Raw genomic sequence first — 226090 nt, 5'->3', positions numbered from 1 at the left:
GTCCATTCCTCGCAGGGTTTAGAAATATTTCAGCAGATTCCCAGACCTGTTATATCCGAGATTTGGTTTTATATGTATCATTTTGTACGTTAAAATAAAGCACAAGGATAAAATATAAATAATTACGGATTTTTGAAGAAGTTGTGTGGTTTCTTTTACAGATTGTCTTAACAACGCGCATTACATTGGCGAAAGTTAATGTGCAAATAAAGTTTACAATGCTATACGATGTTGATATGACAGCCGATCACAGAAGTGTACACATATGCCGATTAGTAAGGTTATCAAGAAAAGAGAAAACAGAAATGTAAATTTAGTAAATTTAATATATAAATAGAGGATATTCCGTGTTTCTTGATCAATACCAGTTATATTTCATCGAGTGAGGTGGAAACTTTTATCAATACCAGTTATATTTCGTCGAGTGAGGTGGAAACTTTGATCAATACCAGTTATATTTCATCGAGTGAGGTGGAAACTTTGATCGATACCAGTTATATTTCATCGAGTGAGGTGGAACTTTGATCAATACCAGTTATATTTCATCGAGTGAGGTGGATTTTTTTCTCTCCTCTATTTACAGAAGACCATCACTACTAGTTATTCATAGTTATTTGCCCTTACGATTATTACGTCATATTTTATGGACATCACGTCATATTTCTACACAGTAATATGACGTTGTTTTCGCGCATAAAATAATGGCGTAACAATCAAAATTATATTTTAACTGTCAATGCTGTATTTCAGTTGGTCAAATGCGATGGAAAATATCAAAATTGAGGAAGTATATCGCTTTTATGTTGATCGGAGAAACTATAAATTCAAACTCGTTCTTCTCAAACCTACAAAAAATGTTTGGGGTTAATAAAACTGTAGGAACTGGAGATATGTACTACGAGACTCATCACTATGGAATCGACATGTGAATAAAAACTTAAGCCAGGGAGATCTGTACTTCCATCTGAAGGAACTACGAGACTCGTTAGTGTGGAATCGACACGTGATTGGATAAAACTTAAGCCTGGGAGATATGTACCTCTATCTGAAGGTATTGTCCTATGAAATTCATGCCAAAATAAGTTTAGGTATGTACAGTAATGTAAACCAATTCAGCCTTTAAATTTTAACTGCTTAAAAACCACAAGAATTAAACAACATCAAAGATTGTTTCACAAACGAAAGGTTATCTTTTTGTGCTTCTCAATGACAAGCAAAATATTTTGCATGAGGTTACTAAGAGTCAGGTGCATAGTATATATTATATTCATAACATCCATTTTTTTGGCCTGTGGTAATTCCGGTTGTTAAAGGTCAATGGGTGTATACTGATACTTTCGTTTGTAGTAATTAAACATAAGAGTAGAAATGATTTTTGCCTGCAAATCATGGGTTTGTAAACTTCACCTTCTCCACCTCAAGGTTGCGAGTTCGAATCCTAAGGGGGCATTTGTAGGGCACTGACCGAATGGTCGATGGTTTTTTCCCCCACCATCAAACCTAGCACGTCCTTAAATGACATTGACTGTTGATAGGACGCAACTCCAAGTTAACCAAATCAAACAACACCTATAATGCAAACAGGATGGTTGAGTTGTACCTGCTACCCCACTGCATGATGGTATGAGACTACATTTGGGATCGTGACACGATAGATTATAGATAGATTCATTTTCAACCATTTCCTAAAATGAGATTGATGTATAGCACTTCATGAGGATATTGACGTGATATGCTTAACCAATAGCCTTCCCCACAAGGGCGATCGTACATCGTATAGCCAAAGGCGATGTCAATGAAGACATTAGGTTTAAGTAAGTCAGTAATGAAGAATAAAAACATATAAGAATTTGACATACCTTTACAATCTTGCCATGAGGACATCAGGCACAATTATAAAGTACTCCATACAGGACATGAAATCCATTGTGACGTCATGATTTAGGGAATGCGGGAAAATGGTTACATCTTCTGAATTCATGCTGCACAGTTTGGTTTCGAAATTCTTCAAAATGCCGATTGTAGCTATGTAAGAGGCATTTTTGATAAACATCTTTTCAGCGTTGTTGATTTTTCTCGCCTTGACTCATGGTATACGTATCAGACATATTTAGAAATAAGACTTTTATTTACAAGCTGTTATTACTTGGCAAAAATCAAACAAATGTAACAATGACAACAGGATTATACATTTAATAATTGGAGAACAGCTGAATGATTAATATCAACGAAGTACACTTTGTATTAAAAAAGCCCACAAAGACCAATACGTTATGGAGAGAAGCCGAAAACGTGTCTATTATAATAGACACTTTGGGGCTTCCCTCTAACTTAAAACATAAAAACAGTCTAACAAGCGTTTCATTTTCGGGTACTTGCCCATGCTTTTTATACCTTATATTTATTTGTGTTGCGATGGTCTTAACTGACATATGCCCCTATACTGTCTTTGACCCTGTTTTGAGCGCGTTTGTTTGGTATAGTTTTGGTCTTTATGTTTTGGTATATATTCGTGTTTTTCGATGTCCGACTGTCAACGTTTTGGGCGGTTGTGGTATATTCGTGTTGCGATGTCCGACTGTCTGTATGTTTTTGGGCGTTTGTGGTATATTTTCGTGTTGCAATGTCCGACTGTCTTTATGTTTTGGACGGTTGTTGTATATTCGTGTTGCTAATGTCCGACTGTCTATATGTTTTCGGGACGGTTGTGGTATACTCTCGTGTTGCAATGTCCGACTGTCTATGTGTTTTGGACGGTTGTTGTATATTCGTGTTGCTATGTCCGACGTCTATATGTTTCGGGCGGTTGTGGTATACTCGTGTTGCCAATGGTACCTAACAGTCTATATGTTTTGGGCGGTTTGTGGTTTATATTCGTGTTGCGATGTCCGAGCTTGTCTATATGTTTTGGGTGGTCGTGGTATATTCGTGTTACGATGTCCGACTGTCTATATGTTTTGGTGGTCGTGGTATATTCATGTGCGATGGTCCGACTGTTTATATGTTTTGGGCGGTTGTTGGTTTTTTCGTGTTTGTAATGTTACTTACCACAGCGGCCCTTCATTTTTGTTGTAACGTTACACATTTGTTTAAGGATTAAGGTTACAAAGCAAAAAAAGGTGGCACTCACAGCTCCTTTTTTTTTTGGTGTAACTTAACACCAATGGAGTCACTTCACAGTGGCTTATAACCTAAATATTTTGTTGTAACGTTGCACCTAACGGTGTTACTTTACACCAGTGGTGGTAACCTAAAAAATTGGTGTAACGTTGCACCAAGAAAGGAGGCAGCTTATCACCTCAAGTTTTTACTTTCGCTAATTTCGCGATCCTAATTAATAGTTAAATCCGCGTAAGTACATCTTCGCCTATTACACCATTCATATCGATAGGAAAATCCGCGAATTTTAATCTCTTGCGAACTTGTTTTAAAATATTCTTTAAATGTTTAATTTCGAAACAGTATACGGTTTGTTTTGACACATATGTTTTCTAGGCATCTTATTATTATGCTTCCAGAGGTGTCGGAATCATCGAAAAAAAGTTTTCACGCTTGTCAATGTTTGTAAGGATAATTCTTAAATGTATACGAAATCAAATTGTAACGCGCGCCATTGTGTATTTTGACTTGGGCCGCTGATCCATTAGAAAGATAAAGGAAGTACAGAATGATAAAGTATTCGGCTTAAATTAATGTTCTCAAATAACTATAATTTTTGAGCCTCCGCTCTTTTCATGATCTAAGTAATAGCGACACTGTTTATTGTTTTGATTGAATAAACTATCTTACTGTATCAACAAAATAAATATTTTCTCGGTAAAAAAGTAACGTTATTTTCAGAAACTAATGCTGGGTTTGCTATTCATCTCCACACATTACCTTCCCTGCGGTTGAATATTGATATTGGAATCATATGTTTACGAGCGTAACGTCATGTTTTCTTGGGAAATGACGAGAGTTTTTTCTCTCTTACCTTTTTGATCACCCAAAATTAATAATCATCGCATGCCCTCCTTGTCAAACTTCAACCAAATCTTGTGGGCATGCATACTGGTATATATTGTTTAACTATATTACCTCTGGAGTAAATCTTATTCAAAGAAGGTACGTTTTGAAATAAGTTGCCGGCCATTTCCTTTTATTGCCTAGACAATAGAATGGTTTTAACAAGTTAAGACGATAATGCCATATCAGTTCATTGTTTGGTTATTTATTTTTTATCTATATAAAAGTAAATCTTCCCCATCAAAAGCAAATAATTCCGTGCGTAGCTTCTAAATTTCAATTTTCGATTGATCATTATTCATTCTAAAGTTCTTCTGAATGATTCTCAGAGGAAAAGTGAAATGTAGAATGCAAAAAACAGGCTAAAAGTTTAGTTTTCTTCGTGATAACTAAGATATGAGCGAAGGGGCGTAATTCTAACTGATAATCAATGCTTATGCTAAGATGACATGCTAGATCTCCTATATCATTATGAATTTCCTGATCCAGATGAAATAATACCCTCGAAAAAAGTATATTTGTTTCTTCTTCTTACTTTCTCTCATTTCCTTATCTACTCTCCATCATCTATCCTTCTCTCTCTATTCCCCTCACCTTTCTGAAATACATTTTCATTTAATAATTATTGTATATAAAGTTGAAGAGTTTTTCATGGTTATGGAGCTATAACATAATTGTACTCTAAATAAAACCGCGAATATGAGCTGATAAAGTAAAATGTTTATAGCCAATGAAAATGCTCGTTACAAGCCAAAATTGAATTTAAATAGCTGTACATGCCACCTTGTCCGTGTAATTTTAATGTTTTATTTGTATACTAGAAAAATAATCGTTTATACTTAATGTATGAAGCCAATTTAGAGCCATTGTATGCGATTTAAGGTAAGATTGAGTGTATAAGGATGCATGTTTTATCCTAAATGTATCAACTCCACATATATAAAGTACTTTATATGTCATTAGAGATCATTGTGATCCCATAATAATACATTTTCACCATTTGTTATGTTAATATTAGTACTTGGGAAACCGAAATAAGTAATCAGAGAAGCGTGTATAAAAAATGACATATAGGAAGTAGATATTGGGAAATCAACTTCACGCATGTACACAGCTACTCCGCTAAACCAGTCTATATTAATAGGCATTTTAGGTCATATGGCCCGAAGGGTCAGGATGATCTACAGTCATCATGTTTCGTCCGTCGACGTCCGCCGTCCGCCGTGCGTAAGCTTTTCACATTTTTAAGTTATTCTCCAGTACTACTAACCGGTGCGATTCGGCTGAAATTGGATGAAATGATCGTGATATGGTCCCGAAAAAGTATTGTTATAATTTCGGGTCGATCCGAAATCCAAGATAGCCGCCACAGCAGACATCTTGAAAACACACATTTTGAATTTCTTCTTAAGTTCTACCGGTGCAATTTGGCTGAAACTTGCATGAAATTATCCTGACATGGTCCCGACAAAGTGTTGTTACATTGTCTTGGTGATCACAATTCGAAGATGGCTACCATGACACTATATTTAATTAATTTCCTATACGAGTATTGCTAAGGTAGTCAGATGACCGGTAAGGTCCTTGGGCTTCTTGTTTTAAAATATTAGGCAAAAATAAACAATGGAAAAGTCTAATGATATAGGTAAGTTTAGCGGAATAGTACACTGTGGCACTACACATGCTAATTTAGATGCAGCTGGAAAGCCTCTCCAACGGAATACATTTTGTGACTTATTTCATCATGACCCATCCCGTCAATTCGAAATGTTTTATCCGTCAATACGATTACGCGAATGTGTTTAACATCTAACGGAAATTTTCTATCTTGACCCCGAACTTAAACCCTGGTGAAGAGACGTCATTCAGTCAGGAACATTTTCAAGAATGGCGTCACTTTTACGAAATCGAAAATCTCGTATGGCAGTGTCGTCTTTTCCTTGATTGATGGCAAAAATATACATTATAAAGTAATTACTTGATAGGATATTGTTTTTGAGTATTTTCCATATTCTTTCAATGTTACTGCAAACTGAACAGAAATAGTGGTACTTTTTTGCGAAGGCGCTTATTATTTCTCAAGGTGGTAAAATAGAGGATTTTTTGTGCATCAAAGAAGCGCCTCGCTTCGAGTGTGGCTAAGGAAATAACTGGCAATTAGGTTTCGTTTTGAATGTCATCTAGTAGGATATGTTTGCAAGATAAACAAAATACCGTGCATTATCTCTCGTCCAGCCATGTCATACGGTCCATGTCATAAAGATCGTAACATGTGATAAATAGAATCTTACACTTGTCACTATGTGATAAGAAATTTATCAACCGCGTTAAATAATTTGATATATATACAATGATACATATTATATGATTGAACTCGATTATAAATCTCATATCACATAGCCACGCATGTAAGAAACCGTAAAAAACAATGTACAATAAAATCGTTTGACATAAAATTAGAGCATGTCCCTTTATACAAATTATGAATCATCACGCCCTACAAAATCGACCATTTTCGTACTCTGCATTAATTCTAACGGAAACAGATGATGTTCCCTGATAATTTATATAAGGAAGTATTTTGCTGTGTAGATTACCACGATTCTGTGAAAAACCAATGAAAACCATTGAGACATAATCATACATACACCTCTGAATATTTGATACAGCTCAACCACGTGTCTAACGGGTTTATACATTAAATGAACTGAAAAAAAATGTATAATTCTACTAAATACCGCTGTCTGACTCCGTAGGTCTCTCCGTTAATACTTTTAACGTTTCAAGTTGAATACGTATACAATACTTTTAACATCACTCAGCGCTCTAAGCCTCTATTTTGTTACTATTGGTACAAAATACTAATCAATCCCACAAAAGTACATTTGAAAATATATTTTAATATCTAAAGGTTTATTCTCGTTGAAGTCTTGTTTTGACCTAAGATTTCCAAATCAAATTGACCAATACCGATATATTTCACAAGTTATTTACAAACTTCGTAAAATAGACATCTATAACGTTCCAAAGGGAACATAATCTAAAATAAACATAAAATAAACTGTGAAGTTTTATTATCAAGATGGTGACATGATCTATAGACTGCGATTCATTTCCCAGACGAAGGCTACGTAGCCGAAAATTTTGAAGCGAGATAGTTTATATTATGTTTATTGACATCTATATCGTTTGTAGATTTTTTTATAAAGCTATTTTAATTAATGATCCTTTTAGCGGCCATTTTGAATTTTTTTTTTTTTTTTTTTTTCGTTTTTCGTCCAAAATTAATCTCAAAGTCCTATCAATAGTTAAAGTCATTTTAGGATGGTCTCCTCTACTTCTATTATTTGTTTGTTTGCATTTAGAAAATTTGAGGAATGTTTTTTTTCTGTAACAGGTTATCAGTCCAACTTATATCCATTACACACCCATGTATTTATAGTACATACTGCCAAATACACCAAACCGCGCATACTGACACCCCTGTATACTGAGATCTAAGCTGTGAGAGCTGGATCAGAAACTACTTTTTTGTAGACTATGATACACCAGAACCTTTATCAAAGGAGCGAATGCACACCTGAAGGAAGGGGAACGTTAGGAAAAGTAAAAAAATATCCTAAATGTCACGACAGAAGTTGTAATGTTACGATCTACGAAGAAGGTGTGCTGTCTAGTGTCTCTGGCGGTATACTTCAGTGATACAGCAGGAGCAAACGTTCCCTCTATTACATTGAGGACACATCACAGGTATACCACGGCCTCCCAAAAATATAGATATTCACACAAGCAACGCTTTGCATACAGGGGAGGTGATCTGTAAGGGTCATGACTGTCAGAGCGAAAAGTCCACAATACACCAACCAATATTTGACTTTTCTTCTTGTAGAGAGGATAATGAGTGTATGGTAACAGTTTTATGGTCAGTTAGGTGAAAATTTCGAAACTTAAAGCTCATACATTTATGAGCGTAAAACTAGCGTAAAAAGGCTTAAAGATGCTCCATCGCCGACATAGCATAAATGCTATTCATTATTTGAACAATAATTGGTGTCCAATCGTGTGTATGTATGTCTAATTAACACAAAAATAATATATATATATTTTCATTTTGCTTTTGGTGCATGCGCAATCAGTACTTCATTCCATATAGGATATAGTGCGTTGGAATTTTTTCGGATTGCAATTAATTATTTTTCATATTTTTAACTTGACGTTGAATTAGAAGCTCAAACTTTTCAATGGTGGTAATGGTGTAAAGAAAGTATTTTTTGTAACTGAAGAAAAATACTAAATCGTCTGCTCCTGTTTTTAATATTTAAAAAATACTATTTGTCGGTGGTGGAGCATCTTTAACATTAATAACGCATTGATACAATTGTATGATAAAAATTAGCAATTTTTTTTCGTCTTTTCTATCTCTTTAAATGATGGCATTTTAAAATACAGAAATCGGACAAAAGTATTGGTACAGATTATATGTTTACTATATATGTCATGTATTGTGACAAATTTTCTATCAATCATCACGGTTCGATGACACCACTCCACAGAGTCTTTTTATAGTAGCGACCGAGACAAACAATAAATTGAATGTGTGTGTGAACTGACAAAATCATATTTTTATCTCCGGTGATATCTGACCGAAATCTATCCTCGTCTGTATCTTGTACTGCCTGACTGAACTAACACTAACACAGTCCGTATCTATATGTGGTTATCTCTGACTGACCCTAATTATCATTAATACTTGAGTCAATTGATTTCTGACTGTACTAATTACGTATTTACACAATACAGAGTTATCTGCACTTGCGGGTAGGTATTGATTGTGATGTGATGCGTTTGTGAGCATAACGTCATCATTTTCAGGGACGACGACGAGAATTACGCTTAGAAAATAATGACGTCACAATGAATACCTACCAACAAGGGAGGTAACTCTGTAATATGCAAAGACGGAATAACATTGATCTCTGATCTAATTAACATCTTCATAATTGTTCATATCAGTATTGTCTCTGATTTCATGATAAACAACTCTCTGATCTTCAGTGTTCAGTTGACTATAATCGTCAACCCGGGACCGTCCTATATCTATCAAAGAATTGTATACATTTCCCACCGGCGGGGAATTTTCATCTTTGGAAACTCTCTGATCTTCAGTGTTTAGTTGACTATAATCGTCAACCTGAGACCGTCCTATATCCATCAGTGAGTTGTATATATTTCCCACCGGCGGGGAATTTTCATTTGAAACGTCCATGTCCATAACCCTCCGACACGATTTTGTTTTGCGTTTAACAAAAGCAAAAAATATAACAATTATCAGAGATACAATTGAACTAACTATTTTGATGATTGCTCCGGTGCTTATTCCGTTGTGGCCATCTTTTGGCGTGTTGTTCACTTCCGGTTTGTGGTCCACTTCCGGAATACCGTCATTGGGAGCAGATTTGGTACCGGGTATAAGTGCTGTAGTATGAGATACTGATGGAAATTCGTCATTGATCTCACATAGCTTTGGCAGCAAAACATTACATATTTGTATTGAAAATCTGACCATTCCTTCCATATCTTTATGTAACGCACCGCAGAATTCCGCTTCGTTTACCTGTTTCCTTACAAGCTTTTGTTTTCTGAAGATGCCTACCCAGTACAAAGTGTATTCTTTTAATATGACATTTGTCTGTAGATCAGTTTCATTTGCGAAAAAGTATTGAGCATTTTGGACGGTCAAGGCCGCTGTCCACCATGGTGCTTCGAGGTATTCAATATGCAGAGATCCTCGTACACCAAAATATCTCTCTTCGGATTTACAATTTACATGCAAGAGCCTTATATCCTGAATATAACTATGGAATACTGCTAAGCAGTTAGATATTCCACGTCTTATCGATAGTTCAATGGGACGATATTGACAGAAACAGCCAGAGTTAGGGTCACCAAAAGTCTCTCCACAGATTCCGTTATACATAGGGAAGCACTGTTTCGCTGTACACGTAGTCTTTGCTTTTATACTACATTCCTGACAATAACAACACTTATCAAACAAAGAAAACGTCGTTTTGTTGCAATGTTCATAGCATTCCAAGATAGGATCGCTTTGTCCTGACAGCCTGTGAGTACATGTACATGACCGTCGTACAGCTGAAGTGTACAGCCTTCATATCTCATCCAGTCTGTGGATTGTGTGTATACCCCGATCTGTACAGGACGTACGGATAGAATGGAGGAGAGAGGACCAATGTCATCTCTGTCTTTGTCTTTTAGATTACCAAATGTCGGAGGTGTCCATAATGTACAATTATCTTTAGGTCCTCTCAAAACCAGCTCACAGTGTACAAACTCACAAATCCCAGACAGCAAAACTAGAAGTAGTATGGCGATGGTATACTCCATCTTTTAAAATATAAGCAAGAAGTATTGGGTCAACACTATTACTCATGGGTTACCGCAATATGAGTTAATCCATTTAACATATTACATTTCATTCATAGTAAAGTATATCAGGAAGTTTTTATCTGTCGACGCCGAGGTACCCCAGGACGTGACAGTCAACGAAATGTGTGCCTCCTTCCCATTATTTGCTGTATCACTGAATTATGCCGTCGAGCAAGCACACCCGAGCCGGTTACATTATACTGACAGCCAGTCGTCCCACTCCCTTATTTTATTTTGAGCCCTAAACAGGAGCAAAACTACCACTTTTATAGACTATGGTGTGTTTCGGCCCGGGAACAGAATGCAACAGTATTTTCCTCACAAATGACTTAGTAAATACAAGATCACAGCACGCTTATGAATGTCGATGTTATTTGATCGATTATGACGTTCAGGTTTGATACAACCCTGGATTGTCTGTTTGTTTATTTTTATTAATTAACGTCCTATTAACAGCCAGGGCCATGTAAAGAAGGCCTTCAGTGTGTGCGGTGTAGCGTTTATGTAGTGCGAGGTGCGTGTTTTGTGAAACCGTGGTATATTCGTGATCAGTCTTCTTGTATAGTGGAACTGTTGCCCTTTTTATAGTGCTATATCACTGAAGTATGCTGCCGCAAGCAACACACCCCAGCCGGTCACATTATACTAACAACGGTCGAACCAGTCGCCCCACTCCCTGTATGCTGAGCGCTAAGCAGGAGCAGAAACTACCACTTATATATACTTTGGTGTGTCTCGGCCAGGGGACAGAAACCCAGAGTCTTCCTCACAGGGGCGTGCGCTCAATCGAAGACCGAAAGTGAGGCGATGTCAAGGAAGACGTTAGAAAGAATAGTCAGTTAGAACGAAGATAAAAGATAAGATCCTAAATTAAATCGCCGTTTACAACCATGCAATAGGGACAAGCAGGTACAATCCTAACACCCTAAATGCAGGGCTAGCCTTAATGTCATTGCCGATAATAAGATATACCATTTTATTATTTTCCTGCCGTTGAAACCGAAGGCGACTATAATGTTTGTCCGTGTCTGTTTGTCTGTCTGTCAGTCCATCCGTTCGTGCATATTTTTGTTTCTAATTGATAAATTTGATCAAATTTCACACAATGGTAGCATATGGAAAACATACAAGTGTCTAGTAAGTACGTATCAGGTTTGTTGATGGAGGAAAGCCGGAGTAACCGGAGAAAAACCACTATCAGTGGCCTGTACCTGACAACTGCCCCACATGGGATTCGATCTCGCAACCCAGAAGTGGGTGGTTTGTGGTAACATGTCGATACGCCTTAACCACTCGGCCACCGCGGCTCCGTTATACAGGATTGAATTAAATTTGGAGTCAAAAGTCAACTTCAAAAGTCACTGTTACAATGAATTCGTTTTCCGGAAATATACAATTATAGCATAACTAAGAAATAATAATTACCATATAATACAAAATGTAATTGACGGCATGGAACATTGACACTTACTGTAAGCTTGTTGGTATATGTACAGCTAATACTCAATTCAATCTTTACTTTTAAAATGAATTCGATTCCGATTCCCTTTTCATCATGTCTCCGCCATGATATTTGGCGAGCTAGTACCATCGCCCTATCCAATTATCTCACGTTCCGGTCCGACCCGGTTGATCGATGGGGCGGAATATTTTCCAATTAAGTTTATGTTAATTGAAACAAAACACGGATTACCTCTCGAGTAACATGTGAGTAAATATATGTGCATATTAATGATTTGGACAACTGCTCTAAAACTTGTAAAAGGTTTTGTATCAAACAAAAAATGACCAATCTATATCGATGATGTGAGCCGCTTGAAGGATCTACACCATCTTGAGGTTGTGTGTGCGTAAGCTTATCATTGGCGAAAATTGACTTTTGACATATTTTGAAATCTCATAAACTTCCCAGTTCCATTATGTTACCCCGCTCATTTACGATTGTCCATTCCTCGCAGGGTTTAGAAATATTTCAGCAGATTCCCAGACCTGTTATATCCGAGATTTGGTTTTATATGTATCATTTTGTACGTTAAAATAAAGCACAAGGATAAAATATAAATAATTACGGATTTTTGAAGAAGTTGTGTGGTTTCTTTTACAGATTGTCTTAACAACGCGCATTACATTGGCGAAAGTTAATGTGCAAATAAAGTTTACAATGCTATACGATGTTGATATGACAGCCGATCACAGAAGTGTACACATATGCCGATTAGTAAGGTTATCAAGAAAAGAGAAAACAGAAATGTAAATTTAGTAAATTTAATATATAAATAGAGGATATTCCGTGTTTCTTGATCAATACCAGTTATATTGCATCGAGTGAGGTGGAAACTTTTATCAATACCAGTGATATTTCGTCGAGTGAGGTGGAAACTTTGATCAATACCAGTTATATTTCATCGAGTGAGGTGGAAACTTTGATCGATACCAGTTATATTTCATCGAGTGAGGTGGAACTTTGATCAATACCAGTTATATTTCATCGAGTGAGGTGGATTTTTTTCTCTCCTCTATTTACAGAAGACCATCACTACTAGTTATTCATAGTTATTTGCCCTTACGATTATTACGTCATATTTTATGGACATCACGTCATATTTCTACACAGTAATATGACGTTGTTTTCGCGCATAAAATAATGGCGTAACAATCAAAATTATATTTTAACTGTCAATGCTGTATTTCAGTTGGTTAAATGCGATGGAAAATATCAAAATTGAGGAAGTATATCGCTTTTATGTTGATCGGAGAAACTATAAATTCAAACTCGTTCTTCTCAAACCTACAAAAAATGTTTGGGGTTAATAAAACTGTAGGAACTGGAGATATGTACTACGAGACTCATCACTATGGAATCGACATGTGATTGAATAAAAATTAAGCCAGGGAGATCTGTACTTCCATCTGAAGGAACTACGAGACTCGTTAGTGTGGAATCGACACGTGATTGAATAAAACTTAAGCCTGGGAGATCTGTACCTCTATCTGAAGGTATTATCCTATGCAATTCATGCCAAAATAAGTTTAGGTGTGTACAGTAATGTATACCAATTCAGCTTTTAAACTTTAACTGCTTAAAACCTACAAGAATTACACAACTTCAAAGATTGTTACACAAAGGAAAGGTTATCTTTTTGTGCTTCTCAATGACAAGCAAAATATCATGAGGGTACCTAGGAGTCAGGTGCATAGTATATATTATATTCATAACATCCATTTTTTTTGGCCTGTGGTAATTCCGGTTGTCAAAGGTAAATAGGTGTATACTGATACTTTCGTTGTAGTAATTAAACTAAGGGCGAATTAAACTAAGGGGGCATTTGTCAGGCACTGACCGAATGGTCGATGGTTTTCCCCCACCATCAAACCTAGCACGTCCTTACATGACATTGACTGTTGATAGGACGCAACTCCAAGTTAACCAAATCAAACAACACCTATAATACAAACAGGTTGGTTGAGTTGTACCTGCTACCCCACTGCATGATGGTATGGGACTACATTTGGGATCGTGACACGATAGATTAAAATACTTTCATTTTCAACCATTTCCTAGAATGAGATTGATGTATAGCACTTCATGAGGATATTGACGTGATATGCTTAACCAATAGCCTTTCCCACAAGGGCGATCGTACATCGTATAGCCAAAGGCGATGTCAATGAAGACAATAGGTTTAAGCAAGTCAGTAATGAAGAATAAAACATATAAGAATTTGACATACCTTTACAATCTTGCCATGGGGACATCAGGCACAATTATAAAGTACTCCATACAGGACATGAAATCATGTGACGTCATGATTTAGGGAATGCGGGAAAATGGTTACATCTTCTGAATTCATGCAGCACAGTTTGGCTTCGAAATTCTTCAAAATGCCGGTTGTAGCTATGTAAGAGGCATTTTTGATAAATATCTTTTCAGCGTTGTTGATTTTCCTCGCCTTGACTCATGGTATACATATCGGACATATATAGAAATTAGACTTTTATTTACATACTGTTATAACTTGGCAAAAATCAAATAAATGTGACAATGACAATATGATGATATGTTTAATAATTGGAGAACAGCTGAATGATTAATATCAACAGAAGCGTACTTTGTATAAAAAAGACCACAAAGATCAATACGTTATGGAGAGAAGCCGAAAAAGTGTCCATTACGTGGGAGAATTCTCCTACATAATAGACACTTTGGGGCTTCCCTCTAACTTAAAACATAAAACAGTCGGGTACCTGCCCATGCTTGTTTATACCTTTTGTGTGCAATCATATATAGCATGTATAGGCACCTTCAGCACTCTTTCATAACTTATTGGATAGTTTGTGAACTGTTCACTAATTATATAACTGCCCATACTGTCCATACTTTGTGTGTGCTCATGCATAGCATGGTCAGGTAAATCAATATCAGTTTCAAAAATGTCGTCAGACGGAGAGGATATGTTTTTGACCCAGTCAACATTTTCAAATAATATGGACTGTCTTTATTTAGAAGAAGAAACTTCTCTTGCCCAAAAGGAAAACACAATGCCCAATTTTAATGAAAGCTCGGATTTTTCCCCGATGTAAGTAAAAAGACGAAATGCGCAAAATTATGCAGGACATTGGAGAAAATACAAGATTCCAAAACCCATTAAAGGAATCAGATTTAGATTACTTGATTGAAGAGGGACTTTCAAAAACAAGAGGACAAATCAAGAAGGGTCCAGAACCTGTTCGCAACCTGGCAAACAGAAAGAGAAAAGGCAGCCTCTTTAAACAAAGTTGTGCAAACTTTCAAAGGAATATACTGGATATGTCCAATGTGACTCTATATAAGGCCTTGGAATTTCAAAATTATGTGAAATTCAAGGATATGTGCCCTGGTGCCTAACATTGAAAATTTGAAGGAATTCGGTGTATAAAAATATGGATTATACTGTGTTTGTAATATACAAATATATTAAGTTTTTTTTTCATATAAAATTGTTGAATTTCTTTTGTGTTGTGTATTTTGATTCCATCCGCTACTTTGTCTCTGGTCACTAACTGTCCATTAAGTGACCAAAAGTATCCATTTAGTTGTTACTTACTGGACAGTTCAATTCACTTAATGGACAGTTAATAATCACCAAAGTACTTTTATTCAGATTATTGACTAGCAACACAAAGGATGATATGACAACTTTGTTTAATATAATGTACAAAAATCGTGTGACATAAAATTAGAGCATGTCCTTTTATAGAAGTTATGAATCATCACGCCCTTCAAAATCGACCCTTTTCGTAGTCTGCATTAATTCTAACGGAAACGGATGATGTTCTGTGATAAGTGATAAAAGGAAGTATCTATGTGCTATACTTATTGTTTTGAGTGGCCTTAATGCACAGGTCAAAGTTCAGCTGTATTTGCTGTGAACTGTTTTTCTATCATTATCATATGTTTATCAGGTACAACGGTAATTAAACTAAACGTCAAAATAACGTAGCCAATGATATTTCATTGTAAAGAATCTACATCTTTCCAGGTACAACAAAGACAGCTCAACGTTTTATCATTTACAATAATATTAAAGAGTGTTTCTGGAGGCACATTATGAGCAACTAATTCAGAGAATTGTCCCCCCAACTGGATAGTTAACATATGAAGTCAGACACTATATTGTCATTTCTAAATATAATGTTAACATGTATATTGTAATACTGAAGACCATATTTAAACAGAATCTATGTTTACATCCTTAAAAACTATAAATATATTAACACGAAACAAGCTTTTAATTTTACATCAACTGTAATAAAGTGTACAAAAATATGTGAAAGTATACACAATCGTAATCATATATCTATACCTAGGTATCTTTGAAACAAAGTCTAAAAGATTATACGTTAAATATTATAAGGATGAAAAGGACTGTACCGAGTCCGAGACTTCTATTCCATAAGAGTATAGCGAATACAGTTTGTAAAATAAGTTATATCGCTTCACCGCTTAAAACTCCCCATTTTATCAATATTGCTCTAAAAACAATTGATTCTTATACTATCTGAAATTAAAGACAATTCTATATAATAATAATGTTGATAAAATGTATAAACAATTTTGATGCATACAAATAAAACATGACCCTTAATAGAAGTTATGAATCATCACGCCATACACAATCGTGTATTTTGATTTGATCATAACGGAAACGGATGACAACTCAAAACAATAATGTTAGCACATAAACACTTCCTTATATCACTTATCTCGGCACATCATCTGTTTCCGTTAGATTAAAAGCAGACTACGAAAGACACGATTGTGTAGGGCATGACGATTATTTGTAGATGAGAGATGGATTATTTGTAGATGAGAGATGTTTTATGATCAATTGGGTAGACAAGTTCGAAACTGAAAGCTGATATATTTATGGGTGCGATTCATTTTAAAACTTGCGTGAAATTGCTTTCCATTAATAACGCATTGATATGATAAAACTGGCAAATACATTCCGTCTGTTGTATCTCTAACAATTATGGTATCTCAAAATACACAGACAAAAGTATTGGTAGACGTTTTATTTTTACTATACATGTCATTCATTTTGACAAATTTTCTATCAATTATCACGATTTAATGACACCACTCCACAGGGCCATTTACTGGTAGCGACCAAGACGAACAATAAATTGAATGTTTATGTGAACTGACAAAATCACATTTTTCATCACCGGTGTTGTACTGCCTGACTGAACTAAAACTAACACAGTCCGTATTTACATGTAGTAATATTTGACTGACACTAGATTATCATAAATACTTGAGTCAAGTGATTTCTGAATGTTCTAATTCTGCATTTGCATAACACAGAGTTATCTGCACTTGTTGGTATTTTGATTGCGACGTGGTGCGTTTGCGAGCCAATCTGATTAAAATACAGATCCTTATTATCACTACGTTTGATAAGAGGATCAGAGAACATCCCATTAGGGGTCACGTCAAGATGACCTTTTGAAATGACCAATCAAAGTGCCACAGCCAGAATCTTGACTGGGGACAAAATAGTTTCAAAAAGCTGTCCAAATTATTTCCGCGTATGTAACCATCTCGCCTGAAGTGCACAACAAAGCTAATTGTATATATATACTGGGGCGAAAAGACGTTTTCAAATGATGTTGTTAGGTGTTGAGACTGCACTTGCTCTGATGTACACGTGGTATAAAGGTCATCTTGACGTGACCCCTTATGGGATATTGTCAGATCCTCTATTGAACGGAGTGGTTATAAGGATCTGTGTTTTAATCAGATTGGTTTGCGAGCATAATTTCAGGGAAAACGACGAGAAGGTCGTTCACAAAAAAAATGACATCATAATAGATATAAACCCACAAGGGAGGTAACTTTGTTATATACAAAGACGGAATAAGTTAATAGTGATTCCTGACCTAATTGACATCGTCATAATTGTTCTGATCAGTGTTGCCTTTAATCTCATGATAAACAACTCTCTGATCGTCAGTGTTCAGTTGACTATAATCGTCATCCTGAGACCGTCCTATATTTATCAAAGAATTGTATACATTTCCCACAGGCGGGGAATTTTCATTTGAAATTCTCTTATCTTCAGTATTTATTTGACTATAATCGTCATCCTTGGACCGTCCTATATTTATCAAAGAATTGTATACATTTCCCACAGGCGGGGTATTTTCATTTGAAACTCTCTGATCTTCAGTGTTCAGTTGACTATAATCGTCATCCTGGGACCGTCCTATATTTATCAAAGAATTGTATACATTTCCCACAGGCGGGGAATTTTCATTTGAAACTCTCTGATCTTCAGTATTTATTTGACTATAATCGTCATCCTGGGAGCGTTCTCTATTTATCAAAGAATTGTATACATTTCCCACAGGCGGGGTATTTTCATTGGAATCTCTCTGATCTCCAGTGTTCAGTTGACTATAATCGTCATCCTGGGACCGTCCTATATTTATCAAAGAACTGTATACATTTCCCACAGGCGGGGAATTTTCATTGGAAACTCTCTGATCTTCAGTGTGTAGTTGACTATAATCGTTATCCCGGGACCGTCCTATATCCATCAGTGAGTTGTATACATTTCCCACCGGCGGGGAATTTTCATTTGAAACGTTCGCGTCCATAACTCTTCCAGATAATTTTGCTCTGCGTTTAACAATAGCGAAAATCATAGCAAGAACAATAATCAGAGATACAAACAAACTAAATATTGTAATGATTGCTCCGGTACTAATTCCGTTGTTGGCATCTGTTGGCTTGTTATCCACTTCCGGGTTTTCGTCCACATCCGGTTCGTCGTCCACTTTCGTTGTATTACCCATTTTCGGTGTACTGTCAGTAGGAACCGTTTTTGTACCCGATACTGATACTACAGTCTGAGGTATTAGTGAAGGTTTGATATTTATCTCACATAACTTGGACAATGAACGATAGCATCTTTGTATTGTAAATCTGACTGTTCCTTTTCCGTCCTTTATTAGCACACCACAGAATTCCGCTTCGTTTGGCCGTTCGGATAGGAGCTTTTGTTTTGTGAAGATGCCTACCCAGTACCAAGTCTCGTTTTTTAATATGACATTTTTTACTAGAAAAGTTTCATTTGCGAAAAAGAACTCATCATTTTGGACTCTCTTGGCCGCTGTCCACCAAGAAGCCTCCCGATATTCCATAAACGTAGGTCCCCTTGCGCCGATATACCGCAGTTTGGTTTTACAGTTTGAGGACTGGAGCATTATTTCCTGATTTTTTGTATGATATATTGACATACAGTTAGGCGGTCCACCTCTTACCGATAGTTCAATGGGACGATATTGACAGAAACAGCCAGAGTTAGGGTCACCAAAAGTCTCTCCACAAGTTCCGTTATACGTAGGGAAGCACTGTTTCGCGAAACACGTAGTCTTTGCTTTTATACTAAATTCCTGACAATAACAACACTTATCAAACAAGGAAAATGTCGTTTTGTTGCAATGTTCATAGCATTCAATGATAGGGTCGGTTTGTCCTGACAGCCTGTGAGTACAAGGTCCGTCGTATAGCTGAAGTGTACAACCTTCATATCTCATCCAGTCTGTGTGTTGTGCGTATACCCCGACCTGTACAGGACGCACGGGTAGAAGGGAGGAGAGAGGACCAACGTCAACTCTGTCGTTGTCTTTTAGATTACCAAATGTCGGAGGTGTCCATAGTCTACAATTATCTTCAGGTCCTCTCAAAACCAGCTCACAGTGTACAAACTCTCAAATCCCAGACAGCAAAACTAGAAGTAGTATGTCGATGTTATACTCCATGTTTTAACATATAAACAAACGTTATAGGATCCACTCTGTTACTTGTGTGTGACTGTAGTAATAGTTCATCGATTTATCATATTGTATTATGTTATCTCCGGGTCTCTGACAATCAGCTCACATAATACTCATTCGCAAAACCAAGACAAGAAAACGAAACCCAGCAGTGCGTTAAACGTAGTGTCCAACTGTATATCCATCGCGTGTTTACAAGATAAGTACTTATATTGCATCTTATATCTTATAAAATGTATAAGAATATGAACAAAATGTTAGAGAAGGATACGTCACGATATTATGCTCGTTTCACTCAGGAAAAGACCTCTTGAAGCGGTCATCTAACTGCATTAAATCATCATGTCTGTAGTACGTAGCCTCGATAATAAATTCACTGGTTATTTGTAATCAGTTTTCGCCACGGCCCACGTCCGTCCAGTTGTATCATGTCTCGACCCAATCATCTTCGCCATGTGTATCTCAGCCTTACAAAAATTTGAATTTTCAAAATATTTTAATTGAAACATGCCAGATAATCATTACAAAATCTCCTACAATTTGGAATGTGTCCCATCATATAGCATAGAGAAGTAATCATTTATAGTTTCAAAATATTTCAATTAAAAAATATCAAAGATTGTTCGAATTTTAGCTTATCGCCATCAAAAGTTTAACAGCAAATATAGTTGATTTGTCATCTGTCCCTAGAGTCAAACTATATCGATGATTCGATAACTTCCATAGCTTTATATTATTTTCTATATCATCTCAAGTTTTAACTACTCTTTGTTCATCTTTCCTTTAGATCAAACTATATCGATAATTTGATCACTTCTATAGCTTTAGTGTTTGCGTCGCCTGAAGTGTTAACTGTTCTATCGATGATTTTTGATCACTTCTCCAACTTTAGTTTCAGTGCCGCCTGAAGTTTTAACTCTACTTTGTTCATTTTACTGTGGTTCAGTAACGGAAATGAATCAAATCTCAGGAAATACCTAGGCATATCTCCCATCCCGTCCGCAGCTTCCTCTTTAAGGTAGATGTTTTTACAGAATCCTTCAACATCCTCCGCGGTCAAGTCTACCCCTTCGTCAGAAATGAAGCAAACACAAATTTCCTCCAGTAGGCGATCATCAGGAACACCGACCACTACCACCTCCTTGATGCCAGACATTTTCCTCACTGTATCCTCTATGCCTCCCGGCAGGATTTTCCTAGTTCCACGTGAGATGATATCCTTTTTTCTCCCAGTGATAACCAGAACCCCTCCTTCCCGGAGGAAACCTATATCCCCAGTTCTAAACCACCCCGAGGCCGTGAACGCATTTTTCGTCAGCTGGTCATTTGCGAAATATTCCTTGAAAAGTGACTTTTGACGTATCTGTATTTCTCCCTGACTCTCCAACTCCATTACGTTGTCGAATTCATCCACGATCCTCAGTTCCACACCCTTGGCGACCTTTCCAACAAAACCTTTATAATACGGCTGACCTTCGTTCAAAGTCAGAGCGCTTATACTACTGAAGGACTCCGTGAACCCGTACCCAACATACAACGTCTTACAGTACTGCCACGTCTTTTGTATGAATGTTTCGTCAAGGACCTGGCCTCCTGAAAATAGCATGATTAGTTTGAAGTCGTCTTCCCCTGGTCCGACGTGAGTGTCAACCATATTTTGAAGCAAAAACGGCAGAAAACATCCACCCATACACTTTTCCTCCCTTATAATATTCCATATCTGCACTGCCTGCTCTTTCGACGGGTGTGTTACGGAGGGCATAAACAAAATTTGGTTCCCATACAAGAAGCTAACAAGAGGAGACCCTCCAAGCCAACTGAATGTCCGGTCGTTAAAAAGTTTGAACTTTGAAGGACCCCCAAAATGTTTGAACGTAGGATTGTTTTCGTCGTTGGGGATGCTGTACACGATTCCTGAATGTGTGTGAAGCACAAGCTTGGGATTTCCTGTGCTGCCGGAAGTGGTAAAAATTACGGCACCATCACCTACATCGACCTTTGGTAGTTCTACTTCATGTTCAGGCACATTAAGCTCCGATTCTAAGTCGTTGAAGTCCCATTTCTCATTTTTCCTGAGAAGTAATACATGATTACTGTCGTCTGTCAGTTTGAACTGTGGAATGAGCGCTTGTGCTCCGCTGTTCTCAGTCGGATCTATTAGTAAAAACCTACATTTACAGATTCCCAGGGTTTCTATTGCGTCACTAGCGTCTCTGTTTGTTATATTTATGTGGACTGAAACGGCCCCAGCGAAAAAGATAGCAAATTCGCCAATGATCCACTCCAATGAGTTCTTCCCGAAGATGGCAATCTTGTCGCCTTTCTTAACACCAAAGGATACCAGGTATTTAGCTATCTTAATCACTTTCTGTACGAACTCCTGGTTCGTCAGAGACCGTCGGGAGCCGGACAAAGACCTTTCGATAAAAGGTACAGCATCAGGGAAATTTTCCATTTTCTTCATCGTTCGGTCAACAATAGTGGTGTTATCATATTCATAAGCATCAGGTTCTATCCACTGACTTAATGTCGCCATAACGTCTTTGGGTAAAATCTGCATCAAACGTTTGAATTAGTTATATTTCGACTCTGAACATATTAACTCATTTGCTGTCATGTCAATTGTAGTTTCGCACTTCCCTTATCAGTTGTTATCGTGCTTTACAATATTTTGTTTTGTTTTGATTCCTTGTTACAATTTTCTGTATTCCGTATTTTCATATTACAGAGTTATCTACCCTTGCGGGTAGCTATTGATTGTGACGTCATGTGTTTGTGATCCTAACGTCATACTTTTCAGAGAAAACGACGTGAATTGCGCTCACAAAATAATGACGTAACAATCGATACCTACCGGCAAGGGAGCTAACTCTGTAATATGCAAAGACGTAATATATGCTAAAAGAATAAGTTCAATAATGGATATATAGATAAACAACATTATAATTCTTGAGCATAATGTGTGAAAGAGTATGCAAATGATATTAGAGCACTAGTAAGTTTAATGTGATGAGCAATAGTTGAAAGAGTAATTTCCTTTATCATGCTTTTCCATCTTTGCACATTGCAGATTTACCTCTCTTGCGGGTAGGTATCGACTGTTACGTCATTATTTAGTGACCGAAATTCACGTTGTTTTCTCTGATAACTTTACGCTCGCAAACACTTTACTTTACAATCGATACGTATCTGCAAGTGCAGATAACGCTGAAATATGCCAATACAGAATATGTTGAGAAGGGGATGGCCCCAGGGTTCATAACCCATGTAGCTCTCAGAAAACTATACTGAAGAAAGAAATTAGTGTTTGTGGTTGAAAAAAAAAGATTGTAATGACACCGAGTTGAGCATATAAATGGTACCCCACCATCTGTATCCACGTATATACCGTTATCACATAAACATGTCGGGTCAGATACCGGCCACAATGTATGTACTGCTTATCTAAGGTTAAAACATGGGACGCGTTTAAGGTAATATTGTGTAATATTGAAATTAATTTCACATCTCAATGTTTATTCTGTATCGTGTATAACTTGATGTGGTTTGGTTTATTATAGTTAGGTCCTATTAAGAGCCAGGGACATAAAATGTCGTCTAACGTGTGACGTTTTGAAGGCCAGTACGATTCCACCATCTTCGGCAGACAACTGACCACTGACCAGGCAGCAAAAGTACAGACATGTATACACAGTTGTGTTCGTACACACAGTACAGGTATACACGTTGTGTTCGTACACACAGGTATACACAGTTGTGTTTGTACACACAGGTATACACAGTTGTGTTCGTACACACAGTTATACACAGTTGTGTTCGTACACACAGTTATACACAGTTGTGTTCGTATACACAGTTATAGTACACAGTTGTGTTCAAATTTAAATTTTTCACTGGTCGTTTCATTTGTTCCCATTACAAAATATGTTCTCAAATCAAAAAGATTGAGTGACATAGCTCGGAGAGAAGACAAATCCTATACAAGTCCACCCCACATGTTTGCATGCATTTTTATCTAATATCTACAATATATTGTTGATACTCACATGTACTTCGATGTCTAAGTATGATGGTGTCAGCCCCTCCGAAAGTCATCTGATATATGATAGACATGTGTAGACGAGAACCAGTATCTACCTGAAGTTATCTTGCCATTATGAGATCGGACCTTATAAATCACATATACTACAAATGGTTTATCTATCAAGGCTGTAATGTGTAATATGTATGCGATATTTCAATTATAAGATCGGACCTTACATATCACATATGCTACAAATGGTTTATCTATCAAGGCAAAGTCCTTCTAACATGTGATATGTATGAGGTCAATGTCAGGTAGGGCGTTAGACTTTTTCCTGCTTAGCGCTCGGCATTAATGGAGTTGGACGTATATAATGTGACCGGGTCGAGTGTGTTGCTTAGCGTCGTCGGCTGGCTGTATGCTTCAGTGCAATAGCACTATAAACAAGAGGCCACTGGCCTCGTAGTACGATGGTCCAGTTAATTAATGCTCAATGATTGGATTTGACTAATGTTCTTGATTAACACTTATACGCACTGTTTGAAACTATTAATTAATTAGAAAAATTTCAGTACGACTGGTATTTTTATTTCAAACTTATTGGTATGTTAAATACATGATCTTACAGTCAGACAGATGTATTTTATCAAATATTATTTACATATATGAGATCTAACAGTTTTGCAAAAAAAAAACCGTGATTGATTTGTTAAGAAAACAATTATTTTACTGATGGTAGGATTTTAGAAGTGACGAGCGTATGAAGATGCAGCATCTTTCTTAGTGATGAAATCTTGTGTTGGAACCCGTTCAAATAGCCATCAAACTTAACTTTGAATATTAGGAAAATTTAATAACATTCAAACCATTTAAAAATTCCTGTTTAATTCAAATCTATCTGAGTATTTGTAAACACGATCTAAGAAGACTAATTGTGAAACGACTTTTCCTGACGTGTCTGCATTTTCGGGTAATCAACTTATGTAAATCTTACGTATTATTCAAAGTGTTTAGTTGACTAGACTGTTTTAAAAGGACTTACATGCGCGTGAGGATGACAAGGGCATTAATTTATAGATCATTTCGCATCTCCTGGTTTATAAAAGTGGTAAAAAACTAATATTAGCACTTGGATTACGCTGATAAATGTTATATCTTACCTTTTATCTCATTATCTTCCCAAACAATATAAAAATTTCACAATTAAGATAACAATGCTATAACAAGTTATATTGCCCCCTGGGTCTCGGCACATAATTTGTACAATTCTGCAGTGCATGCTTTATATAAGTGCCGTCCCAAATTGACCCCTCGAACGGGTCAACAAATTGACTACCATTAACCAGGTACATTGCATTATGAGCCTTTCCCATAAAGGCTTAGTGACATCGTGCACAATAACAAAATACATTCAAATTAACTCTTCTTAGGCAAATTACCTGCCCCTATAACAATAAAGGGTACATCATTTGTACAATTTAACACATTTACTCATGTCAATTTCCCACACTAAGGCCTACTTATAAACTATTTTTTTTGTTTTTAAAGAAACACATGGCTAAATGTGACGCAACATTATTGCAGTATAGAAGTGCTATCATTCAGAGAATGCAAACGTATGAATGGGAAATAGCCATAGGACCCCTGACTCCCGCCCCTCAGGCCCCCTGAAAGATCAGTTTCAAATATAAGGAATTTCCATGTGTATTTTAAACACATGCACCCTGGTAATCCCAACGTGTTTTTATACCCAACAAGGTAATTATGATGTCATTGACACTTTGAGTAGCATACATTAAGAAAGTTTAAACTAGTAACATGCCAACCATTGTCACAGAGTTTAATGTGCGTGTCCAACATCTTTATGTTTTACGCTTATATTTCCAAATCGAATTTATTCTTTTTACGTATGAACTTTTTTTGTACCTGTCAGCCAATTAGACATCCCACTTTGACTGTTTCCCTATCAATGGATGCTTAAAATTACAAATAAAAAGTGTGTATTCTACTTGGGTATCAGCCAAATTTAATATGGGGGAAACCCATAGAATATATAAAAATGATATTCCCTTCCTCGGTCCGCCCCATGCTCTATGAGTCGTTTTGTTAATTTTCAGGCCCCATCCCATTTGGTTCAATTTTTAAGAGATGCTACTTGCAAGTAACTTATCCCAAACTCAGTTTCAAAGAAAACGTATATATGGAAATCGCGGCTACGTACCTGTACACATTTTTCCCATCCTATAAGGTTGTTCCATTAGGGCATTCAAAACAAGTTCGCGAATCATCCATGGATTCACGGATTTAAAAATTTTACTGGTAAATTAGGACCATCTTTCAATATATTCTAATACTGGGGACATATATATAAACTATAAAATATATTATTATATTTCTCTATAACATATATATGGTGTATGTATTGGTATATTTTCAGAGATACTTAACTCTTTGCAAATTTACTACTGGACCATCGCAATATAAACATTCGCGAAAGTAAAACTAGCACAATCCAAATTTAAAGAAGCACGTTGTTTACAGTAAATAAAGCCTAGTCCAGCGATTGCAACTTCGTAATATTGATTCTAAAAATATAAAACGCAATAATTTCAAGCTTTTTTAAGTTTTTTATTCTCCGATAATTTCCCTTGTTACCATGTCATGCATAGTATTCATTCCTAGAAAACTATTGTTCATCCCAAAACAGTTTTAACGTAAGAAAAACGTAACACATATGTAAGAAATGTTTAAAATATCATATCAACAAATAGAACCCTAATTTGTTCCAAGTGGTGTACTATAATTAAAAATTGGATCTACAAGGAATAATTTTAAAATATTGAATAATAAATATTGCACATTTAATATCGTAGTTGGCTTCACTTCAACAATGTGATCATTTTACTACATTTATAAAACGAAATGTCTCATCATAATTGAATATAAACGAATGCTAACATGCACGATTGAATTCACCCATCTATATAACTTGTAAAGTCAGGTTGGGTTTGAAGAGAAAGAGGAAGATTCAATCGGACTGAATATTAGCACATAGTACATTCACTACTACGTGACTAGATCTCACGTTGATGGGCAATCTAAGAATTCGTAGGCTACATATTTTATATATCTAATACTAGAAACCACTCTTCTCCAGTCCACTCTAGAATTAACTATTAAGAGCATATACCATCTGTAACGCAAACTTATCTAAATGGCTACACATCTGTAAAACTATATACAATCTACTGATGACCCAACAGTGTTTTTCATAGCCTACAAAACTCATTATTGCTGGTTAAGTTAAAAAGCATGAAATACGAAGTTGAAATATAAAAAATCATATAATAGTAATTGATTTCGAGATATGTGTACCCGAGGACAATCCCACCCCTGTTCATATCAAAGTCATTTTAGTCCCTTCCTCTACCCTGGATACGCACCACACTAGATCCTAATGTAAATCGATCCTATAGCATAAATCGCAAATGTTTCGCCACAGGGTGTCGTTCCCAACTTTCCCAGTTAATGCAATGGTTATAAATAAAGCATTCATTATATTTTCAATGCTTTAGTTTCTTTTGGGGCAAAAGTCAAACTTCAAAAGTCACTGTTACAATGAATTCGTTTTCCGGAAATATACAATTATAGCAATTAACTAAGAAATAATAATTACCATATATAATACAAAATGTAATTGACGGCATGAAACATTGACACTTACTGTAAGCTTGTTGGTATATGTACAGCTAATACTCAATTCACTCACGTTACGTTTAACTAATGAATTCGGATTCCCTTTTCATCATGTCCCCGCCATGACGATCGCCCAATCAATTAAAACCCGCTGATCGATCTATATCGATGATGTCTCGAGCCGCTATGAAGGATCTGATTGTATCCAGAAACTCTACGATGATGTGAGCCGCTTGAAGGATCTGATATCTCCAGGTCTACGCCATTTTGAGGTTGTGTGCGTAAGCTTATTATTGGCGAAAATTGACTTTTGACATATTTTGAAATCTCATTAAACTTCACAGTTCCATTATGTTACCAGGCTCATTCACGATTGTCCATTTCTCGCAGGGTTTAGAAATATTTCAGCAGATTCTCAGACCTGTTATATCCGAGAAATGGTTTTACATGTATCATTTTTTACTTTAAATAAAAACACTAGAATAAAAATATAAATAATTACGGATTTTTTAAGAAGTTGTGTGGTTTCTTTTACAGATTTTCTTAACAACGCGCATTACATTGGCGAAAGTTAATGTGCAAATAAAGTTCACAATGCTATAGGATTGATATAACAGCCGATCAATCTCTCTGCGCTTACGGAAGTGTACACATTTGCCGATTGATAAGGTTATCAAGAAAAGAGAAAACAGAAATGTAAATATAGAAAATTAAATATATAAATAAAGGATAGTCCTTGTTTCTTGATCGATACCAGTTATATTTCATCGAGTGTGGTGGAAACTTTGATATTTTTTCACGAGTGCAGAATATTCTATTTATTAGATTTTTTTCTCTCTTCCATTTACAGAAGACCACATCACAACTAGTTCCGCCAAATGCTATTTCGCCATATGTTATGAACATCACGTCATATTTCTACACAGTAATATGGCGTATTTCGCGCATAAAATAATGGCGTAACAATCAAAATTATATTTTAACTGTCAATGATGCATTTCAGTTGGTCAAATGCGATTGAAAATATCAAAATTAAGGAAGTATATCGCTTTTATGTTGACCGGAGAAACTATAAATTCAAACTTTCTTCTCAAACCTACTACAAAATTTAATGTTTGGGGTAAATAAAAACTGTAGGAACTGGAGATATGTACTACGAGACTCATCACTATGGAATCGACACGTGATTGAATAAAAACTTAAGCCAGGTTGATCTGTTACTTCCATCTGAAGGAACTACGAGACTCGTTACTATGGAATCGACACATGATTGAATAAAACTTAAGCAGGAGATCTGTACCTCTATCTTCGAAGGTACTACGAGACTCGTTACTATGGAATCGACACGTGATTGAACAAAACTTAAGCCAGGGAGATCTGTACTCTATCTTCGAAGGTATACGAGACTAGTTACTATGGAATCGACACGTGATTGAACAAAACTTAAGCCAGGGAGATATGTACCTCTATCGGAAGGTATTGTCAAATGAAATTCATGCCAAAATAAGTTTAGGTATGTACAGTAATGTATAACCAATTCAGCCTTTAAATTTTAACTGCTTAAAAAACCACAAGAATTACACAACATCAAAGATTGTTTCACAAACGAAAGGTTATCTTTTTGTGCTTCTCAATGACAAGCAAAATATCATGAGGGTACCTAGGAGTCAGGTGCATAGTATATATTATATTCATAACATCCATTTTTTTTGGCCTGTGGTAATTCCGGTTGTCAAAGGTAAATAGGTGTATACTGATACTTTGTTGTAGTAATTAAACTAAGGGGATTTGCATTTGTCAGGCACTGACCGAATGGGATCGATGGTTTTCCCCCACCATCAAACCTAGCACGTCCTTACATGACATTGACTGTTGATAGGACGCAACTCCAAGTTAACCAAATCAAACAACAAACCTATAATACAAACAGGTTGGTTGAGTTGTACCTGCTACCCCACTGCATGATGGTATGGGACTACATTTGGGATCGTGACACGATAGATTAAAATACTTTCATTTTCAACCATTTCCTAAAATGAGATTGATGTATAGCACTTCATGAGGATATTGACGTGATATGCTTAACCAATAGCCTTTCCCACAAGGGCGATCGTACATCGTATAGCCAAAGGCGATGTCAATGAAGACAATAGGTTTAAGCAAGTCAGTAATGAAGAATAAAACATATAAGAATTTGACATACCTTTACAATCTTGCCATGGGGACATCAGGCACAATTATAAAGTACTCCATACAGGACATGAAATCATGTGACGTCATGATTTAGGGAATGCGGGAAAATGGTTACATCTTCTGAATTCATGCAGCACAGTTTGGCTTCGAAATTCTTCAAAATGCCGGTTGTAGCTATGTAAGAGGCATTTTTGATAAATATCTTTTCAGCGTTGTTGATTTTCCTCGCCTTGACTCATGGTATACGTATCAGACATATTCAGAAATAAGACTTTTATTTACAAGCTGTTATTACTTGGCAAAAATCAAACAAATGTGACAATGACAATATGATGATATGTTTAATAATTGGAGAACAGCTGAATGATTAATATCAACAGAAGCGTACTTTGTATAAAAAAGACCACAAAGATCAATACGTTATGGAGAGAAGCCGAAAAAGTGTCCATTACGTGGGAGAATTCTCCTACATAATAGACACTTTGGGGCTTCCCTCTAACTTAAAACATAAAACAGTCGGGTACCTGCCCATGCTTGTTTATACCTTTTGTGTGCAATCATATATAGCATGTATAGGCACCTTCAGCACTCTTTCATAACTTATTGGATAGTTTGTGAACTGTTCACTAATTATATAACTGCCCATACTGTCCATACTTTGTGTGTGCTCATGCATAGCATGGTCAGGTAAATCAATATCAGTTTCAAAAATGTCGTCAGACGGAGAGGATATGTTTTTGACCCAGTCAACATTTTCAAATAATATGGACTGTCTTGATTTAGAAGAAGAAACTTCTCTTGCCCAAAAGGAAAACACAATGCCCAATTTTAATGAAAGCTCGGATTTTTCCCCGATGTAAGTAAAGACGTAATGCGCAAAATTATGCAGGACATTGGAGAAAATACAAGATTCCAAAACCCATTAAAGGAATTAGATTTAGATTACTTGATTGAAGAGGGACTTTCAAAAACAAGAGGACAAATCAAGAAGGATCCTGAACCAGTTCGCAACCTGGCAAACAGAAAGAGAAAAGGCAGCCTCTTTAAACAAAGTTGTGCACACTTTCAAAGGAATATACTGGATATGTCCAATGTGACTCTATATAAGGCCTTGGAATTTTAAAATTATGTGAAATTCAAGGATATGTGCCCTGGTGCCTAACATTGAAAATTTGAAGGAATTCGGTGTATAAAAAATATGGATTATACTGTGTTTGTAATATACAAATATATTAAGTTTTTTTTTCATATAAAATTGTTGAATTTCTTTTGTGTTGTGTATTTTGATTCCATCCGCTACTTTGTCTCTGGTCACTAACTGTCCATTAAGTGACCAAAAGTATCCATTTAGTTGTTACTTACTGGACAGTTCAATTCACTTAATTGACAGTTAATAATCACCAAAGTACTTTTATTCAGATTATTGACTAGCAACACAAAGGATGATATAACAACTTTGTTTAATATAATGTACAAAAATCGTGTGACATAAAATTAGAGCATGTCCTTTTATAGAAGTTATGAATCATCACGCCCTTCAAAATCGACCATTTTCGTAGTCTGCATTAATTCTAACGGAAACGGATGATGTTCTGTTATAAGTGATAAAAGGAAGTATTTATGTGCTATACTTATTGTTTTGAGTGGCCTTAAATGCACAGGTCAAAGTTCAGCTGTATTTGCTGTGAACTGTTTTTCTATCATTATCATATGTTTATCAGGTACAACGGTAATTAAACTAAACGTCAAAATAACGTAGCCAATGATATTTCATTGTAAAGAATCTACATCTTTCCAGGTACAACAAAGACAGCTCAACGTTTTATCATTTACAATAATATTAAAGAGTGTTTCTGGAGGCACATTATGAGCAACTAATTCAGAGAATTGTCCCCCCAACTGGATAGTTAACATATGAAGTCAGACACTATATTGTCATTTCTAAATATAATGTTAACATGTATATTGTAATACTGAAGACCATATTTAAACAGAATCTATGTTTACATCCTTAAAAACTATAAATATATTAACACGAAACAAGCTTTTAATTTTACATCAACTGTAATAAAGTGTACAAAAATATGTGAAAGTATACACAATCGTAATCATATATCTATACCTAGGTATCTTTGAAACAAAGTCTAAAAGATTATACGTTAAATATTATAAGGATGAAAAGGACTGTACCGAGTCCGAGACTTCTATTCCATAAGAGTATAGCGAATACAGTTTGTAAAATAAGTTATATCGCTTCACCGCTTAAAACTCTCCATTTTATCAATATTGCTCTAAAAACAATTGATTCTTATACTATCTGAAATTAAAGACAATTCTATATAATAATAATGTTGATAAAATGTATAAACAATTTTGATGCATACAAATAAATCATGACCCTTAATAGAAGTTATGAATCATCACGCCATACACAATCGTGTCTTTTGATTTAATCATAACGGAAACGGATGACAACTCAAAACAATAATGTTAGCACATAAACACTTCCTTATATCACTTATCTCGGGAACATCACCTGTTTCCGTTAGATTTAAAAGCAGACTACGAAAGGCACGATTGTGTAGGGCATGATGATTCATAACTTCTATTAAGGTATGTTTTATTTGTAGATGAGAGATGTTTTATGGTCAATTAGGTAGACAAGTTCGAAACTGAAAGCTGAATATTTATGGGTGCGATTCATTTTAAAACTTGCGTGAAATTGCTTACCATTAATAACGCATTGATATGATAAAACTGGCAAATATATTCCGTCTGTTGTATCTCTAACAATTATGGTATCTCAAAATACACAGACAAAAGTATTGGTAGACGTTTTATTTTTACTATACATGTCATTCATTTTGACAAATTTTCTATCAATTATCACGATTTAATGACACCACTCCACAGGGCCATTTACTGGTAGCGACCAAGACGAACAATAAATTGAATGTTTATGTGAACTGACAAAATCACATTTTTCATCACCGGTGTTGTACTGCCTGACTGAACTAAAACTAACACAGTCCGTATTTACATGTAGTAATATTTGACTGACACTAGATTATCATAAATACTTGAGTCAAGTGATTTCTGAATGTTCTAATTCTGCATTTGCATAACACAGAGTTATCTGCACTTGTTGGTATTTTGATTGCGACGTGGTGCGTTTGCGAGCCAATCTGATTAAAATACAGATCCTTATTATCACTACGTTTGATAAGAGGATCTGAGAACATCCCATTAGGGGTCACGTCAAGATGACCTTTTGAAATGACCAATCAAAGTGCCACTGCCAGAATCTTGACTGGGGACGAAATAGTTTCAAAAAGCTGTCCAAATTATTTTCGTGTATGTAACCATCTCGCCCGAAGTGCACCACGAAGCTAATTGTATATATATACCGGGGCGAAAAGACGTTTTCAAATGATGTTGTTAGGTGTTGAAACTGCATTTGCTCTGATGTACACGTGGTATAAAGGTCATCTGGACGTGACCCCTTATGGGATATTGTCAGATCCTCTATTGAACGGAGTGGTTATAAGGATCTGTGTTTTAATCAGATTGGTTTGCGAGCATAATTTCAGGGAAAACGACGAGAAGGTCGTTCACAAAAAAAATGACATCACAATAGATATAAACCCACAAGGGAGGTAACTTTGTTATATACAAAGACGGAATAAGTTAATAGTGATTCCTGACCTAATTGACATCGTCATAATTGTTCTGATCAGTGTTGCCTTTAATCTCATGATAAACAACTCTCTGATCGTCAGTGTTCAGTTGACTATAATCGTCATCCTGAGACCGTCCTATATTTATCAAAGAATTGTATACATTTCCCACAGGCGGGGAATTTTCATTTGAAATTCTCTTATCTTCAGTATTTATTTGACTATAATCGTCATCCTTGGACCGTCCTATATTTATCAAGGAATTGTATACATTTCCCACAGGCGGGGTACTTTCATTGGAATCTCTCTGATCTTCAGTGTTCAGTTGACTATAATCGTCATCCTGGGACCGTCCTATATTTATCAAAGAATTGTATACATTTCCCACAGGCGGGGTATTTTCATTGGAAACTCTCTGATCTTCAGTGTTCAGTTGACTATAATCGTCATCCTGGGACCGTCCTATATTTATCAAAGAACTGTATACATTTCCCACAGGCGGGGAATTTTCATTGGAAACTCTCTGATCTTCAGTGTGTAGTTGACTATAATCGTTATCCCGGGACCGTCCTATATCCATCAGTGAGTTGTATACATTTCCCACCGGCGGGGAATTTTCATTTGAAACGTTCGCGTCCATAACTCTTCCAGATAATTTTGCTCTGCGTTTAACAATAGCGAAAATCATAGCAAGAACAATAATCAGAGATACAAACAAACTAAATATTGTAATGATTGCTCCGGTACTAATTCCGTTGTTGGCATCTGTTGGCTTGTTATCCACTTCCGGGTTTTCGTCCACATCCGGTTCGTCGTCCACTTTCGTTGTATTACCCTTTTTCGGTGTACTGTCAGTAGGAACCGTTTTTGTACCCGATACTGATACTACAGTCTGAGGTATTAGTGAAGGTTTGATATTTATCTCACATAACTTGGACAATGAACGATAGCATCTTTGTATTGTAAATCTGACTGTTCCTTTTCCGTCTTTTATTAGCACACCACAGAATTCCGCTTCGTTTGGCCGTTCGGACAGGAACTTTTGTTTTCTGAAGATGCCTACCCAGTACCAAGTCTCGTTTTTTAATATGACATTTTTTTACTAGAAAAGTTTCATTTGCGAAAAAGAACTCATCATTTTGGACTCTCTTGGCCGCTGTCCACCAAGAAGCCTCCCGATATTCCATAAACGTAGGTCCCCTTGCGCCGATATACCGCAGTTTGGTTTTACAGTTTGAGGACTGGAGCATTATTTCCTGATTTTTTGTATGATATATTGACATACAGTTAGGCGGTCCACCTCTTACCGATAGTTCAATGGGACGATATTGACAGAAACAGCCAGAGTTAGGGTCACCAAAAGTCTCTCCACAAGTTCCGTTATACGCAGGGAAGAACTGTTTCGCTGAACTCGTAGTCTTTGCTTTTATACTAAATTCCTGACAATAACAACACTTACCAAACAAGGAAAATGTCGTTTTGTTGCAATGTTCATAGCATTCAATGATAGGGTCGGTTTGTCCTGACAGCCTGTGAGTACAAGGTCCGTCGTATAGCTGAAGTGTACAACCTTCATATCTCATCCAGTTTGTGTGTTGTGCGTATACCCCGACCTGTACAGGACGCACGGGTAGAAGGGAGGAGATGGGACCAACGTCAACTCTGTCGTTGTTTTTTAGATTACCAAATGTCGGAGGTGTCCATAGTCTACAATTATCTTCTGGTCCTCTCAAAACCAGCTCACAGTGTACAAACTCACAAATCCCAGAAACCAGTAGTGCGTTAAACGTATTGTCCAACTTTATACCCATCGCGTGTTTGTTTACATGATAAGTACTTATATTGCATTTTATATTTTATAAAATGTATAAGAATATGAACAAAATGTTAGAGAAGGATACGTCACGATATTATGCTCGTTTCACTCAGGAAAAGACCTCTTGAAGCGGTCATCTAACTGCATTAAATCATCATGTCTGTAGTACGTAGCCTCGATAATAAATTCACTGGTTATTTGTAATCAGTTTTCGCCACGGCCCACGTCCGTCCAGTTGTATCATGTCTCGACCCAATCATCTTCGCCATGTGTATCTCAGCCTTACAAAAATTTGAATTTTCAAAATATTTTAATTGAAACATGCCAGATAATCATTACAAAATCTCCTACAATTTGGAATGTGTCCCATCATCATATGTGTCCCATCATATAGCATAGAGAAGTAATCATTTATAGTTTCAAAATATTTCAATTAAAAAATATCAAAAATTGCTCGAATTTTAGCTTATCGCCATCAACAGTTTAACAGCAAATATAGTTGATTTGTCATCTGTCCCTAGAGTCAAACTATATCGATGATTCGATAACTTCCATAGCTTTATATTATTTTCTATATCATCTCAAGTTTTAACTACTCTTTGTTCATCTTTCCTTTAGATCAAACTATATCGATAATTTGATCACTTCTATAGCTTTAGTGTTTGCGTCGCCTGAAGTGTTAACTGTTCTATCGATGATTTTTGATCACTTCTCCAACTTTAGTTTCAGTGCCGCCTGAAGTTTTAACTCTACTTTGTTCATTTTACTGTGGTTCAGTAACGGAAATGAATCAAATCTCAGGAAATACCTAGGCATATCTCCCATCCCGTCCGCAGCTTCCTCTTTAAGGTAGATGTTTTTACAGAAACCTTCAACATCCTCCGCGGTCAAGTCTACCCCTTCGTCAGAAATGAAGCAAACACAAATTTCCTCCAGTAAACGATCATCAGGAACACCGACCACTACCACCTCCTTGATGCCAGACATTTTCCTCACTGTATCCTCTATGCCTCCTGGCATGATTTTCCTAGTTCCACGAGAAATGATATCCTTTTTCCTCCCAGTGATAACCAGAACCCCTCCTTCCCGGAGGAATCCTATATCCCCAGTTCTAAACCACCCCGAGGCCGTGAACGCATTTTTCGTCAGCTGGTCATTTGCGAAATATTCCTTGAAAAGTGACTTTTGACGTATCTGTATTTCTCCCTGACTCTCCAACTCCATTACGTTGTCGAATTCATCCACGATCCTCAGTTCCACACCCTTGGCGACCTTTCCAACAAAACCTTTATAATACGGCTGACCTTCGTTCAAAGTCAGAGCGCTTATACTACTGAAGGACTCCGTGAACCCGTACCCAACATACAACGTCTTACAGTACTGCCACGTCTTTTGTATGAATGTTTCGTCAAGGACCTGGCCTCCTGAAAATAGCATGATTAGTTTGAAGTCGTCTTCCCCTGGTCCGACGTGAGTGTCAACCATATTTTGAAGCAAAAACGGCAGAAAACATCCACCCATACACTTTTCCTCCCTTATAATATTCCATATCTGCACTGCCTGCTCTTTCGACGGGTGTGTTACGGAGGGCATAAACAAAATTTGGTTCCCATACAAGAAGCTAACAAGAGGAGACCCTCCAAGCCAACTGAATGTCCGGTCGTTAAAGAGTTTGAACTTTGAAGGACCCCCAAAATGTTTGAACGTAGGATTGTTTTCGTCGTTGGGGATGCTGTACACGATTCCTGAATGTGTGTGAAGCACAAGCTTGGGATTTCCTGTGCTGCCGGAAGTGGTAAAAATTACGGCACCATCACCTACATCGACCTTTGGTAGTTCTACTTCATGTTCAGGCACATTAAGCTCCGATTCTAAGTCGTTGAAGTCCCATTTCCCATTTTTCCTGAGAAGTAATACATGATTACTGTCGTCTGTCAGTTTGAACTGTGGAATGAGCGCTTGTGCTCCGCTGTTCTCAGTCGGATCTATTAGTAAAAACCTACATTTACAGATTCCCAGGGTTTCTATTGCGTCACTAGCGTCTCTGTTTGTTATATTTATGTGGACTGAAACGGCCCCAGCGAAAAAGATAGCAAATTCGCCAATAATCCACTCCAATGAGTTCTTCCCGAAGATGGCAATCTTGTCGCCTTTCTTAACACCAAAGGATACCAGGTATTTAGCTATCTTAATCACTTTCTGTACGAACTCCTGGTTCGTCAGAGACCGTCGGGAGCCGGACAAAGACCTTTCGATAAAAGGTACAGCATCAGGGAAATTTTCCATTTTCTTCATCGTTCGGTCAACAATAGTGGTGTTATCATATTCATAAGCATCAGGTTCTATCCACTGACTTAATGTCGCCATAACGTCTTTGGGTAAAATCTGCAACAAACGTTTGAATTAGTTATATTTCGACTCTGAACATATTAACTCATTTGCTGTCATGTCAATTGTAGTTTCGCACTTCCCTTATCAGTTGTTATCGTGCTTTACAATATTTTTTTTTGTTTTGATTCTTTGTTACAATTTTCTGTATTCCGTATTTTCATATTACAGAGTTATCTACCCTTGCGGGTAGCTATTGATTGTGACGTCCGTATTTTCATATTACAGAGTTTGCGCTCACAAAATAATGACGTAACAATCGATACCTACCGGCAAGGGAGCTAACTCTGTAATATGCAAAGACGGAATGTATGCTAAAAGCATAAGTTCAATAATTGATATATAGATAAACAACATTATAATTGTTGAGCATAATGTGTGAAAGAGTATGCAAATGATATTAGAGCACTAGTAAGCTTAATGTGATGAGCAATAGTTGAAAGAGTAATTTCCTTTATTATGCTATTCCATCTTTGCACATTGCAGATTTACCTCTCTTGCGGGTAGGTATCGACTGTTACGTCATTATTTAGTGACCGAAATTCACGTCGTTTTCTCTGATAACTTTACGCTCGCAAACACTTTACTTTACAATCGATACGTATCCGGAAGTGCAGATAACGCTGAAATATGCCAATACAGAATATGTTGAGAAGGGGATGGCCCCAGGGTTCATAACCCATGTAGCTCTCAGAAAACTATACTGAAGAAAGAAATTAGTGTTTGTGGTTGAAAAAAAAAGATTGTAATGACACCGAGTTGAGCATATAAATGGTACCCCACCATCTGTATCCACGTATATACCGTTATCACATAAACATGTCGGGTCAGATACCGGCCACAATGTATGTACTGCTTATCTAAGGTTAAAACATGGGACGCGTTTAAGGTAATATTGTGTAATATTGAAATTACCGTATTTCACATCTCAATGTTTATTCTGTATCGTGTATAACTTGATGTGGTTTGGTTTATTATAGTTAGGTCCTATTAAGAGCCAGGGACATAAAATGTCGTCTAACGTGTGACGTTTTGAAGGCCAGTACGATTCCACCATCTTCGGCAGACAACTGACCACTGACCAGGCAGCAAAAGTACAGACATGTATACACAGTTGTGTTCGTACACACAGGTATACAGGTGTTTGTACACAGTTGTGTTCGTACACACAGTTATACACAGTTGTGTTCGTACACATACACAGTTGTACACAGTAACACAGTTGTGTTCGTACACGTAACACAGTTTGTTCGAATTTAAATTTTTCACTGGTCGTTTCATTTGTTCCCATTACAAAATATGTTCTCAAATCAAAAAGATTGAGTGACATAGCTCGGAGAGAAGACAAATCCTATACAAGTCCACCCCACATGTTTGCATGCATTTTTATCTAATATCTACAATATATTGTTGATACTCACATGTACTTCGAAGTATGATGGTGTCAACCCCCTCCGAAAGTCATCTGATATATGATAGACATGTGTAGACGAGAACCAGTATCTACCTGAAGTTATCTTGCTATTATGAGATCGGACCTTATAAATCACATGTACTACAAATGGTTTATCTATCAAGGCTGTAACGTGTAATATGTATGCGATATTTCAATTATAAGATCGGACCTTACATATCACATATGCTACAAATGGTTTATCTATCAAGGCAAAGTCCTTCTAACATGTGATATGTATGAGGTCAATGTCAGGTAGGGCGTTAGAATTTTTCCTGCTTAGCGCTCGGCATTAATGGAGTTGGACGTATATAATGTGATGGAGTGTGTTGCTTAGCGTCGTCGGCTGGCTGTATGCTTCAGTGCAATAGCACTATAAACAAGAGGCCACTGGCCTCGTAGTACGATGGTCCAGTTAATTAATGCTCAATGATTGGATTTGACTAATGTTCTTGATTAACACTTATACGCACTGTTTGAACTAATAATTAATTAGGAAAATTCAGATGACGACTGGTATTTTTCAACAATATTGGTATTAAAACAATGATCATACAATTCAGACAGATGTCATTTATCAAATATTAATTCATATATAGATCAACAGTTTTGCAAAAAAACCGTGATTTGTACAGAACAAATTTTTCTGAGCAGGATTTTAGAGTGAGCGTATGAAGAAGCAGCATCTTCTTAGTGTGAATATTGTTGGAACCAGTTCAAATAGCATCAACTTAACTTTAATATTAGAAAATTTAATAAAATTCAAATATTTAACAATCCTGTTAATTCAAATCTATCTGAATATTGTAACATGATAAAAATAATTGTGAAAACTTTTCCTGAGTGACTGCTTATCGGTATCACACATGTATAACTAAGTATAATCAAAGTGTTAAGTTGACTAGACTTTTAAAAGAATACATGCTGGAGGAGGGCATAATTAAAGATATTTCGCTCTCCTGGTTAAAAGGGGTAAACTAAATTAGCTTTGATACGCTGAAATTAATAACTTATCTTTTATCTCATTTTCTTCAACACAATATAAATTTCACAATTAAGATAACAATGCACAAGTTGTATTGGCTGGGTCTCGGCACAACGGAGTGCGTACTACGGGTCAACAAATTGACATTAGCAGGTACATGCTAGCCTTTCCCAGTGACTTGATAACAAAATACATTAATTAACTCTCAACTGTCTATAACAATAAAGGGTACATGTAACACATTTACACATGCATATAGGCCTACAAGCAGCATCTAGATGAATCTAGCTATAGGGCACCTGACTAGTAACATTGTAAAGGGAATATAGATTATCCAACATAGGTAATTATGATGTCATGACACTTTGAGTAGCATATTTAAGAAAGAGAAACAGTGAATATTTTTTAATTGCGTTAATCTTTTCTTAAATTATATTTATTTAGTATGAAGTGGTACTGTCAGCCATATATGTTTCCCATAATGCATTATATGAGTATTCATGATAGCCAAATTGACCCCTCGATCCTCGGTCCGCCCCATCATTTGTACAATTTTCAATCCTCACCCTATAAGCAAGCTTACATTGCATTTTGAGTGCTCTCCCAAGCTTAGTTTTTTAAAAAAAAAAAGTCGTTTATATGGAAACAGCCAAATTGACACCTTTTGGCCCCGCCCCCAGGGGGTCAGCCCCATCTTTTGCACAATTTTGAATCCCCACCCTATATGGATGCTACCATTGCATTATGAGTGCTCTCCTATGCTTAGTTTCAGAGAAGTCGTTTATATGGAAATAACCAAATCGACCCCTTTTGACCCCGCTCCTCAGACCCCGGGGGGTCAGCCCCATCATTTGTACAATTCTGAATCACTAACCTATAAGGATGCAACCATTGCATTATGAGTGCTATCCCATGCTTAGTTTCAGAGAAGAAGTCGTTTATATGGAAATAGCAAAATTGACTCCCTTTGGCCCCGCCCCTCAGGCCCCTGGAGGGTCAGCTCCATCATTTGTTCAATTTTGAATCCCTATTCTATACGGATGCTACCATTGCAGTATGAGTGCTATCCCATGCTCAGTTTCAGAGAAAACGTATATATGGAAATAGCCAAATTGACCCCGTCCCTCAGGCCCCCGGAGGGAGGGGGGTCATCACCATCACCTGTGCAATTTTTAATCCCCATCCTATAAGGATGTTACCATTGCATTATAATATTACCGTAAATAAGACAGTTACCTAAAGTGGTTCATGGATACCACAGCCTTCCAAAATACACAAGCATTACGCTTTTTACGTCATTACCGTAAATTAGACAGTTACCTAAAGTGGTCTTAAAATGGATTCTGTAATCCCCAAAACACTGGGGACAATAAAACAACAATAAAATAAATTCCGTTATTGTATTATTTCTCTATGAGCAGTATTGAGCACCGTTATTTTTTAGAGAATCTGGTAACTTATACAAACTGTACATCAACTTTATTTCGCGGCAACTTAATTTCGCAATTTCCGTTTCAAAACAAGTTCGCGAATCATCATTCACGGATTTAAAATTTTTACTGGACCATCTTTCAATATATATATATATAAATATGGTGTATGTATTGGTAAATTTTCAGAGATAAACTCTTGCAAATTTACTCTGATCGCGACATTCGCGAAAGTATCTAGCACGTTAAAGAAAGTTTGTTTACAGTAAATAAAGCCTAGTCCAGCGATTGCACTTCGTAATATTGTTCTAAAAATAAAAACGCAATAATTTCAAGCTTTTAAGTATTTTATTCTCCGATATTTCCCTTGTTCCGTGTCATGCATAGTATTTATTCCTAGAAACTATTGTTCATAAACCAGTTTTACGGACCAGGTAAGAAGAACATATGTAAGAAATGTTAAATATCATATCAACAGAATAGAATTTGTTCAGTGGAACATTAATTGTATCTACAAAGAATAACTTTTAAAATATTGAATAAATATTGCACATTTAATATCGTAGTATGGCTTCACTTCATACAATGTATCATTCTACATTTATAAAAGAAATGTCATCATAATTAAATAGTACAATGCTAACATGACGATTGAATTCAACATCTATATACTTGTTAATAAAGGTTGTGTTTGTAGAGAAGAGAAGATCAATCGCTGATATTAACACATAGTACATACACTACGTACGTAACTGATCTCACGTTGATGGAAATCTAAGAATTGAGGACCTATGTTATTATCTATATTGAACACTCTTCTCATCACTCTAGAACATAATGCATATACCATCTGTAACGCAAACTTTCTAAATGGCTACACACGTAAAACTATATACAATCTACTGATGACAACATTGTTTTTCATTGCCTACAATACTCATTAATGCTGGCAAGTTAAAAAGCATGAAATCGAAGTTTAAAAAAAAATTCATATAATAGTAATTTATTTCGAGAATTGTACCCGAGACAATCCCCTGTCATATAAAAGTCATTTTAGTCCTGTCTCTACCTGGATACCACCAAACTAGATCCTATGTAAATCGATCCTATACAAATCGCATGAATCGCCACAGGTGCGTTCCAACTTTCCAGTTAATGCAAGGTTAATAATGCATCATTATATTTTCAATGTATAGTTTTTTCAAACTCAAGAACATGCTTTAAAATACTCAATTTTATTTTTAAGAGAAAGTCAATACTCGAGATGAAAGGAAACATGCAATAAAAAGTCCTTGTTGCATATACCTTAACTCATCACTAAAGCCCCCACCCCCTCTCCCCGATCCAATCCCCATCTAGACACACAACTCAACTCGACCCCGAATACTGAGGCTATCAAATTAAACCTTACAAAAAGCTCGGAACTCACTCTAATCCTCAGGTCATACTCCCAAATAGACAACTCATAGCACCTTTCGTGAAATACGAAATATAGACTGAGAGATTAAAACAACACATTGATGAGCATGATACATAATAAAATAATATCATATGTATTGTTTTTTGACACGTGTACAATTTGTGCCGGTTATAACCACAAATGCATTTCTTCTTTATTCTAGTTGAAAAATGTGAAAGCTGACATAACAAACTAAACTGGCATGAAAATAACACCAATTGCTCTACACAAATTATTAGTTATTATTTCTTCGTAATGGTGCATAATATCGTAATTATTAAATTAGATTTATATGCTTTTCACGAAAACAGAATATTTCTTGTTGTTTAGAAATGTACGTCTATAATTCAACGTCTTGTATGAGTAACTTTTCAATGTTGATGTAGTTTCGCTGAAATTCATAGTGTTAAGTACAAAGGATGGATATTGTGTATAACAGCTATCATTGTTTCACAATCATAAACAATTAATATTTCTTAGCGCACACTATATCTACCAGCGTCAGAAACCCACAGTTGGTAGTACGACGTTACGCTACACATGATAGGTGTATTCAACTCGGGGACTCGGACAGTATCAATCTGTTTAAAATACAGATTACAAAACAATGCATTATCATTACTCCATTTGATACAAACATGTCATTAGAGGTCACATTCTATTAAATAGAGTGATTATAAGGATCCGTAGTTTAACGTTGAGTATGTTTAAATCAACCTGATAACTATAATACATGGTTCTAAATAATACGGACAAGTTTCTAAATGTGATATTGAATCGCAAATATGTTCACTTTCATTACGTCAGAAATACACCTACACTTAAATTGCTTATTTATCATATACAATATAATATAATATAACAGTTACTTTAAACAAGAGCTGTTGGAGAACAGCAAAGCTCGCCTATTCAGAAGAAGTTGATGTTGAAGTATTTACTATTTAAACATGGAAATATGACAAATTAACAGACTCTAAAAAACCTAAAAGGGCCCCAAATTGGTTGTATTATCACGTTCAGCATCCATATACATTACGAAAATAAAATCATAAACATTAATGATGACTTAAGCTTAAACAATTGACGAAACAGAAACTTGCTCAAAAACTTTAACGTGAAATGGGACGCCAACGCTGACGCCGACGCCGGCGTGACAACATTAGCTCCCCCTATTCTTCGAATAGGCGAGCTAAAAAGGCAATACTCCACTATACAAGAATTAAGACACAACACGAATATACCTACCGCAGTCTCCTAAAACACGCACCTCGCACTACATACACATTACACACCGCATACACGGGAGGCCGTCCTTACATGACCCTAACTGTTAATAGCACATTTATTAATCAAACAAATACCATAGATTTAGAACTTCAGTTTTCAATCCTGGGTTCGGTTGTTCAGTAAGCGATTGGCTTAATTACTTGATTAGTGAACATTTCAATTATCACCTGATTCCATATCTGTGAATATGTCTTCTCTAAAATGAGCAAGTAGGTAAAGAATGGAATACTTATAACAAGAATTTTATAAGATTTTGTTAAAAGTTTGCAAAGACATTATTTTATCTTGATTTGAAAAGTATCATTAACTTATGATTAACATTTAGGCTAGCCTTCTTTTGAACAACTGGTTCCAGATATTTTATATCAGTGACAGTGTCCCCTAATTTGTAAGTTCTGATAATCGTTATATCCTAACACACACACTTACCATATACAGATACTGACTCTGTACAACAACTTTAAGCACAGAATTTAGAAGCTAATATAAACAATGACATAAAGTATGTACAGTAATACCGAAGATAAAACAGTATTCCTTTACACCAAACAAGCTTTTTTTACTAAGCCAATTATCACGATATGTTTCTGAAAAAAGAAGACTTTTTCTCTCTAAAAAAATCAATCGAGAAACAAAGACTCGATGTATAGCAGTGTGTTATAAGTTTAATGTACACTATACAAGAAGTTTCGTGTACATGTATATTACATTGTACTTCCGTCGCAAGTAATTTTGTTTTCATTGTAGAAGTCACTGCAAAAAAAAGAAATATCATGTTCCATTGATTCTTAATCCAGTAAATATCTTATTCATCAGAAATCAGTAAACATCAAAATGAACACATTAAATGATTCATAAAACTTTAACAGTCTAGTTTGAAAAAGATCAAAAGATTTATATTCGTAAAATGTACCATATATTGTTGAAGATCAGACTGTTAAGAAAGCATTGAATGTTAGACTATAGATTCGAAATCAATTATATCAAATATTTGCACTTTTCATAACCTGATAAAGTGACGAAATGGCATAAATCCTAATTATCATAAATTTAACAAATTGGAAAAAAATGTATTAGATTTTAGGTTTGATTAAGCGTTTTTGTTAGATCTTTGATATTAAGTTAGGTATATTATACACAAACATAATCACATTATTGAATTTAAAATCAGATTTTGATGTATTAATTAACACCTAGTATGATATTATGATGTTAAAGCACAGAATTAAACTAAACTAACAATTGCCTTGATGAATTTATTTTTATTTCATGACACTCTTCTAATACTTAAAACGTTCCAAAGAGAATTCTATCATAATAATTACTTCATCACTTAAAATCATGTGTCTCTTATACATGTATTTTATCTTCATCACTGTCAAAATTATGTGCTTCTTTTGCCATCTAAATCAAATAATTATATATAATAGAAGTGAACCAAGAAATCAATATTTAATTATATTAGTACAAGCTTAGAGATTACAAAAGCTGTGTATTAAACCAGGCTGATTCATTGCGAAAGCTAAAAGCTCAATTTTATAATTGCTCTATGCATATTAAGCTTTAATTGATATTTACTTATGAGTTCATTTGTGTGCTTATTCGTAGTTTTTTTACCCTACCACAATCCAGTACAAAATGTGATGAAATGTGATTTCACTTGTCATGGGTTGAGTATTCGTAATTTATTCGACAGGTCAATGTTAGAGTTTATTAACCTCACAAAACAGTCGTATTTTGTATTGATCATGTGTTAAGCCTATTATCATACAGTATATATTTCAGTGAACCTCACACCGTGATATTACATACGTTATCTATAGATAAATATTGTGTTAGCTGTTCTAAGCTTGATTCAAACAAATAACTAATGATAAGAATGATTGTAAACAGCAATATCGGCCTAATGATCTATTTTGAAAAAAAAATATATATAATATCATGCTACAGCACTGACGAATGATATTTTAACTACTAAAATAAGGAGCAGATGAATTAGTGTTTTTCTTCAGTAACAAAAGTTACTAACTTTATACTATTACCATCATTGAAAAGTTTGAACGTCTTAATTCACTTTGATCAATATAATTATAATTAATGCTCTGTTGGCAGCGGAGCATATTAAGTTTAAGTTACATAAATAGCCCAATCTCTCATGGCTTTCAAATCTTAGAACAGCTATGATTGTGTTATGAAGATGGACATTTATAAATTGTCCCATTAATTAATCACATGCATGTCCCAGGAGTCTATAACTAGTTACCTCGTTATACTCTAAGCTACAGATCAAACATTGTCTTCCTTTGAGGGAACCTAAAAGTTAAAGAGTAACCCATTGTTACACAATCACATAAAAAATGAAATGCATTACATAATAACTTACTTTAAGGGCTTTGTCCATCTATCACATTTTCTATTCCTTTGTACCTAAGTGACATATTAATCTAAGTTGCACGGCGTTATCATAAAACAAAATGAGTGGAAATTATAGTTTGTTTGTTTGTTGCTATTTCCCATCTCAGGCTTAAGTCCATATTTTTCTTATATGCTGCAAAAGAGAGATTTCAATTTGTGGTTTTTGGGATAATGTAGCAAATACGTGATATAAACTGTTTCCAACAAAAAATTTGTGAAAACTGAAAATGACCTGTATGATCCATGCCAATCTGTTGTGTAAACGACATGTCAATACACACATGATATTTGAAGTTAATGTAAAATAGGTCAAATACAGTATAGTTGCTGATATTTGTGGGAGATTTAAATTTTGCGGATTCATCCTAATTCATGAAATTGAAATACATATTACCGTATTCGACTAAATAAGCGCCCATGTCCCTATAAGCGCCCCTCCCCATTTTTTAGGCCATGATTTCAATTGCCCATGCATAAATAAAGATCACAAACTATATAGATTTGCAATGATTTCGTCTTAAAAGCACTTTTTGCAATTTTTTAAATGCCCTGGGCGCTTATTGGGTCGAATACGGTATTAGATAGCACACCCTGTCACAAAAATGACACTTTCAAAGGCTATGAAGGTGATTCATGTGAATAAGTTTACATAGCACACCCTGTCACAAAATGACACTTTCAAAGGCTATGAAGGTGATTCATGTGAATAAGTTTACATAGCACACCCTGTCACAAAATGACACTTTCAAAGGCTATGAAGGTGATTCATGTGAATAAGTTTACATAGCACACCCTGTCACAAAATGACACTTTCAAAGGCTATGAAGGTGATTCGTTTGAATAAGCTACTGAGGTGAATAAGTTAAAGTGAACAGCCGGGCAAGGATGGCTAAAGTCGGTAAAAATGGTGTGAATGTATCCAGTATAATTTCTTATGAAATCGAAAAATAAAATATCTCGTCAAAATCTGTCTGCGTACGAAGAAATTAATTTAAAGTATAGAAATCCTGAAATGTCCTCCCGGCTGACTATGTCTGTGGTTACATTTCCACGCAGCCTCGCTTTCAATGCTTTCAACTTTTCTTTATTTCAATGGTCAGAACTGGGAAACGTAAGCAGAACTTGACCGTCGTATTAATGTGTGAGAACTTTTGGAAGGCCAATGAACGCATTTAGACTGGTTTTCTTTGCCTGACTATTCACTTTAATGAAGTGACTAAGTTCCAAATATTATACTGCGCGATTTCAACACTCACAAGATTTAACAACTGTACAGTAGTTTAAACAACTAAAGAAACACATGTTGGTATCACATTTAAAATCATTGCTTTTCACTCCAGAACAACATACATGGAAAGGTTGACTGACTTAAAACATTTGCTTTTAAAAAACAAATGAGAAAAGATCTTCGCTAAAAAGACATACAGCACGGAGAGAGTGCTGGGGAAATCCTAGCGCATAATTTTGGCAAAGATGATATTTTTGTGATTTCACATAACATTGCCTTGATCTCAAAAATCTGATCAGCAAAATATCATAAAATTATTTTAGTTGGCTCATATATATATTTTTAACGTTAGCTCGTAAAAAAACAGCTAAAAATTATTTTCTCCTTTTTTTAAGTTAAAATCACAAAAATAACCAGCTATGTGATATGAAAAAATAAAGCATGCATGAAGCTGTTTATCAAAAACTGTTTACACAGCTTAACAAGAACAATACCTAAACATGCATATGAATGTGTTTTTTAAATGAAATCTACATATACATGAACTTATAACTATTCTGCATAAAATTGATCTTTTTGTCCCAGTTCAAGTGTCTAAATATGGACTGTGCATCAATGTTGACAACCTATAATTTGACATTAGTTCCTTATATGGTCATCTATAAATTAAATAGAACGAAGAAAATAAAATCGCCCATTTAAAATGAAAACGTGAGATAATTAATATATAGAACTATTACAAGTAGTTGTACAGTGTAGACTATCTCCCATTACAGGTTCTGAAAACTTTTGACAGGCATAAAATGGAGGACCAACTCGAGTGGCTATATAATATGAAATTTATGAAACGAGTTCAATAATTTGTTATACCACAAGCTTTAGGCGATAATTTGTTTGTTTGATAAATTAACGTCCAATTAACAGCTAGGGTCATGTAAGGACAGTTTCCCATGTACGCCGTATGAAGTGAGTATGCAGTGTGTGGTGCGTGTTTTGGGAGACTGCAATATATTTGAGAAGCCTATATAATTATTTAATAAACAGTTTAACAAATTTCATATAAGACTTATACATGACTACGATTGTAATCACATAAATTCTATATAAGAGTGGCAAAATGACACTCTGATTTGACGTTTATGTCTACAGAGACAATTGTTCAAGACTCTAATTTGACATTTCCGTTTACAGAGACAATTGTGATTCTGATACCATTACTACCAATGATATCACGGTAGTGTTATCACATGCGTGTCTTTCGATATTTATGAAATGGCTATTTTACATGACTAAGCAGGCCAGTGACATGATAAATTAATATAAAACAAACATCCTAATTCATATCAGTTATGTTAATCATACTTTTTTTAATTTTGTGTTAAAAACATATTTACAGGTATACAGTCAAAAATGTGTTGACTTTATGAATAACATGAGACATATCACATATAGTTTGATAAAAGCACTTTTTTAACTATGATCACATTTTTTTATCATTTAAAAAAAAATAGGTAAATGCATTTATTTACAGTGTATTTTAAATCACAGATTGAAATAGATGAAAAGACATCTTTATAACTACAAAAGAGATGAGTAAATTTTAAATTTTACTGATATATCTACACTGTGAATCAATTATATTAACTTTACAAAGACATTTTTAAATGAGAGATGTTCATGCCTAACTCTTTCACCCCTGAAATTTCACAATGGACTGTTCTAGTCTTTGACTTGGATGAGTCTAAATGTGTCTTCAGGGGTAAATGTGTCTTCAGGGGTAAATGAGATAAATATGTAAATGCAAAAACCAAAGAGTATTTCTATAGTGTGATGATTATCAATACTAAATAATGAAGGATGTACTTAATTAAAAAAAAAATTATGGACAAAGAAATTTAACCCATTCTTTGCCTTATCCAAACTAATCTGGATAATTAGTTTAAATACATTGCAATTTATAATTAATATATAGCAGTGAGTATAGAAAATTTAAATGATCAAATAATCTTTTTTTTTTAAATTTTCACATGATTCAGAAATAATAATCCTGCGACATATTTACAAAACTGATTTTTTGACGACATTTTGTGTGCCATTGCCAGGATTATCTACAAGATTGTGTTCATATCTTTAATAGCAAAGAAGAATGTCTATTAACAATGGCATGACCTTGAAAAATGATTCTTTACTATTTTACATAGACATAAGATTATGGCATCTTTTATAATTATGAATCAAGCTTAAGTAGCAAAATAGTTATAAATTGAAATGACCATTTAATATTTTGAATATCATTAAATCGGCTAAAAAGGACACCTCTACTTAAAGGAAACCTATCTATAATGGACACTCATCTACCCCATTCATTACAATTTTCTATGTTAGTGACCTCTGTATAAAGGGCACCTGTCTATAAAGGACAGACTCATCAACCACATGGTGCAATTTACTACCAATATCCAATGTCATGTAATTGACCATTGTGAAAAGCACACAACAGTCATATCTATAAAAGACATTTTGCTATGTTTGTTTGTGTTCCTTTATACTGTATATCATTCACCTCTATATAAAGGATGCCTGTCTATAAAGGATATTGTGCTACGTCTGTTTGGTCTTTATAGACAGGTTTCACTGTATATTATTCACCCCTATATAAAAGACACCTGCTATTATTCACCCCTATACACAGGACACCTGTCTATTATTCACCTCTATATAAAGGACACCTGTCTATGAAGGATATTATGCTATGTCTGTTTGGTCTTCTTCATTGACAGATTTCACTGTATTTCGTACAAAAATACACTTCATTCAATGATTTTATTCAAAATACAATATTATTACTGCAGCTCTAAGTTAGTAAAGACAATTACATTATGCAGTCATCATGAATAATTCTTATAACAAATTGCATAAGAGGCACGCATATTTGTTTTTTGTGTCCTCAATTTTAAATTGACATAAATTAAGTAATCCAATCAAAATTGCCAATTTAACCACATATAACATCTTAAGAACCAAATTGATTCCATTGACTATGTGATCCAATCAAAATTTATTATTTAACCACATGACCTCATAAGAACCAATCATATCTGACGATTTGATCATGTGATATTCCTGTAATCACCTGAGGTCAGACTTGTTCTTGACACCAATAATAATTAGTTTTCCGTCCCGTAGACCAACAAGGATATGACTGCCGTTGGTTGTGATGGCGATACAGTGGATCGGGACGTGAAGAGGGAGAGATGTCAGTGTCTTCAATCTGCCGACATACAAAACGACGCTCAGTGTAGAACTAAGTACGACTTAAATGTTTATCAAAACGTATTATCAACTTGATCAATCGAAGCTTTTATTTTACTAGGTACTACAGTACAGTGGCTTTTAACAGATGTTATAACTGTAAATTTATACTAATTAAAAATAAAATAGACATAATTGTATTTCACTTTAAAGTTAATGATATTTTCCTATTATAATTATTTAATAATTATCAATAGTACAAAATTTAGAAATGACTAATATTTGATCTCTTAATTTGTAATTGTTGCCACAGTCTATTGTCATAGAAACAAAGTCTATTGTCATAGAAACAAAGGCTATTGTCATAGAAACAAAGTCTATTGTCATAGAAACAAATGAAATGAGAAATGCTGTATTTCAATACAAAGGAGTTATAACGTAGTTACAGAAGTGTGAGATTTGAAAGATTTACTCACGCAAAAATCTCCAGCACACTAAGGTTACCCTGTGTATCACCGGTGATGAGATGTTCACCCGACACAATCATGTGACCAAGGCCATAGGTCAACTTCTCCGCGAATAAGTGCTTGCCGTTGATTGAGTAGAGATGAATGGAAAATCTCTCCTACAAATAGTTATTTAATTTCTGAAACATCTAGTAACAGTATAAAGAGTATATATATAATATATAGGTTAGCCTGAAATCCCCTATATTTAACATGCTAGTTACATAGATTGTTTGAATTCATGATCTGAATTTTTTATGTACTAATCAAGGATTAAAACAAATTAATTACTTGGAGCTTTTTTATTTATTTAGTTCCATAATTTATTTTCATAAAAAATGATGTTTCTACTACAGCAGAAAAAAACCCAGTTAGATGTCTTAATTAGAAAATATTGTTCACGAATGCTTGACAAAAGCATTCATGAAAGGTCAAATTTTGGGCCTTGAATGGCATTAACTTTGGACCTCGAGTGGCCTTACATTTGAGCCCCGCGTGGCCTTACCTTTAGGCCTCAAGTGGCCTTACCTTTGGGTCTATGGGGAATGTTTCGTGGCAGTACAAGGCTATATGGCCAGTCTCGTCCACCACTACCATAGGTATGTTGAGGGTGTAGCCGGTCAAGCATGGCGGCCGTAGTGTCCTCATGTAGTGACCATTCCTCACCGTGTGGACTATCACAGTACCATCCTAAACACAAGAATGATTTATTTGAAGCTGTCTGTATAATTGAAGCTCTGTTTCTAGAATTGGCCAAAAAAGTAATGTCTGTCATACATAATGCTTCAGTAAACAAACTCAGAATGAGAAAACAGGCCATGATGGACAGTGTAGTTGTCTAACATAGCCATATAATTGACGAGAAAACATAGAGTTACCTCCCTTCGGTATAAAAATCCTTAACAAAACATTTTAAAATATATATAGCAGCTTAACTTTATATTGATCAAAAGAAACCTATCAGGGAGTGGTATCTGAGCGATTTAAATATTCTGACATATTACCACACACCCTCATTCTATAGGTTGCCAGTTTGAATCCCATGTGCAGAAGTTACCAGGTACTGAATGCTGGTCAATGTTTTTTGTCCGAGTACTCAGACTTTCCTCAACCAACAAAACTGGCTCAACCTTAAATGGCCCTGATTGTTAATGAGGCTCTATGTAAAGTATCTACAGACTGAAGTATACAACTCCATGGTAACGTCACATTGATAATGTGACCTTCTCAAAGCTACGTAAAGTATCTACAGACTGAAGTATACAACTCCATGGTAACGTCACATTGATAATGTGACCTTCTCAAAGCTACGTAAAGTATCTACAGACTGAAGTATACAACTCCATGGTAACGTCACATTGATAATGTGACCTTCTCAAAGCTACGTAAAGTATCTACAGACTGATGCTACGTAAAGTATCTACAGACTGAAGTATACAACTCCATGGTAACGTCACCTTGATAATGTGACCTTCTCAAAGCTACGTAAAAGTATCTACAGACTGAAGTATACAAACTCCATGGTAACGTCACCTTGATAATGTGACCTTCTCAAAGCTACGTAAAGTATCTACAGACTGAAGTATACAACTCCATGGTAACGTCACATTGATAATGTGACCTTCTCAAAGCTACGTAAAGTATCTACAGACTGAAGTATACAACTCCATGGTAACGTCACCTTGATAATGTGACCTTCTCAAAGCTACGTAAAGTATCTACAGACTGAAGTATACAACTCCATGGTAACGTCACATTGATAATGTGACCTTCTCAAAGCTACGTAAAGTATCTACAGACTGAAGTATACAACTCCATGGTAACGTCACATTGATAATGTGACCTTCTCAAAGCTACGTAAAGTATCTACAGACTGAAGTATACAACTCCATGGTAACGTCACATTGATAATGTGACCTTCTCAAAGCTACGTAAAGTATCTACAGACTGAAGTATACAACTCCATGGTAACGTCACATTGATAATGTGACCTTCTCAAAGCTACGTAAAGTATCTACAGACTGAAGTATACACCTCCATGGTAACGTCACATTGATAATGTGACCTTCTCAAAGCTACGTAAAGTATCTACAGACTGAAGTATACAACTCCATGGTAACGTCACATTGATAATGTGACCTTCTCAAAGCTAATTAAAGTGTCTACAGACTGAAGTATACAACTCCATGGTAACATCACATTGATACTTTGTGGATTCTTACTTTTGCTGCGGATACCGCCATGTCTAACTCAGTTGATATGTGGACGGCAGTGACCTCTGCATCGTGGCCGTAAAGTGTCTGCAGCGGGTTAGGTTTTATACCTGTGCTAACTCCACCCTATAATGGAGAAAACACAAGCTTACTGTCAACAAGGAAATTTATGCTTATTTTGCTAAAGATGTTTTAGTGCAAAAATTCCCATACATGTAATATTTTTTGAACATAAATTATATTGATAAAAGAATGAAGGTATATCTGTCGTTGATATAAAAAGCTTGCAAATTACACTTGTGGAAAATATTCACTTTAATTTACAGTATTACAATAAACAAATGTTTATTCCCAAAGGTGTATGTGACAAATTTTTCAAAATATGCCTAGTTCCTTATGCAGAAAAAACTATCAAACTAAAATGTTGGTTAAAACATATTTTCCATAAAATTCCATTTAAAATTGCTTTCAGTCTTTTTAGACATGAAATGCACAAATACACCTGAATTATAATTATGGTTTTTTTTTCAGACAATAATATTTTGGTAAAACAAGTTTAGCATGTACAATATGTAGGTAACCAAGCAGGTAAGAGTTCTGATTACCTGTTGTTGTATCTGCCAGATCATACAGGTCGTGTCTCGGGACCCCGTCATCAGGTGACTGCCACAGTAGTCCAGGGCCAAACATGTCACTATGTCTGAACAAATAGTAGAAAGTGATCAATATAAAATAGTAGAAAGGTATCAATACAGAATGGTAGAAAGGTATAAATACACAGAATGGTAGAAAGGTATAAATACACAGAATGGTAGAAAGGTATAAATACACAGAATGGTAGAAAGGTATAAAAACACAGCATGGTAGAAAGTCACAATGTCTGACCAAATACAGACTGGTAGAAAGTCACAATGTCCGACCAAATACAGTCTGGTAGAAAGTTATAATGATTGAAAACAAAACGATGGAAAGTTATGACTGATCAAAGAAGAACAATAGAAAGTTATAATACAGTATGACATCAGATATATTAGGGGAGATAAAAACATGAAGACACAGCAACACTAACATAGCTCAGGTTCACACAAAATTAAAATGTAAATATGGCGAAATGGTTGACCTACCTATGTGCCTGACGATATGGTTGACCTTTTTGCCCTTGCCAAGGTTATACACCTGTAGACTGTTGTCCCAGTGACCTCCACTGAACAGCAGCTTGGCATCGTGGGATACTACAAACACTTTAGCTTCCACTTTTACTCCTGGGGCAAATGGTCCACCAACTCTCCGTTTCACCCTGAAATTAAATGATACCACATGTCTACAAATACCAAGTATTCTTTTTAATATAAGTTTTCAGTTTAAAGACCCATGAGGTGCAATTTCAATGTATACATTTTACCTTTGGGCAATCTACATTTTCCTAAATCCTTGAATGCAACTGCTAGAATGGAAGAAACAAAGCAAAGCAAACCAAAAACATTTTAGGAAAATTTATGATTTCTTTTTAAAAACTTCGTAAAATTGAAGAAAGTTTACGATAAATATTGGAAAAAAAAAAAATCTTTCATTTACTAACTTTGAGTTTGCAATAGCTGGATCTTTGTCGAAAGTGAAGTAGTTAGAGATGGATTTGTCATATGGTAGCCAGCCATGCAATCCCACAATTCCCTCCTCAGACACCGTCACCTGGAACCACAAATATATATTTCTAGATTGAATAATAACTCTACTAACTCTTTGCTGTGCTAAAAGAAATTAAAACTATTTGTTTAGTACTACTAACATTAATTCTGAAATTCTTCCTAATAGAACCCCCTAACCCAATAAGTAAAATCTTGAACTCTTAGTCTCATCTATTGAGTCACCAAATCTGATTAATCTTCTTTCTACCACAATAGGCGGTGTTATTAAACTCTCAGGGTATCAAATAAACGATGCAGCTGTTGATTAACAATTTGTTTATACCACACGTGGTATAAACTCTGTACGCATTCTGATTGGCTGACACGATGAACTTTGACCGAACTACGTCTTTCTCGGTGTCGTGTCTTCATTTGTCAACGTCATCAATAATCGAGTGACGTCATGCTATGCTGTGATCGCTGCTTGGCGCCAAAACTGCTGTTGGATAGCGTACTTATCCTCGTCGTATTTTTATCGGCCAAAAGCGGATAATTGTGGTAGAAACAGGTCACACGACTCGTGGTTGTTGCATATAGAATTTATTCCACACTCGTAAGTTATTTTTTAAAAGTTACAAAAGACACTCGCTAAAGCTCGTATCTTTTGTAACTTTTAAAAAATAACTCACTCGTGTGGAATAAATTCCATATCCAACAACCACTCGTTGTGTAACCTCTATGTCCTGATCAAGAGAATCTTCAACTCTCATCATTAGAATATCCAAATCTGGTCAGAGGAATCTACTCTGATCATAAGAATATCCAAATCTAGTCAATATAATTGAATTAATTCTGATCAGTAGAATCTTTAACATTGTTTTACAGATTGTAATGTTCTACTCTTATCAATACAATCTTCAGCTTTGCTAACAGAAATTCCCACTCAGTAGAATATAAAAGCTACTCAGTAAATTCTTCCCCTTAGTCCTATTGGCTGGTTCAACCCCTAATCCACCCACTCACCATGGTATCAGGCATGCCGTGTTGAATGATGGAGCGCGCCTGATTTCTGGGGACACTGATATATACAAGAGGATCAGTTTCCATGGAAACCTGATAAATAATAATTAAACAACACATTATTATACACAAATGTATTTGGTAATCTCCATCACAATGAAATCTTACTCGACATATATAGAAGTCTCAAATCTTAATTATACAAAAAATGTTTAACCCTCCTTTCTTTTTATGAATTAAAATCATTTATTGAAGGAATAGCATTCAATTTTTTTTTTTTTTATTTAATTGTTAAGGTTGTATTCTTCTGAGGTTTCAGTCCCGTTCAAGTCTCGTTTCGACAAAGATCAAAGAAGTTAAAATGAGATTTTCAAATACAATCTATCAATATATGTAGCAAGTTGCCAGTTGCAAATTTTGTCAAAATATTACCTTTCAATTTTCAGTAGAATTTTTTTTATGCAGGGGTTTTAAGAAATGGCCCATTTGGCAGCCATTTTGAAATTGTGTCTTTTTCGCTTTGAGTAAAGCCAAGTTTTACCATTTTTTACTGAAATTGTTTTTACTTAAATCATCACTGCGCCAGCATATCTAGCTGTATCAAACTAATTTTTGCTGTAAATCTTTAATTAGGTTCATGGTAATTAAAATATTGAGCGTTAATGTGTGAAATGATACACTTTTGTCACTTTATTTTCACATTTAATGGTAATTTGAGCACTTTTCTTTTTTACTCTAAAATATTGGATAATAATAAATATTCGATGGTGCTAAAAGTAAGTACACAGACCCCCCATTTTTCTGCCTGATTTAGAAAGACCAACTCTTTCTTTATTGATATGCAAAATATTAACAAAATTTTAATTCCAGAACTTTTTCTGTAAAGGGTTAAATTTGGCAAAAATGGTTGAAAATGGTGCATTTTGTAGCTCAAAATTAAAGGGTAGGGGTAGCATATGTTGTCTGAGAAAAATATAAGTCTTATTAATCAAAACTGGTATATTTTTGAAGAAGACCACTAGGAAGTAAATTCTACAAACATCCATACATATCAAACACCCCATTAAGAAATTATTGCTTTAATCTCTTGCGTAGATTTTCAAAATGGCAAAATTCCCATAAAATCAAATATTTTGTCAACTAGGTATCTTTGAGTGACAATGGCTCAAAAATGAGCACACGGACATGTTTTTTCTTCCATTTTTTTATGGTATGAACTCCAATTTCAAAAAATCTATATGAGAAAAAAGTTTAATACAAGAAAATTTTGACTTCTCAGAGGAGTACATCCTTAATTTAATCAGTTTATTATAAGTAACTGAAAAAGTATTATCAAACAATCACTCAATGTACATAAAATTATATTTACTTTAACTTTTTGAATATTTTTTTCATCAAACTGAATGCAAATTTGCTTTTTAAATATGCTTGACTTCCAACACACAAAATACTTATTATTTCAATATTTAAGTATCTGTTTTGGTATGGCTGGTCATTTTAATTTTTATAATTGTGATGAGCACATTAATTTACACCCACCTCCACAAAGAACACTTTGAGTTGATTGAGGAAGAGGAAAACATTTAGAGCTTTGTCTAATTTAATGGACTTGGCGACCATTTCATCAAAGCTCATCCTCCTAGGGTGAGGCTCCTGTTGATCAAAAACAAAAAAATTTACCTAACATTTCAACCAATCAAAATTTACCTGACATTTCAACCAATCAAATTCACATCTGACATTTCAACCAATCAATATGACATTTCAACCAATCAAATCCACCTCTGACATTTCAACCATTCAGATAAACCTAACATTTCATCCAATCAAATAAACCTAAAATTTCAGCCAATCAAATTCACCTGATAATAACTTGTCTCAAAGATAAAAGGTATATGCATGTTTCAAAAGATGACTGATATTTTTCTGCCACATCTTACATTACGGTTCACTGATAAGTGCCCTCACCCTTTGTTATAATTTTAAGCGCCCTTGGTACAGTGAATACGATATTACCTTTAGAAGTTGGCAGGGTGTCTGGCCAAAGTTGTTGATCATTCCTTCTAATGCCTTCCTCTCACGCTCATCTTTGATGGCATCAAGATCAACGGCGCCTGAATAACCAATACATTGCTCACATGTACACTCAAATCAGCATGCACAATGGCAACACATCTAACATCATATCTAACAATCTGTTGAAAAGGATAAAAGGATTGATGATGCAAAATTACAATCATAGTGACTCTTCTTACAGTTTTGATCTAATACAACTAACAATGTGTTAGTTAGTGTTTCTTATAATTCAGCTATCTTCGTAGGTACAGTAGTAAAAGACATTAAGATAGTCACTATAATTGAGTTACCTTCGTAGGTACAGTTGTAGAAGAATTAAGTCTATAATTGAGTTACCTTCGTAGGTACAGTAGTAGAAGATATTAAGACTATAATTGTGTTACCTTCGTAAGTACAGTAGTAGACGACATTAAGACTATAATTGAGTTACCTTCGTAGGTACAGTAGTAGAAGACATTAAGACTATAATTGTGTTACCTTCGTAAGTACAGTAGTAGAAGATATTAAGACTATAATTGTGTTACCTTCGTAAGTACAGTAGTAGAAGACATTAAGACTATAATTGAGTTACCTTCGTAGGTACAGTAGTAGAAGACATTAAGACTATAATTGAGTTACCTTCGCAGGTAAAGTTGTAGAAGACATTAAGACTATAATTGAGTTAACTTCGTAGGTACAGTAGTAGAAGACATTAAGACTATAATTGAGTTCCTTTCGTAGGTACAGTAGTAGAAGACATTAAGACTATAATTGAGTTCCTTTCGTAGGTACAGTAGTAGAAGACATTAAGACTATAATTGAGTTCCTTTCGTAGGTACAGTAGTAGAAGACATTAAGACTATAATTGAGTTCCTTTCGTAGGTACAGTAGTAGAAGACATTAAGACTATAATTGAGTTACCTTCGTAGGTACAGTAGTAGAAGACATTAAGACTATAATTGAGTTACCTTCGTAGGTACAGTAGTAGAAGACATTAAGACTATAATTGAGTTCCTTTCGTAGGTACAGTAGTAGAAGACATTAAGACTATAATTGAGTTACCTTCGTAGGTACAGTAGTAGAAGACATTAAGACTATAATTGAGTTACCTTCGTAGGTACAGTAGTAGAAGACATTAAGACTATAATTGAGTTCCTTTCGTAGGTACAGTAGTAGAAGACGTTAAGACTATAATTGAGTTCCTTTCGTAGGTACAGTAGTAGAAGACATTAAGACTATAATTGAGTTACCTTCGTAGGTACAATAGTAGAAGACATTAAGACTATAATTGAGTTCCTTTCGTAGGTACAGTAGTAGAAGACATTAAGACTATAATTGAGTTACCTTCGTAGGTACAGTAGTAGAAGACATTAAGACTATAATTGAGTTCCTTTCGTAGGTACAGTAGTAGAAGACATTAAGACTATAATTGAGTTCCTTTCGTAGGTACAATAGTAGAAGACATTAAGACTATAATTGAGTTCCTTTCGTAGGTACAGTAGTAGAAGACATTAAGACTATAATTGAGTTCCTTTCGTAGGTACAGTAGTAGAAGACATTAAGACTATAATTGAGTTACCTTCGTAGGTACAATAGTAAAAGACATTAAGACTATAATTGAGTTACCTTCGTAGGTACAGTAGTAGAAGACATTAAGACTATAATTGAGTTCCTTTCGTAGGTACAATAGTAGAAGACATTAAGACTATAATTGAGTTCCTTTCGTAGGTACAGTAGTAGAAGACATTAAGACTATAATTGAGTTCCTTTCGTAGGTACAGTAGTAGAAGACATTAAGACTATAATTGAGTTCCTTTCGTAGGTACAGTAGTAGAAGACATTAAGACTATAATTGAGTTCCTTTCGTAGGTACAATAGTAGAAGACATTAAGACTATAATTGAGTTCCTTTCGTAGGTACAGTAGTAGAAGACATTAAGACTATAATTGTGTTACCTTCGTAGGTACAGTAGTAGAAGACATTAAGACTATAATTGAGTTCCTTTCGTAGGTACAGTAGTAGAAGACATTAAGTAGAGTTAACTTCGTAGTACAGTAGTAGAAGACGTTAAGACTATAATTGAGTTCCTTTCGTAGGTACAGTAGTAGAAGATATTAAGACTATAATTGTGTTACCTTCGTAAGTACAGTAGTAGACGACATTAAGACTATAATTGAGTTCCTTTCGTAGGTACAATAGTAGAAGACATTAAGACTATAATTGAGTTACCTTCGTAGGTACAGTAGTAGAAGACATTAAGACTATAATTGAGTTCCTTTCGTAGGTACAGTAGTAGAAGACATTAAGACTATAATTGAGTTCCTTTCGTAGGTACAATAGTAGAAGACGTTAAGACTATAATTGAGTTCCTTTCGTAGGTACAGTAGTAGAAGACATTAAGACTATAATTGAGTTCCTTTCGTAGGTACAGTAGTAGAAGACATTAAGACTATAATTGAGTTCCTTTCGTAGGTACAGTAGTAGAAGACATTAAGACTATAATTGAGTTCCTTTCGTAGGTACAGTAGTAGAAGACATTAAGACTATAATTGAGTTAACTTCGTAGGTACAGTAGTAGAAGACATTAAGACTATAATTGAGTTCCTTTCGTAGGTACAGTAGTAGAAGACATTAAGACTATAATTGAGTTCCTTTCGTAGGTACAGTAGTAGAAGACATTAAGACTATAATTGAGTTCCTTTCGTAGGTACAGTAGTAGAAGACATTAAGACTATAATTGAGTTCCTTTCGTAGGTACAGTAGTAGAAGATATTAAGACTATAATTGAGTTAACTTCGTAGGTACAGTAGTAGAAGACATTAAGACTATAATTGAGTTCCTTTCGTAGGTACAGTAGTAGAAGACATTAAGACTATAATTGAGTTCCTTTCGTAGGTACAGTAGTAGAAGACATTAAGACTATAATTGAGTTACCTTCGTAGGTACAGTAGTAGAAGACATTAAGACTATAATTGAGTTACCTTCGTAGGTACAGTAGTAGAAGACATTAAGACTATAATTGAGTTACCTTCGTAGGTACAGTAGTAGAAGACATTAAGACTATAATTGTGTTACCTTCGTAAGTACAGTAGTAGACGACATTAAGACTATAATTGAGTTACCTTCGTAGGTACAGTTGTAGAAGACATTAAGACTATAATTGTGTTACCTTCGTAAGTACAGTAGTAGAAGACATTAAGACTATAATTGAGTTAACTTCGTAGGTACAGTAGTAGAAGACATTAAGACTATAATTGAGTTAACTTCGTAGGTACAGTAGTAGAAGACATTAAGACTATAATTGAGTTACCTTCGTAGGTACAGTAGTAGAAGACATTAAGACTATAATTGAGTTACCTTCGTAAGTACAGTAGTAGACGACATTAAGACTATAATTGAGTTAACTTCGTAGGTACAGTAGTAGAAGACGTTAAGACTATAATTGAGTTCCTTTCGTAGGTACAATAGTAGAAGACATTAAGACTATAATTGAGTTACCTTCGCAGGTAAAGTTGTAGAAGACATTAAGACTATAATTGAGTTAACTTCGTAGGTACAGTAGTAGAAGACATTAAGACTATAATTGAGTTACCTTCGTAGGTACAGTAGTAGAAGACATTAAGACTATAATTGAGTTCCTTTCGCAGGTAAAGTTGTAGAAGACATTAAGTCTATAATTGAGTTACCTTCGTAGGTACAGTTGTAGAAGACATTAAGACTATAATTGAGTTACCTTCGTAGGTACAGTAGTAGAAGACATTAAGACTATAATTGAGTTCCTTTCGTAGGTACAGTAGTAGAAGACATTAAGACTATAATTGAGTTACCTTCGCAGGTAAAGTTGTAGAAGACATTAAGACTATAATTGAGTTAACTTCGTAGGTACAGTAGTAGAAGACATTAAGACTATAATTGAGTTAACTTCGTAGGTACAGTAGTAGAAGACATTAAGACTATAATTGAGTTCCTTTCGTAGGTACAGTAGTAGAAGACATTAAGACTATAATTGAGTTCCTTTCGTAAGTACAGTAGTAAAAGACATTAAGACTATAATTGAGTTACCTTCGTAGGTACAGTAGTAGAAGACATTAAGAGCCTCGGCAGCTGCAGGACCTTTCTGTTTGTGTCCAAATATCAGATCAATCCACTGATGTAGGTTACTGGAAACATGCTCACACTCCTGATACAATAAAAGTAAATATTGTGACAGTCATAAATATCACGTCCTATATAAAAGTCTTATCATTAATACTGCTATCAAATTCCGCGCTTCCATTTCACAAGTTTACAAAGACTAACATTAATTTTGCTGTTTAAAAAATTGAAAGGAAATTCATATCAATGTAAGAAATGTAGATATTAATTGTCTGAGAAAAATTTTAAATTTGTGATTTTACATGCATTGTGAAATTCATGAAAGTAGTTGCTTTACAGTAACTTATTTCAGAAAGTCTGACACATAAATGTTTGTAGCCATTAAAGCCTAAATTAAAGGTTTGCCAACAGTCCTCACTTACCAAATCCATGACAACAGTCCCCCACTCACCAAATCCATGACAACAGTCCCCACTCACCAAATCCATGACAACAGTCCCCACTCACCAAATCCATGACAACACTCCCGACTCACCAAATCCATGGCAACAGTCCCCACTCACCAAATCCATGATAACAGTCCTCACTTACCAAATCCATGACAACAGTCCCCCACTCACCAAATCCATGACAACAGTCCCCACTCATCAAATCCATGCAACACTCCCCACTCACCAAATCCATGACAACACTCCCCACTCATCAAATCCATGACAACAGTCCTCACCAAATCCATGACAACAGTCCCCCACTCACCAAATCCATGACAACACTCCCCCACTCACCAAATCCATGACAACACTCCCCACTCACCAAATCCATGACAACAGTCCCCCACTCACCAAATCCATGACAACAGTCCCCACTCACCAAATCCATGACAACACTCCCCACTCACCAAATCCATGACAACACTCCCCACTCACCAAATCCATGACAACACTCCCCACTCACCAAATCCATGACAACAGTCCCCACTCACCAAATCCATGATAACAGTCCTCACTTACCAAATCCATGACAACAGTCCCCCACTCACCAAATCCATGACAACACTCCCCACTCATCATCAAATCCATGACAACAGTCCTCACCAAATCCATGACAACACTCCCCACTCACCAAATCCATGACAACAGTCCCCACTCACCAAATCCATGATAACAGTCCTCACTTACCAAATCCATGACAACAGTCCCCCACTCACCAAATCCATGACAACACTCCCCACTCACCAAATCCATGACAACACCCCCCCACCAAATCCATGACAACACTCCTCACCAAATCCATGACAACAGTCCCCCACTCACCAAATCCATGACAACAGTCCCCACTCACCAAATCCATGATAATCCACCCACCATCTCCCAAATCCATGACAACATCCCCACTCACCAAATCCATGACAACACTCCCCACTCACCAAATCCATGACAACACTCCCCACTCACCAAATCCATGACAACACTCCCCACTCACCAAATCCATGACAACAGTCCCCACTCACCAAATCCAGTCCACAATCCGACAAAATCCATGACAACAGTCCCCACTCACCAAATCCATGACAACAGTCCCCACTCACCAATCCATGACCACTCCCCACTCACCAAATCCATGACAACACTCCCCACTCACCAAATCCATGACAACACTCACCAAATCCATGGCAACAGTCCCCACTCACCAAATCCATGACAACAGTCCCCACTCACCAAATCCATGACAACAGTCCCCACTCACCAAATCCATGACATAGTCCCCACTCACCAAATCCATGACAACACTCCCCACTCACCAAATCCATGACAACACTCCCCACTCACCAAAATCCATGACAACACTCCCCACTCACCAAATCCATGACAACAGTCCCCACTCACCAAATCCATGACAACACTCCCCACTCACCAAATCCATGACAACACTCCCCACTCACCAAATCCATGACAACAGTCCCCACTCACCAAATCCATGACAACAGTCCCCACTCACCAAATCCATGACAACACTCCCCACTCACCAAATCCATGACAACACATCCCACTACCAAATCCATGACAACACTCCCCACTCACCAAATCCATGACAACACTCCCCACACTCACCAAATCCATGACAACACTCCCCACTCACCAAATCCATGACAACACTCCCCACTCACCAAATCCATGACAACACTCCCCCACTCACCAAATCCATGACAACACTCCCCACTCACCAAATCCATGACAACACTCCCCACTCACCAAATCCATGCACACCCACTCAACATCCATGACAACCCCCACTCACCAAATCCATGACAACACATCCCCACTCACCAAATCCATGACAACACTCCCCACTCACCAAATCCATGACAACACTCCCCACTCACCAAATCCATGACAACACTCCCCACTCACCAAATCCATGACAACACTCCCCACTCACCAAATCCATGACAACACTCCCCCACTCACCAAATCCATGACAACACTCCCACTCACCAAATCCATGACAACAGTCCCCACTCACCAAATCCATGACAACACTCCCCACTCACCAAATCCATGACAACACTCCCCACTCACCAAATCCATGACAACAGTCCCCACTCACCAAATCCATGACAACAGTCCCCACTCACCAAATCCATGACAACACTCCCCACTCACCAAATCCATGACAATACTCCCCACTCACCAAATCCATGACAACACTCCCCACTCACCAAATCCATGACAACACTCCCCACTCACCAAATCCATGACAACAATCCCACTCACCAAATCCATGACAACAGTCCCCCACTCACCAAATCCATGACAACACTCCCCACTCACCAAATCCATGACAACACTCCCCACTCACCAAATCCATGACAACAGTCCCCACTCACCAAATCCATGACAACAGTCCCCACTCACCAAATCCATGACAACAGTCCCCCACTCACCAAATCCATGACAACAGTCCTCACCAAATCCATGACAACAGTCCCCCACTCACCAAATCCATGACAACACTCCCCACTCACCAAATCCATGACAACAGTCCCCACTCACCAAATCCATGACAACAGTCCCCCACTCACCAAATCCATGACAACACTCCCCACTCACCAAATCCATGACAACACTCCCCACTCACCAAATCCATGACAACAGTCCCCCACTCACCAAATCCATGACAACAGTCCCCACTCACCAAATCCATGACAACAGTCCCCACTCACCAAATCCATGACAACACTCCCCACTCACCAAATCCATGACAACAGTCCCCCACTCACCAAATCCATGACAACAGTCCCCACTCACCAAATCCATGACAACACTCCCCACTCACCAAATCCATGACAACACTCCCCACTCACCAAATCCATGACAACAGTCCCCACTCACCAAATCCATGACAACACTCCCCACTCACCAAATCCATGACAACACTCCCCACTCACCAAATCCATGACAACACTCCTCACTCACCAAATCCATGACAACAGTCCCCACTCACCAAATCCATGACAACAGTCCCCACTCACCAAATCCATGACAACAGTCCCCACTCACCAAATCCATGACAACACTCCCCACTCACCAAATCCATGACAACAGTCCCCCACTCACCAAATCCATGACAACAGTCCCCCACTCACCAAATCCATGACAACACTCCCCACTCACCAAATCCATGACAACACTCCCCACTCACCAAATCCATGACAACACTCCCACTCACCAAATCCATGACAACAGTCCCCACTCACCAAATCCATGATAACAGTCCCCACTCACCAAATCCATGACAACAGTCCCCACTCACCAAATCCATGACAACAGTCCCCACTCACCAAATCCATGACAACACTCCCCACTCACCAAATCCATGACAACACTCACCCACTCACTCACCAAATCCATGACAACACTCCCCACTCACCAAATCCATGACAACACTCCCCACTCACCAAATCCATGACAACACTCCCCACTCACCAAATCCATGACAACACTCCCCACTCACCAAATCCATGACAACAGTCCCCCACTCACCAAATCCATGACAACACTCCCCACTCACCAAATCCATGACAACACTCCCCATCACTCACCAAATCCATGACAACACTCCCCACTCACCAAATCCATGACAACACTCCCCACTCACCAAATCCATGACAACACTCCCCACTCACCAAATCCATGACAACACTCCCCCACTCACCAAATCCATGACAACACTCCCCCCACTCACCAAATCCATGACAACACTCCCCACTCACCAAATCCATGACAACACTCCCCACTCACCAAATCCATGACAACACTCCCCCACTCACCAAATCCATGACAACACTCCCCACTCACCAAATCCATGACAACACTCCCCACTCACCAAATCCATGACAACACTCCCCACTCACCAAATCCATGACAACACTCCCCACTCACCAAATCCATGACAACACTCCCCACTCACCAAATCCATGACAACACACTCCCCCACTCACCAAATCCATGACAACACTCCCCACTCACCAAATCCATGACAACACTCCCCACTCACCAAATCCATGACAACACTCCCCACTCACCAAATCCATGACAACACTCCCCACTCACCAAATCCATGACAACACTCCCCACTCACCAAATCCATGACAACACTCCCCACTCACCAAATCCATGACAACACTCCCCACTCACCAAATCCATGACAACACTCCCCACTCACCAAATCCATGACAACACTCCCCACTCACCAAATCCATGACAACACTCCCCACTCACCAAATCCATGACAACACTCCCCACTCACCAAATCCATGACAACACTCCCCACTCACCAAATCCATGACAACACTCCCCACTCACCAAATCCATGACAACACTCCCCACTCACCAAATCCATGACAACACTCCCCACTCACCAAATCCATGACAACACTCCCCACTCACCAAATCCATGACAACACTCCCCACTCACCAAATCCATGACAACACTCCCCACTCACCAAATCCATGACAACACTCCCCTACTCACCAAATCCATGACAACACTCCCCACTCACCAAATCCATGACAACACTCCCCACTCACCAAATCCATGACAACACTCCCCACTCACCAAATCCATGACAACAGTCCCCCACTCACCAAATCCATGACAACACTCCCCACTCACCAAATCCATGACAACACTCCCCACTCACCAAATCCATGACAACATCCCACTCACCAAATCCATGACAACACTCCCACTCACCAAATCCATGACAACATCCATCTCCACCCCACTCACCAAATCCATGACAACACTCCCACTCACCAATCCATGACAACACTCCCACTCACCAAATCCATGACAACAGCCCCACTCACCAAATCCATGACAACAGTCCCCACTACCAAATCCATGACAACATCCCCACTCACCAAATCCATGAACACTCCATGACAACTCCCCACTCACCAAATCCATGACAACACTCCCCACTCACCAAATCCATGACAACACTCCCCACTCCACCAAATCCATGACAACACTCCCCACTCACCAAATCCATGACAACAGTCCCCACTCACCAAATCCATGACAACAGTCCCCACTCACCAAATCCATGACAACAGTCCCCCACTCACCAAATCCATGACAACAGTCCCCACTCACCAAATCCATGACAACAGTCCCCCACTCACCAAATCCATGACAACACTCCCCACTCACCAAATCCATGACAACACTCCCCACTCACCAAATCCATGACAACACTCCCCACTCACCAAATCCATGACAACACTCCCCACTCACCAAATCCATGACAACAGTCCCCCACTCACCAAATCCATGACAACAGTCCCCACTCACCAAATCCATGACAACAGTCCCCACTCACCAAATCCATGACAACACTCCCCACTCACCAAATCCATGACAACACTCCCCACTCACCAAATCCATGACAACAGTCCCCCACTCACCAAATCCATGACAACAGTCCCCACTCACCAAATCCATGACAACACTCCCCACTCACCAAATCCATGACAACACTCCCCACTCACCAAATCCATGACAACACTCCCCACTCACCAAATCCATGACAACAGTCCCCACTCACCAAATCCATGACAACAGTCCCCCACTCACCAAATCCATGACAACACTCCCCACTCACCAAATCCATGACAACACTCCCCACTCACCAAATCCATGACAACACTCCCCACTCACCAAATCCATGACAACACTCCCCACTCACCAAATCCATGACAACAGTCCCCACTCACCAAATCCATACAACATCCCCACTCACCAAATCCATGACAACATCCCCCACTCACCAAATCCATGACAACACTCCCCACTCACCAAATCCATGACAACACTCCCCACTCACCAAATCCATGACAACACTCCCCACTCACCAAATCCATGACAACACTCCCCACTCACCAAATCCATGACAACACTCCCCCACCACCAAAATCCATGACAACACTCCCCACTCACCAAATCCATGACAACACTCCCCACTCACCAAATCCATGACAACACTCCCCACTCACCAAATCCATGACAACACTCCCCACTCACCAAATCCATGACAACACTCCCCACTCACCAAATCCATGACAACACTCCCCACTCACCAAATCCATGACAACACTCCCCACTCACCAAATCCATGACAACACTCCCCACTCACCAAATCCATGACAACACTCCCCACTCACCAAATCCATGACAACACTCCCCACTCACCAAATCCATGACAACACTCCCCACTCACCAAATCCATGACAACACTCCCCACTCACCAAATCCATGACAACACTCCCCACTCACCAAATCCATGACAACACTCCCCACTCACCAAATCCATGACAACACTCCCCACTCACCAAATCCATGACAACACTCCCCACTCACCAAATCCATGACAACACTCCCCACTCACCAAATCCATGACAACACTCCCCACTCACCAAATCCATGACAACATCCCCACTCACCAAATCCATGACAAATCCCACTAAAATCCATGACAACAGTCCCCACTCCACCAAATCCATGACAACAGTCCCCACTCACCAAATCCATGACAACAGTCCCCACTCACCAAATCCATGACAACACTCCCCACTCACCAAATCCATGACAACACTCCCCACTCACCAAATCCATGACAACACTCCCCACTCACCAAATCCATGACAACACTCCCCACTCACCAAATCCATGACAACACTCCCCACTCACCAAATCCATGACAACACTCCCCACTCACCAAATCCATGACAACACTCCCCACTCACCAAATCCATGACAACACTCCCCACTCACCAAATCCATGACAACACTCCCCACTCACCAAATCCATGACAACAGTCCCCACTCACCACAAATCCATGACAACACTCCCCACTCACCAAATCCATGACAACACATCCCCCACTCACCAAATCCATGACAACATCCCCCACTCACCAAATCCATGACAACACTCCCCACTCACCAAATCCATGACAACACTCCCCACTCACCAAATCCATGACAACACTCCCCACTCACCAAATCCATGACAACACTCCCCACTCACCAAATCCATGACAACATCCCCCACTCACCAAATCCATGACAACACCCCCACTCACCAAATCCATGACAACACTCCCCACTCACCAAATCCATGACAACACTCCCCACTCACCAAATCCATGACAACACTCCCCACTCACCAAATCCATGACAACACTCCCCACTCACCAAATCCATGACAACAGTCCCCACTCACCAAATCCATGACAACACTCCCCACTCACCAAATCCATGACAACACTCCCCACTCACCAAATCCATGACAACACTCCCCACTCACCAAATCCATGACAACACTCCCCACTCACCAAATCCATGACAACACTCCCCACTCACCAAATCCATGACAACACTCCCCACTCACCAAGGCTTGCTTATGTTTCCAGATGAAGTCCTCCGGTGATTTGGCCCACTTCGGTAAAATAACATCCCCAACAGGCTCCCTAGAAATCTGTAGCAGGCCTAGGTCAAATCCTGTATCAAAAATTACACTTTTAAAAAGTCTCAATTCAAAAAACATTAGGTTGCATGATCTAGAACGTTTCCCCTGAGCATAATATTGTGTACATTTATGGACTCTGATGTTAAAAGTCTAATGTGTGTCTTAAACGCAAAAATTACAACACCATGGAAGTGTTATCCATGTAAATTGTGAAATTAAGCACTCGTGGAAATGGCCACTATCACAGTAACTGTTACTGAAGTCTTCAGCAGGACTTACCATTGTTGTTGACTAGAAAATCAGGAAGGTAGAAGAACTCAGGTATGAGCTCCTTGACATCATTAGGGTTGTCCATCAGACTGGACCAGGTACCAATCACAGAATGGAACTGTCGGTCAGCAACGTCGAATCTGGAGAATTAAAACAAGAATATTAGGTCCTCAAAAAATTTAAATCACAGAATGGAACTGTCGGTCAGTGATGTCAAATCTGGAGAATCAAAACAAGAATATTAGATCCTCAAATAATTAAAATAATAAAATGGAACTGTCAGTCAGCGACATCAAATCTGGTGAACTACAACTAACACCGACATATATATTAGGTCCTCAAACCCACTACCAGACATTACAAGGTGAGATAACCTGACTTTACAATGAAATTTAATCCTTGCTTTAAAAGAGAAAATAACCTGGATGGATAACCATGCAACACAAGGGGATAACTAAGCCTACCTTCCACTCTGTAGCTGTATATGTAATCCTGTGAAGGGTTCCATCCTAATCATGTAGTGCATTACACCAGCAGCGTTGGAATAGTGAGTACCGTAGTGGAACTTCTCAATCACGCCCGAAGGATCCTCGAATGTCTCGTATCTAATAGTAATCAATGTCATATTATACATCATAAATTTTAACAAGGACATAGTCATTCAGATCCCCCGTCAATGGAGATATCAAAGCTGAAGTAAGTTTGATTGTGGAGACTTATGTGTATGAAAAAAACCAGGAAAAAGTGCAAAAAATGAAAACCTAAAAATAGCAAAAGGCACTACTAGACTATAAGAACAATATGTCTATGAAGTTTCATGGAAATATCTCTGCTGGTTTTAGAGTTGTGCTCCTGAAACGATTCTTGCACAAAAATCTGCCATTTTCAGCAATGTTTCCATGGTTACAGAAAAAAAGTACAGAAAGTGAAAACCTTAAAATAGCAAAAGGCACTACTAGACCATAAGACCAATGTGTCTATGAAGTTTCGTGAAAATATCTCTTCTGGTTTTAGAGTTATGCTCCGGAAACGAACCTGGTACAAAAATATGATATTTTCAGCAATGTTTTCATGGTTACGGAAAAAATGCAAAAAATGAAAACCTAAAAATAGCAAAAGGCACTACTAGACCATAAGACCAATGTGTGTATGAAGTTTCGTGGAAATATCTCTACTGGTTTTAGAGTTATGCTCCGGAAACCATTCGTACGGACGGACGGACGGAACCCATTTGTATATCCCCCGCCACTTTCGTTGGGCGGGGTATAAAAAGATATGCACACAAGATTAACCTACTCAGACCAACAGTTCATGTATATCAAACAAACGTTAAAAAAATTTAAAAAGGTCATACATGTAACAGACAAACTATTTGACGTCACACATGTTAATCTGTGACAACATTTTAATGTCTCGGAAGGCAAACTTGTGTGAGACAACAAAGCCATTTTTCTTGACAAATCAGCAGTTTTGGTTAAGATATTCTTACCAATATGAGTACAGCCTACATGATTCCATCCGTTTGTCTCCCTAATACATTGTTATCTGTATTTAGTACCGTAACCCTTCATTACTTACTTTTCTCTCACACTTTCTATATTCTTAGGATTCACAGCACCAATAGGTTTGGATAAATCTCGGAATGTCTCCGGGTTGTTTAGGTCTAACGTCTCGGAGATATAGTCACTCAATATCCATGGAAACTGAAATGAAAGAAACCTTCCCTAATTCTTTACCCCTATAGGCCTTATTACTATGATCATCAGCGCCAGTCAGGAGATCATTATAGTGTACCTAAATGTAAAATAACAAAATTATTCCAAAGCAATAGAACCTTAACTATGACTTGGAATCTGTTGGTGTAAAGAAAGGTGATGTTCTAGATGTGATCCACCTGGTAATAAGTGAGTGAATACAGCCAAGGACTATCACCAATATCTACACTACACGGTGAAGGGTTAGTCACATAACAACCACTCAATCACAACCATAGCCAAATCATCAAATTGCACCAAATGTTATATAGTTTCAATATAAATATTAACAATACAAAAGCTGTTTGTGTTACATCTAGATCTCTATCCTCCATAGAGAGACAAGGCCAGTTCTATAAGGAGAAGACAAATTACATAGGGTTTGCTCGAGCTTACCACTGGGTACTGGCTGAGGTCGTTGTATGTCCTCCCTGCTATAGTGTTCAGTTGGATCAGGTAGTCAAAGTTGGAGATCTCCCTTTGTACCCATTTCTGTAACAGACAAAGAAATGTTTTAAAACCAGTTAATAATTTAACACATGATGACATAAAGGTTCTAGATTGAAATGTGCCTCATCAGTGAGTGTCAATATCATCCATCAGTCATTTTGAAGACAACTTGAATGTACACTTTTTTACAACTTTGTGTACATATGCTGCCTAGTCATCTGTCTGATGAAAGTGACAGGGTACACATCAAATGTCACATATGTAAACATTCACTGGTTGTGTAATTTTATCATATCACAAACTGTACTTTCCAACAGAAAGAAGATGTTAAGAACTGATGACAAATTTACTACGTAAAGAGAGTGCCGAGACACACATAAAAAATTATATAACTTTTGATCTGAAGAATAGACAAAAGAATTATTCAATGACTTACAACAGTTTCTGTTTCATGAATATGAGAAACAGACCAGTCTGAGCTGAACCTACTTGTGTAAGACCAGAGGACTTGAGCAACTCAGCCGGTGACCGTGATCCGAAGTAGATAAGGTTTGGTGGACGGAGACTTAGGATACGACTGTACACTTTGTTTCGGACCTGTAAAATACAAATATCAATATTTGAAAAAATAAGCCATTGAAAATGTCCAAATCCTATCTATAAAAAATGTGGAATGTAAAATACAAATGTCATGTCAAATATAGAGACATAACTATATAGTAAGAAAAATGGCCATCGTGTAAACTTTAGTTAGGACCACCAATTTACAATCCTCGATACTCCAGGGGTTACGATCTCTATTGATCTCTACACCCCTGGACCACCAATTTATGTGTTATTGTCCCTTAATGCAGAGATACACTACACTAACCTTTGGCTGAAAGTTTACAAAATAGTTTGTTTGATCGACGAGAAACATCTCTAAGGCACTGCGGCGTAAATTGTAGCGACGGAAATGGATTTCTCTTAATTTAGACACAGCCCATTTAAAGTCTTCACCTCCTGTAAAATCAAAAAAGTTTTCAAAAAATTTATCGACTTATTCACCCTGAAATTCTATAATGGACTATTCCAGTCATTGAACAAGAAGAACTTAAGTGTGTCTTCAGGGGTGAATGGGTTTTGTACATTTCACTTTGTGTAGAGACTTTTTATTCAAAAATATTATTCCTGTCTGAAATTCAAAATTGCATCTATTTTGTATTTTTCTTTTTTTCTTTTAGAAGATCATAATTTTCTTTTTTAACACTGAACAATAACATAAACATGGTTGCTATATTTTTAGTTAAAACTGTCAATTAAAAGTGTTTAGTAGAATATCTACCTCATACTAGGACTTTTGTGACAGAATTCCTTTACATCATTCAATAGAAGAATAACATCAAAACTGGAATCAACAGCGACTAAAATCTTTTCATTATTATTTTCATTACATTCTATTTTTATCAATTATCCTTCAACATCTATCATAATAATATAAGTAAAATTTTATCACAAGGGGAGATAACTCTTACCCTCCTCTTTGTTAGAGCTGCAGTCGAAGAAATAAACATGAGTTGTAGTGACCTCTAGACGACCTTTAATGACGTCCACCAAGGTCACAAGTTCACACTCCTCTGAGTGGACAAGTTTTTCCTTGTCGTTGTGTTCACTCGGTCTGAAAAAACAATTATTAAAAATCAAATATCTATCATCTTAATCAAATGTTATATTTAATGCATAGATGAAAAGAATAGATAGTAGCCACTGTGCCCAAGTTGGTAAGATTTCCAGACATCTAACCACCTCTGTTTGAATCCTGTGTAGAAAAGGTGCAACATACTTTGTTTGTTAGTGGTTTCTCAACAGATACTCCAGCTGTCCTCCACCGTCTCGCACATGGTACATCTTTAAATGACACTGGCTGTGAATAGTCTGATGCCAATGACAAGTAATTTTATGGCCAGACTAGTGCCAATTGTTATAAGCTAGTCCAATTGGACTAGTGGCTCCTCACTGATTAAAATAGGTAAATGCTATATTTACAAGAGTGGCCGTTAGTCAATGGCATTTTTCAACACATTTTGAGTGCATTCTGTATGCTACTACAGTGGAACCTCCCGAAACCGATCATGGTAGGTGCACATAATTTCGGCCGGTTTAGAGAGGGTTCGGTTTGGAGAAGTGAACCGAATACCGATCATTACGATCCGGATTTAATCGATCGGAAGTCGTTTTTTACACTAGTGTACCGCATGTAATGGCTAGTGTTCGTTAAAACCAACCGATATTGATTGTTAAAAAGAGAGAATCGTATGTTTAAAAAGGAATGGATTACAACAATCTTGACTTTGTTACCGCTTATAAATGTAGTTTAGTTAGTTAGTTGCGTGAATGTTCTTGGGGATGTTCTCGTCTGCACTAACCTACACTACGATCGCTACCGGTTACGTCAAGAATCAAATTATATGGTCTAATTACACGATGATCAGTCGATGCCGGTCATTATATGACATAGTCATTTTCTAAAACTCTACATGGCTTCGGCTTCTTCATACAGATAATTTACGTTATCCGACAACTACATATGTAAATAAAAAAAATTCCGTGTGATTTGAATACGAAACTTTCACTTTATTACTAGCTCTGCTTGTTTTCCTACAGTAAACAAACCGCCTGCACATGGTAGACCTTCGTTAAATATCTAAACAATAGACATGATTAAATAATTACACCACCATATCGGGTATAATTACCGTGTACCTATAGCCTTCACATCTGTATACATGCCCCAGGACATGGCATGCGACAACTATGGTACAGGTACGTGTGCATTTCACGGTCGGTTGATCAGACCTCAATGCAATCTATCGGTGTAGCTCATCAGGTAAGGCCGGTTTTCAGAAGTGTATTTTAGTTACATTTGTCTATTCCGATCTCAAAATCGGTCCGGTATTCGGAATTGGGAGGGATTGGTTTTGGGAAGTTTTATATACTATTAATAAAGAGGAATTCATTCCGTACATGACATCCATGTTGGGTTTCTAGAGGTGATCAGTTTTGAGAAGGTTCGATTTTGGGAAGTTCCACTGTATTTCTATCCAGGAGCGTCACTTTGTGAGAATTTGCAACACAAACGCATCCAACTGTAATTTGGGCCAAAAATTGTAAGTTCATCATGATTGAAGTCCTGAAGCAAAATGGCTGTATATTAATTTGGACTAGTGATTAAATAGTCGGACTAGTAAAATTTTAGGATTTACTAGTCCAAATGACTAGCCGCAAAAACATTAATGTCACAGATTGAATAGGATGTTTTAAACTAATCAGAAGTAAAGAATAATTACCCTTGAGAACTTATCACATTCCATTCCTCATCTGTAATCGTATCATCAGCAATATTTTCCTTAGATACCAGAGCTTCCTTAGCAACACTTAAACGCCGTAGCTGCTCAGATTCATCTGTCTCATTTATACCTGACAACAGCAAGGTACACATCTAAACAGAGATTTTACATCTTGAATGTGTTCAGCTTTAGCTGAAGAATTTAAAAATTTGAATTGGCCTCAGGTTTCTCTGAAAAGTATGACGAAACCGTCTGAAACACATGATGTCACAATCAATACTTATCCACAAGGGCAGATAACTCTGTAATATGCAAATGCAGAATAATACTTTTGGATATAGACACAATACTTTATAATGAGAGGCTGAAAGTTGGCGTTCTACAAGCTTTAACTGTTTTGCACTACCCTGAATCACTACTAATGAAGAGGCATTACAGATGTAAGATAAACGTCCTTACCAAGATTATCCCGCAGCATGGCAGCCTCCGTGTGAGGGTCAAAGTTGTGGTTCTGGACGAGTTTTACCTTCATACGCGAGAAATTCTCCTGGTTCGATAGTTTCCAATGTTGGGAAATGATGTTCCTAGACAATAATATATAAATATATTATAATGAAGTCATTAGAAATATCATAACTTTCAGGAAGTGGAATTGATATTTATGCTTATCTCCCTATAGAGAGGCTGGGTGAGTTTCCAATTGTTGAACTAACTGCTGGGTGAGCTTCCATTTGTTGAACTAACTAACAAAATTGAATTAAGATTAATGAATCATGTCCAAATATGACAATGTGTATCTCTACATACTGATGTTACTGACCTGTCGGCCCACGCTCCACGTTCACCAGTGAAGAAATGTTTTGTAGCTCTCCACTGTCGGAGGGTAGAAAGCTGTTGGTTACGTAGCTGTGTTGTGATGTTCTGAAACCTCCTTATCTCGTGGGACGTCTTGCTTTTTAATGGCTCCATAATCTGACGCTGTAGGCCACATAATAATATGAAGGATAAGTACAGTCAAACCTGTCTGTATAGACCACACAAGGTACAAAGGAAAAGTGGTCTCTATAGACAGTTGGTCTATATACAGAGGTTTAACTTTCATGATTGCTTAACAACCGTGGAAACAACAAAATTTCTACAGGACAATTTAACATGTTATGCGGTATATAACAATACCTGGAACTTGAGTTTGCTGTCTCCTCTCTCCCGATTCCGTTTGTGCATGTTGACCATCATGGCTTCCTGACATTCCGTCCAGAAATCTTTTGTGGCCGTCTCAATGTCACCAAAAGTGTTCTCCACGAAGTGGTTCATCTGAGGATTTACCTAAAAATATAACACACATCCTTAAAGTGAATAGTCGGGCAAAGAAAACCAGTCTAAATGCCTTGATAGGCCTTCCAAAAGTTCTCACATATTAATACGACGGTCAAGTTCTGCTTACGTTTCCCAGTTCTAACCATTGAAATAAAGAAAAGTTGAAAGCATTGAAAGCGAGGCTGCGTGGAAATGTAACCACGGACATAGTCAGCCGGGAGGACGTTTTAGGATACCTATTCTTTCTAATTTCTTTGTACGCAGACAGATTTTCACGAGAGATTTTATTTTTCTATTTCATAAGAAATTATACTGGATACGTTCACACCATTTTTACCGACTTTAGCCATCCTTGCCCGACTGTTCACTTTAATAAAGCTATTTTCCGATTTTCTACATAACTGCATACAAAACTATCTCTCTTCTTTTCTATATAGCCATGTACATGATGATTATTTCCTCTTTTCTCTATAACCATGTACATAATGATTATCTCCCCTTTTCTATAACCATGTACATAATGATTATCTCCCCTTTTCTATATAACTACGTACATACAGCCGATACTGTCTTATATAACTACGTAATACAGCCACTGTCTTATGTGACTTTCCAAAGGACCATCACAAAAAAGTCACATAAGACAGGGAGTCACTAAGGCAGTCCAACTTCATCTGCAACATCACTGTACAAAAATCTGTCTTTAATTGTCTTAAATTTATTCTTCATTATAAATGTATCAATAACCTGATTTAAAAAAAAAATGAAAATAATAATAATAAAAAAAAAAGAAAAATGAAAAATTATTTATATTTTTTTAATTAAAAATCATTTAGATCTAGTTATAAATTACAAGCAGACATACATTGATGTTTGGTTTTAAACTTTGTTCAAGAAAAAAATTCTATCTGGAGGGGGGTGTAATTTTGGGTTAAAAATTTTATTGCAATTAATTAAAAATAATATTTGTGTCATGGTTTTTCAGGCTTAAAAAAATATACAAAATCACATTTGTCTGAAAACAACCATTGCAAAACAATTGCAGATGTTATGTAAATTAAAAAACATTATTACTGTACAGTAGAGGTAACATTTTAAAACCTGGGCTTTATTTTGCTGAATTTTACAAATCTACTGTACACTGCTACCAAATGGCGGCCATTACAGAAGCCCAAGTTGTATGCATTTGTTTTTACAAGACTTTTTGGTGTTATGAGAAACGTTGAAGAAAATATAGGGTTTCTGACTTTGGGATGGCAGTTATAATGACTGTTTACTCATATCAAAGAACGAAATTATGTTTGGTCGTAAATGCCAGGTACAAACCAAGAAGAGAGTCACCCACGCCAAGCCATAGGATGATACGGTAGACAAAATAAAACATGCCGATTTATTTAACGTGTTCCGTTATTAATTGTCAATGTTTACCATTGTTTAGTATTGAGAAATATCTGAATGATATCTAGCCCCTTTAATAGTTTAAGGCAAAATTTTATGGAAAAAAACAATCTTTCATGATCTGCCAAAACTGGTTACACAGTGATGTACTCTTATCGTAGTCAACAGTCAATGTTTAGTTTGATGTTCACACCTCTTTATCTATCATAATTATGGCCTCAGGCGAATGAAAAGTTGCTCAAGACAGACTTTTTATGATGTTTGGGTTGTAAAAACATGGGCGCTTGTCACGTATGACAGGGAGTCGCTGAAAACACACCCATTATATAGCAAAATACGTTGGGGGGTCTCAAGTAAGGTCACATAAGACAAGGAGTCGCTACATACAGGGGGTCGCTTAGACAGTCTCGACTGAAATGATTATCTCCCTTTTCCTATATAACTATGCACATAATGATTATCTCCTCTTTTCTCTATAACCATGTATATAATGATTATCTCCCCTTTTCCCTATGACTATGTATATACTGATTATCTCCCTTGTCCTATATAACTATGTACATAATGATAATCTCCCTTTTCTATATAACTGTACGTAATGATTATCTCCCGTTTTCTATATAACTATGTACATAATGATTATCTCCCTTTTTCTATATAAGTACATACAAAACGATTATCTCCTCCTTTCTATGTAACTACATATACACTGATTATGTCCCCTGTTCTATATTATAAGACTCTTTCATATGTGGATATGAAGGATAGGGATATTCTACCCGAGGGTCACAAAATGTAGTAAAACCCGAGGCTTGCCGAGGGTTTTGCAACATTTTGTGATCCCGAGGGTAGAATATCCCTATCCTTCATATCCACTTATGAAAGAGTATTTTTCTTTCATACCACGACGTTTTACTGCAATTTTACAACTATAATATCCCGCCATTTTGAAATAAATTCGAAGAAATCCACGACTGGAAGTCAATTTCCATACATGAAAAATTACGTGATATTTTCAACACAAATTCCGTTGCTTGTATCTTTTATAGTAAAACCAGTCAATTTTGTGAAAAAATGTTAAAATTTTACCGAGGAAATAGAGATTTTGTTGACGCCGTGACGTCACAAGGCTTTATTGCATGGGTAGCCATGCAATACAGCCTCAGGCGACATGAGTGTATTGCCCTAGACCAGCCAGTATTACACGTGTAGGTATGAAAGAAAACTACTTACATAGCTCTCAACGAAGACAGTCCACTCCTCTGTCAAACAATAGGCTCTGAAATCATCAAAAAACGTGGGACTTCTGGCAGTTGGGGGTAAGTTTGGCAGGTGAAGGTCAAGGTTCAATAGGTCAAATGCCTTGTCGATAAGAGCCTTCAGTACAGGTATTAAGAAAGAGTAGTTGTCTGTGTTCTCTAGAAATGTAGAAAATGGTTAATAAACCATGGTTAAATGGTCTGCATTCAAAATTGGCAATGTAATAATGTAAATCACAAACATTAATTCAATTCAATCCTTACTTTAATTTTAGTGACGTTCCTGCTAGAAATGCTTTTAACAGTAAGACTGAGCTACTAACTGTAGCTCTCATTTTATCGTTTATATAACAATGATCAAAACGGTGTTTGCACAATTTCATCATCAATCGACCTGTTGAGTTCGCTTCTGTGCTTTCATGGCACCAAAATAAGATTGTTTATAGTATGCAAACAAACAGTATATGAAACATCTATAAAAGAAGTCAATATAATAAGTCAGTTTTATAAAGAAAAAATTGATCTTTCTAACTTAAAGAATCTGTTGAAATTTTAATGCCCCTGCAGCCATATAAAATGAATCTTGCGAGAGTTATCTGCCCACCTGTGACGGCCTTGACTATGATGGTGTGAAGGTTACCGATGATGTATGAGGCCTCTGCTGAGCTGGAAATGAGTTTGGTCTGGACCAGGTTATGGAGCTTTGCTGTAGCTACAGCACACAGCTGTAATGAAACGATTACATTACACTTTAGACATACATGTACTCTTTTGATGACCCTGGCTATCTGGGCTGTTAAATACGAACACAAGCAAATTACTCTGGGTACCTGCCGTAAACCAACAAATTTTTGTGTGTGAATTAATTTCGTGAATTTAGTGGGTAAGTAGAAATCGTGAAATTGGCATGAAAAAACAGTTAATTATGAAAATGTGAAATTATGTTGGTTTACAGTTATCAATTAAAGTACATGTACTAATTGTAATATCAAATAGAACATAATCAACATTAAATTGTTTTATAATCAATCATTAAATTTACGTAATTGTTACGAGAGACTTTTTATTCATCAGCTAAATTAAAATCATAGTTTCCATTAAAATCATAATCTAGCTTATTACCTCAAGATTAGGATGCTTTGCGAATAGGATTAGGAGATTAAGTCCAAGTCGTGCCATCTCTTTCCATCCTCCGTCCGATTCTACATCCCACACAGAAAGGATATCCAGCAAAGTCATGGTGTCCTCTATAAGCTGTTAAAATAGGTCATAGTGACATATATACAAGTATTAAAATAGGTCACAGTAACAAAGATAATGACAGTGGTTAAAATAGGTCACAGTGACAATATTACAGACAATTTTTAAAATAGGTCATAGTGAAATAGATTCAGCTTTTGAAATAGGTCACAGTTAGCAAGGTCGAATGTTGGAAAACTTGACCACAAGGTCACCAAGATAGGTCAGTATGACTTCAGTATAATTTAGAACTAGGTCAGATATAAATTAAAACTAGGTCACAGTGATACATGTATCAACTGAAATTTATTAAAATTAGCAAAGGTTAAATTGACTTTAATTTCAATTTATAATCATTTTGCTTTCCTAAACATTAAGGTAAACATATTTCCTGTTTATATTAAGTGATCTGCTGCAAAACAATACAATCAATTAATCGAAGGGAATTGTCCTTGCTTTCTGCATGTACTGCTATATAAATGATTGTCTTCTTATCAGACGAGTGAGTAAATGACCCTATCAAATGATATTTCTTGGCTCAGTCATTTGAACTTTGAACTATCATGGTTTTCTATAATTACAAACAGTTTGGATATTTTACATGTAAGTCTTGATATTTATTTTTGAATTGTTATCTGGCCTGGTACTGATTAAATTAGTAATTTAAGCTATTTCAGCGAAATGTTTTCTTGGCAACATAAAAATATATTGACTAATTAAACTACATGCTTGAAGACTACCTCAATAAATATGCTTGTTTGTTTATTTAATTCATGCATCAGGTTAATTAATCTTCAATTAATTTTGATAAATGGCTCCAAGTCTATTACTAAGTAAACAATAAATACACGATACAGTACACATTCATATCTCATTTAGTTTCCTTGAAATCCACAGGAAAACCATGCATTAAGGATAGAATTCCCTTGAGAAACATTCGAATATAGAAATAATAATACATAGCAGTTTGAAATTATTTCAAGATTTAAAGAGAGACATGATATACTATTAATAATGCTGCTTTAGAAACAGTCTCAGTGGAGAATTTGTTTCATAGTGTCAGAGGACTCATTAATTTGAATCTATCAATTAATTTTGAACATATTGAATTCATTGTTCATCAGATCAACAGCTAATTCAGAAATCAAACACCATGCAATGCATTAAGTTTTCATTTTTTGATATAATGGTATTACAAACTTAGTAAACTTTAAGTTTTTTTCATATCTAACATTTTCTTTATTTATCCCAATTTTAAGACATAGTATTAGGTAATTATATTGGAAGTAGCAGCCTTAGTTTGGATCAAGGTATCAAATGCATTCTGGGAATCTGGGATTGCAATTGCATTGTGGGTAAGATTATGCTTTATTTGCCGGAATGGATGGAATAGTAAATACATCTAGCAGGATTGATCATAATTTGTGATGCTTCTAACAGTGACTGAATGTTTCGTAGAGTTGGGATGTGTTGGGTGACACAGGTGTTGCATAGATTCAAGGATTTTTATGACAAATGGCAAGAAACAAATTCCTCTCAAATGTTTTGCAGCCTAGAGTGCACGTACATCCAACCAACTGAGGTAAATGCTTCATACACAGAGGTTTGAGTCTGTTGTCAAAGAGCTGGTAAAATGGAATATTAAAAACAAAAGTAAAAACCGCCTTAGTGTCAACATGTGTATGAAGACCACCAGGCTAAATCAAAAATACAAATACTACAATTTTTCATCTCTCTGTTGCATACTATTAGTCTTTATAGAAAGGCTTGACTGCATGTATATCAATTAATTATGAAATTTTACAAACAGAAATTTGTCAATTAAGGAAAAGTAAAATGATTGTCAGTACTCTGATCATGTATGGTATTTCAGTACAAAGTTTGTCGCTACTTTGTATGGCTACAGTGACCCTAGATTGTGAATTTGTACTAAAATAAGAATCAAATGTGCACAGAAGTATCCAGCCCAAAACAGCTCCTCATTTGCAAGATATCGCATAATCAAATTTTGGCTACAAAGCTTGCAAAGAAAACTAATGAAATGTAATAATTAAATTTAACTGCAAATCATAGTAATTTAATGAATAAGAACAAGCTTGGTTAATAGAATATCGAAAAGATGTATGTTAATTCTATATATTAACAGTAAAATTTATAAAAAAAAAAAAAAAAAAGTTGATTCCATAACACGTAATCTTCTGTTATACTAAATATATTTTTTGAAGATAATTGAAATGTCACATATCATTTGCAACAATTGAAAGAAACTCATGCCAAATATCAGAATCTGTTTCAGTAATTACAAATTGTAATGTTATATTAGTATCAACAATGCATTTCATTAAAAATATCAATGTTGTAAAAAGTGAAGACCTGCCATGATGCTCAAGATTATTTTACAAAATTAATAGTTCATGTTATATGACAGTAAAAAGACAATACAGAAATTATCATAGTCCATATAATCCAACAAGATTCCTCTAAAGACATTTCAGGAAATATAAAATTAAATGATTGATAGAAAGACAGGGACAGAGGATGCAATCTAGGTGTGGCGGCCATGTTTTAGTTTCCATGATAACCAAAAATGGCTGTAGATATCGGTGTCTATTTTACTTACGAAGGAGCCTTCTGAACTCTCCTACAAATTAAAGATAGCTTAGAAAACGTTTTCTGAGTCAATTTGAAAGTCTGGAGTAAAATAAGCAGAAAAATTATGACCATGAAAAGAGGTAACAAAATATTGCTTACATCTTAGGTTTTATCTTGTATATTAACTACTGAGAATATCTAAAATTGTTAATTAAAAATAAGAAAAGAAGTATTAGAAGAAGAAATGTGAGTAGTGATGATAAGCCTTACCCGTTCTGTAAATTTATCATCTGTATCAGAGAAAAGGTTGACATCCTCCTGCATAAAGTGTCGAACCAGTCGAACGAGTTCTATTGCATTTTCTGTTGGCCCGGCAACAGCTTGACCTAGACAAAAGATCAAACTCAATGATTTTATATTTTAAGGATAGCAGATTCTCACAAAAGTGTGCAAACAAAATCAATGCTTAGAATTAATTTTTCTGACTACTTGATGAAATAAAGTATGTTTTAATGCATGATTCAATTGATTTTTCAAAAGATTTTTTTTTCTAAATTGATACCAAATATCCATATCTCTGTACATGTATTATGATGTCACAGTACCATCAGGTTTTCAAGCAATATCATTCTCAGATTATTTTTCATAGAAGTATGATAGGTAGACAAATGGTAGACAAATATGAAAACCAAGAAAAATTAAATTATGTGGTTTTGAATGAAAACTGTCAGCATGTAATCTCTAATTTGTCATCATGTTATCGATCTCCAATTTGCATACTGGGTACCCAATCATGATCCACTCACCAGCCTCCCTAATGTCCGAGGTACACGAGTGAAGCATCAGCTCAAGCAGACGACGCTTTATCTCCGTCGGGGATCGTAGTAACTCATGTGTCTCAGCAATTCGGTCAATCCAGGAAAACACCTGGCCTCTTTCCTAAAGTTCAATCATTAGTTACAAAATGTCTAATGCACAAAGCCATAAAGACAACAGACAAGTTTTATTTCTATTTATTAAGTTAAAGTTTGATCATCCTTATCTGCTACTTAAAGTCCCATTAGGCCAAAAAAAAAGTTTGTTTAGGGTCACATGAGGCCAAAAAAATAGGGTAGGTAGGTCAGATTTTTTTTTTTTTTTTTTTAAACATTTTATATAACTTTCATGTCACAGATTTATTGCCTACAGTACCTGAACCGTTTAACGTTCCCAAATTTGCGTTTCGTTTGCATTTGCGTTATTTCCGTTAGCAATCGTTAGCGTTAGCAATCGTTTATCGTTAATCATTATCGTTTGTGTTAGCAATCGTTAATCGTTAGTTGCATTTATAATCGTTTGCATTATAAATCATTTGCGTTAATCGTTTGTGGGATCCACTTCCGCTAACGTTAACCACTAAAAATAGAACCAAATGCCGGTGAGACGCTTTGACGATCCGGATTTACTGTTCATTACTTTTCTCCTAAGATATTACGTTTACCGCTTCGTGTAGAAGCGATCATTATAACATTTCTGAAATAAAAAAAAATGAATAAAGTGTATTGTATTGCATTCCATATCTTTTATATTTTAATATCAATGTACGAAGAGCGCAACTTGGGAGATTTGTAAATAAATTCGTAAAGTTTAAAAATCATTAACATGACGAGTTTGAACACTGGAGGAGGTGAGGTTTTGCATCTACATGTAAATATTTTTTAAACGCAATTAATTAGTACTTGTATTTATATGAAAATGGAAAAGGGAATAAAAAGATGTAAATGTTAGCATTTCTTCACATACAAGAATGTCCGTAATGTACAAGAATACCTACATCTACATGTAGAACACGTGTACAGAATTCAAACTGAGCAGGTACGTTACATTGTAAGCCTTCACACGTACTGTACGCGTGTCAAATCAGACACGGATATACGTTTCTGCTCATATCAATAAAAACTGGACAATCAACTTCTCACACGTGTTCGTTGTTACTTGTACCTGGAATTTCTTCAATTCCCAGCGAGACGCGCACGGGTATTTTACCTGTACAGGTATATAGGTCACTACAGGTGATACTTTGTGTCGACCCCCTGTAGCTAGCCACGGGTGGAGTTCACCTGTAATTAACACCTTCTTGGGAGGGATATTAACTCTATACCCAACTTACCTGTGCCCCGTACAATGTGACAGTACATTTCACGTACTGTCGTATTTCAAAGTTTTGATGTTTACAATATGCTTTCACATAGATTACGTTGGAATGAATTAGCTTATTACTTCGTATCGAGTACAGTCATGTTTGACTTCATTGTGTTATTATCATTCAGTAAAGAGATGTTGTAATAATTTGTTATTCTTAAAATATCAGGTGAATGAGATACTTTAGAATAATACCATTCTTTCTTAATACATACAGTTGCACATGTAATTCATTTTGTAAACGTACATTTTGTACCTGTAAAGTGGAAACTTCGTATAGAGTATACTGTCGTCTTTGTCCTCATCGTGTCCATATAGTTTTCATAGGCAAATGTTTATATGATATGCAGAAATTTTAATCCTAAACATACTCCCATTTTTCTTATACTTTCGTTTGTATTTCAGAACGTCAAGATCCGTAATTTATTTACCGTCAAACCATTTCTGTGATTATAACGATGGTATTTCTGGTCTATGCTTGTCGATCGTTTTGCGTTTTGCGTTAATCGTTAGCCGGTAATGCGTTAATCGTTTATCGTTAATCGTTAATCGTTAGCGTTAGCAATCGTTAGCGTTAGCTAACGGACAGATTTTTTGCGTTGCGTTTGCGTTAGGCTGGGAACGTTAAACGGTTCAGGTACTGAATGTACTTGCATGATATTTTTAAATGTGCATTAAAAAGAAAGTCTATATTGTTCACCATACTTTAACATGCTGCTATAAATTGTCTCTTTCTCTTTTACAAATAATTGTCTTTTATTTTTTTCTTGTTTCAATTTTGCAATATATGTTAAATTCTATATCTTTAATAATGAAAACACTTTTTCATTTTCGCTTTATAGACTTGTACATATACAGAATAATCTACACGCACACTGCATATTGTCAAAGAAGTTTGAAATATAATAAATATGTACACAAATTTTGGACTGAAACAAAATACAGTAAAACCCCTATAACTCGAACAGCAGGGGACCATATCAATAATTCGAGGAATACAGGGTATTCGACTCATCCGAGGTTGGTCATGATCGACCATTGACAGTCAAAATGTCCGGTCTCCCTAAGACAAACAACACATTGCAATGACATTTTAATTACCGTAATTTCAGCATTTTGGATTTTTTATGAAAGTGTTTTTGATAGCAATATCAAGTTGAAAAAAATATGTATTACATAAAATGAGGGTTTGAAAATACTGACGACAAAGTAAATCAAATGTAAACGATCGTCAAACGTGGTACCATATTGGTTAAAACAGGCAATGTGTACAATTTCGATGATTTAATTAACAAAAATCATTTAACACATTTACAAAATAAATACACACTATAAAGTTATTAACCAGCATAGTTAAGAACAAACAACGATACCTATGTCTACCTTGTAACAGCGTTAGGTTACACGTGTTCACGAAGAAAGTTACAAAAATACAATATGCGGGGAAAGATACGGAACTCAATGATAAAATCGAACATGGGTCAACGTGATTTGTACTTAGCACTATCAAATTTTGGTATTGTTTATGTCTTTTGGAAAAAGAACACAGAAATTAAAAAAAAAAATTGAACTTATACAGGAAGTCGGACGTCAGCGATTTCTTCCAACTCTTTTGTCATTTCACAATGCGTACTTTCTATTTAACACGAATCAACATCTTCCGTATTTTCGTATTTAAGCGAAGATTATTACGAGAGAGATATCGATTATTTAATGCCTTTTCTGAAATATTCAAATAAAGTTTGCATCAAACAACGACTGGCGATCGTGAAGGTAGGTAATACTGACACTGTTAATCCATTAATTACCGAAAGACTTGATACGACACTTGTATAAACACAGGTCGTGAGCTATTATCCGTGACGGTCGGTGCAGTCAGGTGTGACACAGGTAAACAATTATCAAGGGCTGAACACCTGTTCGACGAATGCATGGGTACATACTATGTATTTGCTCAAACAGTGATATATTTCTGTTCGAGGAATAAGGGGTATTCGACGAATAGCTGTTCGAGCTATCCAGGGTTTTGTTACATAGATTATATAGGGACACGGTCGGGACCGTACGACCAGTTCGACGAATAGGGGGTATTCGAGGAATCCGGGTTCGAGTTAGAGGGGTTTTACTGTATTTAATTTACAAGCGATATTTAACCTAGACAAAACCTCAACACTTAGTGCTGTCACTCACCGGCACCGCAGTACTGACACAACACACTAGCCATACCATGCTGAAAGGGGCCACATGTCAAAAATACCCACTGACAGGACCTATAATTTTGTGCCTGAGGTGTTAATTAATTGGTGATTGCCATTCATAATCCAATTGTCATGTTTGGTGACGTTTTGTGTATGTACCTCGGTTAGTTTGCGTGCGTTTGGCCAGCTGGCTCACTTGTCATGGCCGCCATTTTTCGGGTGTGTTTGATTGCAAAGTCCCAAAAGTTGAGGGACTTTGCCATGCACGCAAACGAAAATGATGCATCACAAGATTTTCAATTTTTATCAATGAAAAGTTTACGGTCGGGGGGTAAAATCTAAGTAGGGTCGGAGGACCCTAAACAAACAGATTTTTTTTTTTGGCCTTATCCGTATCTGTCTTATTTTTTTCATGATTTAGAAGAATCTTGAAAAAAAAATCCTGTTGTAAATTATGCAGAGACAGGACTAAATCAAACGACGGGATGTTAGCTGGCATTGTAATGCCATTGCCAAGAACGTCATGTGGCTACCGTAACTATGTAACGACTGTTCGAACTCTTCCGAGAACGGGTCAAGAACTTTTCGACTTCTGATCGGCAACAATCGCAACTTCTATGACGACCAGTTTGAAATGAAGGCATGTTAACATGTATCGACTTTCAACAACTGCTGTACCAAAATTATTAAGAAGTCATAATAAAAATTATTTAATATCACTTATTTTCAACTACATCAACAAATACTATCAATATTGGTGACGAATCTAACTTGATTTTTTGTTGATAGTTACCTATAGTGTGACTTTAAGTATGAGATCTAGATAACAGAAAAGACTTTCAAATAATTATATGAGCTTAATAATCAATGAAAATAAATAACTAAATTGAATAATTGATATTTATCAAATAATAAATATCAATTGAATTATCAATATATTTATTAAATTAATTAATTAATGCAAATGCAAGCAAACCCCATGAATTTGAAGTTGGTGACCAGGCCACAGGAAAACATTGCCAAGTATTTATAAACATTAAATATTTGATCCAGACAAACAAAACAAGCCCTATTGAGGAAATAATGAGATTCACATCTTCAAAGTCCTGGCATCATTCTAGAATCTTTTTTTTTACAGGACATTAGTAAGTTCTAAATCTAGATTAAATCCTACCTTCCAAGCTGTTCTGTCTGATCCCTCAATTCCTTTCCACATGATGCTGAGTAATATAATCAACAGATTTTGACACAGTTCTTCTGTCCTTTCCATACTATTGCGAATGTAAACTTTTTGAATGCCGAGACTATCTAACACTTGCTGTATATTCTGTACTTCGTCCTGCGATTTCTGCTGCGAATCATCCATTCCTCCATCCGCATTGTCTGTTAAACTCATCACACTATCACTCGTAGAAATACTTAATGCTGATTGGCTGACTACGGATCCCGATCGATCCTGCAATCGTTGACCTAATGAGTTTAAGTCCTCAACACTAGCACTTGAACTTCGACTCATTGACCTTGGCCGTTCTTCCTCTGAGGTTAAAATGTCTTCAAACTGTCGTTGTGAAATGAACATGGGTGTGCGTGGAGTATTAGGTGTGAGTGCGAGAGAGAAGTCACTGTCACTGAGACTTAACGTCGTCGGGTGCTTAGGTGTTCCATTTACACTTAAATGTGAGTCGGCCTTCACTTCAATGCCTCCCTCAACCTTACTGGATGATAACATATTTTCACTGCCTGTTGCCATAGCAACAGGATTTTCGGAGGTATCCACACTGTCCTGAGTATTGTTGACGGGTTTATTGTCCGTGACACGGAAGATGAACAGTTTTGTTATGGCTTCCTGCCATCCTAACTGTTTAGATACATTTTTGGCAGCGTTTGTTTTATCAACTAGAAAATCCAATATCTACAAAAACAATTAAAAATCAGGTAAAATCAAAACTTAAGTCAGAGCAAACATATTCATCATCTTCAACTGATACCTGATGAGTATTTCTGGTATTGAATTACCAATTTGCGTTAATTAATGTCTGTGATAATAAATGATAATCTATAGTTTTCTGTATTTGCACTAATACTTGACTGTGCTAAAATAAGTACGTTTAAAGTGAAAGGATATAAAACTTAAGCATTGATAAACAAAAGAACTATGATTTGCCTCTATATTTACAGTGGAAGAACTTCCATACCTTACGACTGGCCTCCAACTTGATATCTGAACTGCTATAATATATCAACTGCAATAAGGCTAACAGGGAGATACAGCACTGGGGCGAGTCTGTAAGGAGAGAAATATATCTATTGTTACAGGGAGTTACAGCACTGGGGCGAGTCTGTAAGGAGAGAAATATATCTATTGTTACAGGGAGTTACAGCACTGGGGCGAGTCTGTAAGGACAGAAATATATCTATTGTTACAGGAGTTACAGCACTGGGGCGAGTCTGTAAGGAGAGAAATATATCTATTGTTACAGGGAGTTACAGCACTGGGGCGAGTCTGTAAGGACAGAAATATATCTATTGTTACAGGGAGTTACAGCACTGGGGCGAGTCTGTAAGGAGAGAAATATATCTATTGTTACAGGGAGTTACAGCACTGGGGCGAGTCTGTAAGGAGAGAAATATATCTATTGTTACAGGGAGTTACAGCACTGGGGCGAGTCTGTAAGGAGAGAAATATATCTATTGTTACAGGGAGTTACAGCACTGGGGCGAGTCTGTAAGGAGAGAAATATATCTATTGTTACAGGGAGTTACAACACTGGGGCGAGTCTGTAAGTAGAGAAATATATCTATTGTTAAAGGGAGTTACAGCACTGGGGCGAGTCTGTAAGTAGAGAAATATATCTATTGTTAAAGGGAGTTACAGCACTGGGGCGAGTCTGTAAGTAGAGAAATATATCTATTGTTACAGGGAGTAACAGCACTGGGGCGAGTCTGTAAGTAGAGAAATATATCTATTGTTAAAGGGAGTTACAGCACTGGGGCGAGTCTGTAAGTAGAGAAATATATCTATTGTTACAGGGAGTTACAACACTGGGGCGAGTCTGTAAGGACAGAAATATATCTATTGTTACAGGGAGTTACAACACTGGGGCGAGTCTGTAAGTAGAGAAATATATCTATTGTTACAGGGAGTTACAGCACTGGGGCGAGTCTGTAAGTAGAGAAATATATCTTTTGTTACAGGGAGTTACAACACTGGGGCGAGTCTGTAAGGACAGAAATATATCTATTGTTACAGGGAGTTACAACACTGGGGCGAGTCTGTAAGTAGAGAAATATATCTATTGTTACAGGGAGTTACAGCACTGGGGCGAGTCTGTAAGTAGAGAAATATATCTTTTGTTACAGGGAGTTACAACACTGGGGCGAGTCTGTAAGGACAGAAATATATCTATTGTTACAGGGAGTTACAGCACTGGGGCGAGTCTGTAAGGACAGAAATATATCTATTGTTACAGGGAGTTACAACACTGGGGCAAGTCTGTAAGTAGAGAAATATATCTATTGTTACAGGGAGTTACAGCACTGGGGCGAGTCTGTAAGTAGAGAAATATATCTTTTGTTACAGGGAGTTACAACACTGGGGCGAGTCTGTAAGGACAGAAATATATCTATTGTTACAGGGAGTTACAACACTGGGGCGAGTCTGTAAGTAGAGAAATGTATCTATTTATACAGGGAGTTACAGCACTGGGGCGAGTCTGTAAGTAGAGAAATATATCTATTGTTACAGGAAGTTACAGCACTGGGGCGAGTCTGTAAGTAGAGAAATATATCTATTGTTACAGGAAGTTACAGCACTGGGGCGAGTCTGTAAGTAGAGAAATGTATCTATTGTTACAGGGAGTAACAGCACTGGGGCGAGTCTGTAAGGACAGAAATATATCTATTGTTACAGGGAGTTACAGCACTGGGGCGAGTCTGTAAGGACAGATATATATATTGTGTTACAGGGAGTTACAGCACTGGGGCGAGTCTGTAATGAGAATAATATATCTATTGTTACAGGGAGTAACAGCACTGGGGCGAGTCTGTAAGGACAGAAATATATCTATTGTTACAGGGAGTTACAGCATTAGGGCGAGTCTGTAAGGACAGAAATATATCTATTGTTACAGGGAGTTACAGCACTGGGGCGAGTCTGTAAGGACAGAAATATATCTATTGTTACAGGGAGTTACAGCACTGGGGCGAGTCTGTAAGTAGAGAAATATATCTGTTGTTACAGGCAGTTACAACACTGGGGCAAGTCTGTAAGTAGAGAAATATATCTATTGTTACAGGCAGTTACAGCACTGGGGTGAGTTTGTAAGGAGAGAAATATATCTATTGTTACTGGGAGTTACAACACTGGGGCAAGTCTGTAAGTAGAGAAATATATCTATTGTTACAGGCAGTTACAGCACTGGGGCGAGTCTGTAAGGACAGAAATATATCTAGTGTTACAGTGAGTTACAGCACTGGGGCGAGTCTGTAAGGACAGAAATATATCTATTGTTACTGGGAGTTACAGCACTAGGGCAAATCTGTAAGGACAGTAATATCTCTATTGTTACAGGGAGTTACAACACTGGGGCAAATCTGTAAGGACAGTAATATATCTTATGTTATAGGGAGTTACAGCACAGGGGTGAGTCTGTAAGGAGAGAAATATATCTATTGTTACAGTGAGTTACAGCACTGGGGCGAGTCTGTAAGGACAGAAATATATCTATTGTTTCAGTGAGTTACAGCACTGGGGCAAGTCTGTAAGGAGAGAAATATATCTATTGTTACAGGGAGATACAGCACTGGGGCGAGTCTGTAAGGACACAAATATATCTAGTGTTACAGTGAGTTACAGCACTGGGGCGAGTCTGTAAGGAGTGAAATATATCTATTGTTACCAGGAGTTACAGCACTGGGGCGAGTCTGTAAGGAGTGAAATATATCTATTGTTACCAGGAGTTACAGCACTGGGGCGAGTCTGTAAGGAGAGAAATATATCTATTGTTACAGGGAGTTACAGCACTTTAGTGGTTCTGAGTTCGGATACAGAATGAAACAAAGACACAAAAACACTATTTATTGGCCTACCAGGCCCTTGATTTTATAACTGACTTTTCAATCTATGAAGAGTATCTGGTTCTATCAAATCTGTAAATTCAGAAGATTTTTTTCTTCTTATTCTAGTCATTTTGACCCCTTTTGGCCCCGCCCATCTACCCCTGGAGGTTGGCCAGGACCAATATGGATATGATGCTAAAATGCTATCACAGGGTAATAATTCTAACCAAGTTTGACCTATTGAAAATTAAGCAAATAATGCTCATAAATGTATTTTTCCAATATCAATTAAAATAGATTTGACCCCTAATCAGGGGAAAGTCTGAGATGCCAGGGCCATGAAATTCACAATTTTTGTAAAGGGCCTTAAAAAGACCTTCCAATCTATTAAGAGTATTTGGATCCATCAAATTTGTAAATTCAGAAGGAGACTTTTGAAATTTTAGCCATTTTGACCAATTTTGGCCCCGACCTCTGGCACCCGGGGGTCTGCCAGGAGCAATATGGATATGATGTTAAAATAATATCTCAGGCTAATAATTCTAATAAAGTTTGACTCATTTCCTATTACACATGACCAAATAATGCTCAAAAATATGTTTTCCCTATATAAACTATAGTAAACTTGACCCCCCTCCCCAGGGGGGGAACGTGAGACCCCAGGGTCTTATAATTCACAATTTTTGTAAAGAACCTCAAGACCTTTTAATCTATGAAGAGTATTTGATTCTACCATTTCTGGAATTTCAGAAGAAGATTTTTGAAGTTTTAGCCTATTTGACCCCTTTTGGCCCCAACCCTCAGGCCCCTGGGGGGCTGGGAGCATATAATTCACAATTTTAAGTGACCTTTGCCTATGGAAGGTTTCTGCAAAATTTCAACAAATTTGGTTCAGTAGTTTTGGAGAAGTCAAAAAGTAAATTGTTTATCGCCATATGACGCATGACGACGGACAAAAGGCAATTAGAATAGGTCACTTGAGCTTGAGACTTGGTCTCAGGTGACCTAAAAATATATCTATTGTTACTCATTATTATAGCACATCAATATGTTTTCAAAGACCGTAATAAAGAGGATTTTTTTTTAGGAGGAATCAATGGAAAGTGGAAAGCTAATAATTAACATGACAATAATGTTAATGTCTAAATATAAATCATATGTAATGTACAATTGTATTGTATACAATTGTCATTATTCCAAAACTGCTTATTTACACACAGAAAACTTCAGTACCTCGGTTGCCATTTAGCTAGAAAATGATAATCTCTGTATTGCTATCAAATTAGTAATTTCAACGCATTTAATTTTGTTTTCAAAAAGTTATGACATGGTAAATTGGCACATCTTAGCAGTATTTACATAACATTATTGACTGTAAAACAGAAAGTAAGAAATAGGTAAATACATTTGTTGCCATGACAACTTGTACCTGTGATGGCAACCTGTTCAATGAAGCGTTTCATCATCGGCCATGACACCTCACAGTCCTGCATCATCCCAATCATGCCCAGATGTCCACAGTCCTGGAGGCGGACACGAGCTTTACTTTTCTCATACACTTTGTCAGACTTCAATATCGTATACAGCACCTGAACAACAATGTACAAAAAAGTTTCATGATTATCTAGAAAAAAAAAGTTTACAAACTCTAATTTGTCCTTCCTTCCATCTTAATTCGATATTTGTAATGAAAAATTGCTTTTCTTTTAAAATATTATCTCTTCTCGACTTATAAGTTCAGTCATTTGTTAAATACTTTGCACAAAGACTGTTACTGGACAGAAGAGGAAAATTACAGTAAAGTTTGATATTTGGAAAAAAGATGACACTGCACATCACAAACCAAATTGTTGCCCTAGCGACACCTTCTATATAACAACCAAATTAATACCACCACTTTTCTATGATCCTAAATGACCCCTTCAATGCTTGTGTATAATGACCACAAGTTAATAAGGACAATTTTTTTTCTACATTGGATGGTCTTTCTTTATAGACAGGTTTGACTGTCCATTGGGTGGTCTTTCTTTATAGACAGGTTTGACTGTCCATTGGGTGGTCTTTATAGACAGGTTTGACTGTCCATTGGGTGTGTTTTTATAGACAGGTTTGACTGTCCATTGGGTGTGTTTTTATAGACAGGGTTGACTGTCCATTGGGTGGTCTTTCTTTATAGACAGGTTTGACTGTCCATTGGGTGGTCTTTATAGACAGGTTTGACTGTCCATTGGGTGGTCTTTATAGACAGATTTGACTGTCCATTGGGTGGTCTTTATAGACAGGTTTGACTGTCCATTGGGTGTGTTTTTACATACAGGTTTGGCTATCCATTGGGTGTGTTTTTATAGACAGGTTTGACTGTCCATTGGGGGTCTTTATAGACAGGTTTGACTGTCCATTGGGTGGTCTTTATAGACAGATTTGACTGTATCTCCAAACTGATCCTTTAATCTGTAACAGGACCGAAATAAAATTTCCTCCACCCTTGACCATAACCAGCTACATGGCATGCCATTATATAATACCTTTATGATTTTTTCATAGAACATGACGGAGTAACCTCCCTTGACTAGAAGTCCCAACAACATTTCTGCCATGTCGGGTTCAAACATGAGGAGATAGAGCTGATCTTGTTTTTTCTGAAGGTCCAGTAAGGAAAGTAACATATCCAGGCTCTCACAGATCTGTCAAACACAAAGTATTGTTGATTTAGAGGTGTGACAGTAAACAATTACTGCAATATAACCCCTCAGATCTGTCAAACACAAATTATTATTGATTTATAGGTGTGACAGTAAACAATTATATCATGTTTATATACAGTGGACAAGTGATAATACAGACGTTCATAGTCCAGAAAACTAACAATCCAGACGGAAATGTCATGGAACAGATCTGATTATTGACTATTAAGTAAATCCTGAGAGTTTGCACCCATTTTCTATATATGAAATCTTTATGCTGTTGTATAAGCCAATCAGAGGTGATGTTACAAACAAGTTAACAACATCATTTTTTACCTTATGAGACGATAAGATAAATTTTGAAGCCAATGAAAATACTTGTTATAAGCGAGATTGAATTCTTGTTTCTCACCAGATCCTCCTGTTTGACGGTGGCGATAAAACAGAGAATGGAGGACACCTCCTCAACCAAGACATCCTTCGTCATATAATACTTGACTAGACTGAGAAGGGAACCTCGGATTGTCTTAGCATCTGCAGCTGATAATCCACAGTCACAGGTACTGTAATGAGATATCATCAGTTATACTTCAATCTTAATGTACATTGTGTAGCTCACTTAACCAGAATTTTCAGTAACTTTTTTTCCAAAAGTCATGTAATTTAACACATATTCTTAGTTATGATTTTTTCAACAACTTGAAGATTAGATAACTTACAACCTGTTACCACTTACAGTATAACTTGTCAAAACCAGCATTTGTGGAATTTGGATCCCTGTATATTCCACTGTAATGATATGGCATTTTTCTTCTTCATTTATATTAGCTATTGAAACCTGTGTAATCTAGAACCCTAGCTATACCAACCAAATATGCTGGTCTCAGTGACATCTGGATTGGACATAATACACTGTTACAGTATTTCCTGACATTTTAAATGAAATCAAGTAGCACTATCATAATAATCAATACAATATAACTTATCTGAACCCGATGTCACTAGGACCAGCATATATATCCCTGGTATAGATTAACCATGTTTTAACGTATAAGGAAAATTCCATATGTCAGAATAAAAAGGGATACAGATTACACAATGGTCAGTTTTCAATGGTTATAATGTTAGTTAATAGTTTCGTCTTACACTTCTTATTAAAGGAATACAACCTGTGTGAACTGATTGATCACCATGTAGAATGTAGCCATGTCGTACACTCACATGTTTCCATTCAATGTCAGAGCAAACATTGTAGCATATACATTACAAATTGCAAAGCCATATAGTATACCTGGGGGATTTGACTGACAGCTGGCAGTATACCTTTTCCAAATGTTATATTCGTAGGCTGGATATGTATGAATTGTATATAAATGTGCTTTAAGGAGAGATTCTCTGCAACAATAGATTCATAAAAAGGTTCTAGGCCTGATTAACATACTGGCCAATACAGGTTTTGAGATTCCAAGATGATGTGGGTAAAGTGTAATTCACTGTCAATTAGACCCACCTTGATGACATTTTTTGTGAATCATAATCAATGGAAGGCGAGACTAATTAACAATATTTGATATATTACCCATGTCATTTTGGGATCTCGTATTAAGAAGAATGTACCTATAGTAAGTCCTAACTACATCCAGTATATACTGCACACCAAACTTCTTCCTAAAGTACTTCCGGTCGTCTTTTATTATCGTGGATAAGTATTGGATATGTCCTGAAATAAACAGATGAAAGATTTTAACAGGTTTGAACATTTGATTATTTTTCTATTTGCTAAGACAAACCGTGTGTTGCATTTGCAGATTTGTACCAGTTGTACTTGAGTGATACGGCACACCCAAATGGAACATTTTTGGATTTTTTCATGATGGCGGCACCCATATGAAAGATACGCATTGAATATAAAAGCCATGTTTTTTCAGTGTTAACAATAAAATGGATATAAAAGTCAATCACATTGTCATATAGTTTGGAATACATTGAATTAAATAATCCAAGCATGTAGTTATATTGGATATAAATTGTCTTGTTTCAACGACAAAGAAAACATTCCGATCACAAATGAAAATCATGGGTCTGCCTACTTGGATACAACTGGTATGAATCTGCAAATGAAATGCACAGAAACATATCCCCATTAGATGTGAAATTGCAGCACAGATCTTAACCCATAACCATATTGTGTTTCAAAATCTACATTACACAGAAAAAGTACTATGCACCTTTATTTACCTTCTATTTAAAAGAGTTCAGATCAGAAATCTCACATTTTACTCATTTACCCCTGAATATTCATAATGAACTATTCCAGCTCTTAAACAAAGAGGGTTCAAATGCGTCTTCAGGGGAGAAAAGCAAATTCTGTTTTCACATTCAAAATGATATTGTGTTATGTGTTCATATAGATTTTACTATAATCACTACCTGATGCAGATAGAGTAAAACCAGCTTTAGAGACCAACTTTGTATAAAGACCACTAGTTTAATAAGAGCACTTGCTTTGTGTTCAAAATGCTCAAATCCAACACAATTCAACCTGTGTATAAAGACCACCTGGCTATACAGACCATTTTTCTCCTGTAATTTTTTGGAGGGGTCTTTATAGACATGTTTGACTGCACGGGTAATTGATGATATAATCATCTTATTGAGAGATAATATACTGATTGGTCCAGAGTAATAGAATCTTGCATGGGTCTGTCAAGTGGACAGGGATATCTCAACCGGAGTGAAAGATTTCATGTGGGTTGAAATATCCCTGTCCACTTGACAGACCCATGTTTGATTCTTTTTCTCTCTTACTAAGTAGAAAAAAATGATGAAATTCAAGTTGGTTTTCAGCTTTTTCATTGCACCATTATCGCAGGAACAACGTTATGCGTCAATATTGATGACGTCATCTACAATGCACTCCGCAGTTACGCCGCATTTATTGATGATGTCGCATTATTGTCTAGCATGTGCGACCTGTCTTATACCCCCCTGTGTAAGACAGAGTTATCTTTTCCCTAGCAACCACGGGATATCCCTGTGAAATATGGGAGAAAAATCTAACCTTACCTATACGGACTGGGAAGTCACTCTTGCTCCAGATCCTGAAGTCAAAAAGTATGTGTTGGTAGAGATGATTGACCATGACCTTGTTGACTGTAATCGTTGTCTCGAGGAGAAGCTGGACGGCCATTAACACATTGACGTCAATCAACTTTGGCTCCACCTGTCAACATATTTAATCCTTAAGAAGTCAATTGGCTATCTTTCTACAGCTTGCCAAAACCTGAAGGCACGTGACATAATATAAGAACTGAAGTGGCTAAGTGGTTAAGATGTCCCGACATATTACTACAAGCACTCAACCTCTGGGCCTTAAGTTTGAATCCCATGTAAGGCAGTTGTCAGGCACTGTCCACCAGTTGGTGGTTTTTCTCCAGGTACTCTGTTTTTCCTCCAACATCAAACTTCTAACTCTACAGCTTATATGTGCCAGAGTACCCAAAGAAAAAGTAATGACTTATGGTCAGTGCCTGTTAATAATTTGAAATTTGGACTGAAAACCAATTGGTGGCAATATGCCAGAAAACTTTAAATTACCTATTCAGCCACCACGCCCCCTTATTGTAAATTAAGTTGTATATGAACATGTATTTTTTGAAAGAAGTGTTGTGACAGCTCTAGTTTGTGTAAATCAACTTAAAAGTTTATCATAGATTACAAATCAACCCTAGTAGAGCACTGAATGTGGCTGTAGCTCCAATCCTTACAAACATCACTCATATTTTGTAGTAGAGCACCGAATGTGGCTGTAGCTCCAATCCTTACAAACATCACTCACCTTTTGTAGTAGAGCACCGAGTGTGACTGTAGCTCCAATCCTTACAAACATCACTCACCTTTTGTAGTAGAGCACCGAGTGTGACTGTGGCTCCAATCCTTACAAACATCACTCACATTTTGTAGTAGAACCCCGAGTGTGGCTGTGGCTCCAGTCCTTACAAACATCACTCACCTTTTGTAGTAGAGCACCGAGTGTGGCTGTGGCTCCAGTCCTTACAAACATCACTCACCTTTCGTAGTAGAGCACCAAGTGTGGCTGTGGCTCCAGTCCTTACAAACGTCACTCACCTTTTGTAGTAGAGTGCCGAGTGTGGCTACAGGTCTAGTCCTTACAAACATCACTCACATTTTGTAGTAGAGCACCGAGTGTGGCTACAGGTCTAGTCCTTACAAACATCACTCACATTTTGTAGTAGAGCACCGAGTGTGGCTACAGGTCTAGTCCTTACAAACATCACTCACATTTTGTAGTAGAGCACCGAGTGTGACTGTAGCTCCAGTCCTTACAAACATCACTCACCTTTTGTAGTAGAGCCCCGAGTGTGACTGTAGCTCCAGTCCTTACAAACATCACTCACCTTTTATAGTAGAGCACCGAGTGTGGCTGTAGCTCCAGTCCTTACAAACATCACTCACCTTTTGTAGTAGAGCACCGAGTGTGGCTGAAGGTCCAGTCCTTACAAACATCACTCACCTTTTGTAGTAGAGCACCGAGTGTAGCTGTAGCTCCAGTCCTGACAAACATCACTCACCGTTTGTAGTAGAGCGCCGAGTTTGGTTGCAGCTCCAGTCCTTACAAACATCACTCACCTTTTGTAGTAGAGCACCGAGTGTGGCTACAGGTGTAGTCCTTACAAACGTCACTCACCTTTTGTAGTAGAGCCCCGAGTGTGGCTGTAGCTCCAGTCCTTACAAACATCACTCACCGTTTGTAGTAGAGCACCGAGTGTGGCTGTAGCTCCAGTCCTTACAAACATCACTCACCTTTTGTAGTAGAGCCCCGAGTGTGACTGTAGCTCCAGTCCTTACAAACATCACTCACCTTTTGTAGTAGAGCACCGAGTGTGGCTGTAGCTCCAGTCCTTACAAACATCACTCACCTTTTGTAGTAGAACCCCGAGTGTGACTGTAGCTCCAGTCCATACAAACATCACTCACCTTTTGAAGTAGAGCGCCGAGTGTGGCTGCAGCTCCAGTCCTTACAAACGTGTCCTGATTGATGCTCTTTGAGTGAATCATGTGACGAAGTAGGGTGAGGAACCCAGAAACTTGGTTCTGCTCTAGTTTAGCATCTACAACAGAAATCCAACTCATACAAATTGAAAATACAGATAAAAGAAGAATCCATATTTCTGAAAAACTTCAGCCATTTTGTTTGGTTATCATATACATTGATTTAAGTATCCATAAATTTTGTATTTGGATCTTACAGAGTTGTATGCCCTTGCAAGTCGGTACAGATTGTTACGTGATATTTTTGATAATTGTAACATCATATTTTTCAAAGAAAACAAGGTCATTTCTGCTGACAAAGTAGTGACATCAATACCTACTAACAAGGGAGCTAACTCTGTATTATTTATAGAAAAAATGGTTCTTTGTAAAGCAAATCTGATTCTGATGACTATATTACCACAATTACCTGCATAGGAACTACTTGGGACGACCACCCAGTCGTCTTGTTCCTGAGAGCTGGAGTGAGACATGACCCCCGGGCTAGGGGGTGGGGACAGGACAACTTCCCCAGGGAGGGGCCCTTTATTAACCTGCTCCAATAGGGGGATCAACACTTGTATACCACCGATACAATTGATCACGTCCTGTAAAAAAAGTATTGAAGTTTATAAATTTTAATTCTGAGCATGTATTCTGTCTTTTTTACAGAGTAAGCTTCCCTGCAGATAGGTATCGATTGTTACATTATTATTTTGTGAGTGCAATTTACAATTTTTCCAAAAAGTATGACATTACACTCGCAAGCACATGACATCACAATCACTAACTACCTGCAATGGTAGATAACTCATATGCAAAAACAGAATATAATACAAGAGTCTGGACATGCTGAATTACAAAATGTTTCACTAAGAAAATCAAGAAAACTGACACACCATATTTGACCAAATAAGTGCAAAGGGCGTTTAAAAAATTGAAAAAAATGAAAAGGTGCTAATAAGACAAAATTATTGCTAATCTATAGTTTTGTGTGGTTTGGTCTTCATTTATGCCTGGGCAATTAAAATCAAGGGCTCAAAAAGGGGGAATAGTGCTTATAGGGACATGGGCGCTTATTGGGTCGAATATGGTATGTCAGAAAGGGCCTTGCCTTCACTATATTGACCCTTCGAAACCCCAAACACCCTAAGTATCAATTTTCATTGAAAACATACATTTGATTTTTAATTTTAGTCAATTTAGAGCTCATTGCAACAATTGTGGATTTCTAGAACTCTTCACAATTATCTTCATGGTATTCAGTATCCCTATTTGTTTTTGAGGAAATCTCAGTAACCAAATTGTGGATTATTAAAAATCTTTATCAGGTTGTTATAAAAATTAAATGTTTATCTTAGTTCTGAATAAACTCTTTAACATGTTAATTTAAAATCATTTTTATCTGAGCTGTGAGGGTAATCTTTATCTGTGTAATCACAAATAAAATGTTGGTTGTCATGGTTACCTTTATATCCCAGGTGACACAGCGTTTCCCGATGAGTTGGCCATGATTTTGATTCTGAGATAAATCTAAACACAGTCCGTCCTTAGAGGCCTGAAATATTTGGATAAGGAGGAATCATCACCACTTATCCTTCGATTGAAAAAGTTGAAAACCCTTGGAAACATTGTTTTCTTGATTTTAGTTTAAATCACAAACATGTTGGCCCTAAACAATAACAGACTGTAGGATATACTGTAAACACACTTACCTTTAGTGAACGCAAATTTTAGCGCAAATGAAGAAAACATGTAAATTATCATTTATTAGCGTGGATATAAATAGCGTGATTGGGTGGTGCAATACCGAAAACACTCTTTCACAAATTGTATAGTGCTGTACATGACAGTGGCGTAGGAAGATGAATAGTAATGGGGGGGTGGGGGGGGTTCGGCAAAGGTGCTCAATATTTTGTAACTCCCCCCCCACCCCTAATTCAACGTACAACCATATACTTTTTTCATATATCATTACATATATTCCTTGTACACATCTAAAGACATTGGCGTTGTTGGCCAAATTTGAGTGCAAGCTTTGTCGCAAGATTTTGGTGTTTCCCGGGTCCGGGAGTCTAAGCTGGGTTTTACAATGCATTTTGATAAATTTGTGAGCCCAAAGGCATACAATTTCGGTGTTTGGGGGTCTGTGGGGTCTTCCCCTTGGAAAAAAAAATTACGATTCAAAATGGTCTGTGGGGTCTTCCCCTTGGAAAAAAAAATTACGATTCAAAATGGCTGAGATGAGTTTTACAATGCATTTTTATGAAATTGCGAGAAATTTTGGTGTTAAATGTATGCATCCCCCCTCTCCCCCGCTTCCTACGCCCCTGCATGAATTAGAGCTTCAAAGATAGTGGGAAAAGAACTAAAAAATACAAGAGACCCAGAGGGCCTGTATCACTCACCTGGTTTGTAATACCAAGTAATGTTCTGAATACAGGTTCATCGTTTCTTTTCTGAAGGAATTTGAATATTTACTTCTAATTCCCCTATTGAGCCACGCCCCTCCTACCCCCTGGGGGTCAGAGCCAAAATTTATACAAGTTCTGTTCCCCTTTCCCCAAGGATGTTTGTGGCCAAATTTGATTACAATACATGCAGAACTCTAGGACAAGTAGCGATTTATAGGATTTACCTCTAATTCCACTACTTGGCCCCGCCCCTCCTGCCCCCTGGGGGTCAAAGCTACAAATTATACAAGTTCTGTTCCCCTTCTCCCAAGGATGTTTGTGGCCAAATTTGGTTACAATCCATGCAGAAATCTAGGACAAGTAGCAATTTATAGGATTTACCTCTATTTCCCCTATTGGGCCCTGCCCCTCCTGTCCACAGGGGGGTCAGAGCCAAAATTTATACAAGTTCAATTCCCCTTCTCCAAAGGATGTTTGTGGCCAAATTTGGTTACAACCCATGCAGAAATCTATGACAAGTAGCAGTTTATAGGATTTACCACTATTTCCCCTATTGGGCCCCGCCCCTCCTGCCCCCATGGGGTCAGAGTCAAAATTTATACAAGTTCTGTTCCCCTTCACTCAAGGATGTTTGTGGCCAAATTTGGTTACTATCCATGCAGAACTCTAGGACAAGTAGCGATTTATAGGATTTACCTCTAATTCCCCTATTGGGCCCCGCCCCTCCTGCCCCCGCGAGGGCAGAGCCAAAATTTATACAAGTTCAATTCCCCTTCTCCAAAGGATGTTTGTGGCCAAATTCGGTCACAGTCCATGTAATACTCTATGACAAGTAGCGATTTAAAGGAAATGTTGATGGATTGACAGACAGACGGACGACAGATGACGGACGACGGATGCCGTGCCATGACATAAGCTCACCTGCCCTTTGGGCCAGGTGAGCTAAAAACTAACAGTAAAATCAGTATGTTACATTATATTATACACCAATTGTATCTTTATTTGACCTACCTTGGCATCATAATGGAGAACCATTTTGGGGACTAGATCATTCAATTCTGAAAATTCTTCATTTGCAAATAAAGTCTGATGATTCGGTCCTGTAAATATATATGCCCAACAATCTTGTGACTTTCTAGTGAGGGTAAAGGGGTCAAATCAATATAAAGATTGAGATGGATTGAACACAGAGAAAGCAAATAATCACACTATAAACATAATGCAGTCTTGTTATAGCCTTGCTACACTGCATAAACTATAAAAAATAAACTCGTTAATTTTAATTGAATTGAGAAACAATGATAGTGAGAATCACCTTTAATATTATTGGAATGATTAGAAATCTTTAGAGTAAAGCTTTACCTTGACTCAGATAAGCCTAAACTTAAATCCTCAAATTAGTCACAAACCTGCTGAGAATAAAGCTTTCACTTGACTTGGATGTAGAGCATCGTGGAAGAAACAGATAAGACCAAGCTGTCCATGAACTGAGATGGGAGAACCCCACGCATCGTCTTGTGTTCCTGTTAATAAGGAGTTCACGCCGGGTTCACAGGAACTCGGTTTGGACTGGCTCGAGAAGAGGAACTTTAGTGGAGACTTCTTCGTCTTTGTGTCAGTGACTGATTGGTCTGTCATCAAATTCATTGAGGAGCGAGGGCATGGCGATCCGACACGGCAGGAGGTAAATGACTGAAACATCAGATAATACTCACATAATATATAAATATATAAAACATACAGGATTCAATATTACACCAAAGGGAATAAATATCAGAAAATATACATCCTACATTCTCCATATACAGAACAAGCATGTAACACCTATATAACAACCAAACAAAGAATCCTGATACATAATGCTGGTTTTAATTTCAATTCTTACTCTTCAATGACGAAAATATGAAGTTGCTAAAATTTTGGGTACAAATCGCCAAATTTAGGAATGGTGAAAAAAAAAAAATTCATAATAATTCCATATATCCTACCTCTGTCATGTTGGGTGATTTGAGTTGAGAGTTGAGTTTAAGTTTGCCGTCTATATAAATATTCAGGTGACTGTTAGTGAACGGCCGGCGTGAACTGGTATGGACAATAGCTATACAGTGCTGAAACAAATCAGAGATTGAATTTGGTTAAATTTTACTAATTTTGGTCAATATTATGAGTTTGATATTCTCTTTTTTTCAAACAAAGATCATGAAACAAAAAGGACCTGAATAGTAAATGATGCTGGATTATAAACCACTACTTTTCCCCCTTTAAATCGGGAGTATGGCTTATACATAATCAAGTGTGATTTATGTGGTCAAACACTTAAACCAGACATAACAAAATTGTGATTCACATGTAGTAGGTATTCCTTTTTTTTCATCATTCTAGCAAGGTCTTACATTGAAATAAAGTGTGTAAAAAAATAATGTAATGTTGCTTTTATTCACAGGGTATCAAATTTTATCATGGTGATTTCCGTAAACAAATAAATTGGACAAAAATTAACCTGAATTTGTATAAATTATTAAATGTAAGAAATTAAAAGTATGCGGTCAATTGCAATAATGCTAATAAGCATCAAAGAGAAAACCATGAAATATTCTCCTCATAAACATTTTACAACTATACAGTAGAATAAAATTAATATGTACAAACTTTAGAATATGTAACACACTTTATAGGCTGTCATTTACATACCCAAAATTATCATAGCAGCCATACAATGATATACATACCCACAAATTATCATTGCTGCCACACGATAATATACAAACCCACAAATTATCATTGCGGCCACACGATAATAAACAAACCCACAAATTATCATTGCAACCATACGATATTATACAAACCCACAAATTATCACCGAGGCCGGTCTCCGTGACGATCACAGCCGAGTATTCTTTACGATTATATACAGCAATCACGATGTCAAAGTTGGGTGTCACAAACGCCTCAAATCCACAACCAGAACTGGACATAAAGCTGTAAAATACAACCATCGATATAACATTAAAAGTTTTATGATGTTAAGTAAAATTTACAGTTTGATTTTCTGTTTTGACAATTGTTTTTGAATTTGTTCTTATTTGATTACTCCACTTAAATTGATTTACTAACACATTCACAATCTTCTGAATAATCATCATGACTGGTGACTTCCTATCCTGAACTTTGACCTTTGATTCCTAAATCTATGATCACTAATTCCAACATCCTGGCTTATGACCTTTGACATCTAGATTCATTTGGTACTTTCATGCTAACCTTTGACATTTGTCCCTATGACCTTTAACATCTTGTGATACCTCCATGCTGACCTCTTTGACATTTGACCATATGACCTTAAGCATCTTGTGATACCTCCATGCTGACCTTTGACCCTATGACCTTACCTATACAGGATCCTCCTGTAGGATGTATTGTCCTGTAGGTTGAGTGGCTTCGTGTCTACAGTACTGTCCAGACACAGCCAGGTCAGAAATGAGAATCCAGGGCCGGGCCACTTACGGAACGACGGTAGGGTTATACACTACAACAAAAAATTAACCAAATAATTAGATTATTATCTCTGTAGGTCTGTGAGTGGTGTTATTTATCTCCTGAAACACTTTCAGTATCATTTTGACAAAGTCCCTGGGTGGATGTAAAGACAGTGAAAGAAACCAATGGAGTATCGGGGATGAGTTCCAATGCATTTAGATAATAAATATAGAATTCCTTAACTGACCTAAAGAGTGAATACTTACGTCCGCTGTGTCCTGGAGGTTGAAGAAATGTAAAGCGCCTTCCTTACCCTCCCTTCGTGCCATCGTAGATATAGCATGCATCAGTCGACTACAGTACGTGTTCTACAACAACAGTTAGTCAATTGTTGATATTAGATTCCAGGCGGTTATTTATGTTACAAAGAAAATACATTCTGTTTCATAAAGTTAAATTAACTTAAAATTTACACAATCATTTCAAAACATGATATGAAGTATTCTACTGTATGGAAATGTGTAAATTGACAAAAGTCATTAGCTAGTAGGCTAACCTTCTCACTCTGTCTATTGATAGAAATTATCTCCCCGACTTTAATGGGAGTTATATCAGAGTCCAGTAAAAGTCAGAGTGGTCTCCCTTACCAGACTCTGCTTGTCATTCAGTTTAAGCTCGTAAACCAGAGTGGTCTCCCTTACCAGCTTCTACCTGTCATTCAGTTTTAGCTAGTAAACCAGGGTGGTCTCTGCTACCAGCTTTTTGTTGTCATTCATATTTAGCTAGTAAACCAGAGTGGTCTCTCTTACCTGTTTTGACTCGTCATCCAGCCTTAGTAGACCTATCAGCTGTTTTAACTCCGTAGCAGTGATAGACTGAGTTCCGAGGGATTCCAGCAGGCTGATCAGGTGACCTACAAACAATGAATGGTTGGATTAGTTCAATGTCCCATGAACATCCATGATCCTTTAAGGATGTGCCAGGTTTAGGTGGCATAGGAAAGCCAATACCCAGAGAAAAACCACCGTCCACATGAGATTCTAACTCAAATTCAGAGATGGATGGCATCGGGTAATATGTTCCGCCACTGCTGCTCTCACAGTAAATGATAACATTGGAATCATCAGAAATAAAAACCTATATGATCCATATAAATCTGATGAAATGCAAAGGAATTATAAATCATCTAGTTTTAATTATAAATTGATAATTATTTTACAATAACTGTATTTCATCATTTACCAATACTTGTCTAATAATGGTAAAATGCTGTGAAAGGTCTCAGTAGATATTTAAATTGTATCATTAACGTGAGAGGTGATTTAACCAACACACAATTTTATCGAAGTACAGATATCTAAATATCTGTCAGACAGCCTTCTGGTTGATCTGCCGTTCTCTCCCCAGTACAGATCTAGAGAAATTATTTTTATATCTTACCGACAGCCTTCTGGTTGATCTGCCGTTCTCGCCCTAATACAGTTAAGATAGCGCTGATCATTCCGTCGTTACAGCAGTTCATCTTGTTGTTATGACCTCTCCCACAGAGCATGCTTAAGCTCTCCGACAGCCAAATCTGGAGGTCATGTGACTGGATATCCGGTAACCAACACAGTAACATTATGGCTGCCTGTGTGTTGTGTACGCTGAGGACTTTGTCATTGTCAAACTCATCCTCCACTACCTGATGAATACACAATAGAGAGTTTCTGTAAGGTGTAAGTAATTCTCTCTGTGCTATAAATTAAATAACTGTCATATCATTTTTTCCAACCTTGAAGTGAAGCACCTCTCCTCTCTAATCCACACAGAAATCTCTATTTACCTGTGATTGGTCAGTTGTTTTCTCCTGAACTGCCTTCATTTTTACTAACACATAGCTGAGGGGTGGATATAACGACAGTGATAGTAACTCTGAGAATAATGAGAATTGGGAAAATATCTGTTTTAAACTAAATTAAATGCTAAAAATTCAAACTGAAATATATATGTTTTAACGTTTTGAAACACTCAAACAAGATTAAATAAAGCGTTGTTAATTAATTCAGAAGTTCACAACTGGTTATAAATATAAATTAGAAATCCTATTTTTTTGTCTCTTTATTGAATTAACTGTGAGTTGGCACTATTTTATCTTTAAGTAAATATGACTTCTTGAATTTTCAAAACAAGAATGTCTGATTAATAAAGAGTTACCAGATTTAGCACGGCTTTCAGCAGCTCTATTGATGGCTGTCCAAGACTTTTCAGAGCTTCGACAAACTTGGTGTATCCAACTCTTAGATGGAACCTCTCCTAATAAAACAAACAAATCAATGTTAACAATTACAAAGTGAATTGTGACTGATGTGTCCATGTTTCACTGGTTAATTTACCCAGTTGTTCAAAAGGTGATAAGTAAAATTTTCATTTTTTATTTGCTGCAGGCTTATGGTTACATTGTCACTAAGATCAGTAAAAATGGAGTTAGCAATGCTTCAGAATCTAATGTGATTAGTCTTAATCACTCTTTGAACAACTAGGTCCAGGCCTCCAGGCCTCCATTCCTCGATACAAACATAAGTCAAAAGCAAAATTAAGTTACAAATTTTAACATATATTAAGTTACCTAAGAAGAAAAACTGTTTAGAAATAAGTCTGCAATGTTGTTTTGAGAAATCTGGCCTGATGATTTAATTATAAATCCTCAGTTATTCTGAAAATAGGACACTCTTTCTGCTATCCAATTTCAGTAAAATCAAAAAATATTCCGAATCTGTATTGATGTTACCTTTTAGTTTCTGTCCCATCGTAATTAAGTTACAAACCTAAATCTGAACAGAAACAGAAAAGTTAGTAGTACAAACCTTGGCGTTGACAGAGCCAGACAACACAGTGCTCATCACACGAAGTACAGACATCGCAAGTCTTTGGGCCTCACAACCAGTCAACTGTAAATACAGGCATTTTACAATAATTTATTTATTATTCTACCTTAACTATGTGAGAAATATTCTGGGTTTCAGTCTCTGATATTTTATACAATCACTTAATGTAAACTTAAAAGAATTAGTTTGATTAAAAAAAAACCAAGAAGAAAGTTTACAAGAAATATGATAGTCCACTCCAACTTTTACATTGAATTTGGTTGTAATCTCCTCTGGCATTCAGGAGGAGTAGCAATTTTGATAATGAAGTATAGGTCATCCAGCTGTTTCTGGTCAGATAGTGTTTTTCTTACACAATACAGACAAACCATTGATCTATTGCATGTATGTGAATTCTTATTGACAATTACACTTAATTCGACAAGTGGTAATTCTATAATTGTAGAGCTTACCGCCGTTTTCTGCAGAAGTGACACAAAGGCATCGAATGTCCCCCCGCTCACCATGATCACCTGTAGAGCACTTTTATCCTGGCACGCCAGCATCTCGTTAATGGCACCTACAACAATACAAGGGTCGTACATAATAGGTAGAGTCAGGTAAGTATGTAAAATACAATTAAAATGAACACACTTTCAAAGAATTCATTGTTATAACATAACTGATGGATCGCCCGGTGTCCTTCAGATCGCATGACAAAGCTCTGAGACTACTTCTATTGACAGAGTCATTAGGATATCAGATTCTATAACATTTTAATGACATTCTAATAAGATGTACAGCTGTCGTGCAAAATACATTCACTGTATAAGTCCCTACCTATCATAGCAATCTGCATGCGAGTTTCACTTTCATCCTCAGGCTCCATGTCGTTCTCTAGTAACACCTGCATGTAGCCTTCCATCACCTGGGATACTTCAACCTGACGCTGTGTAAACACAAGTCATATCTTGCAAACAAGTCATATCGTGTAAACACGAAGTCATATATGGTAAACAAGTCATATCGTGTAAACACAAGTCATATCGTGTAAACAGAAGTCATATCGTGTAAACACAAGGTATATCGTGTAAACATAAGTCATATCGTGTAAACACAAGTCATATCGTGTAAACACAAGTCATATCGTGTAAACACAAGTCATATAAACACAAGTCATATTGTATATACATAAGTCATATCGTGTAAACACAAGTCATATAAACACAAGTCATATCGTGTAAACACAAGTCATAGCGATGGTAAAGAACTTACAATCTATGGTTAAGTTTGTCACAGACTAATTTTTTAGATTTTTCATTTTCTATTATATAACTTACAATTTCTTGGTCAATGTTTTTTTCTCTTTCAACATCAATTTCAGCCGAAATCAACTTTGAACATCAATCTTTTATTTTCATTTCCAAAACAACTCCCACATTAGGTTGTAAAGTATATTTATTGTAATGATATCATTACACAACCAGTGAACGTTTTTAAACGTGTGATGTTTTGATGACTAGTTATCTTTTATACCTTTGTATACTTATGCTGCCTTGTCGTTTACCTGATAAAGGTTACAGGGTACACATCATACTTTTCTCCCATTCTTGACAGGGTTATCCCGCAGTTGCTAGGGAAAAGATATCTCTGTCTTTAACTGGGGCAGGGAAAAGACAACTCACACGCGCTAGACGGTGATGTCATCAATAAATGCCGCGATCATATTTACGTACATGGACGTTATATCAACTGAATTTTCACCTTTTCTCATTAAAGTATGGGAGAAAAAGAATCAAACATGGGCCTATCAGGTGGACAGGGATATCTAAAACCTCGTGAAAGATTTTGACCATCAACACTCAGCAAGCATTGGGTTGACCAGCCAAAATCTTTCACAAGGGCTGAGATATCCCTGTCCACTTGACAGGCCCATGTAAGATTCTATTAATCTTACATAATCATCAAAACATCACACAGAAAATTTCCACTGGTTGTAAAGCAATATCATTACATAAAGAAAATAACAATTTCAATTTAGGATCCATAAGTGTACATGCCTAATTGTATAGTAAATCACATAGGATGTCGTTCAACATGAAGCAATACAATATCTCATGTGACCAACATGGCTGATCTACTTGTGCTATTTCATAATAATAGTAATATATGTAAATATTATGATATATTATATCACAATATATATTATACTGTGACCTTATTGTGACGACCAACCCTACCTGATCGGGTATAGCCCCATGTATCATGTGAACCATACAGATGATTGATTTGAGGACGACTTCCTTCAGACTCAGTAGCTCCTGACGCTGTTCGTTAGTTGGACCTTGTGTCTTGTCGTATGCCAGCATCTTAAGTAGGACGTCAAGGGTAGCGGGAGTTATCACTTTTAACGCATTTGTCTGTAAAAATAAATTTTTGACTTGACATACCATATTATTATATGGCTGTGTGTTTTGCTCGCTCTTTATTGGCTGAAACTATACTTGGCACCACAATACAACATGATATCCATCAGCAAATTCTGTACTATGCATTGTGACGTCATCCCAGGTTGATATAAGATTCCAAATCCCCCCAGGTCATACCCAAATATAGAAATATTGCATTGTGACGTCATGTAAAATGACGTCACAATCACTTCACAGGTTGATATAAGATTCCAATGGGTCCATGTCGTACCCAGATATAGTGTTAAGAGAATTTCAGTGTCGTCAAATATCTATTGTGACATCATCATTCAGCGAGATGTCAGGGCGAGTAGCAGGTTAACTGGAATCAATATGACCCTGCCAATATTTGTGTCCAATTTTTCAAATAAAAAGTAAAATGTACTACATGGCGTTTTCGCTATTTCATTGATATTATCAGCCTTCATTTTTCTCTTTGAAATTATTCAACAGGACTATTGAGTATTGGGGAGAGGGGCTACACAATATCATGAAGAGGAAATACATGTACATATATACATGTAGTCAAATGATTTACATCATGTAAATGCCTTATAATAAAACAGATATCGACCTGTTTTCAGGTTGATACGGTGATTTATCAACCCTCAAAAATGAATCAATTCCTCGAGTGGATAAATCACCGTATCCATCTGAAAACAGGTCGATATTTGTATACTATCAGTGCAAATATTACATTCAAGAGAAAGAGGCCCAGAGGTCCTGTATCACAAACCTGGATTATTTATCATCTCATAAATTAAGGCTGCAGGTTGACATTAGGAATGTGATTGATCCTATAAGCAAAAGGAGAAATCTCTTGACTAATATGAGGAACCCTTTTCTTAGTGTTTAAAAAGTTCATTCCATGATGTTTCAGATCGGATCCGATACAATCTGATCTGAAGTATTTACTTATTTCTCGTAAGTATTATTCAACCAGAGAAAATTCTATGAGAAGAGGAAGAATCACATCCCTGTCAGGTTGTGTATTACATTAGATTGAGCATCTAAGGAACGTATTACTGTAGATCCAAGTTATTGGTTTGTCCATTGTCTAAGGAAGGTATATGATTTCAAAATAACAGCTGAGACTGGTCCTAGTAATAATAACAGAAACCTACCTGATCCCCACACATGATCGCCCCAAACATGTGCAGCTGTCGAAGTTTAAGGTCGGTCGTAAAATTTCCTCGTTCGCAACAATCTGCAACATTTTAGACAATCTAAATAAGTATATATCAAACCAGAATTTACCTCACAGTACCCAAAGTGGATCCAGGTGTAAAATACCTCTATTTTATTTATATAGCTGATACAGCTATAAAATGGATAGTCTTTCTAGATGATTGAGGATTGTTTGATGTTTATTGACATTGGAGAAGTTCTCCATAGATCACAACAGTACGACTGGAGTTTATCTTACCATAGAAGTAAGGGACCACCTTTACATGGACTGAAGTATATCTTACCATAGAAGTAAGGGACCACCTCCATATGGACTGAAGTATATTTTACCATAGCAGTAAGGGACCACATCCACATGGACAGAAGTATATCTTACCATAGAAGTAAGGGACCACCTCCACATGGACAGAAGTATATCTTACCATAGAAGTAAGGGACCACCTCCACATGGACAGAAGCATATCTTACCATAGAAGTAAGGGACCACCTCCACATGGAGAGAGGCAGGTCTACACTTGATTCTGCTCCTGTCCACCGTCCATCTACAGCAGAAAACACAAAGTAGAACTTAGTCTTCTGTATATTACAGAGTTATCTGCCCTTGTGTTATCTGCCCTTGTGGCTAGGTACAGATTGTTACCAGTTGTGTCATGTTCTTATGACTATAACATCATATTTCTTTGAGAAAATGTTGTAATTTCTGCTCACAAAGTCATATGACACCACAATCAATACCTGCCATCTAGGGAGATAACTGTGAAATATTGTGATATGCAAAGGTGGAAAAGAAACATGGATTTGTATGGGTTTTTTTAATTTTTGTTTTGTGACCTGTGTGTCCTTTTATAAGCCAGTGTCTCATTGGTTTTGGAGTAGAAGGAATTGTCAGTAACTGACAATTGCCTTACGTGGATTAAGAATTTATAACACAGAATATGTAGTTTCATGATAAAAATTATACTCTGTATATCTAAGGGGAAATATGAAACCTTATAATATATACTCAAGGACTTATCAATATTAGATTGTAATGAGAATAACAATGGAATAATAAATTAATACTTTGTCTTTCTTGTTTGATTTGATTGATCATTTAACATCCTATTAACAGCAAGGATAATTTAAGGATGTGCCAGGTTTATCGGTGGAGAAAATTAAGCCAGTCTGACAATACCTAGAGAAAAACCCAGACTGTAGCAACTACCCCCTCCAGGATATGAGCTTGCGACCCATGGGTGGAGGGCTTGTGGTAATTAAATTAAACCACTCGGTGACCACAACCTCCGTGTCATTTTGAAAGACTTTATGACAGCAGGTAATTAATAAGTAAGATGAAGTTTTACAAATAATAATTAGGTGTACAGGTGACCTACTCTCGTATCCGGCGACGCCATACAAAGTAGGGATCATAAAGGCACTCGAAGAAGTGTACAGTAAGTTTTACAAAGGTAGACAACTCCTCTTTTTCCTCTGTAGACAATTCTGACAACATCTGTAAGAAAACAACAAGTTTATTTGAAATTACCTTCAGGCAAGGACAGCAAATATGGGTGGTTTTTTTAAGATCAGCACATATATACAGCTATCTAAAGATGCTCTACCGCCAACAAAGCATAAATGATATTCTTCAGTTGAACAATAGTTGGTGTTTGATCGTGTATATATATGTCTAATTCACACAAAAAACAATATAAAATAATTTATTTCGCCTTTGGTGCATGCGCAATCAGTACTTCCTTCCATATAGGATATATAGTGACACAGAATTTTTTCGGGATGCAATTAATTATTTGTCATATTTTAACTTGAAGTAAAATTAAAAGCTCAAACTTTTCAATGGTGGTAATGGTGTAAAGTAAGTTACTTTTGTAACTGAAGAAAAATACTGAATCATCTGCTCCTGTTTTTGATGGTGAAAAAATACCATTTGTCAGCGGTGGAGCATCTTTAAATGATATAATGGAATTACACATGAAAGCACATGAAAAATTAATCAAAAATTCAAATCAGTACTAATTTTGCAATCTCTCCATCTCGCCCATGGCAATACTAGATGTCATCTCCACTAGTATTCATCTCACCCATAGCAATACTAAATGTTATCGCCACTAGTTTCATTTAACTACATATCTCACCTCTACTGAATCCTTCCAAAGCTAAGACAGATATCAAACAAGAAATTTTGTAAATCTTTCATTCCAAGAGCAACAAAGCTCTTTTTAAAACAATATTAGTTAATGTAGAAATTTTGCAAAATTGTAAAATCAAGAATTCACAAAAAACAAGAGGCCTAACGGTCACCAGAGTTCGGATATTGAATGAAACAAAGACACTATATATATGTATATAGGCCCTTAAAGTAGATCAGTGATTTTATAACTTTGACTTTTTAATCCTATGAAGTGTATCTGCTTCCATCAAACCTGTGATATCAGATCAAGATTTTTTGAAATTTTTGTCATTTTGACACTGTTTGGCCCCGTCCCTCTGGTCCCCAAGGGGGTCAGCGAGGACCGATATGAATGTTAAAATGTTATATGCTAAGAAAATTGAGCAGATAATGTTCATAAATGTGTTTTTCCTATATAAACTAAAGTAAACTTGACCCCCTCCCCAGGAGGTAAAGAGAGACTCTAGGGTCATATAATTCATAATATTTATAAAACAACTTAAGACCTTTCCATCCATAAAGAGTATTTTATTCTACCATTTCCAGAATTTTTGAAGATTTTTGAAGTTTTAGCCTATTTGACCCCTTTTGGCCCCGCTCTCCTGCCCCCAGGGGGTTGGCCGGGACCAATATGAATATGATGTTAAAATGTTATCTGGATCAGACTTATAATTCTAACCAAGTTTGACTCATTTCCAATGAAAATTGAGCAAAAAATTTTCATAAATATGTTTTCCCAATATAAACTATAGTAAACTTGACCCCCTCCCCAGGGGGAAACATGAGACCCCAGGGTCATATAATTCACAATTTTTGTAAAGGACTTTAAGACCTTTCTATCTGTGAAGAGTATTTGATTCTGCCACACTGTGAGTGGAGAAGAAGATTTTTGAAATTTTAGTCAATTTTACCCCTTTTGGCCCTTCCCACAGCCCCCTGGGAGGTGGGAACCATATAATTTACTTTTTGATTGGCCTTATGCCTTAGAAGGTTCGTGCAAATTTTCATTGAAATTGCTTCAGCAGTTTTGGAGAAGAAGTCAAAAATGTAAATTGTTTAAGGACATACAACGGACGACAACAGACAAAAGGCGATTAGAATAAGTCACCTGAGATTTAGTCTCTAAAAATTACCTTAATCTTTTTTAGAAAAGGAAATAGGAGGATTACATTTCAAACATACAGTTCAAAAATCATGAAAATTTTTTATAATGATAATATTCTGTACCTGTTCAATAATGGTCATGCCAATGTTGACGAGGTATTTCACAAAGCCACAAGAAGCTACCATAGGCACATTGTCACAGTTTCTGAAATAGACACACAACTCTTTATAATATTGTGGTTATAGACTCCTAACATACACTTAACCATACATGTGTATAAGATGAATTTCATTATCCGAAATCTGGAGGCCCATGGTAAATCTCAGAGATGTTTATTTGATTATTGGAGTTTTTTAACTTCTTCATTAACTATTTTGTGTATTTAATGTAAATTAACGGCCAAATTACTAATTCATTTAAATCAACTTTAAGCTATATGAGATGGGAAGGGTAACAGTTTACTGTAACAGTTCTCGACAAGACCTATTCTGTATTTGCATATTACAAAGTTATCTGCCCTTGCGAACATAATGTCATACTTTTAAGAGAAAACAGCGCAAGTTTCACTTACAAAATAATGATGTCACAACAGATACCTATCTGAAAGGGAGGTAACTCTGTAATGTGCAAAGACAGAATAATGTGTAAATTCTAAATCCAACCTAGTGGCCTGGAGTGAGTAGATATTCCTCAGTCCTAAACTAAAATCCTGTTGAGACTAGAATTACTACCAACATATAACTATAAGGCACTGTAGTATAGACTTGGCTAGTCCTATGTGTGACTTATTACCTGTGTTTAACTATAAGACACTGTAGTATAGACTTGGCTAGTCCTATGTGTGACTTATTACCTGTGTATAACTATCAGGCACTGTAGTATATATAGACTTGGCTAGTCCTATGTGTGACTTATTACCTGTATATAACTATCAGGCACTGTAGTATATATAGACTTGGCTAGTCCTATGTGTGACTTATTACCTGTATATAACTATCAGGCACTGTAGTATATATAGACTTGGCTAGTCCTGTGTGTGACTTATTACCTGTATAACTATAAGGCACTGTAGTATACACTTGGCTAGTCCTGTGTGTGACTTATTACCTGTATATAACTATCAGGCACTGTAGTATATAGACTTGGCTAGTCCTGTATGTGACTTATTACCTGTATATAACTATAAGGCACTGTACTATAGACTTGGCTAGTCCTGTGTGTGACTTATTACCTGTATATAACTATAAGGCACTGTACTATAGACTTGGCTAGTCCTGTGTGTGACTTATTACCTGTATATAACTATCAGGCACTGTAGTATATAGACTTGGCTAGTCCTGTGTGTGACTTATTACCTGTATATAACTATCAGGCACTGTAGTATATAGACTTGGCTAGTCCTGTGTGTGACTTATTACCTGTATATAACTATCAGGCACTGTAGTATATAGACTTGGCTAGTCCTATGTGTGACTTATTACCTGTATATAACTATAAGGCACTGTACTATAGACTTGGCTAGTCCTGTGTGTGACTTATTACCTGTATATAACTATCAGGCACTGTAGTATATAGACTTGGCTAGTCCTATGTGTGACTTATTACCTGTATATAACTATCAGGCACTGTAGTATATAGACTTGGCTAGTCCTATGTGTGACTTATTACCTGTGTATAACTATAAGGCACTGTAGTATATAGACTTGGCTAGTCCTATGTGTGACTTATTACCTGTGTATAACTATAAGGCACTGTAGTATATAGACTTGGCTAGTCCTATGTGTGACTTATTACCTGTATATAACTATCAGGCACTGTAGTATAGACTTGGCTAGTCCTATGTGTGACTTATTACCTGTGTATAACTATAAGGCACTGTAGTATAGACTTGACTAGTCCTATGTGTGACTTATTACCTGTGTATAACTATAAGGCACTGTAGTATAGACTTGACTAGTCCTGTGTGTGTGACTTATTACCTGTATATAACTATCAGGCACTGTAGTATATAGACTTGGCTAGTCCTATGTGTGACTTATTACCTGTGTATAACTATCAGGCACTGTAGTATATAGACTTGGCTAGTCCTATGTGTGACTTATTACCTGTGTATAACTATCAGGCACTGTATTATATAGACTTGGCTAGTCCTATGTGTGACTTATTACCTGTGTATAACTATAAGGCACTGTAGTATATAGACTTGGCTAGTCCTATGTGTGACTTATTACCTGTGTATAACTATCAGGCACTGTAGTATATAGACTTGGCTAGTCCTATGTGTGACTTATTACCTGTATATAACTATCAGGCACTGTAGTATATAGACTTGGCTAGTCCTATGTGTGACTTATTACCTGTGTATAACTATAAGGCACTGTAGTATATAGACTTGGCTAGTCCTATGTGTGACTTATTACCTGTATATAACTATCAGGCACTGTAGTATAGACTTGGCTAGTCCTATGTGTGACTTATTACCTGTGTATAACTATAAGGCACTGTAGTATAGACTTGACTAGTCCTATGTGTGACTTATTACCTGTGTATAACTATAAGGCACTGTAGTATAGACTTGACTAGTCCTGTGTGTGACTTATTACCTGTATATAACTATCAGGCACTGTAGTATATAGACTTGGCTAGTCCTATGTGTGACTTATTACCTGTGTATAACTATCAGGCACTGTAGTATATAGACTTGGCTAGTCCTATGTGTGACTTATTACCTGTGTATAACTATCAGGCACTGTAGTATATAGACTTGGCTAGTCCTATGTGTGACTTATTACCTGTGTATAACTATAAGGCACTGTAGTATAGACTTGGCTAGTCCTATGTGTGACTTATTACCTGTGTATAACTATCAGGCACTGTAGTATATAGACTTGGCTAGTCCTATGTGTGACTTATTACCTGTATATAACTATAAGCCACTGTAGTATAGACTTGGCTAGTCCTATGTGTGACTTATTACCTGTGTATAACTATAAGACACTGTAGTATAGACTTGGCTAGTCCTATGTGTGACTTATTACCTGTGTATAAATATAGCACTGTAGTATAGACGTATCTGTGACTTATTACCTGTGTATAACTATAAGCCACTGTAGTATAGACTTGGCTAGTTCTATGTGTGACTTATTACCTGTGTATAACTATAAGACACTGTAGTATAGACTTGGCTAGTCCTGTGTGTGACGTATTACCTGTATATAACTATAAGACACTGTAGTATAGACTTGGCTAGTCCTATGTGTGACTTATTACCTGTATATAACTATAAGGCACTGTAGTATATATAGACTTGGCTAGTCCTGTGTGTGACTTATTACCTGTATTTATCCTGCAACTGTCCCACATACTGACCGATAACTACTGCCGGATAAACTTGTGCTTTATCCGTCAATACGATATGCTTTATCCGTCAATACGATCACGTGAATTTGTTCCATATCTGACGGCACTTTTTCTAACTTGACCCAGAACTTGAACCTTCCGGTGAATGAAACGTCATTCAGTCCCGCTAAAACGTGACGTCACATTCACCAAAATGACGTCATTTTTACGATATCGAAAATCTCGTATGGCGGTGCCGTCTTTTTCTTGTCTCATGACAAAGGTATGTATTGTTAAGTAATTCTTTAATGGGTATTTATTGTTATTTGAGTATTTTCATTTCCTTTCAGTGATATATCACACTGAATAGAATTACGGTGACTGTTTGTGAATGCGCTTATTTATTTCTCACGGCAGTAAAAAGGAGTGCACGCTCATTCGGTTAAGTGAATGAATCTTTACCTCCGCATCAAAGAATCGTCTCGCTTCGAGCGAAACAAAGTATGGAACTGTCAATTTGATTTCGTTTTGAATGCCTTAATGGTTGCAGGATAAACAGAATACACGGTTAGTATCTTACAATACAAGGTTTATTTTGGTGCTCGACACGGAAAGCCGAGATGACTCGGCAAAGCCTCGTCATCTCGGCTTTCCTAAGTCTCGCACCAAAATAAACCTTGTATTGTAAGATACTAACCGTGTATTCTCTATATAACTATCAGGCACTGTAGTATATATAGACTTGGCTAGTCCTATGTGTGACTTATTACCTGTATATAACTATCAGGCACTGTAGTATATATAGACTTGGCTAGTCCTATGTGTGACTTATTACCTGTATATAACTATCAGGCACTGTAGTATATATAGACTTGGCTAGTCCTGTGTGTGACTTATTACCTGTATATAACTATCAGGCACTGTAGTATATAGACTTGGCTAGTCCTGTGTGTGACTTATTACCTGTATATAACTATAAGCCACTGTAGTATAGACTTGACTAGTCCAGTGTGTGACTTATTACCTGTATATAACTATAAGCCACTGTAGTATAGACTTGGCTAGTCCTATGTGTGACTTATTACCTGTATATAACTATAAGACACTGTAGTATAGACTTGGCTAGTCTTGTGTGTGACTTATTACCTGTGTATAACTATAAGACACTGTAGTATATATAGACTTGGCTAGTCCTGTGTGTGACTTATTACCTGTATATAACTATAAGACACTGTAGTATAGACTTGGCTAGTCCTGTGTGTGACTTATTACCTGTATATAACTATAAGACACTGTAGTATAAACTTGGCTAGTCCTGTGTGTGACTTATTACCTGTATATAATTATCAGGCACTGTAGTATATATAGACTTGGCTAGTCCTATGTGTGACTTATTACCTGTATATAACTATCAGGCACTGTAGTATATATAGACTTGGCTAGTCCTGTGTGTGACTTATTACCTGTATATAACTATAAGGCACTGTAGTATAGACTTGGCTAGTCCTATGTGTAACTTATTACCTGTATATAACTATCAGGCACTGTAGTATATATAGACTTGGCTAGTCCTATGTGTGACTTATTACCTGTATATAACTATCAGGCACTGTAGTATATATAGACTTGGCTAGTCCTATGTGTGACTTATTACCTGTATATAACTATCAGGCACTGTAGTATATATAGACTTGGCTAGTCCTGTGTGTGACTTATTACCTGTATATAACTATAAGGCACTGTAGTATAGACTTGGCTAGTCCTATGTGTAACTTATTACCTGTATATAACTATCAGGCACTGTAGTATAGACTTGGCTAGTTCTATGTGTGACTTATTACCTGTATATAACTATAAGCCACTGTAGTATAGACTTGGCTAGTCCTATGTGTGACTTATTACCTGTGTATAACTATCAGGCACTGTAGTATATATAGACTTGGCTAGTCTTGTGTGTGACTTATTACCTGCATATAACTATAAGGCACTGTACTATAGACTTGGCTAGTCTTGTTTGTGACTTATTACCTGCATATAACTATAAGGCACTGTAGTATAGACTTGGCTAGTTCTAAATGTGACGAATCTTTCTGTTGTACGTAGGCGTCACATGCCTGGGACAAGTGGTTCCTGAACACCTGTAGGATACCATCCGGTAATCTGGTCATGTGTGGCCCTTCATCAGAAAACCTGGTCAAAACAGACAACACAGTTACCTACAACTAAATACTGGAAAACCTGCCATCAATATTAGCTTTTTCCCTATTTCTCTTCAAAAGTTCTGTGCTCAAAATTATTGAAACAAGAGATCCCAGAGGGATCTTGGCGTCCACCAAAGAATGATCTAAGTCTGACAATAGAAAGAGGGATCTGTTCTCTGCTTTTCAAACTTTTACTACATATTACTACATATGAAATTTGAGAAAGATTCTTTCAGTACTTTTTGAGATATATAACACTAACAAACTTCAATAATCAAAATCAAAGATGGCTACCTGTCGGCCATCTTGTTGACCGATTGGTCCCAATATGCAACATGCAGGTCCTAGGAGAACCTACATATAACATTTGAGACAGATCGCTTCAGTACTTTCTGAGAAATATAGCGGTAACAAACTTCAATTATCAAAATTCAAAATGGTGGCCTGTCGGCCATCTTGTTGACCGATCGGACCCAAAATGTAATATGCATAACTAGGGACCTAAGGGAACCTGCACATGAAATTTGACACATATTTCTTCAGTACTTTCTGAGAAATAGCGGTAACAAACTTCAACTATCAAAATCCAAGATGGCGGCCATCTTGTTGACTGATCGGTCCCAAAATGAAATATGCACAACTAGGGCCCTAGGGGAACCTACATGTGAAATTTGAGAGAGATCCCTTCAGTGCTTTCTGAGAAATAGCGGTAACAAACTTTAACTATCAAAATCCAAGATGGCGGCCTGGCGGCCATCTTGTTAATGAATCGGTCCTAAAATGTAATATGCACAACTAGGGCCCTAGAGGAACCTACATGTGAAATTTGAGAGAGATCCCTTCAGTACTTTCTGAGAAATAGCGGTAACAACTTTAACTATCAAAATCCAAGATGGCGGCCTGGCGGCCATCTTGTTAACCGATCTGTCCTAAATTGCATTATGCACAACTACGGCCCTAGGGGAACCTACATATGAAATTTGAGAAAGATCTCTTCAACCCTTTCCGAGAAATAGCGGTAACAAGAAATGTTAACGGACGGAAGGACGGAAGGAAGGACGGACGGACGGAAGGACGGACCACGGACAAAAAGCGATTTGAATAGCCCACCATCTGATGATGAATCTTATCTAAAAAGTTAATTCTAGACACCAGTTTCTAAAACACATCAGTGTGGCCCCTCAAACATATCAGTGTGGCCCCTAAAACACATCAATCAGTGTGACCCCATAAAACACATCAGTGTGGCCCCTAAAACACATCAGTGTGGCCCCTGAAATGCTCAGTGTGGCCCCTAAAATACTCAGTGTGGCCCCTAAAACATATCAGTGTGACCCCATAAAACACATCAATGTGGCCCCTAAAACACATCAGTGTGGCCCCTAAAACACATCAGTGTGGCCCCTAAAACACATCAGTGTGGCCCCTAAAACACATCAGTGTGGCCCCTAAAACACATCAGCGTGGCCCCTAAAACATATCAGTGTGGCCCCTAAAATACTCAGTGTGGCCCCTAAAACACATCAGCGTGGCCCCTTAAACACATCAGTGTGGCCCCTTAAACACATCAGTGTGGCCCCTAAAACACATCAGTGTGGCCCCTAAAACACATCAGCGTGGCCCCTAAAACATATCAGTGTGGCCCCTAAAATACTCAGTGTGGCCCCTAAAACACATCAGCATGGCCCCTAAAACACATCAGTGTGGCCCCTTAATAACATCAGTGTGGCCCCTAAAACACATCAGTGTGGCCCCTAAAACAAATCAGTGTGGCCTCTAATATACATCAGTGTGGCCCCTATAACATATCACTGTGGCCCCTAAAACACATCAGTGTGGCCCCTATAACATATCAGTGTGCCCCAGAAAACACATCAGTGTGGCCCTCAAACACATCAGTGCGACCCCTAAAACACGTCAGTGTGGCCCCTAAAACACATCAGTGTGGCCCCTAAAACACATCAGTGTGGCCCCTAAAACACATCAGTGTGGCCCCTAAAACACATCAGTGTGGCCCCTAAAACACATCAGTGTGGCCCCTTAAACATATCAGTGTGGCCCCTAAAACACATCAGTGTGGCCCCTAAAACACACCAGTGTGGCCCCTAAAACACATCAGTGTGGCCCCTAAAACACACCAGTGTGGCCCCTTAAACACATCAGTGTGGCCCCTAAAACACACCAGTGTGGTCCCTTAAACACACCAGTGTGGCCCCTAAAACACACCAGTGTGGCCCCTAAAACACATCAGTGTGGCCCCTAAAACACATCAGTGTGGCCCCTAAAACACATCAGTGTGGCCCCTTAAATAACATCAGTGTGGCCCCTAAAACACATCAGTGTGGCCCCTAAAACACATCAGTGTGGCCCCTAAAACACATCAGTGTGGCCCCTAAAATAACATCAGTGTGGCCCCTAAAACACATCAGTGTGGCCCCTAAAACAAATCAGTGTGGCCTCTAATATATATCAGTGTGGCCCCTATAACATATCACTGTGGCCCCTAAAACACATCAGTATGATCCCTAAAACACATCAGTGTGGCCCCTAAAACACATCAGTGTGGCCCCTAAAACACATCAGTGTGCATGGCCCCATTTCTGTCTTTTCATATGAAAAGGTTATCTGCCCCTATAGAGAGGTATTGATAGAGACGTCATTTGTTTGTCAGAGAAAACAAAAAGAGTTTTGCTAACTATTGACTAAAACTAGTTCTAGTGATGTCTCAATTGATACCTTCCTGCACAAGAGATAACTCTGTAAAATACAAAAACAAAAAACTTTATACATTATACAACAGTACGATAGTAGGGCTATATATAAAGATAATAATACTTACACTTCGTTGAGGTGGTCAAAATCATAATCAATCAAGTTCTTATATGATTTGATGAAAATTGCCAGAAACTCTTTCAGCGTTTGGACGTCATTCTGAAAGAGACAATTTCTTAATCATTGGTTAATTACATGAAACAACTTAAAGGATCTGAAAATATCAATCAAAGTGATTGAAAGATTATTCATTAGACCCTGATAAAATTTGGTCACAGAACCCTGGTATAAAGGGGAGTTGAGTAAACTATATAGGGTTCTGCAATGTTAATGGGCCGGTATATTACTAATTAAAAAGTCTTATTAGCCTGAGCGAGGGGTATTAGTCGGCCACTCTGGCGACAGTTCTAGTTGAACTCCTGTTAGGGGAAATTTCATGAATTTATGCACTATACTTTTTAAGTAATATTTTGGAAAAGGAAAGTACTTGTTCTATAACAATAACACACAAACACACATACACCAAATTAAAACTAAAAAAAAATCAAAATCTTCTATTTTTTTTCATTTAATACATGTGTACATTAAAAAGCAACAACCAAAATATTTAAAATTTCAGTGGTTATTTAGTTAATTATATTTTATTTAGGTTTAAAGGGATGACAAAATGCATTTTTATTATTCTAATTGCATGGAATCATTTGATCATATCATGCTGCTATCATTCACATTTTTATGAATGTACAATACATCTATACCTTATATGAATTACCTTCCAAGAAAAAAATTACACAATATATTTACAATAACCAGCAAAGATTTATTATTTAAAATACTTATTGGATGCTGACGGGCAATGATTTTTTATTTGAATACATCAAAAATTTAAGTATTTTCCAATCAATTTTATCTGTTTTTCACCTGTTGCCTGATCAGAAAGAAAACCACCTGTTACAAATATCAATATACTGACTCATCTTCGTCTGGGTTTATTGACTTTATACACTACTGTAAACTTGTATCATTTTGATGACAGCTATATGATAGAGTACATAGTATGTGTGTCACTATAAAATCAGGGGCGATGAATTGGAATTGATAAAGACTATAAATAGCCATTACATGGTCTAGAAACAGATCTAGACAATTAATATATACCCAATTTTTACCTACAAAATTAAAACATTTTCTCTTTTATCTTTAGACCATTAAATAAAATTCCTTAAGTTTGTTTGGTTTTTTTTTAAAATTAGACAACAGAACTACAGTGTATGTTAATTACATGTAGCTCGCCCTCATCCTGACACCAGATTTTCACAAACAGATGCAGAAACAGTGAAAAATACACATGATTCCTGTCGTGTGCCCTGACCAGGAATCAAAAAGTCTCCAGTGTGAAAACAACAGTCATAAAATGACAGAGCCAAAGAAGCATCCTCCATCAGCTGAGTGACAAAAATCGTATTGTACTATTGAACACTACCTAAAACTTAAAACCACGCCGACCAGCTCCATTTACAGGTGTATACCTAGTGTAGTCATCTGTCATGCCTAAGACTGGTGTCAGGTTTATGATATTATAAAACCTAATTGTTCATCAAGGTTTCAATTAAAACTTTTTACTGAAATATTTTAATTTCCTTAACCAAGAAACATAGGACCACCCTATAAATACACAAGAGAAGATCATATATGTAATAATAAGGAAGAAATGAGTTTACTCATCATGCTAACATCTTTGTAAGTAAAATGATATTTTATGAGATTTTGTAACAGCATAATGTAATGTATTCCCGAAGATCATTCGAGACCGGAAATGCCAATAAAGATGCTAACATTCTTATCCTGAATGTTTTTGACGAACTTTACTAAGTTTTTAGATTCCATATTTATGCGAAGAAATTGAGCCACAAGTCTTTATCTACACTAAACCAAGCAGAGATAAATCAATTCTATATAAATAGTAGCTTATTCATCATCTTAATATTCAATGTGGTCCTTTAGGAGGTGTGGTTTTGATGCAGATGCTGAAAACAATTTGACCTGTCAATATTTTTATTAGTCCGGTCGCGCGGAAGATTTACATTTGACTTACCTTGGCAGAATAAATCATCCATAGCTGGAAGAGATTTTCCGACGTCGGTAACTCTTCCATCACTGCACCGAGATGTGCTGTAATTTAAAACAAATTTCAAGTGTCAAGTCATTTTCTTTCCAAATTTGTGCTCACAGGTAAAGATGACGGCCATGACGGTAGGTCTATTTCTATCCAACTGTTACAAATGATTTGATTGGTTGTCCGACTCCTCTCTCATAAGGCGCATATTCTGATTGGTTTCCCGATAACATTCTAAAAATAGTTCACGGCCACAGCTGGGGATTCCCTTCCGTCTTTATTTTCCCGCGAAATTTCAAACGTAGTCGAATCGGGAACCAAATCAGACTGGAGTTCGATAGTTATAGTTAATAAATTTATAATCATACAAGCCTTAAAATGGCCAATTGATTTGTAAAATAATGGAATTTAATTGATTATCAATTAAAAAAAAACATGCATTAAAAATGTTTCATAGATCTATCTCTATTTTTCATGTGTGCCCACTCCATGAAGATATGTTTCTGATCTTATCATAGTAGAAAATAGATTTCTGAATTGTTTAACATGTTTTATTTGGATAATCCGTTGAGATATTTGTAGAGCTCCTCACGGTATATTGGAAATCCCTGTAAACCAACAAAGATTTATACATCCTTGTACACGTAGTAGGTCTACCATGTAGTACGATTGATAAGTTCAAATTATATAATTCCATTAAAATGCTAGTTATCTTAACTTCAAATTAGTTTTAATTTTAGACCTTATATTCCAATGCAACCAAGTCTTCAAAATTGCATTATTTCTTTTTTAGAATAGTAATATTATGCTAGATAACTTTTACTGTGCTAGATTGCAAAATAAGCAGAGACATACATTGCAGTAGATAATCTAATTATTTTACTATCTAAATCTCTGTTATATGAAATCTTCCATTTGTTTGGTGTTGTAACCTCATTTTAGGTCATCGATATACATACTCACAGTGATACTAGATCTTCTTAATTAATACGTGGTTACTTTTATTAAGAAACCATCATTTTTTTAGGAAACGTAATAGGCTGTTACCGTAATACCACAAAATCTCTTATTTATTCAATAAGGACGAATACTGACAGGGTTGTGATGTTATCTGCGTATTGAAGACACCAGTTGATATTATTTAATTCGATCATGCTATTATTAAATGGAAATGGCATTACCATAACAAAGATCGATGTAATCATCTTGGAATAAATTAATAAAATAGTAAAAAAAGGGCAAAATAAGTGGTAAAGGTTTGGCGGCCATTCTAATTACCTTCTGCTGTATGTACTTTGCTGCCCTAGAATTATTTTAAGTCGCTGGTCGAAATTGTACCATTAGATACAGGCCCACAGGAATGTATCGAAGTATATATAGTTCTCTCAAAACTGATGTGTGTCCTTGCAACACGGTTCCATGCAAGCATGTTTTTTTCTCTGTACTTTATGAATGTATCTAAATAAACATGTTAAGTTAACTTATTGTTTTAACACACTTTTCTATTTTCTTTAAGTAACATTGTTAACTTAAAAAAATTCTTTGGGAATACGCATGTATTTGCCATCCTCGATACTCCAGGTGTAGAGATCGTAAGTGATCGGAACCCCTGGAGTATTGAGGATGCCATTTGCAGACTCAGCTATATCTTTAAGAAAGTGAAAAAGTTCACTAAATATAGCCAAGAAGACGAATGTCTTCATAAGAAGACAACAGAAGCACACCAACTTTTCCTTTTTCATAAAACTAACATATTTAGTTCTATTTTCAATACATATCATTGTCACAGTGCATACACAAAGAAACATCTCCAATGTAAAGTTCATGTGTGTCAGTTCAAGTGCATCTACTTAAAAGAACTTCTGGCTTCGAAGATAGTCTGACATTAAATAAAATTTCATCAGTTTAGAGATACAGGCCTTAATATCTGCAATTACAGTAATTCCATTGAATAATCTTTTCAGTTTTATTTAAGAGATTTTGTTATAATGACTAATGTCAAAATGTCAAAGGAATATAGTTATAAAGGGGACGGTTGTTATGAAGACATAACCAGTAAGGTCATAGGAGGACAGTTGTTATGGAGACATAACCAGTCAGGGCCATAGGAGGACAGTTGTTATGGAGACATAACCAGTCAGGGCCATAGGAGGACAGTTGTTATGGAGACATAACCAGCCAGGGTCATAGGAGGACAGTTGTTATGGAGACATAACCAGTCAGGGCCATAGGAGGACAGTTGTTATGGAGACATAACCAGCCAGGGTCAAAGGAGGACAGTTGTTATGGAGACATAACCAGTTAGGGTCATGGGGGACGATTGTTATGGAGACATAACCAGTCAGTGCCATAGGAGGACGGTTGTTATGGAGACGTGACCAGTCAGGGTCATAGGAGGACAGATGTTATGGAGACATAACCAGTCAGGGTCATAGAAGGACAGTTGTTATGGAGACATAACCAGTCAGGGTCATGGGGGACGATTGTTATGGAGACGTGACCAGTCAGGGTCAAAGGAGGACGGTTGTTATGGAGACATAACCAGTCAGGGTCATAGGAGGACAGATGTTATGGAGACATAACCAGTCAGGGTCATAGGAGGACAGATGTTATGGAGACGTGACCAGTCAGGGTCATAGGGGGATGGTTGTTATGGAGACATAACCAGTCAGAGTCAAAGGAGGACAGTTGTTATGGAGACATAACCAGTTAGGGTCATGGGGGACGATTGTTATGGAGACATAACCAGTCAGTGCCATAGGAGGACGGTTGTTATGGAGACGTGACCAGTCAGGGTCATAGGAGGACAGATGTTATGGAGACATAACCAGTCAGGGTCATAGAGGGACGGTTGTTATGGAGACATAACCAGTCAGGGTCATGGGGGACGATTGTTATGGAGACGTGACCAGTCAGGGTCAAAGGAGGACGGTTGTTATGGAGACATAACCAGTCAGGGTCATAGGAGGACAGATGTTATGGAGACATAACCAGTCAGGGTCATAGGAGGACAGATGTTATGGAGACGTGACCAGTCAGGGTCATAGGGGGATGGTTGTTATGGAGACATAACCAGTCAGAGTCATAGGAGGACAGTTCTTATGGGAATCTTTTCAGTTTTATTTAAGAGATTTTGTTATAATGACTAATGTCAAAATGTCAAAGGAATATAGTTATATAGGGGACGGTTGTTATGAAGACATAATCAGTAAGGTCATAGGAGGACAGTTGTTATGGAGACATAACTAGTCAGGGCCATAGGAGGACAGTTGTTATGGAGACATAACCAGTCAGGGCCATAGGAGGACAGTTGTTATGGAGACATAACCAGCCAGGGTCAAAGGAGGACAGTTGTTATAGAGACATAACCAGTTAGGGTCATGGGGGACGATTGTTATGAAGACATAACCAGTCAGTGCCATAGGAGGACGGTTGTTATGGAGACGTGACCAGTCAGGGTCATAGGAGGACAGTTGTTATGGAGACATAACCAGCCAGGGTCAAAGGAGGACAGTTGTTATGGAGACATAACCAGTTAGGGTCATGGGGGACGATTGTTATGGAGACATAACCAGTCAGTGCCATAGGAGGACGGTTGTTAGGAGACGTGACCAGTCAGGGTCATAGGAGGACAGATGTTATGGAGACATAACCAGTCAGGGTCATAGAGGGACGGTTGTTATGGAGACATAACCAGTCAGGGTCATGGGGGACGATTGTTATGGAGACGTGACCAGTCAGGGTCAAAGGAGGACGGTTGTTATGGAGACATAACCAGTCAGGGTCATGGGGGACGATTGTTATGGAGACGTGACCAGTCAGGGTCAAAGGAGGACGGTTGTTATGGAGACATAACCAGTCAGGGTCATAGGAGGACAGATGTTATGGAGGCATAACCAGTCAGGGTCATAGGAGGACAGATGTTATGGAGACGTGACCAGTCAGGGTCATAGGGGGATTGTTGTTATGGAGACATAACCAGTCAGAGTCATAGGAGGACAGTTCTTATGGGGAAAAAAAATTGTGTTTTCAAGATGGCGGCTGTGGTGGCCATCTTGGATTTTGGATCGACCTGAATAATAACAACGCTTGTTTTAGACCATGTCAAGTTCATTTCTTGTAAGTTTCAACTAAAAATCTCTGGTAGAACTTGAGATGAAGTTCATAATGCGTTTTCAAGATGGCGACTGTGGCCATCTTTGATTTAGGATCAGCCCGAAAAATAATAACACTAGGTTGGGACCATGTCGAGATCATTTCATGCAAGTTTCAGCTAAATCACACAGGTAGAACTTGAGAAAAAGTTCAAAATGCGAAAGGTTAATGTACAGCGCAAGGCGTGTATGGTTGATGACAACGGATGAAACATGATGACTATAGGTCGATCATCCAGACCCTTTGGGTCAGATGACCAAATGAAAGGCCATTTTGCGTTTCCGTTTATACCGTTTGACTGGTTGGATGTACATGTAGTTGTTAGTTTATAAATTAATCACAGATCTGGTGATTTTATATTTTTTTCAGATGAGCCCTTGCAATTTCCTACATGTAATAGGCCTGTGTCAAAATCAGGTCAGTCAGGATTTACAAATAATCAGGAGTGAAATAATTACTTTTAAAAATGGTGCAACTAGCCAAACCATATACACAAAAACAGTCATATATTGTTCTTTTGTAGGAATACAACCAAAACCAATTAAAGTAAAGTACTTTATTTTTATTTTTATAAGGTATGTATATTGACAACCGTTTAACAGTAAAATTAAATGTGAACACATACACAAAACAGTATACTAGTAACTTTTTTAAAACCAGATGTCACTGTGAGCAGTATATTTGGTCGCTACAGCCAGGTTTCTGGATTATACAGGTTTACTATACAGTTCTGACAGAATTGAACTGGGCTGATTATCAGCGACCAGATAGCTGAATTGGTAGTGTTCAGATTGTGTTTAAAACCTTATAAACACTTAAAGATATGTAATTGATAAATAAAAGTTGTGTCTAACAAATACTATATATCTGATTAAGCCCGCACTGGTAATATAGGTGCTAATTGTACTTATATAAATATGAATACATTCCTCCATTTATCCCTGCCAGGCACTTTTACATGGATTCCAAGTACAGGACCAGTCTGGCATCTCATTCTGAAGAGAACAAAATTAAAAAGTGAATGTTTCATATAAAATACTAAAAGACACCAGTAACTATGAATATTGAAAAACAGATATATCTTTTGTTGTAATTGGTGAGAAGTCCAGTAGCCAATAAAGGACATATATACAAAATGTTGCTAAACACTAGGACTTGTAGGATCATAACCCAGAGCCTGGCCAGGGTTTGTATGTGTGTAGTATGCACTTAAAAATATATGGAAAAAGTGCCTATTATTTAAGCAAAAAATTTGGTAGTCAGAAAAGCTAATTGTCGTAATATTCACCCCTGGAATATGCCATAGCAAAACTGAAGGCTCTAAGTGACAGGTAGTTAGGTCCTTTGTAGTAAGTCAAAAGAATCCACTAACATAAACGTTGTTCTCTGTAAATCTTCCCAGGTACACTGTAGGCCTAGCTGTGATAGGTCAGGGGGTTTTTCACCTGAAATGCTTCAGTTGTGCTATGACATAGTCCAGGGGTGGATATAATGAGAGTGGGATATCCAGGATGAAGTACGGTATAGTTTCTAATATTCGCAGGGATTTTTATTTCGTTAGATTCGCAGATTCCACCAAATTCAAGAAATTTGATACCTTGCAAAATTTTTCAAAAGTTATGGATTTACATGGCACACCTATCAAGTAAACGACCCAGGAGTTTCAATTTTGTTTGTTTGATTAATTAACGTCCTATTAACAGCTAAAACAGCATTTAAGGACGGCCTCCCATGTATGTGGTGTGTTGTGTGTATGTTGTGAGAGGTGCTTGTTTTGGGAGACTGCGGTATATTTATGTTGTGTCTTCTTGTATAATGGAACTGTTGCCCTTTTTATAGTGCTATATCACGGAAGCATGCTGCCGAAGACACCAAGCAACACACCCCACCTGGTCACATTATACTGACAACAGGAGAACCAGTCGTCCCACTCCCTGTGTGCTGAGCGCTAAGCAGGAGCAGAAACTATCACTTTTATAGACTTTGGTGTGTCTCGGCCAGGGGACAGAACCCAGAGCCTTTCTCACAGGGGCCAACGCTCAACTCAAGGCCAAAAGTGAGGCGGTGCTAAGGGAGGCATTAGGAAAGATAAAGTCAGTTAGGAAGAAGAGAAAAGATAAGATCCTAAATTTAGTCGCTTTTTACGATCATGCAATAGGGGCAGCAGGTACGATTCTTACGCCCTACCTGCAGGGCCAAGGAGTTTCAAACTCCTGTGTATAAGTTCCTAACAGTGAATCATGAAATCTTACACACTCGAAATGTATACAGTAAACGTGACACAAAAAACAAAACCTGCTGTGTATTTGTCCATCACTGTACGTACCAAAGTTTTGAGATCATCCTTGTCCAGACTCCAGGAAAACACTTCAGTGTTCTGTTCTATCCGACTCGGATCTGACGACTTAGGTATCGTTATAAAGCCTTGCTCCACTGACCATCGGATCAAAATCTGGGCCGGTGATTTGTTGTGTCTGTAATAATAAGTTTTCTTTTTTAAATTCTGATATGATCTCACCATGATATAGATCTCCTTATTTCAAAACATATCAAAATTTACATTTATTCTGAATAAAATATTAAGTAAATCTTACATGTGTAAAACAACCACTTATTTTAAAGTTTACATTCTTTACTATTATTTTTCCATATACATGTACATGTACATACATGTTACATACATGTGAATACATGTAATTAGGCCTACAATTACACATTACTGTTACATTTTGAACTTGTCTGGATGACTGGGACAAAAGCCTAAAAAATATCTATAAAGGCAGCCTGTCTATAGTGATGTTTTTCTCTCTCCCGTTTAGCGGTTATTATAGATTAGATAAGTTTGCTTGGATAATGTAAAATATCAACGTAAATTATCTTAAACAATACTATTAACAATATCAAAGAGTTTTTCTGACCAAGTGAAAGTTTTCTTTTTTTTTGTTCCGCTTGGTTACTACTTTTGAAGAGAAAAAAAAATACTATTCAAATTAAACAAATAAAAATGACAGAAGTAGCTGACCAGCAATCTGATTAAAATACAGATCCTTATTATCACTACGTTTGATAAGAGGATCTGAGAAAATCCCTTTGGGGGTCATGTCCAGGTGACCTTTGGAAAAGGCCAATCAAATTGCTACTTGCAAAATTTTGACAGAGAATTTCAGGGACGAAATAGTTTGAAAAAACTGTCAGAATTATTTTGGTTTACGTAGTTATCTCACCCAAAGAGCACAATAAAGCTAGTTGTTTATGTATACTGGGACGAAATATCGTTTTCAATGGATGTGACAAGGTGTTGAAAATGTATCTTATATGAAGACCACGTGGTATAAAGGTCATCTGAACGTGACCCCCTATGGGATATTGTCAGATCCTTTATATAACGGAGTGGTTATAAAGATCTGTATTTTAATCAGATTGAGCTGACCAGTGGATCGATATTGACTTTCGTGTTATGGGATAAACACAATAACACGAAAGCCCTGATGGTTTACAACATTAATATCATGCTCTCTATCCAGAATTAACTCAACCACCCCTGTAGACAGAGTCGAACTCTTCTGATTCAAAAGATGGAACAGTTCATCATGAATTTTTAGGGATGGATGAGTCAAAAGTATGAAATCTCCAATAAAGGATCATTTAACACTTTAACACCTTTTTGCAATTTCCACCAAAGTTTTGTCCTGGAGTTTCTTCCCCTTAGTTAAGGGTGAGTAACCCATGACTGTGATTCCGTTTTGTCTGCAGTAGTTGACGATCTCAGTCTTCTGTTGCCAGGGGTGAAGTTCAATTTGATTCACAGATGGGGTCGGAAGTCCCGCCTCCCTCAACCCTTCTAGATGGTGAACTCCGAAGTTAGACACGCCCACAGACCTGTATCACATCCAGACAATTAGGTCTACATTGTATAAGTATGATACACTGCCACTCATTACACATTTAATTTAGTGAAAGGTGACTACAGATACAATATTATTACTCTTTAAATCTATACCATATCTGCAAATTACAGGAATATGTGTTTTTGTGATTAGGTATAGATCATGACATGTGAAAAGAAAAGGAGTTGTATTAGTCACGAAATAATGACGTCACAATCAATACCTACCAGCAAGGGAAAATAACTCTGTAATCATCTTCGATATTCCGAAGTTAAACTACCACTGTTGGTATATCCACCCTGGCCTATGTCACAGAAACGTGAAGGCTCTATGTATAACAGATGAGATAGGTAGTTTGGTCCTTTGATATACATAAAAAATAATGGTATACTATATATTTATGGATTTCAAACAGGTCTTCACTATCCACAATTATTCAAAAGGATTTACTGTGATTGGTTGGTTTTTTTCTCATAAAATGCTTTCAGTATCACTATAAATTAGTCCAGTGGTGACTAAAACGACAGTGATAATAACCCATGGAATATCAAGGATGCTAAAACGACAGTGATAATAACCCATGGAATATCAAGGATGCTAAAAATACAGTGATAAATTGATAATAACCCATGGAATATCAAGGATGCTAAAACGACAGTGATAATAACGACAAATCTACATACCTGACAAGTCCTTCCTGTTTGAGTTCCAGCATGGCTTTGTAAGTCTCCACGCATTTACCACTGGATGGGGAATGTATCAGATATAGGTCAACATAGCCTATATCTAACCTACAACACACAGTGTATCAGATATAGGTCAACATAGCCTATATATAATCTACAACACACAGTGTATCGGATATAGGTCAACATAACCTATATCTAACCTACAACACACAGTGTATCAGATACAGGTCAACATAGCCTATATCTAACCTACAACACACAGTGTATCAGATATAGGTCAACATAACCTAAATCTAACCTACAACACACAGTGTATCAGATATAGGTCAACATAGCCTATATATAATCTACAACACACAGTGTATCGGATATAGGTCAACATAACCTATATCTAACCTACAACACACAGTGTATCAGATACAGGTCAACATAGCCTATATCTAACCTACAACACACAGTGTATCAGATATAGGTCAACATAGCCTATATATAATCTACAACACACAGTGTATCGGATATAGGTCAACATAACCTATATCTAACCTACAACACACAGTGTATCAGATACAGGTCAAAATAGCCTATATCTAACCTACAACACACAGTGTATCAGATATAGGTCAACATAACCTAAATCTAACCTACAACACACAGTGTATCATATATAGGTCAACATAGCCTATATCTAACCTACAACACACAGTGTATCATATATAGGTCAACATAGCCTATATCTAACCTACAATACACAGTGTATCAGATATAGGTCAACATAGCCTATATCTAACCTACAACACACAGTGTATCAGATACAGGTCAACATAGCCTATATCTAACTTACAACACACAGTGTATCATATATAGGTCAACATAACCTAAATCTAACCTACATAACACAGTGTATCATATATAGGTCAACATAGCCTATATCTAACCTACAACACACAGTGAATCAGATACAGGTCAACATAGCCTATATCTAACCTACAACACACAGTGTATCATATATAGGTCAACATAGCCTATATCTAACCTAAGACACACAGTGTATCAGATATTGGGCTACATAGCCTATATCTAAACTAAGACACACAGTGTATCAGATATTGGGCTACATAGCCTATATCGTACCTACAACACACAGGTACATGTATCAGATATAGGTCAATATAGCCTATATCTAACCTAAGACACACAGTGTATCAGATATTGGGCTACATAGCCTATATCTTACCTACAACACACAGGTACATGTATCAGATATAGGTCAATATAGCCTTTATTTAACCTACTGTAGAAGAACAGGGAAAATACACATTCCTATTGGGTGCCCAGACCAGGAATCGAATCCAGGTCTCCGACGTGGAAATCAATGGCTCTACCGACTGAGCCAAAGAGGCATGCACCGTCAGATGAGTGACAGAGACCGTATTTAACACTATGTACAAACCACACCGACCTGCTCCTTTTACACTACTCCCGTTTTTTTCTTGAGATTTCCTAAATCTTAACCAGAGACTCTTAAACCACCTTCCATGGGTTATTTAGTTGGGCGTCAAAGTAGAAGAACAGGGAAAATATACATTCCTGTCGAATACCCCGACAAGGAATCGAACCCAATCTCCGACATGGAAATCTACGGCTCTACCGACTGAGCCAAAGAATGTCTTCACGCACTTTCTCCCCCATGAGAATTTTGAAAAGTTGGCAAGTATGAAGAAGCATGCTCTGTCAGTTGAGTGACAGAGATCATATTTAACACTACGTAAAAACCACACCGACCTGCTCCTTTTCCACAACAACAACAAGAGGCACAAGGGACTAAACGGTCATCTGACTACCTTGGCAATAATCACATAGGAAATTTTTTAGATATAGTGACATTGTAGCATACATGTACTTCGATTTGGGATCAACCACAGATGTAACAACACTTTGACGGGACCATGTCAGGATCATTTCAAGCAAGTTTCAGCCAAATAGTACCGGTAAAACTTGAGAAGAAGTTCAAAATGTGTTTTCAAGATGGTAGCTATGACAGCCATCTTGAATTTTGGATCAACATGAAAAATAACAACACTTTGTCGGGACCATGTCAGGATCATTGCATGCAAGTTTCAGCTAATTCACACAAGTAGAACTTCAAAGTTCAAATGTGAAAAGTTAATGCACGACAGCCAGTGGACGGCGCACAGTGGACGACAACAGATGAAACATGATGACTAAAGGTCATCCTGACCCTTCGGGAGGAGAGTAACTCTGATACATCTGTCTGTATTGTATTTGAGTGAAATGAAGGGGAGTAAGTCTGCTGCTTATTATTTTTACTTACATGTTGATGCTTTTGTTGAAGATTTTCTTGCATCGATCGTAGCCATTTTCCCAGAGTTTTGTGACAACAAACACATCCTCTCTCTTAACAGCACCGCTCTTTATTCCTCTCCCTACGTCTGCCTCATTACTGAAAATTACATATACATAGATTATTCAGCAAGTGTTCATTTCATATGAGAATTAATGAAATGAGACTTCCAAGTTTTTTTTTTTGCAAGCCTTAGCGAGCAAAAATTAAAACTTTGAGACAAGTTTCATAAAATCTCAAATGAAAATAACACAAATTTAAGATAATTATCACATAACTACGGCATACATTTCGAAGAATCTCACTTGTGATGATCTAGCAGTGATGCCATTTAGTGATGCTGTCCTTGAAATTCTGACATTGCATAATCTTTCCTAATGTCATTTAATTGTTTCTGTCATGACATCACAATGAATTCCCAGCCAATGAAATTCGCTCCAGGTGATATTACACTAGTGACATATGTCAAAATATTACACAGGAGAAAATTACTAGACATCTTTTGTAGAAAAACAGTCGAGAATTTATATTATAACAAGAGGCCCAGAGGGCCAGTATCGCTCACCTGGTTTGTAATGGCAAGTAATGTTCTGAATACAGGTTCATTGTTTCTTTTCTGAAAGAATTTGAATATTTACCTCTAATTCCCCCATTGGGCCCATCCCTCCTACCCCCAGAGGGTCAGAGCCAAAATCTATACAAGTTCTGTTCCCCTTCCCCCAAGGATGTTTGTGGCCAAATTTGGTCACAATCCATGCAGAACTCTAGGACATTTAGCCATTTATAGAGCCCCGTCCCTCCTGCCCCCAGGGGGTCAGAGCCAAAATTTATACTAGTTCTGTTCCCCTTCCCCCAAGGGATGTTTATGGCGAAATTTGGTTAAAATCCATGCAGAACTCTAGGACAAGTAGTGATTTATAGGATTTGCCTCTATTTCCCCTATTGGGCCCTGCCCCTCCTGCCCCTGGGGGGGTCACAGAGCCAAAATTTATACAAGTTCTGTTCCTCTTCACCCAAGAATGTTTGTGGGCAAATTTGGTTACAATCCATGCAGAACTCTATGACTAGTAGCGATTTAAAGGAAATGTTGACGGACGGACGACAGATGTCGCGCCATGACTTAAGCTCACTGGCCCTTTGGATAAGGTGAGCTAAAAACTGGCAAGACGCTATTGTATCTTCTAAAAGACTACAGACATACAATTCAATTCACTACACTCATGGTCCTAACCCGCTGTGACTACTGAGTCTAGATTAACCGAAATATACATGGAAGCTTGCCGAACTGGTAAAATTATCATATCGTCATGAGAAAAACATGATGACATTTTAAATATGTAAGAAAGAAATTGCTAATATAACGGTTCATTTTCCAGTCCAGTGTCTGGCAATATTCAAAAGTCGCGATACATTATTAATTTATTAGAGTTTTTAGTAAACGTATTAGACGTATCGGATTACGTAAAATTCGACCATTTAACAGACGAAAGACAATGCAATTTTATACTTGGAAGTTCAAAAGACATATTCTTGGACCAAGAAAAGTGGGCTTTATAATGATGGTAAATATTGCTGATCTGGTGCCTGCAATGATTGCAGAGATGAACACTCTTCTATGATTGTGTATATACTTTGTTGTTTTGATTTGATGTAAACAAAAGATATGATTGATGTAAATCTCTAACCAGAGGAAATAAAGAAATCTATCTATCTAGCTAGCCAGCTATGTGGCATTTTAGTTCCCAAACCAGGCCCCAATTTCATGCAAAAATCCAGACATTTCTTCACTTAAAATTTTGAATAGGAAAGCAATACAAAAGTTTACTATAGGGAAAAAACTCAAGTTAAGAAAACTTCCTTAACTATGGGAAATTTTAAGATTAAAAATTAATCACTAAATATATATAAGCCAAGAGATTTAAGAATGTTTGTGAAACTTCATATATTTTATGCAGGCTCAGAGATAAAAAATTCATTGTTGAATGAAGGTATCAAAAAACCCTATACAATGTACTAGCAATTACTCTTACGCAGAGACAAGTAACATTACCCATAGAATTCCGCTGTGTCCAGTAGTTTGTATCCCTTCGACAAAGCATGAGTGACTGCCCCCGCTCGGCCTGTCCGCCTTGTCCAGACTCTGACAAGTACAGCCCAAGACCAAATAAGGGCATGGTGACTCCATCATTTAACTTGACCGTGCTGGTCAAACCTGTAGCTATACTAGCCATGGCTTTCTTCATATATAACCGTATAGTAAAAGTTCAGACTGAAAACAACGTAGAAGATAGCTAAAAGGTTAAAACATACATAAAAGTTTGTACTTTTATACATGTATAAATATTCAAATCATTTCACAGTTAGAGGCTGAGAGCATTACATTATGTAGACCAAAAAAAAAATTTGTTAGGGTTACCCGACTGACCCTAATTTTTTACCCCCGACCCTAATTTTTTTCTCCCACTTTTCTTCGAAAAAAATTTAAAAGTCAGGATTTCGATCTCAGACTAAGGTTTCAGCCATTGCTTCAGAGTGAGAGACACTATTCTGACCTACCAACCCTATCTTTTTTGCAAATGTAACCCTAAACAAACATTGTTTTTTTGGCCTTATGTGTGAGTATGCATATAATAATGTACAAGTGTATCATGACTGCCTGTCATTGAGTCATGAGGGGAAGCTATTTACTTGAGATGTTGTTATTCAATCAGAGCTAGAATTGCAACAGGCAAGAATTATTTAGAGCTTTGCCCAAGTCAATTTCAGAAATAAAATCATAAGATTTTGACAACATTAAAGAATGGATCTAAAATGTGTCAATGAGTATATGATGAACTCTGGCCAGCCTAGATCTTTCCTAAAATATCAATATTAGACTCTCAACCATCTTCTCTTGGTTAACTTAAAGGGACAATTCAGTCTAAGAGATCATTAAAATCTGTACATATATCGGAAAAAAACCCAGTTCTAATGGAAATTAGATCAGTCGGTTTTACTGTGATATGCCAGAAAAGCCCATGGTGATGGAACGCTTGTGAAATGTTCAAACTCGCTCGCTGTCCGCCATTACACATTGTGGTCAAACATATTGTATGCCGAACCCTGTCCCTTGCTCGTAGAGTAAAGCAGCTTATGTCTAGAACTGCTCAAATCGCTCTGACAGTAGTGTGTTTACCTTATTAGGTGAATGGTCTTGCCTAAAAAATCATTTTATCACCTCTTCAGTGGTTATGTAGTTCATTTGTTTAGCGTTCTTGACTTTGGCTCGGGTATGGGTACAGCGTACATATTGTACCTGCTTAATCATACTGATCAACGATTTGTTATTACAACGGTATCAATTAAAAACTAAACAATGACATGAAATTTGTCAATATTTTATGTTATATGTTTCATAAGAAATATAAAACTATGCATTTATGCCAATTTTACTTTGTGGTTATGTAAAAGAATTAGCCTGAGTAAATTGTCCCTTTAATGTAGATGGGTGCAAATGTTGAAAAGCAGAAAAAATACACTTGTCGAGTGCCTTGACCAAGATTATTATCCATTGTGCAAATATACGACTCTACTGACTCTCCATACCAAATACATTTAGTACATATGTACTGAACTGGTATATATAGATCCTAAATTATGTATGCACACACACAAATGTAATTTTTGTAACCAAATGCCTAAAAAAATGTATCAGTCATGTCTAGTAAAATCTTAAGATGCTCCACCGCTGACAATTGGTATTTTTTTACTATCAAAAACAGGAGCAGACGATTTAGTATTTTTCTTCAGTTACAAAAGTTGCTTAATTCACACCATTACCAGCATTGAAAAGTTTGAGCTTCAAGTTAAAAATATGAAATATACTGGTAATTAATTGCATCCTGAAAAAAAAATTGTGGCACTATATCCTATATGGAATGAAGTACTGACTCACGTGCATGCCCCAAAGACAAAATAAATTATCTTATACTATTTTTTGTGTTAATTAGACATATATATACATGATTAAACATCAATCATTGTTTTAATGATGAATGTCATTATTATGCTCTGTTGGCAGTGGAGCATCTTTAAATATGAACTTGATCCATATTGAGAACAATTGCACTTTATTAGAACAAAAAAAGGTCTGTTTAGGGTTACATTGGCAAAAAAATACCAGTAGGGTCGGTAGGCCAGTCACTTTTTCAGTTAGAACGAATAATCATACCCTGCCTCCACTCCATTCCCCGCACGAGGACCATCTGTCTGAAATCTTCAGCCCGTTGTTCAGAGCAACGTCATCACAGCTGTTTTTCAGTCTGTGACGTTAACATTTTTCGCTGCTAGTCATTTGGACTAGTAAAAAAAAAAAAAAAAATCACTAGTCCGACTATTTAATCACTAGTCTAAATGAAATATGCTGAGTTTGTTTTAGCACTTCAGTTATGATCAGTTTAAAATTTTTACCAAAATTAAACCCTAAACAGACATATTTTTTGGCCTTAAGTTTATGCAAAATATTGTCTAGATCTACATAAGGACGTAGGACCCCATTCGGGCTCAGTGCCATCTTCCAGATATCCCTGGACTCCGGCAAATTACCAACAGACTTTCTTAAGGCAAACATCACTAGCGTCTACAAGAAGGGAGATAAACACCTGGCTGAACCTGTATGAAAATTTCAGGCGGATGACGCCTGTCATTATGGCGTCAGTGGGGTGGAAACCGCTTGTAAATTGAAAATTCCAGGCGGTATTGAGCAGGAGGCGTCATGTAGCCAAAATTCCTGCTCAGTGCTACCTACTCATTGGAGCGTCATTTTTCATGTGATGGGCGTCATATTCAAGGAAAAAGCGTCATTTCCTGGAAGGAGGCGTCATTTTTAATGTGAAGCGGGCGTCATATTTCAGAAGAAGACGTCATATTCAAGATGAAGGCTGAATTTTCTTGTATGAGGCGTCATTTTTATGTGATGGGCGTCATATTCAAGGAATAGGCGGAATTTTCTAGGAGGAGACAGCATTTTTTTATAATGTAAGAAGGGACAGAGGCGTCATATTTCTTTGTAGTTTTTCTAAACTTGTTGAGAGGGCATTTAACTTCTCAGTGAGCTTCTAAAATATGAAGTATTTTTGAACTTGGACTTGGATGACTGATCTACTTTAAGTGACTGGTATCATTTTAGAAAGATTAATCATTTCAAACTCACCAAAACCTTTCTTCAACAAGTTTTTCATGCAACAGACACAATAATAAAATGTTAAAGGCGAAATTAGTAAACATATCACTTGAGAATTGCAAGGTATCAAGTGTAATGTAAAAGATCTTATTCTCAGAAATATTAAACCAAGCAACATAATGAAATTGCATAAACCTCAATTTTAATTGACACTATGGAATATCAAGATTTATATATGAATTTACATGTATTACTGGGGTTGACTAACAACATCTAATCTAAAGTTCAAGTTTGTTGGGAAACTTACAGATATATACATTATGTCTTTCCCTCTATTTGATCCAACCAGAGAAATAAACATAATATGCAATCAGAGATTTAGATAATCTAATTCTCTGTAAACTCTTAATTCCATAAAGTGTTATACATGAACAGTATATAGCTATGCCCAGCATGTAGAAATGTCTACAGCTAGGTCAAGACTAAGGAGTGCTATGCACAGTACATTTATCATGAGTCAGCACGAACAGTCCAGTCTCAGCAACCCAGGGGTCAACATGCCCTTAGCTAGGGGAACCAATGGGTTTTTAGGGATTAAATCTATGGTTTATTGGTTATAGGGCCGGATATGTTTTTCCCTAGTGTAACACTATCTAATGCACCACATTTAAATGATATTGATTGTCAAATATCAGCAAAGAATGATGCATAAAATAAAACTATTTCTAAAAGCATTGGCCTGGTTTCCCTGTCGGGCACCCCACGCCCACACTCCCTTCCCTGACCCATGCCACTGAACTGTTAGAAATCTCACAAAGAGTTGGTTTTACAAAACTGGTAACTGCTACACACCTTTACTTGGATTATATATCTGTATTATTTTTCTACCAAATCTGTGAAGTGCTGGATTTTTACAGGAATATATTACCCATATAATGACAAAAATGTTTGTCTGTATTTTCTTGGAAGAAGATGCTAGCTAATCTTTCTGTGGTGGGGGAAAGAAGCAAGAAGCTAAAGCTTGTTGGGAAATTTGAAAAGGGAGATCAAGCCAGTTGAAATCCCATGGAAAAAACAGGAAATAAGGGAAAATATACCATATGACATTATTGTGCTTGTTTTTGGTAAGTAAAATGTTAATTTTTATTTGTTTTCCAAAAATATTTTTAACAGTCCTAAAGAAAACGTTTAGAAAGAAAATTTAAACCAATTGGTCAAAGTTACGAAAATACAATGTATGTTCACATGTATAATCAGATACATCCCACTGTTGAACTACTCAAGGAATTTGTTCATTATACTGAAGAAACCCACTAAAAAAATACAGAAAATGGTGCCTTGAATCTTTCAGAATCTCTAAATAATGCCTGGATTTCTAAAATGATTGACACCTGGAATGACGTCAGCAGTCCCACAATGACGCCCGGAATAAAACAAAAAATGACGCCTGGAATGGAGGAAAATGACGCCTCAGTCACAAAATGACGCCTGGAATTTAACGAAAAATGACGCCTGGAATAGAGGAAAATGACGCCTCAGTTGCAAAATGACGCCCAGAATTTAACGAAAAAATTACGCCTGGAATTGACAAAATGACGCCTCAGCTGAAAATGACGCCCGGAATCTAATGAAAAATGACGTCTGGAATGGAGAAAAAAATGACGCCTCATTCTAACACTGACGCCTGGAATCTAACGAAAAATGACGCCTGGAATGACAAAATGACTTCTCAATGACGCCGGGTTTCCGTGTCATATCCGCCTCATAGTATAGAAATAGTATAAGGGAGGCGTAAAATTAGTCCACCTGGAATTCAGTAAAAACTGACGTCTCGTTGACGCCAGATTTTACAGGTGGAACTTTTCATACAGGAAAACTACAGACCCATATCCTTTACCTGCGTCTCATGCAAAATCTTGAACACATCATCTGCCGCCATCTCATGTACCACCTAGAGAACAATAACATACTTACCAACCTCAATCACGGCTCTTCAGGAGCGTGGTAATTCATGTTAATCACAACTCATCGTCACACCATCGAAGACCTACTGCACTCACATACGCTGATAATAATATGCAAACAGAACTGTGCCATCCTTGATTTTTTCCAAAGCGTTCGACACCGTTCCACACAAGAAACTGCTAAACAAACTGACATCTTATGGAATAGATGGGCCAATTCCACTTAATGGCTACCCCCACTTTCTAACTGCAAGATCTATGCAAGTAGTCCTTGAAGGAGTCCAAACCAATCAGTGTCTGTGGACCTCAGGGTCCCCCCTTAGGGTTACGCGTACTAGGACCAATATTGTTTCTATGTCATATCAACGACCTCCCTGATTGTGTCCTCAATTCACAACCCGCCTTGTTGCAGACAAACTGCGCCTACATTTATAGTGAAGATAAGAGATCGCAACACCGAACCATGGTACATCCTACAAGACCTTAAAAACACCTTAAAACTGGGCCAACACATGGTGTAAGAAGTTTTAAAACGCTAAGAAATTAGCTACAGTCCTAGAAGTATATAACAAAAGACCGACCCACATGCGTTACACAACTTGGAACAATACCATCCCTTCAATCCGGTGCGCATCAAATCCCGACTATAGGTTATACCATCTCTGTTGGAGGACAGGTCTATGAAAATGGCATCAACCAACATATAGACAACATATCCAAAAGATTCTAATACTCCACCCTCCGCTTCTTAAGAAGTAACCTACAGCCGCACTGTCCACAATCTATTAGGGATGTATGGCGCATATGTTGGATTAGTAAGACCAATATTAGAGTACGGATCAATAGTATGGGACCCATATGCATATTACCACAACGACATCAATACCCTAGAGCGTATACAGCACCGTGCAGCAAGATTCATCACAGGAGACTATAGATCCAACAACACAGGCTGTGTAACAACAATGCTGAACAATCTGGACCTACCACCATTAGAGGTCAGACGTCGACACAACAGACTCGTATATCTATACAGGGTCGTGGAGGGGTTAGTGCCAGCTATAACTCCATCAGATTACCTTCTACCAAAAAAACAGGGAAGACATAAATTACTGCTAAGAACCTATGTGACTTTAATTCCATCAACATCGTTCAAAGATCAATATGTAACAACGACAGAGGCTTCAGAGTTAAATCGCCAAAGACTGACCAATACAAGAACTTATTCTTCACTAGAACTATACTAGATTGGAACTAGTCCGCTAAACCTGCCTATATTATTTAGGCTTTTTTTTTAATTTTTTTTTTTTTTTTTTTTTGCCTAATATATAGTCAGCTCGCGGTACCTCTTAAAAATGTGAAATCGTAGGCCAGATTTGGCCTACGCTACGTCAGTGGTATATTTCTAATATATCGTCCATGCAATGCCGGGAAAACATACACATACCTATATATTGGGATCTTATGTACTCCACTGCCCCCATGTTACATCCCATTTATGAAATTAAACAACTCTGCACAATGAAATACTTCCGAGACCCTTCTATTTCACAGATTTGTAATGGCCGCCGTATACACATTTAGTAGAGCAAACGGCAGCCAATCAACTTCGCTTCCGGTTTTATTTTTAAAAAACCACGTGTAGTTGAAAGATAAACAAAATGCTAGCCAGTTAGAGTTTTTATAGTGAAATTATAGTCGACATACACGACATGTTGTCAAATATTCAAATTGAACACGACTATTGCTGGTACCGCATCACTTTCGCGATATTCACGTTGCATATACATGTAGCATATACACAGTTGAATTTTGTTTATCTTTCAACTACACGTGGTTTTTTAAAAATAAAACCGGAAGCGAAGTTGATTGGCTGCCGTTTGCTCTACTAAATGTGTATACGGCGGCCATTACAAATCTGTGAAATAGAAGGGTCTCGGAAGTATTTCATTGTGCAGAGTTGTTTAATTTCATAAATGGGATGTAACATGGGGGCAGTGGAGTACATAAGATCCCAATATATAGGTATGTGTATGTTTTCCCGGCATTGCATGGACGATATATTAGAAATATACCACTGACGTAGCGTAGGCCAAATCTGGCCTACGATTTCACATTTTTAAGAGGTACCGCGAGCTGACTATATATTAGGCAAAAAAAAAAAAAAAATTAAAAAAAAAAGCCTAATAATATAGGCAGGTTTAGCGGACTAGATTGGAACCACCTGGAAAATAGTGTAGTTCATTGCAGCGGGCCGGGAGGCTGAGTATCGAGGCATTCAGATCAGCACTCTAAACGCGCTACTAACCACCTCCTGCGCTCTCTCTCACCCGCCGCAAAATTACCAGTCTTGGGATATAGCGGCGTAACAGATACAGATACAGGATCACCAAAACAACATTTTTTCTTTCTATAGCAAATTTTGCCACTGATCTTTCACATATCGTGTTTTTATCAAGCATAATAAAGTCGATTACTATTTTAAAATTTTGTTTAAATATACCGGAAGTGTATGGTTATGACTTCATGCAAGTTCATTTTTCAGGTAAAATGTGCATGTGGTAAAAAGAGCATTATTTCTAATCCGTGATCCGAATGGGGTCCTGATCCAAGTTTTAACTTCTACTTTCACTTTCAATCTCGTCGTCACAACATGCGCTTATAAGCTATTAAGCTTACCTTTACTACTGCGCCTGCGTACCATAGTTCAAGGACAATTTGCACCTACTAGTTCACATTATGTTTACATATTACATAATCTTACCTTAATTAAATCATCCGGATAAACTGAACTTTGTGTTACTGTCGGCAGGCCGGAAACCGTCGATCTGGCCAGAGTTATCGTTCATAGTTCAGAAACGTAGTTACTTCCCTTGTTTCTAAATTTCGATGTTGTTGTTGTTGTTTTTTCTTTTCTTTTTCGTATTTGAGACTCAAAAAAGATAATCACACATGTGAATTGAAGGTAAAATCATGACCGACAAACTTTCGGTAAGTAAAATAAACCAAGGACGTTGGGCGACGCGTGACCATTACCACCATTGAAAAGTTTCAATTTTAGGCCTAGGTTACTTCAAGTTAAAAATATAAAATATGATTCGATAAGAATCTAAATCTCTGAATAAACTAAATAATAGGCCATGATGGCTGACTTTAACTACCCTAAAATAAACTGGGAAACGTGGAACAAGATGAGTGACAGCACAGAATCTCCGAAGTATAGATTTCTAATTGTTTAACAGTTACATGACAACTTCTTATGGCAAAAATCACTAGACCTATATCCCCTTTCAGGTAGATAGCAATGTGTGGTAATGTCAATATATCACCACCAATGATGAACTCATTAACCTTTCAGGTAGATAGCAATGTGTGGTAATGTCAATATATCACCACCAATGATGAACTCATTATCCTTTCAGGTAGATAGCAATGTGTGGTAATGTCAATATATCACCACCAATGATGAACTCATTAACCTTTCAGGTAGATAGCAATGTGTGGTAATGTCAATATATCACCACCAATGATGAACTCATTATCCTTTCAGGTAGATAGCAATGTGTGGTAATGTCAATGTATCACCACCAATGATGAACTCATGATCTTATCAGGTAGATAGCAATGTGTGGTAATGTCAATATATCACCACCAATGATGAACTCATTAACCTTTCAGGTAGATAGCAATGTGTGGTAATGTCAATATATCACCACCAATGATGAACTCATTATCCTTTCAGGTAGATAGCAATGTGTGGTAATGTCAATATATCACCACCAATGATGAACTCATGATCTTATCAGGTAGATAGCAAATCAATGTGTGGTAATGTCAATATATCACCACCAATGATGAACTCATTAACCTTTCAGGTAGATAGCAATGTGTGGTAATGTCAATATATCACCACCAATGATGAACTCATTATCCTTTCAGGTAGATAGCAATGTGTGGTAATGTCAATATATCACCACCAATGATGAACTCATTATCCTTTCAGGTTGATAGCAATGTGTGGTAATGTCAATATATCACCACTAATGATGAACTCATTATCCTTCCAGGTAGATAGTGATGTGTGGTAATGTCAATATATCACCACCAATAATGAACTCATTTACCCCGCAGGTTGATAGTGATGTGTGGTAATGTCAATATATCACCACCAATGATGAACTCATTATCCTTTCAGGTAGATAGCAATGTGTGGTAATGTCAATATATCACCACCAATGATGAACTCATTATCCTTTCAGGTAGATAGGAATGTGTGATAATGTCAATATATCACCACCAATGATGAACTCATTAACCTTTCAGGTAGATAGCAATGTGTGGTAATGTCAATATATCACCACCAATGATGAACTCATTATCCTTTCAGGTAGATAGTGATGTGTGGTAATGTCAATATATCACCACCAATGATGAACTCATTATCCTTTCAGGTAGATAGCAATGTGTGGTAATGTCAATATATCACCACCAATGATGAACTCATTAACCTTTCAGGTAGATAGCAATGTGTGGTAATGTCAATATATCACCACCAATGATGAACTCATTATCCTTTCAGGTAGATAGCAATGTGTGGTAATGTCAATATATCACCACCAATGATGAACTCATTATCCTTTCAGGTAGATAGCAATGTGTGGTAATGTCAATATATCACCACCAATGATGAACTCATTATCCTTTCAGGTAGATAGTGATGTGTGGTAATGTCAATATATCACCACCAATGATGAACTCATTATCCTTTCAGGTAGATAGCAATGTGTGGTAATGTCAATATATCACCACCAATGATGAACTCATTATCCTTTCAGGTAGATAGCAATGTGTGGTAATGTCAATATATCACCACCAATGATGAACTCATTATCCTTTCAGGTAGATAGCAATGTGTGGTAATGTCAATATATCACCACCAATGATGAACTCATTATCTTTTCAGGTAGATAGTGATGTGTGGTAATGTCAATATATCACCACCAATGATGAACTCATTTACCTCGCAGGTTGATAGTGATGTGTGGTAATGTCAATATATCACCACCAATGATGAACTCATTATCCTTTCAGGTAGATAGTGATGTGTGGTAATGTCAATATATCACCACCAATGATGAACTCATTATCCTTTCAGGTAGATAGTGATGTGTGGTAATGTCAATATATCACCACCAATGATGAACTCATTTACCCCGCAGGTTGATAGTGATGTGTGGTAATGTCAATATATCACCACCAATGATGAACTCATTATCCTTTCAGGTAGATAGCAATGTGTGGTAATGTCAATATATCACCACCAATGATGAACTCATTATCCTTTCAGGTAGATAGGAATGTGTGATAATGTCAATATATCACCACCAATGATGAACTCATTAACCTTTCAGGTAGATAGCAATGTGTGGTAATGTCAATATATCACCACCAATGATGAACTCATTATCCTTTCAGGTTGATAGTGATATGTGGTAATGTCAATATATCACCACCAATGGTAAACTCATTATCCTTTCAGGTTGATAGTGATGTGTGGTAATGTAAATATACCACCACCAATGGTAAACTCATTACCCTTTCAGATTGATAGCGTTTTAGCTAAATAAGTGATTATTATTGAAAAAAATACCTCAAAGAATAAACCAACAGCTAAATTTCATAAAATTTCTTTAATTCTATGTACATTTTTGAAAATAACTACAAAGATCATTTACAGTATTAAAAGCCTGTTGGAATAATAGTTCATTGTTGTCTATTAATCTTGAAAAATTAAGTCTGACTGGTAAAAGTTACATATAGCTATACATTAAGCAGATGTCGATTTTATGAGATATGAGCCCCCAATACGTTACACACATTTGTATTGATGCAATATTGTAACTCAAAATAATTCAGGACAGATAATGATGTGGTCCTCCGACCAAAAGTATAGTAGGCTGGGTACACAAATCCGTTCTAACATTTTAGATATTGTAGTGTTTTATCAAGAAAGAAACTCCGAACACACGTATAACATCTTCGGAGACAAAACGAGTGAATTTGTATATTTAGGCTTTATTTGTGAATTTCCTTTTTTTGTCACAGTTCTGGTAGTCCAATGAGTAAAAACATAAATTAACGATAGTGATAGTAAGTACACCCTGGAGGTCAAGGACGCTGTGACATAGCCCAGAGGTGAACATAACGACAGTGATAGTTAGTACACCCTGGAGGTCAAGGAAGCTGTGACATAGCCCAGAGGTGAACATAACGACAGTGATAGTAAGTACACCCTGGAGGTCAAGGAAGCTGTGACATAGCCCAGAGGTGAACATAAGAGTGAACATAACGACAGTGATAGTTAGTACACCCTGGAGGTCAAGGAAGCTGTGACATAGCCCAGAGGTGAACATAACGACAGTGATAGTAAGTACACCCTGGAGGTCAAGGAAGCTGTGACATAGCCCAGAGGTGAACATAACGACAGTGATAGTTAGTACACCCTGGAGGTCAAGGAAGCTGTGACATAGCCCAGAGGTGAACATAACGACAGTGATAGTAAGTACACCCTGGAGGTCAAGGACGCTGTGACATAGCCTAGAGGTGAACATAACGACAGTGATAGTAAGTACACCCTGGAGGGTCAAGGACGCTGTGACATAGCCCAGAGAAGAATATATCGATAGTGATAGTAAGTAAACCCTGGAGGTCAAGGACGCTGTGACATAGTACAGGGGTGGACATAAAGAGTGGTAGCAATTAGTCACCGGAGGTCAAGGACACGCATCTATCTTCATATATTTACATTTTCACTGCAGTCCAATAATGTAACCTAACCAAGCGCAGTTGGCAGTCACGTAGACTATGAACTAACGCGCTTCATGGAATTCGCATCTGTCCAGTTTGCATGAGTGGTGTAATATTTTTTATGATTGTACGGATTTCAAGCCCCACAAAAGTTCCAAAAAATCTTGGCTGTTTTCTTGAAAGCTGATGTTACATCGTTATCGTCCTCTTATCATCGGTTGACGATACGTCGTCAGATGACAATCTGGGATCAGCATATATAGATAATGATATCGTCGATACAGATGTCTGATCTCGGCCCTACGCCCCGGTACCCGTTGATGGTGACCCAGACCTCGGACTGCTGGGGTGGCACGGCTATGGTAAAATTATGCCAGTCAAAGCCTTGCTGCCCTGATGCTACCAAGGTAGAAGTGACGTCAGTAGAATTCTGAAAAAAGTAAACAAGACAAATTTTTATCGAAACCATAGTGATATGAGACTAAGTTACAGTTGCTATCAATGTGGGCCCACCAGATTCCACATAGGCCATTTTAGACATTTTAGGGGTCCAGATGGAAAAAAAATAAAATCATATGGTTATTATGTATACGAGTAAATATAGAATATGATTTTACCGGTTGATGGGCTATACAAATCGCCTTTTGTCCGTGGTAAGTCCTCCGTCCGTCCGTCCGTCCATTAACCTCTTTTTCAGAAAGTGCTAAAGGAATCTTTTTCAATCTTGATATGTAGGTTCCCCTTGGACCCTAGTTGTGCATATTGCATTTTGGGACCAATTGGTGAACAAGACTGTCAATAGGCCTCCGTCTTAGATTTTGATAGTTGAATTTTGTTATCACTGTTTCGTCGTAAGTACTGAAAGGATCTGTTTCAAACTTTTTATGCATGTTTCCCTTGGGCCCTAGTTGAGCATGTTGCATTTTCGGATTGATAATTGAAGTTTGTTACTGCTTTTTCTCAGAAAGTGCTAAAGCGACCTGTCTCAAATTTTATATGTAGATATGTTTTAACAAGTCTGAAAAGCATAGAAAAGACCCTTCTTTCCAATGTCAGACATAGATCATTCTTTAGTTGGCACCAAGATCCCTCTGGCATCTCTTGTTTTTATCTTGGTCCCTTAAACGTCCTAGAAAGGTCTATGGGTACCTTGATGGGTCCACATTCATATAGTAACCAATAATCAGATAGGGATCTAAACTCAGGTCGACGAAACCAAGACTGAACACGCCGAAATTTTATTGTATTTGTCGTCTCTTGTAACTCTTTATTTTTAAAATATTGTTTAAAAGATCAAAACTACCACTTTCATTTAACATTTTACCTTTATATCAACATACAGACACCCAGTCAAATAATTACCAATGTAAGTGTTACCCTGATAACAGTAAACCTTTATATCCACATACAGACCTTTAGTGTTACCCTGGTAACAGTTAACCTTTACATCTATATACAGACCTTTAGTGTTACCCTGGTAACAGTTAACCTTTACATCTATATACAGACCTTTAGTGTTACCCTGGTAACAGTTAACCTTTACATCTATATACAGACCTTTAGTGTTACCCTGGTAACAGTTAACCTTTACATCTATATACAGACCTTTAGTGTTACCCTGGTAATAGTTTAACTTTATATCTATATACAGACTTTTAGTGTTACCCAGGTAACAGTTTACCTTTATATCTATATACAGACCTTTAGTGTTACCCTGGTAATAGTTTATCTTTATATCTATTTAAAGACTTTTAGTGTTACCCTGGTAACAGTTTACCTCTATATCCACGTACAGACTTTTAGTGTTACCCTGGTAATAGTTTATCTTTATATCTATATACAGACCTTTAGTGTTACCCTGGTAATAGTTTAACTTTATATCTATATACAGACCTTTAGTGTTACCCTGGTAATAGTTTAACTTTATATCTATTTAAAGACTTTTAGTGTTACCCTGGTAATAGTTTATCTTTATATCTATATACAGACCTTTAGTGTTACCCTGGTAATAGTTTAACTTTATATCTATATACAGACCTTTAGTGTTACCCTGGTAATAGTTTAACTTTATATCTATTTAAAGACTTTTAGTGTTACCCTGGTAACAGTTTACCTCTATATCCACGTACAGACTTTTAGTGTTACCCTGGACAGTTCTTATAAACAGTTTATCTTTATATCTATATACAGACCTTTAGTGTTACCCTGGTAACAGTTTATCTTTATATCTATTTAAAGACTTTTAGTGTTACCCTGGTAACAGTTAACCTTTATATCTATATACAGACCTTTAGTGTTACCCTGGTAACAGTTTATCTTTATGTCTATTTAAAGACTTTTAGTGTTACCCTGGTAATAGTTTACCTTTATATCTATATACAGACCTTTAGTGTTACCCAGGTAACAGTTTATCTTTATATCTATTTACAGACTTTTAGTGTTACCCTGGTAATAGTTTACCTTTATATCTATATACAGACCTTTAGTGTTACCCTGGTAATAGTTTATCTTTATATCTATTTAAAGACTTTTAGTGTTACCCTGGTAACAGTTTACCTCTATATCCACGTACAGACTTTTAGTGTTACCCTGGTGATAGTTTATCTTTATATCTATATACAGACCTTTAGTGTTACCCTGGTAATAGTTTAACTTTATATCTATTTAAAGACTTTTAGTGTTACCCTGGTAACAGTTTACCTCTATATCCACGTACAGACTTTTAGTGTTACCCTGGTAACAGTTTATCTTTATATCTATATACAGACCTTTAGTGTTACCCTGGTAACAGTTAACCTTTATATCTATATACAGACCTTTAGTGTTACCCTGGTAACAGTTTATCTTTATGTCTATTTAAAGACTTTTAGTGTTACCCTGGTAATAGTTTACCTTTATATCTATATACAGACCTTTAGTGTTACCCAGGTAACAGTTTATCTTTATATCTATTTACAGACTTTTAGTGTTACCCTGGTAATAGTTTAACTTTATATCTATATACAGACTTTTAGTGTTACCCTGGTAACAGTTTATCTTTATATCTATTTAAAGACTTTTAGTGTTACCCTGTAGTTTACCTTTATATCCACGTACAGACTTTTAGTGTTACCCTGGTAACAGTTTACCTTTATATCCACATACAGACTTTTAGTGTTACCCTGGTAACAGTTTACCTTTATATCCACGTACAGACTTTTAGTGTTACCCTGGTAACAGTTTACCTTTATATCCACATACAGACTTTTAGTGTTACCCTGGTAACAGTTTACCTTTATATCCACGTACAGACTTTTAGTGTTACCCTGGTAACAGTTTACCTTTATATCCACATACAGACTTTTAGTGTTACCCTGGTAACAGTTTACCTTTATATCCACATACAGACTTTTAGTGTTACCCTGGTAACAGTTTACCTTTATATCCACATACAGACTTTTAGTGTTACCCTGGTAACAGTTTACCTTTATATCCACATACAGACTTTTAGTGTTACCCTGGTAACAGTTTACTTTATATCTATATATAGACTTTTAGTGTTACCCTGGTAACAATTTATCTTTATATCTATTTACAGACTTTTAGTTTTACCCTGGTAACAGTTTACCTTTATATCCACATACAGACTTTTAGTGTTACCCTGGTAACAGTTTACCTCTATATCCACGTACAGACTTTTAGTGTTACCCTGGTAACAGTTTACCTTTATATCCACGTACAGACTTTTAGTGTTACCCTGGTAACAGTTTACCTTTATATCCACATACAGACTTTTAGTGTTACCCTGGTAACAGTTTACCTTTATATCCACATACAGACTTTTAGTGTTACCCTGGTAACAGTTTACCTTTATATCCACATACAGACTTTTAGTGTTACCCTGGTAACAGTTTACCTTTATATCTATATATAGACTTTTAGTGTTACCCTGGTAACAGTTTATCTTTATATCTATTTACAGACTTTTAGTTTTACCCTGGTAACAGTTTACCTTTATATCCACATACAGACTTTTAGTGTTACCCTGGTAACAGTTTACCTCTATATCCACGTACTGACTTTTAGTGTTACCCTGGTAACAGTTTACCTTTATATCCACATACAGACTTCCCATTTCTGTGCCTTCCATGTTGTACCATAGCTCCACACATACGGGTACCTCAGCTGGGAAAGGTGTGGCCGTCTCTAGTACGTGTCTCGCCCCTTGAGCGACACCTGTAGCCTCTAGGTACATGTAGTAACCATCGTTGTCTAGCAATGATTAAAATCCGCAGTTATAAGCAAATATTTCGTATTCTATTAATAGTTGTCTAGTTGTCTAAACAAAGACGTATACATGGTAAAAAATCCTCGTGATCGGACACGGACATATGCATGTGACAGGGGGGGCCTGATGCATACACACTTTTTATCAACTTAGCTTTACATATGTCCGAGTACCTAAGAAAGGGCTGTTACCTAATCCCTACAAAACTCTACTACCCTATAATTACTTTAGTATTTGTACTAAGTTTACAGACAAGATGTGGATGTTTAGGACCATAGGACTGAGACCTGTTGCCATAATGTGGATGGTTAGGACCAGAAGACTGAAAAATATCGCCATAATGTGGCTGTTTAGGACCAGAAGACTAAAACATATCGCCATACTGTGGATATTAAGGACTGGAAAACTGAAAAATATCGCCAAACCGTGAATGGTTAGGACCAGAAGACTGAGACATTGCGCCAAACTGTGGATGTTTAGGACCATAAGACTGAGACCTGTCGCCATAATGTGGATGGTTAGGACCAGAAGACTGAAAAATATCGCCTTAATGTGGATGTTTAGGACCAGAAGACTAAAACATATCGCCATGCTGTGGATGTTTAGGTCCAGAGGACTGAAACATATCGCCATACTGTGGATTGTTAAGACCAGAAGACTGAAACATATCGCCATAATGTGGATGTTTAGGTCAAGAGGACTGAAACATATCGCCATACTGTGGATTGTTAGGACCAGAAGACTGAAACATATTGCCAAACTTTGGATGTTTAGGTCCAGAAAACTAAAACATATCGCCATACTGTGGATGTTAAGGACCTGAAGACTGAGACAAATCGCAATAATGTGGATGTTTAGGACCGGAAGACTGAAAAATATCGCCATAATGTGGATGTTTAGGACCGGAAGACTGAAAAATATCGCCATAATGTGGATGTTTTGGACCAGAAGACTGAGATATTGCGCCATACTGTGGATGTTTAGGACCAGAAGACTAAAACATATCGCCATAATGTGGATGTTTAGGACCTGAAGACTCAGACATATCGCCATACTTTCGATGGTTAGGACCAAAAGACTGAGACATATCGCCATAATGCGGATGTTTAGGACCAGAAGATTGAAAAATATTGCCATAATGTGGATGTTTTGGACCAGAAGACTGCGATATATCGCCAAACTGTGAATATTTAGGACCAGAAGATTGAGATATTGCGCCATACTGTGGATGAGTAGGACCAAAAGACTGAGACATATCGCAATGCTATGGATGTTTAGGACCAGAAGACTGAGAAGTATAGCCATACTGAGGTTTGTTAGGACCAGAAGACTGAAACATATCGCCAAAATGTGGATGTTTAGGACCAGAAGACTAAAACATATCGCAATAATGTGGATGTTTAGGACCAGAAGACTAAAACATATCGCCATGCTGTGGATGTTTAGGTCCAGAGGACTGAAATATATCGCCATGCTGTGAATGTTTAGGACCAGAAGACTGAAAAATGTCGTCATGCTGTGGATGTTTAGAACTAGAAAACTGAAACATATCGCCATACTGTGGATGTTTAGAACTAGAAAACTGAAACATATCGCCATACTGTGGATTGTTAGGACAGAAGACTGAAACATATTGCCATACTGTGGATGTTTAGGACCAGAAGACTAAAATATATCGCCATGCTATGGATGTTTAAAACTAGAAAACTGAAAGATATCGCCATGCTGTGGACCTAAAACGGTTAGGTAAATACTTACCACCAATGGTATGGTCCGCGCTACACCCAGTCTCCAGTGACAGGGTTTCGCCTTTCTCCCTAGTAAATGCCATGGCTCCAATAGCAGTTTTCATGTACGGACAAGGGTATTCCTCAAAGGTACATTTAATGTCTGAAATCGCGAAACCTTTTTATTATATCAGGATAGTAGATATAGTGCGATTTAATAAGATAGGTACACAATCATGTAAGGGCTATGTATGATTTGTGCCCTTGTTGGGCCGTAAATCCATGATTTTTTTAAGCCGAGAAATTAACTTGTTGAACTCGTAATAGTTTGTAAATAGAATTTTCTATTTCTGTAGCTTTAATTACCATGGTAGCAATTAGAAATATGCATAAATTAAGAATTAAAAATAGATTAAAATTTTCGGTGTTTGCAAAAAGGGCACAGACCATACATAGTCATTTAAGGTTGCAAATTAGAAAAAAGAATATTCTGATAATTGATGGTAGATATTTAATACAAGTTTCAATCATTTGCTATAGATGTGAGTACAGATTATCGAATAGGAACGACAAAATCCTTTTGTAAGAAATATTATTTCAATAACAGGAAATCGTTAAAGATGCTCGAACGCTTTATTACCTTCCATTGCATAAATGTGCTTATTTTAGCGGTAGTTTTATTTTAGCGCTTTTTCTGCTTTCTTTTCCCGCTGTCGTTTTCCACTGTCTTTGAAGCGTTAATTTATGTACAACACTAAATTTTGTACAATCGATATTGCCGGTGTAACGTTGAAAATGGACCTCCGTTGAAAATTGACCTCGGGTCAGTTTTCAACGTTGAAAATGGACCCCGAATGCCGTTGAAAATTGAACATGCCGTTGAAAATTGACAGTGTCTAGGGTCAATTCTCAACGGCAGGTCTGGTTAAAAATGACTGTTGAAAAATGACCTTGGCAAACTATCAACGGGTGGTCTTTTAAAAAATGACCCTAGTGCATTCACATATACATATAACTGTTGCACAAACATGATTCTCGAATACTGTTATCGCCATTCCTAATATATATTACGTAATCACCGCAGTTTGAATTGAAACTTGGTATTGTTATCATCGTAACAAATACCTCATTTAAATATTTTAAGTGCTTGTATGTTTATTATGGAGAATACGGCACTACAAAACTTTCATTTTTATATAGTCATTTTGTCCGTCCGTGTAGATAATGTTAATTTAATTGTTCTCAACTGAGAAAATGCTATATAACACCGAGGTAACGTAGTAAATAAAAAGGAATTGTTGTTTTCAACTGCATGCAAAGTTTGTACTATGTGGTGTTCACTTCCTAGTACCAGTGGATAGTGTTACAAAACTATAATAATGGGATATTATTAATTTGTTTCTTAATGATTTTTGGCGAGGTAATCACCTCGCCATTGTGATCGTGGTTGCAAAATTCTCTTTCAGTCAATTTCCTCAATATGATTGGCTTAAAACTTGCTCGCAGATACTAGCGCTCCTAACGGCAGTGTATTCAACAACTTTGATTTTACCGGGAATTTTAAATAGCAAATTTTGAATATGAAAGTTACTGAAATAAGCGTATCTGTAATGTTGAAATAAGATTAGTAGATTACTGCTTTCATATCCTTACCATATACATTATCCAAATGATCTTAGGTTGGAAGATTTTCACTTGAATTGTTTACAATGTATCTAGACTTTTCGTCCCGAAAATGTTGTTTACAACGCATGAAGACGTTTCGTCCCGAAAATGCTTCGTTTCGCCCCACGCGTTTAGTCCCTACTATTGACAATTATCCCGCAACGAAAAAATGAAAGCAATATTTCACCTCAAACATCAAAATTGTTACAATAATGATTTTTGTTCTTTGAATCATATTAGTGCGGGAGCAAATAAATTTCAGGACGAAATGGAGATTAGTTTATCACGGCTGCGTTATGCCACATGTACGTGTAAATCCACAATGGAAGAAAGACAACTCTAACAAAATTTAGGATAAACTTTGTCTACTGCTCAAATAGCGCGTGACAGACGATGCACATTTTCTAAATGTGGCGTAATCTTCCAACTTACGGCAGTTAATAAGGTATGAATATTTACCCCATCCATAATTATCGATAATTTTATAAGCACATGTATACATTATCAGATTATATATACATATTAAGCACATTTAGAGGTTGTCACTAAACCATACTTTAAATACATTTTAGCCTCTTTCATCAAATGTAGGCCTACAGGAGCTTGACGTTCTGATAATATATATACAATGTAGCATATTCAGTAAACTACGTAATTAACGAAGTAAATATTTGAACCGAATGACACAAATCATACATAAAATGTTCGTATAACTCGAAGTTAGTTTTTTTTTGGGCTACTACATTTGTAGATCGATGAAAATGCCGATTTCTTTTTCATAATTCTACCGTAGAACGTCATTAAAAAGCTGTTTCAATCTACAACAAACGTGGAGAAAACTGTTAAATGTTTAGCAATTATCCGGAGTTATATTTTATCAACAATCATCAGAGATTAGCAATTAAAACTTACATAAACATACTCCCGACTCTCTCTTGCATTGTGTGATCACTCGAGCGAAACTAATCTCTACCACATGACACAGTCTTACAAATGCACTCACACAAAAGCCTACATGATCACTGTTTTTAGTGCGATTACATCTTTGGGTATGAACAATATATGTTTATTGATTTTTTTACTCGGCAAAATAGACTTTACGCCTTTCATATTCAGCATCCGCCAGTTTTTAATAACTTATCAACGTGCCCATGCACACATGCGTATACTTATACTTCTTTGTGCACATTATCAGATACATTATATGACAACTGCTATAATACAATCAATTTATGAAGGACAAAACTCTAAAGAACAGGAGGACTAAAGAACAACGGGAAATAAATTTCAATAATATTTACTCTAAACTGGTATTGATATTTATATAAAAAAATGTTTAATTATATGATATTAGCCTTTTCAGTAATTACTCTGTTAATACAATTATTGTTTCCTTATGTTTTACAGAATGTCTACATGCAAGTGTCATTTCAATTGGAACCAGTCCAGGAGAAAAATTGTGTGAACAAAATGAAAGAAATAATGTTCAACTGTGGTAGCTTAATACTTAATTAATACTGTAATAGTTTTTGATCTGAAAATAATTACTAACATCATGTTCAAATTCCATGTATACATTTGTATAATACATTTAATGTTGTTTAAACATTTTTGATCCAAATAATTACCATCATCATGACATCTTCATTCCATATATACAATACACATAAGTGTTGTGATTTGTGAATTTTACTTTAATATGATTTAAGCATATACTTGGTATTTGTTTATTTTCTATGACATGTACATGCTTGAAATAAAAAGAATAAATAAAACATTCAATTTATAACACTATATGACATTATTTGTTAATATTTTTAGAAAACATATTTAGATTATCGTTAATAATACACTAATCGTCATCTTCGGCACAATTTATTCAAAATAAATTAAATGTTAATTCGCATAACACAGGTGGTTTTCCCTCCTTGACGAACAATCTGTTTTCCCTCCTTGACGATCAATCTTCTCTGATCACTCTGAAAGTGGTGATTTTACCTTTTCTGCAATTCTGCAAGATCAGCTTACATATTGTTTATTTACCTTGAACATATACATGCACGGTATGGTACCTTATTTATATCTCCTTTCCTATTTTCAATCTACCATGATGACTTGGAATCTTATCTGGTGAAAAAAGAATGTTAATTGTCTGACAACTATTGACAAATTATTTATAGATAATATTGAAATGTATCCCAGACTTTTTATCATTTTATATGCCAATGACACTGTTCTACAACAAATGTTACACGGATTTGAACAACATTGCATTACATAGAAATTATAACCCAATATCAGAAAGATAAAAGTTGTGATATTCTCAAAACGTAAATTGGTCCAACAACACCAGTTTACGTTATGGGATATATAATTATTTTTATAAGAAGGGTACCCGTATACATATCTAGGTATATTTTTAACATTAATGGTAGCGTTTTTAAAGAAAAGGAAAAAACTGCAGAACAAAAAATTAAATCCGTGTTTGCTATATTTAAGAAACTAAGGAAGGAATGTATCCCTTCCTGTTTATTTTTAACTGAAAATATTTTAGTCTCTTGTAATGCCAGTTTTATTATACTCATCAGAAGTACTGGGATTTGAAAATACAAATATTGTAGAAAAATTCATTTGTAATTTCCTCAAGTTAGGAAAGTGTATAAAACAATTCATGGTCTATGGCGAGCTAACAAGATACCCAATTGATATTGAAATAAAATGTAGAATGATTACTTTTTGGCATAACTACATAATATCAAATAAATTATCAAGTAATATTTATGAATTAATGTATACTTTACATGAAAATGGACCAGATGTTTTTTAAATGTCTGTAAGATGTGTAAGATATTTTATCCAGAGCTAGTTTAAATCATGTTTGGATATTATATCAATCAACTTGCTGTTTTACAAAAGAATAATTACAAAAACTTGTTAAAAGTAGACCAATTGACCAATTTATTCAGAAATGGTATGACTGTATTGATAAGTCTTCTAGAGGACTGACATATTCTACATTTAAGACATTTTGGTATAGAAAAATATGCCTCTTGTCTGTCTCTGCTGCAAAACAATACTTGTTAACTGATACTTTGGTGCCAGGAATTTGATGAGAATAGCAATTCAGAATGGATATTTTAATTGACATCAAATTAACAAGGAAAAGGTTAAAGATGCTATAAAATCATTTGGCATATAACATCATAGGAAATATTAGAATGGGCTCCCAAGAGTTTAGTATGTGTTTCTTATTTAACACCTTGGTGTCCAAGAAATCCTCAAAAGTCCAAACTGGAGGGAACACTAGCAAAATTTATTTCTTATTGTCAAAAAAAAAGTGTTGACTTTAGAAATATATTCCTCCAATCATCGAGACCGAGCCATTTAGTACTTTCAGTACTTTGATTTATGATTATATTTTCGACGATCTAATGTTTGTCAGGTATTCAGTAATTGTTAATATATATTTATTCCCTGCAAAACAAGAATATTGTATGTTGTGTTGTTATGTTGTGTGTTGTTGTGTGATGTTGTGTGATGTTGTGTTGTTATGTTGTGTGTTGTTGTGTTGTGTTGTTATGTGTGGCTGTGTAATGTAGTTGTGTTGTGTGTTGTATGCTGTGTGGCTGTGTTTGTGTTGTGTTGTGGTGTTGTTGTGTGGTTGTGTGTTGTTGTGTTGTGTGATGTGTTGTTGTGTGATATTTTGTTGTGTGATTTTGTGTTGTGTGATTTTGTGTTGTGTTATGTTGTGTGATGTTGTGTTGTGTAATGTTGTCGTGTGTTGTGTTGTTGTATTATTGTGTTGTGTTGTTTTTGGGTGGTGTTGTATTGTTGTTGGATGTTGTTGTATTGTTGTTGCGTGGTTGTGTTGTGTGATGTTGTGTTGTGTGTTGTGTTATGTGTTAAAGTGTGATGTTTTGATGTGTGTTGTGAGGCGTGTTGTGTTGTTGTTATGTTGTGTGTTGTTGTTGGATGTTGTTGTTGGATGTTGTTGTATTGTTGTTGCGTGGTTGTGTGTTGTGGTTGTGTTGTGTGTTGTGTTATGTGTTAAAGTGTGATGTTTTGATGTGTGTTGTGAGGCGTGTTGTGTTGTTGTTATGTTGTGTGTTGTTGTTGGGTGGTGTTGTGTTGTGTTGTTGTTGCGTGTTTGTGTGATGTGTTATGTTGTGTGATGTGCTGTTGTGTTATGTTGTGTTTTGTGATGTTGTGTTGTGTGATATTGTGTTGTGTGATGTTGTGTTGTGTGTTGTTGTTGGATGTTGTTGTATTGTTGTTGCGTGGTTGTGTGTTGTGGTGTGGTTGTGTTGTGTGTAAAAACGAGTTGTTAAAATGGGGTCACTTTTCAACGGGTTCTATTTTCAACGGGTCGGTGTAAAAAGTGCGTTAAAGTTCAGTTTTTAACGGTTTTCGGGGTCATTTTTCAACGTTGAAAAATGACCCGAGGTCAGTTTTCAACGGGGGTCCATTTTCAACGTTACACCGATATTGAACCACCGAATGGCGCTAATTTATATATTTCTGTTTTTCTTTTCATCTGCGCTAAAATGTAACTGTGCTAAGATGGATACGTTTACAGTACCTTGTAAGCACGCGGGTATAGTCCAGGATTGGTTCCACAGGCACGTGCCGCAGTCCACTTATTGCCTACTTTATAATACTCCTCAATCTGAGCTATCTTGTCGGTGATTGACGGCTGGCCACATTCTGTAAAAATACACCAAATATGCCATGAAAGTCCAATAAATGAAAATAAATGTGACAATTTTATTTGATTATTAGACCATTTTTGAATTGTTTGAAATGGAGCAGAGTTTTCGAACAAATGAATACATTATTATGGGTTAGTATTTGTAGAGAATCAATAACTGTGACGCGGAATGCTAGCTAAAGCTGGACTTCAAAATACACGTGAGACTATTACTGTAATTCATCACTTTGGTGTACTGACAGACAATTTTTAAATCAGCAAAGGTTCAAAACTTGTTCTGAAATGAAAATCGCAAAATTTAATAACCGCGACAGAAAGTTAGTTTGCAATACTTTTACATATAGTTGTTAATGCCACGACACATGAATATACTTGGTGGTTAGAACGTTTCGCGTTCTCTTCTTGATGTTAACTGTCGTGAAATGCTCACGCTGACCTTGGCTGTTAATGGAACGTTAAAAAATCGAGTGAGCATAAACGATATTCATCATGTGAACAATGATTGGTGTTTACTCATGTAAGTGAATGTCAAATTAACACTAAAAATAATGTAAAATAACTTGATTTGTTTTTTATGGATTAGCAATCAGTACTTCATTCCACAAAGGGCATAGTGCCATGGAGTTTTTTCGAGACACAATTACCTATTTTTAATATTTTTTTTTCTTTAATTGAAATAAGAAGCTGAATTCTTCCAATGGTGGTAATGGTGTTATAATGGTGTAAGTAAGTAACTTTTGTATCTGAATAAAAATACTTATTCGCCTGCTCCTGTTTTTGAAAAAGAAAATAATACCATTCGTGAGCGATGTTGCATATTTTACTAATTTAACTTCCTAACCAAAGTATCTAAGCTTACCAATAACACATGTTGTAAATCCAGACGTTAGAACGACACACATCTCGGAGGTATTACATGGATCCGGGAAACAGGGATCAGCCGACTGTCCGATAGAAAAGTCATTTAAAAAAAAAATCACATTAATTAAGTACCACATAGCCGGAAATTGTCGCGGGGGTGATATTTTCGCGGGATGTTATTTTTGCGGGGATGAAATTTTCGGGGGATTATATTTTCGTGGGGTTGACATTTTCGCCGGGATGATATTTTCGCGATTTCTCAGGACATTGATATGATCGCGAACATTTTATTCCGCGAAAATATTATGTGGTTGAATTATAAGTACGTTTAAAGACTGATCTCGAAAATATATTAAAATCATGAATAGCGATTGTCAGAGTGTGTTTGGCGTACCTGGTTTGAAGGGACCAAGCTGTATACAAAGCCATCATCTTCTGTAAGCGAGAGGTTTCCCTGAGTTTTGTTGTTTAATTCACAAAGTCCTGTAAATTTGTTGTAGTTGAACGATCCACAAATGTCCAGATGACGAAAACACTCGTTAAAACAATAGTGGTATCCCTTATTAGTGAATGTTTTAATGACATGATCGTCTAACTTTCCTGGTCTTACCTTACTGAAACATTCACTTAAGTCCGCACACGTGGAGCTGGACAAGGAGATGAAAGGAACGAGGAATAAAATCCAAGGTATGTAGAGGAGCGAGAACTCCATTTCTGCAAAATGATACTACATATGTAAGTCAATACGTAAATGAGATGCGTCCAAGTGTTCAACAGAAAAAAACAACATATATTCCGATATACCCAAGGGTCACCGATCCTTAGATGAGATATACTATATATATATGGAGAGATATCAATAGCATAGCGAGGCCAAAGTCAAGTTCTCTAAGATCGTTTTGAATAAATAAACAGTACACTTGACGGTATATATATATATAGAATACTATGATAAATTATTCATTTACAAGCATTTCTCTGACTTTGTTATTGACGCTGATGATTTTTCTAAATGTGTATTTCTAATAATTCTATCTTTTATTTATTTGTTCTATTCTTTCTACCTTTTTATTTTCCTTTTGGTATTTGCGGGTATCATACATGTGAGAAATAACTATTACGAATATCAAGCATTTAGTATTAGTATTTAAAACCAACTTTCTTTCGCGGCTACTAAATATCGCGATTTCCATTTCAAAACAAGTTCGTCAAGATTAACATTCGCGGATTTAAAAATTGTCCGGAAAGAAAAAAAAAGAAAAAAAGAAAAATTCCTATCAGAATCAACGATATAAAATTTAAATTCGCGGATATTATCTTTCGCGAATTTACTTAGATCGCGAAATAAACGCACGCCAAATAAACGCACGCCAAATAAAACTTGTCTACAGTAACGCGGATTGATATCTACCGCATGAATTTCCATTAAATTTTAAATTCGCGAAACTTCATCTCCGCGGAAATGATTTCAAACTGAAATTTTGGAATTGAGTATTGTTTTCTGTTTTCAATGTTGATTATGTTGCATGAACGCATATATGACACAAATTTCAAGTATTGATAAGAATAACAAATAATATTTAACTAAAGCTGTATTGTACCTATTTAATCCCTTCATTTTCTTTCAAACAAACAAACAAAAAACATCTATAGAAATTACTATTCCACTTCGCCTTTTTGATTCGAATTATTTTTAAGACTAAGTTTACCTTTCCGACATAATTCGTTATTCTAGGTATTCTCTCTCTTTTCAGAAATAGTAAAGTTTTGTTATGGAAAGTCACAGAGAGCCTATGATTACTTAAAGTGAACAGTCGGGCAAGGATGGCTAAAGTCGGTAAAAATGGTGTGAATGTATCCAGTATAATTTCTTATGAAATGGAAAAATAAAATCTCTCGTCAAAATCTGTCTGCGTACGAAGAAATTAATTTAAAGTATGGGAATTCTAAAACATCCTCCCGGCTCACTATGTCCGTGGTTACATTTCCACGCAGCCTCGCTTTCAATGCTTTCAACTTTTCTTTACTTTAATGGTCAGAACTGGGAAACTAAGCAGAACTTGACCGTCGTATTAATATGCGAGAACTTTTGGAAGGCCAATGAACGCATTTAGACTGGTTTTCTTTGCCCGACTATTCACTTTAAAGCCTTCAGGGTTCCAAAATTCCCTATGACTAATTTAAACAAAAAAATAATTTTCAGGAATAGGAGTTCATATCAAAATGAAAATGAAATGAAAATCATATGATAGTGTGCTTGATTTTGAATGTTTTGGCCATACACACTACTCGCTTCAATATGACAATTCCAGTATAAACACATTTGGGAGTTTGTTTTTAATGTCAATACGATTTTTTTTATTTAACTTAGCTTAAATATCAATCCATTATAAATCCATAGAATAGCAAACTTTGTAGCCCCCCCCCCCCACACACACACTCACTTTATTAATCGAAATATCCCAATTTTTACAAAACTTTCTGATGACTACCCTTTCAGTCCACCATCATCATGATATGATGTTCATGTGCTATTCATCAAATAGCATTTCGCCCGTGGTCAGGCGTCCGTCCGCCCGTTAACACTTCTTGTTACCACTATTTCTCAGAAACTACTAAAGGAATCTTTCTCAAATTTCATATGTAGGTACTCCTATGGCCTTAGATGTGCATAACGTATGTTGAAAGCAAGTGGTCAGCAAGATGGTCGACAGACAGTCATCTTGGATTTTGATAGTTGAAGTTTGAAAAGCAGAGAAAAGATCCCTCTTTCCATTATCAGATATATAGATCATCCTTTGGTGGTCGCAAAGATCCCTCAAGCATCTCTTGTTCGTTTTTTCACGTTTGTTTATATGACAACTTGTTACAAATAGAGAAAGTTTTTTCCCTTACAACTCAGTAGTTTAAATATAAAATTGTCTCTCTTTTTATTTTTCGGCCTCTCGGCCATCCTGAGGAATGCCTAATTGGTCTAAATTGCAAGGCGACTTCAGCGAGACTGAAACCTCGTCAGACAAGACCCTGAATAGCCAAACAAAGCAGTGGATTGTCCCAAACCTATTCAGTGGCTCGGGTTATTCGTTCTATGAGAATTTCAATGTTGAACCATGCTACGTAGATAATGTGTAATGTCAAAATTGTCATGTGGTGAAAAAAAATTCTGTGTCATCTGAATAATTCAAGCATTGGGAAACTTAGGCATAAGCCAGATCCCAAATGGACTATACTGGTAAACAGTTGTTAAATAAATCATTTTAACAAACACTATTACCATTAAAGGGACAATTTATTCTACGACAACATTAAATTTGTATATATATCGGAAAACCCCCAGTTCTAATGGGAATTAGATCAGTCGGTTTTACTGTGATATGTCAGAAAATCCCATGGTGGTGAAATGTTCAAACTCACTCGCTGTCCGCCATTACAAATTGTGGTCGAATATCTTGTATGCCGAACCCAGTCCCTTGCTCGTAGAGTAATGCTACTTTTGTTTAGAACAGCTCAAATCGCTCTGACAGAAATGTTTTTACCTTATTAGGTGAATTGTCTTGCCTAAAAAATCATTATATCACCTCCACAGTGGTTATGTATTTCATTTGTTTAACGTGCGTGACTTTGGCTCGGACATTGGTACAGCGTACATATTGTACCTGCTTAATCGTATTGATCAACGATTTGTAATTACAACGGTATCAATTAAAATACTAAACAATGACGTGGAATTTGTCAATATCTTATGTTATATGTTTCATAAGAAATGTAGAACAAGAGGCCCAGAGGGCCTGTATCGCTCACCTGGATTTTTGTTAGTAATTATCACAAGAATCTGACAATAAGAAAAATAAGCAAAATTGACTCCCAAAGTTTAATTTTGAATCACAACCATACAATGATGCTATTGATACCATACAAATATGCTATCCAATACATAGGTTCACAGACAAAGTAATTTATATGAAAATAGTAGCCTAATTGACCTTTTTGACCTCGCATCTATTGCCGTTTAAGGCCCCGGGGGTCAGCCCTATCATTTGTACAATTTCAAATCCCAACCCTATAAGGATGCTACCATTGCATTATAACTGCTCTTCCATTCTTAGTTGCAGAGAAGAAGTCGTTTATATGGAAATAGCTAAATTGACCCCTTTTTACCCCACCCTTCAGGCTCCCGGGGGGGGTCAGCCCCATCATTTGCAAAATTTTGAATCCAAACCCTATAAGGATGTAACCATTGCATTATGAGCGCAATCCCATGTTAAGTTGCAGAGAAAAAGTCATTTATATGGAAATTGACCACTTTTGACCCTGCCCCTCAGGCCCCCGGGGGTCAGCCCTATCATTTGCTCAATTTGGAATCCCCAGCCTACAAGGATGCTACCATTGCATTATGGGTGCTATACCATGCTTAGTTGCAGAGAAGAAGTCATTTATATGGAAATAGCCAAATTGACCCCTTTTGACCCCGCCCCTCAGGCCCCCCCGGGGGGTCAGCCCTATCATTTGCACAATTTTGAATCCCCACACTATAAGGATGCTACCATTGCATAATGGGTGCTATACCATGCTTAGTTGCAGGGAAGAAGTCATTTATATTGAAATAGGCAAATTGACCCCTTTTGACCTCGCCCCTCAGGCTCCCGGGGGGTCAGCCCTATCATTTACACAATTTTGAATCCCCACCTTATAAGGATGCTACCATTGCATTATGGGTGCTATACCAAACTTAGTTTCAGAGAGGAAGTCGTTTATATGGAAATAGCCTAATTGGTCCCTTTTGACCCCGCCCCTCAGGTCCCCGGGGGGGTCAGTCCCATTATTTGTACAATTTTGAATCCCCACCCTATAAGGATGATATCATTGCATTATGGGTGCTATCCCATGCTTGGTTTCAGAGAAGAAGTCGTTTATATGGAAATAGCCAAATTGACCCCTTTTGACCCCGCCCCTCAGCCCCACCGGGAGTCAGCCCCATCATTTGTACAATTTGGAATCCCCACCCTATAACGATACTACAATTGCATTATGAGTGCTATCTCATGCTTAGTTTCAGAGAAGTCGTTTATATGGAAATAGCCAAATTGACCCCATTTGACCCCTCCCCTCAGGCCCCCAGGGGGTCAGCCCCATCATTTGTACAATTTTGAATCCCAACCCTATAAGGATGCTACCATTGCATTATGGGTGCTATCCCATGCTTGGTTTCAGAGAAGAAGTCGTTTATTTGGAAATAGCCAAATTGACCCCTTTTGGCCCCGCCCCTCAGGCCCCCGGGGGGTCAGCCCCATCATTTGTACAATTTTCAGTTAGTAGCCCATAAGGATGCTACCAGTCAAATTTTATTGAAATCTGACCAGCGGTTATGGAGAAGAAGTCGATTGTTGACGGACGCCGGACGCCGGACGCCGGACGCCGGACGCCAGACGCCGGACGCTGCGGTTTCCCATAAGCTCACCTCGGTCCTTTGGACCAGGTGAGCTAACAATACATTTATGCCATATTTTGCTTCTTGGTTATGTAAAAGAATTAGCGTGAGTGAATTGTCCCTTTAATTGATAAGATCTGTATGTAGATTTTCGTCACAGTTTTAGCATACAATTGGGTGTAACTCAACTTCGCTAGCCAAGGGTATTAGTCCGATTCTCTTTCTATTATAGAAAGAGAATCGGACTAATACCCTTGGCTAGCGAAGTTGGGTGTAACTAAACATTTTAACTCATATATCCATACATCACGTTTAAGCTTATATGTGTAAGAGAAAAAACAAAGCATGTTTCAGTGTCAATCTGAATTTATTATAGACAACTTTTCACATGTACATATAAACATTATAGATCAGCAGCTGATACCTGTTATCACATTGGGGGAATATGTACACAGCAGTTTAGGGAGTGCTACAAAAAGGCACAGTGTTGTCTACAGCCCAGTATTGCTAGATAGAAAAAGGCACACTACATACAGTACGGTATCCCCCCCCCCACCCCTCGGGATATCTGCAGCAGTATAGAATCCTCCCCCTCTCCTGGTTTATGTTATCTACAGCAGTACAGTACCGATATCCCCCCTCCCCTGGGGCATTCTACATACACTGGTACAGTTTAATCCCTCCCCTCCCCCAGGACATATTTTCTACAATAGTATATTATCATCCCTCCCTCGGGCATACTACATACAGTGGTACAGTTTAATCCCTCCCCTCCCCCGGGACACGTTATCTACAACAGTACATTGTATATTATCCTCCCTCCCCCGTGCATACTACATATACAGCAGTACAGCGTCACTTCTCCCCACCCGTGGGGCACACTTCATATATAAGTACAATATCCTCCCTCCCCTGGGCCTGCACATGATATTCCAGTAGTACAGAAGCTACATACATCAATTTCATACTATAAACTTCTAATGAAAGTAAATATACACATTAAATATAAAAAACGTGATTGAAAACCAGTTTTGTTGTCATTAAATAAGTAACATAATTACTGGACATGATTAATTCTATCACAGTAGAACTCCACAAAAGTGGACATTGGCATAAAATACATCTTAGCACAAATCATATAAATAATATACTTAATGATAAATATAAACAAATATCTTACAGTTATCAAAGGTACTACCATTATCATATAGGTTATATACATTTGGACGGGTTTAACATCTTCTCTGGAGATTTTACTGACGGAACATGGCATTATACATTCTATTTTTGTTGTTAATTTTATAAAATTTGTTATTTGTTACCAAATTATCCTTGTTTTTTTATCAGTATTAGAAATTGTCAAAAAATATGGAAAAAAATCGCAGATTCTTGCATGTTTAGGAACAATTCCAAAACCTTTTATTTGCATTTACTTAAAATAGCACATTTTGATCAGGTGAGTCATAGCTTTATTGACATATCAATATCACGATTATATGGACGGAATAGTAACAAGCTGCTTTCACAGAAATATATGACATTCTCAGCAAACCCTGTGGTCATAATGTAACTATTAATACTTAAGTCTGAAGATAAAACAAAGAAGTCAACAAATAGATACATTTTAGTACATAAACATAAATATTTAGTAACTCGGGATTATTAACACATGCTAGGATAACTCTAGCTGATGAGAGTTTTAGGTTCAGATATCACAGTCTTCAGGACCTTTTTTTAAAGTTAATTTGTATTACATTACTTAAAAAAGTATTTTTTCGGAAAATCACATTTAGATATTCAAATCATCTCTTCGGCTTCATTATGATATCAAGCCAATGTAATGACTGACAGCTCATGTTGACAAGATATAACACATGCATATAAAAGTTTCGCCCCTTTGGGCTTTTCAATCATCAAGCTGACACAACATGGCCACGCCTCTTCCGATCCAGTGTTGCTGTGGCTTGTCGGACGGAACACTGATCGCGATGACAAAGTTGGTCGAATGACCTGTTGTGGATAGCACACCTCGACGTGCGCTTGTTTTGTAAATTGGAGACCTGTAGATTGGTTTGTCAGGGATGTCCGCTTTCTTTATGGGTTTCACCCAAACCTAAAAATAACATAAAAAACAACATATTTCATATTTATCTTCTTCAATTTTCAACTTTAACAGAAGACTAAAAGAATGTCCACCATGTTAGTTTCCTTGCTACTGTCTAGAACAGTCTATGAAGGCTATACATTATGTCAGACTAAATGATTAAGTCAGTGTGCCTATGAAAGATAGACTAACAAACTACAAGTGATTTGGCTAAATTTTGGAAAAATAATGAATAATCAAGTCAGGTTTTCTTACATTTTTTTTATTTAATTCTTTATTATTATTGTTTTCTTTGTGCTAAGATTTGTTGAATTTACTTACTTTGGGTAAGGGGTCAAACAATATCTTGGGTTCAGATTCAGCCAGTAACTTGGTTTTCCTGTCCCATCTCGCTCCATCCACAAATAGACCATACACAAACACACCTGTCACACAGATTATAGTACATTATTATAAGTCATATTAACAACACCTTGAATGATATATCTCAACAATGTCTTTCTAAGTATTGTAAGAGACAACTGTAAACTCATTTTCCTGGTGACTGAGTTTCACAAATTCTGATTTTTTTAGAATTAAACGTTTATATTTGTGTTAAAATCCAAAGCGATTAATTTTCCAGATTTCTTTCTGTTCACAAAATTCTCTAAATCAAATTGCACATAAAAATAAAAGCGGTTTTAATTAGTTTATTCATTGTAGGTTGGTTATTATAAAAGAATAGTATTATTTTACCATCTTCTGGAGGCTCGTCATACTCCTTGTCCTCCATGACGTCATAGTCAAAGCCAAGCAGATCGATGGGGATGGTGTACTTTCTGGCGTAGTTCTGCTGGGCACCAGTCAAGAAAGCTTGAGTGAAGAAGAATCCGGAGATCCAGAAAACGGTTGGTGGCCCCTGATCATACCAGTCCTGGGAAGGAATAGTCAAATGGATTAGCTCCATCTCCTCTGATTTTGCCGTATTAGCATCAATTTATTATGGACATTAGACAACCGGCCATCTGTATATTGTTTGTTTTATTTTCATGCTTTGGACAAGAAAATACCTTATAGAGTTCTTTATTTCTGGTTTCAGATTCATTTATTTGTTTTCTTAATTCAAAATTATTCAATAATAGGAAAGTATTAATTTCTGTAAGAAGTTAGGAAAAATTCCAAGTTAAGGAACCTTCCCTAATATTTTGTAATAGTATGGTATGACCAAGTAAAGATACATACTCTTTTTTAGTAGGGAACATTTTTGAAACAGAGCCCTGAATAACTGGACTATTTTTGTGAGTATTTTGTCAATTTCCAAGAAGTAGTCAATGTCAACATGCTTCTAAAATGTTCAAAAAAACACCTCCTAATACTGGTCATTCTGAAACCACTTTGGTATTTGTTAGACCTTTATGATTTTAATTGTTGTTTTTATTTACCTGGAGGAACTTGAGTCGAGTCAGGAAGTCGTTAACGTAGCTTCCTAATGGTTTGAGGGATGGGTAGGACTTCTTCATCCACATTCCAGGTGGAATGCCCTTCAGGACACTCAATACCACCTCCTCAAGGTCACCAGACATAACCACGAGACCCTGTTACCATGACAACAATATATATTAATACAGTATAGACGTGATATTGATTTTTATTAATATAACAAGATTTAAATAAAGACAATGTCACATTACACATTATATTTAAGTACCAATTAATCATCGTTTGATATACAAATGAAAAACTACTTATTTCAAGATTTCCATTACATAACTAATGTGCTTTAATTTTATCAAGGATTACCTCTCAGTTCGCTCTATCTGTTTCTATCCAACTTTTTATAAAACATTGGCTTGACCATCAATTGACCTTAAAAGTCCTCAATTTAATGGTGTATATAGATCATATCTGACCCTTGACCTGAGCGACCCCTGACCCCACTGACCTTAAGAGCCTTCCTGACATTGACGAGACTGGATCGGATGGTGATGAGCAGCCGGTTGAATCGCACCATTTCCTGTACCAGGACAGTGTTCATACTCTGTTTGTACGAAGTTGGGTATTTCCGCAGAGCCGCATCTGTGTCATAGTTAGGTGGTAACTTAGACAGTATGTCAGCCGCGACCTCGTCCACGACCTCATCAGTAGACTTTCCTCCCTCCGATGAAGCTTTAGCCTACAGTGACAAAGTTCAACAGAGGGCAAAATTAAAAACTTGTCTCAAAATCATATTTTATCAGTAGACTGTCTCAAAATCATTTTTCATCAGTGGACTGTCTCAAAATCATATTTTATCATATCTTTGCAGAATATTGAAAGACCTTCCTTAATATCATCTTTGCAATACTATATTGTTGTATTTTTGTTGTCATAAAAAAAACAGCCTTTTTTTGCTAAAGTATGAATCTGTAAGAAGCAATTGAATATGCTTCACTTTGAGTATGGAAACAAAGTATTGGTTATCTTTTGAAATTCGATATCCTGGAATTACAAATTAAGATTTCTCTATTTTGTAAATAATGAGAAGAATGAAATGTTGATAGAATTGAAGTACAGAAGTGAGATGTGTTGAAGATTTGAGTGAGAAACATGAGAAGTGATGAGATACAACAGTAATCATTCATCAAAGTTAGACTCATGAGTACTGAAATACATACAATTACAAAGCTATGATCTACATACTAACTAATGTGTGTCCGTTCTTTAATATACTGATATTTGATCATATTTCACTTAACTCGTTTTAAAAACTTTTTTAGCACATCTAAATATTTCTTAACATTTTCTTTAGGTTGGAAATTATTGGGCGGTATGATTTATGTAATGATGTAAAGATTGAGTCATTTTGGCCGAACTGCAACACTGTAGTATAGTGTCGTCTTCTCAGCAGTGCCGAAATCAACATTGATCATTGATCTTCTACTTTCATTTCGAAGACAGTTTTTACATTTTTGTGTATTATGGTGTACACAATTCATACTGGTCATCGAAACGTCACACATAAAATGTTCACGGTTGTGTAACAAAGATCATTACATAATGATGTATCATTACATAAACTAGATATGTCTCAAACCAACAGATAATTACCTCTAATCCACTACAATTCAAACACTAATATATAATTCTCATGGCTTATACAAATATAGCCTGCTGTTGAATAAAACTTAAATAGCTGAAAATAGAAAAGCATGCATGCTGTTAGTGTTTTCCAGTATGTTGAGACTAGCAAGAGTTTAGTATTCTATTTCTCACATGCATGAGACAAGCTTGAAGTTGAGTACACCCTTGTGTGCATGTATTGTATGAATTGCTCTTATCAATAATATCAAAGATTTCAGTCTTTCAGAGTTTCTATGAAGACTATAAAAGATCGTAAAATAGGGTTAGATTTACACAGATTACAGGAATAATAAGTCAGTCAGTATGTCTGCATGTATAGAATACAGCACACAATATATAGACAGAATCATACAGAAACTGGTTGTATGGTTATAAACAGGTAGTTTTATATATCAGTAGATCTCATCTGTAAGTTTATCGGGTAAAAAGTGCACAAGATATCGGTAGTGATGAATGATGAAAATGAACAACATATTCTAATTATCTAATTGTATAATCATTAGATATCGTGGCTTGTATTTGAAACAGTTGCTATGGAAACTGGAGAGTCATTGCTATATATAAACATCATTTTCAGTGATTCTAGCTGATACTATAATGGTTGTTGCTATGTAAGTTGTGTTGTTATGGTAACAACTGTCATGCCTCTCTCTTTATAGTCACGGCCAATGTTGTCATGGCAATTGTTACCATGGATACCGATACCTTGTACAGATTTGGTGGTACAGCTAGACTAGCATTACTGATAACCCTCGTTACAGGTGAACTCGTTAGCGATGCACATCACCTTGTATCTATTAGTGTCTATATACGTATAGGTGTCAGCACAAACTCATTTCCAAAACATACACCACAAGGAAAGGAGCTAAAACCCTAGGGGCGTGGAAAATATACTGGTGTAAATTACATTCGCTCATATATCATATGAATTTGGATGATTATAGCTGAAGTTACTTCAAAGTCTTGAAAAAACACAATATTTTCATTAAAGTTTTCCATTTCATCTTTCTGTCCATGTATTGTAGCTAAAATGGAGCAAGACTGACACCAGAATGCAAAAACTGTAATGATAATATGTTTTGGAAAAGAGCTTGTCAGAGTAGAGAATGCTGTAAATATAGAACTCTAATATACAGTAGGCCAAAGACTAGTGATGTATCAGGCCTTATACAGTAGGACTAGTGATACTTTAGGCCTTACCCTTTTCTGTTACCATGGAGATTGTATTTGTTTATTGTCGACACCCGTGGTAACCACACACAAACCACACGAAACAAAAAGAAACAAACAAAATCATTAAATTAGTTCATATTAAAACTACATTGGCAATAACCTTCACTGTTACACATAATGTATAATATAAAGCAATTCTACAAAATTCTACAGGGGGTATTTTTACGGGGCAAACTCATTCATCAGGGCAAGTAGTAAAGGTTTCTGGGTGAAAATCCACATCTATAAAATTTTATATCTCTGTAAGTTAATCTAAAGAAAACCTGAAAGTCAAAATATAAAGCTGTTCAAAACATCACTACAGTCATGTATATCTAACATGAAAATGCATGCCATTGACCATCACACCACCCGCACAATAACACGTGCGAGTACAAACTTTCCAGTTCTTTATCGTTCATGGGGAGGCCATTTACGGGTCTCCAGTAAGGTTTTAACCTGTGTAATATTCTAGTTATCAATAAAATTATCTCATATCTACTTCCCCTAGCACTCCCTCCTGTCTCCGACTCCCATTCTCCACTCTCTCTGCTATCTTTCTTTCTAATCTATCATTTAAATAGTATGATTATAACCAAAAAATTAAGATAAATTTTAGGACAATAAAATAAATGTCCTTAGAAAATGCTGTAAAGACTTAGAAAATAACATTTAAACAAAAAGGATCCAATACGACAATAGAAAGAGATAAAATGTTCACAGATACAACATCATATCTGATGTAGCATTCACATACACTTTTTTGTGGATATTTTACATGACGAGTGAAAAACAATAAAAAAGATTTTTCAATATTTAGTAGAATCGTCACTTCATTCCTATAAAGAAATAGATCAAACACTCTATCTGGTGTGCACCTAACACTCTTAACAATACAACAGTCGCACATGCAAAATTGTGAAACTCAAATAAGTCATTCACATCTACGGAAAAAAAACTCATTTTGAATATCATTCAATCAAATGGTATCTATTTTTCAAACACATAGATCGTCCTAATATATTGCTGGTGTTTCAAATGAACTTTTTTTTTTGATGAATTATTGGCAACAAATTGAAATAAACACCTTTAATTTTAGTTACACAAAACCTTACTAAACCTGAAGATATACAGAAAAGGATATTTAAACTTTAAAACCACGTTTTACATTTGATTATATTACTGTAATTCTTATGGCTGTCTATTAGAATTTAAATGGAAAAATATTTGCCTAATAATATGTAGACTTTATGGCTAGGATATTTTTCTACAAGACACAAGAATATGTTTTAATTTCGTTTAGTGAATAACAAGATAAGATTAGCACTTTAGTGCTGTAATTACGATATAATATCACGACAACTGTAGGACAATGAGGACTTGACTTTGTTGTTACATTTTATAACAATGACAACATAAACAATCCAATGTAACAATAACAACAACATGATGTGCTGGTACAAACCACTTTACTGAAGTGGACTGGCCAGGGGCGCAGTGCCTGAGGCGCCCGCAACATAGCTAGGGCCTGTAGAGCAAGTCGGCAACCATGAAAACATATGCATAACATCACGGAAACAATAAGGAAAAAGAAAGAAACAAGTTCCTGACCAAGCGTTTTTAGGCTTACAAATGCCAAATATAATCTATTCCATCACAGCAGCCCGCTGCCCCCCCCCCCCTCCCTATGTAGGTAATCCCCGATACCCTTCTCCGCCTTCTTTCTAGTGCAACTGCAGTAATGATATGATTGAATTAAACATCAAAGATGACCTAGAATAACTGGAAAAGAAAGATTTTGTGCCGAGGGTAAAACAAATTCCTGCTGTTTGTCTGCCCTTTGATTGCGGCGTTTGGGCGCTGATGTAAAATGAAATACAAAATTTAATTCTGACAAATATCAAACAAGTACGGCTCCAGATAAATTCAAAATATAATATTAATACAATCACCAAATTATTAATACAAAACATAATTCAAAGAGTCTGCTTAAAGTCCAAGAAACTATTTACAGGGTCTCGCACTTATTGAAGTGACAAGCAACTATTTCATATACACCTACTATCTTGTTATCTAAATACTTTTTTCACTGATTTTTCCTAAACTTTTATAAATATGCTAAATGTTTATTATCAGAGGTAAAATTAAACTGTGAAATATATATTACAAAATCAAAACCTGAGAAATGTGGACATTAAACAAACTCATGAATTTATTTTAAATATCAAACAAACTCTGGGTTAAATGTGAAAACCAAACAGAAGAACAAACCAGGGGTGACCATGAATGGAGGACAATTACTGTTAACGTGGAATTTTATGCCAATGCCTTTTTTAGCACTAAAATTTCTTTCTCGCGCACGATTTTGTGTCTGTATGAAACTATTTTGCAAAAGGATAACAGTACATCGTGAATTGTTTACAGTTAAAAATCATGTGAGGGGAAAATTTAAACCAATTACGCGAATACCTATTAAGTGCGGATATCCCCTCTCATGAAAAATTTGTGTCCATATGACAATATTTATAGCAAAAATAAAAATCGTCAAATATTTACACATACATCATGAAATTTAACACTTGCAAATATATCAACGTTTACAGTAATCCAATAGGGATCTTTAATTGGGATCTAATAAATTCCTGAGGGAATTACTCATTCAAATGAGTTTCGACTGAAGTGGCAGGAAACAAAATCACTAATGGGTTTGAAAACGGTATAAACACGAAGAGGTATTGTGTATACCTGTGTCAGCAGGATGTTGTTGAAGAGAAGACGAGTCTCGCCCTGGTCCTTGGTGATGTCAGCATTGTCGTTCATACCGAAGATTCCAGGCTTGGAGTTCAGCGGCAGGTTACGGATAAATTCAAGGGTTCCGTCATACTGTGGTGACAAATACAGACATCAGTTGATAAAGGAACAGATTTGGGATCTCATTCAATCAAAATTTTACAGTTTGATGCAAATTGACCTTGATATACAATCCACAATGATAACTCCTATTAACAGTTGAACACAATACAAAGGAAATCAAGTCATTAGCATAAGAATAGGTGACTGTTACCGGTTTATATTTAAAGGGAGCTTACTCTGAACAAATTAATTTGATGAAGATGACTTCTGAAAATACAGCTAGTTTTAAAATGTCAGCAATCTAAAGACATTCTTTCCCCCACAGGTGTTTCTATTTTACTTACATCAAGATCATTTGGTGAGTAATAATCACCCGTCTCATCAAATTTATAATTTTTGTCCTCAATAATACTGGTGCTGTAGAATTTGTCGAGGATGCTGTGGAGCGTACGACGATCCCACTCGTCCGTGACACGACCACCATAGTTACACTCTCCAGTAAGGTATCGGATCGCGTCGTATTGGATATCCTGTATACATTAGATATATAAATATGTATTGTAAGTAAATTAGGTTCTAATTTATAAACATGAAAGTGAATTAGTAACTGATTTATAAATATGCAAGTAAATTAGTTTCTTATTTATAAATATTATAGTGGATAAGTTGTTGATTTAATTATCTAAGACAGTTTTAAACTGCTCTATATTAAATAAAAAAAGAAGAAGAATTTCATTACTGTTCAGCAGCACTGAAATTCAATTTTTTTTTTTATATGGATGCCTTAACTAAGGGAGGTAACTGATAGTCTCTGTGAAGCAGAGACCATAAGAGAAATATCCAACAACATTTATATGGTTATTTAATTTCATGGTTTACAGGTAAAACATTGTGTTTTGCGGTGATTAATTTTGGCGAATTTTAATCCTCCGTGGTATATACGAAAATAAAAATAAATTGGTTTGTCCTATTTTACCTCATACTCATTCAGGTACATAGCCAACTGTTGTACACTGATACGCAGATCAGTCTCGTTAAATTCATATGGATTGTTCCAGCCTAGAGGTCCAAACTTCCTTCTCTCTTGGACGATTCCGTGGAAGAAGCACAAACCAAAGAGTAGTTTCTTCCAGGCATACTGAAATACAGAGTTTTATCATATCTCATCGATGTGAAACAAAAATGATTTTTTTTTTTATGAAATTGATATTAAAATTTTGACCATAAAACAAAGCCACTAGCTTTTATTGACTTGTCATATATTCCTTTCCTCAAAGACTGCTAAAGTTTCCAAAAATTAAGATATTAACAATAATATGAATTTTAAATTGCATCCATTTTTATTATTTGTTTAAATCATACCTGGTTCTTGACAGACGAGAAGAACTCGGGGTCAGAAATGGGGTCAGTAAGGTATGATCTGAGGACATTAAATCTGAGTCCTTTTGGCGGCTCGTTGGTCATCTTAACACCGTTCTGGAGGATGGACACAGGGAAGAACGAGGCCGGGTAACTGGTCAGCCACAGACGGAAGTCAGGGTGGGTCTGTTCCGGGTTTAAATCCTATGAGGAAAATTTAGCAAATATACATCTAAGTGTCGTCTGCTTTGGTCCGAGTGATGATAAGTCATAAGTGTAATCTCAAAAATATTTAAATTATCAGTCGTAACTGACAAAGATAACATGTTGAAATAATTTCATAAAATTAATTATCATGCAGGTTTAACAAGAAACAATCAAATAATTGGAAAATTTTGTTTAACAATTGCATCAATGCTTCTAACATTGCTTTGATACATTTGACTTATTCTTTAACAGCACCTTTCCTACTAAGATTGTATAAAATCTATCTTGTAATTCCAACAAATTTCCTTACTTCACAAATCTTCTCCAGCGTGGGCATCCAAGATGGCGCCAAATGACAATTCTGTAACATCACCCAGGTGCCTTCCTTCACTCCCTTCTGTATCATCTTTATGGCAATCGGACCTTGACCTTGACCAAGTGAGAGAGAGTCAAACTTGGCTCCACCGAATCCCTGTAGAAATATATCAATATTGAAGGAGTCAAAGTCTGTATCAAATCCTATAGGATTCATTTCATCATCAATGTACAAAGTGTCACAGAATTAAAACAAGGTCATCAAAACACATCACTTCCATTCATAACTTCTTTGAAGTGGATAAATTCTCTGATTTAAAGGCCCACTACCTTTCTGAAGCAAAATTTAAAGGTTTCTTTAAATCATTAACTACGTAAGAAAAAACATATCGATGGCCTAAGATGAGGTCACAACACCAAACATATGCAAGATTTCCTGCGTTAAATATGATAACTGAGGAGATAAATTTCGCTGTTTGCCGTCTTGCGCAGTAATAGTCAACTACCGCACGATATTTAGGACGATGGCGGGAATTACATGAGACGACCCACGTTATAAATATCAACAATTTATTCATTTTTTATTAAACTCTTCAGAAGATGATGATGAGTATAGTTATAAAGGTAAGTTAATAACATTTGCAACTCTACAAAATTATCGATCTCGTTTTGCATTCCCATTTTAAAAATTAAAAGCCGTTTTGAAAGGGTAGTGGGCCTTTAACTCATTCAGCCCTGAAATTTTATAATGGACTTGTCTAGTGTTTAATTTTGAAGAGTCTAAAAGTGTCTTCTGGGGTGTATGTGTTAAGCAACACTAAACAAAACAATTGATTCTCAGGATGTTTTAACTAGAATAGTATATAAGCATACTAGTATATAACCTACCTGATCATCGGCGAACTTGAGGAGAGACGACATCGGATCTGCACCAGGAGACAGAATAAAGATAAGTGGGGCAGCACAGGTACTGTCAGCGAAGGCTTTCGGCAGATCAAACGGTGGAGGCTCGATAAACTTCTTACCAATTTTCTCTGCAACAAAGTCCTGCACTGCTGGCACGACCTGGTGAAGAAAGAGAAAACTTTCTGTTTAAAAAAAAAGTCAATTTCTATGAATTGGTAATAAGGTCGGAATCTGAGGCTTTCAAAACTTTTATTGAATTACAATGAGATACTATGTCTGAGGGTGATAATGGATTTTGATTGGCGACTGTTTTGCCAGATTACCTTGTCAGGACGTAAACATCGGAGGACTAACATCTTCTGAAACATCTCCAGTTTCTCCTCCCAGTCGCCAGCCATCTTGGCGTGTTGTGGCTCCTGAAAACAAATGAGATCAAAACTGATTACTAAAAGGAAAAACAATCATAAAATTCCAACTTAATAAAACAACAACAGAACAGTTTTATAATCAAACAAAAGCATTTAGGTTGTTCTTGTGAAATTAGCTACAAAAACACAATAAAACATGATGGAGCTAAAGAGATGTCCTCTCCAGACGAGGGGTATATTGTGGCTAGTACTGACCAGGGTTACATAAAGATAAACAAAGGGCCCACATACCAGTGAATCGTACATCTCCCTCCATTGATCTTTCTGGCTAATAAACTTGGTACGAATTCCCTTGAAGTGCTCTAGGTCGTCCAGACGACACATCTCATCCCAGGATTTGGAGGGAAGCCAGGACGTGGGATTACTGTGTGGGTTGTCGAGACCGATACCTCCGGTCAGTAGGAACCGCCACTCCTCCTCGTTGATCTTTTTGTCGTGTTTAAGGATGTTTACCGCCAACAGGAATGAGAACAACAGCTGGAATAATAAATAGGAAATGTTTTATAAAGCATAACAGACACTGAGAATGAACATGTTCTGTTTACTGATCATAGCATATAGATTATCTATTTTTCTCTTTAGTTTAGCAAAAGTAAAATGAAAGATAAATTTGAAACCAAAGATACAGATTGAATCAATATTTGAGTTTTATCTGTAGTATTATGTCCATGGGTGGTGATTGGAACTTGTATACTAAGTACGAGAAGTAATAATCAGGGTAAACGGGAGACAAAGTGTCCAAGGGAAGTAATTTAGAAGTCATATATTAAGGAGAGGGAATATTAAGGTGGCAGTGTACAGTAGATTTGAAAAATTCAGCAAAATTAAGTGCAGGCTTTAATTATGTACACACAGCTTTTTAACCTTAAATGACATCTATATCAAAGTATATATATTTTTAATCTACACAACATTTGCTATTGTTATGCAGAGTTCATTTTTGGACAAGTCTGCTTTTTGTGGTGTTGTGAGCCTGTAAAAACCATGGTAACCAAATTTGTTTTTTTGAAAAAATGCAAAAAATTGGGATTTTCAACCCAAAATTACACCCCCTCTAGGAGATTTTTTTTTCTTGAACACAGTTTAAAACCAAGCATCACTGCCGTGATAGCGGAACCGAGCCTATTTCGACATAGGTATATCATTAAACTTTTGAGCAATCTTACCTCGTACCCCGGCTATCAATTTCTGCTGCTACAGTATCGAGTTTTTCCATCTTAGACGCACATTCGGATATCCTCTAAACCTTTAATCTCGAACCCATTTTGGGGAATTTCTTTATGCAAATGTGAAGCTTGCATATAATTCTCTAGATTGAATTCACCAATTTTAGGACATATACATTTTTTAATTTTTTATGCATATAATAAAACAGGGGCTTTCTGCTTGATAAAAATCTCACCCATGGCCATTCGGTCTTACTGTACACTGCTACCTAACCTGAGTACATGGGAGACAACTGAGGAGTTATTACAAGGGAGACAACTAAGGAGAACTCTTACCTTGTCCTTCTCAAACAGTGAGCGACATATGTTACAGTACAGAGAATATGTAAAATGGTTGTGCAGGTTTTGTAAGCGCACGGCTAGGTCGTCTGACTTCTCTGCATTCTCGATCGACATTCCAAACAGATTGATGAACCAGGTCAGAGAATACTGGTACATAGGTTCAATATTGGCCAGATCAGCGATGGAGAAAAACAAGATGGTGGAATGAATGGCAATTGGTTTGTAGCCCAGACGAGCTTTGTCAATTTTCACTTCTGTTTCCTCAGCAATGGCCTAAAATAAAAGAACATAATTTTTTAAGATTTTCATCAAATTTATCAAAAACATCACAGAAAAATAAATTCAATATGGTATCAAGGAAGTGTATGAATGTATAATCTTTTAAAGATAATCATGACTAGCTGAAAATTTACCTGTTTTAACATCCTAGAAAAATTAATTAAAGATTCTAATTGAATATTGGTTTTTTTTTTTTAAATATTCATGATGATTAGCCTTAAATTTACCTGTTTTTCTGAAATCTCGTCAGAGAGGGTTTTGGATGAAGACATAATCTTAATGGCTGTTTCATCCTCCAGAATGTTGCCTTCTGATGAAGACAAAACTTCCAGGATCTTATCCTCAATTTCCTTGAGTTGGCGTTTGTTGGTAGCACTCTGTATGATGAGGGCGTTCTTTTCCTCCTCCAGTTCAGGTCGTTCTTTAGCGACCACTATACCTAATAACTGATCCTCTAGACCCTCGGGGGTGATCATAAAGTTCAGCAGGGTGACCTGAAGACATCAAATATCATAATTATAGCAATCACATCTAGCTTAAAGTGAACAGTCGGGCAAGAAAGCTAAAGTCGGTAAAAATGGTGTGAATGTATCCAGTATAATTTCGCTTTCAATGCTTTCAACTTTTCTTCATTTCAATGGTCAGAACTGGGAAACTAAGCAAAACTTGGCCGTCATAGTAATGTGTGAGAACTTTTGGAAGGCCAATGAACGCATTTAGACTGGTTTTCTTTGCCCGACTATTCACTTTAACAGTGCCAACATTCTTTCGTGTTCTATTTACTTTCGCAATAACATGAAATTCACAGCAAAAGCTTATAAACCTTGTTTATATTGATAGAAATTTAACTTTATTTTTCAAATTTTTGTAAGTTAATCTTTGCAAACTTTTAAATTTAGTTGGTCTACGAAAAATTGTTGGAACTACAGAACTTTGCAGTTTCTGGTTTGTGATGGAGTTACATATCTCCTGTCATAAATCAACTATGTATGAGATGCAGGAGGATTGTAAATGTTTTCTGTAAGTTTACCTTCAACAAAATCTCTGTGAGATAGTGGAATTATCTAATATAACTCAAGCTATTTCATTAAACTTTCGCTAATATACTGTAACTCAAGCCTAAGTTACGCTGAACAAGGTCTCTGTGAAGTAGTGGGATTTCAGAAATATGATATCTAATATAACTAAAGTGATTTTGTAAAACTTAGTCTAAACCAGCCTTACCTTGACTGAGGTCTCGGGGAGGTAGTGGGGATTTCGGAGCTTGGTTGTGATGTAGAATTTGAAGTCCTGAGAGTACTCTATGGTACTGTCTCCAAGTCGGATACAGATGCTGCCACCCTGTTTGAAGGTTTGTTTCAGCAGCAGTGGCTCAAGGAGAGGATCCAGCTCTTCCTGTACGTTCTCCAGCAGGACCTGTCAACAATATTGTAATTTAATCCTCTGTTCATTTACTGTCTTGTGATTTAAGTAGGTCAGGACTCTGTCTTGAGATTTAAGTAGGTCAGGACCTAACTGTCTTGTGATTTAAGTAGATCAGGACCTTACTGTCTTGAGATTTAAGTAGGTCAGGACCTTACTGTCTTGAGATTTAAGTAGGTCAGGACCTTACTGTCTTGAGATTTAAGTAGGTCAGGACCTTACTGTCTTGAGATTGAAGTAGGTCAGGACCTTACTGTCTTGAGATTGAAGTAGGTCAGGACCTTACTGTCTTGAGATTTAAGTAGGTCAGGACAAAACGTGGTTCTAGTATAGAAATGCTATGTACTGTAAAACAACTTATTTTAACTGTTAAATTTTAGCATAAATATTAATTATGATTTTATGAAAAAGAAAAAACAAATCGCTGTAGATTTAACTATAAGTAAAATAGAATGTTTTAAATGTGAATCGCCAAATTAGATTGCCGTTAAAAGTTTGTGAGGCGTGAAACAGTAAAATTAAAACATAGCAAAAATAAATTGGTGTCGGAGATTACAAAATGTTTACGCTGTTTCAAAATATTTTTAACAAAATTAATTTGATATATGAAGCAAACTTACTGGAGTTCCAAACTGGATACAGTTCTCCAGTGTCCTCACAAAGTCGGCATCACTGAGTTTGATACAGTGGAGGTTATTGGCCTTCTCCATGTTTTTGATCCATTTATTTGCCTGGCCCTGGGGATCAATCATCAGCGGCCAACGACGCGCATTTCTGGTGAATATCAAAATAAATCAATAGGTTAAGGATGTATTCGTGTGATAAACATTAACTCACGGCCCAAATAAATAGTAATATTTACAACTATGACAGTCAAATCATCAAAATTCTTCATTTTAAAAGAAGTTTTATGTTCTAAATGAGCTAGACATCTTATAGCATAAAGCCAAATCTCAATACTGATTACCAATCAACTTAAACAATAAAATCAGAAACTACAGCGGTAAACTTACGACAACATGATTCCATTTTCTATGGAGAAGTTGTCCGTAGGGAGACCAGCAATGTTCCAGGCACGAATCTTGACTGGTTCTCCGAGTGTGTTGATCAGGGAGAAATCATTGGAGCATGGAATTCCGTTGCTCTTAATGGAGGCTATCCAGCTCTGCGTCTGGTCCTGAGGAGGCAGGTAAGAATTTTAATGTACAAATATTACTGTTATAATAGATCAACAGTTTGAAACAATCTTTTAATGATCAAATTTTTGTAATCATATCAATATTCTATGAAATTGTGAAATATCATCCCCATAAAAATAACCAACTATATGTTATGAAGGAAATATTTTGTTTTTGAATTTTACAGAGCTGCCTCCCTTGGGGGAAGGAATTGAAATTAATCTTACCTGTCTGAAGGCAGATGTAAATGTTCCGAGGTAGGAGACTATTCCGGACGAGACAAGGATATCACCGGTCAAGTTTGTGTACTGGATACCAAGACGATGGGCGGCCTGGCCCCAACTGTACAAAGGGAGGTAATTATAGTCAAAGGGTTCTCAAGAAACATGTTATTGTGTCAACAAGTATCAATGATTATTTGTAGCAAAATTTGATATTAGGAATATATATACAATTGTATTTTGAAGCCAACTATTTGCTATATATATTAGAACAGCCTTCTGAATGAAAAGATTGAGGTTTGGTTGATTGATTGAACTTCAAATCAACAGCCAAGGTTATTTATGGACATGCCAGGTCTAAGTGGTAAAGGAAAGTCAGAGTACCTGGAGAAAAACCACTGCCCTGCAGTCAGTACCTGTCAACACGGGATTAAAACTTGCTATTCAGGGAAAAAGGGCTTGTGGTTATATATCTGAATATCTTAACCACTAAGCTATCGCAGCCCTTCAATGGATAAAAAGTAATAATGCTTTTATAGGTATTATGATAACTAAATGGAGAAGTATTGCCTCACCGATCCTTCTCTCCTCCCAGTCCACTGATCAGCTGCTCAGCTCGTTCTAATTTCTTTGTACACATGTCCACCTGGTTCTCCAGATCTACCTTCTTTTTCTTGTTGTTTTCCAGAGTTGTCTGTAATTTGGCCAGTTTGTCCTGGACCTCCCTCAGTGAGGCTCTCTTCTTCTCCAGGGAAGCCATAGCAGTGGCCAGTTCACCCTCAGCTTCCTTCAGCTTGATCTTCTTAGGGGCAACAACCTTAGCAACTCTGTTTGGAAAGAAAAAAAATATTTATATACATTAGATTTCACCTTCAATCTCTGCTAACTGTAGCAGGTTACTAGCAATTTATTATATTTGTCTCCTTATTTAATTCTCCATCATGTGACCTTGTTTGTTGTATGTGTGTATACGTACTTACTATTTTTAGTAATTCATATCCTACAGATTTATATTTGTAAGAATCCTGTGTTACCCTGAATATACTATAAATAGCACATTATGAGTTTTGTTACTGACATAGGAATCTCTACCAAATATTTACTCTAGCCTTTCAAGACATAATGAAATCTTAAAAACTCAATTTATCTCAGCAGCTTTTGGTTCAATGGATAAATATCTAAACCAAAGTTCTCAGCAATTATAGGTAGTTACATTTATAAAAGCTGATTTTTTTTACAAGAATCCCATCTTTTTGATCTCAAACTAAAAACAGTAATATCCTTAGCAACTTTCTTAACATTCAAATTCTTACTCCAAGACTCAGCATGTAAAATACTGATGATAATAAAAGGTTCTGGTATCAGTAAAATCTATAAATTTATGGTAATATGTCCTAATTAGTTTTTCAATTTTACATATAATTGTAATCATCTACAAACTTACCTATCATACACATCCATGGCACAGCACCACCTACACAGACCCTCACAGGCAGTGGAGGCATTCCTGACCTTGTCAGGGTCAAACTCGGGGTTTGTCATGTACTTGGAGCGGAGCTGCTTCATATAGGCTACGGGGATATTATCCTGTAATAATGTAGGAGTAGAGGTCAGCAAACCAATGACAGTATAAAGAATCTTAATCTGAAGACTTCCCATAGTGTTGTATTTTTTCGCAAGAGACATACTTTCACGTAATTTCCCAAGAAAGCAAGAATGCCAATTCAATAGGTTCACTATTTATTATTGTCATTTAGTGCCCTTGATAGTGAATTTATGTATTTGAAAATGCGTCAACAATAACAAAGACGCAAAATATTCTATAGAGAAAATATGTAGGCAATATAATATAAATGTAATCAGATCTTCTGTGTAAATCTTTACATAAGCTTAAATGTGTCCCAACTCAGTTACCTTGTCGAAATCTCTCAGACTCTCCAGGAATTTCATGTCACCCAACATTTTCTTGGACGGCCCCCAATAATCCTCAATCTTTTTGCCGGAGCCGCTAGGGTCGGGAATACGTTCTGGTTTGATACCCTTAAGTACACATACAGCCTCCAGTACAAGCTTGATACCGTACGGAGGACTCTTCATCGTCTTTACCACAGTGATATCCTGGGCTGTCAAGGTGTTGAGGGCAGCCAGAGCAGCATTCAGCGCCGGGATAGCCTCGGCGAGATCAGCATCACATTCATCTTTGATTGCCTTAGCGGCTTTAGCTTGTTCGTTGGCGACAGCCTCATCAGCTTTCACAACCTACAGACAAACATGATTTATTATCTCAATGTTGATACAATGTTGATACACTGTAAATGAGGGTATTTTTGGGAGTGCTTCATACTGTGATTTGTATGTATAAAACTTTCACTGTGTTGTTATTTTTGGGAGTGCTTCATACTGTGATTTGTATGTATAAAACTTTCACTGTGTTGTTATTTTTGGGAGTGCTAATACTGTGATTTGTATGTATAAAACTTTCACTGTGTTGTTATTTTTGGGAGTACTTAATACTGTGATTTGTATGTATAAAACTTTCACTGTGTTGTTATTTTTGGGAGTACTTAATACTGTGATTTGTATGTATAAAACTTTCACTGTGTTGTTATTTTTGGGAGTACTTAATACTGTGATTTGTATGTATAAAACTTTCACTGTGTTGTTATTTTTGGGAGTACTTAATACTGTGATTTGTATGTATAAAACTTTCACTGTGTTGTTATTTTTGGGAGTACTTAATACTGTGATTTGTATGTATAAAACTTTCACTGTGTTGTTATTTTTGGGAGTACTTAATACTGTGATTTGTATGTATAAAACTTTCACTGTGTTGTTATTTTTGGGAGTGCTTCATACTGTGATTTGTATGTATAAAACTTTCACTGTGTTGTTATTTTTGGGAGTACTTAATACTGTGATTTGTATGTATAAAACTTTCACTGTGTTGTTATTTTTGGAGATATCCCTGCAATATGTAAAGATGAGATAACTCTACTCGCCTTCTCGACTTTAGCCACCTCGACAGAATCCTTCTCGATGACAATCATGATCTCGTCAACCTCCTTACTGGCGATGACAAGCTGTGGCTGTAGGTCTGTCAAGTCTTTCTGCATCACGGCGACCTCAGATGCAGCTGACTGTAGCTTCTCTAGACCCACTTCATATCGCCTCTTCTGCTTCTGGACCTCTCTAGATTAGAGAATAATAAAGATGGTGTTAAAAAGATCTGCAGAGAAGGATCATTAAAAAGGTAATTAGCTTAATCACATGATTAGTGAACTTCTAATTTCTCACTTGTCACTTAGGTTGGCATAGGTTAGCACTTTAAGCTTTGATTATAAGTTAATGCCCTTTCCAACAATTGGTCCTTGATATATCAACCTCTAACTTTAAAATCTACATTTTCTAAAAACTCCTATCATTTTCACTATTGTATAATAGCAAGTTAAAAATCATAGAGATACTGGAAACAAACATAATTGATTTTGTTACTTTTGACAATAACAACTTAAATAACAACAGGTTTTGTTGATCCTCATTAACCTAAGGTTTGACCTGATTAGCATAAGGTTTTAGCTTACATCTAAAGGTAACTTGGTGTGACTTACTGTCGTTTTTTGTCCAGCAAAGTTTTAAATGTACTAATTAGTTCGAGGTACGATGTTGGTGTGACGTAGTTGTGACGTTCTAACTCAAGGAAGAACCGCTGTGACAATTCTCTTGTTGAGGTGTGGAATAGTTTACATATGGTAGTACAGCCCACACGCTCATCCTCGCCCAGCTCGACGTCCTCCAGGAAACGTAGGGCGACGGCCTGTAAGGCATCCTCAGGCCACGACTGTAACAAAGGTCAAGGTCATGTATATTATCATACTTTATAGATCTATCATGAACTTAATTATTAAGATAACAATATTTATAATAACTAGGTCATGTTTTCTCAATAGTTTGTACATACCAATTTTTAAGAACAGACAATGTTTTTTCCATTTACATGGGGTTTTCTTCTTATTTTTAATTGCATCGTCAAGAACAAGTCCATTTTCATAGAAAAGTGAAATTATTAAAAGATGCTTATTTCGTCCAATAAAAATGCTTGATATACACATTTTTTTTATGAAATAAAATGAAAAACCAAAATGAGATGGAAAATTAAAGTCCCTGTAAATGTATAAAATTCATCGCTATGGAAACTAACCTGGAACCAATCAATGGTACAACAGTTGACAAGTGAGGGGAATTTCCTGAGACGGCTTCGGAAAGTATCTCCGATGGGACTCATAGCCAGGACAATGTGGAGCTGGTCTCGGACTCGCGAGATGAAGAAGTTAAACAGAGCTACTGGTGTTCCATCGGTCTGCTTTGTTTTGTCCCTTTGCCGATCCAACTGGCGCATTTTTTCACAGATTTCTTGTTTCTCATCAATAGCGAAGAGGTTTGGTACCTCACCAGCATTTAACAGATTATTAATATCTTCCAAGAAAGATTCTTGTTTGATCTAGGAACAGAAAGTATCGACATATTTAGCAACAAAAATAATATTTTTCTTACAAAATATAAGATGATTCCTCAACAGTTTAAAAAATTGATAGATTTTTACAGTTGCTGTTGAAGCTATCTTGGCAAATCAATTTTTTTTTAAACTATCAAACTTTAATGAAATTCGGTAATGTACTCTATGAATCCTTCTAGGAAGTGCCAATTTTAAGTAAGATATACCCAGAGAATTATCTATGTTGTGAAACATTATTTTCACTTATCCAGTATTTACCTGGGTATCAGAGAACAAGAAGACACCATGGTTTTCTGTCTCTGTAGATTTACGTAAAATTCTCTTCAAATCCTCACGCCACTCGGGAGTTCCGTAACTTTTGGAAAGTTCAACCTGTTTATAATCCAAAGATAATGCACAATCAAACAAGGAAACAATCTCCCTTAATTATATTACATGAAATATAATAAAAACAATTTCAACATGTAGTACTAACAAAAATATTTCTATATTAAAAAATACAAAATATGTCTGAGAAAAAACCATTCGTCTCATTCAGCTTATCAATTAAAATAAATTCTGATTTGGCCATTATCAAATATCAATAATTTTATCAATAATTATCAATTATGACATATCAAAATTATCTCATTGTGTAAAATTATTTCAGAATTTATAAGAAACCAAAACCTTTTTTTTTTCAAATATTTGTACATGATTTTTGTATGATGGTTTAAATATCTGACCTGGAACAGATCAAAGTCTGCCATATGTGCTGCGAGTCTGGTGAGGGACTGACGACCGGAGCCTCCCACTCCAGCAAGAAGGGCATGACTCCTTGGCTGTTTTATAATCCTAGCAATTCTGGACACATGCTCAATGGCAAATCTGTGGAAATACAATATCACAGTAAAAACTATGATAACTCTACCTACTATATGCTAATGACGTTAGGATAATGATACCAGTGCGTATAATTGATTATTTTCACGAGTTCACATGACAGTGCTGAGATTGTGATTTGCTGCACAAATTATTGAGAAATTGTTGAGTCATATAAATCATGACAGCCAGATCGTGAATATTTTAAAATTTGATTTTCTTGTTTTCAGTTAAAATTTTGACCCGCATACTTGTAATTGACTTATTACAAACTTTTTTGGTTTATGATTTTTTTTATATTTCTGTATGAAATTATCTTCAGTAAGTTTAAAAAGATAAAACTGTAATGGATCATTTTCTATCTCATTCCAATGTGTGTTCTTTGGTCGAACATAGCATCAAGGTTTGCAACATAGAATATTTACCTGAACAGTACAAGGTTCATTGGTTTTTTACTCATGTTGTTAAACTCGTCCAGATATCCCTCTACTGTCACACGGAGGTTTTCTAGATCCCGCACCTCAACATAATGTTTAGAGTCGGATTTCGGATCCGCAAAATCACAATACACTAAGCTACGAAGGTCATCCTCCGTAACCTTGCCATCGTTATCGAAGTCCAGATGTATAAATAGCTGATCAAAGTCTTCCCTTAATTCTGTTTTACACACTTCACGGACGTAGGTAAACAACCAATTACGATCAGCATCGTCAACAAGACGATCATAGTACACTCGGAACACCTGTAATGAATTGAGATTGAATAATGATAACCTTGATACAGTAAAATAGGTCTACAACAAACACGCTTACTACCTGGATCATTCAACACCAAATATATTAACAGTATAGTCAAAAATGTTTTTAGCAATTCAAACTCAGCGACAAACTCTGTGTAAATGGTCAATTTCAACACGATTTAACCTGTATATAAAGACCACTTGGCTGAGAAAGATAATTTTTTATGTCTTTTGAGTGGTCTTTATAGACAGGGTTGACTGAATTTTTTAATTGGTTAATATTCTATCTGATATTTTTCATTAAAATCTATTTGATTATGAAATTTTCAATTTCTACAAATGGAGTAATATTTGTAAGTATAGCTGAATTTTCTTCAGACAAACTGTTAGATACCTCATGGACCCAGAGTCTCTTCATGGAGGCCGGCTCCTCCATGGTTTCTGGAGTGGAGAGCAGGACACCCTGGATCACTCTGCTGAAGTCACGCAGGTTAAACAGGTAGTGAGATTTGGTAGGTGTGGGTAGAAGGTTCTTCATCGCCTCCTTATACGTGGTCAGAGTACCCAGTACAAGTTGTTCTACACATGGCTTAAACTCGTTACTGAAACCTCTGTAGGGAAAAACAGGGATTGGTCAAATAAATAGTCTGATTGGTCAAATAAATAGTCTGATTGGTCAGTTGGTAAAATAAATAGTCTGATTGGTCAGTAAATCATAGAAATATGATTGGTCATAAGATATGACTTATTAGATTGTTTTGATTGGTCAGGAATAAGTGGAATCTAAGTAGAAGTGTAATTAAAAACAAATATTATTATTGTAAACTGTATTTTAGTGCATTTTGCACACAAAAATTGTACTATAATGTGATTGCCCTAGTCATAAGTTTTGCAAGTCTTTAATTCAGCAATAATTATTGTGAATGCAAAAATACATCACTATGCAAACTTAATTAATATCAGTTTTAAGCTAAAATCTGATTCTGTGTACAGTATATATTTTTCTGATAAAAAAGTTAATTCTAACTTACCTGGATGAGATATGCCATTCCATAATTCTCTTAAATATGGTGATCATAGTGTCATCATCAAACTCGTTGATGGTAATGGTGTTGAGATGACGGAGGAATCTGGGTGTGACGGGGTTACGGCCTCCACCAGGGGGTCCCATGGCCGCGACCAGCTGAATGTCGATCAGCTTCATGGCCGTGATCTCCTTCAGGTCGTACCAGTTCCAGTGATCCTGCCACTGACGGAGCAGTTCAATAGGAGGTTGGGCACCAAACGTCTCTCTCATTGGCATGTTCAGGTCGTCCACAAACACCAACTGCAAGATATAACATAAAACATTTCACATATTCATCCCTGAAATTACATAATGGACTTGTCTAGTCTTTGATTTAGAAGAGTCAAAATGCATCTTCAGGGAGGAATGAGCTAAACTAAGATTTAAGAATTAAGTATTTATGTACTCTGTTTCATCTGGATATTTATGAACTTTTCCCCCTGGTAATTTCTTTTCCTAGCAAAGAACAGAAGGATTGTTCTCATTATTATGCACATTTTTTATGTTTTTACTTTGACTGTTAGACTATAGAATGATTATCTACTGACCGCGGTCTTGCCGAGCGGTGGACCAAATACGCCCTTCCTACGCCTGTCCAGCTTGGACATGATCATGTTCTGTGTCTGGTTTGCCGTGGTCTGAGCCGAGAAATTCAGAATGTTGGGCTTGTACAACTCTTTATCCAGCTTGTTCAGCAAGAAATCCTACAAAGTACAATATGAAAGAAGTTTGATAACAAATATATAAAATATCTCCTGCTCACACTCAACAGAGAAAGGTAGTTTTGTAAGACATCTTGTTTGATAATATCAACAGCACCACTAATTCTATAAGAACTAAAATGAAACAAATGTTTCTTTTTTTTTTGTTTCTTATAACAATAGTTTCAGTTGAAAATTATGTAACCGCTTCTGCTGAAATGATTTATTTTTTTTATTACTTTTCCACATAACAAGATTTTGAGAAAGGAAATGACACTTACGCCGACGTAGACACTTTTGCCGGTACCCGTGGGGCCGACAAACAGGACGGGTTTCTTGTGTGTAAGCAGCATGTTTAGAAGTGCTGTGTATCGTACTGTATCCACGGTGGGGACAATGATCTCGTTAAAGGACGCCTCCTTTCCGATTGGAGGGGAATCTTTGATCTCATCAGACCACTGGAGCCACCTTCCTGATCCCTAAAATCACAATATCATAGGTTAGATACAGTTGAGCAGTCATCATGGTCATCACTTATAAAATTTACAAGTCATAGAATGACCAAAGTCTGAACATAAAATCAGAGTTTCAAGTCCAAAAAATCTAAATTTATGTTTAATCTTGAATATTCAGTTAGAACCACAGTTTTTGAGCAAATACCAATATGCTTCCAAAAAGATAAAGTTTGCTTTTGTTTCTCGCAATATATTACGGTGATATTCTTTTACTGTATGTTTAAAATTTAACAAGTTTTATTTGTTTTTGATTTTTAACTTCTACTGCGTTACTTTACCTCCTTGATAAACCTGTAGTCGTATACTCGTCCCTTGGGTGGGAAAGGGTTCAGGTAGGGCTTCATTGGTGGGTCGACAAGTTCTGGTAGGCTGATCTTAATCCTAGTATCCTCCGTCATACCACCCTGTGTATACAAATATGTTACCATGGTTACAAGACAGAAAAAACCACTTGATACTGGACAATAGATCCTTAATCTTTATGAATTTTATAAAAATCTTTTCTTATTCTTCCTTGGTAATAAGACTTTTCAGTGATTCTTTAAAAAAAAAAATTAAATCAAAATTACTAAACTTCTAATTAACAAACTTACAGAAATCAACTCTCGGAGAATCTTGTCAAATTTGGCACGGCCGTCATCAGAACAGCTGGCACCAATAGACCAGGTAATGGCAAAGAAGAAAATACTCTGGAAATAAAATCGTGTAAATTATTTTCACTGACTTCATAAATGAATAACAAGAACAACAAAGTATCCCACGAATAAAAAAAATAATCCTTCAGTTATTTTATATATTTAATTCTAACATCTGTAGTCACTTGTTCCCTTTTCTTAATAAATTATCGCCTCTTATCTCAAGCCAAATTAAAAAAATCTCTGAATTTTATAATAGATTATCTCCCCTTTCCTTAGGTTATCTCCTCTTACCTCCAGCCAAGTGATTATCTCCCTTTCTTCCATCTGTGAGATTTTCGCCTCATCTTGGAACTCATCCATTAATGAATCCATCAGATTCATGAGAGAGTTCACTAGCGAGATGTCGGTGGTTGGTGAAAGTTCCTGTAGGGGAAAAAGGGAGGTGTTGAACAGTAAGATACTGATTATTTTAATTCCTTACTGTTTATATGATTCTATCTCTGAAAATATACATTGTTCATTCAAAAAGGCATAAAATATCAAAATAAATATATTACACATTGTGCAGATATTTAAATACCTAGCTGTTCCCTACCAATATATTAATAATACAACTATTTGACATTTACATAAATTACAATTCCAAACTCCTTCTAATTAACTCATCACCCCCAAAGTTTTCTAATGGACTGGGCTAGTCTTTGATTTAGAAGCACCTAAGAGTGTTTTCAGGGGTGAATGAGAGATCACTTACCACAACACCACCTTTCCTGATCATCTGAATACAGGCGTCTACAAATCTCTCAAACATGTCGTTGATGGTAGACTTGTGGGTCTCAGTAAGTGATGGTGGCATGTTATTGAGCCAGGACTTTACCATCGGCCGCCATCCCATGGACGACGGCTCCATGTAGATCATACCACAGCGCGAGACCTGGCAAAGGGAGATAAGCGTGTATAAACAATACAAAATGGTTTTGTCTGCACATTTGGTTAGACATTCCAATTAGTAAATTCTACAGTTTGAAGATTTTCAGCAGCAGATTCATGACTTAAATAAAATTCTTCAACAACACTTTTTCTCCTGGAAAACAAGTTAACATTATCTCTCAGATAGTTTTAATGTAAATTTTCCTTCAATCCACATTGAGATAGAACACCTTTAACATTGACGATTGTCAGTAAACAGTTGATACATACTGTAGCGGGGGAGGCCACCTCCAGATCCATGGGTTCAAACATGAGGTTAGTGGTGTTAGCCAGCTGGATGATCTCTCCACTCATCAGACACAGCTTCTTGTTGTCATCCAGGACAGTGTTCATGTTCTCAATCCAGATGGCATCGACCGGACCGTCAAAGATCAACCACTTCCTGTCTGGGGTCTGTTGGGTAAATGTTGTTTGATGGTTATAGAAATAACATATTCTGGGAAAGATATTTTCTGCAGACACCACAAAAGTTTTACTATAATCAAATACCATTAGGTATAAAAGGTAAAGTGTTTGGTAACAACTCAATGTTATGAAATTCTTGCTATCTAAAGTGCTTACTAAATGCTTGGTTCAAATCAATCGTTAATACTGACCGTAGATGTAGCAAAGGCTCTGTAGGACACGGCCAGGATTCCGTCGGACCACTCGTGGGAGACGGGGTCAAACTGACCATATAACTGACCCATGGTTACAGCCTTGGGGTTAAGGACGGTAATCTGGACCTTGTTTTCTTCCATCAGACCCTACCAGCAAAGGATAATTAATATACAGGCTGCATAATTACACAATTGCTCATTATGGATATAAGGTGTAAATCAAAGAATTTAACTTTACATTAATTTAATTAGATATATCTCACTACAGTTAAAGTAAGTCATTTTGATCCCCAAAATATATGTAGTGTTTTCCAAAACAAAACCATACAAACTCATTGTTGTTGGCTATGACATTTAATACACATCACAAGTTATTTCTTAGAAGTTACAATATACAATGTACACTAGATAAAACTTGTGCCTTCCAAAAAAACAATTCATGTAAAATAAATTCCACATCCAACAGACACTTATATGTCCTCTATGTGGATTATGGTATATTATCCATACACACAAAAAAAAATAATCTCACCTTCTCATGGATGTCTCCAAGGGCGTGAGACAGAATCTTGTAGGCACTTGTCTTTCCGCCAAATGGTTCACCGACAATCATAAAACCGTGACGGACGATCATCATCTCGTAAATCTGGAGAAGAAAATAGCAGAATATAGAAATGCTGCAGTTTTGATAGAAATATTCCTTTATGTTCTAAGCCTAGTATTTCTTTCAGATTGTACCAAGCAAACCTCTGAGTTATTGTGACTTTGTACACTACAGAGTTATCTACCCCTGAGGGCAGGTATTGATTCTTATGAACATGTGTTTTTTGAGGTTTTTTTTCTAAAAAAATTGAGGTAGCTATGACATCACAATCAATACCTTCCTTAAAATCAAATACAATAATGTGATAATCAAAGATGACTAGGGGTAGTCAGCGCTATGAAGATGAATTCGTACCTGTTGGATCTTTTCCAGGAAGAAGTCAACACACTGTAGGTTTAGTTTGAGACAGTTAGCCTTAATAGCTTCGTTGAGGACCTCGTAGTCTGGAGGAGGAAGTTTGATTCCAGGGAACAAATCAGATGTGATACCGTGGAACAGTGGCAAATCGTGACTCAAGAATTTGGGCAAGTTAACGTCGATGATGGATCGCAACATCAATACGTTCTCGTCCTCCTCAGGGTATTTCAACTGTAAACATGGATTACAAAATTAAGTAACATCCGAGAATACATTAAGAGAAATGATTATATTCACAGGGGTTATGGTTTGTACTTAACCAATATAAAATGTTTATGTATCTTACATTGAGAAATCTAAGTAAATACAAAAACCAGAAGAAAAAAACCGTTTTGACTAAGAAAATGTTTAATTTTTACAAAATGATAAAACGGAACCAGAAAGTTAATTGATTTGAACTTGTATATAGCAAACATATGTTTTTCTTCCATTTTAGTACAAACTCCAAGAGGAGACAACTACATACCTTGAGGTTACCAGCAGCAGTCAGTACAGACTTGACGGCCCTCATGCCGTAGTCGTAATGATGTTGTGAAGACAACTGTTCAGAACAGAGACGGTACACAGCCACAATCTTGACAGACAGAGGACGGGCGTGTACAAAACCACAGGAGTACAGCGAGATCTCGGCGATCAGGGCATAATCCGGCACCATCATAGCCACAGTACGGAACAAAGCCTAAAAACAAAACGCAACAGCTTTCTTATAGAACAGTTAAAAACTCCAATATGTAAAATAAAAGTAAATAGAGAGCAAATACAAATAAAAACAACAAAAGAAATATCAAATGTCTTGACCTTGAGGTTATCTGGAAGCTCGGAGCGTCCAGCGTATCCAGGGTTCATGGTAATGAAGACAGAACAGGTGGGATCCAGTCTGATCTCTGTACCCTCAAATATCATACGGTCTGCACCGGCATTGATACCTACACACATAGTATTAAGCATTATTAGCTTAATGTAATATGTACAAAGTAATACCAGTAATAGAGGCTATTTTTGTGGTTAGAAAACATTCACGATTTGAACTATAAGAATGAAATTGACTTTAAGTGATTTTACATTTTCGTGATCTGGCTTTTAGAATATATCAGTATATCTATGGCAACAAAATATCACATTTATCTGTTGACCTACTTATTCAGGACGGTTTAATAATTTTCCAATCTAGACTATTATGATTCTACTTCATTTGTGTTAGAAACAATTTGGCAGCAATTTATTTACATGATATCTTATCGCTCACAAAAAATTGAATATAAATCGCACATAGAAATAGTTAACAGTAACCAGGAATTCCATTGATATCAGCTGTACCTACCTCTCTGGATGGTGAGGATCTGCTGGGCTACGACGGACAACACTTCCAGATCAATTCTGTTGAATTCGTCAAAACAAGACCAGGCTCCACAGGAGGCCAGACCCTACAAAACAGAACATGTTTATTAAGTTCATCAAAGTCTGTTAAATATGAGGTCAAAAAGACTACTTTTCTTACGATTTCTCTAACAAAATGCAAGCTGTCAAAATATTTCACCTTGAAGAATTTCCCAAGAGCAATAAAGTCGAGACCGTCAGAGCAGTTGAAGACGACACATTGTTTTGCGACAGCCTTGGCCAAATCCTTTGTGGTTTCTGTCTTTCCAGTTCCGGCGGGTCCCTCGGGAGCTCCACCAAGATGGAGATGTAGGGCACCAAACAAGGTTCTGTAAGTGTACATTCAACATCTTATTGGATCTTATAATATAATCAGCTAGGAGGACATCTTATTGAAATATAATACGATCATTTCGGAGAACTTATTATATGTCACTTCATGTACCAGGGATTATATTATTAAGTACATTTAATTTTTTAATGATGCATTTTTATATCGGAAATCTTATTTTGATTATATTCCTTGACAAATATCAATTTTATTTTCATCAAAATATTTCTTTCTGAAAACACTTTTCAAAAGGTTATAATTATTTTTTATTTGTTTATTGGCTGATTCTTTTTCTTCATACTTGTTACGCAGATTTTTTGCAAACAACCATTTACTCCATAAAACTAAATAATTGTGAGATCAATGTTTATAATTCTGTAAATTTACCTGTAACACCTGTCAGTGAGTGGTGTGATGACCAAACGTCCTGTGTTGCCGAGATACTCGTAACCATACTTCAGCATAGAGTTGATCATACGAGTGATCATACGATCATCCTATAAATGGAAACAATTTTGTTTAATTAACCACTTTCTCCATCCTGAATGAATAAAACAAAACAATTTAAAAAAAAAAAAAATCTACATTCACACCAGCTAACTCATGCAACCTTTTTGTAAAATCCTCACCTGCTTTGCAAAAATTTCTCTTTCAGGTTCCAGGTCAATTTCAACACAATTTGTACTGTGTATAAAGATTATTTGGCAATTAAAGCAATTTGTTTTCATCGTTTGTGTAGTCTTTATAGACTTGTTTGACTGTATTAATATTTTGTTTTAGAACACTAATGTAATATCCTAAGAATTTAGAATTAAATTTGATTTCGGACCTATTCTTTTGTTACAATTGAGCCCTTACCTCCCAGTAATACCGGAGCTGACTGAGCCATGCGAAGTCCATCTCATCAGAGACGTTGGTTTTGACGAGTGACGCGAGTACATCACGAGCGTGGACGTCCAGTACAATCAGAGCCTGAAGGGTGACACGGTTCTGTTTAGAGAGCTTTCCTCGTACCATTTCTACGATGTCATCAATTTGTGCATTGTTCACTTGGAGGTAGTCGTCGAGAGCGGAGCCACCTTTTTTGAACGCCTCATGAATGTAGGTCGTCCAGTACATGGAGGCTACGGCCAATACACACTGACCGGCCCAGGCTTTTACCCATTCTGACCGAGACTGTTTAACATAGGCCTGAATAGCCTCACCAGTGGTCTGGAATAAAAATAATTGTGTGTTTTACAAGTTATAACAGCATTCCATATAAAACCAGTAACTTATAAATCTTCATCTACTTAGACAATATCAATAATTTATAAATCTTCAATTTAAGGTAATTACAAACATTACATTAAAGTTACATACAAAAATGGCTTAAATATTTGAAATGTGAATGTAAAATGAGTTTTATAATTTTGTATGTTCAGAAATGTTAGCTAATCATTATCACTACACTTACCACCACTTCTTCAATGATTTTGAATAAATAGATATAAAATTAGTTCCCATAATCTGGGTCTGTCATGTATAGTAACTGATTATCAGTGTACCATAAAACAAACCTGATATAGATAAACACAGGAAATCTGGCATTTTTGTGGTTGCTGTAACTTCATCTTAGGTCTTAAATATTACAAACGAACAGTTAAGTGTTTCCTATCAGTGATGATTTGTCTTACCTTGTGAAGTGAAGCGATCATGTCTCCCTCCAGTTCTAGCAGCCATTTCTCCACCTGTCCGCGAGCTTTTGACGTAGAAATGACATCAATAAGTTCTACAATCTCGCCCTCACTACTCTTCATGTGTGTGATATCTAGAGTGTCGGTGAACTCCAGTCGAGCGATTCCTTCAAAGCACTTCTTCAAATGAGGCTGTACCCTGAAATTTTAAAAAGATTTCTTTAACAATTCTAACATAATTCAACACCCAGAATCTAATAGAGTAGGATTCCATGGCTAGCTTACAGCCTAAAATCCTCAATCTGAAACACAAATTTGTATAAATGATTGGGCTTACCTGGTGGGATCTTTGGTCTCGGACAGGATTTCTAACAATTCATCGTTGGAAAGGAAGAAGAATCTTGGGAAGAACAGACGTTTCTTTTCCAAGTAGTCATTCAAACCCTGAAATACAAGAATTCTAAATCTTAGATAAAATTGAAATAAGTTTTTCTTCTTTCTTTTCCGAACAAAAATTTCAGATAAGGTTTTTTTCATCTTCTGGACAAATATAATCAAGAAATTACCTTGAAAAATAAAAGCTGACTTAGAATGAAGAAAGAAGGGGAGACAACTTCATGTTTTCTGTTGACATTCTCTACTTCAGACAAATGAAGATTTTTGATATATATAATTTAAAATCCTTACAATACAATATCTATTGTCTCTGTAGATCAGAGATATGATATACTTTACCTTCTGGATGAGTTCCAGCAGTTCATTAGATTTCTTCAGTCTTTCTAGGATTTTCTCAATCTCAATGACGGCCAACACATGCTTGTCGACCACAGCCGACTTCATTATATCCCTCCAGTTCTTGTCGACAGTCGTGAAGCGACGGCCTTCTTCCGGCATCTGAGCCATGATGTCAGGGGAACTGAAGATGGGCTCCAGGTAAAGCCAGGTGGCCTGGACTTTGAGCCACTCGTCCAGAATGTCCTGGAGCAGCATCAGCTTACCCTCCCAATCTCTGTCAAACAAAACAAATTGGTCGTTATTCCATTATTGTTTTTTGAACAATGTATAAAACAGCTAAGTTAACTTAGGAACCAAGTAGTGCTATCAATCAATCTTCAATGTATAGAATTCATGATAAGTCAGTGGAAGTGATTTTCTAATTATCTAAATTTTTAAATCCATATTTGAATAATAAGAAAATTTTTGGCAATAGTTCAACAAGCTTTGTTGTTTATAGTCAACAGAGTACTGTACATCAACTTAATAGTTTGCCAGCGATTAGAATTCGCTAAAACAAATTGCCTCAAAAAAGTTCAATTACAACTCTTAAAAATTAGAGCTTCTAAAAACGTGAAATTAGATCATCATGAAAAGTCATTAGACATGAAAACACAAAATTTAAGTCGCTGAGAAAGTTGTTTTACAGTTTTTGTATATAGTTGGAAGGGTGTATCATACTTGATCTCATTCTCGAAGGGTTTGATGAATGGTGATCCTCTCATGGTCTGTGTCTTCACAATGTGGTCGTCCAGAAGAAGCTGAATATCATCAACAGACGACAGGATCTGGGTTCCAGTATCACGGTAGGGGATGATGGTAAACTCAATCTACAAATGCAAACATACATCATTATTACATCAAATCAATTATCATATCAAAATTAATTTTATAATACTTATCAATTTCTATGTGTAATCATAATCAACTGTTGTTTTTGGAAATTCTCTTGTGGTAATAAAATCCATATTTTCCATTTGGTTCTATATTTACCTCAGCCCATTCTGTCTTCATCTTCTCCATAGCCTTCTCCAGAGAGAATTCCTTACTGGCAGCTTCACTGATCTGCTCAAATCGTGGAATGTGAGAGTCAAGATTCATGTCGACAAACTTCGACAGACAGTAACTGTCATCTGGCTTCAGTGGGAAGGAGGCGGCCTCGGAGATCTGTTCCCAATGGCGGTCACGCAGTCCAGGATTAAACAGCGTGTTGACAAGTGGCATGTGTTCACGGAACTCCTCAACTTTGCCCTTGACCTACAACATTATGTTGGACAATAAAGTTTCTGCTTAACATTTTAATTGTATAATAAAATTATATAGACTCCATTCTACAATCAAACCTTGTTAACATGAGTTGACGAAATCACAGTGATTGATTTAATTGAGCATGAAAATATATCTATTTAACAAATTTTATAAAAGTTTATCTTTGAATATCTAACAAATGCATTTTCAGTTATAATATGAGTTTTACTTCTTTTGAATTTTACTGCTGAAACAGTTCCTCAGAAATACCTTCCAACAAGAATGTATCATATCATTTTAATTGTATCCCCTTATCCTTACTTTGTGTGCGATTTTCTTTGCTGCTGGAACAGAGTCAAACTGTTTCTCCAGTTTGTAGAGATTTCTCCAGAAGTTTCCAACATCCTGTTCGACCTCATCAGGATCCACGCCACTCATTGGTCCATCCATCCATTCCCTGTAGAGGTCAAAGGTTAACATAACTTCCATATATGGTAAAATGTTAATAAAATGTCAATTTCACTTCAAATGATAGTGGCTTCTCTATGTTGCACAAGCTCATACAGACTGGGGTGTGGTTTCAGAGTATTGTAGGTACAGTGAATTTACTTACTTGTATTTGTTGTTAAAGTCGACAGTTAGTTCGTACAGACTGAGGTATGGTTTCAGCGTATTGATGATGCCCTGACGTTGAGGATAAGCAGTCGTCTGCCAGCCAAACGCTTCCTCTTCATTGTTAAAGGCTTCAATCTGTAGTGAAAACATGTCTTCAGAATTAGACGTATACATTTACAAAAGATGAAAAAGAAAACTAACCTTTAATACAGTGAGCCCTCGATATTCGGTACACAGTTTTCAGGTTATTGGCATCCAGATTATCGCAGGTCCACTGTTACCAATTCAAAGTCACAAAAGAAATACCCAGTAAAGACATGAAATAAAAGTGGTGAATCAGATTTTACCTTCTCCTGAGCCACGTTCAGTTTGTTGTCGAGAGCCTGTGCCTTCCTCAGATATTTCTGGATATCGTTCATGTCTCCGAACGTGGCAAACTCCTCAAGCTGCTTCTGGTAGCTCTCCATCTCTTCCATGAATCTTTCTCTACGCAACTGTGATTAAAAATGTGTCATATTCAGGGCTCAAACAGGTCTATACAAAGTATAGTAATGAAATCTAAAACAGTAGTCATTGAGATGATTTAAAATTTGACAGAGGATACAACAACTAGAAAGCTTTTCTTGTAAGAATAACAAAAATATTATTAAAATATGCTTATCTTATAATACAAATGTGACTTCAGGTGACCATCTCATACATTATACAATGATAGTCTATCACCTAATATGTGTTATGCTGGCTTTGCATATTGAAGAGTTACCTGCCCTTGTGGGTAAGTATTGAATGCGACATCATTTGTTTACGAGGTGACAAACCAATGCTATCACAATCAATACATTACTGCAAAAGAGATTTGTAATTTGAAATAACTGATGGTTCCAATATTCCATGGATAGCCGATTGTCTAAATTCTAAAACAAGCCTTACCTTCAGTGCATCTTCATACTGTGATTTCTTCTCTGAGATAATCAGTTTGTGTTCCTCAAAGATGGCTGGCATACGGCCATGCCACATGAACACATTCGCATTCAGGCGAATCTCCGCAGGAGTAAACTGGGCAAAGTCAGACAGGAAGGTGAGTCTATCTTTTGACTCCATCAGACGCTTTTCCATCTTGAAAATGACGTCAGATTCTACATTCTCAATGTAGGCTTTGAGTTCCATGAGTTTGTCGGTGTTGGCTGGGGTGGTCAGAGCCTTCTCTGCGATCTCTTCATAGTCATCACATAGTCTGGTATAAACAATGTACATTTTTCATTCAAACATTTCAGGGGAAATAACCATAGTGTTAAAAAATATATTTTCTTAAACCATATTTTAATAAATTATATTTTCCTCTGACGTCGTTGCTTAAATCTTTTATCATACATGTGTACATTACTAATGCCTTTTTCTCTAATATCAAATGAGAGATAACAGATCCGAATGACCAATTTTATGACTTTTATGTGTGACCTATATTCATCGATGACCTAATTTTGTGACCTACATTAATAAATGATGATCTTATTATGTGGAGTTTATCATGAATGACCTTATTTTGTGACTTTGATTCATAAATAATCTAATTTTGTGACCTATATTCACAGACAGCCTTATTTTGTGACCTACTTTTTGTTGGCCTCTTTGTGATCTTCTGACATTCTGGTGAGTAGGCGCTGACACAAGCCTTCAGCTCGCTTGGAGAGAGCTCGGATGAGCTCGTCACAGTGAACCTCAAACATGCCGAGTCTCAGCACCTGTTGGTAGTAGATCAGGATATAATACACAGCAAGTATTGGATACCGTATTGAAGTGTAAAATATTAATATTAACTAAAAAAAATTTTGTGTCAAACCTACACAACTGGACTGAAAACTGCTTCAGTTTCACTGCTGAAAATGAAAACTGATTTGCAAATATCTTTGTCAAATAAATTCAGAATAAAAATACATGTCAATAGATATATATCTGAATAATGATAGAAGCAAAAATATTGCAGTTTTTTCCCCCAAATCTCACTGAAAACTGAGTTGTGTGCTTTAAAAGCTTTTAACAAATTCAAAGTAAAAATATTGTTAAAATTGCAAACTGAAACTTTGCCTAGCTATACAATTTTTTTATATTTATAAATTTTCCTCTTTGTTTCTTGTTTATAATCACAAAATAATACGAAACAACACTTAGTCATGTTAAGAAACAAAATATTTGGCTGCAAGAATCTTCTACAAAGACAGAACCTGAAATAGGCATTTAGTGAATTACTTTAATTCTAAGGAGACTACAGAAGGCGGGTATTAGGGAACAAGGAAAAATGCTAAAAACAGTGAGGGAAAATCTAAAAAAAAAATAAAATTAATAAAATCCAGAATTAAAAACAAGTACAAGAGCTAATTGTGAACATTTTTTCCAGGTAAATAAAGTATGGTTAATGTAAAGTCTGATGTGATTTTGTCTGATGAAGGTGACAGTGTACATATTGTATACACACTAGTCATCAAAATGTTGTAAAAGAAATATTTATTGATTGTGCAACAAACATCATTATATGAACAGAATAGTTTCTTATGTTTATTTCTATCATTGAATCCTTGAATGAGCATTCAAAGTCAGTGGAAATTCATCCAGAAAATGTAAAATTTGAAAATTTATAGTTTGACAATTTTATGATGATAATACTGTTTAGCAATCTGAGGAAAGAAAACAACCAATTAAATTTATATTCCTCAACAGGAGAACTATATATATATATATATATATATATTCATCAAATTTAGTGGAAGGTTTAAATTTGTATTATATATATATCAAAGATTACCAGTATGATATGATTTTCCTGAAAGAGATACATATCACAAAATATCCACATCCTTTTTTTAACTAAACTACAAATAATCATCTACAAATACCCATTACCATTCTACTACAGGTTGGTGCAGAGTAAAATACATGGAAAGTGAAAATAGATATTGCTAAAAACTATATAATCATGAAGAAACAGAAATAACAGAGAAAACAGCATGTAACTTGTGCAAAGAAGTTTTGTTTAAGAGTATGACAGATTGAACAGACATCATGTCTTACTGACAAATAGACATTTGCAGGGATGAGACAGACAGACTATTTTTAGGTTTGAGACAGATATAGACTTTTGTTTAGAGATTAAGTTATACCTTTGGTCTAAATTCACCCTGTCCCTGCTGAGAAATCGATCATTTGTTTGGTCAGTACATAGTTATAGAGAGACAATCAACAAAAGCAATAACCAACACAATCAAACAAAAACTTAAAACGCAAGTAAATATCAGCAACTAAATATAAAATAATTCCAAAAATAGTTGATAGGCTCCCATATATCTCAAAACATTGATATATATGTAAATATGTAAGTAAATCTAAATCATCTAAATGACTGATCAACTGTATAGCAGCAATTGGTACTTTTAATGTTAAAGAAAATTTTTTAATCATCTTGACTACTACATGTATACCGTATTCTGTGGTCTGCATTACAGTTTGAGTTATCTGTCCTTGTGGGTAGGTATTGATTGTTACGCCATGTAGTTGTGAGCGTAACGTCATACTTTTCAGATAAAACAACATAATTAGTGCTCAAAAAGTATTGACGTCACAATTAATTCCTACGTACCAGAGATGACTCTGTAATATGCTATGACGGAATATACTGTATAGAATGAGAAGTGAATAAAAAACGATTTTTTCCCCCGAATTCAAATGACAGATAACAAGTAACACCACAACACCCCGAGTGCCATGTTAGTTATATATATATGTGATGTGATACTGTTTGGACATTATGATATTAGCTATATATATGATGGCATACTATCTACTATCCTTTTACACAATAGGCTACTCAAAAAACACTATCTCTATAAAGTGTCAGACACCAACATTTGAAATACATTGTACCTTTAATTCAAATTTAATAGAATTAAGATTTTATGTGGGTTTTTTTCTTTTTCGTTTTGATATTTTTGTTAATAATTTTCTGTTTGGTGAATTCTTTTTTCCATAATCATATATCAATGACAAATGATAAATAATTAAAAAAAACAGAAAAAAAAGTATGCTGTTTATGATTTAACCAATAGTCAAGTTTTTCAATTAAACACTTTAAAACACTTTTATTTTTTTTGTGCTGGGCCCTTTAATTGGACATTTTCCATCCCTACTATTTACCTTCTGCATGCCGTAAGTGATTTCCTCCACCAGTTTCTGGTATTTCTTTACTTCCTTTGAGTACTCCTCAAAAGAGTGAGTCTCCTTCGCGAACGTCTCTACATCAGCTTCGGCCTGTCGGGATAAAATTTATAGTGAAATCATAGTCTTTCCTAAGAACATCACATATCATAAAATGCTCGCAGTGTAAACACATTCCTTGTTTTTGCTATTGAGCCACGAATGTAAACCATGGTTTTATATGATACTGAAGTGTAATCCGATTAACCGACGAGAAATATTTCTACTCACAAAATATTTTAAAATCTTCAAACAATGAAATAAAGTATCCACAAACATTACATGTCATTAAAATATTCTCTGTGATAATTTTATCTTGTATCGGCTATTAAGACTTCTTGAAGCAACAATTATTCAAATCTTGTTGTTTTTAATGAAAGAGAATACCTAATGAAATTTAACTTGACAATTAAATGACAGTAAGTAGATCCAAAACTCTTGACCAGTTAATCTTCTAGTCTTCATGAAAGTGATTTTTTTTTCTTTCTAACTTTCATCTGACAGTAAGACCTACAATATCGTGACTCAGACACTCACCTGTTTAGAGATCAGGAAGTTGTACTTGTCAAATATTTTGCAGTGTTCGATGGGTCCGATACTTTCTTTCTTGATGATGTCACGGACCTTCTGTTTGTGGGCCTCCACGATCTCGGGGAGGATAATGGGCTGCAAGTTTGATTTGTTCTTGTTTCCACTCTGTTAAAAATGTATTATCATTTAATCAACAGGAAATATCAAAAGTAACACCCTTCCCCACCTAGATATGTGAAATTAGGATAGGACAGGGGCAGACTTGCAATGTCAGGATGACTGTTTCATCATGTTTTACATCTGAAGGTTAAACTTTCATATCACCACCCTATTTTTATTCCGAAAAATAATGAGTAATTTGCTATTTCAGATGAGTAAAAATTATCGTTTTATGCTTTGCCCAGCATCGTTGTACAATGGGAAGTGGAGATCACTCTGTGTGAAAGATAAGCTGTCACCATAGCAATCTAATTAAAAGTAGACTTGCACTTTCTGTTCCACTACAAGTATGTAATGTAGAATATTGTTATGGGAGCAGAATTACAAGTCTTGTCACCATGGAGGCATGTGTCCCAGGGAAATACGATGAAAAGCACTCCATTACAAATTCATAATCTCTAAGATTTGAGACTAAATCACTAGCTGGACAAACTCTCAAGCTTTATTATGATTGCAAAATTTTAAGACACTTTTGAATTTTCTGAATTGAAAGAAAATGCTTACCCAGTCCAAGTAGAGCTTGGTCTCTACTCGAGGAACTTGTCCCGAGGCTTTGATCATAACATCATATACATTGAGTATGACCATCTCAAACTCCTTAAATGTTGGCTCAAACTTGATGGAGTTGTTGTCGAGGATTAACCTCAGTACAAACCCAGGGTGCTCGTGGGCTCGTGTGGAATGCTGGAGTAATGAATACAACATTTATTGATAATTTAAAAGATGGTAAGAAAAAGAAATTAACTTGGAATATATTCTGTATAAATCTGAACAAAGTTCATGAAAAGTTTTTTAATGAAAATTACAATAAAAATTGAATCATAAGTACCAGGTATATGGAAATTATTTCACTTGTGAATACATTTTCTACTAAATTGGTAATGCTAAAAAATTTCTAATACTGACATAATTCTAAATAAAGTCATCATAATTTAAACTTGAAACTCATAATTACAAGTTGTGTTTATTAAGTCAAAACTCAGAACTTACTGGGGGCTGACATAAGAGGTCAGTGTAGTCACTCAGAGAGTTCAAGGTCAGCTGCTGAAGGTTATCCGTCATCAGCGTAGCGGCACAATTAAAGAAGGATTCAAGCTTCTCCGGATCCTGATTACTGGGGACCTGTTTGCGTTTGTTTCCCTCGTAGAACATGATCTGGACCTCGGGAAACCACCTGTAACAGGCATCATCAATATTACAACAGACTCCTATGTAGTAAATTATTACTTCTAATTACCATAACAAGCTGACAAAGCTTCTGTACTCCAATCAAAATGGTTGCTTTTGGCAACATTGAATTTTGTTTTGTAAAGATATATATGACAACAAAACTATTTAGACTTCTAATCAACAGCTTTTATATCAATTTTGTTTTTCTGAATTACCAGTAATTTCTAGACTTCAGAAATACAAGGCATAAGTACAGTCTGGGGGATCACAACTGTATTTTGTTATCAGATATTGTTATGTCATTAAAACATGGTAACATTCTTGTTTTCTTTTTCAATATGTTACTGACTTGCCATGAAAAGGTTATTTTACTTTCAACATCATATGTATTCTATCTTAACCAGAATTAATAAAAAAAAACCTCCCTTGATTTTTTATTTTAATTATCTTTTCATTCATTTATTTCATTAATTATTATCAGTTGTTTTATTTTATTCTTGGAAAGTTGAAACGCAAACCAGGGAAATTTCTTGACATTCACTATGAGGGTATTTAATTTTGGTCAATTTACCGAGGTTTCTGTCCGGTAGAAATACTTATTGGCCTGTGTTATTGGCCTCTCTATGTGATCCTAGGACAGATTACAGTAATTTAAGTCTGAACGGCTCTGTCATAGTCACAGCCTAACTCCGACGTAAGCAGACCTTTGTATTTGAATGGCTGCCAGAATTTAATTCAATAGATCTAAATAACCTTTGTCTGTCTGCCGAACAACTGTGACATGCAGGATTTTTAACTTTAATGTATTTTATAGGACTTTGTTCATATCATTCTGTACATGGACATTTAGTACACATTACATTTAGCCTTATATATAAACAAAACAAAATCTTACTACTTTTAACTGAAACACCTTTTTAAGGTTTTACACCATGTTGATATATACATACAGTAAAAACAAGAAAACATGTTGTTTGTACTTACATAGCTTTCAAATTACATTCAAATTAATATTTTGAATGTGGATTAAAAATTCTTCAATACTGTTTCATTGTTATATGAACTATCCATAACATTAAATATCAGTAACATCATAATTTACATGTATTTTTGAATTTAAATTTATATGGACTATCAGGACAGAAGTATGAATATTCAACATATCAATTTATATCTGTAATGAATTGACATGCCAAATAAGATCTATTGTATCATAAAACTTTGATTTCTTGTCTGACTTTGAACATGTGCACACACATAACAGATTACAGATCAAAACAGTGTATTGTCGGTCATTTTGATACTTGCCAAAATGTTTACAATTCTGATACAGTAGGTGCCAATTTCTACCCTACAGATTTAATGCTGATATACAGCTGCCTATAGTCGGGGGAAGGGGGTGTTAAGTATGTACTGCCAATATGGACAAGTCTAGTATATCGATTTAGTTTTCTCGCAATAATGGATTTGTATCAAATTAAGTTCCGAAACACCTTCTATATAAAGGCATGTTTTGCATCAAAGAAAAAACAAACAAATTTTTCGATTTTTGAGGAAAATGGTTGAAGCAAATCCAGTATTTTTCATGACTTCTATATTTAAAGCTTTCAAAACAAAAATAGCTGATTTCATATAAAATATGTCATGTCTGTTTTATATCATTTGTTATGATTACATTTGAGGTTTGTCTATCTCCGGTGTTCAGTAATTAATTCTATTCTAGAACTCAATGTCATTTATAGACTGAGGGAATCAGATGGCTTGAAAAGGAAAGATTTAAAGAACATCATAAATTCACATTCACATCAATGACTACATATACTTATCCTATACAACTCCCATCCCCCCTACCCCCAAAAGGAAGAGCAGTAGGAAGAATCAAGATGATATAAAGTTTTATTTCTGAAAATATAAAAAGATGAATCAACTTACTTTTTCAACAATCTATCTTTGGCTGCTTCTACGTGTCGCATACACAGTGTCTGGAATGGTCCGAGCTCCATTGACTCGACACGATTGTGGAACTCCTCAATGTCAATAAATCGCAGGTTTCTACAGAAATAAAAATATTCAATAATTAATTTTAAGACTAATGCTAAAATCATCGAAATAAGATGCAACATTTTCTGTTACACTAGCTCTCAGCTTAAATTTTCAAACTTAACTTTGACTTCAAAGGTCATTTATCTTGATATCGCATGTACACTGTACCTATCAATTGATAAAACTTACAATTTTTGATTTTGACAAAATAATGTACTTTTTTAATTAAAATTTCCTCAAAATTTTTTTTCTAATATAAAAAGTGTACAAGGAAAAGAAAGAATATATTATAATGGCCTTGGTGAATATCATTGAACAAAAGAATAATAAGATTTTTGAAGTATGCCACTTACCCGAATGAGACATGCCAGAAGTCAAGGACCTGAAGCATGCATGGAGTGGTGATATGTAGATTTTGTGTGGTCAGTTCGAGTCCCTGGACAAAGGACTTGTGCCATGGTTTAGGTACCACGTCCATTTCTTCACGATGTTGTGGTGGTTTCTCTTTGTTATCATCTTCTTTCTCACGGGGATCCTTCAGCACGAAGTCAACTGAAACAGGCAAGAAACAGTTCAAATTATGTGAAGAATTATAATTAAAATAATTGCAGTATAAACCAGTAATCATAAATGTAGATTTTTTCATTTGACCAAAATAAATATTCCTTGTAAAATGACTGAATGAATATTGTGAAGGTTGTAGTTATTAGATGGAATTGCTCAATGCCCACAGTGCAGACAGAGTTTTGTGTTAGTTTCCTCATTTCCGTGTTAGAGTATTCTCATGTAATGATCTTAGCTATAATGGAAATTGTGTTGTGGCTAAAGAATGGTCTATGCTAGCTCTTTCTTTAAAAGGTCATAATCAATAATATGTTATCTGTTCATCATTTGTTACCCAATGCTATCTCACAGAACATATCAACATCATCAACTACTTACCAATAGCTTTCTTCACACTTAGAAGATAGTCCTCTCTCATCTCATCAGATAAATTCTCTATCGTTTCACCGTGGCCGGTCTGTTAAGGAAATATCATATATATTATTCTAATGGTTTGCAAATATCAATGTGAATGCCTAATACCAAAATGAAAATTCATCACTTATTGCAGTTCGTTGAGCTATTATGTTAGGTGAATTTTTCAAACTTAAGATATGCCATAATGAACTGTAATCATCAAGATTTTAAATATTTCTTACAGATGAATCAAAGTACAGTGTAACCTGTCAGAACTGACTCCAATCCGGATACCTGTTTAAAACGGATTAACTATATAGCATTTTCCTTCTTTGTTATAGTAATTAAAACTTCTATAATCTGAAGACCTGTATATACCGGCCAAACATGCTGGTCCTACTGACATCTCGTTTAGACGAGTTATGCTGTGTATGATAAGAATTCTCTACCTTGAGTTCATATGGGACGAGGTTGAGGACATTTTCCAGCCATGAGTCCTCCATAGGAGCCACATGTTCTGTGTCAATTCCATTGTGGATGTAGTAGTAGTAACGCTGAAAATGCACACATACAAAAATAATTAAAATATTTGCAAGCAAAAAATCTTAAGATTAAGATTTTCATTTCCAAAACTTGAAATCTCAAGATTTCCATATTCCATTGAGAAGTTAGTTACAATATTGTAGATTTGAAGACTGCTGTTGAAAGGTATAGTATGCCAGATATATTTTTATATTCAATATAGAGAAGAATTAAATGTAGTTACTCCTTTTCTATTTTTTTTTTTTTTTTTTTGGGGGGGGGAGGGGGGGGGGGGGGGGGGGTGGTGGTTAGGATGGGATTTGCTACATTTTTAATTTAAAAGAAAAATACTGTTTAAATTATCTGATCTGAAAGTGTTGTATTGAGAGGCTAATTTGCTTTCTCTTGACAGCCCACAATATTCAGTCCTTACCAGGATATCTTTCTCTGCTCCTGTGGGAGAGCCTGTCCGTGACAGAGGATACTTACCAGGATATCTTTCTCTGCTCCTGTGGGAGAGCCTGTCCGTGACAGAGGATGCTTACCAGGATATCTTTCTCTGCTCCTGTGGGAGAGCCTGTCCGTAACAGAGGATACTTACCAGGATATCTTTCTCTGCTCCTGTGGGAGAGCCTGTTCGTGACAGAGGATACTTACCAGGATATCTTTCTCTGCTCCTGTGGGAGAGCCTGTCCGTGACAGAGGATACTTACCAGGATATCTTTCTCTGCTCCTGTGGGAGAGCCTGTCCGTGACAGAGGATACTTACCAGGATATCTTTCTCTGCTCCTGTGGGAGAGCCTGTCCGTGACAGAGGATACTTACCAGGATATCTTTCTCTGCTCCTGTGGGAGAGCCTGTCCGTGACAGAGGATACTTACCAGGATATCTTTCTCTGCTCCTGTGGGAGAGCCTGTCCATGACAGAGGATACTTACCAGGATATCTTTCTCTGCTCCTGTGGGAGAGCCTGTCCATGACAGAGGATACTTACCAGGATATCTTTCTCTGCTCCTGTGGGAGAGCCTGTCCGTGACAGAGGAGGCAGATCACCATTCATGGATGCTGTACTACTATGGGGCAAGCCTTGGTCATCTTGCCTGAAATGGAAAATGGACAAGCAAAATCAGTACCTATAAAAGAAACAATTTATGTACCATGTGATACCTGATAATGTTTGTATGGGAATGATATTGCAGATCTTGTTTTTATTTTCAATTTTTTGATAAAACAAATCTTTAAATCTATAACATCAGAGATATAGTTTATATCTTGTCCAGTGATTTTAGTAGAAATCTGAATGGGTATAGTTAGAAACTGATAAGAATTTATCTAAGAGAACATGAAGATAAATATTCTGACACATACATGATGATATCAACAAGAGCCTTTCTGAAGTTTTCTCTGTCCTTCTTTGGCTGCTGGAACTGAGTGACGTCTCCGTTTGTTGATCCATTTTGTTTGTCTAACGGTTTTAGTTTCCCTGCCTTTCTTCTTTTTGGTTCTCCTATAAAATAGTAATCAGAAATATAATGGGTTATTTTTTTTACATCACAATTTTTATTTTATATTCTTTACCTTACATAACAATAATGAAGAATAAAACAAATTCATCAAAACCCTTAATTTTCTGTTGTTTAACCCTTAATCATGTGAATAACAATGTGCTCTTACTTGCTGTGAGTTCTCCAACGAGATCTATTCCATTTTTATCTTCTTCTACTGGTTTACCCGACAACTCAAACAGTGGCTGACTTTGCTGCCAGGACGGTTTACTTCGTTTTGATGGTAAAACCGGCAAAAACTTGATCGGGTCATTCGTTCCCTTTCCTTTACTTCCACCTCCCCCATTTCGAGGGGACGCCTGTGTATACAAACAGATAAATATATAAAATAAACATGCTCAGGATATAAATGAACAATTAATCAAGACATATGATGTATAGAATACAGCACAAAATTCTTTAGAATCACAAAATAATTTTACTTTTCTTTTTAACCTTTTTAACTTTTTTTTTCAATCAGGTACATACATGATATGTGTTTTCCCCTATTCACACATTAGATACAAGAGACTTACATGTCCATGAATATGTTTTTATTTTGATTTTGGTTATATCACTAGGGTTTACATGTATTTTGATTTACATAGAGTCTGAGATGCCAAGTTTGTGAATTAGAACACTCCAGAGGAGGAGAAAAACAATAACCTGAGGTCAGCACCTGGCAACAGTTCAAAAAGGATTCTGAACCCAATGGTGGAGGACTAGCGGTTACATGAGGGAATACCTTCTTGACTTAGCCACTATTGCCCCTAGTATTATCATTTTATTATTGTAACAATTAAGCAACAAAGACCAAATGTTACTTTTTTTTTACTTACTGGTACAAAGCACACTGATCGGCTCAATCAATAATTCAATATTAACTACTAATCATGATTCTTGAAGGGAGTTCCATAAGTAGGAGGTAAGTTATAGACATTCTAGATGGTCGCCTACACAACTCAACAGAATTTTACTTTTGTCTTTTATTTACATTTGGGAGGAGGTCCATATCATGTTGTGTTCACTGTTGTGTGTTTGAGTTTGGTGAATGAAATTCTAAGTACCAGAAGAAAAGTCACACAAACTCGAAACTCAGGTGTAGAGGGCTTAGTAAAGTGGTTATAATATGTAGGATAACATTATCCACTCAACCACTATGGCCAGTTTGGTTGTTTTGACTTTGTCAGAATTTACATAACCTTTTGAAAATAATTTAATTTTGTCCTTATCACAATTATGTAATCCATCCTGCACTAAACTAGGTACAAATGAAGCAAGGACACAATGCCACAAACGGTACGATAATTGTAGACATATTTCATTTAGGCCTAGACTAAACTAACAATTTTACTTTCTACTCATTGTTTGGGTTGTGGTAACTTAGTAATATGGAGGTCCAACTCAAATGTCGGTATAGTCTAAATATATGGTTCACTCATTATTATATTTGAATTGTTATGCAGTGCTATACATGTATACAATGCAAACAATTTTTTATCTTCGCTAGACCATCTTTTAGAGAAGTTGAGTTTTCATAAACTAATAGGACATGATACATCAAATCAACTTATCAATCGAATTAAAATAGGCCGGATGAGACTATTTCGCGTGCCGATCACAACAGATAAATTGTATTTCAAAAGGTATTTATCTATGTCTAGATTATTAAAATAGCAAGTAAACGTCCAGCAGGCAATAAATCAAACATTTTAAAATTCTACTACGCATTTCCAGACTAAATATGCTGATTGTGACAATGTCACCTGCGGTTAAATAATGAGCATTCTCGAACTCGGCCCTCTGCCAAAATAAATTTAAAACTTAATCTAAACAATATTTTCGTCCTTACCTGCACATCGGTCATTATTGATCCAACGTATTCATGGAAGCTGACACGATATATATGTTGACACCACCAATTTGACACAGATATTGTTGTAAACTCCTGTGTTTATATTTGAGCCTTCACAGGCCTAGTTGTCACGATAGACAAGATGGCGGTTATGCTATCGCGTTGCTAAGCGATAATAGTTATACGAGTTATCGCCCCTCGATTGGAGCTCGCCATGTGACTGCGCTCAAACACACTGCATGATCACGCTGACGTTTGTGATATTAATATTTACTAACCAGAACAAGTCAGATAACAATATGACCTCGAACTTAGTATTTTTTGTATAAAAAGGAATGAAAAATAGTTTTAAAATGAAATATTTCCAATAGAATACTGTCAAAAGAATAGGATTTTCGCTAGGTACTGCTGGGAAGTGCCGATTTTGGAGGGAACATTTACCTCCCTTGATTCGTTATGACTAAAATTTTATTAACGAAATATAAGGCTACGTTATTTTATTGATAAATGATAAGGTTAAGATTATATTTATGCCAACAAATGCGATATTTTAAAGTAGAAAAAGTCTAAAAACGACAGTTCAAAACAATAGAGGTCTAGATCTAGTCTAACTTATTTTACACGTATTTTAGATTTGTTACTGAGGCATTTCGTACCTTGTCCTTGACCTAGATGCTCTGATCTTCTGTCAGGATATATTGGCATATTTCTGTTAGAATTTTATCAGTTCACGGACTCCTGTGGTAGATAACGATAACGATTCCGGTAATATAATATGGGCCATTTCGGTAATATGGGCCACTGCCCATCAACATTTGCCTACCTGGTGCTACAACAGTGCATACATCACATGTCCATCCATCATAGTTCCCCAATGGCCAACACGTGACTAGGCTAGTTCTGCTTACTCCGGCCAAGCCCACGGCCCCTGGGGCTAGGTCAGCTACTGAGGCGAGGAGGTGACTCCGCTAGCCAACACACGTTATCAGGTTGTAATCCCCACTTATATATAGCCTTTTATTTAAAAAGTTTTTTTTAATTCTATTTTTGATTTGATTTAATCCAGGTAAACTAATAAGGTGTTTTAAAATCTTAACAAAAATCAGAAACACAGAAAGCCCCACATCCGTAAGCCTACATGTAAGTCCTTGACAAGCCTAAATGCATGTGGATTTTTTTTACAAAAATCAACTGGTAATTTACAAAGTTTTAACCAATACATATATATATATGTTGCCTTATCAACATCAATAAACATCTCCTGAAGAACAGCGGCAGCTGGGAAAAACGTTAGAGATCGATCGCAGATTTGTTTTATTTTTTTTTCTATTTAAATTCCATCACAAGGATATTAAACATTTATTTATTATATATACAGTGTGTGTGTGTGTGTGTGTGTGTGTGTGTGGGGGGGGGGGGGGGGGTTGATAAAAACAGAAATACGGGAGGAAATGTTTCGGATTTGTGTTACTTCTTTTATTGCATGTAACTCATTTCACTACATTCACCCAGAAACTTACATAATTCAACACTATTTATTTAATTCTCTGGTTCACCAGAAACATATATGTATATAATAATGTTTCTGTGTATACCAGAGATTTAACTATCTAAAAAGGTAAGATATCCAGCCAACAGTAGCCAAGCACTAGATCTAAAACGCCTGATTGAAATAGCGATGTGCCAAAAAGTACGTATACAGTACTAGTACTAGTGCGGCATACAAGTGTCAGCCTGTCGGGACCCCCTCCCTGGGGCAGTAGTGGACGGAATGTTATATAGTCTGTGTGCACGTGTGATTTCACCTGTTATTATATATAATTAGGGACTCGAATCGATCTATCAGAGTCTTCAGAAAGCTCCTGATCTAAAATAGGGCGAATATAACTCACTAACTCAAAAGAAAACGGCATTCACATATCATTCCTTTTAAAATCAAATCAGTGCCATAACGATGGCAAACATCGTAAATTATTTTTTTTAGGAAAAAATAAGTAGGCCTAATTAGCTTTGCGTGTAATATGAAAATTATCAAGTAGCACGTAGATACATGTACACATTTTTTCTCTGAGAATTTCAAACACGTAACAAATACAAACTGATTTCAAAAAAGTTATTTTCTTTTATTGCAGGCTACATTAAAATACGGAATAGAGAAAATTAAGTTAACAAAATATTCAACACAGAAAAAAAGAAATGAAAGACAAATAGAATTAACCAACTTTACACTTATAGATTTAAATCATTGTTTATTTGATTTACTCTTCTGTATACAGATGTTTGTAACTCATATTATGAAAATTCTCAACGCATATTTTTCTTTTTATCAACAGAAAAAAATAACAGCAAATTATTTAATTTTGCTACTGAATTTATCATTAAATGAAAAACAATTATCGATTGACATTTTGTTAGAAGACTTGGCTTCAATGAATAATGTTAAACCAAACGACTGCATCGAAATTTGTTGAGTTACGCTTATACATTACACTCATTTACATCATAACTATTTTACAATGATAACGCGGGAGGGAGTGGTAGTCGATGATGGAGGAAAAGGGCTTAACTCTGACCAAACCCTGAAATTTCATAATGAACTGTTCTAGTCCCTGATTTAGGCGAGTCTAAATGTGTCTTCAGGGGTGAATGCGATATATCCACCGTATAATGGACTGCTTGATTTACATCACACGCGCCTTGATCATCTGTTGTTTTCGCTCTAATGCGCTGATGCATCGTACATATATGTATATGTTTCCGAGAAGTAATAAATCCTTACCAAGGACGTAGATGATCCATGGTGTACCACGGAAAAAGAAGATAATGATACGGGTTTGATAAAGTTGTTTCCATTTTGATATTTGTATATTTGTTTCAGTGATCTTTAAAAGGTTCAGCAGTGTTCCGCTAGCACCGACACCTGACCTGTCACTTACACCTGATCTGTCCACTTACACCTGATCTGTCCACTTACACCTGACCTGTCCACTTACACCTGACCTGTCCACTAACACCTGACCTGTCCACTTACATATGATCTGTCCACTTACACCTGACCTGTCCACTTACACCTGATCTGTCAATTTAACTGATACTCTGACGTTAATCAGAATTCATAAAACAATCGATCAAATCACGAGCTTTCACAATCTTTCACACAATTTTGTTATGCCATAAGTGCCCTTCTGCGAAACAAACAAGATGTTATCAATTTACATCTTTCAAATACTAACTGGTTAGAGTGTAATCGACTTTCCAGTTGAGCATGCAGGGATTGAGTTTGAATATATAATGACATTACAGAATTCCTTTCTGGATATCGACACCATTCAGTCAGCAAGTCTGTGTCATGTTGGATGTTATCACGAGATCATATGTTGATTTTTCACAAAATAATGAGCACAATAATTGTCAAGGGGTCTGTTAAAACAATTCATTACAACTGATCCGATCTCTTCAGTATTCCCCACTGAACTCACAGCAGGATCAATTACTACAGACGCGGGATATGAATGATTATTAAAGGTTCAATCTCCGATATGATACATAACTTCGTTCTCCTAGAAAACAAACTCCACGAGCGATGCTTGATCACCATATTTTCCACATAAAACATTTCTAATGAAAACACACGGTATAAATATTGCTATATAGATTATGAATAATTACATTTTACGCCATTTAGTCGCAACATTTCTGACGAGCTGTCAAATATACTTGAGAAACATTACATGCAAATTAATGAGAAATTGCGCATTAAATTGAAGTGCCAATATTCCGCGCTAAATGTTATGCATGAAATAAAAGCGAGAAGTGTTATAACTACTAGCATAGCAAGTTATCGAATAAAACCCGAAAAAACAAGTTTGACAAGTTAGTTTTTATTTACTTTGAGTCTGCAGACTCATCAGTTGGATATACACACATAATACATTAATAAATGGCATTCAAATGGATCATATAATACATATTGTACAAAGACACATGTAGACTACATTCGGAAGAGTATAACTAATTGATTAATAAAGGTCGTTTTGCGTTCGCAGCTTTAAGGTACTTTGCAAAGTTCTGTAATTCTTTCACATATGTTACATTAAAAAGTTGTATTAGTTTATACATACTTGGGTTTTTTTTTAAATAATAGTTTTTCACGAATTTTTGAAGGGTATCAGAGTAACATGGACATTTCAAAACAAAATGGAATTCATCTTCAAAGTCATTTAAATTACACAAAGTACATATTCTTAAATGGTGTGGTATATTTTGGTATCGACCCTTTTCTACATTAAGACTGTGTGCAGAGATTCTTCTCTTGGTAATTTCTTTGAAAAGATCTGTTAAGATTGGTTTTCCTAAATAGTTTTGTAAACCAAAATTGTGATCAAGACACGAGTAAAATAATCCTTTTTAAGATGTTCTTATCTGTTCAAGACAATTTTGTTTATATATATCCATTAACCTTTGTTTAATTATACCATAAGTACTCTTATCTATATCATCTGTTTGCCAAAGGTTACCTAAACCTATTCTATACAATTTATTTTTTATATTTATCACCCACACATCATTGTGGTCTAACATTTCTTGATAACATGATTTCAAAATACAATTTTGAGTTCCCATCAGTTTCAAAAAATACTTAAATATTCTTAATTTTCTGAAGAGCACTAAAGGATACCTACCAAGTTCTAAGAAAACCATAGCATTAAAAGTATATATTTACGCACGCCAAGTAAAAGTTTACAAAACATAGTATGTATCTTTTCAACGTCAGGCGCTTTATGAAAACCCTATATTTCTGAGCCGTAACTTAAAACACTATTGACGTAAGTATCAAGAACTGATAGCTGAGATTCTACATTAAAATAATTTTTACGACATACGTTCATAACTGCAAACAATGCTTTTCTGCCTTAGACTGCTATTTTTTGTTGAGTTTTTCTAAACTTTCCATTAAAATTTAGTAACATTCCCAGGTAATTAAATTCATTGACAATATTCAAATGGCATCCATTATATGTCCAATTTGCATTATTTCTCAAAATTCCACCATTTCTAAAAACAATAACCTTCGTTTTATCTGTATTGACTGTTAAATCCCACATTTTAGTGTACCTTGCTAATGAATTCAACATATCTTGTAAGCCTTCTGGTGTTTCTGAGAAGACCACCATATCATCTGCGTACATAAGCAGGAACAAATTTAAGGTCTGGTTTTCTACAGATGGACAATTGTCAATTAAAAACTGCATATCACAATCATTAACATATAATGAAAAAAGTAATGGTGACAAAATTCATCCTTGAAATTAGATAATGAATTATTATGCTTGACACAACATTTAACATTTTCATATAATGATCTAATTAATATCAATATTAATAAATTTTGCCGGTTGACAAAATCACAAACACCTCCATGAGTAGAACTTCGTGGACTTTTTGGTTTATTCGGAACAACCGGTTCGACCGTTGGTTTAAGTCATTATTTCAAGTATAAATCCTGACGGACCTGCAGTTTTCGATACAGGCCTGTGAGGGCTTTGTCCAGGCTCGTCTGAAAACAATATAAAATCACCAGGTTCGTCTTTAATTAATAAACGAACAACTAGGTCCAATCAGTCAAACAGTTTAATCGAAAACGGCCCTAGCGTCCGAAAACCCGAAAAAGACAAACATCTCCATGAGTAGGACTTTATAGCGTCCGAAAACCTGAAAAAGACAAACACTTCCATGAATAGGACTTGATAGTATCTGAGTCATTAAACCGAGATGTGGCAAATTGCTTTCATGGTAATAACAACTCTGATCAAATTCATAAATTTAATTTGAGGATAAAACTTACGTCACTTCCATAAAATATTTTTGTATTTCTTTCATTGACTTTTTTTCGACAATCTGTCCGACAAGAGTACATTTCATTAGCAGACTGACTTGTTGTTAGCTCACACTGGTTATACTCCTTGTAGAATTTAAAACAAAACAAATATATGTGTTAAACCTTTATTTGTAACTGATAATGATGCTCAATGACATGGTAAGTGAGTGCAAACGAAAACGATGTAACAATTTCTAAAGCTATCTATAGCTTTTTGAGCATAAACAAATGCACATAATACTTTAAAGTGATGAGTTGTAGCGAATATCACCGTCTCTACAGTACATTGTGTGTTATAATCCACAAATATAACCGTCTATACAGTACATTGTGTGTTATAATCCACAATAATAGCCGGATATACAGTACATTGTGTTATAATCCACAAAAATAGCCGTCTATACAGTACATTGTGTGTTATAATCCACAACAATAGCCGGCTATACAGTACATTGTGTGTTATAACCCACAAAAATAGCCGGCTATACAGTACATTGTGTTATAATCCACAAAAATAGCCGGATATACAGTACATTGTGTTATAATCAACAAAAATAGCCGGCTATACGGTACATTGTGTGTTATAATTCACAAAAATAGCCGGCTATACAGTACATTGTGTGTTATAATCCACAAAAATAGCCGTCTATACAGTACATTGTGTGTTATAATCCACAAAAATAACCGGCTATACAGTACATTGTGTGTTATAATCCACAAAAATAGCCGGCTACACAGTACATTGTGTGTTATAATCCACAAAAATAACCGGCTATACAGTACATTGTGTGTTATAATCCACAAAAATAGCCGTCTACACAGTACATTGTGTGTTATAATCCACACAAATAGCCGACTATACAGTACATTGTGTGTTATAATCCACAAAAATAGCCGGCTATACAGTACATTGTGTGTTATAATCCACAAAAATAGCCGGCTATACAGTACATTGTGTGTTATAATCCACAAAAATAGCCGGCTATACAGTACATTGTGTGTTATAATCCACAAAAATAGCCGTCAATACAGTACATTGTGTGTTATAATCCACAAAAATAGCCGGCTATACAGTACATTGTGTGTTATAATCCACAATGATAGCCGGCTATACAGTACATTGTGTGTTATAATCCACAAAAATAGCCGGCTATACAGTACATTGTGTGTTATAATCCACAAAAATAGC

The 226090-nt window shown here is 36.3% G+C and overlaps 6 protein-coding genes across 17 annotated transcripts; all 6 read right to left on the bottom strand.

Moving 5' to 3' along the window:
• Positions 1–16989: 16989 nt before the first annotated feature.
• On the bottom strand, positions 16990–23928 carry LOC138310236 (putative acyl--CoA ligase YdaB). 2 transcript variants are annotated; one of them, XM_069251357.1, is made up of 3 exons: positions 23820–23928; positions 20751–22327; positions 16990–20240 (listed from the first exon to the last, which is right to left on the bottom strand). In XM_069251357.1, exons 2-3 carry the CDS (start codon positions 22307–22309, stop codon positions 20216–20218), a joined length of 1584 nt encoding a protein of 527 aa, XP_069107458.1. In that variant the 5' UTR covers positions 22310–22327; positions 23820–23928; the 3' UTR covers positions 16990–20215. The 2 variants fall into 2 exon arrangements, with proteins under 2 accessions (XP_069107458.1, XP_069107457.1); XM_069251356.1 differs by having other exon boundaries at positions 16990–22327.
• Positions 23929–32509: 8581 nt separating this feature from the next.
• LOC138310492 (putative acyl--CoA ligase YdaB) lies at positions 32510–46490 on the bottom strand. Of its 3 annotated transcripts, XM_069251733.1 has the most exons (3): positions 46445–46490; positions 35988–37564; positions 32510–35460 (listed from the first exon to the last, which is right to left on the bottom strand). In XM_069251733.1, exons 2-3 carry the CDS (start codon positions 37544–37546, stop codon positions 35436–35438), a joined length of 1584 nt encoding a protein of 527 aa, XP_069107834.1. In that variant the 5' UTR covers positions 37547–37564; positions 46445–46490; the 3' UTR covers positions 32510–35435. The 3 variants fall into 3 exon arrangements, with proteins under 3 accessions (XP_069107834.1, XP_069107832.1, XP_069107833.1); XM_069251731.1 differs by lacking the exon at positions 32510–35460 and having other exon boundaries at positions 35566–37564; XM_069251732.1 differs by lacking the exons at positions 32510–35460; positions 46445–46490 and adding an exon at positions 38989–39552 and having other exon boundaries at positions 35566–37564.
• Positions 46363–127760, bottom strand: LOC138310490 (neurobeachin-like protein 1). 6 transcript variants are annotated; one of them, XM_069251725.1, is made up of 60 exons: positions 127479–127760; positions 125451–125542; positions 122439–122600; positions 117194–117275; positions 115170–115288; positions 114265–114338; positions 113733–113815; positions 112381–112560; positions 110981–111089; positions 110614–110720; positions 110141–110224; positions 109491–109589; positions 108735–108978; positions 108104–108207; positions 107561–107662; positions 107207–107343; positions 106664–106796; positions 105806–105925; positions 105227–105509; positions 104829–104917; positions 102872–102961; positions 101834–102011; positions 101350–101483; positions 99418–99574; positions 97969–98071; positions 96764–96914; positions 96193–96351; positions 95097–95256; positions 90805–90893; positions 89784–90521; positions 85037–85169; positions 84501–84616; positions 84259–84279; positions 81522–81653; positions 81004–81124; positions 80374–80558; positions 77602–77751; positions 77246–77403; positions 76885–77009; positions 76426–76555; positions 74614–74756; positions 73971–74101; positions 73589–73696; positions 73046–73141; positions 72474–72598; positions 71360–71500; positions 70905–71035; positions 70548–70657; positions 62558–62675; positions 58457–58554; positions 57980–58093; positions 56444–56533; positions 55375–55484; positions 54920–55092; positions 54401–54495; positions 53805–53921; positions 52111–52272; positions 51553–51701; positions 50958–51095; positions 46363–46494 (listed from the first exon to the last, which is right to left on the bottom strand). In XM_069251725.1, the coding sequence occupies exons 1-60, from the start codon at positions 127536–127538 to the stop codon at positions 46461–46463; spliced, it is 8076 nt and encodes a 2691-aa protein (XP_069107826.1). In that variant the 5' UTR covers positions 127539–127760; the 3' UTR covers positions 46363–46460. The 6 variants fall into 6 exon arrangements, 5 of the variants coding, with proteins under 5 accessions (XP_069107826.1, XP_069107827.1, XP_069107831.1 ...); XR_011206437.1 differs by lacking the exon at positions 46363–46494 and adding an exon at positions 49327–50490 and having other exon boundaries at positions 50522–51095; XM_069251726.1 differs by lacking the exon at positions 84259–84279 and having other exon boundaries at positions 127479–127759.
• Positions 127761–132195: 4435 nt separating this feature from the next.
• Positions 132196–148387, bottom strand: LOC138310206 (glyoxal reductase-like). Its single transcript, XM_069251324.1, is given in 9 exon segments — positions 132196–132649; positions 133981–134128; positions 135315–135533; positions 136225–136332; positions 138563–138691; positions 140643–140701; positions 140704–140861; positions 142803–142930; positions 148221–148387. Coding segments are annotated over 7 exon segments (855 nt in total). The 5' UTR covers positions 140836–140861; positions 142803–142930; positions 148221–148387; the 3' UTR covers positions 132196–132589.
• Positions 148388–152062: 3675 nt separating this feature from the next.
• LOC138310205 (MAM domain-containing protein 2-like) lies at positions 152063–166621 on the bottom strand. Of its 2 annotated transcripts, none has more exons than XM_069251323.1 (6): positions 166147–166621; positions 165751–165835; positions 164763–164887; positions 158550–158681; positions 156612–156775; positions 152063–152954 (listed from the first exon to the last, which is right to left on the bottom strand). In XM_069251323.1, the coding sequence occupies exons 4-6, from the start codon at positions 158641–158643 to the stop codon at positions 152775–152777; spliced, it is 438 nt and encodes a 145-aa protein (XP_069107424.1). In that variant the 5' UTR covers positions 158644–158681; positions 164763–164887; positions 165751–165835; positions 166147–166621; the 3' UTR covers positions 152063–152774. Both variants share the same exon structure in this region; 1 of them encodes a protein (XP_069107424.1).
• Positions 166622–171528: 4907 nt separating this feature from the next.
• On the bottom strand, positions 171529–219182 carry LOC138310379 (dynein axonemal heavy chain 7-like). 3 transcript variants are annotated; one of them, XM_069251577.1, is made up of 69 exons: positions 219021–219182; positions 217299–217488; positions 216993–217131; positions 216619–216724; positions 215553–215657; positions 215086–215164; positions 214497–214695; positions 214033–214152; positions 211921–212104; positions 211435–211614; positions 210718–210876; positions 210121–210234; positions 209091–209117; positions 207550–207677; positions 206866–207169; positions 206283–206429; positions 205934–206070; positions 205642–205777; positions 205066–205329; positions 204754–204902; positions 204034–204307; positions 203636–203742; positions 203299–203497; positions 202481–202834; positions 202010–202119; positions 201452–201620; positions 201236–201338; positions 200713–200840; positions 200381–200593; positions 199852–200085; positions 199426–199539; positions 198891–199040; positions 198505–198687; positions 198059–198238; positions 197596–197727; positions 197260–197355; positions 196945–197070; positions 196433–196630; positions 195999–196154; positions 195416–195711; positions 194779–194995; positions 194071–194387; positions 193510–193651; positions 193043–193156; positions 192470–192769; positions 191880–192109; positions 191271–191460; positions 190186–190530; positions 189716–189858; positions 188847–189098; positions 188278–188392; positions 187886–188049; positions 187493–187646; positions 186675–186866; positions 185678–185944; positions 185166–185444; positions 183895–184140; positions 183559–183651; positions 183218–183394; positions 182325–182486; positions 181811–182011; positions 181425–181586; positions 180793–180978; positions 180341–180478; positions 175206–175436; positions 174706–174858; positions 174020–174197; positions 173606–173709; positions 171529–173293 (listed from the first exon to the last, which is right to left on the bottom strand). In XM_069251577.1, exons 1-69 carry the CDS (start codon positions 219033–219035, stop codon positions 173087–173089), a joined length of 12063 nt encoding a protein of 4020 aa, XP_069107678.1. In that variant the 5' UTR covers positions 219036–219182; the 3' UTR covers positions 171529–173086. The 3 variants fall into 3 exon arrangements, with proteins under 3 accessions (XP_069107678.1, XP_069107679.1, XP_069107680.1); XM_069251578.1 differs by lacking the exon at positions 209091–209117; XM_069251579.1 differs by lacking the exons at positions 216619–216724; positions 216993–217131; positions 217299–217488; positions 219021–219182 and adding an exon at positions 216059–216223.
• Between the last annotated feature and the right edge of the window lie 6908 nt (positions 219183–226090).

This window comes from Argopecten irradians, chromosome 16 (genome assembly GCF_041381155.1).
Source record: "Argopecten irradians isolate NY chromosome 16, Ai_NY, whole genome shotgun sequence".
In the NCBI taxonomy this organism is placed as follows: Eukaryota; Metazoa; Mollusca; class Bivalvia; order Pectinida; family Pectinidae; genus Argopecten; species Argopecten irradians.
The sequence above is the reverse complement of the archived record's forward strand: the minus strand, read 5'-3'. Positions and strand labels throughout refer to the sequence as shown.

Bases quoted from the DNA above. Each gene is read 5' to 3' on its own strand.
- LOC138310236 (XM_069251356.1), bottom strand. From the start codon at position 22,309: ATGGCGACATTAAGTCAGTGGATAGAACCTGATGCTTATGAATATGAT.
- LOC138310492 (XM_069251731.1), bottom strand. From the start codon at position 37,546: ATGGCGACATTAAGTCAGTGGATAGAACCTGATGCTTATGAATATGAT.
- LOC138310490 (XM_069251725.1), bottom strand. From the start codon at position 127,538: ATGGAAGAGTTACCGACGTCGGAAAATCTCTTCCAGCTATGGATGATT. The intron at 73,697-73,970 runs GTTAGTGTAGTG...TGTATTTTACAG, and splicing joins TTGTAAACTTTCAGCCAAAG to GTCCGAAACAAAGTGTACAG. The intron at 53,922-54,400 runs GTAATCAGAACT...TCTCCATTATAG, and splicing joins TCTGGCAGATACAACAACAG to GGTGGAGTTAGCACAGGTAT.
- LOC138310205 (XM_069251323.1), bottom strand. From the start codon at position 158,643: ATGAAAACTGCTATTGGAGCCATGGCATTTACTAGGGAGAAAGGCGAA. The intron at 156,776-158,549 runs GTAAGTATTTAC...AATCATTGCTAG, and splicing joins CGCGGACCATACCATTGGTG to ACAACGATGGTTACTACATG. The intron at 152,955-156,611 runs GTAAACTGTTAC...TACTTTTTTCAG, and splicing joins GTCTGTATGTGGATATAAAG to AATTCTACTGACGTCACTTC.
- LOC138310379 (XM_069251577.1), bottom strand. The intron at 217,132-217,298 runs GTAAGAGCACAT...ACTATTTTATAG, and splicing joins CGTTGGAGAACTCACAGCAA to GAGAACCAAAAAGAAGAAAG. The intron at 195,712-195,998 runs GTCAGTAGATAA...TATATCTTGCAG, and splicing joins CACCGCTCGGCAAGACCGCG to TTGGTGTTTGTGGACGACCT.